The following is a 243,793-nucleotide window of genomic DNA, read 5'->3' on the forward strand; positions in this document are numbered from 1 at the left end:
CTCTATAACTGGACTATGTCATGCACTGAGTTCTCTGCGTAGACTGCAGGTTGCTCCGTTTTTAGACTTGACCAACCAAGCATTTTCTTTTCAAGGAAGGACCAGTGATTTTGTTTCCATGAAACACATTTTAGAAAGATTTTACTACATGTATCCATTCTTCCTTATATAACCGGTTTCTGGAAAGGAAAGAGAAATTGAAGCTAGGTCATCAACAGCCCAGGTACTTGGCCTCAGCAGATGTAATACTCAGCACCTGGGCTCTGTACCAGCAACTCGCCTAGAGGTCTCCATCCCTAAAAAGACAGGACTGAGCCAGACATTCCCCTTTCATCTCCCACACTTGGGCTCATGTACTTCTGATTAAATCTGAAAGGACAGATAGAACTAGAGTTCAAGATGAGAATGGCCTTGAAGTTTTTGCTTTCAAGTGTTAATCTGATTGAGTTCAGCCATAGTATGTGTTAGAAGAGTTTACCCATTATCGAATCTCTGACAAGAATCTGGAGAGCAAAATTTATCTTGCTGGTAAAGTGAAAACGACACGGTTTAGAAGGACACTCCGTATTATAGTCTCAGTCAGATCCAAGACTGTCCTTCCTCATCCAGAGAACAGGCAGTGAGAGCTCCTGCAGGCCGAGCCAGCATTTGGTTTGCAAGTGTTGACTTGTGAGAATCTATTCAAAAGGAAAGAAATGAACCTTTTTATTTTTTTTTTTTTTTTTGGATTCAAGAACAATTCTGAAAGATGACAGATACACATGCATTTCCAGTCTGCGGGTCTTAGAAATTCTAGCCAACCCAGTGATGCTTTCTTTCGTCTTTCTTCAACCCTAACCAGGCACCACTTCCTGACGCCATCTGTGAAGGAACTGAAGTTAAATAATCGACCCTGTGCTATTCAGATGGACACAACCCCAGATATGCTTCTCCAGCCTCCAACCTTTTCCTTACTTCTTTAGTTGTCAGTGGGTATATTGTGCCTCCAAACGTCTGTCTCATCTGTCATGAAAACTGTTACTTCCTACACATGCTGATTAGTTTTTGGTTTTGGGTTTTTTTTTTCTTTCTCAACTTGACACAAGCTTGGGTCATCTTGCAAGAAGGAATCTCAACTGGAAAAAAAAATACAAAACAAAAGAAAAATTTTGATCCGCTTGGCCTGTAGCCAAATTTGTGGGACATTTTCTTGATAAATGATTGATGTGGGAGAGTCCAGCACACTGAGAGTGGTGGCCATCGCTGGACAGGTAGCCCTGGGTTCAAAGAAAGGAGGCTGAGCAAGCCACGGGGAGCAAGAGAGTAAGCAGTGTTCCTGTCTGCAGGTTTGTGCCCTGAGTTCCTGTGTCCACTTTCCTTCATGGGAGACTGTAAGCTGTAACATGAAATAAACCCTTTCCTTCCCAAGTTGGTTTTGGTCATGGTGTTTATCTCATTATTTAAAATCACACAAAGAGATCACAGATCTCTTTGTTAAAACTGTAAGAATGCAGTCAAAGGATTTGCACAACAAGCTCAGTGTCTGCCCCATTTGTGTGGGTCTTCGGGATATTTACAAAATGCTCTAAGTGTGTTACTTTTTATTATCATTATCCTAACAATTCATTGAGTTGAATTCTTGTGGGTAGAGTGTATCCAACTTGTAGATCCTTTATAGAAATATGAAAGTTCACAGAGGTGAGTGACTTGGGAAGAGCAGACAGCTCATGAGCAAGCTGCCCAAAGCACCTCATTCAAACCCAGGGAGTGAACTTCCACAGTGCTGAAAGCAGGAAGCAGGAAGCTTACTCTACCTAACGAGTGGCTGGCTTATGGATCAAAGCTTGTTCTACTTACATCTGTCCCATCCCCAGGAGGGGCTGTGGCACAAGGAAAGAAGATTATCTTGCAAAGAGAAGGCAAATAGGAGTTGACTCCCTCCATTGCACAAATATGTCAAAATGGCAGACCAGGTCCAGTGTAAGCAAGGGGTTAAGTGGTCCAGTTTCCAAGCCAACCTGCAAATCTACTCCTGAAGACCAAATTCTTTTCTCCTCCCAGATGGACCACGATCACTGGGGAAAGGGAAGCATTCCTCCCGACAGGCACAGCATTGGTCTCTGCCTCACAGCCTACAGGATTCCCTTACTGGCAGGTTTCTGCAAACAAATAATAGAAACATCACTTTTCACACTTGATTCCCATTCTCAGAAAAGGAACTTCTATTTTAAGTGTTCCGCTCTATTCAGAAAGAATTTATATTGGACACTGAGGTCAGCACCATGGTAGAGTTGGAGAGAAGTGCTATTATTATTATTCAAATGTGTTAAGACAGTACAGTGTGCTACTATCAAATTAAATACTGGAGGAGGAACTGTTGATTGGCATGGAGGTGATGGGAAAGGCTAGGAACTGATTCATATTCTAATTCAGGAAAATAGGCCAAGAGGGCTCCCGAGGCCCAGGAGAGGACCCAGGTGACCTGTTTGGTACTTTCATGACTTTTAATGAAAATTGGCAAAGTGACCTATAGAATGATTTACATAATGTGCTGGCTTGGAATTTGCCATCTCTAAGAATGTCAAAATTATACATAAAATGGCAAAGAGATGAAGAGAGAAGAGAGATTCCTGGGTTTATACTTAATTTCTTGCTGTTTTTCCTTAAAGTGCTGACAAAGAAACCAGGGACTTGCACATGCTAGGCTAGTGCTCTACCACTGAAATACATCCTTAGCCACACTTCGAATATGACACCTTCCTATACAAATTTGAAACAAAGTCATTTTTTAGCATAATGTTATGATTAGTGAATCATTTAAATGGACTTCTCATTCCTTAGGAGTGTCTAATTCACTTTGGACATGGACTCTGGTAATACACAGATAGCGGTTTTTATCCTCTGCTGTACATCTGATTGAGGACTGCGGTGGGAAGACCCACCCAATCCACTCAAAGATCAAAGCAACTTGCACATCTCTTCAAGTTTTCTACCACAGGTTGCCTTGAGATCCACTTTTGGTTTTGGGTGACAGTTTTGTTACCCCAGAAACTGGGTGTGCAAATAAGGAGGACTAAAATTGATATACACAGCAGTTGGGCACGGCGCCACACGATGCTGGCCTTTTGGTAGGGTACAGCACCACACAACGCATGCCCTATAGTCAGGCATGGTGCCACTCAACACTTGCCCTTCAGCTTCTTTTGGCCTTGCTGTCTCCTAACTGTTTGCTGTGGAAGCCCTGTCACTTCTTCACCTCCACCGAGAACCAGTGCCTACTTTCTTTCCCAGCCGCCAACATTCCAAGCAAATAAAACCCCAGATACTGCTTTCTTGGCATAATTCCCTTTAGCACAACTCATGCCCAGTTTTCTTTTTTTCTCCTTTAAAAAAGGCATAATTTTACATTTTTCATTTGAAATTTAGATTGAGAAGTGAGTTTCCAACCTTTAAGTTGTAGATGTCAGAACGCAAAATTATAAAGCAGAAGGGCACAGACTGAGCCTGGCTACGGCGCCTCACTCACTGCTCCCTGAAGCAGGATGCTTAGCGCTTCCAGGGTTGATGGATCTTCCCCTACAAAATACATGGGAGGGGTCTCCAATTTTATTTGCACAAAATTATACAGTCACAAATCTATCATCCACACCCATTTCTTCATCAGCGGTTTGCATGCCTAACTGTGTGCCAAATCCACCTCTGGGTTCTCGGAAAGTCACAGGGATGGGGATGGGGTGAACCACCCCATAAAGGAAATGTCATTCCAGCAGTCACTTATTGCTGAGTGACATGTTCTGCTGTGACAGATGGCAATTCTGCCAGAGCAACCTAGTGGTTACTTTTTTTTTTTTTTAACCAAAAAGAGGCATATTTAAAGGGAAAATTTTAACCTATTTTCCCCAACTCAAAATAGAAATGGGGCCACAATGTTAGTGCTATTATTATAATGTGCATTTCATATGCAAAGATGCTGGAACAGATTAAGGGAAAGAAGCATTTAGAATGATTCCATTCTGCCTCTCTCCTGAAAGGTTCTCTTGCTCAATATTTGAGGTAGCATTTCTCAAAATTTGTTGTATAGCACACTCTTTCCTCAGAATGTTAACACTGTCCTGAGAAAGAAGGCTCCAGCGTTGTGGAAGTTGGAGGAGTACTGGACAGGAAAGTTAAACAGGTTTCTAGGCATCTCTGTTGGGTAATGTGACTCTAACAGGGCAGGGAGCATATAGGCCAACAAGGGCATGGAATCATAGAACGGGACATACAATCTGAGGTAGTGCTCCACTCCCAAAAGAAATGAAGTTCTAATGTGATAGTACTGAAAACATGGCAACAAACAGGAAGAAACCAAAACCAAACCGGCAAGGCTACGTGCTGTACGGTGCCAATCGCTTAGGAATGGCAGAGTGAGCACAGTCATAAAGATGTAATTAGCACTTGCTATGACCAGGGGGAGAAAGCTCATGGGGCGACAACTAATGGGTATAGTTTTGTTGTTGTTGTTGTTGTTTGTTTGCTTGTTTGCTTGGGGGGAATTTGGTTTGGGTTTTTTGTTTTGTTTTGGTTTGTTTTTTTTTTTTTTTGGTGGGTGGGGAGTGGAAAGTGACAAAAATATCCAAAATTACATCTTGGTGATAACTAAGCAATTCTGAATATAATATAAACCACTAAAGTATAGTCTTTATAGGAGAAAATAGTCTAGTCTAAGAATGCTCTCTTCTGGAAAGCACATTAAATGCATGTCTTTGCAAGGGCAGTTTTAACCAAAAGTGGCTCTGGCCTGTCCACTTCAGTACTGTCCACTTACACTCAGAACGAAGTATCACACCTTCTTCTTCACTGGGTTGCTATGAGTTACTGAGCTCAAAGCATACAGGTGACACCCTCAGCCTTCAATATTTGTATAGCAACTTAATTTCTTTTCTTTTCTTTTCTTTCCTTTTCTTTTCTCTTCTCTTCTCTTCTCTTCTCTTCTCTTCTCTTCTCTTCTCTTCTCTTCTCTTCTCTTCTCTTCTTTCTTTCTTTCTTTCTTTCTTTCTTTCTTTCTTTCTTTCTTTCTTTCTTTTTCGGTTTTCGAGACAGGGTTTCTCTGTGTACCTCTGGCTGTCCTGGAACTCACTCTGTAGACCAGGCTGGCCTCGAACTCAGAAATCCTCCTGCCTCTGCCTCCCGAGTGCTGGGATTAAAGGTATGGGCCACCACACCCGGCCAGCAACTTAATTTCTTAATTGGCGATCCTGTTTCTAACATCATTTTGATACTTTGTTGGGTTTTTTTCTACTTCACCTGTTTCTGGTTTTAATTTCTTTGAACACATGCAAGGTGGTTAATATGGAAAAACAAAACAAAACAAAACAAAATACCACAATTTTTTAAAGTAGTTGTTAATTACTTAGAAATCACCACATCCCTGGTTTCCTGCCAAGTTGTGTGTGCCAATTTTGTTGTTGTTGTTGTTTGTTTGTTTCTTCTTCAATATATGACCTGTAACCTATATTGTGGTTTCTGGCTTGTCTCCAGCGTGTCTACAGATCTATGCCCCTTCTTTTCTTCTGGATATTGATGATGATTAGAAGCCAAAAGACTACAAAGAAAAAGGAGAAGACAGCCAAAGTTTATCTGAGAGCGCTTCTCCCCTACCTGGCTTTAAGGAGTGTTTACACAGCAACTGTATCAGATAAAGGCAGGGATGCAGAAGAGTGGGCAGCAAGCTGTGCTTCTGTAGATGGATTCTAAGAGCTGTGCCCGGGAGAGCATCAGGATGCTGCGTATCTCTGGTGACAGTCACTGTGTCAGCGTCCTTGAATGACTTTCATCGCTTTGTGGTTAAACCTTCCTAATGAATGAACACACTTCAGTTTCACAAAATAAGAAATATGCAAATACACATTTCAGAACGTGTGAAAGGGAGAAAAAACGGGACTTGTAGGGTCTACTTACAAGTTTTAGTTTTTCTGTAAATTAGATATTCAATAAAATTGCTCTCAGAAATCTTTTTTACCCCCCATGATCTTCGGTGTTGAAGCGCTCCCCCATAGCTATAGCCATTTTGTTCCATGCCTGCCAGCTATTTCATATTGTTGGTGTCATATACTTGCCAGTGACTGATGCAGAAAAATAACTTGACTCAGATCAGGGTCACGCTGACTGCATACCCTTTTACGTTCATCTTAAGAAATTCAACAACTATAAGCTTCACGTAGGACCAATTAAATTAAAGGTCAATATGATTAGATAAAGATAAAGAAATAAATAAAGGTCAATAAAACGGCTTGAGTCAGGGCTGACCAGCAGGCAGCACTTCCGTTGTGGGACCGTGAAAGGCAGCCTATTTTCTGGTCAAGTGACACTCCAGAGACCCAGGAGAAACTCTGTAAGGGACTAGACAGTGAGCTATGCTCCCAAACAGACATAGGCAGCTGACACCATGGAGCCCCCAACTCCATAATGTGACTATCAGTCACGAACACAAAGTCCCAAGCTCCTGGCATTCTGGCTAGACTCCACAGTCCCAGTTACCTGACAGTAGCCAGGTATGTTCCTCCCCACAGTTACCCTGCAACTGCAAGATAGCCCAGCCCACTATGAAAGGGGCTGCTTGGCTCCTCCTCTCTATCTTAAGCTCTTAACCTCTCATTCATCTCTAGCTCTCCTTCTCCCCCTCCCTTCCCCCCTTCTCTCCATGTGGCCATGGCCCACTTCTCTCTACCTTCTCTCTTTCTCTCTGCCTTTATACAATAAAGCTCTAAAACCATGGACCGTCTCTGCTCATCAAGGCCTGCAGCACTTGCTCGATGGGATAGGCCTTCTCCTAAAGAGCCACGTTTAATCTCCCATCTTTAGTCCTTCCTGTACTCCAGCCACGGACCGGACCGGACCAAGGGCTCTTGCCCACGTGGGAACCACCCAGAATACCCTCTACCCCTGCCCTCTTCTCCTTTCAGCCCCGGGCTGACCAAGCTGCACCCAGGGCCCTCACTTTGTTCTTAGTTCTTCTGCGACATACAGCGGTCTGGGATGTCCAAGACTGAGAACATGTTGTTTCTAGCCTCCTTTGAGGCCCAGAGACCCCGGACTGCTCCCTCTCTACTGGGATTGAGGACTGGAATTCCATGGCTTCCCACAGTCAGATGCTCACCCGGGCAGTGTAGAGTGCTGCAGCCCCAGCCCCCCCCCCCCCCCAGGGCTCCCACACGTCCCCCGTCCAGAGCAGCAGAGCTCTGGCAGGACTCAGGTTCTTTCCCACCCCCTTTCTTTCCCCTCACCTACTGCCCAACACTCCAGCACCTGTGTGAGCTTATTGTGGGGTTTGTGGGTTTTAGCCTTTATAAGCTGGTCCTGAGAAATGTTCCGTGCACAGCTTTGAGCTATTGACCTGATCAATCAGTTTTGGGGTGTATATTCAGTAAACCATTCTTGTTTAACTGAATCAGTGTTCGTGTGGTTTGTGGGGTGGCTCTGGGACCCCAACACTGGGGATCTAACTTTCTTCTCCAGTGTCGCTCTTTCTTTTAACACTTGTGTTTCAAAATCTGTATCAAATCTCTTTTAATAAACTCAAAATCTGTTTTGAAAAAGAAAAGGGTTCTTTTTAGAATTACCACTTTATGGTTCCCAAATTAATTGAGAGGTTGTAGTCATCATTTCTTAATTAATTCATTCAGTGAACACCCACTGAACATCCCTTAACACAAGCAGTGAGGGGAAAGTTCTAGCGGTGTCTCATCCACAGTGGGGTACCCGGGTGAGCTGTTTAGAGACTCGGGAGGACTAGACAGCAGAGAAGACGAAGAGCTGTGAGGAAGGGGCAAGGGTTTATGCAAAGACAAAGACTCAAGGGACTCCATTATTTGTAAACGTTCAGAACAAACAGACCACACAGCTGCTCCAAAGGTTTGCAAAGGACAGTATACAACGTTACATGTCATTTATTTAGTAGAAGCTAGGGAGGGGGTGTGATGGATAGGTTTGTTTGCCAACTTGACAGGATGTAGGGTCGTCCAGGAGACAAACTTACGGATATGTCCCTGAAAGGTTATCTCCATTAGGTTAGCCTCTGGGTATATTATGTGAGGGATTATCTAGATTAGGTTAGTTGAGATGGGAAGGTGCAATCTCAATTCAGGGAATTCCAACCTATGGACTAGGATCTTGGACTAATGAAGAGGAGAGGGACCATCTGGTCAGTACATTCACCACTCTGCTTCTTGGATGCTGATACAAGTGTCCAGCTGCTCAGGCACCACTGCCTGAAGCAGTCACTGTAATGACTGTCCACTATGACACCCTGACACTGAGTCAAAACAAATTCTTCCTCCCCTAAGTTTGCTTCTTACCATCTTTTATTCTTCATAACAAACAAACTTGTAACTAATGCTTGGGCTTTAGCTTTAGGTTGAAGGGGATACAGCCCATCATTGCAGGGAAGGCATGAGAGCACAGTTCTGTGGCATTGGAAACATGAGATGACTGGCTGCTTGTTGCATCAGGGTAAATCAGAAAACCAGGAAACTGGATCAAGTGATCACTCTCGAAGCCTGACCTCTTGCAAGCCACCTCCTCCAGAAATACTCTACCTCCTAAAGTACAACCTTCCAGATAGTGCCAGCAGTTAGAGCATCTGTAGGGGACATTTCATAACGTAACATTTTCTTTATATGTCATGTTAAGGAGTTGGGATGCCCATAAACAAGCAGATAAACAGACAACAAAAGTGGTGTTTAAAATGTTTATGACTATCATTTTTAAGTTGTGAATATGTGCATGTATGTGTGTGTGCTTATGTGTGTGTACTTAAAGAACAGGTTTCTGTTCCACCTGAGAAGTCTTCTACTGTAGAAGTAAAGATGCTGTGTTGTTTTACCAACCACACAGTCGCTCTGATTTTCTTTCCCTTAAAGATTTGGTTACTTTTATGTAATATGTATATGTGTTTGCTTGCATATATGTGTGTGCCTGATGCCAGCTGAGACCAGAAAAAGTCGTCAGATCTCTGGAACTGCAGTTATGGATGGCTGTGAGTATCACGTGGGTGCTCGGAACTGAACCTGCACCCTCTGCAAAAGCAGGCACTCAAGTAGTTGTGAATACACCTCATGTGCATGTGTGCACACATATACATGTACACACATCCGTAAGTGGGTCTCAGAAAACTAAAGCTGAACAGAATAGTGGTGCCAAGCAAAAGATAACCTCCCTTCAAGTTATTATTGTCCAAAGATCACTCTACAGAGATATTGAACTGGGTATACTTACTGCCAGGTTTTCTGCCAAGTGTGTGAGCAAAATTCCCATCGCCTTTCCATGGAACAGCATAGGTAGGGCCATCTTTCCTCTCTGCTGCCTAAGTGTTGGCATTGATTTTAAATCTTAGAATGGCTAGCCTGCCTTGTTGAATTAACTAAAACAGCTCACTAACTGTATAGCACAGTCTTGCTTTAGCAGGGATGAAGTCCTAAGCAGTCTTAGAAGAACACTATGAAAGAACTTCTGTTCTCTGATCCTCTGCTTCAAAAGGCAAGAGTGGCTTTGAAAACCAAACCCCATGTGAGGATGTCCTTATCTCCCTGAGGTACCCCCTAGAAGTTTGCTCTCTCCTGGCGGGAGGCCCTGCTCTGGAGATGGAGCAGCATCCTGGGGCTGCCCCAGCTTCATCTTTATCTTGCTAAATTGACATCTACCACCCTCCTGCCTGAAGCTGAGCTAAACCTAAGGAGGGAGATACCATGGGTTAAGAAAATGAGAATGAATAGGATTTTCAGGTAAAATAATAACATTTCTTTTCAGAAATGCTCGAAACACATTTTTGCTTCAACTTACATCGATGTTCAGGAATCTGAGAGAATTCCAACCACATACTAAATGATAGGTCAAAACGTGCAAATGTGTGGTGGCTTGCTTCTGCCCACAAGATAACTCTCCTGGCTTTTCTCCTTCCTTCCTTCCTTCCTTCCTTCCTTCCTTCCTTCCTTCCTTCCTTCCTTCCTTCCTTCCTTCCTTTCTTCCTTCCTTCCTTTCTTTCTTTCTTTCTTTCTTTTTTCTTTCTTTCTTTCTTTCTTTCTTTCTTTCTTTCTTTCTTTCTTTCTTTCTTTCTTTCTTCCTTCCTTCCTTCCTTCCATCCCCTGTCTTTCCCATCCTCAGGGGTCTGAGCACACAGAGGAGCAAAGCGGGAAAACAGGCTTATACTTTCTGACACAGACCCAATTCTCCAATCTTGAAAATACTCAGCCTGTTTCCCCTCTCCTCCTTGCTTCTTTGTGTGACTTGAAAGCCACAGTGGAAATAGCTATGGGAACACAAAGAATGAAAGAACACACACCACGGGTGAGCAGAGAGGAAGCCCTCTTAATAGATTTCAAAAGAACAGAACCTGGAGTGATCCTGACTCTTAAAAGATTTACCAGAAAAGCAGGCAGGATTCCAAGACAAAGATGCTGGAAAAGATGAAGACACTGGCACTGCAGACAGGAAGGGGGATATTCAACCCACACCAGTAACTAGGTACATTATGGCTTCATGCTAACAAGATATACTCAGAATCATAGGAATTGCCCAATATGGCCTCATGCTTGCTGAGATCATTTGTATCATTTCTACAATAGTGTTGTGCTGGGGCCTTTCATATTTCTAATGCATATAATCAATATTCAGGTTTCAATAAACTTTTATGTACTGAAATATTGGTAGTTTGGACACAAGCTTCAAGAACTCATTGACCATTCAGGTTAGCTGGTGGGGAACAGGTATGTTCAGGACGGAGAATAAGCCATGCTTCCTGTTCTTGTCAAAAAATCTGAGAAAGTTGGCAGGATAACAGAATAAATGGAAGCCCAGAAGAGACAGGGAATAGTGGACTAAGTGCTTCCCCAACAGCCCTCCATTCTGTCCTGGCAAGAGCCTCTTGATAGCAAGAATGGTTCTGTGGAGATGGGGAGGAAAGAGCGAGGGGGAAGAGGAAGGAGGAGGGAGAGGAATTTAGTTCCATTTTGCATCTATCTGTGATGACATCCCCAGTTCTATTTGTGGGAAGGGGTTAGTAAGAGGCTAAAATGTGACATGAATTTATAATCTCTCTATAGCAATGAGAGTACATCCCCCCCCCTTCTTGAGCATAGTCAGTGTTTTGCCAATTTGATAAGTTAAAAAAAAATTGTCTTTCCTAATTTTAATTTGTTGCTCATGTTACTGCTGAGCTATTTGCTTGTTTGTTTGTGAACACTCATTTGTGTTTTCATTTTGAGAGGTGCCTACACCAGCACTTCTTCGGGACCAAAGCTCTTAAAGAGGCATCAGCTCTCTGCATCCGTGGGTTTAATAACTACAAATCAGAAATTGTTTTCGATCGAATCTTTTTCAAACAGTCCAGCTTTAAAATGATCATTCCTTGAGCAACAACAACACTTATTTATGCCTCATTATATTAGGTATTACAGGTAACCCTAAGATTTCAAACCTACAGAACGATGTGCATAGACAGACTATAAACACTGCCTTGAGTAACCACGATTTAAGTATCCCAGAGGGCTTGGGGACAGTTCCTCAGATATCATGAGTGACTCTATATTCTACCTCCACCTCCTCATGGTCCCTGGCCTCAGCCTCTCCAGCCAATCACTGATGACCTCCACGTCACCTTCATTTACCACTTCCTCTTTAAAATACCCTGCCTTCCTAGATAGTGTTCTTCCTTTCCTTTTTGACTATTTACTCATTCCTTCGTAGGCTCCTCAACTTCCTGACCTTGGATCCTAGTGCAAGAGTCTCTCCTTTCATGATTTCATTCACCCACCCATGGCTCAATCACCGGATTGACACCATATGTATACTCCAAATCACTGGGCTTGAAACACATACATTCACCGACAGTAACATCTCTTCTTGGATTATCTCAGGAATCCCCTATTTAACTGGAACCAAAATATCAGAGGGAGGTAGATCAGCCATGTGGAGGTTAGGCAGTGACCCAGCCATTGAGCTGTTTTAGGCCTATCAAAATATAATACACTCGGGAGGCAGAGGCAGGCAGATTTCTGAGTTCGAGGCCAGCTTGGTCTACAAAGTGAGCGCCAGGACAGCCAGAGCTATAAAGAGAAACCCTGTCTCGAAAAACCAAATATATATATATATATATATATAAAATGGCTGTGCGTGTGTGTCTTTCATTCGGGAACCCAAAACATGGGGGCTAGGTAACGAGGAACACAGCCATCACCGCCAGGATTTATACATAAACAATTTGCTACAGACACTTCTTGTTGTTTTTCCCTCGGATTTGTTAGAAAATATCATCACTGTTTTCACATCCACCTAAGTTAAAAACCCAAAGATTGATGGGTTTCTTTCTCGCCTTGCCTTCCTGCTCATAATCAAATCATATGGTTTATATTCCCAGCACTCATCTTGACCTTTCTACTCAGTGTTGAATTCAGTCCAAATCTGTGTCATCAAACTCCACCTAGCAACATGCTGACTCATCATCCTATTCAGATCCTTGCACAGAGGCTTTGAGCTTCTGTCTATGTAGCAGCCTTGTGTGTGTGCATGTGTATGTGTTGATGTGTGTGTGCACGTAATGTGTGCAGGTGCACTTACACCTGTGCGGAGGTCAGAGGTTAATACTGGGCATCTACCTCAGACACTCTTCACCTATCCTTGGTTAGACTGGCTGGCCGGTGCTCTCTATATGCCACCCCAACACTGGGATTACAGCCATATGTAGCCACAGCTAGGTCTTTGCTTCATTGCTCGGAGTCTGAACTGAGGTCCTCATGCTTGCCCAGAATGACAGAACACTTCTCGGACTGAGCTGTCTTCCCAGACCTTGCATTTTCTTCATGTAAAACTTAATGGTATTAATCACCTGTCAGAACCCTCCATGGTTTTCACATAGTGTATAAACTGAACTCCAAGCTAGCTTTCATAATGGCTCTGTATGTTCTCACCCATGTCTTCTTCAGCCTCACGCATCTTCCCCTCCCTCCATACCAGCCTCCTCTTTTCTGCTCTTTGCATCACTTTGTCTGGCTACTCTAGAGCCTTTGCACATGAGGTTTCCTCTTGTTGGAGTGTTCACCATAATTCTTCCTACCCCTTACACTAACAAGTCTAATTTTAAACTCTTCAAAGAGGCGTTTCTGGCCTCTACCAATGCCCTCCTTCACATCTGTACCCAATTGCCCTCTTCACAGCCATGTGTAGCTACATACAGGTTTTTTTCTTATCCGTTGTACCTTGCCATTACATTTAAAGATTTGGGAGAGCAGAACATAGCATTGATTCAGCAGCTTACCCACAGTGCCTAGCACAGTGCTTGCCATGTGACAGACTAGAAAGAAATACTTGTTGAATAATAAAGATTTCCCTGTTTAGCTTTTCCTGAATTTTAAATTTTTTTCTTGATTGGAAAGGGCTGCATACATGTACTGTATTTTAAATATTAAGTATATTATAATTTTTCAGGAGTTGAGTTTATATATTATGGGAATACAATATTACTAGATATTAAACATGTGAGTGTCTCTTGTTCTGCTTTCTCTGTGAAGTTTTCGGTCCACAGATGTTTGCACATTGATATTTTTGCATCTGTCTTTCTATAATAAACTGAGATGCCACGCTTATGCTGAACTTATCCAGTGAGCTCATGAATATTCATGTTCACTTTCTTCTATCTTGTACTTTAATGTTTCATTTATTTACATTTTTATCTTAAATTCATATTAGATTTGTTCTATGTCCTGTGTTAAGACTTACCTTATCCCAATACTTTTTATTTAATACTCTTTGCATTTACAGCTTATTTGAAATGACACATTCAACTTATTATGTGCTTGTAAGTATTTGAGTGTGTCCCAGCAGTTTGAAGAATGGTCCCTTCAGGCATCTGTTTATTCCTGAGTTAGTGACATTGTTTCATCATCTGATAAGGCCAGCATCCACAGTGATCAAAGGTTTCAGCGTCTTCTTTCTACCCATTCGTGGATTTTTCCCCCTTCTAGATACACTTAAAAGAAGAAAGAAAAAAAAAAGAGGCCCCAGTAGATTTTGAATTGAAATTGCATTTGATTTATATAGTTTAATTTGGGGAAATTGAAATCTTAACATTATTAAGTCTTCTCTCCCAGGAACATGGTCTGTCTTTCCATTTAATTCTTTTTAAATTTATGATTTTCAGGAAAAAAAACTGTGCTTTCTTACAAATACATCCTACTGCCTTTTAGGTGAACACAGGAGACACTGAGTCACCAAGAACTTTGACGTTCATACTGCTGGCTAGGAGCAGTTTGTTGTGTGCCTGGTGTGTAGACTCTACTGTGGTTACCTACCACAGTATACGGTTATAAGAACACACTCAACTTGCTATCAGGGCAAGCTGGCAATCTAGAGTGATGCCCTCAGTGGCAGTGGTGTTGAGTGAGACGATTCATTTTGCCTGTCTGTTTCCCTGGGCAGCAATGTGCCCAGCTTATGTGGTAATTCTAAGCTTGCCTGTGGGGTTGTTTCCAGGTAAGACCATCACCAGGATCAGTGGCATAAATAAAGCATATTTCTGTCCTCATGTAGGTGGGCACCATCTGATCATCTGGGTCCCTGAGGAGAGCAAAAAGGGTGGGGAGGAGATGTTCTCCTTTTCTTCTTAAAGCTTGTGCTGGGTCATCAGCCCTCCTGTCTTCTCTGGGACTCAATCCTTAGTCTCCTGGATAGCATCGGCTTTCCTGAGTCTCAAGTTTGTCGAGAGTAGATAATACAATTCCTTAGTTCCATTCTGTATGAGCCAGTGCCTACTAAGCTGTGCAGTGTGCTCATATGCATGGTTCTGGTTTCACTGAGAACCCTGGCTGAAAGAGTGAGTAAACATCTGGCTCCATGCCCCCTCTGTTGGAATACCTACTCCCAGGGCTCCCTTGGGCGCTGCTGTATTTAACCCTGGGAAGACAGCTTGATGCATCCTCTGCTCACCCTCTGCCCATCCTCATTCCCCATCCTTACTCTTAGGCTTAGGGACCTGGAACCACTGTCTTATAATCATCCCTAACACTTATCTTTGTTTCAGGTCAGCTTCTGAGGAAACCTGAAGCAAGACACAAGTCCTTTTTGTGTCTAGTGGGTATACTAAGTACTACTGTAAGGAACTGTAGTTCCTAACTAGATACATACAAAATCTATTTTTTTATAACTATAGGCAGATATGTGTCCACATAAGATCATACCCAGACACAAGTGTTTGACATACAAAAATTATATTGTGAAACTGTCTTACATATGTGCTCCTCTTATAGTACAAGTTACTATATATACATGTAAGTATATATACACATAAATATAAATACATCATCTAGATTTACAGTCACCCCTTACATATGTATACCATATGTATATATGTATACATACTGTGTGTGTATATATATATATATGCATATATACATATATGTGTATATATACAATATACATATATGCTCATATACGTATACAAGGCAATGTTTATAATTACCAAGGTGCTCCTGCTGAGTCACCACCATCATGGACATTAGTCATGTGCAAGCCCATCAAGCTGCCGGGGTAACCAGGGTATTGGGCAGGGCTGGTTCAAAGGAACAGTGGATGCAGATGTTCATGGAATTTATAGACTACTAGCCACTCCATCACCATAACATGAAAGGCCCAGTATAAGAGAATGCTGTGCTCTAGCTGCAGGACTAAGAAGAGAGGCCTGAAGCTGGACTAAACTTGCTGCTAGGTCCTAGATACCTGCCCATAACCTGTCAACTGCTTAATAAAGTGTTTGTGTCACTTTTTAAAAATAATTGGGCTGTACAGAAGGCTTGACAGTTAAGAGTATTGTTGTTCCTACAGAGGACAGAGGCTCAAATCCCAGCACCCACATGGCAGTTCATAACCATCTATAATGCCAGTCTTAGAAGATCTGACTCCCTCTTCTGACCTGGGCAGGCAGCAGGCATGGACACGGCACATAGACATATATACAGGCAAAACACTCACACATGCATAATAAAAAATTAAAAATAATTTTTTTCAAGGGTATTTAGACTTCATGCAATTTTTATTCCACTCATTGCTCTTAGAACCTGACTTAGTATCATTGGAAGCTGGCTCCCATTCTGAATTCACTTACTGCTTTTAATAGCATTACAATCAACTCTTTTGATCTTTGCAAGTAGACAATTACATTAACAGGAAATAGTAAGAATTTTGTCTCCTCATTTTTCATACACGTGGCTCCTTCTTATTGTATTTACAAGGATTTCAGAACAATATTAAGCATTAGTGCTGAAAGGAACACCATTGGGTGGCTTCAGATTTGAGTATAAGTAGAATGCTTCTGTTTCTTTTTTTGGAGAGAGAGAGAGAGTTAATGCAGGGGAGCACATAGACCTTAGCCCAGACAATTTAAAAAATTCACAAAGGCTGAGCTGATCATGGTGGCACATGCCTTTAGACTCAGAACCTGGATCCCAGCCTGGTCTACAGAGTGAGTTCTGGGACAAAAAGGGCTACACAGAGGAGCCTTGTCTTTTTTTTTTATTCCATTATTTATTTCTTCACTTTACATCCCAATTGTAGCCACCTCCCCTTGTGGTCCCTTCTGCCCTCCCCTTCACCTCTGAGAAGGAGGAGGTGTCCATAACCCCCCCCCAACCCCAGTGCCAACCCACCCTGGCATCACTGCAGGACTGACTGGGTACATCCTCTCTCACTGAGACCAGACAAGACAGCCCAGTTAGGGGAATAGGATCCATAAGCAGGCAACAGAGTCAGGGTAAGCCCCTGCTACAGTTGTTGGGGACCCACAGAAAGACCAAGCTACACATCTGCTACGTGTGTGTGGGTTCTAGGTCCAGCCCCTTTATGCTCTGTGGTTGGTTGTTCAGTCTCTGGGAGCCTCCAAGGGTCCAGGTTAGTTGATTTTATTGGTCTTATTGTGGACTTCTTGCCCACTCTAGAAGAAACTCTTTCTTGAGGGAAGAAACAAGGAAGAGAGAGAGAGAGAGAGAGAGAGAGAGAGAGAGAGAGAGAGAGAGAGAGAGAGAGAGAGAGAGAAGGAAAATGGAAAGAAAGGATGGAAGGTAGAGAGAAAGAAAGAAAGAAAGAAAGAAAGAAAGAAAGAAAGAAAGAAAGAAAGAAACAAGGATGAAAGAAACAAAGAAAGATACAAGATGAGACAACTTTTACTTAAGTTAAAAGGTGCTCTACAAAACTTAATCTTAGTAGAGTTGGTTTTCTTGGTTTAAAATGAGTTCAATTGCCAAGGTCCCTGAATGATGTCAGCCTATTTGGTACCTTCACTGACTGCTTCAGTTTTCCTGACTTCTGGTTCCGGTTCTGTTTCTGTGGAATGTAATAAGCAGCATTCTTCCTTAAGTGAGTCTGGGGCTTTAAGATATTAGGGCAGCTGAGCCTAATTTGCAAGACAGCAAACTTAAACCTGGATAACATAAAAGGGATGGAGGGATCCCGACTCACACATTGCAGGGAAGCATCTGACAATCTCACATAGCTATACACACACACACACACACACACACACACACACACACACACACATTCATGCACACACATGTAAATGGTGTATGAAGAAAGACAAGCATTTAGGCAATTTTATAAAAAACAAAATCTGTAGATGATTTCCATGTCAATAACAGGTGATTAGTTGAGTACACTGGGGTCCTTAAAATGGATGTGCCTTAAAGTAGATCGTGTCTTGTGTCTTTCGTACTGGGCGAAAATGTTCAATTCTCCCTCATCTCTTGTGAAGTATAGCCGACTCAGACCCTGCTTTTACTCGCCTGTAGAAAATTGGGAGTGCAGCACACTGAAAGAATACAACTAACATTTCTGAAGGATAAAAATTAGGTACAGGATTTTTCAAGTGTGACTGTTAATGCTTATTGTCAACTTGGCAGGATTTAGAGCCACCTGGGAGACAGGTTTCTCTACGTGCCTGGGAAAGATTATCTTGACCAGGTTAAGTAAGGTAGGGGGATCTACCCTAAGAGTGGGCGGTATCATTCCCTGGGCTGTGATCCCCATAGAAAGGCAAAGAACCAAGCTTCAGTCTTTCTGCTTCTTGACTGTGGGTGGAATGTGACCAGCTGTCACCTCCAGCTCCTGCCACCATGTCTTCTCAGCCATGATAGATTGTGACCTCAAACTGAAAGACAAAATAAATTCTTTCCCTTAAATTTCTTTTATTAGGGTATTTTATCACAGCAATTGAAACAGGAACATAGCAATCACGGAGTAAGTTTTACCCCCCACATACTATCAACAGATGGTTGCAAATTGAAGATTGGTGCCATCTGACACATACCTTGGCAAAAAAAAATCCCTTGCCTTCTTAGTATCTGGCTTGATACGGACTGCTAGATCATACAATAAACAAAATAAAATGTTGGCCAATTAAGCAAAGCGATATTCAAAGTGAAATTTAGAGGGTGGTAGTTGGTTGTACAACTACTGTTTAGAACTATCTTATGAATGTATATTATATACCTAAGTGAAATGTAAAAGGCATTTGGTACTGATGTGAAATGTGTACCTATCCACTGTCTACCTGAACACCGGTTACTTATAATATAGTAAGATATTCACCAAAGCCATTTCTTCTTCTTGGGAGCTCACTATTCTACATTTCAGGTTCCCTTGCATAGAGGTGCAGTCATGTGACTAACAGACGATGCTGTGTGCTATTTGAGGACTGACCCTAAACCCTGCCATGCAATTTCTTCTTTTCCTTATTTCCCAGCTGTTTGAACAGAATGATTTCAATGAAACCCAGGTTTGAATTCTGAACCACATCTGAACAGCTTGCACTGTGACTTGAGAGAGATCTAAATTTCTGCTATGTAAAATCATGGAGATAGGATTGTTTGTTACAGTAACTGGCATTTCCTAACTAATATATTCACATTTGCATAACTTTGGTCTAATTTTTGATTTCTCAGTAGCTAATGCTTGGCTTATTCTGGGATAAGTGTCTAGGCTTGATCATTAGACTATAGTCAGGGTGGGCTCCTACAGAAAGTCATTTCATGTAAACATAGCTACCCAGAGTCCACTTGGGGACACTGAAAGCCAGGAACCACCACTAGAGTTTCTCCTACATGAAGGATATTAACAGGAACAGGCTAAGACTGACTGGACCCCTTAAGCTTAAGGAAGGAAGAAAGGCAATTTTCCATCCATCTTCCTATTTCTCAGGAGCCCTCATGCCAAAAGACTGTCTGTAAATCCTAGATAATTAACTCTCAGAGACAATCAACCCTCCCTTGAGAAATGTAGATGAAATAAAAGCCAAAAGCTCATTCCTATTATGTCTAAGCAGGCACTGTTTGAGGAAGTCAAGATGAGCTCTGGCCTGTGATCTTTTTACTGAGGACAAATCATGAGTTGAAAGGAAGAAGTTCCTGTTTAATATGTAACATCAATCCCAGAACACGGGTTTAGGTGAGCAACTGTTGTATCAGTTTGGTAATTCTGGCTAAACATCTCAGCTCTCTTTTGGGAGGAGCACTGCTCTCTGAGTTGCATGGGGGACCCGTCTCATTGTGTTCCATATGAGCTGAAGGAATAGAATATTCAGGTCCCTCCTGTTTGAGCTACAGTTAGTGTCCTATCAGCCATGTGGGTAGTTCCACCTAAGGACTGGAGTGGTTAATAAGTGACATGGATGGGAAGACAGGTTAGGATACACATCTAGACTTTGTTCTCCTATAGTGGTTGTGGTGTGGTAGTATGGGGGTTCTCTGCTAGGTGTCCTGGCCAGTTCTCAGGTGTGTGTCTGGTTGCTGATTCTTTCCTGAGCCGAGTTCTCAGCTACCCATTGAATCTATGAGCCAAGTCCTTTTTTGGCTTTATTAGACACAGTATTTTTTTTAATGCTGAATATTCTATTCCTTCAGCTCATATGGAACACAATGAGACGGGTCCCCCGTGCAACTCAGAGAGCAGTGCTCCTCCCAAAAGAGAGCTGAGAACCTTGACTGATACAATGATTTTCTCTGCCTTTTGTTGATCTTTCCATCGACAGCCTAATAACAGACCATTTGAACTCATGAAAACAGTAGCCATATATAGTATAAGATCTCTATCTTATGCAGATGTGATTGCTACCTTAGATAAAAGGTGAGACGTGATCTTTTTAAAAGAATTATTTATTTATTTTATGTATATGAGTTCACTGTCACTGTTTTCATACACACCAAAAGAGAGCATTTTAGATCCCATTATAGATGGTTGTGAGCCACCATGCGGTTGCTGGGAATTGAACTCATGACCTCTGGAAAATCAGTCAGTACTCTTAACCACTGAGCCATCCCTCCAGCCCGAGACATGATCTTTAAGAAAAATAATTCTACAGAAATCTGTGACTTAAAAGGGTCTGGATCATGATGGGCACAGTCTAATACCTCTGCCAGACAAAAAGATATTACAGCAGCTCACATTTTCAGCAGTGTTGTGCTGGTCTTATGGGTTGCCTTTGGGTATCTTCTTGGAAGTAGCAAGTTGACTTATTAATCTCTTAAGGGAACCTCACAGATAAATTTTGTATATATACTTGCAGATTTTGTCTATGAAAAGGTACAAACAATTGGATTTTTCCTTCTATAATATTTTATTTTGGTTTTTGAAGTTAATGTTACATAATTTCTCCCTTTACCTTTCATTGTTCCAACTCTTCCCATTCCTTGTATTCCTCCGTACTCTTTCTCAAATTCATGGCATATATATTCACACACACACACACATATATATACATATATGTATGCATATATATTATATATATATATATATATCTCACAACACTTTTTCCATATAACATTACCTGTATGCATATGATCTAAAGGCTGACTACTTGGTATTGGATAACCACTGGGGACTTCTTACATGGAGAAGACCATTTCTCTTGCTCACCACCTTCCCCTGTTGTTCTTTGTCTAGAATTGAAATCCCTTGAGCTTTAATTTTCCATGTTAGCATGTCCATAGGTGTTGTCACTGTTCAAGGCTTCTTAGGTATCCTTGTTGATTAGACTTCATGACTGTAACCTCACTGACATTTCTGGAAGACATAAACTCACAGCAAGCGCCTGATTGATCCTCTAGCTTATAACCTTTCCACCTCCTCTTCTGCAACAATCCCTGAGCCTTAGGTACAGGAACCGTGTTGATGTATTGGCTGAGACCAAGCACTGCATGGTGTCTGTAATGATCTTCGTCTACTGCAAAGAGAAGTCTCTTTGATGAGGGGGTGAGAAGAACACCTATCGGTGGGACATTTAAAATGTAGTTAGGAAATAAGCTGGTTAGGAAGTGGCTGTTATTGGTTTTCATCTAAGATCCCCGACTTAGCCCCAGTTAACTGACTAGGTTCTATTCGCAGGCATGGTTTCTTTCTTTCTGAGCAGGTCATAAGTCCAATTAGAGAGCTGTTGGTTATCACCAAGGTATGTGTGCCATTATTGCGCCCTGACGGTTATCATGCCATGCTGGTGATTGCTGCTGTTCATAGGCATCATAGCTGGGTAGGACAACTGGATGCTTTCTCCCTTGAAAGTTTGCATGGAATGTCCTGGTACCACAAAGTTAGTCATCACAGAGGAGGCTTTCAGATTAGACCCAGCTCACATACTTTTGGTCCTATGTCTGAAGTGCATAGCGCCTTAAATAGAGACTTATTTTCTACCTTGGAGGCAACCAATGATGACAGCAATATTCTATAATGTTTTGGGAGTCACTTGGACAACCTTGATCAACAACTCAAAAGAGGACTTCTCATGCCTGGTGTTGTTGTTTTGTTTTGTTTTTAGATGGCCTATGTATCTTGTGTGTGTGGGGGGGAACATTGTTAGGCCAATGGAAAAGTTTCATTTAAACTAAATAGTGTATATGTATACAAGTCATGTTTTGTATTTAGTTTTATATAGATAGATAGTAATATGACTATGGCTTTTTGACACCCTTGTTATTACTTTACCCACATGCCTCTTTCTTCTGTATTTACCTCTCTCTCCTCTCCCAAATTAACCCCTTTCAATTTTTCCTATTTCCTCCTCCAATTTGCCTGTACCGCGCCATTCCCCACTTCTGCCATTTTCTCCTCTACTTTCCGGGGCTTTGCAGTTCCTCCAGATTGCGCACTCACATCTGAAAACTTGGAACTGGGAACCACCGATGAGAAAGAGCATGGAATGTGTGTTTTCCTGGGTCTGAGTCACATCACTCAAAATGATCTCTACCTAAAATAGCTATCCAAATAGCTCTCTATCAAAATAGCTCTACCCATTTGCCTGAAAAGTTCCATGGTTTCATTTTTCTTTACAGTTGATTATTCCACTGGATACACGTCCCACATTGTCCTTACCCGTTCATCAGCTGAAGAATATTTAAGTTGTCACCATGTCCTAGCTATTGTGACTAGAATGGCAATGAATATAGCTGAGCAAGTAGCTGTGAGGTATGATGTCATGTCTTTTGGGCATATGCTGAGGTGTGGTCACTTAGAATGCATTTCCTTTGTACATATCTGTGTGTCTTTGTGTAAGGTGTGTATGCATACATGTTTAGAGGTGTTCATACATGCTTGGGGGTGCACTTGCACACGTATGCAGTGCCTATGGAAGCCAGAGGTCAATGCTGGGCTTTCTAAATTGGTTCTCTAACATATTTCTCAGACAGGGTCTCTCACTAATTCTGGAGCTCCAGACACTTGCCACTGTAACGGCTTTGGGTTTTTTTGTTTGTTAGTTTTCATTTTCTTTTCTTTCTTTCTTTCTTATTTATTTATTTATTTATTTATTTATTTATTTATTTATTTATTTATTTTGAGACAGGTTTTCTCTGTATATCCCTGGCTGTCCTGGAACTCACTTTGTAGACCAGGCTGTAGACCTCGAACTCAGAAATCCACCTGCCTCTGCCTCCCAAGTGCTGGGATTAAAGGCATGTGCCACCACCGCCCAGCTGTAATGGCTTTGTTAATGTGTGTTTTGGGGACTCAGACTCAGTCTCATGTGTATAGCAGCAGGCCATTTATTCACTGGTCCATCTCCCTTCCTTGCTTTTCCAGTTTCAGTAACCATTTTTATTTTCTTGTTGATTGGTAAGAAAACAAAAATCTCAAAATGGGAAACAGCTTAGCTAATAACACTAAATATACATTGAAAGCAAAACAGGAAACACAGATTAGACAAAACAAAAAAGAACACTAGAATAGAAACAGGGGACTTAAAGGTGAGAGAAACAGAACAAACAACAACCCAACCAAATAACAACCAAATCTAAGAGAAATTCTAGAACAATGTCTCCATTTGAACTTGTGTAATAGATACCGCCTGTAAGAAAACAAAATTGCAGGTTTAGAACAAAGCATGCCTTGCCTTGGGTAGGTTGAGGACAGTGTTTAAGTCAAGTCTACCTGGATGACCTTTGGGAGCAGGTCAAAATGGGGAATAATGCTAACATCTTTCCAGGGCTTTTTCACTTGTTCACAACATCAGCAAATCCTCTTGTGGAGACAGAATCCCTCTAAAGCTATCCGGAGGAAGAGTTGTGGGGTTTTTCTGTTTTTATTTTTTCAAAAGTTAAGTAAAGAGAAAAAACAGAACAGAGTCTTGCTGGGAGTTGGTTAATTTGTCATTTAATCCTTTTGCCTTTTATTGGTCCACTAATTACGTGAAGAAGCTATTATGCTGCAGATGCCAAAAACGAGACTCCTCTAAAAGAAATTATTAACAATGGAGTGACTTAGTACCATCTGCTCCAGGTTTTAGGAAGAGATTGGACATGAAATTCCTCAGTGTCACCTTCCCTTGTCCTCAGTTTCCTCGTCCATCACATGAGGATCATTTACTGAATAGCAGCAAATTTCTCAAAAGAGCACCGCGGAAAAGACAAAGAAAAAAAACTCAGCAAAAGAGACTGGTATTTTTAAACTACAGGGGAAATGTACTGAGCAGGAAAGATAACACAGACCTTGAGCGCCTAAGGAAGCCAAGGCTGCTTTGCTTAAACTTACTTCTTAGAAGATTAGATTTGCTGAGGGGGAGGGATGAGTTTCTTACCAAAATCATTAAAGAAAATGATTCTGAACATGTCTTAAAACAGAGTTCTCAGTAAACAGGAATTGCCTATAAAGAAAATCAGGAAGGCAAAATGTTTCTTTTTATGAAGTTACATCCTGCCATAGAAAAGCTGGATCGGAAATAAAGACCGACTGTAGACCAACCCGGCTATTATTTCATCAAGGAAAATCTGAGCAAAAAGCTCAGCTCAGCCACCATCGAAAACAAGAAAACCAAGAGAAGTTTGAATGCCCCAAGAAGCCAGTCGAGCAATGGCTACTATTAAACAGTTAGGGAAGAGCACAAGCAATCTCTACTGGGTGGTTTTGGGACTCTTTGTTGCAGGCCCCTTGAATTTCAGTCATACTTCTCTTTCACTTTTCCTGGGGTAGGGGTGTGTGTGTGTGCGTGTGTGAAGCATATTTGGGTACCCAAGAAAATGAGACTAATAAGACATTAACTTCTTACTATTTATTGTGCGTTTGCTGGTTCTAGCTTTCCCAGTTTCTGCAATGGTACTTCTCTACTTTGCTCCTCACTTTCCTAATTTGCCATCGCCATTCTTAACACCTTTCCATTTTATCCTCCCACTCTCAAAGGCGAGGCTATCTCTTTGGAGAAATAGGTTCCCATGGCTGTGAGGCTGGAGTGGCAGGTGCCACTAGCAAAGTGGAAAGCAGCTCATTCCCTGCGCACTCTCCTGCCCACCCCACCAACTCGCAACTCCACACGGTCCTCAGACACACATCTCTTCTTTCTCCGCCAACCTCGCATCCTCTCGCACACCCTGTGGCCCTGCGCACGGCAGGCTGCCCGCCACCAATGTAACGCTCAACCCACTCGGCGGCCCCACCCATGGCCGTCCCGCCTCCGACGCACCCACCAATGGCTGCCGGCGCTCAGCCCTCAGCGGGCCCTTTGATAGGGCAGAAAGACCTGACAGTCTCAGGGCGTGTCCCGCCCCCTCTCGAACCCCTCGGGATCCGGAGCAGCCCGAGCATCAGCGAGAGTAGCTGCGAGAAGCCGCGGCGGTGGCGGCGGCGCGTCGGTGCAGTTGCGCCATCTGTCAGGAGCGCAGCCGGCGGGGAGGGGGCTCCGCGGAGAGGAGGAGGGGTCGCCGTGCGCCGGGCCTCCGAGACCCGCCCGCTGGTCAAGAGCTCAGCGAGGCCGCCTCTAGCCGGAGCGTTTCGAGGACTCCCCGGGCACACACAAAGCCGCCACCCGCGCCAGGGAGGGACCGGGCTGCCGGGCCGGGGACACCGGCGCCGCCCCCTCGGCGCTTCGCGAGGCCCAGGAGCTCCTGGGCCCCGCCGCGGAGCCGCGGGAGCCGCCTGGGCCGCGCCGGAGGAGGGCGGGGAGAGGACCATGTGAATGTGCTCCGGAGCTGAGCGCCAAGCCACGCAGGTAAGCGACCGGGGATGCGCGGAGCCTCGGGATGCTGCGGAGACGCCCGGCCCAGCGCCCCCGCACGGGCTGCCCCCGCTGCGGTCCCGCCGCGCAGCCTCCAGGGCGCCCCGCGACGCAGGACACTGATGCGGGGTACCGCCCCGAGGCTGCGCAGGCACCGGGGTGTCTTTCCTCGGCTGCCGGCGGGTGCCGGGTGGAAAATAGGAATTGGCTTGGGGGTGAGGTTGGCCCAGCTCCGCCCCCGCCCTCCTTTCGCGGCCCCCCGCGGGGACCGGGGCTGTGTGTGTTGTTTTAATGTCAGGGATGATGTAATCACTTAATAATTGATGCCCCGTGCTGCTTTCCTCCCCACCCAACCCCTGCCCCACTCCTCCACCTCCTGGCCTCCTCCCTCGGTGGCCCTTGCCGTTCCCCAGCGCATCCTCCTGCCTATTTCTGGAACCTCCCTTGCACTTCCCCCACCCTCCCCTTCACCCTTCCTGTGCTACCACCCACCCACCCTTCCCCTTTCCCCTGTGTCTGGCCTTGCCTCCTCTTCCTCTGTCCCCCCCACCCCTTTTGCTCTCTCAAGCTTATTTCTCCTCCCCGACACGCTGGATTTCCTCCCTACTTCCCTAGGTCGGTAGACGGTTTTGTTTGGTCTCCTCTAGGCTCTCTTATCTCTGAGGCCACAGGGACTGAGCTAGAAAGAGGCCACCAAGCTTGGGCCCAGGAGGCGTTTGCTGGGACTCACTAGGAGGAGGGATAATAAAATCACCCATTTTGCCCCTCCTTCCTTTAATAAATCAGACTCGCTCTGTGTGTGTGTGTGTGTGTGTGTGTGTGTGTGTGTGACACAAAGAGCCCTTTCAGTTCATAGAGAAGAGACACATAAAGTACCCAGGGCACCATGCTTCTTGTGTCTCATCCCTGGGGCGTCCCTTTCTTTCTGGTGAAGCAGTTGATCTCTTAGTCTTTTCTGCCACACTTACAAAAAATGAAGGCTCCCGGATCCCGGGTGGCAGGTGCAGGCATTTAGCTGTGTTTACAGACTGGTAGCATTGAGTGGCAACTGCAGTTTTCTCTATTTAAGGTGTGTGTGTGTGTGGGGGGGGTTATTTCAGCTGTTTTAGGAGTTGCTATACTTTCAAGGAACCTTCTCCCATCCCTCATTTCCCCCTTTTTCTTCTTGGGGGATAGGTACTGATGCCTGAGACAGGATAAATTGATGAGGGATCAGAAGAATTTTGTGTCTGAGTCAGAATCAAACTGTTTAACAAGAGTGAAGCAGCCTGACTGGATTCTCTAAAGTCCAAGGCCTCTTTGCTGAATGAAGTCTTTTGAAATGTGCTCTGGTCTGCCCAGCAATGCTGCCTAGCCCTTTTATTTAAGAAACTGGGGCCATGGATAGCAAGCACTTGGGCTGGCTTTTGGAAGACCCTGGAGGTGTACCACTTGTCTGCTTCAAGGTTGACTTTGGAAGCTCACATCCGGCCTCTCACCCTTTGTGCTCAGTCTCCCTGTCTGGCTCTACCCAGTGAGTACCATACATTCAGACTTGGAGGAAGTGGTTTCAATTCTCACGCTTTGGGGCTAGTTAACTATGAACCCGGGATGCAGATGTCGGAATTCAGAACCTATGGTGTTCCTCTGAAGGTAGAAATGTTAATGTAAGTCTCAGGCTTAGTTTGTCAAAACTTAGGTCTGATCTGCTGATTCCTGGGTTGTGGGGCCTCAACTGTTGAAAGTAACGAAACTGTACCAAGTTTACTCTTTAGCTGTTTTATCTGAAAAGAGTTGTGATCCATTAAGCTGACATCGTTCGTGGAACATATATATTTATACATATACACACACAGCAGAAGGGCAAATACTGAATGTTCTCTGAAAACAAAGGCTGGTTTGTTAGGATGCCAGACCCAGAAAGGAAAGTCAGTACACGATAAACTTGCACTGTACTGACCAAGTCTGAGGCACTTATTAACAATACGGTTGCATGAGTGTGGGTGAGCACCTCTACTTTCTGGGGGTCTGGAGTCCCCTCCCCCATCGCCTGATGTTCTTGAAGCCCAGGCCCAGCACACGTGTCATCTCTGTTCTGAAGCCTTTGCCAGCTTCTCTGATCCAGGCAAGCCACCATGTCTCCAAATTTGTCTTCCAACACCATCATCAGATTCTGTTTTTGTTTTTTGTCCATTTCTGCCATTGGGTAGAGAACCTAACCCAATGGTTTCTTGTTTTCTGTCAGGTTTTACTTTTGTTGGTATTACTTGGTGGTTTCATTTAATGAGCGACAAATGTGAATTAGATCAACAATATGTACCCAATGTCTTTTAAAAGAGACTCATGTTAGCTAGAGCAGGCCTGAAAATGTATAATGGTGCTAAACCAAAATATATTTATTTTTGTTCACACGTAGCCCTGCATAGGTGTCTCTGCTCAGTAGCTGGCTTTCTTCTGTCCTGAGTGATTCTGGGTCCCATTATCCTATCATGCCACAGCTTTCCATAACCTGTTGTAACAGATCGGTGGGATGAAGAGTTGGGGAGGGTGCATCTACCTTTAAAATGCTTTGGTCTGCACATGTCACTTCCACTCTGTCTTTAGAAGAGTCGTGGCTATATGACCATGTTTAACAGCAGGAGAATCCAATGAGAAGTGTAGGTTAGCCATGTGCCCCAAGAAAGGAAAAGGCTTGTGTGTTTGGTAAACACTTTTGCATAACACTTAACAAAAGCCATCATTGTTTGGTTGCTTTGATTTTCATCTTCAGCATGTTTTTTTAAAAACCTGGCATTTTGTGATTTCGGGGGACCACTTATCCACGGGGCGATCCCTGGCTACCACTCAGTCCTGGCTCTGTGGTCTTTGATGTTTTTTTTTTTTTTTTTTTTAAATCACAGAAGCACCCATCTTGGCCTAGTCTTCTTCAGGCAAGTCTGGAAACTCCAGAGAGTTTCTGTAAGGGAAGAACCTTACAGATCACAGTACCATTTTACTTAGTTTCCTTAACAATTAAACTGACACTTGGTGACCCCAGAGGAGGGAGGGCTTCATGGGGACTGGACAGTGCAGACGAGGGAGTGAGAGTCGTATCTATTCGCTTAGGTTAAGGACTGAACTTATATTACACTCTGTTTACTGACACGGCTTTCTTTCATGACAGTTGCTGGTTTAGTTGGGAATTAGGCTTTTCCTCTTTTCCTTCAGCATCTTTCCATCACCAGCTTTCTTGGCTGTGTCTTTTCATCCAACACGTTACATGGAAGCCAATCAGTTAGCTTCTGGACCTGGAGTAGGGGAACTGCTACTGTTCCAAATGGTTCCTGGTCTCCACCGACCCCCTACGTATAGGAGTAGAGGAGTCCAGCCCATACTGGTTATTCCAGTTTATAATGTACCTTTTTTTTTCAGTGACCATTTCCTTACATTTATCTGTCCTACAAACACTGTGCTGTTTCGTGCAAGAAAGCAATGAGATAGGGCTGTGGCACTGAATGCATCGGAGCCCTTGTTCTACAGAAGCCCACAGCCTACTAGAGAAGATGGCAACAACACACAATAGCTGATGTTTATTGAGCACTCACCCTGGGTCATGTTCCACTTACAAGCTAATCTGAGCGATAATGATATGAAACAATGTCTCTGATAATCACTGTGTTGTGAAAGGAAAGTTACAAGCTTCAATAGTCTTGAGTAGCTAATTCTAAGGGAAGAGTCGGGATCAGGAACAGTTAGTGTGGCTACAGTATCTTTACCCTAGGCCACCAGGTGCAGGAGGAGATAGGTGGGAGTGAGACTTGGATAGCTGGATATTGTGGGAAGTCCTCTGTACCAGGAAAAAACCCCACACAGACCGTTTGGGATGCTGTAACTAGTTCAAAACTAGATGGGCACAGTGGAGAGATGGACAGAGGGCTAGAACCAAGCTGAAGGATAAATTGAAAAGTTTTTTTTGAAAGTGCTTGTTCTGAGTGCCTTAGAGGAGGAGTTTCAAGTAGAGCTGTGGCATGAGCCTCATTTGTATTTTATGAACTAACTTGGTCATAGTGTGAGACTTTGACCAGGGGTGGACAAGAGCCATTCTGGGAGAATTGTTTGCAGAGTCTGAGAATTCAAATGAAGTGTGTATGGAAAGGGTTTAGCAGAGATAGGTGAGAAAGATTGAGGCAGAGAAGAGATGTCACTGAAATGATTGCAGATATGGAGACCAGTAACGGGGCAGAAGGATGGCTTCATTGTGGCCACTTCGGATGTTTATGCAGGTGACTGGATGGCTCGGCTTGGAGCTACGGAAGAGGCCTTAGAATCAAACGTAAATTTGCTAGTAGCAAATCACAAAATACCTGAAGCTGTTAATATGTCCCTTGGGAAGACTGTGCCAATAGAAAGAATAGATGTGGCTAAGGTGAACCCAGTAACAGAAGCAGGGGTACAGGCCCTCAGTGGAGATCCCAAATATGGGACAGGCCAGGGGGGTTGTCGTAGCTGGGGCCAGAGGGTGATAAGAAACAGATGAAAAGTGTCATTGGATTTAGCACGGGAAGTCTGGGAACCAGACCAGAGAATCACCCAGCGATCAGAGAGGTATCCCTCTTGGCATCTGCCTCTCCACAGACAAGTGCAGAAGTCGGATGTGTAATCACAAAGAATCCACTCAAGGTTAAAGGTCATGGAACCCAGAATCTTAAGGATCATCTAATTTAACAGGCTAATCTCACTGGAGGCAAAGTGAAACCCAGAAAGAATTGGTAACATATGCCAAGTGCCTGCATCACCAGGTTTTGAGCCTTTCAGTTCAGGAGAGGGTTGGGGTATAGAGTCCGGAGCTAAGGTGGAGCCCCAGATAGATCATCTTGGATGTGTAACCTTATCTTCACTTCCGTTGTTTTATCTTTTTTAAAATTGGGGGTGGTAGTGAGACCGGTGCTCGTGAGTGCAGGTGTCTGAGAAGCCGGAGGGGTCCAATCTTCTGGAGCTGGAGATACTGGCAGTTGTGAGCTGCCTGATGGGGGCTCAGGGAACTGAACTAGGGTCCCCTCCAAGTGCACAACACATCCTTAACCACTGAGCCTTCTCTCTGCTTTCGTTTCTTTCTGAATGGAGGCTGAGTTGGCAAATGTAAAGAACTTAGAATCACACTGCTCATATCAGTAAACTGTTCGTTACTGTTAATATAGACGTGCACACATACACACACACACACATAGACACACCAGCATTTACAGAGCAGAAATTACATTAATATCTTAGTATGTTCATGATCTGTGTATGAGTACATGTGTATGTGTATATGTGTGTTTAAAAATGTATTGTGTGTATACTAGGGAGTTTTTAGTGTTTATAATGAGATTTAATGAAAGATTGTCTCAGATCAAGAATGTTAGGCAGGATAGGACATTTGCTCATATGGTGTGGTTGAAACAACATCTTTGGTGAATCTTTTTAAGAAAGATACTCTTTTATTATTATTATTATTATTATTATTATTATTATTATTAGATATTTTCTTTATTTACATTTCAAATGTCCCCTTCCCTGGTTCCTCCCCACTCCGGAAACCTCCTATCCTATCCCTCTCCCCCTACTTCTGTGAGGGTGTTCCCTTTTTTTAATCCCTGAGAACAGAAACATTAAGGCATTTTGAAGTCAACTCTATTAAAGGGTTTCTTTGTTTTTGTCAGGCAACCAGAATTGTAACCTATTTATACTTCAGCCCCTGGAGTTTGACTTCAGAATGTGTACTGATTTTGTAAAGGAAAAAGAAACCGCAAAGAAAGAAAAACCATGCATTTGATTTCTGGGGGAAAAAAAAAAAACAGAGTTGGATTATTCAGAAATATGGTCATCTTTGAGAGTTTGTCGTTGAGGAAATCTAATTTTTGGCTCTTAAAACAACCTAAGTAGCCTCAACAACATTATCTAGATGGGCTTGGGTGACACGTAGCATAGACGGCGTAGGGATAAGTGACACTCTGGACTTGATTAGGGCGCAGTAATCCTAGAAGGATATAAATTGAACTGGATTTACGGCCTAATAAAAACGTGGGAAAAGCAGATAATGCTAACTGACTCATGAAACTTTAACAGTGTTTGCTAGACTCGGAGTTGTGGCATTTGGAAGAGGGCGCTTCTGTTGCTCTCCGCCTGTTTCCACAGGGCTGTGTTGGGCTTCCCTCGGGATAGGCGGCCACCTTGGGCTTCTTGAGTACATTTAGAAAGCACACATCCATTCTGCATTAGTATGGCTGCCATCTCAAAGCAATACCATGCGGTCTTGGGGAAGTAGAGGTTGAGCACCTATTTCCTGTAAGCTTTTGGGAGGAAAAAAGTTATAGTATCAGAAGGGCTTATAGCTCGGTCCTTACTCCTGCTCAGAAAGCTTTGCCAGAGGATTACATGTTTTGGGCCTTTATGCTTCTCACCATTTTTGTTGCTAATAAAAGATGTACCCAGCTTACCACAGCTACTCATTCTTGGCTGAGTATGCTGGACAGATAACACCAGCCTTTTATTGACCCCTGGGGGCCCGTGTTTGCTGTTCTACACACGGTAATTTTTTAATCATAACAACTCCATGTGACAGGCACAATATTATTATCCCCATTAGTCACACGGGGAGACCGAGGCCTAAAGCTGTGAGGTCACTTGCACACGTCACACAGCTACTAGCGTGTGAGGCTGGGCCTGGGTGCTTCATGCTTCTGAAGGCTTATTACTTCTTCCCTGCTTCCTGTCCACTGCAGTTTCTCTGTCATGCGCTAGGGCACATGTAAGCACCTTTACCCACTCTTAACATAGCAGTGAGGTCTCACTTCCTGCGAAGCCCCCTCTCTGTTCCCCCCCACCCCACGCAGGACTCCCACAGCACTTGCCTACCACCTCCTGTCACCACAGCCCAGCCTGACTCATGCTGAAGAGGGAGTCAGATGGGTGGGGGACAGGGAGTACTGGACTTTTACAACGCCATGCAAGCCCTTGGCAAATCAGGGGTATATGGGGTGATTTGAGAGGGTGACACACAGCATTATTCCATGACATTATTAGCCCAACTTAGCAAGACAACTGAAGTATAAAGGTGACTTTTGTCAGGGCTGGTAAGTGGCAGAGCTGGGGATTGGAAGCAGGTGGTCTGGCTCCAGTGTCTACATCCTTTCCTTTCGATCCATCCTTCAAAAGAGATAGCAGCCTATGAGGGAGTGTGTTGAGCCAGCAGCTCCCATGCCAACACCCCAGAGCTAGCACGTTGCAAGCCTTGGCCCTTTCCTCTGTCATCCTCCTTTGTAGAACAGCAAACTGGTAATAAAGCCAGGTCTTACCTCATTAAAAGGGCATGGGGTGTCGGGGAGTGCAGAGTACCTATGCCCTGTTGGAGTGCACGTTCCCAGGCCACATTATGATTACAGGAGGCCAGGGATGATAGAACACTTTGAAATCTTTTCTGTAGCTGGGAGGAGCAGTGGGAATAGAGGGGCAGGAGAAACTTTCAGAAGGCAGGGAATAAAGCAAGCAGAGTTCCAGCTCTTGTGATGGGAGCATGAAGGAGCTGCTAGAAGTGGTCCTCCAGCCAAGAGTTGGAGGAGCCTTGGTCTCTGATACAAGAAGACCTCTCAACTTGCATTTTAAAGATTTCTAAGTCCCTGCTTCTTTTGAATGTGCTAGTGGGATTTTATTTGGTGAATTCAGAGACTTTATTTTCTTTAGAACTTCCATCTTTGAGGTACCCCAAAATAGTAGGCTTTTTAGAAGTTGTGTAAGGAGCCCATCTGCTTTATATTGAAAAGTAGGGCTTTAATGGAAAATTTAAAACGAGCCAGTTTTTCTTTACCACAACAAAGCCTGAGGAACTTTCCCCAATCCTCCTTTCACTGCCCCCAAAAGTGATAGGGTCTGTACATCTGTGACAACCTGTCTAGCTTAAACCCCACTGGAGGCAGATGACCGCCCGCTGATTCCTTCATTTTCATATGCTGCTCAGTTCATGACATTTTTAAATACTGACAAGGGTAAAATTTGGTTCTTGTTTCAATTTTATTTTAATTTCACTGCATGAGTAACATCAGAGTGTTTTAAGTAGCACTGGTTTCTGTTCGCAGTGTCCCTGGTTAGTCTGTCAGCCTGAGGGGTGTCCCTTTGCTCTAGTTTCTTCTCTCACCTAGAAATGCAAGCACAGCATCTTACTGTTCTCAGACGCAGGAATCCAAGCTGGCGGATCAGCAAACTCTCTAACTTGTGGCCATTCTTATCACTTATCATTGGCTCCTCCCCCACAATGTCACTCTGAGCCAGTTCTTTGTACACCTCGGTCTGGTCCATGTCCTTGGGATATGAGTCCTTGTGACTCTGGCCTGCAGAGAACCTTTGCCTCACTCCCAGGCCCTGATCCTTGTCAGCAGGAGCTGATGTTGACGCTGGTTCCTCCTGTGTGCTAACCACCCACAGAGTGGGAGGAGAAAGACTCGATTCCTAAGGATGGCCTTGTAAACCTCCTGCCTCCATGCCCTTCCTTAATTACACCTGGCTCACCTCCCTACTAAGCCAAGATGGCAGCCCACTCACTGAATATTTAACATAGCTCATGTGTTCTTGCTTTTATTGCCCTTTCCTGGACCCTGGTCCTCCCTTTCCCTTAGAATTCTTCCCGTTTCTCAAGGCCCAATTAGAATCCCAGTCTCCGTATTTACATTAAGCATCTGTCTCTCCTGTAACATTCTAACACATGATGCCATGTGTTACTTAAAAGCTGATATGAGAAATCCAAGGTTCAAAGAGCTTTAGGATTTGTCCAAGTGAATACTCCAGCTACTAATTTAGCTAAGAACAGCTCTCCAGGTTCCTAAAGTCCTTATCTGAGAGTTCTGTCTTCTCAAAGAAATTATTGGGCCTTTATGTGCCAGCATATTGTATGCTGGTCCATCCTTTGGTTGGTCTACTTGCAGCTTGTAGCAGGTCAGTGGATGCTGCTTTGGACAGGCCCCAGGACAAGGTCTGAGGTGCAGCTGGTTTCCCGGATATCATGGTATTAGATTGGCATCTTCCCAAACGGCGAGCTTCCGAGCTTTATGGTGGCAGAAGATGCATGTGTTCCCTACTGACTGTGGTGGAGGCTTAGTGGCCATCCGTCACATCTTGAACATGACATGCACTTAAAGATCTTTGTTAGGAACCTTTTGGCTTTCGCTGAAAATTTCGGATGGTCAGGAAAGTATTTAGGTCTCCCCCCCCCCCCCCGCTACCATGTTCTCAAAGGGAGAGGAAGAGCTAAGACAAGGGATGGAGGCTCCCACACTGCAGAGGGACGTGCAAGACCAGGGAGGATATACAGAATGGCCTGCAGGAGACCGGGAACATATAGTAGGGGGTGGTCAAGGACCGGGAGCTGACCAGCCCACAGTTGCTGTGCCCCACTGACTGAGGCAGAGGAAGCAGAGCCTCACCTACAGTGGACCTGCCATTGCTGAACTTTGCATTCAGCTCTGCCTATGGAAGGACCCTCTCCACGTGGCAGCATCTGAAGGATCTCTTTAGCAGGGTAGGAGGGCTCTGTACCAGAGCCAAGGTCCCGCAAAGTGAGGATTTGACACTGCAGCTCGGCTTCAGCCCTTTTTTTGTGTCTTTCAAAGGGATGGTAGGAAATGAGCTTTTTATAAAATGTTTTCCATGGTTACAGGAGGAATCAGTCCAGTCATTTTTTTTCCCCCAACAAAAGACAGAACAGCACAATGGGCGGTGTTTGTCAGGCATTCACTAAGAGTCTTCTGAGCCACCTGTGAGCTGCACCAGGGTTCCTCATTAATGGCTTCCCCTACCTAGCCCTCCCCTGAGTGCTGGGTTTCATGTGCTAGCGTGGAAAGAACATTTTCTATAGCTGTAGGACAGCTGCAGAAGCAAAGGGAATGTGCCTGGTGATCACTGTTGTTCACAATGCTATTGTGATCTTTGAGAAGTGGGGGTGGGGTGTGTTATTTGCTTTAGCCATGCAGAGTCTAGTTAAAAGTTCCCTACCCCCTACCTTAAGAGTAGGAGGTCACATTCTGCTGTGACAAGATGGCCTTTACCTTTTGCTGGCTTCTAATGTCCCCTTGTGACATATTTACCCAGTTTGTTCATGTCCAGCCTCTTTTGTGCACGCCACTGTCAATACTGTCTGTTTTAGTAGCACTAGACCCAAAGGTTGTATTAAACCACAGCAAGCTGTGCACTAATCTGTGCTTTCTGGCTAGTGTTCCTGCATGTTTTTAGGAATCGTCCTAGAGGAGATTGTCTTAAGAAACCTTCCTTCCCTGTTGTGGGCAGTCCCTCAGATGATCCGCTGTGCTTATGGATTTTCAGAGTCAGTTTGCAATCTATATTCTGTTTGTTTGTTTCTTTTTTTATAACTTATTTTTACTTTATGTGCATTGGTGTTCTGCCTGCATGTTGTCTGTGTGAGGGTATCAGATCCCCTGGAACTGGAGTTACAGACAGGGGTGGGTGCTGGGAATTGGACCCAGGTCCTTTGGAAGAACAGCCAGTGTTCTTAACTGCTGAGCCATCTCTCCAGCCCCTCCCCCATATTCTACTTTTAGGTAATAATTTAGATGTTCCATCTTCTTGTGTGAAAGTGCTGTGACTCCCTTGCTTGCCTTCCTGCAAGTGAAGGTAAAAGCAGAGAGAACAGGGCACACTGCGCCCTTTCCTTTGTAAGAAGAATTCTTTGAAGAATACTCACAGGTTTGTCATTATTGAACATACTCTTGTTTTCATATGGTTGGAGTTGGAGGTAGTTTCCTTAGAGGCCAAATTACTCTGTGGAAAGTGGTGAGGGGTGCCTGGGAAGAATCTGAGAACATGATAGAAGGAACACAACCAGGTGCTCTGTAAGTGTGGCAGCTCCTGGAAAAGGATAGATTGCAGCTCATTTATTTCAAGTATTATCCAGAGAGATGGGATTGAGTTCCCAGTCTGCTACATCTAAGGCAAGCCTGTCTCCTTCCCTGTTCCTCATCTCTCCAGCTGTGACAGATATTCTCTTTTCATTGGATGAAACATCTTGGCCCTGCCCCTTCAACAGTTGTCTTTGCTCTTCCAGAGCATCTACTGGGTTATTGTTGCCCTTTGTCCTCTACCAACAAGGGAGATGTTGGTGAGGTAGGAAGAGGTGGCATGACAGATAGAGGACTTGGGAGTCTAGAGAAAGCTCCGAGAGCACTCAGCTTCTCTGTGTGCTGTGACCACATGGATCATGGGCAGCTGTGATCAGATGGATCATAGCATCTGTGGTCTGGCACTCCATTTGGACTTGGAGGGTTTCTGTGGTTCTCCTTAGGGCAGTTTTGTGACTTTGTGTAGCTGTGCTTTTGGCCTTGGAATGGAAAAGCTGGCCTTGTGCTGACCTAGAGTTTAGTATTGATTTGACTAGTCAAGCGATCGGAATGCTCTAAGACACTAAAGAAAACAGCATTTCAATCAACTCAAAGTAGGGATCAAGGATGGGTTGTAGGCTTGAAATGAGTGGTAGGGAAGGGTCTGATCGCTGGGGAGCTATGTTGGAAGAGAGACAGAATTGAAGACCTCCTCGTCTAAGGAAACTCAGAGATAGAAGGTTCCAGGAAGATGCTGATGCAGAGTAACTCTTTGTCAAGTGGGTTTTTGCTCTGCAATAGAAAACCTGTAGACAGTAAGGACACTAGATGTAAGGAATTTAAGAATGGGAAACCATTGGCTCTTATTGCCCTTGGTTCAAGCACTTATAAATATTTTGAAAGAAGGATGTGTGCATGTATTGCTTTTATCCGTAATGAGTGTTCTGAACCCTGGGGACGTTACCTTATGAGCAGCTAGTTTGACCGGAATAACCTTTTCAACTGATACTCAGTTTTCTTTTGATTCCTCCTAATTCTTGCTGCCCTGGGACTATTCTCTCACTGGGGCTAAGGATTCTTGATAAGGGGAGGACAGAACATGGCCAAGGACAAGAATGTATTGCTCAGCTTTTGACGTTCCAACAGGCCTTTCAAGCATCTTTTGGAGACCAGAGTTAGCCCAAGCCTTTATTTAAGAGGCAGGCTTTCTTACAAGGAAAATAATTGTGGATCCCAAGGAATCAAACCTCAGTAGGCTAGAATGGACGTATGACACTCATGAAGGGAAGGACAGTTTCCCTCTGAATGGAAAGGAGACATCTTTGCCTGGGTTAGTGAGAAGTGCTTGCAGAGATTTGGAGAAGCCTAGACTTAAGGAGTCCCAAATGCTCCTTCCTCAGGGATTCTTCTAAGGGGTCATTCAAGATCTTTGGAGCAACCACAGTAGGCAGAAGACATGTGTACCCTGTTACCTGTGTGGAACTTTGGAAAGAAACCACTGTGAAGTAGTTATATTTAGGCAGAACCAGGTCTGAAACTCCTGTCCCCTCTTGGTACCCCAAAGCTTTCACATGGCGTAGGGGGAAATTCTGAGAGTCATACTTGCTCTCTAAGCAGGTGTAGAGATGCTGAGAATCCTGGGATCAGAGTGGAACATGCAGAGAAGGAAGTATTTCAGACTCACCCCTAGAGACTGGCTTGAGAACATGGCTAGATACCACTAAATCCTAAAGAGTTGATCAATATGACAGACTTCCCAAGCCCGTACCCAAAGAAGGAGGAAGAGCTATCCCATAGGGGCCAGCAGGGACTTAGAGATCAGGCTTGACCAGACCCTCTTATGACTGCGGTGGTGGTCTGTAATCTCCCTGGGGGACAAGGGAGGACAAGAGGCTTTGAGAGGCACTTAGAGGTGAGTTTAATTTGACTAATTGCCTGAAGCAACCAAAGTACTAACTCCTAAGAGACTGTAGCAAGGTGTTATTTTTCTGTCATAAGCAGAAATGCAATGTTAATAATTAGGTCGGACCCAACCATTAAGAAATAAAGTAGTATACTTCAAAATACATGGTTGAGTGTGCTAAGCAGTCAGGCTGTGTCTTCCTTCACTTTGTGGGAGGGCCAGGAATACGCTCTTTTGAGGAAGTCACCGCTTAGTATACCTGTGTCAGGCTTGCTTTGAGCATGAATTGAGAAGTTCTGCCCTTCAGGCTAGAGCTGTCTACATGGAACCACAGATTATAGCAAGGGTTTGCATACTGTGAGTTCTTTGCAGTCCTGCAGAAGGAGGGACCTCAGATCAGGGAAACATATCGTAGAAGTTCAAGCCTTTCTTGGGCCCTGATGGTGGAGACTAAATTTTACTTTGTGTATAAACGTTCTGCCTATAGTTCTCTCTGCTTCAGTATTTTAAACATAATGGGGAAATGCTAGAAATTCTATCCCTAAACACAAGGGGAGATGCCCTTCATTTTTATTCAGTCCCCATGTACTAAATAAAGCATCCGTTATGCAGGGATTCATTTCCAAGTATAATTCATAAGTACTTTCCAGAACACTCAAGTGAGAGGGAGACAAACTCTTTAATTACATTTCATTTCTCACTGACATGCATACAAGGATGCTGCTACACTTAGGAAGATGTGTTTGAAAACCTGCTATGTCCTGAAATAACTAGTAATTTTTGAAAGGAAACTTTGAGGCCTGTTTTTAAAAACATGTGTTGATTGGAGGTGTGGTGGGAACTGCCTGGTGGGACAATGCTTATGGATTTCCCTGCTACAAAAATCACTGTGACACTTTCCACCAATCTCAATCCATAATGTTTTCCCTTACCAGTGAGAGCCAGGAGAGTTAAGAGATGAAGCGCCATGAGTTAATTGAAAAGAGTCACTAAATATAATTATAGAAATATGTGTGTGTATATATATATGTACATGTGTGTGTGTATATACATATATATATATATGTATATGCATGCTGATGTGTGAGTTGGCAAGTTAAAAAATTTGGATTTGTGAAATAGTTCTATTTAAAGACTAAAATAACACATCTAAAATCTAAAAGCACATGTATGTACACATTAGAGAACCCGTCACTTATCCTGAATATTTGTGCATTAGCAAGAATGTCGTGATATTTGCTGCTCACTAAGTCACTGGTTTTTGTTTTTGTTTTTGTTTTTTAATGGAGTGAGTTTTTAATTTTCTCACGAAGTTACTTCAGTCCCTTCAGAATTATGTTTACGGTTACTTTCTGAAATGGATGCCTGTGAGTAGCAGTTATGCACACACCATAGTGACTCTGCTTGAAAAAGAGGATCTTTCTGCAGGTGCAGATTCCCTGGTGAACGCAGAACAAATTCTACTAAATGGAGGCCCTTCCCGGGCATTCTCCCCTCCCCCATAAAGAAATATGTAAACACTTTTGCCTAGTACTATCATGAGTCTTTCCTCCATAGTGTAGAACTACTACCTCCAGTAAATACCTGCAGTTCACAACTTAGTGAAGTAAGTCGTTTTGCAGCGCTTCTGTGTGCTTTGACTTAGATGAAGAAGGACCTAAGTTTGCTCTACTTACTTCATCTTAGTGCAGCGCTTAAACCCGTGTCCACTTATAACCGGGAGCCCCATCAAAAGCCTGCCACAAGGCAAGGCCGTCCCAAGTATCATGATGCAGTTTCCAAACAGAATCTTGGAGGCTTGTGTGCTCAGTGTCCTCCCTTGATTTCGTTGGCATGAACTTGGACTTCAGAGATTTCCAAATGGTTCTGAGCCAAATACCCCTCAGCCTGAGAGGTCTTGTTAATCAGTGTCACATTGAGTCAGGTGGAGTTAGCGTGGTTTCTCATACTGGGGCCACCCAGATGACAGGAGGCAAAAGATAACGTGTGGGCTGCTGTGAAGGGCCTTTTGCATTCAGCAAAAATGTTGTCCATCAGTTTTTCTGAACAGGATTATAAAATGTGACCTGTTAGTTTCTGCTCCCTCATGTCTTTTGTATTTAGTAGGATTTAGCCACTTGCTTGAATGCAGTTATGAATTTGGTATGTCATAACCAAAATTTAAGTAACTTTCTGCTTCATAATAGTCTGAGAAGTGAGACCATAGGTTTTAACATCCCAAGAAAAAGAAGTCATTTTATCTCCTGAGTAGAGCTTTTTACCATTACAGCAGCAGTAACAATCACAGACAGTTCACCTGTGACAGATGAAACTTCCAGGTTTATTCTGATCTCCTGAGATGCATGGGAACTCCAGTTGACCTTCTTTAAAACTCATGATAAACGAGCCTTAACCTAGACTCCCTTAACTGTTGACGAAGGGTTTCTTCTAACAAAGGTAATACATGAAAATGCTTTCAGTGCACACCATATACATGCAGACACATAGAGACTTAGTCTCCAAGTAAGCAAAACCCATTTAGACCAGATCATTTGCTTTTAGGGGACAGTGTTTCCACAGTGCTATGATACTGACTCTTCTGCAGGCACGTGGGTGAGGCCGTCATCGCTAGCTGTCTCACTGCAGAAGCTGTCAGCATCTGAAGTGGTGTGGGGAACTTCTTCAGCAGATTTGTGATGTGTGATATTCCCGTGGTGGATAGTAAATAGCAACAGACATTTGTACTGATTGACATTTATCTTCAACTTCCTTGAAACACAAGATTTGGGGTTAGGTCTGTAGCTCAGGAGTAGAGTTTGCCTGGCGTGAAAAAGAAAACCAGAGATGCCACACTTAGTTTTCAAAGCTAAACTTGCATTTTCTTTCTCTTTGGCCTCACTCACTGTGGCTAGACAAGATAGTGGACAATTTAAGCATGACCATTCAATAAATGACAGAAGTGCTATAATGAGAGCAGTTCTTAAAAGCTCTGCCCTGGTCTGTTTCCTCCAGATACTTAATGCTCACCTGCTTTATGTTCTGTGTCTCCTTTGAATTCTTCTGGCTGGCATTCTGTGCATCTCAGGCTCAGCGTGGCGGCGGCACTGTGACTTCCTCTGTGACAGAGGAATGCATGTGTCACTGCGAGTCAGGATTGGATGGAGCTAGCCGACCTGGATTTCTCTTGTCCCAGGCACTCTTGTAAGCCCAGGAAGGCTCCTTGTGACATGATTGGGAGGGGCAGGAAAGAGACTGTCACAGTTGAACTAAACCTCCCTTCACTGTGTTGGTCTCACTGGTGGGCAGTTCTGTGTTAGAAAAGTGCCAGACCATCAGAGTACAAAGCCCAGGCCTGGTGGGTCGGTGGTACCATAACAAGTGGCTGTTGAAGTGAAGCAGCTAGTGTAGATCTTACCCTGAGCCAGAGGAGTGAGTCCCACGTCAGAGTCACCCTGGTCAGGAGTCACATTTCCACTCCCACCCACCTTTGGCCCTCTTTTGTTTCTGCCGCCTCTTCCTGCTTTTGCCCTTCCAGCCTCACTTCTATAGCAGTGGGCTCTAAAGGAAGCCTGTCATGGCAGTCACGTCATTTCCCTCTTCTATGACAGGATATAGACCTGCTCTCTCCATGGCCCCTCTGACACATACCCGCTGCTTCTTTGTCGGGGTAACTAACATGATGCTTGCCAAGTTTGTACGTGTGTGTTTGCATATATATGCTTATACATATTTCGAGGTATAGAACTTAGGACATACACAGCAGCTTTAAAAATGCAGTCTCATGCTTTTAAATAGAGAAATTTTATACATAATCTGAGATTGCTAGCTTTTCTTGACAAAAAAAAAAGCAAAATATAGCAAAACTAAAATGAAAAAAAATTTTTTTTAAATTGAGACAGGGTCTTACTATGTATTCCAGGCTGGCCCATAACTCAGAGTCCTTCGTCTCAGCTCCTGAAGTGCAGGGAGTACAGGTGTGTGCCACCAGGCTTGGTTCCTACACATTGTTTTAATGTAATGAACTTGACTTGAAATCAGAAGGAAAAATGGAAGGCGATTCCCTTATTTCTTACCCATGGTGGTAAGAAAATTCAGGTCTACGTTTCTAGTGGTATTTCTATCTCCAAAGACAGTTAAGAGAACAGATGTACCCTGGACCATCCATTACATCTTCCAGCCCTTCTCCCTCTCTCTTGGAAGGAAGTGTGAGCTAAAGGGAGCCGATTGCTTGCAGGATGTTAGATGAGAGACTTTGTTTTAAGCACTCTCAGCCTATATAACTTAGCATGGCACTTCTGTGGTTGACAGGGATGTGACAAGCGACCAGGAACATAGGACACTGGGGTGGAGGATACTTTGAAGTCAGTTTTGAGACTGTGCTCTTGAGCAACTGTTTTCTGTTGCTTCTCTTTTGTAAGAGTGCCACTGTTCAGTTTTATCACGAGCGCCTTTCCAAGGACAGTAAATGGTTTTACACGCTATGACATTGTTTCCATAGTAACTAATGTATTTTAGCAAAGAGAGACTGTGATAGAAGTAGGCTAAAAGGGACAGATACAGAACTGGCACAGTGTAAAATGTGGGGCAGTGTGTGTTGTTGTAGAGACATGTCTTTTTTGTTTGTGTGTGTGTGTTTGTGTATGTGCATGTCTGTGTCTATCTGTGTCTGTGTGTCTGTGTTTTCTGACCTGTTCAGGAAAACCTCTGTAGCTAGATCTTGACTTCTTAATATACTAATACAATTAGCACACTTTGGTATTTTGCTGACACCATGCCTTTGGTCAGTCCTTGGTTTCTTGTGTCTCTTTCCTTTAGTGCCGCTCCCTTCGGCCTTCTTTTCAGGCCACTCTCCCACGCTTCAGCTCCTGGTTTTCGCAGTTTTTAGCTGGTTGTCTATACTGCCTGCCTCCACGTTGCATTTGTCACCAGGACTTTCCAGTCAAGCTTGTACGCCACCCTCTGATGCTAAATCTGCAGTTGGCTGCACTCATCCTCCGGGGGTTTTCAATCCAGGAGCCAGTGTGCATGTCTACTTTAAAATGTGTGTGCTAATCCCGCAGTTTAAGCAGATATGAAGGGCTGTGCCACTCTGCTCGGTGCTTGTGAGTGTACGTGGATTGCTTTGGTCTATGACGAATACAAGCCTCGCTTACTTTCCTAATAAGTCTCTGTGGATATGCAAGAGTCACTCAGGTTCCTTTCTGACAGAAAGAGAAGGTGAGGCGTAGTCCTCATGGAGTAGACAATACATTTTAAAACATAGAATCATACTTTCAAATGGGCCAGTTTTACATAAAAACTGAGATTTAAAAAAATAAAAAAATGTCTAAGGACAGCAATTCCCCACTCCCCTACTCCCAGGGCAGGGCAGTGTGTGACTGACACCTTGGGAAGGAGTCACCGTCTTTGGCTCTCCCTCATCTGTCTGCTTTGCACACATGCTGTATACTTGCCTGACCCTGTGGGTTTAGTATGTGACCCTGGCTGCACCCACAGGCCCAGTCACAGAGCACATAAATAGAAGGGCTAGGGGTAGATAGCACTGGGTTTCCCAGCCAACAGCTCTCTCCCTGGCTGTGGACTGGACTTTTCTATTTTAGAGTGTACTTGATTTGTCAGTGGTAAGGGGCATCATTAGGTAGGTAGGGTAGACTGCCTAGTAGAGATGGACCCTGCAGTTGATCTGAGTACATTGTTCTTATTTGGTAGACTTCTCCTACTGGTTCCCTTCAGAAAACATGTGTGCTTCCCACTGTGGTGTGCAGGATGAAGGTGTTAGTGATCAACGTTATATTTGCATGTGCACAGAGATACTGGATCCGTATTTGTGTATATGGGGGTGAGTCTGGCCTCAGGCGTCATTTTAGAAATGCCGTCTACCCCTTTTCATTAGCTTGGAACTCCCAAAGAGACTAGGTGGCCTGGACAGTGAGCACCAGGTATCTTTTCCCCCCTGCCTGCCCAGTTATGGGACTGCAAGCATGTGTCACCACACCCCAGCTCTCTGTGTGTGTGTGTGTGTGTGTGTGAGAGAGAGAGAGAGAGAGAGAGAGAGAGAGAGAGAGAGAGAGAGAGAGAGAGAGAGAGGAGAGAGAGAGAGAGAGAGAGAGAGAGAGAGTGAGTGAGTTAGTTCTGGGGGTCAAACTCGGCTCCTTGTGATTGTAAGGGAAGTGTTTTAGCAACTAAGCCATCTCCCAGCCCTTGACTTTTGTATTTTACAAAATTTTCAGTGAGTACATCGTACCTTGTTAAGGAGGCATAAGGACTATTTACTTCTATAAACAAAGAGTAAATGAGCACACATAGCATTGGCTGAAGCATGAGAGACTGCTGGCCATCTTTGCCTGTGCTACCGACTAGGCTTTCCTCTTGATGTCAGTGTACCACACCATTATGCTCCAGCTTTGTCTTTGCCTGGAGTCGCCATTTACACATACACGTCATCACTGCACCCGCACTGGAGTAGGGAAGCCGGGACAAGAGGTGGCAGTTAGACTCAAGTCTAACCTTGTTGGGTTTCTGGGTCAGCACAACTAGGAGAAAGTGCTAGACTGGAACCAGGTTGAATGGTTAGAGGAAAATCCATTTTTCTTAGGGAAATGGGGAGCTGAGAAGCCTTGCAATGAACAGCCTTGTCTGAGCCGAGACTTGGGCACATGGGCCATCGTGGTGGCCATGAACATGGAAGATTCCAGACATTGTGTGTCTGTCTGCAGCTGCACAAGCCTTGGGTAGACCACTGTGAAAGTGGGCCTGTTCTTGCTCCTCCCCCACGGCCCGGCAGGGAGCCAGGGGCGCCCTGCACTGGAGGGCATTGAGGAGCCTCTGTGTGTGTTCTGTCTGCGCCTGAGCTTTCTGTGGGATTACAGCAGAGTCTGTCCCTGCCTGGTCTTTTTTGTGCTTTGGATTCTATGTTAAGAATAACCGAAGGAACACTTGTCCCTGTTGACAGGCTTGATAGGGACGGTGCTATCAAATGGCTATTTTATCCTCTATCCTCCGTCTCCACTGACACCACACCGTACAGCCCTGAGGTTCCTCCTTCAGTTGTGACTGAATAGAGCTGTGATTGCTGGAGCAGAAAGAAGCCATTCAGATGCGATGTGTGTCCAGTAATGTGTGTGTAGATGGTTCTGGCAGGTCAATGAATATTTTAAACCTTTGCCAGCAGAGAGAAGTGGTTGAAGGTGGAATGAAGAAGATACTGTGACAGGGGAAAACACGTCTCATTTTTCTCTCAGTCTTCCATTTGTAAGATAAAATAATGCTCCCAAGTTTCTCATGGACCCTAAATCTCCTTTGTTACGTATAAGATATGATTATGACAATAGTTGATTACATTTCAGTAACTCAGTCATGTGTGGTGTGTGTGTGTGTGTGTGTGTGTGTGTGTGTGCCTGTGCATAAGCACAGAGAGGCCAGAGGGGGAGCTTGAGTGTTTTCCTCCATTCTGGGGGAGAGGGTACAGAATCTTTTACTTAACCTGAAACTCAGTGTTCTCCTGGGATCCCCATGCCTCCACTCATTGATGCTGGGGTTACAGGCAGCTGGCCATGTCTGCCAGCCTTTATGTGGCACTTAGGATTTGAGCAGGCCTTGCCTTCCATAGGACTCTCATCTTCTAAGCCATCTCCTTAGCCTTCTTGATCACCTTTTTATTATTTATTTTCATTTTACTCATATGTTTTAGCTCATAGTGTTGAGTTTTATCACCTTTTTTTTTTAATGATAAGGATCACCACAAATGATTTGTAGAAAAATAAGCAAAATTTTCCAATAGGATATTTGTCATTTATTTTAAATTTGGAGCCCCAGGACTAAATTTAAAGAGGTAAGTTATCTTCTGGTTAATTGTATATAGGTTCAGTTTGTGGGGCAGCATACTCTCTGTACACTTTGCCTCCCTTCCCCACCAGTGCACACACAGACCACTTTTCACACAGGAAGGAGTGAGGTTGGCTTGACTTGCACGGGGGTCATTAGTTACTGTGTCACTGCTCCTTGTCACTGCTGCTCTCAGCCATCAGCAGCGATGGCACAACAGCCCCTGTGTGCTCTAGGCACCATGCTCAGTGCTCCCCCGAGCTGCCTGCTAGTCTAACCAGAAAACAATGATAATGTTAAGTGAGTACACAGCAGAAGGAACTCTAGCTCTGCATAGAAGTATAGCCAAAGAAAGACTCAAGGATGATTGCAAACTGACTAGCAGAGAATTACACTTAGCCCATAGGCTTGGTGAGATAGGGGGACCCTGCTCGGCCCAGTGCTGGTAACGCTTGCATCTCTTTCTGTGCTACTTCCCGAGTCAGGGAGATGGAGAACATAACACAAAATTCTGGTGCAGAAGTGTGCTCCTAACTCTCGATGGCTTCTCAGTGTAGGCCTATATTTTTCAAAACCTACTTTAATATGGGTTTTTAATCACTTCATCCTCCCTTCTAGACCACCGACCAAAGGTAGGGGAGAAGAAGGGGTACTAGGAAATGAGGGATGTGGACCTGTTTAGAAGTAGTTCTTTGTGGAGATTCTAAACACAAATCAGTAGCGGCAGTCCAATCTAACTAAACACCAAACACGAATCAGTAGCAGTGGTTCAGTCCAAAAGAAACTGTGAGACTGTGCTGAATTGGCACAAGACCACAGAAGCGGCAAGACACAGCGGGAATACTACATGTTTCTGTCTATGAAGTCACTACAAGCGAAGATCAGTGAAGACCAGCAAAGCGTTGCAAGGCGAACCAATACAAGAGTGTCCTCTCACTCCCTGTAGGGTTTATATTCTTTCTAAAGATCATGCACCCTCTCTCCCAAGCATCTGCTCCAGCAAAACATCACAGCCCTCTCACAAGGCAGCTTCCAGAAAAACACCATGTCTGTTCCAGCAAGCATCCTCTCATGTGTCTGCTTCAGTAAAATATCCTCTCATAAGACAGCTTCCAGAGGAGCATCACATGACACAACTGAGTCTCCAAAGAAACCAGAAATTTCCACTTCATCTCAGCCTGGCCTACCCTTCCTTCTCATACAGCCTGGTGTCTACCTCAGTTTCCTACCTCTGCCCTCCATCCGTCAGTCAGCCTCTCCACACCTCTCTAGCCTAGAGCACTTCCAACCTGTTGCTATTAACTGTGTTCCTTTATGCACTAGTTTCTCTGTTCCTGTTGCAAAGTTAAGTCATGGTGTCTCTGGGTGCTCAGAAATGTCAGATCAGCAAAAGCTGGAAGATACCATGTCAAGAGACTGTAAAATTGTAATCTTGATATTTATTTATTTAGTATTTATTTATGTTTTCCATGACAGGGTCTCGTGTAGTATATGCTGGTTTTATCATGAAGCCAAGGATGTGCTTGAACTCCAACATTCCTACCTCCCATCCTAAGTGCTGGCGTTACAAGCTTGTACCTTCACACTTAGACTCTGGTTTCATCGTTCGAGTATTTATGTATTCCCCCAAAGGCTGGATGGAGGGTTATGTGATTGAAAGAGTTGTGTGTATAGTAGTGTTTGTAGGTTTGTGCTACAACTTTGGTGGGGGGTCTGTCCTTTGGTCTCTATTCCTGCAATAGACCAGATATTTGGGCATTTATGATAAGCCTTTTCCATTGTGTCAGGGTCACTATGATCAGGACTACCACAGCAAAGGCTAAAGATGTGTGGAGCGTGTCCTTCTATCCCAAAAGCCCACAACAGATTATACAGACAACTATTTATAATGTGTGAACAAGTACAGTTTTATTAGTTACTCTGTCACTGCATACCCATATCTACATATGCATATCCCTACCTACATATGCATATCCCTATCTACATATGCCTATCCACATCTACATATGCATATTCACATCTACATATGCATATCCACATCTACATATACATATCTCTACTGGCCTACACAGGGAGTAGGGTAGATTTATCCCACCTTAAACCTGGAAATCTAAACCTAAAATTTGTATATCCTACAATCAGGCTTAGATATAGATAAATCAGGAGAGTTAGTTTTTAAAGTGATTTTAGAAAAGCAGGTCATTTTTAATTAAAATATTTGTTTCCTTTAAACATTTTATGGCTAAAACTTATTCTAACTTTCAAAAACTAGCTATAAAGGAAAACAATGTGTGGTTTTAGAGGCAGATGACACTCTTCATTCTGGATGGGGCTGCCACATACATTCTTCTTCAACATTTATTTTTATTCATTCATATTCTCTTTGAAACAAGGTAGCTGATGCCTAAAAAGATGCCAAACTGCCTTGCATACGAGGCTTTGAAGTCAAAACTGTGGCATCCCCCTCTGCGCTTATGGCTGTAAATTCATAGACTCTTTGTTAGTTAACGCCATCTGTTTAATAAGGCTGAAAAAGAAATTGGATGGTAGTGTATGTATGTATATATGGATGGATGGATGAGACTGTGCAGGAGTGAGCCAGCAGCTCCAGCTCCAAATGGGCTTTCAGTTTTCCTGTTGGTACCAGTTGCTGGAGTGTTGTGCGGGAAGGAAGACTTGACAGTCTGCTATGGATTGGGCGTCTGGTGTTGCGCAATTTTGCAGCACACTTGAGATAAGAGTATTAAATATACCCTTCCTTTGCTGGAAAAGGTGAGGACTCTTAAAGCCCTCTGTATTGGATGAAGGAGTCACTCACCTTGAAACTAGAAAACTCTCCTGTTGTCGCCTTTAAGTCAGAACAGCTCTCCTAACCTGTGGGAGTGTCCGAGGAAGGAAGACTTTGACACAAATGCTGCCTTCCATTGGACGTCCTCATGGTGCTGAATTATACTTCTCTGGTTGTTAGGGGCTACGTTAAAGTTTCTGGACAGAGCAGGTCCCAGTGTTGCACAGCTCAGTGCTGTGGATCCCTGGTGGGTTAGCCAGCAGAGAGGCCATAGACTGTGGTACCATCATGGTTCAGTCAGGTCAGTGTGTCTCAAAGGCCAGGGGAGATGGGCCTCTGTCTAACTGGAGGTGGTCTCCTGCTTGTCTTGAGAGAACTCATAATGTGAATGCCCACCTTCAGAAGGTAGTATGTGAGTTTCTGATTTCTTCCCTATGGTCACCCCCCAATTTGGGAGTCATCTTTGAAACAATGATGATTCTGTTAATAGTGCAACTTGTCAAACACTGCAAAGGTTCTGTTTTGTACATGTGGGAGGGGATGCTTTTGATGGGAAGAGTAATGCATTTGGGAGTGTTTTAAACCATGGGCTAGAAGGATAACTGATAAAGACCATACTGCAAAGGCATACAAGTCCCAAGGAAGAAAGAAAGTGTTTCTGCCCCTTCCCCTTCAGCTTCCTCAACTCAAGACTTGATACATCCTCCATGCATTCTCATCCACTCTCATCCTTCAACCATGGTTCTTGGTTTTTTGAGATACTTTACTAAAACAGAACTTTTATTCAGACAGCTAAAGGCAGGTAACAAACCACACACTATAATACTGCAACTTGTAGGCAAAGTGAACACAGCAGCTGGAAGTCACCCACCTTACCCCACGAACTTTAGAGGATAATGTACATCATCAGAATCAGCTCCCAGCTTGACCAGGGGTGCTGGCAAGGCCCTAGGGTCATCTTGGGGCTAGCATGCAGCAGACCAGTCAGTAGAGACTTAAGTTAGTGAGCCTACAGAGGGAGGCACTGACTCTTGGGGTAACAGGGGTAACAGGCAAAGAGCCACCTTGGAACGGGTTTTGTACACAGCCTGGTGAGCTGAGCAGGAGGATTCTCAGTTCAGTGGCAGCTCACACGGCACAGTGGGACTGTCACAAGAAGGAAACGAAAAGAGCCTGGCTTGACAAAGTCAGGAGAACTAAGGCAAATTTGGGCCAGGGCCTGGAGAGAGATTTGTTTTGTTTTTCTTTGAATTGGGGTCTCATTCTGTAGCCAGACTTGCCCTTGGCCCAGGGTGTGATCACTGGCTTCAGCCTCCTGAGTGCCTGGATGGTGGGTGTGAGCCGTCTTACTGAGCTGAAATACTCATTCCTCATGTCCACCAACCATGCATGACTTATAGAGACCCTAAGAAGGGGTGTGTGTGTGTGTGTGTGTGTGTGTGTATACACGTGTGTGTGGTTGTAAAGTCATGATTTACCCTTTATTCCTCCTGTCCCACTGGCCTTTGCTGTTGCAGGCAGGTGACTGTAGCAACTACAGAAATTACGTGAATGAGGACAGTCTGTGGGCACATTGATCATCTTTGACAAGTGGGGACCGTATGGCAGTGCTTTGTGCTAGTTTACATATAGGCACCATTTAGTTCTTTAATGTTTTTCTTTATTTTTTGTTTTACAGTGTTTGAAAGGAACAGGATGCTGATCTAATCGTGGCAAAAGTAAGTTGACAAGTCCTGTGCCTTGTGTGTCTAGTGGAGCCCTGTGATTGCAGTTGAATCCAGAGGGGCTCATGGTGGCCTTAGAATCACTATGTACCCGAGGATGACCTTGAACTCATGATTCTTCTGCCGTTACCTGCAAGTGCTGGGGTTACAGGCATGGCCCCGCCAAGCCTCATAGGTTTCTAAGAGAGAAGCTGACTTGGAGATAAAATTGGCATACAAAATAGACTACCCCAGTTCTCTTCAATGTTTTAGCTCCAAGTTAGGTTTCCTCCTCCTAAGTAAAATGGAATGGCTGAGGCATGGGTGCTGAGCCTTCCAAAGCAGGGCTATGCCTTTAAATGAGTGAAAGTCTCCCTATTAGTCTGTTCCATGTCACCTTCTCTTCCACCCCCGACAGCTAATGCTCACTGTGCCCAAGCTGTGTCTTTGAATTATGGCTATTGGGTAATAGGCCATTCTTTCATTCATATAACATTTGTGTGTGTGTGCCCACTGGGTTTTAGATATCATATCGAACTCATTTGAGGCAAAAAAGGATGTGACAGGGACCCACTTAGGCGATAAAGTGTGATGGAATGACACTGGAGCAGACCTGGAAGCTTAGAAAGGGCTGAGCTACCCAGAAAGCAGCTGGTGGACTGGGTGAAGAGACGACTCCTCCACTCTCTCTGCAAGAGTGGCTGCATCTCTTTTGAATTCTCTTCCCTCTTGAGCAGATGTCAGCCGTACTGGCTTCTCCTGAGGAGTCCTTTTCTGTCCCACTACATCACCTAGAGTGTGATTTCCATCAGTTCTCAATTCCTTGCCTCTGGGAGGAAGATTGTCACATCATCATCATCACCGCCACCACATCCTCCTCCTCCTCCTCCTCCTCCTCCCCCTCCTCTTCCTCCTCCTCCTCCTCTTCCTCCTCCTCCTCCACCACCTCCTACTTCACCACCACCACCACCTCCTCCACCATCACCACCACACTACCATCACAACCTTCACCACCACCTCCTCCTCCTCTACCACCTTTTCCTCCACCTCCTCCTCCACCACCACTACCACCACCTCTTCCTCCTCCACCACCACCACCTTCTCCACCACCACTACCATCACCTCCTCCTCCTCTTCCTCCTTCTCCACTGCCACCACCACCACCGCCACCGCCACCCCCCCCCACTACCATCACCACCATCATCATCACCAAGAATGACTTAGAATTCTTTCCCATTTTGAATTTCAGTGTGGGTGAAATTCTTCTCCTTGACCTAGAACCCCTTTGAATTTGCGTGATGTGTTTTTTCTTTTGAGTCAAAGAGATATATTATCTGCAACATTGATCTAGTGCACTCACAAGCAGTCCTGACCCTGTATCTTAGGCAGGCCTCTGGCTTCTACAGAATTTACTTCTGTGATTTGATGCATTGGTGAGCTTCTCAGCTCATACAACAAGAGGGTCTTGGAGACATAAAAGGACTGTAGTTGAGACAAGACAGAGGAGGCTTTGGGAGTGTCTGTGCACTTTGGTTTGAAGTCAGGAGTTGAAAGACCCCATTATGGAAGGTCAGAATGCTGTGACTTTGGTTAGCCTGATCAGGCTTACAGCAGACTGTTGGGTGCTCCAAGACATGCCAGGGCTTGCTGGGGAACCGTGGTGCTGCCCAGACTATGGGCTCACTCTGCACCCTCAGATCAGGCAGAGTGAATCAGGAGGGACTCAGCCCAAGCCTGTTGTAACTACAGGAAAGTTAATCTAGGTCCCTAATCCCAGACAGATATGGAGCTTAAGAGGAGTCGAGGGAAGGGCGAAGGAATTAAAGTGTTTCAGTTCTTTTAACTTTCTGTAAGGCCTTAAGCTAATTACTGTCCCTGTAACCTCTAAACTTCCCGCCACTAAAGCGGTCCCAGCTAGAAAAAGAGTTGTACATTTTTAATCGCAGCACTCAGGGGACAGAGGCAGATAGATCTCTCTGAGTTCTAAGCCAATCCAGGGCTACATGGTAAGGACCCCCCTTTTTCTTTCTCCTTATCCCCCACAGAAAAAACACCAAAAAGTTGTTCCTTTTTTGTAACTAAGTAAAATTATCCGTGTTTTACATTTAGAAACACAAACCCTATGTATTTTTTTTTTATGTACATATTGTACCAAAATAAGAGAAGGGCTGCTGGTCACAAGGCTATAGAATTTTTTGTAAGGCGAGCAGCGTGTGGGGCTCCTGGAAGCTAGGCTTTCCTGGCTGCCCCTGCAAGTACAAGGGCACAGCACAAGTATCCAGCCAGGGATTGAGCAGATCTGACTTACCTTGTCCTGTGGGCATTTCCAAGTAGTAGGGATTACAGACTAAGGGGTGCTGACTAGAGGTAGAAAATAACTTTGTAGATGTCAAGTGGGTTCTAGCTGCCACTCAAGGGCTCTGCCTGAATCCTCAGTCAAGCACCTAATGACTTGAAAATCACTTAACGCCGCATGGAGTTCACCCTTTGCAGAAACCCTAATTCAGAATCTTTTCCAATTGTTGTTAGAGGGCAATCAAGCACAGTGTACCAGCTCTTGCTTTTGCTGATGCTTACACGTGCCAAGTCTGTCTGGTACAGGAGTTCCTGTTGTATAAACAAATCATTTCTGATAACCATATGAGCAGAGAAAAGCCACTGCCGGCCTGGTGTTTGTTGTGGGATGGATGTTTTTACTTTTTCTTTTGGTTGTGGATTTTTTTTGAAGACAGAACTCTGCATTGGAAGCAACTTTATTTTGAATGCCAAAGCTCACACATAAGTCAGCATCAGTTCCGAATTAACCTAGCATCAGTAGTCGGTTGACCAGTGTGCCCTGTGCATGTTCTGCTGCGCTAGTGGTACCCACGTGGACATGGCCCCACCATGGAGCTGCCCCAGGTTCTGTGGTTACAGCAGGAATCCCAGTGGCGTCTGTCTGCATGCAGACCTTTCCTTTTACCCAGGCCTTACCTCAGAATGGATACTGTGTGCCAGTCACTGTACTCGTGTGCCACCTTTTTGAAAGTTGTAGAGCTACATTGTGAGGAAGCAGTGTCATTTCAAAGAACTGTTCCTTGACACCTCCACCCAAGTTGGTGGCTGATTGCCACGGTCTTTTTCAGAGCTGGCACTGCAATTGTGTACTTACTGTGGGAGCTGTGTTCCCTGTTGAACTGGAGTCTTTGTTAGGCCAAATCTGTGCTAAACCTGATGCCTAAATCATAGCAGACCCTTCACACTGCTAGCTGCAGGCACAAATGAGTGAATGAGAGCCAGATGAAAGGGCAGCAAGCCAGGAGAAGCCACTTTGGTATGTGGTAAAATCGTGGAAGCAATCCTATTATACACTCAAGAAACAGTGGCTTCTCTTCTCCACCTAGGGATTTTATTTGTGGAAATCGTGCTTGTTAATAGCATTATGTGGAGATAAGATGGCCATTCTTTGGCTTTCTCTCCAGAAGTACAAAGTGTCAAGCAGACAAATGAATAGCTAATTCTTAAGAATAATGTAATCCGGGCAATCAGACAAATCCAGAGATAAAAGAAGACACAAGAGCAAATTGAAAATATCAAAGTAGTTGTATTGTTTGCACTTTTTCTAGCAGTCTGGGGCTACTCTTCGGAGTGTGGATCACTACTTTAAATATATAGAATGTCTTCTGAAAATGAAATTACATGCACATGAATCTTGGGTGAAAATGTCTTTTTTTATGAAAAGCTGATTAAATTGATTCAATTTAGTAATTTAAAACCTTGTTTAAATAGATTTGATTACAATAATGCCTACTTCAGTCATACCTGCTCTTCATGTAGCAGGCTGACTTCCTTGTGCCCTGGATGGCCTTTGTCTCTTAAGCTCAAAAGTGTTTCCAGTGCGTTCCATGAGAGTCAAGCCCTGGCACATCTACATCTCGGGAAGATCAAGAATCCTTCGAGCTAGTTCCTGCAGCTAGAAAGCTGCACTGAAGACCATGGGGTCTCTGCATGTCCAAAGGGCATGGTGGCCTTCCACAGCCAGAGTGCCCTACCAAAGCAGAGTTCACAGAGCAGTGCTCCTGTTGGACGACTGTGGGCCTGCACATCCAGAGCTGCATCGTTTGCATCTTAACTCCCAAGGCAGAGGTGGGGCCCAGGTTTTTACAGTGGAACTACTAGTCTTGTGGGAAGAGAGAGAACCTAGTTACAAATAGTTACATTTTTGAATGGAAGGCCACATACTGAGTCATGTTAGTTTGACTACTGTATAGCTGGTCCAGAGGTAGCTAGGCTAGCAAGTCTTTCTTCAGTTTTAGCAAAGGAGTTTCTAAGCTCGGATGCTCTAAGCAGTGATGGTATGGCTCATCCAGAGGTTTCAAAATTCTAGTTTTCGGGTGACATGATATGCCTCCCTTGCCAGTGTGGGGAGGGCATGATTGGGATGACCCACCTTCCTGTGCATGTGATGGCTGCTTTGGGGAGGTAAGAGAGAGAGGGAAGAGGAAAAGGAAGACCTCTCCCAGCCTTCTGAGGAAGCCATCGCTTCCTGAATGGAGTAACAGGACCATGCTTGTCTTGCCTGCCTGTTGGTGGGGATGGGAGAGGGCATCTCCCATGTGCAGGTGTGCCATATCCTTTAATGATTGACACATGTATTCAGGGCTGCCCCATCCAGGGGACTGTAGGATAAGAGACTTGCTCACAGTCTCCTTGCCTCTGACAATCCACCCTCACTGGTGGATTGACCCATTCTGGTTGTAACAGGCTAAGGACAAATTCAGAGTCTCACTGGGGATCATGTTTCACTCAGCCCACCCTCCTGCTGCTGACTGGGGCCAGGCTTGGAGTTGGGACCAAAAGGACAGTAAGTTTTGAATGAAGGAGCATGCTTTGAGTTCTGTTTTAGACTCAAAGGCAATCGTTTTAGTCCCGGGCCAAAAATAGTAGTTATGTATCACCCATAATAACTGACCAACTTTCTCTTACATAAATCTCTGGATTGTAAAAGTGCCACTGTCTAAGAAGAGAAAACATGCTCTCTGCCAGCGCAGACTTCCCAAGATAATAAACAGCCCTTCTAGACTTTGTAAAGTCAGGGAGATATTGATAATTGCAAGAAAAGAGCTACAAATAAAAACGTTACTATTGTAACTCAAGAAAAGAGGACCAATTTGAGGTGGATTGTTAGTCCTGACATAGAACATTTTATCCATTCATTCTGGAACCAACACCAGTAGGTCAGCCTCTGTTCTGAGCCAGCGTTGTTGTGCCCACTTGTGCCATTTTGCCTCTGAGGAGAATGAAACTCAACAGAAGAGAAATGACCTACCCAAGGACTGACACCCAGGAAGTGGCCAGACTCCAAGCACTTGACAGGCCAGGTGCACCCTTCTCTTTCCACTCTCTGGTGGATGCACTGGAACACAGTCGAGCAGAAGGCAGTCATTAGCCGTGCACAATTTAACTGACAATTTTATACTCATCTCTTGTTTTCTCTTCACTGAATTTAAAGGGACGTTCACCCTTACTTACTGTAATCAAAATAGTGATGGTATTTTTATCAGGGACAATGAGAAGCCCCACACCACAGAAGTCTCTTTAAACCAGCCCTGGTCTTCCCCTGGACCAGCAAGAGAGTGACTTGAGTCCTGGCTAGCACGCTGTGGGCAGTAGGTATGGGGAAGCCGTGGATACGCCTGTCTCTCTGCTGCTGAGTTTAGGGATTGTTTTATTATATTTTCATCTCAGCAGCACTCATCAGTAGAGAAGATGGAGCAGGACATGGGCTGGATGGGAAATACTGCCCTCCTTACAACAGAGAATGGCAAGGCCTCAGCTACTTGGGTCTATCTGTTTTGATATCTATTTGATATGGATACCTTCCTCAAGAGCTGTGAGCTACTGTCTGATTTCTGTGTGATAGAGGTTGGTGTTTTTGGTTCTATGCCTTGCATAGACTTATTGTCTGCAGAAATTGCATGTGAAGGAATGATTCCTAATGGAATCGGTACAAGGGCCTTCCTAAAAGATGCTTGTCACTGCCCCTAGACTCACTAAAATCAGAGCTGCACTCGATGTGAGACTAGTTATGTCCCAGCCATAAAGATGCATACAATGTCAACATTTTGCCTTAAAGAAGGTTATTACTGCCCACCTTTAACCCACAACCAGTTTTTAAAGTTTTATTTTATTTTATTTTATTTTATTTTATGTGCATTGGTGTTTTGCCAGCATGTGTATCTGTATGAGGATGTCAGATCTCCTGGAACTAGAGTTACAGACAGTTGTGAGCTGCCATATCGGTGCTGGGAATGGAACCTGGGTCCTCTGAAAGAACAGCTAGTGCTCTTAACTGCTGAGGATCTCTGCAGCCCACAACCAGTTTTTGTTTGTTTGGTTCATGGATTCTATCACAAATTATTGCAGCCTTGGTGACTTGAAACAACAGATGTATCCCTGATGGCTTTGAGATCAGAAGTTTGGCATTAAGGTTGTCTGCAGGCTCGTGCTACCTCCAGAGGCTAGGGGAGAAACTATTCCTCCCTTCACCTGGTAGCTTCAGGTGTCCTTGGCTTGAGGCCTGTCCTGTTGTCTCTCTTCTGTCTTTATATCACCTCCTCTGCTGTGTACATCTCATGGGCTGTATCTTTCAACAAATGCTAGTCCAGTGGGAGCCAAGCTATATGCTTAACTAGGTAGCATCTCCATTTTGCATGGAGCTTGTGTTGGATGGGGATCCTCCTTACGCATTTCCTTTCTTCTGGATGCTAGAAGATCTGGTTTCCTGTCAACAGCCAGGTGTGATCAGCTTAGGGCCAGAGGAAAAATAGACCATGTTCCTGGGATGGTCCTAGCTCAGATGATGTCCTGAGCATGGCATGAGGGAAACTCTCTGATAGTTGGTCATCTGGATGGACAGATGTTTGGCAATGGAATCCCTGGCTGAGCACCTCATGGAGCCAAGAGCAAGCTATAGGCATGAGGCTAATGTAAAGAGAGCCTAGCCTCCTACTGAATAAGAGAAGGCCCAAGGTAAAAACTTGAGCCTAAAGAGTAACAGGAACCCCCAGTCCAGGGTCATGGTCATAACACTGATGTCATTTTTAGTGTCCTTGGCCTAGATCCTTATCCTCTGGTCTCCTGGGAGGGGGTCATCAGCAGAGCTGGTAAACAAGCTGCGCAGATTGGGGAGTGAGCGGCAGGTGACAGCACCTTCCCTGACACCATCCCACGTGTAGACCTGTTACAGTGAAAAGCAGATTTATCTCTTTAAACATGTGCTTGTGTATAGATTTTTGAGTCAGTTTTGACTGTAATTTTGCTGAAATTCCTTGAAATCTCTATTTTTTCCAACTAACTAGGTTTCCCTCCCCCCCTTTTTACTGTGTATTTGTTATTTATTCTTTAAAAACAGCTTGATGAAAATGTTGACTGAGGAACACTGCAAAACCCTGTCCCAAGAGCATGCTCTCCAGGGATGTTTGCGCCCTCAGGTGGAACCATTTCTTCTCTCCACAGCCCACCCGGCAGAATCCTCACTGGTCCAGGGTTTCCCTCTGAGTGGCTGTTTAGTACTGTGCTGCACCCAGGGTCTAGTAGTCATGTGACAGTGCCCCGACCTGAGTCTGAGAAAAAGGTTCTCGGTTAGCCACTGTGCTGAAAGGTCCTTCATTGGTGTCTGTGGTTTTAAATTCTGAGTCTTATTTCCTGTCACATAATTAGTGTTGCCGTTGCTTTGACAAAAACACCCTGACTGAATCAAGTTCGGGAGGAAATGGCTTTTTTGGCCGACACTTCCATATCACTATTCATCATCGAAGGAAGTAAGGACAGGAACTCAAACAGGGCAGGACCTGGAGGAAGAGCTGATGCAGAATGCCATGGAGGGGTGCTGCTTACTGGCTTGCTCCTTGTGATTTTCCCAGCCTTCTTTCTTATAGAACACAGGTTCACCAATCCAGGGATGACACCAAACACTAATACCTGAAGCCAGATCTTACGGAGGCATTTTCTCAGTTGAGGTTCTCTCAGATGTAGAGTCAAGTTGACAGAAATCTGCCCAGCCCAGGTAGTGAGTGTTGTGGTTTTTTAAAGGAGGGGCAGGAATTCTGTGCTCAGATGTAGTAAGCTCTGTGTGTGTGTGTGTGTGTGTGTGTGACACACACTTGTGGAAAGCTAGATGACAGCCTCAGATGTCACCCCCAGAACTGTCCACCTCCTTTGAGATAAGGTCTCTCACTGGTCTGGAGTGAATGACCAGAAAGCTCCAGGGATTGGGAATCCTCCTGTTTCTGCCTCCCTGCTGCTGGGATTACAAGTTTGTGTTAACACATCTGCCATTTGTATGTGGGTACTGGATGTCAAACTCGGGTCTTCATGCTTGCAAGACAAGCACTTTATCAGTTACCCCCTCAACTTCTGGCTCCCAGTCTCTCTTTAAGGGCTCACCTCTGCTAAAGGCTGGTCCTCCGGGTCCGTGTGTTCTATAGAGAGCTCATAGCCGTTGAGTATGGCTACTGCTCAGATGGTGTAGGCGTGCCACTCAGTGGTGAATATAGTCAGAGTGCAAAGGGAAGGAAATGCAGGTCCCCGAGTGCAGTCCTGTCGACAGGAGTGAGTCAAGAGTTTGTCAGTTTACATTGCCCCTCCAAGTGAGAACTGAAACGACTGAGATTGCCTCAGAGTTGCACGCGGGGTGTACCACATGGCAGAAAGGGCACGCCGATCGAGGGTCCTGAACAAGTCCTGACCTCAGCGCTGACAAAACATGCAGTGCTATCAGAAAATCATAGATGCCATGTTGAGTGTCCAAAGGCCAGGTTTTCATACCACAGCACCTGAAGCAGGGGAGCCCCCAGTGGGAGCTGGGTCATGACTGGCCTTTCCCTGTCACTGGGCCGAGTTGGCCAAGCATTGGCTTACTTCCCAGCTTTAATGGGTAGGAGATTTATACAGCAGGCCAGAGGAAGCCTTCCTTCCTCTTTGCCTGGTTTTCTTCTGTAGCTCCCTGTCAGGATTCAGTGTTATATTAATTTAAAACAAGCAAAGAGAACCTTTGTCTGGGGATGATTTTGTCCATCTTTAGAAGAATATTTTAAAAGTAGACCTTCTAGACCAGAGAGAAGAATAATTTAAAGTGTTAATGAAGAAGCACCTTTTTTCCCTTTATGAAAGAGCTGGACGTGCATTCAGCTGCTGCTTATGGAAAAAAGAAAAAGCGAATTTGATCGTGGGAAAACAGTGGAATTGCCCTCAAATATGCAGGCGACATAGCAGTTGTGGTAGTGGCCCGCTTTGAGCTGTGAGTCTGGGAGGCCATGAGTCAACTATCAGAGCCCAGCCACTGCTGGAGCAAGCCCAGGATGCTCACTGGAGCAAACCCAGGATGCTCACTGATCAGAGCCCATCACCTGCTGGAGCAAGACCAGGATGCTCACTGGAGTTCCAGATATTTAGATTTCATTAATTTTGACTACTAGCCAGTGTAGTATCTTTTGCATGTCTCTGTTTCTTTGTAGTGACAAAGGGGTTATGATCAGGGTCTGTTTTTACAGATTTTACTATATCAGAGTAAGATTGTTTGGAGGAAAAAATAAAAAGCTTGGGAAATGATCACTTCAAACCGACAGAGCAAATGTGCTGTTCAGGGAAAAGTACTCGTTATCTGTTGGGAATGCAACTTTTCACATTTGTTGTCTCCATCTGACTCTGGGAGGGAAAATACAATTCAGTGAGAATCTTTCACTTGTTTTCATAAAAGTCTCGGCAGCCATCCTTACCCCAGGAGCCCCATTCCTTCCCTATCAGTGCTGGTTTGAGGCAGCTCACAGCCAATTTCTGCTTCCTTTCCTGTCAGCCTGTCTCCTGACTGGGTTACAGTCAACAATGTTGTTCACTAACCTGGAGGAAGCCCCGAGTTCAGGTGCTTCTCTCCCACAGCCTTCCCTGTCCCAGTCGGCTACCTCTGTTGGAGTCTTCCTGGTTCACCTGATACTTTGTACTGGTTCTCTTTTTTTTTTTTTTTTTTTTTTAAGATTTATTTATTTATTATATGCAAGTACACTGTAGCTGTCTTCAGACACTCCAGAAGAGGGCGCCAGATCTCGTTGCGGATGGTTGTGAGCCACCATGTGGTTGCTGGGATTTGAACTCTGGACCTTCGGAAGAGCAGTCGGGTGCTCTTACCCACTGAGCCATCTCACCAGCCCCCTGTACTGGTTCTCTTACCCTGTTTCCTGTGGCATTCAGAAAGACCTGCTAGCCCAGCCCGGTGCTCTAACCCACTTGCCTTTGTCTCTAACTGCCAAGCTTTGTGAGTGCTCCCCAGCATAAATGCCCCCCAGCATCAGCCTCCCCTCCCTTCAGTGGGTCCTCCCCAGCAGCATCCCCACACCCCAGCATCAGCCTCCCCTCACTTCAGTGGGTGCTCCCCAGCATCCTCCCCTAGCATCAGCCTTCCCTCACCTTTTTGTGATCACCTTTCATGATCTTGTTTCAATTCGGCATGGTCTCTGTGTCTGATGGAAATAAACTCATTGGAGGAAAATGAACTTGTGCTGTTCTGGTTCCTGCTGTGATGCGGATGGTGTGAACTATTCTGAAGAAGTAACAGACAACTTAGATCTAATAGGATATGTTTCTCTGAAAGTTTTAACTTGGAGTTGAAGATATTGCTCAGTGGTTAGAGTACTCTCTTAGTATGTCCAAGGCTTTCAGTCAGTCTCCATGAATAACTTACTGTGAAGTTTTGCTCCTCTCAGTGCCATATTAAATGATATTCTTATACCATTGGCCTTTTTCAAGATTCATCTGTGTACCATGATGAAATTAATTTCTCTTACTGCTGTCTTCCATGGTATCTACTTTAAGATGTACCACAGTTTTTAAAAAGTATCTTCTCCTGTCAGTGGGTATCTGGGTCATTTCTGTTTTTATTTTTTTATGTTTGTGCTATTTTCATCAGTGCTGCCGTGAACATCCATGAGTGTGCATACTGCAGCAGCTTCTCTGTGAGAGATCTCGAGGGTAGAGCCTGAGTCAGAGTGTGTGTGCACCCTCAACTCCACTGGATAGAGCCTGAGTCAGAGCGTGTGTGCACCTCCACTCCACTGGATAGAGCCTAAGTCAGAGTGTGTGTGCACCCTCCACTCCACTGGATAAAACCATATTGGTTTCCAAAGTGTGGGTCAACAATTGACATTCCTATGAGGAAACAGTAACTTTGAAGAGGAGGGAGAAGTCTGGGGAGAAGGTGGAAAGCAGGGTTAGCTAAACATTGGACAGGAAAGGGACACCATTGGGTTATGGTGAAGTACAGCTTCCTTTTGAGGATTGGAGTAACCGTGGGATTGAGGAAGAGTGAGGGAGTTTTAAATTGTCACCAGGGAAACAGTAGCAAGTGACCTCATGGACAGGAGTCGCATTACACTGAGGGAGCAGAGTCCATCTTGCTTGCAGTGGGCATGCCCAGTTCTCTCCTCACCAGGTTCTAGCTGGCAGCACTTGTAGGCACTGCCTGGGGAGCATGTGCTGCCAGGCTCAGACAGGTCTGTTTCTAGGTCAGATGCATGGTGTCTTGGACTCTAAGGAAACTTTCACAACAGCCACAGGAGCATGCAAATATTTGTCCAGTTACCTCCCTCCAGTCACAGTGGCCCCTTGTGCCAGCCATGCTCTGTGTCATTCCTATCTGGCACACTTACTTACACATTGCAGTCTCTTCTACTTCCTACCTGTACCTGATGGAAATTCAGAAGTTCCCAGGGGCTCCTCATTCACTTGACCAGAATGAGAGGAAAATGTCTCTGGCGTAAAGAATAGCAACGCCTCTGAGCTGTGACACAGTCCTTAGAGAACTGACTGACCACTCTGAGTTTTAAGCCAGAGGAGTATGTTTGCTTTTCAAAGAATTCCCATTCTTCCAAATGTAGACGTGGGGACCGGTAGCTCCTTTGTTGCTGTTTCTGAATTGGAAAGTGGAGCAGTGAACCATTAAAAGCACGTGGTCTCTGGAGGCTGAGGAGGGCAGCTTTTTTTAACTTGTTATTTTTGGACCCTCTTCATTAATAATAACATTTGTCAGATACATTTGAGTCCAGGCCAGCGAGATCACTGATGCTGACATCTTCAAGATAAATATATCGTAGCTTTTCCTTATGTGTTGACTAGTAGTAGTGCCTGTTAGACACTTTTGAGGGTGATATTTCCAATTTGAGGAACACCCTGTTGTTCTGTAACTAACACGCGTACACTGCCAAAAAGGTGGGAAAGAACCCTAATCTCCCATGCTTGAGTTTGCCTCATGTAACCAACCTGCCAAGCCCCATGGGGTGAAGGTCAGTCTTGGTTAAAATGTGGACTGCCCAAATTAATAAGTCTGCCGGACAGCTGTTTAGGTTGCTAAATAAGAAGAAAGTAGGAGAGGAAATCACTTGTGGAATACGAGCTTAATTTTGAAAGCAAAATTCCTCTGCGGGAAAAGCCTACAGAACCCACACTGGAATGCTAACAGTTGTCTTTGGGATCTGAGATTATGGGATTTCCTTGTCTGTGTTTGCTAATGTGACTATAGAGTTTTATAATAAAATTAATTAGAAGGGTAGGTGTAAGGGAAGTTGATCTGGATTTCAGTGGCTGCTCTCCCACTAACCAGCTGTTTGGCCATGGGTAAACGTTTTTGCTTGGCACTGGTGCCTCAGGAACTAAAGAGATGTTTCATCTTCCCCATTCACAAGGCTGTTGTCAGTTGACCTGCCAGAGCCCCCTCTCTCCACTCTGGGTCCCAGTTTCCCCTTCCCTGGTGATACTAGCCTCACCCAGTCCACACCCAGAAGCTATGAATGAGGTCCTTCTGTCTGGTGTCTATTCTGTCCTGTTGTGGCATGGCTCTGATTGCGCCCTCTTGGGACTTCACTGACAACTGATGATAATTTTAGAGAAATGATTGGTGAGCAGGGAAGACTACTTGGCTTTATGTGATGTGGTGGGTTTGGATAAGAATGGCCCTCATAGGCTCATGTATTTGGATGCATAGTCATGAAGAATGCACTGTATGAAAGGATTAAAGGGATGAGGAGGTGTGGCCTTGCTGGAGGAAGTGGCTCTTGGGGTGTGCTCTCATGTTCCGAAAGCCCACGCCAAGCTCAAGAGTGTCTTTCTGCCTATGGATCAGGATTTAGCTCTCAGCTACTACTCCATGTCATCGGTCTGCATGCCACCATGCTCCTTATGATGATGATGGGTAATCTTGCCCTAGGTTTCAGGAATATCTTTAGCACCTATTTGTTCTGTAAAACCCATACTCATGTGGGTTCAAGTTATTCTGTCTATTTAGATCATACTTGGAGCATCTGAGATCTCCCCAGGCTTGTGGACATCTAAACACACAAGCAACAGAAGTACAGTCTTGCTCTTTTTCAGAGTAGCATCTAAGTATCTCCCCTACGTCCACTCCAGAATGGCAGACTCTTCATTTGCTTCTGGCTGACCTGGGGCAAGTTACTGGGCATGCTGAGAGTAAAATAAGGGCTATCATGTCTAGGGCCCTCCCATCACAACAGTCCAAAAATGACTCAGCAGTTCCACTGTGTATTTTAATTGCTAGCATCTTGGAATATTTAACTAATTAAAGTCATAAGAGATCAACAACAGTAAGTTTTGGTCACTTCAGGTTCCAGGCTCATCTATAGGTGGGTTGGTGGGAATAGCACCTTTCTGAGCAAGGCCACATTTCCTCATGGCCCTATACCAGCCCAAAGTATGAGGCAAACCGAATTTCATACAAACCAGTCAGTTGGTGCTGTCTCTGGGTGTTTGGATGTAGTGGATTCTAGCAGCCACAGGCAGCTTACCAGGAAGTAAACACGGGCTTGTTTTCTTTGGTCTAATTTCTGAGGGAAAGTGTTGCATTAGCCTGCATGATTGCTTGGATTTATCAAGAAATGGATACATAACATCAGCTCACATCCACCAAGCATCTTTCTTCAGGCCATCTCCTGAGTCACCTGATATGCTGCCGTGCGTCCCTCTCTTGAACTTCGGTGTGGGGCACTGTCCGCCGTGGCTTACAGAGACACACATGCCTCAGGCCCACAGTGCTCCCTTGGACAGTTGTGATTACTCCTTATCCTTTCTTCCTCCTCTCTAGAGTCTGATGAACGATTAAACCCATCAGATAACAGGAGGATCTCTGTGATACATTTTTACATGCTTCCGTCATCTCGATGTAACCGTCTTTCTTTTAAAAGGCTTTGTTAACTCTAAAATTAGGATTGTAAAACTACCTAAGAGAGACAGGAGGGCTCTCCCACTCTCGGAATTCAGACAGTTTGGTTCTTCTTCTTTACACAAGAAGTAATTAACTGGGTTGGGAGAATATGTTACACTTATTTATAGTATCACAGGCACGTCACGTTTATCATCATTACTGCACACTCCACTTGATTGCATCCTCTCAAGGACTAAAAGGCTGGGACTGTTAAAAGTAGTGCCAGTGGCTGGTTTTGACCAGCTTTGATTTAGCTGTGAATATAGGCCTTAACAGATCAAGGTTGGGAAAGGTCATTCCTACTAGTTTTTATACAAAGCCTATATTTACAAGGACTTAAATGTGCTTTTAAGAGGGGCATGGACTGTGGCCTGAGTGAGGAAGAGTTGCCACCCCTTCATTCCTCAGCACCTGTGGCAGGCAGAAGAGCTGGCCTTGTCCCTCAGCAATGGCTGCAATACTGGGAGAGCATCCTGCACCTTGCCTGGGAAGCACAGTAGAGCTGGCCCCTCTTGCTGTAGGTGTGGGTGAGCCTGGAAGAGCTTGCCCTGTTCTCTGCTGGCTGCTGCATTGGGTGAGCCTGCTGGGCCAGTGCTGGAGCGCTTGCCTGGTTGGTGGGCATACAGGAGAACTGGCGGGCTGAACAGCTCAGCTACCACTCAGGCCCAGATCCAAGGCTCTGAGTCGGCCCACCCCAACATCTACCCTGTCTATGCACGGCTGGAGCGTGTGAAGGGACCGGTCCTGCAGATCCAAAGTTGCATGACAAAGTGCTCCATGACACAGGTCAACAACAGGATATCTGAGAGGAGTCCCCTTGAGGACCTAGTATTTATAGTGCAGCAGAAGCCGGAGACCTCAAAGTAGATCAGGGACTCATTGCAATGAACATTTCTAAGTCATGATGTGTGGACAGAAGGATGCATTGTGGGACACACTGTGACACTCCAGCTTCCAGGACAAGAAGAGGTTTTTTGTTGTTTTTTTGTTTGTTTGTTTGTTTATATTTATATTTTTGGTTTTTTAGTTTTTTAAAAAATGTTTCTCTGTGAGGCAGGTTGCAGGGCTAGACAGGAAGATGAGTGGGATTGGGGTCCATGATGTGAGATTCACAGAGTCGATGAAAAGTGTTTTAAAAAGCAAGAAGTTGGTTTGAGGCTAACGACTATAGGGTTTTCCTGTGAATAAAGTACACAGGCTTTAGAAAAGGAGGCTTGCAGCATAAAATTTCATGTTCAGGTGCCTAGTTCTTTCAGATAGATAAATAGTAGATGACACAAGTTGGAGTTTAATTCCCTGACAATGTGAGATCTTATGTTATGTTCAATACAGGAGCTATAGAAATTATTTTGCCCCATAGAGCTCTATCTAAGCATGGAGAACAGACTACTGATGTTTTATTTTGGGCTCGGTGGAGACTAAGACACTGTATCAGTCCCTGGAAGGATGCACAGATAGTACAGTTAATTAGACCATGGCAAACAATAAAAATGTCTTTTGTTTCTTTGCCACTTTAAAAAAAAGAGGGGCACACTGGGCATGGTGCTGTATACGTGTTACTCCACCACTGTGGAGGCTGAGCAGAACCTCAGCTTTAAGGCCAGTTTATGCAACGTAGCAGGATCCTATCAAAAAACAAAAAGTATGCTTTTTAACATTTTAATTTTTAAACTTTTTGCCAATTAAATCAAAGTCAACCGTCTTTAGGGTTTTATATCTTAACTTTGATACCACAGCAGCCATAGAACTCATCCATAGTTCTAAAATTTGGTGATAGTTTATTATTATTATTACTGTTGTTATTATTATTATTATTGGTGGTGGTGGTTGTTTTTGGTCTTTGAGACAGGGTTTCTCTGGATCATCTTGGTTGGAATATACTCTGTTGCCACACTGGCTTTGAATTCAGATATCTGCCTTCCTCTGCCTCCAAGTGCAGGACTAAAGGTATGTACCATCACGCCTGGCTTAGTGCATTAATCTTAATGTACTCTTAACACAGCAGATTTTTCAAGCAAATAAAGAGAAGTGTCCAAGAATAAATGGCATATACTACTTCAAAAAGTAGCTGGGTAGTCTGAATGCCTCTTCAAGAGCAGAAGACAGAAGTCCACTCTAGAAAGGCGAATTGTACAGATCCGTGCCGAGCGCCTCATCACTTCTTCTCTCAGAAGTCTGCTTGCCTACAGATCAGACACTTCCACCCAGTTATCTTTATTATGTTTCAATAAGACAGAAACAGATTCTTTCCCACTACCACTGATCTCCAGGCTACTCCATTGCATCCTCAGTCATAGAGACAGTCATAGACATCTTCCTCTGCTCAGCCTCTGGGACGTGTAGCGCTCCCTTTGGGCAGGCATGACTGCCGTGTGCTCCTTTGACAGCTGTGCCGTCTTTATCACAGTGCTACTTTGGTACAGGCCTTCAACTTCTGTCTTAATCTTTCCCAGTCTCCTGGTACCTGCCCCCATCCCTAAACTGTTTACAGCCTCATCTAGTTATGCACTGCCAGCCGAGTCCTTCCTGTGTGTGGTATCTTGCTTCCCTCCTCCTTGTGATCGTTGGTGGGTCTGCTTCTGTCCACAGCAGGTGCAGAACTCTCTCACTTCCCACCAGGAAGTTTCCCCTAGGTTTCCTCCAGGAACTTGCACTACATCTCTCCCTGCGCTGCTGACTCAGCACTGCTGACTCATTGCTGGACTGAGAGGGTCTCTAGGCAGGTTGCCAGTCTGTGGCAGTGCTTGGGTATCTCACAAATGTCCTTGAGCTCTGCAGGAGATGGTTCCAAGCATCCTTGTCGCTGTGGAGGTCTGTAGTTCTCTTCACTCAGCAGTTATCCTATGCTGTCTGGATCCGTTGGGATCCGTACAGTTTTGAAACACTTAGAGATTTGAGAGGGAGCAGTACCAAGAGAATTAGAAGACAAGACCCAAGCTGCCCTGCATGGGCAATGTCCTCTCTGTCCTCTCCTGATTCTGGCTGTGAGGAGTAAGTGACCTTCTTTTGGCTAACTAGGGAATACAGATACTTCCTTTTGTGTCGGTATTTCACAGATACATGTAGCTGGGAGTAACCTTTGAGACTGTCCCCTCTGACTACTTCATTTTGACAGCAGAGAAAGCTGTGGTCAGAGTGGGCACATGACCTGTCTGACATCAGACAGCAGTGACGTCAGCAAGCCCTTAGCATCAGCTTTCAGGCTCCTACTCTCCTCCTTTGCCGTAACGCAAATGCACAGGTCATGGCTTCCCAGTCTGACGCTCTGCCCACTGATAACTGATGGCTGTTTAGAAGATCGGGTGGAGGGACTCACTTCTGCTTTCAGTTGACAGCGACATTTTGGTGTACTGAAGGTTTTTTTTTTTTTTTTTTTTTTTTTGCGTATGTAGTTTCTTTTAAAACTAGATTTTGCTATTAGTCCACGAGATAAGTCATGCCTGTGTCATGTCATGACGTGATCTTGTGTATCAGGTGAGGGGTTGTCGGCTAGTGAGGGATGCAGCTGATAATTTTCTAGCCGTTTTCCTGCAGCATCTCATTCTTACAGTGAGTTCTGAAGCACACGGGTCCCTGGAGAACATCTGTGAACTGATGCATTTCCGGTCTTGAGCATTCCTGTCTCATGAAGCATTTGAAGGCTCTGAGAGTTCATACTGAAAGAATACCATCTAATGTATTTGTGAATACACATGATAGGAAACTTTTCACTGTGTAAGTGTTGTTAGGGATATTTGTGGTACTACGCAGCCATGACATTTCACCTTGCAAAGCTGAAACTGTTCCTCCAAGACAGTAACTTCCTCTTCTTCCCATTTCCCAGCCCCTGACAGCAGACATTCTGTTCTCTCTTTGTATTTATTCTGATTCTAAGTACCTCATTTAAGTGTATCTAACTTCACAGCATGGTGCCCAGGACACACAGAGAGGAAGGGAGGGCCAAAGGTATAATACATTCCTAGTAGCTTGCTTCCTCTCCAAGCAGGCCTAACTTCCTAAAATTTCTGAAACCTCACAAAACAGTAACACCAGCTGGGGTCTAAGTGTTCAAAGCATGATAATACAGTAACTTTTGAAAATATTTGAGAATCCACAGTTGTTTAACATATTTTATATCCAGGTCTCTGAAATTCACTTGGACACAGAATTATCTTTCCCATGATACATGCAGAATATGGTGTCTTGAAAAACCTAAGGAAGCTTAGTTAAAAAAAAACAGTCCACTTATTTCAGAGGTCAGAGCTGGAGGAGAAAGGCTAGGGATCTGGGTCATGATGCTCTTGGCTTGAGTATAAGATCAACATAGTCCCAGAAACTGTGACGAGAGGTGCTCAAAGAAAGCACAGCTACCTGTGACAGGAAAGACCAGGGCTGAGAGCACAGTATGGGGAAGGTGGGCCCCATGTACTGGTTTTACCTTGCTCTCCACTGGTAGCTCCTATCATCTCAGGCCAGGGGAGTGAGAGGCTGAGCCCTCCTGCCTGTGAGAACAGGGCTTGGGTAGCTTGGTGAGGAATGGCTTTCAGCTTCAGATCTACTGTTTGCTCATTACCCCAAAGAAGGAAGAATGTTGTCTAGCCAGGTCCCTTGCAGGGCTTGCTGTTGTAACTCCCTCTAATTGCCCTGCTGTGTAAGTCGTAAATAACTGAGGAGTAAATGGGAACACGGTCATTGGGCAGGCCAGTCCTCCCCTGCTTTGTCTTTCACAGACCTCAAGTGTGGCCATGCTTGGTCTTTAGGGTAAGCTCAAGAAGTCCCAGTCTCTGTTGACCTGGCAGGAGGGATGGAAAGACCCAGCACACCGAGTCTAGTGTTGTCAGTTCTCCACACCCTAAAGCAACAATTGTAGGGACACCCAAGAGACGACATACTGCTGTCTCTGTGATAGCCTTATAAAGCTGCATTTGGTGTCGATAAGGATTCGAAAAACTATGATGAGGACCCAGCACCCCAAAGTGTCTTCAAACCAGCGTGCAATAAGGTCAAGGGGTGCTCAGCTTCCTAACCCACCTGACTAAGAGCAGACGATGATACCTCCCATGATGGAGAGAGGCCCTTGTAAGTTCTGAGACCCTAGATGGCAGCTGCCACTTAGCAAAACTATCATTATTTTATGGAGCTTGCAGTTCTGTAAATAAACACTACTGTTTGTTCTCGGACTCCTTTCCTTTAAGTGGGTTCAGAGCTGGCGTACTGCATTGGCCCCTCCCACCTAGTTTCTCCGTTTCCCAGGATCAGAGATGTACATGGAGGCACCGAGACCCAAGTGTAAGGGAAATTCTATGTAGAATCCAGCAAGTTTCTTCCAGAAGCCTGTTTTCTCATCTCTGCAGATCGTAAGATGCCCCTTCTAGTGTTATGGCTTTGTGACTTTTACCAAAAATTAAGTACAGAATTCAGTTTCTAATCGTAAAGGTGTGCAGAGTGGCTGCTATTGGCTGTTCTAGGGATTTGGATTAAATTAGTGAATAAGACCACTTAGCCGGCTTGAAGAAGAGAGATGAGAGACAGGCAGTGATCTCCTAGACATACTGAAGCAGTGTGAGAAGGTATCTGTTTTGACATGGAAACAAAGTATTCTGAGAAGAGAAAGGGGAATGCCCCAGGCATAAGGGGAGGCTATTAACCCACCTGTGAGGCTTTTAGGAAATCTATTTATTTTAGATTCAGAGTTCTGTTGTTTGGACATAAATGGGTATCAAAGGATCCCTTGGAAAGCTTTCTTCTTAAATGATCTAACTTGGTAAAGGATTACGTCCAAAGTGTGTGTGTATGTGTGTGTTCTCAACATGTGCCCACACATGTAGATGAATAAACATATGCACATACATGAATGACTCCACAGCAGAAGCCACAGCTCTTGTCTTTCTTCCAAACCAGTTTGTAAAGGCCAACTAGGGTGCCATAGTAATGCAGTCCTCCCAGCCTGCCCTTTACAGGAAGGGAACTGAACACAGAGATGCTAATGACTCAACAGAGCCAGTGAGTCAGAGGTGGGAACTGGGCCTGGCCTCCAGCCTCCGACTGGCAGTGGCCACCTTCCTGTGCCTTCCCAGTTCCTATTACCACAGTAAAAGCCGAGTTTTCACCTCTCTTCTTTTTTACCTGTGGACTACTTCCACCCCCACATTTATATGATTAGTTTTTTTAAAATGGGCAAGACACTCCAACCATTCTGAATTATTTTATAGTGATAGTGTAAAACATTATATAATCTAGAGATAGTTTCAGAACAATAGACTGAGTACTGGCTGTCTCAGTGCTATAGTAGGATACAGAATCTACATAGGCCAAGTCCTCCTTTGTCCCCTCAGTTTCCCCCACACATTCTAACCTTCACATGTGTGTCCCCAAAGCTTTCCTAACCAAGGCTCACATTCCTACCCTTTCTTCCTGATCTACATCACAAAAAGACCAAAATTAGGAAAGATCTTCCCAAAAGGTGGGTGAAGAAAGGCACGAGAATTCACAGAGGCAGCTGCATAGAGACAGCATAGGAGCAAGCAGAGCGTACAGCGTTCGTTTCCTCACTGCTGCTGCTGCTGCGGATGCTCTGTTCTTAGGTTCTCTCCTAAATTACCACATGGAGTGTAATCCGTACAGAAACCTGGTGTGGCGGGTGTTGGCATCTTCCGTTAACTGATGGGAAGGAACCTGACCAGTACTGTGTGGTGGAGAAATGCTGAAATGGGAGCCCAGTTCTCTGGTCATAAAAGCACCCATCTTTCTTCTTTCTGATGCTACCTCTAAATAGCACAAGCCTTCGATACTCTACACTCCCATCAGTTGCCAGATCAAGATTCTAACTATTTGTTGTTGGCACCGAAGCAGTTAGCATACATCTTGGAAGCATAGTTGGTAAGTTAAAGACAAAAACCTACAGGCAACACCTGAGGAAATAGAACTTTTGTTTTGTTTGAAAATACAGTCCAAAGAGATCCTAGCCAACTCTGTGGAGCCCTGTTCCAACAAGTCAGAGGTGATGGGTTCTTTCTGTCCTTTAATACCAACATGGTGCTGTGGTAGGTCTGGACTGCTAAGGCAGTGCTTGCAATGCACAGAGAAAACGACAGGCAGTTCCTCGTCATAAGTATGGGAGGCTAAAGATGGTCTCTGGCAAACATATGGACTCATTTATGATGGGCTCATTGTATGCACTTGTGACTTGATAGGAATAAGATAGGAACAAGAGTTCTCAGCTGAAGTGGCAGCAGGGTGCATTTGGTGGCAGCACCGTGGCTGAAAGCTGGTGTTGACTGGGCAGGGAGGTGGTGGGGAAAGAATTCCACATGGGAGAAGGAAGAAAGTCTAGAGAAGAACATAATTAAAAGAAACCCAAAGCACACAGCAAGGAAAACCCAGAGTAATGAATGAAAGCAAGTAAACAAAGAGGTGAGGCAGGGAGATGACCCAGCACAGGACTGAGTGTGAGGTTAAGACAGGGTAAGACAGGAATGTCTGGCACACAGGCAAGAGGGGGATATCGGGCAGCCATGTTCCCAGTGTTAAAAAAATAGGGCAGCCTCTCTTGTTCTCTTCAGGGTCGCCTCTGGATCTCATACAGATTCCACTAGACAGTCCTGCCATGGGGAAAAGAGAGGAGCCCTTCCAGGTGCCTGAGATTGTGTTTGCTGTCCCAGGAGAAAGGTCATTTGGAAGTAGGCACACTCATTTATCACCATCCATATTTGTCCCCTAATATGCCATGAAGACCAGAGGGAAGCGTGGTGAGGTCCAGTGGTGACAGCTCACAGTGATGCCAGCCCAGGGGCTGTCACTAAACACATGTCTTAAATTAGATCTCTTTCCATTTTCCAGCATTTGCAGTGAAGACCTTAAAGACCATATACTTACATGAGAGTCTCAGCTCTTTGTGAAGACGCTATCCTGTTAAAACTGTTTCTGGTTACCAGTGATATGTGCTTCCCAGTGGCCTGTAATGGCACTGTGCGCTTGCTTCCAGGCCCTGAGGCACAGCGAGCAAGCACAAGTGATATGCTCACTGATTAAAAAAAGCATTCTAATGAAATCATTGGGCGTGTTGTACTCAGCTACAAATGGGAAGTTGTTTCCTGAGGAAGTCTGATAAACTGAAAGTTAGCTTGAAGGTACAGACATTTGTGTATGGGATTTTTCTGCCCCTCCTTATGCTGTCCTTTAAATGTTTTACTAGTTAATTGTGAGTCCCACCCAGACACATATTTTAGCAGTTACAACAGCCCCCAGCTGTCTGTTATGTTAGCATGATGTAAGAGCTCAGAGCTTCTGAATATAGAATCCCAAAAAGAAGAGGAGGGGACTTTTTAATTCAAATATTGCATATGTTTAAAAGGAAGAACACTGTGTGAAAAGTGTTCCTAAGAAGGGAGGAGGGAGGAGGGACACACTTTTTAATCTGACTTTTTCTTTTCAGTCCCCAGCCTTTAGGATGTCTTCATACTGAGGTAGGACTCAAACATGTTTTGATTTTGCTAGAATGGTTTTTGCCATCATTTAAAAATCATGACATTTCATATTAAAATAATCTAGATTTATGTTCTTTTAAAAGAGGGTGGTTTGCCATTTTGGAGCCAGTCTCTTGGCTGTCTCCCTGTAAGTGATTCCTGGGTTCTGTCTCCTTCCTCTGGCCACAGGGGTTGGTTGTCATTCACAAACACATTATGATTAGTTTTGTAGTGAACATGAAAGAGACAGAGACAGTGGCCTGGTATCAGTTGGTCCCAGCTTCCCTTGCTCAAGCTGTCACTTGTCCTGTGGCATTTGATCTTCTGAAGCTCATTTCCCGTGCCATTTCACCCTGCCGCAGTCACAGTGACACAGCCATGTCCCAGACCATAGCGGAGCTGCGGTCCTCACAGTCAGAAAGATGGTGCTCTGTCTGGTGACTCCATCCTGTTCTGCTTTGCCACCTCCTCCACTGTTGGCATCAACAGTTATTTTTTATCATTATTCAAGTATTATACCCAAAACTTTTCAAATCTTTAAAAAGTAATATAGCAAATACTTTTTTAAAAACTTCAAGAAAAACCTTTAAAAAAAGAGTTAATAAGGTAAAATAATAATAATAATAATAACAAGAAGACAGTCCTTTTAAAAAGGCCCCTTCATGGCTGGAGTGAAGGCTTAGCAGTTAAGGGTACTTGTTGTTCTTGCACAGGACCTAGGTTCAGTTCACAGCACCCACATGGCAGCTGGCCTCTGCCTGTTATTCCAGTTCCAAAGAACCCAGTACCCTCTCCTGGCTTCCATAGGGACCAGGTAGGCACACGGTGCCCAGACACACATGCAGGCAAAATACTCTTACACATAAGATAAATTAACACCATCTTCCTACTCCCTTTTCTAGGTTAACCGTGATTAACCCCTGGATACGTTTTCTTCTCTTGATCCTTTCTATGTAAATAGTTTGTTGTTGTTTAACATAGCAGAATCATGTTACGGTACAGCATACCAGCCCTGGCTGGCATAAATGAATCTCTGCCTTATGTACCTTATGCTGTAGCAGCACTTTCGTGTTGCTGTTTCTCAGCACGGCATTTTAGTAATTATACTACTTAGCATGTTGTTGCTTTTAAGGTCACTTGTCTGTTTTTCATAGGACTGTGAGCTGTTTGAAACATGTCTCGCCTGTCTCCCTCTGTCAAAGTACCTGTCAATATATGTTCACTAAGTCAACAAGAAAATGTGGTGTTTTTGCCCCTTCAGTAAGGTCATTTTAATTTAGCTGTGTATATAATATTTATGTAATAATTTAAATCCAAATTTAAATATTCTAAGCTCCATAGTCAACATATTAGTATATTTATTATAAGTTACGTTAACCTGTTTCTCGGGTCCTTTTCTAATGGTTTTGAGTTAGTTTTGCCTTCCTCCTCTTAGGAGGAGCGAGTAGCAGCCCTTAAGTATCTGCCTTCAAAAGAGAACTTTACATGTCACTTGCTCTGGTTGTAAGAAGTAATGGTATCTGGTGGCTTGGTTTTGAATATTTTAAACAAGTTTATGTATCTGTATCTTTGCCAAAACAGATAGTATTTTGTGTGTAGTTCATTCTTCATAAAAGCGTCATCTATCTTTAAAGAGGGTGTAAGGGCACAATGGCTGGATAAGCAGGGCTTCCCGTAGAACAGCATCTCTTCAGTAGGAAGTCGCTGAGGCTCATGAAGAGAGCCTTGTCACATACAATTTGAGTCTATTTCCATTTAGTGTTCCGCTGCTGTTACTAGCTCTGATTAAAGAGGAAGCCAGTGCAGTCTATCATCTGATAGCTGTGGTATGGCTTCTCGGCCCGTGCCATGCTCATGCAATGGTCCTGGGTTTATGGGCTGGGTATTTAGAGTGTAAGCTGTTTGTCTTAGAAGTGGATGAGTTTCTTTATCCTGAGGTGAAATGAGACTTTTAGATCATCTCAAAATCTCTCATCACCAGACCCTCTGGAGGCGACACCAAGGGTGAGTGTGTGGGAATATTTTAAAATTTTATTCATGTATTTGAGAAAGTAGGGAAGGTGGAACTGTTACCAGGACTGGGTAGGAGTCATTGATCACGTAATTCCCTACTTGGACAAATTTAAAAAACAAGTAAAGAAGCACAAATTTAACAGTAAAGAAACAGGAAACTGGGTCCACAAAGACCTCAGCTCGTTCTTGCTCGTTCTCTCTCTCTCTCTCTCTCTCTCTCTCTCTCTCTCTCTCTCTCTCTGTGTGTGTGTGTGTGTGTGTGTGTGTGTGTGTGTGTGTGTGTGTGTAAAAGTGAAATCTGCCCTCAGGGTTACAGGATGGTAAAAAGTTCTATTTGCTCTGGTGAAGACCTTGGAGAAAGCTGCTCTTTAAAGGTGGATGGAGAGGAAAGACTTCAGTATCAACAGACAAGAGTTGGAGACTTTGAGTCCAGATGACATGATGTAATAAGACATGTTTAAAGGACAGAAACAGAAAAGAAGCAAAGTGTCTGTGTCCAGGCAGCTGCCTGTATGTGGAGATTGGACAGGCGTTTATGAGCTCCTCTGGGAATGGCTACTTTCCTTTTCTGTAGGATTGTGACTGGCTGGTGGGATGTAGGAGAACTGAGAAGGCAAAAGAGACTTGCCTTGCTCTTGTTTTTAGGCTTCTGATGAGAACAGGAAGAGAGAGGAGGTGGTTTCAGTAAGAACGGATCATAGGCAGGCTGGTGACGGGAGTCATTCTAGTTCAAAAGTCAGGCCTGAGGCTGAGAGCAGAAGTTCAGAGGTAGGGAAGTTTATAAGAACAGGATTTCTGAAGCTCAGTGAACTTGAGAGCCAGGGTTCGAGTGGGGTGTGGTGGGTTGCTATGGTGAAGTCCATGGGGACTGAGTTAGGGAATTAAAAGGAATAGAAAACAGGAAAGTGATACTTGTAAGTCAGACTTGCCCAAGTAAATGCTCCAGTTTTGGGGAGAGAACAGAACAGCAACCTGACAGCTTGAGGTCATGTTCTGGGCTGTTTATTTGCAGTTTGTTGAGTTTTCTCTCCCTAAGGAAATAACTGTGGCTCACATGTAGACAGTGCTGGGAGAGAAGGCACATGAGCAATTCTGCAGCAGCAAGGCCCAGAGTCGGGTCCCATTGCTGAGGTAGAACCAGATACCTGAGGCAGCCCACAGCCAGGGCTCCGTGCCAGCAGTCAGAAAATGCGGTTGTTGGGTTCACCAGCATCCTGTAAATGAACAGTACTGACATCAAAGGAGCCTGATGGCAGAGACCAGTCACTTCCAGTGGAAGGTACCTCAGTACTCACGCCTCTGGAGTTATTATATACTGTCATGACTTTAAAAAGGAAAGAAAAACAGCAGCTTGTGTTGTATACTTCCAGGAGATCCTAGGCTACCAAGTAAGAGCCTGTCTGAAAAAGAAAGAAAAAAAAAAAAAAAGATTTATCTCTATCTCAAGTCATTAAGGCCATAACCAATTTGATCAGATTAACCCAGCCACTCTTATGCCTCAGGTATATAGAATGGTGTGCATGTTGGGCACATGCTGTAGCTGTCCTCAGAAAGCCCCTTCCTACTGGATTGATGCTGCACCTAGAAGCTGGAGGGAATGTGTAGCCAGCGGGCCTCTGTTTCTTTCAGCCCACCATGTTGCCATCTCTCTGCAGGATTGAAACCATGATGCTTGGGCTCAGTATGGTGAAACCGGTGCTTCAGCCTGCCATGCGTAAATTTCATCACACTTCAGTAATTCAGATAAATGGCACACAGAGTGGGATGCTTGCCAGTTATTGGTCCCTCTGTGTTCTCTCTGCCCTTCTCACAGTTGGCTGATTCTTCAGGGCACATGTGCATAGATACAGAGTTTCAGAGGATGGCCTGAGGCTGGTCCAAACTACAGCCCAGCACTGTAGGAACCAGGCTAGTGCCCCAGTAAAGGACACACATTGCTGTCAGTGGAATCTGCAGAGACACTTAGCTTTTGTTTATCAGGCAATGCAAGCATTTTCTCTTAGATTGAAAGAGAAGAGTGATCATAAACCATGGGTTCTTAGTACAGGCCGTCTACTTTCAAACTCATCTAGCCTTCAAGAAAAGCAATGTTTCTCTTGTTAAATAAGTTGAGGTCTTTGTGTGTGGAGCTGACAGATGGAGACCATCAATGGTGAATACACTTGGATAAATATGGAATGCAGGGGATCATCCTTGGCTTGTGATGGTCAGCCAGAGCATTGAGAAGGCCAGGCTCAGCACAAGGGACAGTGTGTCAAGACTGGTGAAATAGCTGAGCTGTAGCTAAGCAGCACATCAGTGCTTTTAAAATGCATGTGGCTCTGCTCACTCTGTTAGGAGCGTGTCATAGGAGTAGCTCACAGATGAGAGGGCTGCAGACACAGAACGTACAGAACGTTTGAGAACACACTAAGAAAGCACTGTTGATTTTGGGTTGTTGAATATAGTTTTATATCACAATTTTTCACTATTTAAAGAATACTTTATTAGTTTCTGTAATCAAATCCATGGAGACAAGACCTGACATGTTTAATACAGCGCATCACCCCTTTGAAAATGAGGAAAATGAATGTCAGTGTTTCTAGATCAGTATGGCTGCTCATTTATGTGCAATGCCAGCTCAACACGATAAACTGGGATACTTACCCCCAAGCTGACATCACAGCTAATGTGTCTAAAGCTTCAGATGATATAGCCGTGGAGATAGTTATATAAAAAAGATCACTCATGGCAGCGCATCAGGAGCAGCAACAGCTTTACCATTTGAACAAAAATTACAGAAGTGTCCAACATACTCCATTAGAAAGGTAAAAGACAATATCTCAGCAAATGGCATAGTTTTGTTACTGTTGTGGTACCTGGCGCCATTTTCTTAAATTGACTTCCCGATCACCTAGGTCCTCATATATAAAATGTTTAAATTCAGTTGTGTAATTGTATCTCAGTAATTTATATATGGTGCTGTTCATTCACAAGATTTACTTTTCTTTCTTGTTCCAGCCCTGTAGCTGGCACTGAGTTGCCATGCTGAGATCTGGTAATACAGCAACAAGCTTCTGTAGCAGCGAACGGAAGTTTTGACTGAGAAATCGTGACTTCATAGGATCTATGAAGCACCAGTTTCTTGAGTTTTCATTTTATTTCTCCTAAAGAGAGTTTTTGTGTTGTTGTTACTGCCTTCTGATGGTCAGGTTTGAGTTAAAGATAGGTTGTCCATTACAGTTACTGAATCCTTGCTGTAAGCATGACATATTCATGTTGTCACCACCTTAAATGGAGCTGGGTTTAGCATTGGCAACTTTATGTTTAAGACCATACTTTTAAAAACATAACTAAATCAAAGGCATTTAAGGAATAGCTAATATAAATATTGTAGGTAAATCCAAGTATATTATCTTCATTTCTCTTCCCACTTGGCTAGGTGGTACTGACATATTTCTACAAATGCCAGGATTCCTCTCCTCCAGCCACATGTGCAACTTTTTGAAGCTAGGCAATTCTGTCAAGAGAAAGGTGCCATACTCTCTTGACAACTTAAAATAATAAACACCATATGTATTATTTTTAATATAGTAGGAAATTTCAATGATGAGGAACACTCTGGAAGTGATAGAATTCTTCACTGAAACTCCACCTGCTGCTTATTACACAGTCAAATATATGATGTAATAATTCGATCGTTGTCTTTGTTCTTTGGGAAGTGTTCAAACAGTTGATGGACTGGGAGGAGATTGCTGCTGAAGCCAGTCCAGAGCTCCCAGGGGCATGTGGAGAGGGGACTTGTAGTCTCTGACTGCAGCCTTCCAGGACAGGTACCTCCTCTGCATCTTTCTAGATTTTTCTTTCTCCGTGTCTGTCTCCTTCCTTCCTTCCTTCCTTCCTTCCTTCCTTCCTTCCTTCCTTCCTTCCTTCCTTCTTCTTTAAAGCTTTCACTTTGAGACACCCTGGAAAAACCTTACAGATTCACATGGAAAAGATAGACATGCTAACACAGTGAACATAACAAAAGCTTAGACGCCTGCCCGCTAATGCTGAAGCTCAAGTTCTGGAAGTCGGACATGATACAGGGGCTGAAAGAATAAATTGGTATTCCTCTCCTTCCTCACCTGCTCCTTCGTCAGGATCCACACCAGCTTCCCCATCCTTTTGTAAGGCAGCCCTGTCCTCACAGGCCTCAGAGAACACCCTTCCTCCATGTCCTCACCCACATACCAGTGCACAAAGACAAGCTTGGCATACATCAGATCAAACTTGTGATGTAGGCAAGCCCAGGCCTCCGCAATGCCTGTGGTGTTTCTTGGAATGCACACAGTTCTCTGTACGTTGGCCAGGTCTCCACCAGGTACCACAGAGGGAGGGTGGTAATTAATGCCAGCCTTGAACCCAGCAGGACGCCAGTCCACAAACTGGATGCTGTGCACGATTTTGATGGTGGCAATGGCAGCATCGACATCTTTGGGAACTTTGTCTTATCAGATTTATTTTAAGAGAAGCTCCTTTTTTCAGAGAAACTATTGGGAAGTCTTTAAAGCATATACACACATACAGTATTCACACAGGTGTACTTGTATACACATACATAGACACACAGAGAAATATCTACACATGGACAGAGTTGGTTTAAAGGCTCATACCAAGTGAGTGTTTTTACCTTTCCCTTAGCCGATTCTGAAAGCTTCCAGTGGAAAAGCAAAAACAAAGCATCCCCTCTTCACGTTCAGGGTTGCGCTCTACTCTCTTCTTGTGGAGAATCTGAGGTCTCATCCGTGGAAGCGGTGGGCGTTCCCACTTGACTTTTATTATTCTCCTCCCCATTTTATGTCTTTTGAGTCGAAACTTAATTCATAAACCCTAAGCCTCTTTTATGAAAGTTTACCCAGTAGTTAGGTTTTATTGTCCTTTCACTCTGTTGTTGTTGCTTTGGTTCTTTGAGACAGGGTCTCACTGTGTAGCCCTCCCTAGACTGCAGCTCGCTATGTGAATCAGGCTGACTTCTAACTCGGAGATCTGCCTGCCTCTGCCGTCTACATGCTGGGGTCAAAGGCCCACTGATGTCACCGAGCCTGTCTTGACCTAATTTTTAAAGTCTTTCCTCAGAATGGTGTTTGAGTGTGTTGTGGGATTCCCTCTTTGTTTTCAGCTCCTTAGAGCAAGCATTGCACCTTCTCTTGCAGAACTAATACACTTATGAAAGTGGCAGTGGGGCACCCACACGGGCTAGGATGAGAAATGAGGGCTTATAAGAACTGCTACTAAGATGCCCTGCAGTCTGCTGTAGCTCCTGTCTCACTAGGACACTTTCTTGGCACTTCTGTCATGAGAGCTTAGCGGTAGGTGCTCCATACCCATCCTCATGCTTGTTCAAACTTCAGGTAAGACCTCTTTCCCTTTGGGATGCTGGTATCCATGTAGGTTCTTGCACCGACACAATGAAGGTCCACGTGACACGAGTTTACATGTGAAGGCTCTCATTGGTTCGCTGATTTGTCTTAGAAATCCTGTGCGTGAAGGGCTATGATTATACCCATTTTATCGAAGACAACTCAGATCTGGAGAGATGAGGCATCTCATTTAAGACTGTAACTTAATTACTCATCTAAATGTGGGGCTGTCTGAGTAGCCTGCGTGTTAGCTCTTAATTACCATGCTCACTCTGCATCTTTCTTCCAAGCCCCTTCTGGTAGGGGCAGAATTGGAAGCCATCAGAAGTGTTTGAGTAACCCTGGGGATCCATTGTACTGGATGGATGTTTCTGTCCATGAGACACAGGCTTGACTCCACTGTCAAGGTTACAGCTCTTAACCCAGTCATTGGCAGGGCTTTATACAGTCTTTCAAATCACTACATTAGGTAATAGGTTATAGGTGATTGCAGATCTGTAAGAGGGAAATTACTAAGTCTTAGCTTGAAAATACCAATCCGGGGGCTGGTGAGATGGCTCAGCAGGTAAGAGCACCCAACTGCTCTTCCAAAGGTCCTTAGTTCAAATCCCAGCAACCACATGGTGGCTCACAACCATCCGTAACAAGATCTGACTCCCTCTTCTGGTGTGTCTGAAGACAGCTACAGTGTACTTACATATAATAAATAAATAAATCTTTAAAAAAAAAAAAAGAAAGAAAGAAAATACCAATCCAGCTTTGCAGATGACACGCAGCACATTGAGTTGGTGCACTCTTGTAGGCACCTTCTGATTACAGTGAGGAATGAACAGTGAAGTAAATGTTCATTCCTCACAGAGCTATTTTGGCAGATGGATTGTTTACAGTATCGATCTAATCTCGAGGCACTGATAGTGTGTGCGTAACCTCACTGTGTGTATGAAGGTAATTAATATTCAGTCATTTTCAGTAGGCCCTTTATCAAGGGTGTGATTCCCTCTACAAAAACACAGCAAGTGTCCAGAATGTCTTTTATGTAAAGAACACAGGATTTTAGAGATGCCGATCACATGTTACTAGGAAAACAAGTATGGAGGAAGAAATGGTAGCCTAGGTTGGTTGCATGGAATTAATCCAAGATGCATGGATCCAGTAATAGGAGACTTACCCATTAGCTTCATTCTGTTCACGACCTGATCTTTGACCTTTCGGAAGCTCTGTAGCTACCTACTGCCCTGCCCTCTCCCCTATAAAAAAAGAAAAGGGAAAAATTCTGCCTCTTTAAAGGAAGTGAAATAATTTTGCTGTGTAAGCATATTTGAGTTTTCAGCATATCAACTTAAATATTAGTAGCCATTTGCTCTTTCTCTGCCTCATATTTTTTTACACAGTTCCACAAAATGCACACCAAGCAGATGGCACAGACAAGCACATGGGGTATTTACAGCCAGTACAGTAGAGAAGGCATATGTGCTAAGCTCTCCCTTACCCATTCCCCAGGAGCCATTAGCACATTCATTTAGATGAAAGAGTTTTGCCTTGGGCATTTCTGCTCTTCTCCCCTGAAGCATCACCATCTGCTGCCCCCTCCCAGAGGTCTGGCCCCTTCCCCTCCTGCGACCCAGCCGTGCCCTGTTCTCCCTAAGGCCTCTTACACACTCACCGAGACAGTGCTGATTGCAGCTGCTCTGTTTCTCACTTCAACCCATTTAGCTCCAGGCCTGTCTGGCTTCCACATGAGCGGTAGGAAGCTCTTAAGGAAACTGTTCTTGGGCAGGTTCAGTTCCGTGTGGTTCCTTTTATACATTTGAGTGCTCTCTGTCTACACACTAAGGTCCTTGAGCATGGTCTCTGGACATCAAAACAAAGATTTCTTCCTTTGAATGCAGTTTCAAAGCCAGCGTTCCTGGTGAGCTGGGCTACCTGGAAAGCAGCAGCCGTCAGATGCACCGAACACCAGGCTCCTTCCCGATGTCCACCAAGGACATCACATTCGTGCGCATAGTATTCTCCTGGGCCAATGTTTATTAGTTATAGAAACATTTTCTAACCAAAACAGTCATTTCTACTTACTGTTGTTCTCTATCTACAATTAAGACAGACGACAGACAGACATATACTCACAGAGAAAGCTGTAGAAATGGCTCAGTCAGTAGAATGTTCAGCACGCAACCACCACGAGGCCCCATGTCCAGCCTTGCCAGCCTCCTTTGACCTGCTGTTACGTTATTTCATATCACTCTGGTCATGCCGTGGATTACCCTGTAAGCCCCAGTGGGCTCTTGTCGTAGTCAGAACTTTCAGTTACCAGCACAGACGCTCCATCAAGTTACTTCAGGTAAAGAGTTTAAAGCTGGGCGTGGTGCTGCACGCCTTTAATCCCAGCACTCGGGAGGCAGAGGCAGGCAGATTTCTGAGTTCGAGGCCAGCCTGGTCTACAGAGTGAGTTCCAGGACAGCCAGGGCTATACAGAGAAACCCTGTCTGGAAAAACCAAAAATAAAAAAATAAATAAATACAAAGAGTTTATTGTTCTTTACAGAATTATCTTTTCTATATTTAGTATATAGTGTGTGTATATATATAATATTTACATATAGTATAGTTATAAATATATATTATATCCTGTATTATATAATATATAAATGTATATTATATATTAATATAATATAATGTTATATATTATATATGTCTGTTTTATATATTTATATTATATAGTATATATAATTATATATTTAAATATATTTTATGTTATATATTTATTATATGTAAGATATAATGTAGTGTATCTCTTATACTATCCTATAATTACATCATTTCCCCTTCCCTTTTCTGCCTTCAAACACCACCTTGTACTCTTTTTTGTTCTTTAAAGTTCATGTCCCCTGTTTTCATTAATTGTACTTACAAAATGTATATGTGTGTATGTGTGTATATATATATATATATACATATATATGTGTGTGTGTGTGTGTGTGTATGTATGTGTATATATATGTGTGTACACACACACACACACATATTATGTCCTAAACATATATAACATTACTTGGATGCATGTTTTCAGAGCTGGCCACTTAGTATCAGATAACCAATTGGTGTGCTCCTCCCGAGGGAAGGTTCTTGCTCCCACTCTAAGCATTTCTTCTGTTGCCTGTGGTTCAGTGTAGCTGTACATATGAGCATTTTGTCGTCCTTATGCAGCTCCTGTTTAGGAATTGTTGAGACTTTATGGGTGTAGCTTCTAACATTCTTAGAAGGCACAATCTCATAGCAAACTTCCTGATTCTCTGGCTCCTGCAGTCTTCCTACCCTGATTATGTAATAATTCCAGGAGTGTTTTATAGGTGGCTCCTTTGGGACTGGATTCCACAACTCGGCATTTTGTTTGGTTGTAGTGTTCTATAATGATCTGTGTTGCAAAGAGAAGTTTCTTTGATGTGGGGTAAGGACTATATTCATCTGCAAAGTAGATGATTTCATCTTTATAGTTTATAGCTCTTAAAGAAAGAGATCTCACAGAATTTAGAAACAGAAAATATCACTGAAGAGCCTCCTGGGACCTGGGAAGTCATTAAAACAGAACCACTCTCTGTGGCTGCTTCCACAGCTTCCATATCTTCTTGTCTGTCTTCTCCATTCTTTGGATCTGCAGAGCAGCTGTAGGCCTGTGGGACCTGGCCCCAATGGATCCCACAGAACCTAAGGATGCATTGTCTGTCAGCTTAGCCAGTATCAGCCTTCAATTCTAGATTCCTTGTAGAGCAATCTGATTGGTTTAACTTTCTCACTGGACACCAGGCCACACCATTTCTAGGATCCTCTCCAACAGAGGACTAGATCTTAAGTCAGTTCCTGATCTCTATCCAGTCATCTACATGCCCTGATGCCGAACTGTAGGCAGGAAGACTCCTGGAGGGGGCAAGGACGGGACAGTCACTCAAAAGGTGCAGTCTGAGAAGCCATGAACAGAAACCTTACTGTGCCTTTTGTTCTCAAGCAAATCTCTTGGTGGAACTGGATTCCATTAGAATAAAGTGTACAGAAGGAACTTCACTGGTGTTGTTCACTGTTGGCTTGGCTTACATTTGTAGATTTGAACACTGTGCTATGTGAATACCACGCCCACCAGCAAATCAGCTGTTATATACCACGTTATGCTTAAAGCCTTTGCTTTTGAATATCAGTTTGATGACTTAGATAAAATTAGATATTCCCTGTCATTCTAGCAACTTAGCAAGTCTAAAGAAATCCTCTAGTGAAACCATACATCATAAAAAGTATCCCTCTGTTGTTGTATGTCTAAAACTGAGCCCCTAGAGTTAACAGCTGCTGACTATTTACTTGAAGGTTCAGTGGGTACAGAAGGCATGGCTAGCTGTTTTTGCCACACACATCAGTTACTGCTGGACACGACTTGCTCCCAGTGCCAGACGACTCCCGTTGTTCTTTGGGGAAACCACTTTTCCTCATGCGGGAGCAGTAGCTTGTCAGTATATCATGCAGTGATACAGTGAGTAGAAAGGAATGGGTGCCTTGTGGAGACATTTTTCAAACAAGTAAACAACAGCGCACAGAAGAAGGACCCTAGTTCCCGACTGAGGTCTGCTGGGACTGATACTCAGCACAGGGGGAGTGTACATGAGCTTAAGCATAGAATATTTTGATTCAGACGTCACCTCCTGAGGTACTGAGTAGGCCTGGCAGAGTCCATGCTTACTGGGTAGGCTTGAGTTGGGGAAAGGGATACACAGGTATGCATGATGTGGGTTGGGCGCCTGTATGCTTGGACTGTTGGAAGACACACTGTGCACTGCTGGGTTTACTGTATCCCGGGTTCTCAACTTGGTGGGAACCATATGCATGCATGGGGTGCTCATTTTAAGAAGTTAGAACTAAGGGCTTTGGGTGTCTTGGGATGGAAGAGAGTTACACAAAATTGTCAGACTTACAGTTCACGTGGGAGGCGGCTGTGGGAAGTGATTCTGCCGATCAGTGCTGTGGAAATAATATACCAGCTTGACATCAAAAGGAGTCACAAACCATGACAGATTGCCTCTGTAATCTGATTCCCCTGATGGCCTTGGGTACTTGCCGTGGAGGCCTGTGTGAATCAGAGAAGGTTTTTGCAAATCTGTCTTCACATTCTAGTGACAACCAAAGGCCCTCATTAGATCCTTTGCAAGGAGGCCTGCCCTTTGCTTCTGTCTTCTTGCTTCGTATTTATGTTCTCTTATTATCATCTTACCTGTAATATAAGTCCTTGGACCTTAATGTTCAATCATTTACCGCAGGTATCTGTTATGTTATACATGAGACAGGACTCAGGTTGCAATGCAGTTTGCTAAAACAGTATTGCTCTCTTTGAGCTAGTAGTAGTAGCTGCCCGGAAGAGCTACTACCTTCAATGAAAGAATTATTTCTTTATAAGGCAATAAAATTAGTCATTATTGCCTACTTGGTGGCAATTAGAACTAAAACCTGGGTGTCTCTGACTCATGGCTTGTATGTATCAGTGTTTCTCAAACTTGAGTCACTTGTATACCACATCTGCTACCTCACAAGTAGTCTCTCAGATTCATCCTTTCTATTAGAAGCCATTTTAAAAGTGAAATTTCATGATTGCCTTACATAGATAACCAGTATTCTTTAAGATAAATTGAAGTCCATCCTTGAAAATAAGAGACATCATGGAAATGAGAGAAGACCTGTGCCAATGACTGTGCATCTCTGATGAAGGAAGGGTCCTTGGGTGTGACACAGGAGTACCACAGGCATGGTGGCTGCAGGCATGACAGCAGCATCCAGACAGCTTGAAAGGGAATGAAGCTCTCATGTTGTGGTCATAGGTTATTTAGGGCCACCTGTCATGTCTGTGCTCAGAAATCACCTCACTGTCCCTAGAACCACACACCGTCCGTCCCCTGTGCCACTATGCAGCAGCTCCTGGATGACAGGGAACACAGGAGCCTGGCCTCTTTCCTCTTTGCTAGAAGAGGATATTTGAAAAGCACTCACTGGGTAACCCCCTCCAGCTGGGAATGTCAGCCAAGCACACTGCTTCCTGAGAACTCTAGCTCAGCTGAAAGGTGGGCTGGCTCTGCCCCTAGACCATTTATACCTAGAAGACATTGTGCCTTTGTGTGCTAAGATGAATCTGACTGGAAAGCCACACATATGGAAAAGGAGAAAGGGGACAAAAGTGGGGAGGGGAAGGAGAGGGAGGAGAAGGAAGCGGGAGAGGAGAGGACACCTGCTGTAGGCCCCAGACACGGGTTCCTTCGCCTTCAGTGGTTTTGGGTTTACTTCTTTTAGAAGAAATGGAGTTTCATGTAAAATACATGGAAATTTTCCTTATGTGACTAAAGTAAAATGGTGTTTCTTTCATGAAATTAAGTACTTTTAGATATTTGAGATGTAAGGAATACATTTGCAAATGTATTCTTAAAATATGCTTGCCCAAACAAAGTCATATTTTGGCAAAACTGTCAACAGAACTCGGCAGTTACCTGTAGCATCAGATACTCTCAAGAGTGGGCATGAGATGCCGTCTCCTATTGATGCCAAGCGTTTGGCACGCCCTGGTGTTTTCCCACAGGCATCGTCCTCACACTTCCCTACACCCCAGACACTCTACCCCTCTCCCTCTCGACTATGCTTCAGCAACCTGATTTCTATGAGCAGCTTTGGTGGGTTCTTTCACCTCTGGCTTGTGGTTGGGCTTAGCACCTAGATACTGGAAGGAGGGATGGATGGGGAAGTGGGAGTATTGACACCTCTGGGGGTCTCTCTTGACTGGCAGTGGCCTTAGAAGAGCAGGGACAGTTCTCATTGGGAACCCTCCCTACCACCTTTTTATGCCTTCCTGTCCCAGCTAGGTGTCTGTTCTCTCTGGCTCTTTCAGGCCTTGGAATGTAATAGAGTCTGCATTGACAGGCTTCCTGCTGGACCACAGTAGGCCTTGTGGCTTTGCTGTGCTTTCTTGCTTATGCTGACCAACGGGGTACGCCTGTACTGTTGCTGCGCTGCCTTCACAAGACAAAGGTCTGCTTGCGTCAGAGGGACTCTAAACCTCTGTAGAGGACTCTGACCTCAACCATAGTGCACTCCTTCTCAGTAGATTTTCAAATTACAAATGGTAAACCTAAAGGACATCAGGTCTTGGGGGAGGGGCAGCTGTCATGCCAGCAGAGCCCGAGCTAGGGAAGCCGCTTTTGGTTGTACATCAAAATTACCAGAGAGTTGGGGGGGGGGGAGGAGGAGGGAAAGGGACTAATGGGGGGAGTGAGAGAGACTGATTAGAAATAAAGGGGTGAGTGTTCTTTGACCTCCCTACAAACCACAGCAAGGACTGGCTTCTTCTGGCTCCCTGCCTAAGAGTGTGAGACTTTTCTTGTCTGCAGGACAAAGCTCAGCATTGGTGATGGCCTTCTCACCATCGTCTGCTAAGTCAGGCAATTCGCGTAGGCTCCCTAAGTGTGCCCCAAGATACAAAATGCAATTACCTACATAATGGACACAGCTTTATTGCAGAAAGTATATAAAGAAGCCCTCTGTTAGAATGGATCTCTTCAGTAGAGCCCTTGTTATAAGCCCATGAAGTGCTCAGTCTGTGTCTACCAAGGGCACGGCTAGAGAAGGCAGTGGCCTTGTGCTGACCCCAGGAGGAGAAGCTGAAACTGGGTGCCCAAGTGGACCAGATGGACAAGCTAGAGACAGCACTGGTGCCCAGAAGACATGAGTTAGGCTTCAGCCTGCTTAGATCAGGTTTCCCCTTCAGTTGTTGAGAGGATTAAATGTAAAATTCTTGGAGCATATGACATCTTCAGAGTGTCACTCCCTGTCCTCCAGCCCTCCCCTCCCTTCCCCTCCCCAGTCAGAGCCTTGTTGCCATCTTAAACACTTCACATCCAAATCTCAGGACAAGAACATAAATGTCATTGGCAGGTGTTGATTCGGTGGGGGCAGACCCAAGTGCACCAGCTCCTTAAGTGGGTCTGCAAACTCAGCTTAGTAGTGACAAACTCTGTCCTCCGTCAAGGTGGACCAGGACTTGTGGCATTTCTATCTTCCCAGCAGCTTGAGGGCTACTAAGAGCCAATTGCTAAAGAAGGGTATTAAATGCTTTTCCTAATTTGCAAGGTAATGCTGACTTTAAGTCTCTTCCCTTGGGGCTTTGGTGGAGTCCTTTTGCTAGTGGGTGGCTGTCCGAGTTTGCTTTCTGTTGCTGTAATGAGCACCATGACAAAAAGCTACCTAGGAGTAAAGGGTTTATGTCACCTTACACCTTACAGTATAGCATGACGTGAAGGCAGGCAAGGGGCCCACACAGAGGCTGTGGAGGAGTGCTGCTGACTGGCTTTGCTTCATCACTTGCTCAGCCCACTCTCTTAGGCAGTCCATCTCGGGATGACTCCACCCAGTAAGCTGGGCCCTCCCATATCAATCAGTAATCAAGAAAATCCCTATAACCCAGTATAATGGAGACATTTTCTGTTGAGGCTCCTTCCCAGATGACCCTAGTTAGTGTCACGTTAACAAGAAACAAACTAGTGTAGTTGTAGATATTAGGGGAAAGGGTCATCTTTGATGGAAGGTAGTGGAGACAGGTTCTTCTAGGGGTTGGAGCTGGACTTAAAACACCTGACCCTGTAGGACATGCTGTGGTGTCGAAGGCACTTCCACTGGTTAGCTTTCTGTCCTGTCTAGACTTGCTGGCTTTGGAGAGGCTGAGGTGGCTTTCAAGGGTTCCTGGAATGGTTTGGTTTTTGTTTGTTTGATTGATTGGTTGATTGATTGATTGGTTGATTGATTGATTTACCACAGTTCACGTACCTGGAATCACTGGAATGCACAGTTGTTCTCTGTTTGTGGCTCCAAGTAGCCCAAGCAAGAGTGGGCAGTAGGGCCTTGAGTTGTGCACAGTCTGGATTAGATGTTAAGGGTCCCTCCGACTTGCACTGAAGTCTTATAGTGCAGCCACACACTGGGGCAGTGGGAGACCAGTTTATAAGTCAGTAGAAACTTCTTACTTAGTCTAAGCCTCCGTGTGTGTGTGTGTGTGTGTGTGTGTGTGTGTGTGTGTGTGTGTTCGTTCCATCCCCTAAAGTGCTGTTGTGAACTCTGGAAAGAAAGGAAGCTGTTAGAAAAGCAGAACCTGTAGAAGAATCTAGAGAGCCAACCCGTGAGCAGCGCCAGCCCCCTCTTCTCTTGCCCCCGCCCCAGCTTTCCTTTCACACAGCCTACATTTTTTTTCCACTTCAGTATTTAGAAGGTTTGTAATCCGATCATTTTAATTTGTGGTTATAAATGACCTTTTCTTTAGGAAAAAAAAAAGAGGCAGTTGGTTCAGAGAGGGTGGCTGAGTCATTCAGCAGTGAGTGACACTGTGAGTTGACTCACAGTGGGCACCAGGGTAAGGGGCTGTGGCTGAAAGGGTGGCCGGTAGACAGCTGGATGGAAAAGGGTTAGGCAGACACTGCAGACCCTTGTTCCTCAGCCTCAGAAGGTGAGCCAGTGCTGGTCTAAGTGCAGGTAAAGACCAGTGGGTGGAGCAGCCTACCAGCAGCAGCAGCGTGAGTCATGTGTGGATTGCCAGATGCAGCAGAAGCATAAGGATGCCCAGTTGAGTTTGGATTTGAGATGCACAGTGAAGCCGGGTAATCAGGGCACACACCTTTAATTCCAGCACCTGGGAGGCAGAGGCAGTCTGGTCCAGGGCTACACAGAGAAAATTCCTGTCTTGAAAAACAAAAAGAGAAACCAAGTATTAGACTGTGATTCTTCCCATAGCTTATCAGTACATCCAGCTAATAACTGTGGCTTATATAACATCAGGGACTGTCAGAGAGACACATTGAATCATTTTGAATATAATTTTGTCCCAAACAGTGCATCTGAATTCAAGTTTGGCCTCATGTTCTGATTTTACTCAGTGATATTTCTGCTTGGCTGTGCCCCTGACATTTGGACAGCTCTGTGACACTTTCAGTAATGAAAAGGCCAGGCAGAAGGGATTGTGGTTGAGAGCCTCGTAGTTGGTGGGAAAATTAATGTTGCAAGCTTTCCCCATGGAGAAGACACTGTACGACCAAACTGCTGGCTTTGTCACAGGTGCTGTCTCAGTTGGCAGAAGGTCCTCAGAGGCCTCCTCAGATGAACGCGGCCTGACAAATTCCTGGAGGTTCTTCTACTTAGGATGAAGGCCAAGAGCCAGCTTGCCTACCTTCTTGTTTTTATAAGGGAACTGAGGGCTCCTGAAGCAGTGCTAAGGAAACCTCAGATGGAGGCCGCTGAGGTCTTTCTGAGTGGACTCTTAGTGACTCTCAACTGTCCATACAGTCAGGCAGAGCTGCTTTGTGGACACAGCCCTGATTTTTGTTACTGTTAAGTTCTGCATAGGTAGCCCTTTGTTGCCAGTTAACAAAGACTGGGGACCAGATAGTTACAGGGATGTCACTCATGACAGTGGGTGTAGTATGGGACATGTCATGTGTTTCCCGAGCATAGATACTCAGTAGCAGGAAAGTGAAACTTCAGTGTGTGTGTGGCCCCTTTCTGGGTTCTCTATTTTGGGGTCTGTGATGTAACTTCTTGGGCTTTTAATTTCTCAGGAATGAGATGTTCTTATAAAATTTATTTAGTTTACACTAGCAGCCTTCGAAACTGTAATTTGAAGATGAGGAGACACCAATGAAATCAGTAGAAGTCAGTAACTGTATCCACTGCAGTATTCCTTCAGGGACTTGGCATAAGAGGAGCCTTCTCTCTACTCTCTTTATGAAGTTTATCCCACTCCTACCTTGTTAGATATTTTCTGGTATTTCTTTGGAAAGTAAATATCCAATATCAATATAGTAGTGTTCTTTATGTATGAATCTGCCTTCCTTGGATCTGCCTTTAGGTAATTCTGCACTTAGACTTGTTACTTCAGAAATTAAATTATCCTAGGCAAGTTCTTCAGTATCTTGCAGTGCCCTTCATCTCTGGGGTCCGTTCACACCTCTGCCAGGAGTCAGTGTTACACATTACTTCCCTCCTGACAGCAGTTCTCAATCTGTGGGTTCCAACCCCCCCACAGGGATCACATCATATCCTGCATATCAGACATATCAATATTTACATTACAGTTCATAACAGTAGCAAAATTACAGTTGGAAGTAGCAATGAAAATAATTTTATGGTTGGGGTTTGCCACAACATGAGGGACTGTATTAGGGTCACAGCATTAGGAAAGTTGAGAACCACTGTTCCATGACCTTAATAGCACGAGACTCCCCTTGCCAGGTTGGAGAAGATGAAGCAGATTATGACTAAAAAGCTGAGTATGTGATGGAGGAAACTGGCTGAGATCCCAAAGGTTTGATAGGTCATAATCCTTGTTTACAGATACTCTCAATAAACCCCAGATAACACAGATAATGCAATGGCTACTTTTATAGGTACCAAATAATATAATCACCTGAATTAGAAAAGCTGAAAATTATGAGTTGTGTAAAAAGATTGCTCAAAGAAATGAGGCAGTACCATACACTCAAACAGCCTGTTGGCAGCAGGTGTTCTGATGTTTGGAGACAGGGGATTGATTCTGGGAACAGGTTTACTGGAGAGAGATGGGAAAGCAGCAGTGGGAATTCTGTCTTGTTTTAGAAGAAGTTCATCTGAATTCTGGTCATCTGGTATCAGACTGCCATTTCCTATCAAGCAAAAGCATATCTGGTGCGAAACCTAAGAGTTTTACATACTTTCTTCAAAGCTAGCTGCAAGTCCATCTTGGTAAATAGTAATTAAGGATTCTTCCTTAGTTGGTTAATGGTATCTATTGAGTTTTATCTGCCAAGTGGGCTGCAAACATTTTAAACTTTGAGATGTGTTGAATGTTTGCCTGTCTCTTCGTTGTCACCTACACAGAATGTATAACCTGAGCTTTCCCTAGGGCCCAGCAGATTCAGGTTAGATGATGACAGCCAAACATGTGGCTGCTCTCAGGAAGGCTGACTCCAGAACACTCCAGTTCCGAACTGAGAGAAAGCTGACATTGTCAGGCAGTGCCCAAGCCAGGCTGGGTTTGTATCACAGTCTCAGACACACTGTTTTTGTAATTGGCTCAGTTTTTTTTTTTTTTTTTTTTCTCACTCATTCTGGAGCACTGGAGACACTCCTGACTGACTGATGTATTCCCAGGAATCTTTGTGGCTGGTGTGAAAGATGTGTTGAATTTTTATTCAAACATCTCCTCAGACAGCATGTGCCTGTCCATGAATACTGTTCAGCTGAACTACACTCTATAAGAATTATCATTTGTTCTGCTACAGGATGATAAAGGCAAATATTATAGAAAAAAAGGGGAACTCCCTTGAAAAGCCAGCTAACCCAATGTAAAAGGCACACAGTGTATGAAGTCCTATGTTGATTATGGTGGAAACAAACCATTTACATTAAGATACCTAACTGCAAGACACCCCAAAGGTAAGGTGTCTGTACGCTTACAGTGGGAGTCACCAGTAAGCCTAAAGTCAAGGTTTTGCTCCCTTGAGGACCAGGGTGGGGGTGGGGTGTGTTGGGTTTCAGGTGCTGCCTGGCCTCCCACACTACGCACCAGTTTTCCAGATCTCACCTGATAACTAACCATGCTCTCAGAGGCGCCGGGCCAACCATGCCCTCGCTTTAAGCGGGATTTTATTATTCATTGGCTGAGGTCTTTCTTCGTTTCTTTTTACTGTCTGTGAGGTGTTAGGGTATAATGCAAGAAGTATAAGGGCAAGAGCTGTGAAACAGTGAAAACCGAATGGAGGAGATGGCAAGGTTAGATGTGATCAGGTCTCTCTTTAAGTCATGCAGATTAGACATTCACCATTTGTGCTGCTCTCTGCTGCATCCTACCCATGATCCTTAGAGGTAGCAGTAATCTGGCCATGAATTAATTCCCCATGAGAAGAATTGAGAGACCCTGAGGTTGTGTAGGGAAAGTTTAAAAGCTGAGTTTCCAGAAATGCCAGGCAGGTATGCTGTTGCAAGATGACCTGCTTCTTAGGAATCGTGCCGCATCATTCCTTATAGCTTACATTTTCATTTCTGTCTTGATGCTTTTGGAAGTCACTGAATAGTATTAACTTATGCTCTGGGGGAAAATGGAGCAGTGTGGTGACAGATTTGGAGAACCACAGCTGCAGTGGGTTCGGCTTTGGATGATAGTAAATTCCTCTGCAGGTGTCTCCGCCTGTGCAGCCTTCGCTTCCCTTCACCTGTTGCCCCTTAGGCCTGTTGTGTCCCTGCCTCCTGCTGTACTTTCTAAGTGATGCTGAGATCCTGGCTGCAGAGCCCAGCTGGCTTCTGAGCTTGCTCCCTCCTGTCTTTCCTGCCCTTAGCCTCATTTTCAACCCAGCTGGGGTGATGTCTCATTACTTGAAAGGAAATTAAAAAGCATTTTACATTGCTTAATACAGATCACTAATTGAAGCTCCCCTAAACCCAAGGAATTTATTTTCCCATTGATGTGTGCATAACTCCTATTAACATTAATAAAGTTGTTTAGAATCAAAGAGCTGGCAGAAACCCATAACAGAGACCCATTTTGATCCTGCTTCACAAGGCGACTCATACCCACAGGGCATCAACAAGCGTTTTAAAGATAATTTTTACAGCTCTCCTTTTTAAAGTGGAGCAGTTACTGAGTCTATCATAGCATGCTCATCATGCCCTTGAGAGTTGGGCTTGGCTGTCGCCATGGGTGCGCTGACTCCACCCAGGGTGCAAATTGCAAGCTCTGTCCATTTTACCTGGTTGCTGTGCCTGCTCATTTGCAGTAGGAGCTGTAGTTCAGGAGGCTCCGAAATAAGGATGTAGTGGGTGAGGAAGACCAGCAGGCTGGACTCCAAACTCATTGCTGTGTTCACCTGAGCATCCACAGCCAGCACTGACTGGATGGTTACCAATGTGACGTCATGAAACAGACCAGGAGGAGGGGGCTCCAGGGTCTCATTACCTGTGGAACTATCTAAACATTACAGTTCCCAGTCATTACTGTACACAAAGAATCCGAACTTGTAAAAACGGGTACTTTGTAACTAGCAAATATCCTTAGCTTCTACAAAAAATAGAGTATCAGGCGTTAAGTGGCGTGCCCTGCCAGAGCCTACATTTGCCCACTTGTGTATTTATAGTCAGTGAGAGGGATCAGGTCACTGTGTCCCCCTCTACCACATCCTGCCCAGCCTTTCTCCCCCACCTTGCCTGTAGCAGGGAAATCATTGATTCAGGTGTTCCCACTGATTAGAAAATGAGCTTCAGTTTGGGAGATGAACAGGAGCTAGCTGGGAGGTAGAGGCAGGCAGATGTCTTCAGTTGAAGGCCAGCCTGGTCTACATAGTGAATTCCAGGCCAACCAAGGCTACATAGACAGAGTCCCTGTCTGAAAAAACAAAACAAAACAATAAATGTTGCTTGAAAAACAAAACATTCCTTAGAGGTAGAAGACAAGCTGTGAGTCTCAAGAGGTTCAGAGATTCCTAAAGTACCGGTCACAATTGCACCAGTTCCCTGGCTGCCTGGACACACCGAGCTTTGCCCTGAGAATGTGAATGTACTTTCCCCACAACTCTGAGGTCCCTTTCTTTTGTCTGGATAGGGAAGTGAGTATTTCTGGGGTTATTAATCAGAATATGTGGAAGAAAAAGTCTGTGAACTGTCCCTTTAATCACCCAGCCTCATCTCCCGCTTCATTTCTTAAAGACTAAACCTAAAATTTCCAGGTCAGGAGACAGCGTTGCCTATCTATGTACGTGCAGAATCCGTCAAGCCCTGCAGAGGTGAAAACAAGCCCACGCTACTCTGTGCTTACTGCTCACCACAGCACTTCCAACTGGGTCAGAATTATCCTGGTTTTACAAATGAGGCAGCTGGAACCACAGACACGAAGCCAGCCTTTCTGGAGCCACACGGCCAGGCTGGGTCAGAGCCTCATGAGGGTTGCTGCCGAGCTCTGCCTTCTGCTGCATCCTGCTGAGGCCAGGTGCAGAGGACCAGTGTCAGCCCTGTGGCTCATTTGTTCCCAGAGACCTAGTTTGACCTCTGATACCTGCCTCGCTAGTGCCTGAGCAGGTCTGCCACTCTGTGTTTGTTAAATGGATTATGATTATTCGTCTCATCCTGCTGATGTCCTTGGTCATTGTTGAATCTATTTGGAAACCTCTTTGTTAGAGCTGGCTCAGCAAGCAAAGGCACTTGAGCCACTTCTGGCAGCCTGAGTTTGATCCCCAGAGCCCACATGGCAAACTCAAGAACTGACTTCCACAGTTGTCTTCTGATCCACAAGTTGTCTTCTGATCTACACACAAACACACCATGACACACACATACCACCAAACAGATAGACTACACATACAATGTGTAAATTAGTTTTTAAAAATGTAAATAACAGTTTTAGTATTTGACACCTAGGGCGGTGTTGCAGAGGCCTCTCTTTGATGACCAAGTTCCTCAGCAAGTTTCAGGTGTAGAGTTAAAAGGTGGAGGCAGAGCTTCTCGTTGATGTAAGCTTATATAGTAACATTTTAAATTTTTCTTGATTTTAAAGTTTTCAGTGTAGGCAGGGTGGTGAGCTATAAAGAAGGTAAAGGAGCTGCTTTTTAGTCACACCAGTATCAAGGTAACAGTGTTACAATATCAAGGTAACAGTGTTACAATATCAAGGTAACAGTGTTACAATATCAAGGTAACAGTGTTACAATATCAAGGTAACAGTGTTACAATATCAAGGTAACAGTGTTACAATATCAAGGTAACAGTGTTACAATATCAAGGTAACAGTGTTACAATATCAAGGTAACAGTGTTACAATATCAAGGTAACAGTGTTACAATATCAAGGTAACAGTGTTACAATATCAAGGTAACTGTGTTACAATATCAAGGTAACAGTGTTACAATGTAGTTATTTCTGTGTGCATGCTTTCATCTTGCTTCTTCCACTTAACATTATAATTTTGTAATGTGGTTAAAGAACGATGACCTTTTTCAGTCATGTAAACAGCCGTTCACTACACTCTTTTTATGTAGTTAAATATTCTCATAGTTAACGTTGTAAGTAGCATTGTTGTAAAGGCTCTGGCACCAAAGTATTTGTCTCTCTGGTTATTTATTGTTGCAAGAATAGGCTTGAATTAAGTAAAAATATAAACTTTTGATAGATAAAAAGATTCTAAATGGGGCTGGAGAGGTTAAGAGCACTGGCTGCTCTTCCAGAGGTCCTGAGTTCAATTCCCAGCATCCACCTGGTGGCTCATAACCATCTATAATGAGATCTGGTGCCCTCTTCTGGCCTGCAGGCATACATGCAGGCAGAACTTTGTGTACATAATGAATAAATCTTTTTTAAAAAGATTCTAAATAAAAATTTAAAAGAAAAACATTTAATTCTTCCTAAAGTAAAACTACAGTGAGGTAGTATTCTGTGAGAGACATTTACCCGGCACAGGTAGGTGCTAGGATGGATTCTTGGTGCCACAGAAATTAATTCACCAGAAAGTTCTTATCTTCTTCCAATTTATATAATTAATGCAATTTCATTGGCCCGTGTCCTCAACACACATGAATTTTCCTTGTGTGACTATTACTTACATGGTAAAATCCTGTTTCTAAGGAGTTTTTCTTACCCGTGTGATCTGTGATGGCCCATGATGCCAAGATTTCTGCTTTGTTTGCTTTTGTGTCCCTAGCCCTGTGACCAAGATCTGACACAGAGTATCCACTTGTAGTATGCTGGATGTATGAGTCTGCGGCTATTTCCTCCCCTTCCTCCTTCCCTCTCCCCCTCTGTTCTCCCTCCTTTCCTCTCTTCCTTCCCTCCTCCCCTACCTCCTCCTCCCTTCCTCCTGCTTCCTTCCCTTCCCCTCCTCCTCCCTTCCTCCTCCTCCCTCCCCTTCCTCCCTCCTCTGTCCCCATCAGTAGAGACACCTAGACAGGCAATTATGTTCTTACACTAGGAGTCATGCAGACAATTTGAAGGAGAGTTGATAATTAGTGGTCAAGAGCTTAGGTCAGTTGACAGATAGATGAGGGCATCAAGTCCTGGGTCTGCAGCTCTTGGCAGCTTTGTAGTATAATCTTGAGCAACTTAATTAATTTCTTCCTGATTCCATCATTCACCTGCAAATCAGAGCTAGAACCCATGCACTGTATAGGGTAGGGTGACCCCCAGCACAGAACCTGGCATATAATAAATACTCAGTAAATATTCTTAGCAACAACAACCTCTCCTGAAACTTGAGCTATGACCTGTGACTCAGTGACATGGAAATTACGTCATGATGAGAAGTTGTGTGAGCTTTGAAGCAGATATAGCTGGCTTATTCTCCCTGTCCTTCAGTGTCATTGTCAACCGAGGCCATGAACTGTGACTTGTCAGGTAGAATTGCTGGGAGGCCACGTGCCAAAGTGCCTCAGACATTCATCATGGCCTCCAGGTAGGCCCAGTGATAGCATCCCTTTGGTGGTGGCTTTGTTTTCATGAATGTGTGCATGTATGTATGTATGTGTGGATGTATGTACATCTCTTCCTCCAGCAAGGTGTTCTGCAGTTTTAACTTTTTTGGTGGCACACAGAACTTGGTAATAGTTTTCTGTGATGTGTCTGTCAAATACATGTATGGCTGATCACCATTTTCCTCAGAGTGGTACTATGTATTCTTGCTTTTTAGAGTTACTTATCAGTACAGCAGACTGGGTAGCATCAGCAAGAGAAATTTACTTCCCCACACTTCTGGGAGCTGGAAGGGTTTGCTTCTGTAAGCTTCTCTCTTTGGCTGCAGATGTCTGTCTTTGACCTCGGTAGTACATCACCTTCCCAGCAGGGTTCCTCTTCTGGTGACCTCATTTTAACTTCATTTCCTCTTTAAAGATCCCATCACCAAACATCCATGGTCCTGTGGGATACACCACAAGGGGGGGGGGAGTTAATATAAATACAGGGTTGGGGCACAGTTCAGTCCATGACAATGTCCTTGAATGTTTATCTTTTATTTAATTAAAGAAATGGTAGACATGACTTGAATTTCCTGACCTGTGTCCAGTTGGTTGGATGGCAGCTCTCCAGGGATGTGCCTTATACCTGGATGGGGGAATCAACACCTACTCTAGGATTTGCTTTTGACTTGTTGCAGGGGACCTTAATTGGGTGGGATAGCCTTCTGCAAACCCAACAATTACTTTAGCTCAGGGCTTGCACAGGTTTTCTGTAAAGGCCATATTATAAATATTTCCATCTCTGTGGGCCATATGGACTCCACTCAGACAATTCTGTTGCTATTTGACAGCAGCCCCAGACAAATCAAGCAAATGGGGTGGCAGTGTGCCCATACATTTTCATTATTTGAAATTCCAACCATTAAACAATGTCAAAACCTTTTCTTAATTCCACAGACCATACACAACCAGGTCAGATCTTTCCACAGCTGTAGCTATGACTTGCTGGCCCTGTGACAGAACTTTCAGCTCTTAATAGAACTGACCTGGGTAGTTTCTTCTATCTGTATTAAATTCTGAACTGATTAGCATATTTGATTTCTGTCATATATCTCCATTTTCAGAAATCATGATGAGGAATTATTTGAGAAGCATATGTCATTTTAGAGAATTCCAGTGAGGGACTAGAGGGTTAAAGGACCAGCAGTATCATCCTCTACCAGTTGGTGGAATTGTGGGTAGGGTTAGCATCAGAAAGCTTGGGCAAGAGCAACAGGACTTGATTGTGAGAAGTATTCCTCTTTGGAGAGCTCATGTTTAGAGAAACAGTGACTGAAGGTTCCCAGCTCTCCACAGTGTGGATGTGGAGAGTAGAGTGAGCAACCCTGGGGCCAGGCTCCCTGGCCTTTCTCTCAAGATGAAGGTTAGCTGAGTGAAGTTTCTTCCTCGGGAACCCCATGACCCCCAGTCTGTACATACCTCTCAAAGCTTAGTATGTGAGGCTGTGGGATAGAGCCATCGTGTGTGTGTCTCTCACAGCCTGTGCAGGTGGCCTTCATTCTTAGGGTGCTGTCCTAATTATAGAATGAACCTCTCTTCCAGAGGGTCCTAGAAATGAACTGCCTGCAAAGGTCAATCTGGCTAGCCTTCTTCACACCAGGGCTCCCTGAGACTGTTGTATTGAATATGTGTGTATATGTGTGTGTGTGATGAAAACAGCTAATTCTGACTAGAAGACTAAGAACAGGTTATTCCCAAAACCAACATCCACAACTCCCTCCCTGTGAAGCTGGCTGCTCTGAGGTCAGCCAGTACTGCTTGCTGCTAACTCTCAGGATGTGAACATGTGCCTGTGTGAACACTCGAAGCGCCTGGAAATTCAGAGGCCTGGGTGGAGTTCTAAGAGCCATTTCAGTACCAGAGACCACACCTTGGAAATAGTCACCTATACACACACTGCTATGAGAAAGGAATGGGCTGGTCTCATACAGTGATGCTGGAAGGACATTTTGAGTGTTTTCTGTGTACCTTAGGCCAAAAATGCCCTCTTTCAAGATTTGTCCTTCTAGGATAGTGTAGGCTGTAAATCAAGGTTCCAGAAAATATTTTTTGGTGTGCATGAAGTTCGCCTTGAATAGCCAAATTTTTACTTAAAATTATCAATTAAGATAAAATTAAAATAGCTGTATTACTGTACTGAAACTGTCTGCTGTGCACCATCTGAACATGCAGTATAAAATGTCTGCACCTTGATAATCATCATAAGTGAATAAAACCCCTAATTTAATGAAATGCCACTTTGAAGCTTTTAGCACTATAAATCTTTGAATTATCTTATCTTGTTTAAATTAATTTGCAGTGTTGCTTAGCTTTCAAAGCTTAGGAAAGTTCTGGTTTTGTTTCTGATTTCCTTGGGATAATGCCAGGAGTACTAGTATTTTTTTTTTATGGAAGTTTAGCATTCTTGCATAAAAAAAGCAAAAGTCATTAAGCACACTGATGAGGAATTTCTCAGGAGAGCTCACCTTTTAGCAGCAGCCAGGTGGAAAAGGAATGAACTCAAATACTGGAAACTCCTAGGCCCCTGTGGTCTTCAGCAGAGAACGCCCACCAAGTGCAGTTAGGAATGGTGTTCTTAAATAATAAAGGATGGGCTTTATCTATCAGAACACTTCCATGAATAACACATGTCCTTGGTTTTTGGGTTTGTTTGGGTTTTTTTTTGGTTGGTTGGTTGGTTGGTTGGTTGGTTGGTTTTTTTTTTTTTTGTTTTTTTTTTTTTTTTTTTTTGGTTTTTCGAGACAGGGTTTCTATGTGTAGCCCTGGCTGTCCTGGAACTCACTTTGTAGACCAGGCTGGCCTCGAACTCAGAAATCCCCCTGCCTCTGCCTCCCAAGTGCTGGGATTAAAGCCGCCCGGCTACACATGCGGGGGGGACGACACTAGTTATCTTTTTATTTAAAATTAAAGATTGAATCTGTGAGAGAATTGATGTCTAGATGCCCATGTGCCACAGTCCTTCAGTCCGGGGTTGAGCAGCGAGCTTCTGATCCACAGAGCCATCTCCTGGTGCTGGGAATGGGCTGTCTTTTGATGGAGGTTTGTTAACAGCACAAGGGAGAGAAGGGAATTTTCTGCTTTGTATTCAGTCATTAAGGATTTTCTCCAAGTTTACTAAGCTTAACAGGACTGCACTTAAATCAGTCTCCCTGACTCCAGACCAGAGCTGGGCAAATAAAATGAACACCAGAGAAATCCTGTTTTGTGGGAGGTGTGTGGGAACTGTGTCCTCAGGGGTGGTAAACACAGGTTCTGGATAAATTTGACAAGATGTTGGCTCATCAGCGCTGGAACTAAGAACCTTAACCTGGGCTCTGAGGTTCAAGGCTGAGGCTTGGGCTCAAGGAGGAAGCAGAGCCCTAATTGTCAGTGCCCTCAGCACGCTGGGCCTGGCAGATGGAATCCAAAGAAACCTGCTCTGCTGCACTTCTGCCTCCTAATGACAATTTAGTGTAAGCCTTAGAAGTGTGCTTGTGAGCATGGGTGTGCATTTATGTGTGCCTGTACATACAAGTATGTGTATATGTGTACATGTTAAGCTGAATGTGTGTGTTGTGTGTGCATGTATGTGAGTGTGCATGTTTGTGTGTATGAGTAAATTTGAGCATGCAACTGTATATAAAGGTGTGTGTGTGTGTGTGTGTGTGTGTGTACACTGGGTATGTGAGAAACACTCTGGGTTCTGATACTAAAAACTAATTTTTAAATGCTAAGACACTCTTTAGCATTCTTGTCCATTCTCAAGCTTGATACAGTCATGGCCTACATCTCAGGTTTGTGTGGTTCACTGTTAACCTCCCTTCTGGGCTAGAAGTAAAATTACACAGAAGTGCATTTCCCCAGCCTTGCCTGGAGCCCTCAGGTTAGACTGGGAGCCGGAGTGGGAGGTGGGCATCACAGCAATGCAGTGTTTCTAATCCAGACTAGATTGCAGGTCCTAGAACCAGCCTTCCATAAATGGGCAACTCAGAAACGATTCATGTTTGCTATAAAAACAGTATTTGCTTTGTTTTCTCACTCTATCTGCTGCCTGAGGTGATTTCACAGCTGGGCAGGAAGATAGGCTTGTGGCACTAATCCTAATGAGTTCATCTTAATGAGTTAGAGGCTCAGAGTCAACCCCACACTAGACAGTCAACTCACTGTTCTAGTGACAATCCATTAATTTCCAACCCCAAATGGGTGGGGTGCCCTTGATTTATAGGTTTCACTGTAGTAATAATGAGGATATGAACTTATGTTGGTAATGGTATTGCTGGGACGTTGCTATGGCGGTGGCAATTGCACCCCCTAGGCTCAGCTACCTACAGTCCATGCCTCAGTGCCCATGAGCCCCCAATCTAACTTCAGAGCCACGATCTCAGGAATCTACACTCAGCCTCTTAGGAGCCAAGAATGAGCTCTTGCCTGGTTCTGGGATGCCTTGCACACAGTGAGCCTCTGCTCTGCCCCTGCTTTCCTTGCACACAGTGAGCCTCTGCTCTGCCCCTGCCTTCCTTGCACACAGTGAGCCTCTGCCGTGTCTTCCTAGTGCTCGAAATAAAAGGAGCAGCCAGCTTTTGAAGTTTGACCTTCACATTCCCTTAGTCTGTGTTTGGTCAGTACTTCCTTCCTGCTGGCCTAGTACCTCCTATGCTGTTCTCCACTCTGTCTTCCTCATCTTCCTCTTCCTCTTCCTCCCCTTCCTCCCCCTCCTCCCTTTGCTGTTTGCTTCCACTCCAGCAAATCATAAAACCACAGCCTTGCTTGAGGCCATGGACAGAAAGCAGAATTGACAGGCGGGGCTAGCCCATAGGTCAGTGAGGCCTTCCCAGAGTACCCTGTTAGTCAGCCCCCGACTCCACCCAAAAGGAGGAGGGAAGTCTGCAGTCACTCAGAGTGGGTGTGGTTCACTAGCAAACCATCCTGGCCCTGGCAGTGGGTGGAGCTTTGTCTGTATGGTGCTTGTTCAGTGTGTCAGTGGACCACTCGGAGCTCTCATCTTTGGACCATTTGGCTATCGGTCTTCAGAGAATATTGTGCCGAGGGGGTGGAGTTGGGGCTGAGTTTTAAATCTCTTGTTACTGTGCTCAAAAGATGCCAGCCTTACTCTACACATGACAGCAGTAGCCACAGGGGAGCAGAGAAGGGGAGGGAAGGGCTCACCACCTCTCTCAGACCTTATTCTTTCTAATAGTGTCATTGATTCAACAGTCAGGGATGGACGTGACTCAGTGACCGTGTGGGACAGAGTCTGGTTTCTGGCTGGCAGCTTTGTAACCCCCATTCCTTGTCGTTTTTTTGGAGAGCATACCACCGTAAGACAAACTGATCAGCCCCTTGCAACATGCATTGAGACCCAGTCACTTATTCAGCCAGTCAACAAATATTTTTAAGTGCTCACTGCATAGTAGGCTCCCTGGAGGGACTGTTGTGCGTGTGTGTGTGCACGAGTGTTGACATAGCAGCCAAAGCGCTGAGTTAGCAGCTTGGCTAAAATGCCCATCTCTGCTGCCCTCTGGTTAGAAGGTCTCTCACAAGCTTCTTAGCCACAGTAAAACATTTCTCACTTTCGATGTATGGGTCTAGGCTATAAATCCTTCTCAGATGACATGTTGTAGTTGGGACCTAAGCAGCCTGTGCCCTAAATATTCATTATACAGCGGGAGAGAAGCCAGAGACAGGAAGTAGCAGGAGCTCCCGTGAGACACTCTCTTAGTCCCATGCCAGGATCTGCACAAGCGCTGGGACACAGCAGTGACCAAGGAGAGGTCCTGCCTTCCAGCTGAAGGTAGCGGATGAGGCGCAAGCCAGAATGGCAGTAGGGCAGCTTGAATTGATGGCACAGGATGCTGCTGGGACTGGGGAAATTGGAAGTAGGGAAGCGGGCAGGGAAGGGAAAGCAAAAGGGGTCTGAGAGGTGGGGCAGCTGCAGCAGAAGCTGTGAGGGAGGCAGATAGCAGCGTCTCACTGCCTGACAGAAGACTCATTCTCAGCAGGCCACCACAACAGACACAGAATCAGTTAAATCCCAGCATAGCCCTCTGCCCAGTGTGGCTAACAAGCAAGGAAACAGCAGAGTTGTCTGTTGGACACTACCATTCTCCACAACTATACACAACTCCTTCATGGGAATCAAAATGACATTGAAGCCACATGTGGCTCTGTGTAATGGCCGGTCTGCTTGCTTTCCTCAGCAACATGTGATATGGTATAAATGCCTGCAGAAGATACAGCCCTTCAGATCTTTTCCAGACCAGGGAGCCCCCCACCCACCCACCGGATCCCACAAGTAATTGGAGCAGATCCAGAAGCCCCAAGCTCTTCCTTATTTACCCTTCAGTAATTACATACCTTCCCTATTGGAGGCTGGGGCTGAGCAGTTAGTCTCCTATTGTCTTTACAGGAAATGACATCCATGTGACTTCTCAGGAAGGCTACCAGTGGCCACTCTGGTTAGGATAATTTGGGAAGTGCTCAGCATATCCGCTAGCAGATTGAGTCCAGCTGACTTGGAAGCTTCTGGAAATGCAGACACGAGACGGTCACCATAACCAGGGCACTGCCGGGTCAGTTCCCTCAACAGAATGAAGCTCTGCAGAGCTGGACTCCTCAGAAAGGGGCGTGGCCAGGGCCTTGCCACTCTCTCTCATTTATAACATTACTCAGGATTGAGAGCTCCTCCACTCACGAGACCTAAGCAGTGAGGAGTGCATGGGAACGCAGAGGTGCTGGGCTCATCCACACTGAGCTTGCTTCCCTGTGCTCTCCCTAGCTTTGGGGGTCTCCACCCTTAGTATACACAGAGTATTCACAGCAGTCACCTGGGAAAGCTTGGTTTGAGTGAAGCCTCAGGGCCGACAACTCCTGTGAAAGGTCCTATCAGTGGGCTGGTGTCCTGCGAAGCCCTAAACCATCCTGATGGCTCCCCTTCAGGGACTGTTGCCCTGCTCTTAAGGCAAGGTGGCTGGGGAAGTGTATGTGAGGGCTCCCTTAGGAAGAAGAAATTGAGAATAACCCTGCATTGATGAGAACCATCCCCGTTCACAGTGTGTACAGAAGTCATACACAGCCTTGGTGCTCCCTAGAAACAGAGAGTACAAAGGGGGCTATGCAGTGTTGTGTGGGAGTGCCCACAAAATCAGCATTACTCCTTCACGACTGCACAAAGACGCAGAAGACAAACCACCCTTTGTTATGCTTCAGTTGTCTCTACTGGTAACTAAAAGCATATATCCAAATCCTAATGAGATGGCGATAGATAAATGTGCTGTAGTATAAAAGGGTTATGTGCTAGGTCCAGCACTCGTTCCTACAGTAGATAAATAGCTCAGCCTTGGGAGTTACTGGAGAGGAAGAACACACTGCCACATGGCCTGAGAGTCACTTGACATGATGTTAGATGTGGAAAGTGCTGCCAGTGGTAAATTTCTGCCCAAGCAGTTGGTCACTGTGCCCTAGTTACTGATGCTCATTGGAGGAAATCATTAAGCTTTCCTCACTTTGAAAAGGGATAACTATCCTGTTTTTTGTTTGCTTTTGGCAAAAGATACCCGGTCACCCCTTGACAAAGCTACTTGGATAAAAAGGATATGGACAGCCCCTGTCTACCATGACTCTGATTCATCACAGATGCCGCAGAGCTTGGAATAAAAGATGTAGCCAGATGCTAAGCTGACCTACCTGAAGTTATCACCTCTGGTTTCATATGCAGAGACATCACTCCTGGGGCTAGTTCTTCAATCTACCTGCCGCAGCACCACAGGGTCAGGTCTGCTTGATTGACAGGAAGTTGGATCTTGGTCTAGTTTCCAAGTGCTGCTAACTGGCCTGGCCAACATGGTTCACCATTCTATACTATGCACGACCCTGGGAGGTGGAGAGATTCCTGGCTGCTCTGGCCAGCTGAGGGAGGCTGCTGGACTTGATGCTCTAGAGAGGCAGGGATCGTACTTATCACGTATGCCCATGTAGGCATCCAGGGTGTTACTTGTCAGTGAATACTTGAACAGCTGGCCTGTTCCCAGAGCCCTATCAGTCATCAGCACACATGAAGATCCACTCTCTAAAAAGAAGAGAACATTTTGTTGCCTAACTTCGGTCATTTATAATCTAAATATAGAATGCTGAGATGTCCATCTACACTTTTAGGACCTCATATACTGCCAAAGAGATGAGCTAATATTAATATTAGCCAACTTGTACAATCAGTGTACTTAATCTCTGATTGATTCAGACAGTACTGATGAATGCTTGCTTCCCTTACTGTGCCGGTGACAGAGGAGGGTATTATTAAACCAGCAATAAAGAGGTAGAAATGATGTGACTCTCCCAAACTAGGAAAATCAATGAAACAATGGAAGATAATGAGATAACGAGAGTGAGGAGAGGCTTGACTCTGGTATTCTTGGCTAACAAGGACTGAGGCCATGGCTGGAGTTAAAGCGTCAGGGCCCTAGTCTAGCGGGCAGGAATCCACTCTCCATTTTCCTTTACTGGGGCATTTCCTTTATTATGTAACAGATTTAGCTCTGTATAGAATAGAATATGAGTAGATTCATTAATGTTTTTATGTTATATTACAATTAAGGACATCCTGAAATACGATTTCATTTAAGGATTCCTAAAAATGGCATTTACTTTAGATTTTTGCAGAAAATCATTGAACTATCGAAGGAAATCAATCTCAAATTTATCTATCTATCTATTTATTTGAGACAGTCTCATTATGTAGCTGTTAAATATTTTGATAACTGAATATGGATGCAATTTCCTTCTTTTAAACTGTGCATTTCACATGTTAATTTGAAGTACTTAAAGATATTATTCTTTAAAATATTGGCGCACACCTTTAATCCCAGCACTTGGGAGGCAGAGGCAGGCAGATTTCTGAGTTCGAGGCCAGCGTGGTCTCCAGGACAGCCAGGGCTACACAGAGAAACCCTGTCTCAAAAAAAGAAAAAAAAAAATTTGAACAGTAACACCAACAAAAATTTCATTTAGAATTCTGAGAAACGCTATAGACTGGCCTAGATAGTCCAGAAGGGCAAAGAGCTCCTGCCTAAGAAAATACCTGGGCCTTCTACTGTTATGGATGGGATGGGAGGAGCCCGGGAAGGCACTTGTCAAGGCCCCGCCTGCTTGAGAATATGCAGAAATAAAGCCTGGACAGGCATGAGCCCAGGCTGACATTATCTCATGCGGAAACGTGTGGATAACAAGAAGAGTCCCTGAAAAAGGTGTTTGGGGAAAATGCTTTGCAGAGCCAGGAGAGTGAGTGGAGGGCTTGGGAGGGAGGCACTGAAGGCCAGGCATGGGTTTTCTGCAAGCAAGGCATGACACAGACCAGATAGAATGTCAGGAGAAGTCCCAGCCTGGGTGCAGCTCAGCAGTAGGTCTGGGGCCTGGTGGGCAGGAGAGGTGAGAAGCCATGTCAGATGGGGTAGTGAGGAGCGAGATGGGCAAAGCTTACGTGTGCTCAGCTCCTAGTACCTGCTGCAGTTCTCAGCCTCCCCGTGTCCCGTGTGTGACTGAGTTAATACAGTAATGATGACCCTGGAAAGTGCCTACCACAGGTCCTATTTTACAGATAAGAAAATAAGATTTACTGAAGAGGAGAGAGAAAAGTAGCCTGCGACCTCCCAGAACTAGGCAGAAGGAAGAGCTATGATAAAGAGGAGAGGAACTGGGGTGTGTGTGTGTGTGTGTGTGTGTGTGTGTGTGTGTAGTTTAATCTTAGTCATTGCCCATTGTTCTCTTGCTTTCTGTCACTTTAAAGGATCGGAGATTCTCGGATTTGTAAGCACAGTTTCTCACTGATTCAACTCTTCACAGTTTTTTTTTTCTTATTAGTATACGCTAAGATAATTCATAAATTGGTTTCATTTTTCTGGGCAAACAAAGCAAAGGAACAGCTGGTAGGGCGTTTGCTGCATGGATGGGTGCCCCAATCGATCGATCGGTAGGTGAAGAGGCACAGAGAGAGCGAGCACTGGGCACATTGAAACGGATTGTAAATAAGGAGTTTATCTGCATTGTTTTTTCAGAGTCAGTCCGACCGCTGTTTTCGAAGACATGTGGTGTATATAAAGTTTGTGATAGTTGGTGGAAATTTGGGTAAGTGTTGTTACATTTATTTCTAACACATTTAGTGTAAAATGGTGCCACCGAGAGGTGCCCTGCACTGCCCAGGCATCTTTCAAACCTGCTCTAAACCTCAAATGAACGTTTTTAAGTAAATGTGTCACTAAATTGGTGTTTTCTGACAATATGCCATTTTTCTTGTTAAAACTAATGTTATTAAGTGATATGGGATTTTATAAAAGTCTAGTAAGTCTAGATTTGGGGAAGCTCAAAAGAAGGGCCCAGGTCACCATTGTCAATTTAGTTTATGCTCTAAGCCAGCTGTGTAACAGGAGTAATAAATGCACAGACGAAAAGAATAGTGTTTCCAAAGCCAGGAGTCCAAACGGCCTACATGTTGACAGAGAGAGAAGCTACCTGCTTGAAGAATGGGAAGTGAAAAAAAAAAAAAAAAGAAAAGTAAGCAGCAACTCTTCCTGGAAGCTGCCCCAGGCTGGAGCAGAAGCTTGGGAGGCAGAGAGCTGTCCTGACAGCTGGTGGTGTGGAGGGCAGGCTGTAGTCAGGGGATCTAGGTTAAATCTCTCTACTCAATGTTGTTTTACAATAACCCTCAGAGTCTCAAGCTCTTCTGTAAATGGAGGCCTTTAGTGAGCTGAGTCATGCTGGGGCACAGTAGGTGCTCCACAGCAGCCAGTGAGCTGAGTCATGCTGGGGCGCAGTAGCTGCCTGACAGACTCCTTGTTGGGGACATTGCCTCTGAAGATAAGCCACTCAGAAGCTGCATGTTTTCAGCAGGAAGACTTGAGAAATGGGACATGTGACTTCACAGTGGCTAGCTACCACAGCAGCTTCTCTGTCATTTTCTCCATAATGAGCCCGGAGATGGGGCATGGGAGGAGGTAAGAGAGAGCGGCTGTTACTTGGGCCTCCTTCTGGAACCCAAGGAAGCCACCGTCAGACAAGCACTGCTAGCTCAGCCTCCCTTCCTGCCACGGTTACAGTCGAGTGAGGTCACATCCTTCCAGCTTTTGGTTAAGTTCTGATACTATTTTCATTCATGTCAGGAAGAAGGGACAGAGCGAGGTGCACGATATGTTTGGCTCATATGGGCTTTTATTTCCAACCCTTCCTTTTGATTTTACGTGCCGTGGTTATGTGCCTTCACAGACACCAATTATTGAACTAACAGTTTGGCTTTGGGGTGAAGCCTTACCTGTGTTTGGGAGAGAACCAGCCTTGTTGCTGCTGTAGAGAGTGCTGATATTAAGGCCACATGTCTCATCTATGGGTCAAGGACATGAATGTGGCCTCAGGAGGTCTCTACAATAATCTCTAAAGAGCCAGAAAGTGTCTTCAGCAACATTTTAACCAGAGGCTTCAAGTCTTCTCAGAGATAAAGAGGAACTTGCCCGGGCAGCTCACTGGGAGGTCTAACATTGCCACTGGAGAGAATAGCCCACTCGGGAAGTTTAGTACAATAAAGGATTTATTTCAAAAATAACTAGGGATATAACGGTCCCAAGCATGTAGAAATACTTACTTTGGGGAGGTGAGAATGCTTGTTCTGATTTGATTGTTAGACACTGTATACATGCATTGACTCATTGTGCTGAACCCAGATGTTTTGTCTTAATATAAGATAAAATAATAAACAATTAGGGGACACTAGGAAATTGTTTGAGAAGAGTGACCAAATTGTTCCATATCTTAATTGTGGTGTTATTTCTACAACTGTAGGCTTTTGTGGAAACCCACAGAACTGTACTGTAAGGAGACTGGGTTTTCTGCTGTGGGAATGAAAGATGGAAAGAGTGAGTTGTAGAAGACAGTTATCTCAGCTTGTTAAAGTGTGATGGTGGAGAGTGAACTGCACGTGGGATGGGGACTTAGGCTGAGTCCCACAGTGCCTGGCACATGGAGGTAATGTGACAAATGCTTAAGTGCCCACTATGCCACCTGCTGATCTTAGGTGGGTTATGTTGGTGTCCCACACACTTGTCTACCATGTTTAGATGATCTCCTTCTTCTGCCACCCCAGTGCTGTGAACTAAACACCCCCTTCTGGTCTTCCTTCCCTCTTGTTATGTCCATGTCCCGCCCCATCCCGTGAAGCTCTTAGCAGAGGCTCCTGCCTTACAGTTCCTCCTCGTGTACCTGCCCGGCACTGAAGCACTACGCCTGTCAGGATCTGGCTGGAATGCCTTGCTGTGTAGATGTTAGTAGACACCTAGCCCTAAACTCCATCCCACCCATCACTCTCAGGACTGAGCCCAGTGATGGGTCATGCAGGTGGTCTGTTTTGTGGGCTTCTGAGAATAGAGAAAGGAGGGCAGCGTAGCAAATCCACCTTCCCTGTCCGGGTGAAACAGTCCTGGCACTCTCAGCTGAGGCCGTGGGCGGACTGCTGTGGATGAATCTCTGAGGCGCAAGCCTTTCCCAGATTCTAATTCTTCGCTATGAGTCAAGAAATGTAAGACTCTTAAAGCTACAGCTTGTGAATATTTTGAGATGGCCAAGATTCTCCTTCTCCTCTAGGCCATATCAGCGTGAAAGATAAATGCAATGAGGAATAAAAACAGTGGTTCTCATCTGAGGTCAGCTTGCCTTCCAGGCGGTGTTTGGTGATGTCAAGCATGCTGCTAAATGCCCTGTAGTATTAGAACTACACATGTGCACACACCCCGAAAATGACCTCAGATGTCAGTGGTACTGAAACTGAGAAACTGATGATAGAGCCAGTAAAAATACTGAAAGTGCCTGTTTTGAGAGTTTATATTTTAAAATACTTTAATATCTAACTACACACACATACACCTGAAAAGGGCTCAGAATACACAGGCCTGAGATGGCGCTCAAGAACCAGCCTCCTTCATTACCCCTGGCTCCAAGAAAAGCAGATGTAAATAAATTCAGACAGACAAATCCTGCTGAATGATGGGCCACAAGAGAAAAGAGAGGTTCTCACAGCCAGGCCTCAGCATCTGCAGAGAAGAGGCAGTCTCCTGCTGCAGGCCCCAGCTTCCTCAGCTGCGTTTGTCTTTAGTTGAAATGGTGTTGCCATGTGGGCTGGTCCTTCGTTTTGAGTCAAGGATGGATAGTGATTCTGGGGGATGAAGGTGTGCTGAGGGAGGAGACAGGTCTCGGTACAGTTGATTGAGATCAAGTATTTTGAGACACAGGGCTGTTTATTTGTACCCACTTGCCATGACACCACAGTCTGGTTTAAGTGTGGATTGCTAAGCACTTTTGTAGCCCAATATGGGTGCATTTGCTGAAGCTGGGAGATTAAAGCAACATATGTCAAACTGTGATGCAGAACAATTCTCTTGAAAAGACTTTACTTAATTATGGGGCCTATTTTGGGAGGGTAACTGTGCTTTTTGTGTGGTATATTTTAGGTTACACTAACCCAGCTTCCAGGCCAGTAATATCTTCCCAGAAAGGGTGTGGCATATGCTAAGGACATAAATATGTTCTTACGAAAGCTCTGGTGTGAAGTTCTTTCGCCTTTATGATCCTTGATTCCTTTCTTGTATTTTTTGCTCTCTCATGAATGAGGTGGAAATGTGTTCAACCAAGGCAGACAAGAAAGCCTTGCTTCAGATGGCCAGGCCCAGAGATGTGGGGACTCTTTGTTGTCAGTTCCTGTCTTTAAGATGAAGAGAACTTGGAGCAATGTACTGAAGCGTCCAAGATAAATAGTTGAGAGAGGCTGTAAAAGATACTGTGCTTTATATGGGGCAAGTGTCTGTATGGCTTCAGGTCCAGACCCCTGCCATGGGTCGCACCAGAACATCATTGTCCTGCCCTGGTGGCCTGTGATAGGCAGTGAGCATCTGCTTTCTCTCTTCTTCTAGACACATGACTCTGATGAGCTCCTCCGCCTCCTGTCCACAGCCTTTTGTGGCCTCATTGCTCTGCCTGTACAGGAGGATCTCAGCCTTAAAGGAGAAGCTGGGTATTTCTGCCCAGTCAGCATTTTCCAGGCCTAATTAAAAATGATTGATAAAGGGAGAAACCATATTGCATAAGGAAATCAGCTTGTCATTTAAATGGTGTGGAGAAGCAGAGACATGCAGAAAAAGTTCTGCAGCCCCAAGCACTGACCAGTCCTGAGGACAGAGGCACTTCACTTACATCCTGAGTCATGAAGGCCAGAGGAGAGCAAGCGTGAACCCTGAGGAGGGTAGGGGCAGCCTTTTATCAGAGGAGTTTCTGGAAAGGGACCAGGGCCAGCTTGTCTCTCGGTGGATATGTCCTGCTAAGAGGCTCTGTAGAAGGTCGGAGGCACGGAACAGAGTCCCTGCCCCGCCTCAGCTTTGGCTCGAAGCTTACACTTCAAGAGACTGTTGTGTGTGGTGGTCTGGCACAGCCTCCAAGGTTCCCTTTCATATGTGTAAGGAGATCTTTAAAGTTTGAAGCCTAGCCTGTATATGGGAGGGCGGGGCCATCTTCTGCCTTGTTGTGTAATCCTGATAGCCGAGGCCATCATAGCCATCTTTTTATCACTTGCTCACAAGACAGGTGCCATTTTCTCTCCAGGACAGTTTTGGCTGCATCCTGAACCAGATTCCATGAAGCTGCTCCAGGTCCTGCCCATGGCTTTGCCATCTGCCCTCACTCCAGCACTCAGGCCACAGTGTGGCTTTAATCTGTAGCGACATGTAGAAGCCCCAACTGCTCACTGACTTAGGGGAAGTATTTTCAGGGTCAGAAGCTGTCATGTAAGCTTGACTAGTTAGAAAAGACCGGGACACAAGTGGCCAGCCCTGTCTCAGCTGTGCTGATGAGGCTGTGTATCCAGATGTCACTCGGACCACTCCTCCAAAGTTTATAAAGGGCCACAATGCATTTGATCCTCCCAAGCTAGTTCTTAGATGATGGAGTCAAGTCACCAGGCAAAGTCGGAGGCTCCTGAATTTGTGTAAGGCAGGGCCTTTGTAATATGTGGGAGTGTTTGTTGACTTCGGAAGAATTAGAGGCATTGTTGATAGGGAGTGGGGTGGGGATGCCAGTTAGCCTTCAGAGCCTGGGAAAGACAAGGCTCTGCCACAGCACCTATAGCACCATGCTGAGAGGCAGGGCTAGGTGAGCAACGAACACACAGTGGAGCCAGATGCACACTCATGATTAGATTGAAGGCATCTAAGTCCTCACTGCTGCTTCACTGGGAACTCTAGACAAGAGATTCAGGCGGCTGTTCTGCAGATGGGGTGATGTTGCACTATGCACCAGAACTCAGCACAGCGTGCTGTTCCTGGAACAGATTTGCTGACACGCCATGGGGTGGCTAATCAGTCCCCTGGAGAGAAAGATGAGTCCGGTAAGATGCTCTGGCCATAGACTTTTATCAGATCTTACCAATCGGAAACCATCCTGATAGGGTTGGAAAGATGGCTCAATGGTTAAATGTTTCTTTGCTCTTCCTGAGGCGCCAAGTTCTGTTACTAATATCCTTCTTGGTGAGCTGACAACCAGCTGCAGCCCCAGCCTCCAAGAATAGACAGACACACACACACACACACAATCACACACACACAGAATTCAAAAAATAAAACTTTAAGAACTCATTCTGATAGAGATATCAGCATCTCTGATGGGTGTCCCATCCTGAGTTGTAGATTTGCTCTGAGGCGTCATCCTGCCTGGAGGATTAACACAGCCTGCTGACAGAGCTCTGTGTAAAGTTCAGTTTGGGTGTCAGCCAACAAAGGAGCTGAAACAATGGCACGCCAGCTTGAATGAGCATGCACCAGATTCGTTAAAGCAGTAAAGTGGAATACTGAAGAGAGTGTATAGAGGGAAGATGTCCACACAGATGCTCCAGTGGGATGGTACCCGCTCACCACCACCACCTTCTGTATTTGGAGGTGGCAGTAGTAGTTGTTTTATTTTCTTTCTGCCTTTCTTCACTGACTTTTAATATTTTATTTTATTTTTACTTTATTTAATCTGTATCTTTCTGTGTCTGTATGGGTTTTATGTTACCTAAGTGCAGGTGTACAGAGATGTAGGATGCCCTGGAGCAGCTCAAGTTACAAGTGGTTGTGAACCAATTGATGTGGGTGCCAGGGATAGAACCCAGGTCCTCCGGAAGAGCAATGCATGCTCTTAACCGCTGGGCCATCTCTCCAGCACCCAAACTTTGTATTTTTGAAAAATGTCAAACCTACTTGTCAGTAGAGTAAGCAATGACACAGACACCTCTAAGTTTACTTAAAGTTACCATTTGTTCTATGTGTAATATGTCTGCTTTATTCTCTTTCAGTTACATATAAAGGGGTGTGTGTGTGTGTGTGTGTGTGTGTGTGTGTGTGTGTGTGGGTTCTGTGACATCTAGAAAAGCATCTCCATGTTTTGGTTCTAAGTATGAATCTGTGAAAATAGAGATTAAACCGTTTTCAGGAAGAATGCATCTTAAGCAATGCCTTGTGTCTAATATAATGCCACACCACAGGGCAGGCGATGTCAGCTTGTTTTCCTTCCTTGGGGCTGTGACCAAACCTTCTCTCATCTGGTTGTATCTGGTGTCTGCATGAGCTTTGCCTGGATCCTAGTTATTTTTGGAAGACTACCTGATAGTTTTTGCTCTCTCTTGTCTTGAATTCTCTGTACCATATGATACACATCTTCATATGTTTGATTTTTGTGGTAGTCAGCTAGATTTTATTGTAATAGCAGATTGTACTACACATTTTCTCTCTTGCCTTTAGGGATCAGAAGGAGTAACTTCTGCAGAGCGCGTCTTATAACCTAGTGTCTCATGGCCTCCTTGCATGTAGGATTTCTTTTGCTTGCTTCTTGCACACACTTCAGATAGCTGATGTAACTTGCAAAGGTCACACAGCCAGTGAAGTGGGGCTCACATCAAGCCACCTCTCTCCATCATGGCTCCATGCCCAGGATCCCCACTGGCTGTTTCCCATTGTGCAGTACCTGCCTCAGGCTGTAGATGCTGCCAGTCTGAGAAGGTCCCCAAACTGCTGGGGAGATGCAAGACGCTCACTTTTGAAAGGAGCAGGTGGTGTTAGAGTTCAGATGAGCAGCTGGAAGTCTGGATCTGGGCGTGCCCTGTCCTGACTTAGGTATTCATCAGCAGTCGGTTGTTGGTGGTGTGAAGTTGGGCCCAGCACTGCTGCTGGCCGAGGAGGCCTGATGGCGAGCCGTGTTTATGAACTGGATGCTCCTTTGTCCTTTGAGTGTTTGCTCCTCACAGGTTCTTCTCTGCATAAGGAACTGTTATCCTGCAGTAAAACTGGATCACTGCCTTGATTTACAGGTTGTTAGGTTTGCAAAGTAAAGGAAAGCTGGTTTTACAAAAGCATTATTTAACTGGATTATTTAATACTCCAAGGCATTGGATTTCCTTAAATCAAAGCCTTAGAGTTCTGATTAGTTGATTAAAAGCACAGAAGTAGATATTTCTTATGTCTCCTATAAATGGCCCTTCCCTCTGAATATCATAGGATTTTCCTTTTCAAACTGCCCCGAGTCCTGTATTTGCCCATTTTGTGCTCACTTGTCTTCCGTGTATATCAGTGTGTATACAGCATAGGGAACTCTATAGCCTGTACTCAAGAAGAACTAAAGCAAGAGTGAGCACAGAAACAGCTTCCAGGAGGGGCCTGGCTGTGGACAGCACTCGTGAGGTCCAGCCTGCTTCATCTAGAGTTGCGCTAGTTTGGAGGGCAGCAGCAGCAGTGCAGACGGAGAGCTTCCGTCACCTTCCTTCATGTGCAAGAACTCCACCCTTCTCCCGGTTAACAGATTAACCACTCTAGGCGCAGAGGGGCAGCTCCCTGCCAGTTACACTTGATCATCTTGAATCTCTTGGCATTACTTCTCCTGCTTCCTGAAGGGAAAATTGCCTGTTCTCCAGTAGCAACCAGAATGTGTTCCCTGGCAGGTCACCTCCTGGCTTACAGTGTTTATTCAAACCACCTGAGCCTTCCAGCCACCATGCTCCCTCCACTGGCTCCAACTCACTAGTGCAGACTGAATCATTGTCTCAACACCAGTAAACTTGGTGTTTGTAACATGTCTTCTCTAACCCAATGTATACCCAAAATGTTGTGTGCCATGTAAGTAACCTTTAGCCTACACCTTTGAAACTATGTGTCTTTATCTTCCGACATATCTCACTTTGAGGGAGTCACCTTTCAGGTGTGTTCATGGTGACTCCTGGCTGCATTCCTGGGCCCCGTAGCAGGCCGAGGTCACAGTAGCTTGGTCTTTCACTTAAATCTCCCCAGAGAAACCTAATCAGTGCTCTCACCTCCCCCGAATCTGAGGCCACATTCTTCTCTCCTCCTTGTGCCATTCCCCCTGGCACCCTAATTACAGGGAGATGCTTCGTGAGACCATAACTGCCAGTTCAGCAGTTTGCCTCTGACCTGGCAGCCAGGGAGGCCACAGCCTGGAAATGCTGGTGCGTGCTAGAGCATAGCTCTGCTTTCTCCATGGGACTTTACATGATTCTTTTTCTTAGAAGTAACTTGATGTCATTTTTTTTTCAAGACCAAGTTGATGTTATAATTCATTCCTTCTTAATCAATAGATTCTTAAATATTTATTTTCTAGTAATTTCTCAGAGAACACATAGAACACATAGGTATTGCATATTCTTTTTTTTAAATTAGGTATTTTCTTCATTTACATTTCCAATGCTATCCCAAAAGTCCCCCATCCCCCCCCCCATTGCATATTCTTAAATGTCACAAATGCTTCCTTTGATGGGATGGTATTGGGAGATTTAACCTATAATCTCAGCCTGTGGCGTAATGGGTTACAGACATCTCTACCATACCCAGTTTTATGCCCCTCTTTTGTTGCTATTCTGTGTCATTGTATGTGTGTATGTGTTGTATGTATTACATGCGTGTATGTGGGGGTGCACTCTTCGTGTATAAATGTGGAGGCCCAGGGTTGGCATTGATGTTCTTCTCTGTTCTCTCTGCCTCACCTTTTGAGATAGGGTCTCTCCCTGCTCGTTACTTAGGCTAGCAAGCCTGGGAAGCCCGATGGCTCTTTGTCACACTTCCCAGCATGGGGGTTACAGGCGTGTGTCACAGTACCCAGATTTTGTCAGGTCGTGGGGGATCCTGGCTTAGGTCTCAGTAAGCCACCTCCCCAGCCTAGTGTTTCCTTTTGAATCAGTTTTTATATACTATACCACTATGTATTAAAGCAGTAGAAAGATCAGCTTCTGTTTCTGTCAGATGCAGCTCTTTGTCTGTTGACTCCATTGTGTGAACTATTAGACCATAATCAGGGTGTGGGGAGGAGGCTGGCAAAAGAGTGGGACTAAGAAACCTCGAATCTATGGTGATCACCCACACAGACTGATTTGTAAAACCTAAGTTTGGTAGGGAAAAGATTGTCTCATGTTCTTACCTGGGGCCCAGACCCATATCGTCCACCACTCTCGGTGACACATTGGATACACCCGCAGTGCATTTTCTGAGGTCATGCAGCAGCTGAAGGAAGGGTGGCACCCACCCCAGCTGCTGTCCTGAGCGGTGCATGGGTTCTCCTGATTCCCTCAGTGGTGTGTTCTTGAGGTTGTAACTTGATGTGGCTTTTCCTCTTCCCAGAGTGCCTGCAGCCTGCCCTTCAGACTGCTGTAGTGTGAGGTGACGTGGAATCAGAGCAATGGGAAGGAAGGCCTTCTCCTTACCCGCCCTTCCCTAAAGCAGTGCTCACATGCACAGCCCTCTTCTTACTCCTGGCTTCACCCCATCGTTATTTCCTTGGGTGACTAGCTCTTGTTCATCTCACAGTGCCTTTTAAGTGGCTGTATTTGTCCCAAGTAGCCAGAGACCGTCATTGACTCTAGACAAGTGTCTCTTGGTCCCCAGGTTTAGTTTATCTCTTGAGTAAAAATGTTTCTCTTTTGCTTGCTATCCCAGTGGTTAGCTGAGGAAGGAGGAATGGGAAAGGGCATGGCGAAGGCTTTGGGCAGATAAATCTGACTCAAATGGCCCTTGACCTGGAGCCTGTCTCTGAATCTCTCTAGGGGGATAGCAGATGTCTCAGTGCCCAGTCGGTGTCCTGGGAACTGGGTCCAGTTAAGAAGAGTGTAAAACCACTCACATGGATCCAGTTGCATCCATCACTCTTAGGGAGAATTGAGCTGTGGGCAGCCTGTACCTTGACAGACTTGCCCTAAACTATGTGCATATAAACAACTTCAACATTTTTCAAGCTTTTAACATCTGCCACTATGGAAGATATTTTATCTATCAAATCCCCTGCAGGCTGCTGATAGAGTGTATGGTTGGTACTGCCCTGGGAAATCACATGGTACAGAGAGATTTATTTAATGGATAAAAATAATATCCTGTAATCACTGTGTGTGAGGAAACTTGTGATAGGAATGTACCTGGAAAGCAGAGTGGGAGCAGGAGATGCATAAACACAGACACACACTCACTCACCCCACACACAAATACACACATTTACACACACACACACAAATATACACCCACATTTACACACTCACACAGTATACACAAATATATACACACAAGCACACACACCACACACAGATACACACCCACATTTACACATACACAAGCACACACACACCACACACAAATACACATCCACACTCACACAACACACACACAAATACACACCCATATTTACACATACAAATATACACCCACATTTGCACACTCACACAGCACACACACTCACATACCACACACAAATACACATCCACATTTATACACAAGCACACCACACACACACACACACACACCCCTGCACACATTGGTACCATCAGGAAGTATTCACAGAGAAACCCTAGAGCCGGGCTGCTAAAGCACCAGAAGGTGAAGAACCCGCCACCATTTTACCTTAGGAGCGTTAATTGTTATTGCTAACCTGATTTTCATCTCCGTATATCTTTAGGTTTTAGAAAAGCCATGGGCAAAAAGATAAAATGTTATTGTGTCTGTCATTCATTGCTCACAGACGGCAGCGTTGTACTTGCATGGGTACTGGATGCTCATGGTATAAATCAGGTTCTCCTCACAAGATTCAGTGAAAGGTGCTGTCCTGTGCCCAGAGGAGGGTGTGCGGGGCTGATCTGTCGCCCAGCAGGCCTGCTGCTTCTCTCATGGTGTTGGTTCATTCTTAGAAGAAGCCTGCTGCAGCAGGTTCTGCTCCTTCTGCTTCCTCTTGCTCCCCCTCTCTCCCTGGGATCACTCTCCACAGAAGCCAGGCAGAACTGTGAGCCCAAACAAACCTCTCTGCTCCGTAAGTGACCCACTCTTGAGCATTCTGTTACTATAGCAAAAGATGAGCGCATGCTGGGTCTGCACTGAAAATACAGTCGGTGTGGTCAGTACCGCTCCCCATCCACCACTCTTCTATACATTTCTGTAGCTGTCTGTCCAAATTACCCTTGTTGGTTCTTTGATCCAATAGAGCAGTGGATCTCAACCTTCCTAATACTGCGACCCTCTAATACAGTTCCTTGTGTTGTGGTGACCCCCAACCATAAAATTATTTTATTACTACTTGATAGCTGAAATGATGCTGCTGTTAATGAATTGTCATATGACTATCTGATATGCAACCCTTGTGGGGGTTGAGACGCACACAGGTTGAGACTCTGCCACAGGGCATGACAGGGACATTTCACCTTGACCCGTTGGTTGTGCTCTAGTGGAGAAGGACATCAAGAGCCAGTCACAACTGCTGTGTTTAAAAGGATGATTTCTGAGGTGGCCTGTGGCCTGGAAGCCTTATGGTTAATTTTTCTATTTCTCAAATCTAAAAGCAATACTAATTTCCTATCTTCATTCTGATGGGGTGGGGGTGACAACAAGGAGCTAGCTTGCTTCTTTTGTTTGTTTGTTTTGTTTTTGTTTTTGTTTTCTGAAACAGGGTTTCTCTGTGTAGCCCTGACAGTCCTGGAAATTCTCCCTAGACCAGGCTGGCTCCAAACTCATGAAGATCTGCCTGCCTCTGCCTCCCGAATGCTGAGATTAAAAGTCTGTTATTCATCTATTTTATGTATATGAGTGCTATATCTGTATGTGTACCTGCTTGGCAGAAGAGGGCATCAGATCCCATATAGATGGTCGTAGCAGAAGAGGCTATCAGATCCTCTATAGATGGTCATGAGCCATCATATGGTTACCTGGAATTGAACTCAGGTCCTCTGAAAGAGCAGCCAGTGCTCCTCACAGCTGAGCCACGTCTGCAGCCTGGTTTGGGACTGTAAACAGAACAATGGCCAGGCATCGGTCCTGGGCATGTGTTTGAAGGAGAGTTGTATTACTAGCTGTGGATTCTTACACCTCCCCTCTATGCACCTCAGACAATGCGCTGACAAGCGTCACTCTCTTTGCCTTCCCTCGTCATCCTGTGCCAGTCTCCACGTTCTCTTCCCTCAGACCTATCCCAGTCCGCTTGGCCCTGTGCCCTGGCCTAGAAAGGCTGAAGTGACATTAGAGCCTCTGGTTTCTGTCCAGCTGCCTCCCACCATATCCAGCTGTTACACTTCATGTGCAGTCTAGCAGCAAAGCCACACCAACTCTGCACCCTCCCCCGGCTTCAGGAACTCTTTTCCCCCTCTCAGGAGTCTTTCTGAGGGCCTGGAAAGATGGCTGAGCAATTCAGATCACTGTTTGCTCTAGCAGAGGACCCAGGTTTAGTTCCCAGCACACACCACACTCAATTCTTTTTAATGGAAAGTTTATTTGAGATGATCCCTTCCTCATGATCCCTCAGGCTGAGCATTCTTCTCCATGTCCCACGCTGTTTCCTTTTTGTTACAGCTGCTGGAAACCGTGAGTGAAAGAACAGTGTAATGTGGTCTCGAACCCTTAGCATATCAGAGAAACAGATACAGGTCACTTCCGGGTGCTTGTTTCCATCTAGGTCACCTTTGGTATATCAGCTCAGGGAGCTGTAACGAAAGGCCTGAGACTGAGGGGCAGGGGGAGCTAAGCAGCAGAAGCAGATTTCCCACAGTGTGGATGCTACAAGTCTGAGATCAGTGTTCCAGAACGAGAGTTTCTTGAAGGCCTTGGCTTGTCGATGGCAAGAGCCTCCCTGCTTCCTCACATGGCCTGTTCTGTGTGTGCACACCTTCTGAGATTTCTTGTTTTGGAATTACTTCTTAGGGTTTTTTTTTAATTATTGTTATTAGTTTGTCTCCCTACGTACCCCAGGCTGGCCTTGGCTTGCACAGTCTTCCTGCCACAGGCTCCACAGTACGAGGTCTAAGTCAGGATTCTTCCTCTTAGTTTGTTGTTTTGGTTTTGTTTTGTTTTAGAAAGTAAATAAAGTAAAATTTCAAAAGAGGAGAAGGCCGGGTGGTGGCACACCCCTTCCATCCCAGTACTCGGGAGGCAGGGCAGATAGATCTCTGTGAGCTAGAGGCCAGTCTGGTCCTCAGAGTAAGTTCCAGGATAGCCAGGGCTACACAGTGAAACCCTGTCTTGTGGAAGCAAAAAAAAAAAAAAAATCCCAAAACAAAACAAAAAAACAAGCAAATAAAAACAAGTAACCCTCACCCCCCCAACTGCCCTCCCCCCCCCCCCAAATGGCTAGCCTGGAGCTGCCCATGTGGCACAGGATGGTCTTGAACTTCTGACTCTGCTGCCTCCACCTCCCATGTGCTGGGGTACAGAAGTGCGCTGACATATCCAGTTGTATATGGTGTGGGGAATCCAGGCAGAACTGTGCACCATGGGTAAGCACTCTGCAGATTGATCCACATTCCAGTCTTCCTCCCCTCTTTGAGAGATCTACACCTGTGACCTTCTTAGCTTTAATTACATCTTTCTAAGTCCCTGTCTCTAAATGCAGTCACTGTGAGAAGTAGGCTTCAGTCCATCATCTACAGATATGAAAATACTGCCAAACTGACTATGCATCTGTGCATGTGTGCAGAGTCTCCCTCGAAGGAACTTTCTCTCTGTTGGGAATCCCCCACCCCCACCACCCCCCGCCGCCTTATTCAGGAACTCCACAGAATAGCCAATGGTTCTGGTCTCTGTTGAAGCTGCCTTCACATGATCCCATCCCTGTTGTGGGACAGGGCTCCCCTACTTGCTATCTCTTGCTCTCCTCACAGCCCTCTCTGTCTTCCTCAGCAGGAAGTGAATGTAGAGGAGAGCATGAGCCTCCGCAGGAAAGACAAGAATTAGGGACTAGGACAAGAGGGGGCAGTTGTGTGGTAAAGGACATGCCATTTTTCTTTTTGCTTCTGTGCAACTATGCCTGTGTTCTCCAAGTGCCTGAGTCTGAGAGCCAGTGAAGTAACTCCTTAGCTCTACAGCTGAGTTGGTAAGGGAGGTGAGAGAATGCAATCCAGTTGGGTGCTTAGCTAAGCCACGCCTGACTTAACAGAGAGAGACTGTTCACTTAGAAACACTTTTGATTCTGCTAAGTCAGAGCCCCCCAACCCCCTCCTCAGCCTGCAAGATGAGCTGCAGGCTCAGCTTTGGATTGTGCAAGATATTGATTCTCACAATGAATACACTGGAAAGTGTGGTTTCTGCACTTTCTGCCAGCACAGAGGTTCTCACCCCGGAGTGAGATCACCTGGGGCGCTATCACAGATGACTGATCCGAGCACCCATGGAAAGAGGTGACATGAGCCCCCAGCCCTGAATCGTGAGCCACAGCCTCACCACTTACCACTGAGGCTTACCGAGGCTTCTTATTCAATCTTTCAAACACAGGAAATAATAGACTCAGTTTTTATTTTGGCTTAACAAAAATCAGTGACAAATTTGCTTTTTAAAACATTTAGTCATAGAAGCATTTCCATTCACAAGAGGAAACAGAGTAACATAAAAAAACTCCATGCCCTTCACCAGCTCCAACCACGAGCTAGTCTTGATTATCTTATCTCGGACTTGATGCTGTTATTTTTTGGAATTATTCAGTTTTGTTCTAAAGATTAGAAAGAAAACATAGTTTGAGAACTAAAATTGGCTGTGTGACCCTATCTCGTACTGAATTGGGATGAGGCATGTATTTCCCATTCTATCCTGGCCCCTTTGCAGTACCCAGGGATACTACAGGTGACATTTTATGTGTAGAAGCTGAAGCACTAAGCAACTGCATATCTGTGAAAGCTCTCCTAGCTAACAAGGGCCCATGTGTGCAGCCACCCACACCCCTAAGAGTGAAAACCTTGAAAAACTTGTAGTTCAAAACTCATGGGATAGCCGGATGGGTGGGTAAGCCATAAAGAAAACACATTGTATAGCTATGAGAATGGCTTGGTGGTGGCTTTGGGCATTCAGTGCAACACTTGAAACTTTTGGTGTGAAAGCTGTCACTGTAAAATGCTGATATGGGCCGAGGATATCAACAGAACAAAGCTTGTCTTAACTGCAAGCAGTGGAGGAAACAAAAGCTGTTTCCAGAATTTCTATCCTGTTGCTTTCTGCCCCGTGAGACTGATTTGAGACTTGCTTGGATTTTCATGGAGATGGGAGAAGGAGGAGCCCAATACAGAAGTGGAGCATCTCCCAGAAGGCCGCTCTGCTGTGGGCCTGCTGCCCAGTAAGCTTCCTCACTGAGCTGTCCTTGGGAAGTCCAAACCAAACATAGGAAGGATGGCCCTTTTCTCCAGCTTAGGCGACTTATGTAAGACTCTATGTGATGTCTTTCCATTGTTGTCAGAAGAACTGTGCATACGCAGCATACGTGTTGACGTGGTTCCCACACGTGCAAAAGCATAACCTCTTTTTTCTTTCTTTCTTTTGGTACACAACACAAGAAAGAAAAAATCCAGCCACCCACTCCATTGTGCTTCAGTCCTGCTTTGGTGATGAGCTGGCCTATCCAGAAACTGCTACCTACCTATTTGACTTTATAAGCAGGCATGGCTGGAGGTAGAGATGCTCATTCAGGGGATACATGATGGAGTTTTCCTGCTGAGGAGAGGAAGAAAGGAGGCACTGATTGGGTAACCTGTGAGTACCTCCTGTTGCCCAGCAGAAAAGCTCTTTGATTCTTCACTGGACCCTGTGTATTCTATCTAGCTCAAGAAAGGCTCTGCGTTTCTGCTTCAGCTGCTGGGGAGAAGGGAGCACCTGGGGAAACAAAAGCAGCCACCTTCAGATCTCCCTGGTCCCTACAGATTCCAAAATGATGGGTATACCAGGAAACCAAGCCATTTTAACAGCAACCCTTCTCACCGACATTCAGCTTCACTTTCCAACTCTGGTATTCACACTGTCCTTTATGATGCCAAGAGCATCCCGTAAGTGAGAAGCGCCTTCTTGCTCCTCTCAGAAGCATGGTGAGCAAGCTTTGCAATCAGCCTGGACCACAAGTCCCAAACACCACCTTTCCTGCCTTTGAGATGTACGTAAAGTTGCCCAGGTTCTTTGGGGCTTGCTCACAGAAAAATTGTAAATTCTGAACTTGGAAAAAAGTATGTGAATATTGCTAACTTCATTTCTGGTTCACAGCAAGTGTCATTTTCTCTGACAGAGCTGTGTGGCATGTTGTGGAGTTGATCGAGGAACCTGCCCTTAGGCCTAGCCCTGCCTCCAGCAGCTGATGGTGCGAACACATGTTCTCACACCATGGTGCCATCGACTGTCTGTTCTTCACCATTCTGTCTGTGGTGCTTGGAGTGGATTTTTTTTTCTTTTTAAAAATACTGCCTATGTAATTACTCCTAAGAAGGGCTGGTGTATGAGTGGTGAGTGGCAGGACCCAGAAAGGATGCCGGCTGGGAGTGATTGGTGACATTCCTGTACAAAGAGCAGGAGAGACAGGATCAACATGAGAGTGGAATCAAAGGCTGGCATTTCTAAGCATTGGAATTCTTGTCAGGGGAGGCTTGGTTCCACCATGCTGAAGAGCGTGGGTGCCTGCATTTCCGGTCATTTCCCCTTCAGAAGCCTGAATGCATCTTGGGCTCCTCTGCCAGCCTACTGCATGAGACTGGCAGGCTCATGGGATGTGTGGGCCACCGAAACATTCCTGCCCACACAGGCCACTGCCGCCTTTGCCCCCAGAATGATTTTTATTGTTTCCTGATGTCTCCCTGCCCTGAGCGCTTGTTTGCTCCGTTCTGCATAGCACACATACAGCTTGTTGTTAGATCTTCAGTTGAGCCTTGCTTATGGATCTCTGTCCTTGTTCGTTCCTGCCTGCCACATGTCCTGTCTCCTCCACAGCTGCCAGGAGTGCAGAAATTGGGTTTCCTTAAGTGTAAGCAACTGGAAGGGTGCCAGAGGAGTGCGGAGGCAATTAGAGGCTTCGTGCAGCAGTGTGGGTTTGCCACTCTTTCTGGGTGTGTGCCTCTTGCTCGTTTGTATTTTCCTTTCTGGTATTGTCAGGAAGTCTGCCAGGTGTTGTTGTTTGTTGTTGTTGTTGTTGTTGTTGTTGTTGTTTGGCTGCTGGTGGCAGGAGTGACTTGGTGACTTTCTATTTGACTAAACTTGTGGGTGTCTTCTTGGGTTGGCCAGAGACCTTTTCAGTGTCTCCTGGGGACACTGGTAGACCTGGGTCCAGCATAGCTGTTACCGAGCACTTGACTTTTTATTGGATTGAACTGTCAGAAAGGGAATTAGTCACTATTTCAAAAACCTCTGAAGTCCTTGCTAAATGGAAGTGTTTTCATGGTTCTGGGCAATGCACACTCCCAAGTGTGATGTCATTAGAAATACAGAAAAACAGTCAAAGTCATTGAGCTACTGTACAAAGATAAGCATACATGTTGTTAGTATTTGCTCAATGTCCTTTTCTGCTAAATAGCTAAATATTTTTAAAAATGATTTCAAACTTATACCACATGTTTTATGTACTGCTTTAAAACAAGTTTACAATGTATCATAAATATTTTTCTGTGTCAGGAAATGTATTTCACATTTTATATTTTGTGCTATATATTATTATATTATAGAAATGTACCAGTTAATCAGTAATCAATAGTCAGCAGTCAACCAGTCGATCAGCTAAGAAAGCTTGTCTCTCAAGCTTTGTTGATTCAGATTGTTTGCAGTCTGTTAGGCCTTTAACATGTTTCAAAGGTAACACCATTGTGCAGTATGCTCAGATAACCTCATTTTTACTAAACTAATAGCTGATTCAGACCCACAAGCACACAGAAAGTCAGGGTCATTTGTAAGCCTCGTGTGTATTCTCACTTAATCAAGAACCTCTCAGGGAAGAAAACTGTGTTCCCATGTGCTTTCCTGGTACTGTTGGCATCATGCCCCACACCCACCCCTCCCACACCGGCAGTGCCACCCGAGTCTGGACTAGGAGTGCAGGCTACGGCTCAGGCAGTTCTTCCGGTAGAGATGGCATGTGGTGGCTGCCTCATGAGACTTCAACAGGTTCTTTCAGTGTGACCTTTAACAGTATTTTCAAGTAGATGAAGGAAATATCTTACCTTCTCATCTGTCTGCCTTCCTTCTTACCTGTGTCCCCTTTATGACACCTGTCTCCTACTCAATGTGGGTGCCATTTTGGAGGCTCTGTTCCTGCTGGCATTGATTCTAAATCATGTAAAGGAAAGGTATTGGCCTTCCTCCTCCTCTCTCCCTCCTCCTCCTCTCTCCCCTTCCACCCTCTTTGTGTGTGTGTTTTGTTAGAACCTATGTATGTGTGCGTGTGTGTGTGTGTGTGTGTGTGTGTGTGTGTGTGTGTGTGCGCCAGGTGTCCATGCTGAGAGCCTTCTGTAACCTATCTCCCCCATAGTTTGTGTGTGTGTTTGTTGTGTTTTATTTTGTTTGAGACAGGGTCTCACTTTGTAGCCTTGGCTAGCCTAGGCTTTGCTGTGTAGACTACCAGACTGGCCCTAAATTCACAGAGATCTGCCTATTTCTCCCTCCCTGGTGCTGGGATTCCATCTTAGTTTTTGAAACAGACTCTCACTGAACCTGGAGCTAACTGATTCCATCACGCTGGCTGACCAAAGAGCTCCAGAGAGGCTCTCATCCCTGCCCGCAGCACCAGGGCTATGGATGGATGGTATAGCATTCATTGCTGTGGATGCTGGGGGTCCAAACATAGACCCACATGCTCACACAGCAGGCCCTCTCAGCCCTGTGTTCCATTTGAGGTAAAGATGCAGAGACTGGAATTTCTACATGTGACTCTGGTAATGAGTAGACTTTGGAGTTTTGTTGGGAGCCGCAGAGTAGACTGGAACCTGAGTGGCTTCTGTGAAATTGCGGTCCCTGTTGTGCACTTTTGCAGTGTAATTAGGTTACTTTTTGTTCTGAGTTGTTTTTGTCATCACATGCTGATCTGGGTGAGGTGCTTGGTGAAGACCAGGAGATGGAGATCAAGAGAAAGAGACCAGCATCCTTCTTTTAAGTTACCTCCCATGACCAGCCCTACACACGGTTTTCCTTTCTTTTTTTAAAGATTTGTTTATTTTATATATACACGAAAACACTGCCACTCTCTTCAAACACGCCAGAAAAGTGCATCGGATCCCATTACAGATGGTTGTGAGCCACCATGTGGTTGCTGGGAATTGAACTCAGGACCTTAGGAATAGCAGTCAGTGCTCTTAACCGCTGAGCCAGCTCTCCAGCCCCTACATGCAGTTTTTCATTCTGAAGTAATACTTAGCAGTTTAACCGATGCTTTTTATCAGTCCCCAGACTTAATCCATGTCCTCTTGGGTTTTCTGAATAACCAGTCCCACTGTCTTAAATAATTGCAGTTCTTCCTTCTTGGTCTCTTATTTCTCCTGACTTAACACTCCAACAGAGATGGTGATGCAGCAGTTTTAAAAAGCACAGGTTGTCTACTGATGGTGAAGGAGGATTCTTGACATTGCAGCCTTGAGTGTAGTACACTTGAGTACGATGCTCTTGAGTGTGGTACCCTTGAGTATAGGACCCTTGAGTGTGGTATGCTGGAGTATGGAGCCCTTGAGTATGGTACCCATAAGTGTGGTGCTTTATTAAGGTTAAGACAGGATCCCTTGGGGGCTGGAGAAATGGCTCAGCAGCTAAGAGAACCTGAGATCAGTTCTCAGCACCCTCTTGGGTAATGCATGACCATCTGTAACTCTAGCTCTAGAGGAATCTGTGTTTCTGACTTTTGCCTTTGAGAACAGCTGCATTTACATATACACATCCTCACACAGACAAAACACACATACACATAATTTAAAAATAAAGGCTGAACACCACCATGTTTACACCTTTTAATGGCTCACATCTTTCAATGCCAGCACTCAGAAGGCAGAAGAGGCAGATTTCCTGAAAGTTGGAGGCTAGCCTGGTCTACATAGCAAGTTACAGGCTGTGAGATACTGTCTTCCAAGAAAGAGAGAGAGAGAGAGAGAGAGAGAGAGAGAGAGAGAGAGAGAGAGAGAGATGGAAGTTAGCCTGGTCTACATAGCAAGTTATAGACTGTGAGACCCTGTCTTCCAATGAATGAATATGAGAGAGAGAGAGAGAGAGAGAGAGAGAGAGAGAGAGAGAGAGAGAGAGAAAGGAAGGAAGGAAGGAAGGAAGGGATGAAGTAAGGACAAAAGAAAGAAAATAGCTAGCCTGATCTACATAGCAAGTTCCAGACTATGAGACACAGTCTTCCAACATACATGTATATATATATGTGTGTGTATATATATATATACATATATATATTTTATATGTGTATGTGTGTGTCCCTTTGACTGTACTTTACTCAGATTTTATGTTTTCAAAAAATCACTAAGTGCTAAAAATATTTTTGAATTTTTTTTTAGCATCTGTTGATTAAGATCACAGGGTTTCTCATTTTTTTTAAAGATTTATTTATTTATTTATTATATGTAAGTACACTGTAGCTGTCTTCAGACACTCCAGAAGAGGGAGTCAGATCTCCTTACGGATGGTTGTGAGCCACCATGTGGTTGCTGGGATTTGAACTCCTGACCTTCGGAAGAGCAGTTGGGTGCTCTTACCCACTGAGCCATCTCACCAGCCCGGTTTCTCATTTTTGACCTGATAAGAGGATGGCTATTATCAATTCTCTAAAGTTAAACAATTGTTTGTGTGTGATTCAGGATAAAGTTCTTGCTGAATATGTGTGAGGCCCAGAGTTCTATCGAGCACAGTAAAGAACAGTTGTGTTACTGGGGCTAGGGAGGGAGATGCTCAGTGAATAGAACACTGTCAAGTGTGAGACCCTAAACTGAATCCCCAGAATGTATAAACCAAGGCACAGGTGGCAGCACCCATCCAGATCACAATGCTTGACCAGGAAGTGTGACTTGGAGACTAAATCATCAGAGAGTCAGTTGTTGCATGTAGCAGGGAACAACATAGAGACCCTGTCTCCAATAATGTAGAAGATAGGGAACCAAGTAAAATTGAATTATTGTTATAACCCAAATTACTCACGATATATTTTTGCATGGTTGGAGTAGGTTGAGCAGATTTCACGTAGGCGTTTTACATTTGTAAAATTTAAAGAAAGAGGATGGATTACTGTGTTGGTTTCTGTTTTTCTTAAAAAAAAAAAAATGGTTTTCTGATTTTGTTCTCCCTTCTAAACCTACCTGAGCCTGGTGGCTTTGGTGAAAATCAATAGGTTTTTAGCTAGTGAATCAGTATCTTTAACAGTTAACGTCACTGCTTGGGGTTCTTGTCTTCAGTGATAGTTGACCTTTCCTATGAAGTTCTTCGTCATGGCATGCAGTGTTTATGGCATGTTCTTATTTCCACCTCTGCTAAGTTTACAGTCTTGTTCCTATTCCTAATGTGTACTAGTTTTGTGGCTTTCTTGATGCAACTTATATTTTGTTAATTTTCGCAAATAGGCTTTTTATTGATCTTCTCTAGTATATCTTTGTTTCTGATTTATTGATTTTTTTTTGTTCTTTTCTGCTTCCTGCTTTCAATCTTTTACTCTTTTGTTTTCTTCCAAGTGCCTCTACCACAGTTTGATATAGGTACTTTCCATCACAGTTATGAAAAGTTCAAAAACATTTCATAACTGTTTCTTTGATTCGTGAGTTATTATCAGTGTCTTTTTTTATTGGCTCTGCTCACTCCAGCCCAAAGATTTATTTATTATATGTAAGTACACTGTAGCTGTCTTCAGACACACCAGAAGAGGGCATCAGATCTCATTACAGATGAGATGTGGTTGCTGGGATTTGAACTCTGGACCTCCAGAAGAGCAGTCAGTGCTCTTACCAGCTGGGCCATCTCTCTAGTCCTATCAATGCCATTTTTAAATCCCTGAATCAATGACAGTTTTTCATAGTCATTTTGCTAAGGGTTTCTAACTAAAAATTAAAATGTTTATAAGAGTTCCACAAAATTTATTCTATAGTAGGGCTGAGAGAACTGATTTGTAAATAAATACACATTAAATTAAACCTAATACTTGCTAATCTTTTCTATCCTTATTAATCTATCAGTCTCTAAAGGAGTTGATGCTTTAAATTTCTTGCAGTGTTGTCATTTTGTATTTCTCATGATTTGCTTTCCATATGGGTAGACCAGTTGCCTGTTGTCCTCAGACCATTGGAATTATTCGGCTTCCAAGCAACCAGGAATCCAGTTTCTCAAAACTCCTTGGTCTCAGAGCATTGTTTTCATATTACTTAGTTATCTTCAACACCATGAACCATTTTTTAAAGGAAAACCATATCATCATAGTGCTTATACTTGAAGGAAGCTTCAGATCACCAGTATTGATGGTCCTACCTTCCATCTACTCATCCATCAAAACTCCACCAGAACTATTTACTGTCTAGGTATTCTCTACCACGTTTAGGACATTCTCATCAAATACTCACAGGGAAATCGTTCTGAACCAGGCCTGGTAGTGCAAGCCTGTAATCCTAGCTGCTGGGTGGCCAGTGCAGGAAGATCACAAGTTCAGTGCCTTCCAAGACTACAGAAAGTTCAAGGCCTAGGCAACTTAGATCCTGTCTTAAATTTTAAAACAAGAAGAGGGGCTAGTGAATTAGTAATAGGCTTAGTGGTGGGGTATGCATGTGTGAGGTCCTGGGTCCAGCCCTTCATTTGGCCAGAGGAATATTCCTCTGTACAATACCCCATCCTGTTTGGTGGCTTGCTTAAAGGCGGCTTCAAGCATCTCTTCTAAGTGAAACACATTTCAGCTTTTCAGCTAGACTTTACTACCACAGTCTCCACTCCTTCAACACGATTACTCTTTTGTGGACAAGTTCTAGATTCTATATAGTCAAGGCTTGTGAGATTACTAAATTATTGATCCATCACATGTATATAGAGGCAGGTTCTCTGTGTATATGTATACTTATATATGTTGTAAGATATGTTTTATTGGTTACATTATTAAGGCAAGCTCTCAGGGAAATACTCTGTTCTGAGGCTGAAACCAACCAATTGCATTGTAGGACTTAGGGAATCACTTTGACTTGGGGTGGACAAGTGAGTGTAGGGGCTGGGGTTCTTTATTTATTTATTTATTTTATGGATATGAGTACACTGTAGCTTCAGACACACCAGAAGAGGGCATCAGATCCCGTAACAGATAGTTGCGAGCCACCATGTGGTTGCTGGGAATTGAACTCAGGACCTCTGGAAGAGCAGTCAGTGCTCTTAACCTCTGAGCCACCTCTCCAACCCGAGGCTGGGGTTCTTGTCTGTGTTCTTCCCGCACGAACACCAAGGTCCATGGGGGTCCAAGCTGAAGATAAGCAGGATCCTGCTCAAGGGGGAAGAATACACACAGCAGCAAGGTTCCTGTTTTAAAACACAATCAAGCGGCATTAAGAAATCATGCTGGCTGGCTGGCTGGCTGTGTTTCTCACAAACATTATGGAGGTGATACTGGTCTTCGTTTGCCAGCATGCTGTGTTTGACAGTAGCAACTGTACAGTTTACACACTGAGAGAAAGAGTCTCAGAGACCAGCTCTGAGTAGAAAGGCATGCCCTGCTGTGCTTACAAGTGGTCTGTGAGCCAAGGGCCACACTACCTCGACCGTAGGATCCTCTCCTACCACCAAGAAAGCAAACCCAGACTGGGGTCTGGAACCCTTGAGTGAAGAGTCTCCACTTCAACAAGCAGCAAGTACAGTGTCTTCACACAGCTCAGCAGTTGTATGGGGAGGGGTGGGAGGGCACTATCACCTCTCGGACAGATCACTCTCTTGATGCCTAAAATTGCATTATCATTGCAGTTTAGAGAGTCAGAGTTCAGACTTACTGAGAATGGCATGCGGCTCCTAGCTTGGCAAGGTTCTGTTTGCCCTTTCTGTTAGCCTCAGTGGAGCTACAGGTGGGCACAGTATTGACCAGCAAAACCTGTCTTTGGCAAGTGTGGCTAGCAAGTTAAGTAACTTCACCCAACTTGGTCTTATCAGAAGCACCCACTTTCTCATTGTCTCTGGAACCCCAATTTAAGTGAAGCTGGAGTTACTGTCACAATAAAGCACACTGTTAAGTGACTGCCTCATACAGTTGACTCAAACTGAAATTACTTTCAGCTAATACTCCCAGCATCTTTCTCACGCTTGCTGCTACTAAACCACATTCCCCCATCCTGTGCTTGGTAACTTCTTGTTGCTCAAGCCTTGTTTTCTCGTGTGACATCTCAGGTGTGACCCCTTACTCCAGCCTATCAAAGTATTTCCATGTCTTAATATTGTCACTTCCAGCATTTCCCACCTCTCCAAAACTCTCTTCATCTAAATGCTTTCCCAAGATAGTTTTCTGTGTCTTCAACTGAGAGATTAACAAGGTTGGTGAAAGACTGAGAGCCCCACTTCATGCCCAGAACACCACAGGCTAGGTGTGGGTCTCCTTCAACCTTTGTCAGACTTATCCCTCACTTCTCTTCTCACCCAGGCCACAGCCCACACATCAAGTGTGTTGTGAGAGGCCAGACCTGATGCTGAGGTCCATGAAGATCCACATTTATGATCCCTGTCAAAACAAACTGGGACAGGGTCCCCTGACTGAGGGACAAGGCTCAGTGCTAAGACACTGAAGCAGGATTTCCTACACACAGCTTTACCATACCTTAGACTTTTTCCGTGAGACTTTTCTTCCTTAAAAAAATCAATTATTACTAAGATTTAAGGTACAGAAATAGGACGGAAGTTCACATAGAACTATTTTTACACAGTTTTTGAGTTTCCTTTGCAGGTGATAAATTATCAAATATCAACGTGTGTCACCTAGAATGTAAGAAATCCACTGAGTCTTCCCATTCACGCCTCCTTCTACCAGGTGACAGCCAGGCTCTTTCCGTTCTGCTCCGACCCTCTCTTCTGAAGTCAAGACCGACTTGAATGGCTGAAGCTCTTCCTAGTCATGCCCCTGTTCCAGATAGATGCTGTGCAAGCTGGCACATCCTGCAGGGGGCTGCCCCTGAGTTCAAAAGCCAGTTCTTCCCTTTGGCTTTTCCTGGTTTCTCATTTATTCTTCAAGCCTTATGCCACCTAGTGGACTCCTCCCTGCCCCCCAAGTCTCCTGCACCTGTGGCCAGGACTGTCCCCACCTACTTCTAAGAAGGCTTATTCTAAAGCAATAACCCAACCAATAACTCATTGCAGCCTTGCCTCATCTCTTCACTGGGAGACATTTCTTCCTTCATGTCTCCTCATACAGATGCCAAGGGACTGTGTTTTATGTATAATCATTTGTATGTTCCCTTTATCAAAAGCAGCTTAGGGGCAGGATGACTGCGCATTCATCTTTTTAGCTTACCAGTAGTTGACAGGCAGTATTGGATGGATGCAGACGAGACAGGTGCGAGGGTGGTTATGAAAGGGTGGGTGGAGAGTCAGGATTGACCCATGACAGGGTAAATAACATGGCAATATTTCCTCTAACCAAATTAGTAATAAAATTTGTTACTCAAAGATTTGACTAACAATACTCCCAAGTCTCTCCCACGCTTTTGCTTTGATATTTTAGAAGACTGTTGTTGTTCACCACATTACAACTGTATCAGTCCTTAGTTTTGCATGCTTTTGCATACATTTGAGAAGAAGGTACTATGGGCTTTCCTATTATACTATTCAAAAATCAGAAATAATTTGAAAGCTGTCTTTGTCATTTCTTAAAGACTGGACCATACAATTTAAAATATGTTAAGATATTGGAAACATTTTGCAACACCAAAAATCAGAATTCACTTTAAGGAGTATTTCACACGCGTTATACCATCTCCACACCTTTTGTTTCCTGTTGATGGTTGTTATTTTAGATTGATTGAACCCAGATCTCTGAGGTTTAGTAGAGATTAATCCCCAAGAGGAAACATTCACCCTACCTGAAAGAGAGAGCTCTGCTCTGGGATTCTCAGGCCACTGAAGGATTCACCCTGGAGCACATTTGCCTCGTTTAAATCTGAAAGAGAGCTGCATCCTTCCTGTTCCTACACAAAGATGCTGAGAAAATCCACTGAGAAATCAGGCGGATTAAAATGCCTTATAGTTTCCAGACATCCTGTGCCCCGCCCCCCCACTGCTCAGAGAGTGGAAGAGAGAGGAGTGAGGTAGATGATGAAGAAGTAAAGAAATAAAACCACATGGTTCCATTGAAAGCCCTGTTCCTCATAATCTTGGTCTGTTGTCAACTGTGGTTCCATAGATAATGGCAACTGGAAAGAAATGTAAGGCCACTTTGTCCATTTCCAAATAAAACTCTGATCGTGCACAACCAATCCACCGAGACGAGCTGAAAGTCACCACAAGTAGGCCAGTTGTCGGTCACCCATGGTCCTTGTAAGTGAAGGTACTGGATAATATTGTTTAAGCCCGTTTCTTGCTTTCCGAATTCCCCAGAAATTACAGAATGGGTAAAAGCATGTGCTGTTTGTTTCAGCAGTCGAGTCAAAATGCCAGCTTGACTTTAAAGTTAACAATAGCACGAACTGGCATGATATATACGAGGACCACAGGAAAAGGAAAGACCCAAGAGGAGAGAGCAGAGCACCCTCACCCTGTGTCTCCTCAGCAGCTTCGACTATGTTATCTGCAGTGCAGGCAAAGCTGAGCAGGATCCAGTGTGTTTCTCCAGCTCCAGGGAGCCTTAGGAAGAACACAGAACCATGCAGAGAGAGGCAGAGGCATCTTCACTGGGACATGGGGACCAGCACCAGAGCACACTTGTGCCTGGTCAGAAGCTAAAGGTGTCAGATACAGGATGCACAGGAAGGTCCTACAGACGTGGAGACAGGAATTAGGAGACACCCCCACACACACACTCCTATCCCTGGGTTGGTGTTTGGAATTTGTAGAGATCTTCATGATAAAGCAAGAGATTTCTTTTCATTTTATGGTTCACTTAGGACATTGCCTATAATCCACATGCGTTTCCATGTGTAGATTTGAATATGTGTTTTTCTAAAATAGAGGGGCTTGAATTCTACCTGAGATTAAGCTAAAACCTTTACCTTAAGCACTATTTTTTTTTTTTTTGGTTTTATTGAAGCAGGGTTTCTCTGTATCTCCCTGACTGAACTCACTCTGTAGACCAGGGTGGCCTTGAACTCAGAAATCCACCTGCCTCTGCCTCCCAAGTGCTGGGATTAAAGGCGTGCACCACCATGCCCAGCAGACCTTAAGCACTATTTAAGTTATCTACATTTGCTTTTTTTTTTTTTTTTACCTTTTCCAGAAAAAAAAAAAAGTTAAGAGACTAGAATCATGAACAACAAAAACATTTATGTAATTTGCCTCCCAAAATATGGAATGATTTCTCACAGATAATGAAATGCTTTTGAAAATAAAGAGAAGCAGGAAGAAGCGCAGTCTAAATAAAGCACTTTATTCTCCATCTCAGGGACAGGAGTTGGCCCTTACCTTCGAGCATGGCTTTGGTCATTAAAGAACTCTTGAGCTCTTCCATGCTGCTGCAATCTAATCACCTCAGACTTGAGTCCATAGAGCCACACTCTCTCCCTTGCTTTAGGGGAGCCCTGTGTGTATACCATAAGCATGATTATTATTGTCGCTTGCAGTTGTTGCTCCAGAAAGCCTTAAAGGCGTGTCGCTCTAGAGAGAGAGAAGCTGGCAACATTTGGCTGCATGACTTTGAGGTGTGTGTATGTGGATGTTTAATTCCTGTTCACCTAGGAGTTACTGGCTTTGAGGAATTGCCAGAGACTGAAGATACTATCATCACTAGAAGAAACTCTCAACCGTTTTTGGATCAACTGTTGCAAAGGTTAAAGTCTGGAGATGGCAAGTGGCCTAGCTAAGGTCACCCACTCTCTGGCCAGCACAGAACCATATGTGGGTTTGTCTGCTCTGGAGTTGTGTTCCTCTCCTGGGGAACACACCTCACTGTGGATGGCTCACAAACCTGCAACTTATGCTGATGTCTTCTGTCATGGAGTCTCTATATACCAGTTGCTGTCCCAGGGACAAGATGCAAACCAAAGCACTGGTAGACTCACGATTTCTTACTGCTGTGACAAATACCCGACAAAGCAGATTACTGAAGGAAGGTTTCTCCTGGCTCACAGTTTGACGAGACACAGTCCTTCATGGGGGAGGGGCAGTTGACATCGCATGACGGCTGGTGCATTCAACGGCTACTTAGATTATTTTTGTTATTTTTTATTATTATTGTTGTTTACAGTTAGGAAGCAGAGTGCTCATATCCAGCCTACTTCCTCCTTCTCTTAGGGACCTCAGCCCATGGGGAGGATGCCACCCACCCACCTACCCACATTCAGACTGTGTCTTCCTTCTTCATTTAAGCCCTTCAGGAGGGGCTTTCATTAAACACTGAAAAGTGTGTTTCCAAGGTGATTTTAAATATTGTCAAATTGACAATGAAGATTAATCTTTGAAACAGGCGAGGGGGGTAGTTTTAAGTTTCCTACTGGCTACATTGGAAAAGCAAAAAGAAACAGACAACGGTAATGTTGGTATAAGTTTTTTTTAAGTCTTCACATTTAAAACATCATTTTTATAAATAATGACATTTTAAATTTTATTGTTATTTTTATATCCCTTTTGCATGTTAAGTTTTTACAGTTCGCTCATGTGCTTCACAGTTATATTTCAGGTTGTACCAGCCATGTTTGGTTAATGCCAATTTAATTAGACAGTGCAGCTCTGTGCAGCCGATCAAACCCAAACTGTCTACCCAGACACAGGCCCTTATCCTTTGAAATACAAATGTCTCTCAGTACCAGCTCATGTTCCTTTGGATTTTTATTCTTAATATGCCACAGTTGTTTCCTGGAAGCCAAGCTGGGGAAGCCAAATGAGAGCAATATGAAGTGAGAACGGCTCGTAGAAACCCAGCCCTCTCCTGCTCAGATGGGGAAATATCTGATATACGAGTCCATGAAATAACCCCATGAAATTCTGCATTTCCTTAATGTCACACGTCCCCTTAGCAGCTGCAGCTGCTTCCTGTGAAGTGTTCAAATGGCTTTCATTTACGAGATGCCTTGCACGAAGCCGGCTATCAGAGTGATTATACATTCCAGAGCCTCCTCCTGTCAGTCTAATTAGCAATCTTCTGAGAAATAATTGTTCAGCTTTAACTTAGCTCTCCACAGTGGCATCTCTCACTTTGACCTAATTACCAAATGTAATGTTAAAATGTATAAGGAGAGAGATCAAAGAGGAAAGCCATTGGTGTTCTGTTTGTTCAGGCTTGGTCTTCGCCTCTCCCTGCCGGCCGCCTCCTTCATGGCACTGCAGAAAGGCTGTGTGGAGGACGGTAATGAAAGGGGATGCTCAACAAATATTAAGCTGCTTTGGAACACTAGAGAGCTAACAGTGCATCTAGTCTCAGAAGTAGAAAGGATGCCCCAGGACTTCTTACAGGACACTATCCACATGGTTCTCAGAATCCAGTTGGGCTCAGCTCAGCATTCTGTGATGTGTGTCTTCAGCACGGGAGTGTGAAACACCATCATTCCCCAAGAGTGGTGGGCGTGTTGGAGTTAACATGACTGCTCAGTTTACAGCACAAGCAGTGGGTAGTGTGAGAGGGAAGAGCCAACCGACCCAAATAATGTACTCCAAATCAGCAGGACACCAGTATCCAGCTTTTGTGTAAAATTCTGGCAGCAGGGCAGACAGTGAGCTGCTGGGTGTCCGTGCGAATGTTTTAAACAGACTAAAGTATCTCTAGATTAATTAAGACTGAGCATCAGCTGCCACCTCTCTCTGACTTTGCCCCCTGACTGTGCTGTTCTGTAAGCCCTTTTTGGCTGGAGCTCCTGGGTGTTCGTAAGGCTTCAGTGTCTTGTCTCTTGGTTGAACATACATGAAATAATCAAACGGTTACTGGCATGAGTGTGGTGGTTCTCTGAAAGGAAACCTACAAATTCTCCAGTTCCTTTTAATCATCTCCTTTCTTGGCTGGACAGTCTTAGCCTACCTCCCATGGAGTCACTTAGATAAGGGAGCTCGATAGTAGGGAGTGCATCTCGAGCCTGCACAAGCCTCTGTAGAAGTTCTAAACTTCTAGTTTATGCATATGAGTGTTCTGCCTGCAGTGTGTCTGTGTACCATGTTCATGCCTGATGCCTGCAGAGGCCAGGAGATAGTACAAGATGCCCTGAAACTAGAGTTAAAGATGGTTGTCACCCACCTTGTGGGTACTGGGAACCAAACCTGGTCTCCAAAAGAGCAACAAATACTCTTAATCTCAAGCCATCTTCCCAAAGTCACATTTTAAATTCGTTACACAAGTATTTTAGTTAACTAAATGATCTGTGTGACCCCCCAACTACACAAGTAAGTTGACATCTTTCTTTTAAGGCCCATTTTCCATCTGTTTATGTGATCCAGACTTAGAGCACTGAGACAAAGGGAGCGTGTGCCCTGATTTACTGAAGTTTAGCCTCGGTTGCCTTTAGAGGATTCTGAGGGTACCGGGTAACGTGGAGGACAGCCAGTGGTTTCGTTGGGACTCATACATACCATTGTCTTTTCTGTTGTGTCTTTTGCTCTGCTGTGAGTTAGTGGTTATTACATGATTGAGAGAAATTTGGTGGGGGAGGGGAAAGAAAACCTGCCAAAAAATAGTAGATCGTTTTTTAAGCAACAAGCTGCTGACATGAATAAATCAATGGAAATTACCACAGTACTCAGGAATAATAAACTATCTCAGGAATGTGCTGAATAAAGTAAATAAACACAAAGAATGCACACCATGTGGTTATATGTATATGAAAATTTGGACCAGAGAAAAATTATGGTGAAATTGCAGCCTTTAGCTGGGATGGGATTGGCAAAGGAGCCAACTGAACTATAAACTTACAGTCTGTATATCACACTGTATCTAAATTATGTGTGAACTCGGAAGAGGGGGCAAGGGAGAAGAGGAAGAGGATGGAAGAGCTGGAGCTGAGGAGGAGGAAAATAATGTAGACAGCAGGGGATGGAGGGCTGGAAGGGTGGTGAACAGTTGAAAAGAAGCCGAAAGATGCACATGCCTCCTTCAGCCTCCCCAGATTAACAGAAAATCTCTTCATTTTCTTCAGGACAGCCTCAGGTCACTCATACGTGAGAAACAGTGTTTCCTGTTCACAGGAGACTTTCCGAGAATTGTGTGAAAGATCAGTGGCGCATGAGTAAATTGAGGGAAACAGAAATCTCTGAACTCTGCTGGGGGCAGTGTGTATTCACTCCCCCAGGGTCTTATTTATATGTTTTGTTTTTTTAAATATTTATTTATTTCATTTATGAGTACACTGTTGAGGGCATCAGATCTCATTACAGATGGTTGTGAGCCACCATGTGGTTGCTGGGAATTGAACTCAGGACCTGTGGAAGATCTAGCAGCCAGTGCTCCTGACAGCTGAGTTTCTGTGTGTGTGTGTGTGTGTGTGTGTGTGTGTGTGTGTGTGCGTGCACGTGCGTGCACATGTTCCCTCCAACTTGTGTGCCCAGGGACTGAACTGAGGTGACCACACTTGGCAGCAGTTACTTAAACTTGGGAATTATGGTAATTTGGAATGTTGAAGAGAACGCTCTTAAACCAGAACTTTTTATGAAGTATTGAGAAATCCTGTTGTTTCCTTGCCATCTCATCAGACTTAACCTGCAATTTTAACCTTTTTTAAACACAAGTCTGCTGTGTGGCTGCTGCTTAGAAACTGCCACGGCCTGCTCCCTTTTCCACACTAGGCCCTGCCCTTTGCCAAATACCGTTACTGTTCCCTGGAACAGATTTCCCCCTTTCTCAGCCCAGGAACCTCCTCCCCCACCCCTCCTTCACCAGTCCTTTCTGCGGGTGCTGCCCAGGCGCTGTATGATCTGCCTTATGTCATCGTAACAAAGTAACTGAGCAGTGGGGTGGTGCATTTACTTCACGGTTCCAGAACCTGAAAGTCCCAATAGCAGGGCATAGATTTGGTGAGTGCCAGCCCCTCACTGCAGGTACAGCAACAATGGGAGCAAGTGTACGGTTGCTTCTCAGACTGGGAGCAGAAAGGACTGGGCTGTCAACGTTGGCTTTTGTAATAACTCACTGGAGAAAATCTCACACACAGGCGCACACACACTTCCACAAATCCTACTAGATTATCTCTGAAGGGCGTATCTTTAATAATAATATCTCCCACTAAAACCAGATCCCAGAGGTTCTACCACCAAGTTATGGACCAAACTTTGAATCACAGTGGACACTCAGTCACACTCAAACTATAGACCCTGAGTCTGCTCCCCCAGGCAAGGAATAACAGCATGCTAACTCCCTAAACACCACTGTCTAGTTAGGTGAGCAGAAACGTCCCTGTCTGTCTGTCTGTCCACTGTCTCTTGCACTAATGCACTTCAACAGGGGGAGCGGACTTTCCATCTTTGTATCCTGTGCACTGTGTGGTGTGCATACTGTGTGGTGTGCAGTGCCTTCTCATTAGCAGTGCATGAATGAGTCTCTCCATCCATCCTTCATCCATTCAGCACTGTGGCAGCAGCCTTCCAGGCAGCTAAGGACCAGAGTGTTCCAGTGAAGCAGACTCTAGGATCAGTTTATGGGATGCTGGCCCTGCTCTCCTTGCTTTATATTTCAAACTAGTGAGGACACCTGATGGCATCCTGTTCTTCCTCCCTCGCCCTCTCTGCATAAGGAAATCCCTACCCAGGTCTGAGAAGAAAACAAGAACGTACACCACTAACAGTGTAAGCGGAGGTGGGGGAACCGTAATCTAACCATTGCTGGTGATAAGTTAGCTTCCTGCATGCGCAAACACCTTTCTCAGATGCCAGCCTGTGTCATCTGGCCCTGTGAGAATGAGAAAACTGGAAAGATAAAAGCCGGATGATCTTCCGGCTTCCGCATCAGGTTAGCCATAACACTGAGGCCATGCCAGGAGCCCATGTGTTCCCACCAGCCTGGGAAAGGGTGAGTTCCCAGGAAAGATCAAATAGTTGCTGTAAAAGCACTTCCGAACTCCAAGGCAAACAGATCTTCCCAGCTGAGTGCCCTCCTTATGGCCTGAAGAGTATCAGCTGCCAAGTCGCTATTCTTTTTATCTTCTTCATAAACCACCCCAGGCTGAGGGTCCCGTCTGTGAGAAGCAGAGTGGTGACCCTCTGCAGGAGTGTATTTGAACTTATGGAATAAGTGACCATCCATTCACATAGTGCTTAGACAATATATTTTTGTAAATACCCCTAGGAACACAGGTTTGGGCACTAATGCCGTACAAGAGAGATTTGTCCCTAAACTCGAGTCTGGTAGAATGAGGCAACTATTTCTGCTAGGTCAGAGGGCTTGCTCCTGCATCTTGCTTCAGCCCAGCCTGGAGTTCACATTGGATGGCTGGTGCAAAGCTGACTGAAGAGGTGGCTTTAATTTTAATTTTCCATACTATATAAAGCAACACACACACTCCTGGGAGTGGAAGCTTGGGTGTTAACAAGCAGTTAGACTTTGCCTACCACCTGGACTTGCTCTGCTGAGAAGACCATAGGCGGGCATAGTTGACAGTTTGGTGTTTACAGTTGGGTGTCTGCAAGCTCACTGTTGGAGTCCACTCGGCACAGTTTTGGGACTCCATCTCAGGGGTCCTCTCCACTTTTCCACTCACTGTGCCCTGCTCCTTCTTGTCATTTGCCTTCCTTTTAAGGTCCCCTCTGCTGTCTTTCTGGCTAAACTGCCACAGTTAGAAAGTGTACCTCCTGGAGGAGGCACAGAGGCCCTTAGCAGAGGGCACAGGAAACTGATCACATGAGCTGTGAGCTCTCTCATCTGAAGCCCGGGTTCCTCGAATGGTATGGCCACAATTACTTAGAGTAGTCCCTTTAAACCTGTTGATGCAGCCATTCCAGAAATCTAGAGTCACACGTGTGGAGGAAAGTCACCAAGGGGAGAAAGAAGTCTGGCAGACTGGTACAGAAACCACAGTGTCCTTGTGTTATCCTGAATAACCCATTAATACTAAACCTTGGTCTCAATTTTGAATTGAGTCAAGTTTTTTACCCCAAACTTGAGGCTAACAAAAGAAACGCTGAGCAGTAGGGTGCCCAGCCTCTGAAGCCGTGTTTGCAGCTGTGTCCATGCTGTGCCTCTGCGGAGGACAAGTAGAATGTTAGGGAATGTCAACCTGTCTCTTTCTGATCTCAGGACTTTGTCAAACGTGGGGTCAAGTCTGACCCTTGACAGTGTAGGACAAATTGTAACATATCAGTTATGTGGAGGTTTGTAGGTATGGAGTCTTGGTCACTTAGCCTTGTCTCCTTCATCTCTTTAGTGAGTGGAAAAGAAGCAATCACTGGTTTCTAGTTTACTTTTGCCTAAGACAGAAAATGATACATTCCGTGTGTGTGTGTGTGTGTGTGTGTGTGTGTGTGTGCATGTGTGTGTTCACATGTTTACATGCAGGTACATGTGTGTGTCCATGCCAAAGAGTTCATGCTTGTGTGCACAGGTGTGTAGGCGCGGGTGTATGTCTGTGCATATGTATATGGTAGTCAGAGGTGGGGACTTAGAGACTGTCATAGCCTTGTGTGACTTTCCTGCAGGGACAGGGATCCGAGCTCGGGTTCTCAATGCAGTAGGCCTATTACCAACTGAGCCATCTCCCCAGCCCTCCATTCTCACCTCTGTGCTTGGCTTTAGCCTTTCAGTTCAAGCTTTCTCCAACAGTTGGGTAGTCATGTTCTGAGACAAGGCCCCATTAGGGTCTTACCTCACAGGTTATGTGTGAAGACTTTCTGTGCCGCAGGCTGAGATCCATGATAAAGTCTGCATCCCGCAGCTATGCCTCTCAGAAGACCTGCTGTAGTATCAGCTCAGGTCATCTTCATGCTGCCATGCAAGTCACTGGGGGGGAGTTCTTTGTTCTTCCTTCTGTGTTGCCACAGCACCACTGCACTCTTCCCATGCAGTCTTCCCTCTGCGCTCTGTAAGCAGCTGAGCTTACAGGCGTGTGCAGCATACCCAACCTACGACATCACACTAGAATTTCTTGGGAATGCTTGTTCCTTCATTGGGGGCATTGATGCAGAGACTCTGAATGCCACTAGAGACAGTTGTCAGTATGAAAGATGGAAAGTAAACAATGACTTCAGGGTCCTGCTGCTCTGAACTAACCCCACTGTCGCCTCTGAGTATAGACTGTTCTGTTTGTTGTGTTGCTGTTCAGTAGTAGAAAGGACTAAACAGACACATAAAATGGAGAGAACTCAAGCACAGTGTAATACAGGCCTCCCTGTTCCCTTTCCTTTCTTTAGTAGAAACTTCTGGGAGAGGACAGAACAAGGTTTCCTGTGAATTCTTTGGCTTGAGCTGTTGCTTAAATCAGTGCCCTTTCTGCAATACGAGTCAGAAACGCTGAGGAAGCCTTGAAGGGCAGTGTGGCTCAGTCCAGTGGGTTCAAAGTGCAGCCTCGGCCAATAGCAACTGCATCACCCAGTGCCTTGTCAGAGTGCAGCTTGCAGGCCCCTCCTCATACTGACTACTGAGTCAGACGCTTCAGCAGCTGGGCCCACCCAGCGTGGTTTTCACAAGCCTTCCAGGTGACGGTCAAGAGCATGAAGTTTGAGGGCCACTAGTATTCAGGAAATCCCACTAGACAAATTCATGTTCAGCTGTAGAAGCCAGCAGACAACCCTCTCCACACACACATAGACCCATGCTGAGCCTCAGATCCCCTCAGACCCCCACACATACACACACCCATGCTGAGTCTCATCCCCCCTCTCCTCTGAAGGAGGAAGGACATGAAACCAAAGGCTTCTATGACCTTCTCTCTTTATGATGTCTGGTCTTAAGCCAGCTGTGACAGCATTTTCTTAGCATGAGTACACTCTAAAAACTAAATGAGGGAAAACCTTATTTGTATTGCCTCAAGAGAAAGCATGAATGGGAGCTGGAGAGACGGCTCAGTGGTTCAGAGTGCTTGCTGCTCTTGCTGAGGACCCACAGTGAGTTCCCAACACCTATGTCAGGCAGCTCATAACTACCTGCCATCTCTACTCCAGGGGACCTGATGCCCTCTCCTGGCCTCTGAAGGCATCTGAACACACACAGCAGACACAGACCTGTACACACATATACACGTGCATATAGATAAAAATAAATCCTTTAAGTACTATTGTTATGGAAATGAATATAGACGGGAAAAAACAAATTCAGAATTTCATATCTTCAATACTGTGATCTTCCTGCACTCCTTCCTTTGTGTATATATGTGGGGGGTATGTACTCACATTTGTGTGTGTTTGTATGTGCATGCACACATACACTCTCAAGCACAGAAGTCAGTATTGGTGTATTCATGTCTTCCTCAATCATCCCCTTCTCTCTTGCACATGTTCTGTGTGTGTGTGTGTGTGTGTGTGTGTGTGTGTGTGTGTGTATGTGTGTATGTGTAACTGGGAATTGAACCGGGGCCTCAGACTAGGCCAATGTTCTGTCATTGAGCTATATTTCTGGTCCTCTAGTAGAGTTAGGTTGGCTGCCAGGCAGCCTCACTTCCTTGGGATTACAGGCATGTTTGCATCTACGAAGGTGTATCCACTGTTTAATCTACATATGTATAAGGTCACACCCTAATGAGATTACAACATCCATCCACTGAGTGCTTTGTGGTGGAAATAGTTTAAGGTGCTGGGCACACACAGGTAGGCAGAGCTTGCGTTGGCAGGCACTGAGTCAAGGAGTGTGCATTCAAAGAACAGCAAGGCAAAGGGAGTGACTAGAGAGGATGTACAATGGAGAGAGGATTGTGGGAGCCAAGGCAAATCTGATAAAATACTTACAATGTATCCCCCGTACAGCAGGGATGCATCCCCAGCTGTCACTTCGGGAGTGGCTGGGTTAGAGGGCTAGAAGGAGAGCCAGCCATCATCATTTGGCTGGTGTTTTTGTAACTTGCATATTTCCTTGAACATGGCATGAGCATCCAGCCAGTCTGCCACGCTGTCATTGTAATTGCCTCATAGGAATCTGTTGATATGTTTTCTTAAGTTCCTGTGGGTGATGCCTAGATTATTCCCAATTTTTCATTATCACTGATTGCACTGAAATGAATGTTGTTGAGTCTTTCTATACATTTTTGTTCTTAGGATAATGTCTAACAGAGGAAGTCCTTGGCCAGGAGTAGCATGCGTTTGGAGATTTTTTTCCTGACTCTGTTAGTTCATGTCTTCTGTGATTGTTTCACTGGCCGTTTTCCGATCACTTCACACCTTTAGTGGATGACATCTCCCATGTTGAGCCCAGAGCCTTGGTTGCTAGTTATGTATTGTCATTGTATATTGTCATTGTATCCTTCCATTATCACCTTCATCCTCAGGTAAGTTCTAACCCAGATGCAGGACACATATAGGTCCTGGGTACATGTGTGCCTCCAGCAGGTGTGTTGTGGGCCTGTTGTCCTGTGTGTCCTCTTCACTGGCCTCAGGAGGGTTATGTGCTGTGTGCCCCTTGATGTAGCTCACTTGTTCTGAGTGGTTATCCATGTGGTTCCTCTGAGTACTACAACTCAGTGTGTCACCAGCCTAATCCTTTAGCCCCAGCAGTCACCAATACTCACCCCCCCAACCCCCGTCCCCATCTACTCAGATCCTTTAATTTACAGAAAAATGTGAGGACTGAAGTTGTATATAGTCGGAGCTTTTTCATTTAACAAACAAAAGAAAGTAGCCAGACTCAAAAAGAGAAAAATCTCTTCAAGTGCCCAAATAGGTTTTCAGTTCTCTGTTTTGATTTCCTTCTGTTTAGTTCTTGGCTTCCACCCAGAAGTCATCAGTCTTTCAGACATTGTTCAGCACCCAACTGAAGAGAAAAATGGAACCTGTGTCTTAGGAGCCATCCCTCAATCTCTCAGCCACAGAGCTTGTACCATCCTGACAAGCTCACCGTGAGGACATAGCCCCAAGCTTCTGCTAAGCATCAGTCTCACTGACTGCTCTGCCACGACAGCCTGGTCAGCTTTGCAGGTTCCCAGATTCTAGCTGAACTGGGGTATCCTCTGTCACTTACCCCTTCCCATCAGTACAGCATAGGTAAGGAAGGCCAAGCTGGCCTTGTTCAGATGACTGGTTATGGTGACTTGTCCATAGCGTCTAGGAACTGGCTGGCTTCAGCAGCACACTGCTCTGTGGGGGTGTCTGAGCCCCTTCTTTGAAAAGGTAGAGAAGTCATGTTGGTCAGACAACCCTGGTATGCCAGGAACACTGTTGGGGGAGAGGAGAGCCTGGGGGCCCTTCAAGGAGCCACAGAAGAACTCAAAGATGACTGCTATAAACCCACATGTTCTTGGTTCCCCTTGAGTTCCCAGGCTGCAAAAGACTCTGCCTAACATGCCAGGGTTCTCAGAATCCTGCCTGTGGCTTTAAGAAGTAGTAGAGATGGGTGTAACCCCTCTGCCCTTACATCCACTTGCTCTTCTCTTCTGTCAGCCACCAAGAGATGCTTCAGGAAAGGCTGTGTTTAAAGATTGAAATTTAGGTAAACTTGGTATACTTTGTGCAGTAATACCACTCACCCTAATGCCTTCATTTGGCACTCAGATGATATGATGCAAACTAAGATTTTTCAACACAAGAGTTATAATAAAATGTAAGCAATCTTCTACCACCTCCTCCCAAATAGTAGATCAGAAATGTATTAGCCTGGCTCAGTTGAACACACCTGTAATCTCAGGGGAGGCAGAGGCAAGAAAGTCACAAGTTCAAGGCTACCAAAGGTTACACAGGGAGACCCTGAATCATTACACAGGGAGACCCTGAATCAGAAAAACAACAGAGTACATACATCTTAGCAAGATGTGGTGGCTCATTCCTGTGATGGCAGAACTCAGAAGGCAGAGACAAAATTTCCAGCCTGGCCGACACAGGGAGATGCTGTCTTAACAGGACAGAAGTGTCCTTGTAGGACAGCAGTCCCATGATAGTAATTCCTTTTATAAAAGAGTAGATTCTTGCTAGGCAGTGGTGGCGCACGCCTTTAATCCGAGTACTTGGGAGACAGAGGCAGGCGGATTTCTGAGTTCGACACCAGCCTGGTCTACACAGTGAGTTCCAGGACAGCCAGGGCTACACAGAGAAAACCCTGTCTCAGGGAAAAAAAAAAAAAAAAAAAAAAAGAGTAGATTCTTCGCTGAACTGAGATCAGATGTGTTGGGCAGACATACAGTATTCCCCTCCTTAATTTCTTCTTTCTTTTTAGGTTTTTATCATAATAACCCATGTTGTCAGTCAACTTGTTTCGAGCAGTCTCTGTTTAGGAGGTGGTTGGATGTCTGCAGTAGATGCCTGCCTGTCTCCAGGGGCCAGGAAGTCTCTGGATTTATTCATACCCAGAACAGACAGGTTAGCTCTGCCAGCAAGAGAACGCTTCAGCCCCAGTGTGAATCTGTCCTCACATACACACATCTGTTGGTGTCTACTAAGCAACTACTGTCAGTGATGCGCCAGATGGCTGCCCATCTGAAACACGTAAGGTTGCCCCTGAACACTGAGGAGTGAACCTAGAGCCTCACCACATGCTCGACAAGCCTCCACCAGTGAGCTCTCTTCAGCCTGTTCCTTTTGGGTGCTGTTGCTGTTGTTTTGAAACATGTTCTTATCGAGTTGTCCAGCTGGATTTAAAGTCACTGTCTGTAGCTCAGGCAGGCCAGACGCTTTTGGTCCTCCTGCCTCAGCCTCCCGAGAAGCTAGGATTATAGGCCTGCCTGTGCCACGTGGCCCAGCCGTCCCTTCCCTTTGACATCAGAGTGCTGCAGTACCAATTGCCTCTCTCTCACCCGCATTGACTGTGGCAGAGCCTTGGAGGGGCGTGATCCCCACCTGACAGGGAAGAAGCCACCTTCCTAACCTAGGAGCCTCCCTGTCAGCCATGCCTTTCTGCCCTGCAGAGCCTGGGAGGATGGGAAGCCAGCGTGGCAGTAAGGCCGAGGAGTGCAATGGAGTCTCCACTCCCAACCCTCTCCTCCCTGCAGCCTCAAACAAAGACTACTGGAAACAGGCTGGGCAGTTGTCGGACAGCATCCCCACGTGGGGAGGACATTGTGTGCTCTCCCTGATGCCATCCCAGAGGCCATTTACCTTTCCATCACCCCAGCACCTCAGTTTCCTCTTAGCAACCCCAGTATCTCCCCTACATAGGCATCTTGCCAAAGGCCTGCTCTTAGTTAGCAGTTCAAACTGTCCCCACCCCCCACCCCCCCGCATGCTACTGACCAGGTAGGTTTCGGTGCCCAGTGGATCTTGTACAGCTTTTGACACCTGGGAGACATTTTTTAAAACCTAACAGGGCAATAGCTCTTTGCACTGAGGATTTGTCAGTTCCAAACTAGAACCCTGGGAATGAACATAAGGAGGAGGCTGTCTGGCCAACCCATGGGCTTCCCCTTTCATTCTCTTACAAGATGGAGGTTGTTCCCAGAGGAAAAAATGAATGGTCGTGAGGGTGATAAGGAGCCTCTGTCACACAGTTAACCTGAACCAGAAGAAGAAAAACAGTGGGGACAAGAGGCAGAAAGTTACCCTTGCTTTGACATGTTGCTATAATGTCACTTGACTAGACCCTGGGGAGTGTTTGCTGCAGGGTACCAAGCCTGTGTGAGTGCTTCAGGGCTGCTTGAGGATGTGCCTACACACTCCAACCTCCTCCCCCACTGAGATGGGGCTTGAGTAGAGGAACACCAGGCTGCCTCCCCAACAGCAAGGCACTGAGAAGGAAAAGCAGCCTGCGGAGATGTGCTGTCCAGCTCCAACTCTCATGGTGGCTTTCTGAGGGCTGTGCCTATGGGCGGTGGGAGAAGACAGTTCCTCACATCCCCAAGCCTCAGCCTACGCGGTGCAACAGCTCCCTGCTTTGTGGATCACATCTTTCAGATTCATATCTAGGAGTAGAATGGCCGCAGGAAAGGCCGACTTTCTCTTCAGTGAGTGTGAAGGTGCTTTTCTGAAGTTTCCTTAGCTTTCATGCTGCCAGAGCTGTCCATGAATTTTCTTACTCCACATGTTCACCTGCACTTCTCCTGGCAGGCTGAAAACTCTGCTAAGGGTGAGCTGGCGTTGGGATCACAGCACTGACTGCAGGATCTCTGTGGCCAGTGTTGTGTTTTGCTTAGGTCCGGAAAAGCAAGTGAAATGCGTTCTGCGTTCTTTAGGTTGAAAAGTGGGTGAAATGTTTGTTGGTTTGTTTGGTTGGCTTTGCCAGAAATCTATAATGAAGCTTTAAGTCACAATGAAAGAAAAGTTCTCATTGCTCTGTCACCTGGCTTTGACTCCCAAAGACTCTGCTACCACAAAGGGAAGATAAAATTTTATGTATTCATTTTGTCCAAAAAAAAAAAAAAAAAAAAGTCAGAACAAAGAGGAGACATTTGAGGCTGTTTTAACCTAAAGAGTCAAATGCTGGAAGCACAAAAGAAATAGCAAGGAACAAAAGGGGGGTCAACCAGACTGCCACAGAAACAGTTGCAAAATCCTGACAAAGTAACAAAACTGAGTAAGAAGCCTCCAAGACGCTGGCTGGCATGATCTGTCTTTCCCATAGTCCCCACCATAGTTTTTAGCAACATTGTTGCTTTAGGGCAGAACCTATAGAGAAGGGGAATGACTGGGAATGAGGAATCCAGAGGGGTATGCATCTGAGGACTGTATCCATATGAAAGGCTAAGGGTAGGACGCTCTGAGAACTAGGTTGTTGTATGTGGGGCCATATCCCACCCCCGTTGGTCTGATAGTCAGTCTGCAATCAACCTTTGTCAGGAGTATGGCTTATTCTAAGTGTGCACCATTGTTGTTTGCTGAGTCAGTCTGGGTGGTATTGAGCCAGAACTGGAGCAGAACATGAAGCTACACTCTGGTCACCATCACCTAGAGTCTTATAAGGCTTGTTTCCCAAAACAGACCAGTTTGCTTTATGCAAGGACATAGCACTGCATCCCTGAGCTGCCGTGAGTTGAGCGCTGCTGGTTGGGTGAGCAAGTCCCTCCGACCACACCAACCCTCTGTATGCAAGCACAGCTGCCTGTTGTAGCTGAAAACTGAACTGTGTATTTCATGTAAAACTGAGAAGTCACTGTCTCCTGTGTGCTGTGATAAAGATGTTCCCATTTGGCCTGACAGAGCAGACTCTGCAGACAGAGAAGGGTGGTAGACCCGTAGAATTCTAACCCAAAATATCAGTCTGTTGTTTAACACCAGCCAGCGCATGCACCTGTGGTGGGCGGTAGAATTGCTTTCTGGTGCCCTGCAATGCAGATGTCTATGTCCAATCTGCCCTCACCATGTTTAAGTTACCACCTACACAGCTGCACAATAAGCTTCCATCCCCACTCCTCAAAGCCCCCAAAGATCACAAGGCTCTTTTAGTGCAGGGATCTCCAGTAGTGGAACTTCCATAAGCCAATCGCAGGTCACCTCTGCAGGCATCCATGGTTCAGATCTTCCTTCTCGGATACAACAGAAGGTACCCCTCTGTGGTCACTGGATGGTTTATGTATAGATGGGTAGCCAGAATGGATGGAGTGGTTTGTCCGGCTTACGGAGTTGCATCTCACTTAGCTAAGTCTCTGTCAGCCACCTACGCAGTCCTCCCTCTCTTTTCCTCTTGACTGGCCCCACTGTGTTCCTCTCTTCCCAGTTTCAGTGCATCTGGACAGCCACCCGCTGAGTAATATACAAATGCTTTGGCTTATCAGCCCATGGTTAAGAGTATAGGTCTTAGATTTAGCCACACCCTGGCTAAATTCCAGTTCAGACTAGCTATGAAGCCTGACACGGGTTACTTGACCTCCTTCCACTGACTTCCCTGCCTGGTGCTGTTGATATATAACAGTGACGCTAATAATATTCAGCTTATGAGGCTATTGTAGATCAAAGGAGGTCATTTATATGTTGCAGAATAAAGTACAGATACTCGGTAGACTCAACACATACGATCTGGCCTCTGCCTGCTTCTCCACTTTCTCATCTGCATGCTTCAGTTCTGTTTAACTGCAAGCTTCTCTCAAGCAGAGACCCAGTGAGCCTGGCCTGGCACATGGCTGAGTGCTCTATAAATACGAATCAGCCATGGGGCCACTTACTGCTGCTTGAGAGCATCCTGCTGTAGTAGCTCTCTAGTGTGCTGTTCCTTGCTTCTAGAGGCATCCCCTTCCTCTCTGAGCCAGTAGCCAATCACCTTTTAAATCACCGACTCCCTCACCTTACTTCCTGCTTGAGGCCAGCCAGTCTGTGTGTTTGTCTGTCTCCCTCTTCAGTATGAATAAGGTCCTTAAGGGCAGAAGCTGCTCACCTTGCAGTGTCTGTCACAGAGCAGGGATCAAACTGTGCTCACTGAATAAAGTCTGGGAGCAGAGATGAATATAGATACAAGGATATAGGCAGAAGGACAAAATCACGAGGGAAATGAAACCGATGAGAACTGGTAAATTGTAACTATGGTGATTTCTGGTATCTTTTGTTTGAAGGATGGGATAGGGGAAGTTGCTTCATTTTGTTATTATTTTCTTTCTTCCTCATCTGAGCTCAGAAGAGCAGCTGTACCTAGCAACCTCCTGGATAGCAACAGACAGGGAGAGAGAACAGAAGCCTCCCTAGGACGAGGAGGAGGTAGGGACAGAAGCCACAGAGCCAGACTATAAGTTGTCCTTCATAGTAGCCACAAGGGCACATGGAGAACTTCTGAAAACTGTAGTTAGAAGGGACACCTGAAGCCTAGCGTAAGGGTTAAGGTAAAAACTACAGGCACTGTGACAGTCGGCAGGAGGACGTGAGCACTTGCAGCCAAACTTAACCGTTTGGCCAGGTTACTGCACAAGAACCCTTGATCCAAAGATTCAGCTTAGGGACGTAGCATAGGGACTATACTGGTCTGTGGGCTCCATGGTTTTGTTTGAATCTATAAAGAAAAGCTGTGGCTTCTTCAGAAACATCAGCATCACCACTTCTAGTTGAAGCCTCATCGCCCATCAATGAGAACACTAGACTCCAGGATATTAAGAGGTCACACTCCAGGCCACTCAGCATCCTTACTACAGGATGCCACTACTCTCAGCCCTTCTGTAAAGCATGAGCCCAATACTAAGAAACTAAGATGTCATAGACACATATGAAGCAACCTAGGAGACTAAATGCAGAGTGTCCCACTCAAAAGACATCATGGCTTAGTGTATAGTATAGAAGCCATGAATGCAGTAACGTGGACTCAGACCGAAGCCTCACAAACTACATAATCCAGGCAGGTGTTTCAGTTCTGTTAACCCTATGTTCCTTACCTGAGTGCCTGGGTATGGTCACTCTGAGCACTGAGAGAGACCGTATTTAAAGCGCTGAGAAGGCTTGTGTTCTTGTTCAGGTGTAGTAATTCATGGTTGTTGTTTTCTTGCTCACAGGAGCTTGTGGCCAGTGGTAAAGGGACATGGACATGTGCCCCAGGGACCCAGGCTTCATTTCTGTGTTATAATCACTTCCTCCTGTTCCTTTAAGTCCAGGTTGTCATAGCAGAACGACCATGCCCCTTACACCTGTCCATGCTTCCCTTGCCTGAAGGTTAAAGCCGGTGAGTTAGGGTGAATGATGCCTTCCCAGGTTCTTGCTGTCATGATGCCACACCATTCCTTAGCCAGTTATCTCTCTGTTGAAGCTGGTTTCCACCACACTGCATGCTCCTTCTATGCCACGGGATGCAAGAAGGGAGACGTCATCTAAAAGATAAAGACCCTCGGGTTTTCATAGCCATTTGCAGTCAGCCCACAGCTGAAATGACATGGAAACAGCTGGACAGAAGAAAATCTCAAGGTGTGGTCTTCAGCTGTACCGTCATAGGCCCACTGGAAACCGCCACTGTGGATGTCTAGTGGGATGAGGGACACCCTGCCACACCCTTTCTCCCGGCCTCTTCTGTGACTCAATTATTATCAGAGATGAATTTGGGCCTTAGAATTGTCAAAACTATTTTGGGGGAGATTTTTTTTAAAGTTTTTGTTTGTTTGTTTTTTAAGACAGGCTTTCTCTATTATGTAGCCCTGACTGTCTTGAAACTTGCAATGTAGACTAAACTGGCCTCAGGATTCACGGAGGTTCACCTGCCTTGGCCTCTGGAGTGCTGGGATCAAAGACGTGCACCCCCATGCTCATCCCAAAACTGAATTCTTTCAGACCTACTGAGAGCAGAATTCTCCAAGCTCCTAATTCTCTGATACAACACTGATAACAGTAATAATAAAAATAAAAATATTGATAATAGTAATAATGTACATGTCAAGTAAATGTCACTGTTAGGTTACCTTAGCATGTATTTATAATCAGTTAATAGTGTATATAAATGTATGGTGGCTCATAAAACATATGTGCCGCCTTTTTTGATTGATTTAGGTTTTTTTAACTGACAAGGTCAGGCTTCAGTCATGCCTTCAGTGCATTAGCAGAGGTGGCAGCAGCCCCTTCCTCAGAGTAGCCAGTTTGTCACCTCAGATGCTGTTCTCCAAGGGCTGCTGGGAACCAGTGCTGGCTGCCTGCAGGTGGCTCCATGTTCTTCTCTCCCTCCTTTCATTTCCCCTGGGTCTTGGGCACTCCTAAATGCTGACCTCTTATGAAAGACCAAAGGATTGCATAGCCAGGCTCCGCAGCAGGGAGGAAACTCAAGGAAGGCAGAGCCCCCCCCCCCCCGCCCCCTTCCTCCCTCTCAGACTCTGTACCTTGAAGAGGAGGGAGGAGGCTGGCTGGGGTTGCCTCTCTGCCTCCTTTGTCACTGCTCTTTGCTCTTAGAAGCCCAGGAATTCAAGCTGAGTGTGTTTTCCAACTGCCTGGTTTATCAGCATTCACACCACTCTGCTGCTGCAGAGCTTTGAAATCCTAAATCACTGCCGGATGCAGAGGCTGCTGCTGCTGTGCTCCTGCGTTCCTTGTAGCTTGGAGGAAGTGCCAACACACAGTCCCAGTGGTTGGGAGACACAGGGCTCCCTGTCATTCTTCAAAGACTTACAATGCAGATGGCTGCTGGCTGCCGGCGGATTCTGCTGTGGCAGGGGCAATCCATGGGGATGCCACACCCACTGTCCCAAGCTTGCTCCATTCACTGCTTTTCGTGTTTGTTTGTTTTTTTTTAATTACACTTTTACTTAATCTGTGTGTGTGCCCGGGCAAAGCTTCCATGCAAGGCGTGGCATGAGAGTGGAGGTCAGACAACTTGGGAGCCATCAGTTCTCCCCTCTAGCAGGAATCAAACTCAGACCTGTGGGCTTTGCAGCAGGCATCTTACTCACTGAGCCATCTCACCCACCAGCCATCTGCTTCTGTAAGAGCTGGATCTTCTTGACTAGAGCTACTGAATTAAAGAGAAGAGAAAGAACCCACTGTTTTTTGAAAGGCTGAGGCTCATGCAGAATCATCTGGCCAGGAACCCCCATGCTGACTGGGAGGATCTGCAGAGTGAGTTTTTGTCCTGCCTGAGAAGGAACCTCCTGGACTCTCAGCCTCCTCCTTCCTATAGAAGGGACATTGGTGATGCCTGTTCAGGCAGCCGCTCTGTTCTAATGTGTTTGCTTGTGTCTGTGCCAGGTGACACTGTGACTCCTGGCCCTCAGCCAGTCCCGCTACAACTGTTACTAAAACAGAGGAGGCCAGAGAGCCAGGCTTTGCGACTGAGCCACAGATGTGACACTGGCTTTCCTGTTTGTGCTAGTTTGTGACTAGAAGCCCGTGGTTCTACAGAGCATGGGCAGAGTGGGGGGAACATGCCTGACTGGATATGGGCAGTGAGAAGTGATGTCTCCAGCAGACCTTAGTGTTTCAGAAGAGTGCTAAGTTGTATAAAGTGGGGCTGCTCCCTCCTATGCTCCACCGGGATTCAGGAAACCTAGCTCAAAAAAGTCAAAGCTAGCTGGACAGTGGTGGTGCAAGCCTTTAATCCCAACACTTGGGAGGCAGAAGTAGGTGGATTTCTGAGTTTGAGGCCAGCCTGGTGTACAGAGTGAGTTCCAGGGCTACACAGAGAAACCCTGTCTCAAAAAAAAAAAAAAAAAAAAAAAAAAAAAGAGAGAGAGAGAGAGAGAGAGAAGAGAAAAGAAAAGTCAAAGCTAACTGTGTCAGCTGGAAAGGGTGAAAACAACAAGCATAAGGACAAATCCCCCTGCCTCTACAACTAGCAGCATCCAGAGAGTGAGTGCTGGTTAGACCTCCCTTCCCTAGGGCTGGCCAGTACACAGCTCAGCCCAAGCCCTCAGTTCCAGGAAGAGCCTGCTTAATTAAGGATTATCATTCCTACATGGTTAGGGTCTCCAAGCATATAGAACTTAGAACTGAAGCATATTCATTGCCCCCACCTTGTCTGCCTGTAAGACTCTGGGGAGCCTTAGCTTACCTGGGACCCCCTGAGTGAACCACGTGAAGCTGGGATCGATGCAAAAAGCAAGAGGAATTTATTGCTCCAGTGCACTGGGGCCATCCCAGACCTGAAGGAGTGGTGGCTACTCCCAATATCCCAGCGAGTTCTTGTATGGTTTCCAGGGGCAGAATAGAGCATCAGCAACTAGGCACAATATGATTGGTGGAACAGTGAACCCTTTAAAATGATTGGTCTATAGAGAATGAGGTGACAAAGACTTCCCTTGTCTGAAGGTGGCAACAGTCAGTACTGTGGAGTGTGTCCCCACCTGCAGGTCCATTCTGCCCTGTGGTCTGAGGAATGGTAATTAGCTTCTCCCTTCCAGAAGGACAGGTGTTTCATGACCTTCCCAAAGTTCCTAAGCTGACCTTTTCATGCCCAGGTCTGGCGTGATCACCCATTGCGTCCTCAGGTTTGACATCAGTGCCTCTGCTTCCCCTGCCACAGTAAGGTTTCTGCAGCTCACTGCCTGCTTGCTGCACAACCTCTCACCACCCACCAAGGAGTAGAAAGCACGCTAACTGTTCTTGACTGGTTAGCTATTGTGCCTTCCAGAAGTTGCCTCTTAATGTTCTCCCCTCCCATCTCCAGTTTTATACTTTATGACTATGTGATTGTTTCAGCTTACATACAAACTCAGTTGGGAACTGAAACAAGGGATGTGTCCTATGAAAGAATAAAGGCAACTTGAACTCATCAACATGGTGCGTTCTCACAGTGCGGTCTCTGTCACGCACCTGTGGCGATTCAGCCTGCCCCCCTGAAGCGCATCGCAGGCATCCATTTTGTAGCTGGAATGGCCTGGTGCCTCCTCGACGCAGCCCACTGCTTCAGAGTACACACCATGTCTGTTTTCTCCTCTGCTTACCGTTCTGTCGTAGACATACCTTATAAATTCACCACCTCTCATTAAACACTTGCATGTTTTCTACTTTCCAAAGTGATAAACAGCATTTTATAAAACCTCACTTAGCACATACTCACAGGCCAAAAGGCAAGCCTGTCTTAGGCCCCTTGTTGACGTTACCAGTTTGGTTTACCAGAAGTCTCCACAGCAGTGTAAGAGCAAACTCATTTCAAGGGACCCTCTGTCACTGTTGGGTAGAGGACTCATCTGTGAATTTAGTTGCTAATTAAATCACTTACTAATCTAAAGTATTTCTCTGATTACTTGTGGAAACTGCTGTTTTCCCTTAAGTTTCAGTGGTGTCGGGGGAGAGGGAGGTGCTACCAATATTGTTCCCTCATTTCCTGCCTAGTTGGTTTGTCTTATCTATATAAATCCATTTTTTAAAATATCTATTTACAAAATAAACTTGTACATAAATGTTGATAACAGAATTATTCAAAGGAGGAAGTAGCCAGGATATTCATAATTTCTAAATGGATGAGCACCTTATGATATAGTCATACAGTGACAGATACTTAGTGATTAATGGAATGATAACTTTAATACAATGCTGTTACTACACTGCAGATGAATCTTAAATGCGTTATGCCCTAATGAAAAATAGAACGAAGCCAAGGTTGTGTATCATGTGATTAAATCCATACCAAATATCTGGATTAGGCAAACCCACAGAGACCTAAGGTAGGTTAGATAGGTGTCAGGGAAGATAGGGATCATTGGCAAGTAGCTGCTTAGAGCACAGGGGTTTCTTTGAAGATGAAGAATGTGTTCTGGAACTCTGGAATTAAATGGCAGTAATGGCTCCTTTATAAAAACCCTTAAAAACTTAACTGTGCCACACTCTTCTGTGGTCTGGAAGAGTTGGGGAAGGTGGGATACCCTGTCTCTCCAGAATCCCTTCGTATAAACAGGGCTAATCACTCTCATTTGTATCAGCACATTCTCTCTGTCTCCTGTCGACTCAGAGATCCAAAGCAAACTGGGCGCAAGAAGCATCTCTTACCCTCTCCCTGGAGCCCTTCCACGATTCCCTGTTAAAACTTCATTTGGCCATTTAGGTTTGGGAGCCCATCCAGTGGCTGGCTGGCTGACAGCAGTGTGAATGCTCACTCTCGGGGGCTCACGCTTCTGTCTCCCTTCCATTGAGCCTTCAGAGCTCCAGGCGCAGTGAGGGGGGTGGGGTGGGAAAGAGGAAAAGACTGCAGTTTCTCAGCCTAGGGGTTATCGACACAAGCAGCACCAGAGCGGATTCCAGGTGCCAGGAATGCGCCTCTTTCCTGCTGTGCCATGGTGTTCTGTGAGTGATTGGTTTCATCCATTGCTGTCAGGGTGGGACAGGATCCGTCCTCGTCCCCTCAGAGCCTTTGCAGTGACCACACACGGATGACCCAACAGCCAGACACTTGCTGTTTGTGAAGTAAAGCTTTGATTTGATACGTAGCAAGTCCAGTCTTCTGGCCACTGCATGTGGTCAGTGTCTGCGTTGTGCACACTCCCCTGTCCTGTGGCCTTCTCACCTGAGAGACTGCAGGGTGTCAGAAGGCGTGTTTGGTAGGGGCTTTCTTTCACAGCATTCTACCACAAGTACATACGTCTTTTGTGTCTGGTTGGGGTGGGGCAGATGATACGAACACTTCACTTCATGCGTTAATTTGCCTGTAAAGTGAATGAATCATGTCTTAAATGCAATAGGACAGTTCATTTTTATACCAAGGAAACCGATACCGCCTCCCTCGTGGTATGTATTTATACCCTTGCCACAGATAGGAAAGACGGGGAAATTGAGGGCTGCTTTAGTTTTGTTGGCTCAAACAGTCATTAAGATGCCAAACCATACCAAGGAAGAGGTGACTCACTATACACTGTGGTTCCCGCACCTCCATAGAATCCACTATTCACAGTGTGGAATGTAGATGGAGACAGAGGCACCAAGGCTAACAGAGGGACTGTGCTCTCTGTCCCTGGAGGTGGTGTCAGGAGGCGTCCTTCCCTATGACTTTCCCACCATGCCTCTTTTGTACACTTTTGTGTGGACTTACCAGGGCTCCATGGTACAGAAAGCAGCTTTGTTGCAGAAGTCCTGAGTTCTGGACATGGACTCTAGTTACCTGTTGTCACCTCTCATCCCCACCCCGAGCTGAGCTGTGGACAAATTCCCCAACCTCTCTATAACAGGGCCCATGTTTGAGGACTTAGAATGTGGTGGGGTTGTGTTTTCCATTGCAGTACAGTACAGTGCCTGGCATACATAAGTATACATACATACTCTTTGGATGTTGGCTATGACTGCCAGGATGTGGAGCCACCATCTCTACAGTGCCCCATCCCGTAACTAGGCATTCATCTTCTACGGGCTTCGGACAGCATCCGTGTATTAGCTCACCATTCTGTGGGCCGTAAGCCGGCACATAGCATGACCAGAATCTCTGAACTAAGGGTGTCAGCTGAGCTGTCACTGGGGCCTCGCTAGGGAGGCATCGGTTTCCTGACTCACACAGACTCTCCATCCGTCTCAGTTGCTTTGGCTTGCTGTGGTCTGGAACTGACATACCAGTTCCCTGCCCTGCCAGCTGTGAGCGCTCCTCAGCAATGGAGAGCCCACATCTGGCTACGTGTTAAGAACTGCAGGAGAGAGGCTCCTCACTTTGAACGCTTCTTCTCACATTTTGGCTCTGCATGTGCAAGAAGAGCCATGACCTCCAGGGCTTACTTGATGAGGTCAGCTCATGGGGACACTGTCCTTCCTAAGGTTAGCTACGCCAGGTCACACAGCCTAACACAGGAGCAACTGTTTAATTCACACATCCTGGAGACTGTACAGGAAGTTGGAAGGTAGCTTACAGTTCTGCGCACCACAGCACAACCTAAGCAGGGCCAGGGACCGATGGCTCACTTCTTCCATCCATCTGGCAGCAACTATACTTTGCCAAGTGGGCAGAACTGCGCTGCGCTGCACTGACACAGGGTGGACCCAGCACCAAGGCTGTCTGCAGCTCAGCCCCCAAGGTCTTACAGTTGCACAATGCAAACCCAGCTGGATCTTTCCTTTGGCTTAGGACCTCCATGAGTGCTTATGCAACCAAGAGGCACCAAGGCACCCTGCTTTTTTCCATCCACCTAATTCCTAGGACCTCTCTGACTGTACCCAAAAGACAGATAAAGACCTGTAAGCTGCCAGGGTCATCTGGCTCTGTGTTCTAGGAAGAAGGAACAACCCATTGCACAGGATTGAAAGGTGTTGGTGAATCAGGAAACTTGGCTGGCAGGTTCTGAAACCCAGCTACCACTGCTCCGGGCATAGTGTTCAGCTGCCTAAATGAGGCTCTAGCAGTTACGTGGGGAAAACTCATAATCAGCTGCCCTGGTTCCTCAGGGGATTCACTGTCTGCTGAGAATCTAGTAAAGTTCCTTAAAGTCCTAGTAAAGTTACTCATCCTGTGGGTGGTGGTGATTTTCTCAGAATCAAAAGCTGTGTGCCAGGAGCCTCTCTCTGAAGGTCACCTCACTCTGACTGTGCTCTGCCTCCTCCTGCCCTCTCTCATCCCACTGCTGTTCATTAAGGAAGCTGTCCACTTTTGCCATTGCCCCTGACACAGTGTGAGGAGCTTCAGGGGACCTACAACTCTGCTCTGAATTCCTCATTGCTTATGTGTTGTTGGTCCGGCTCCCATCCTTTTCTTACTCTCCATTGTCAGATTTGCCCAAGAAAGGGCGATGCTAGAGCGGAAGGGACCGTGAGGCAAGTCATGTCAGAGTTCTGTGGCCAGACCTCACTGTCCTTTCCCAGGCCAGCGCTGCCCACTAGGCTCCCAGGGTGAGAATGGGGCATGGGAGGGGGATAGGGATGAGGAGCTAAGTCTAGATCTCTCACTTCTCCATTCCTTCTTAAGTTGGCTCCCGGGTAGCAGGCTACTCCGCTAAGATGGCGGCTACTCATTGGCTCTTTTCCCTGTATGTTGCAGAGAAAGGCGTTTGCCAGCATGGCCGGTGTCTCATCCAGGCCTTGTTACCCAGCAGCTGTAGAACTTGATCATGGGCATTGCTCTTGGATTGGCAGCTGAGGAAATGGAAGCTTTCTCATTGTTTGTGTCCCCAGCCTCCGAAAACTTCTGAGAGTGGGTACCCACCTGGGCCCACCTCTGGTCAGAACGTACCTGACCTGTGATAGCTGAGACCCACACCCCCATACTGCAGGGCCCCTCTGTCACAGAAGAACTGTGTGGAGGGTTTGAGGCCACACCATGACCGCAGTATAAAGTGATCATGTCTGCTGTGCTCATGGGAGGAGGGTGTGGCTGTGCTTCAGTGTGTCTGGCAACTCTTCCCCTGTTGTGTAACTTAAATAGATTTGTGGGACTATGTCCATTTAAGGAAACAGGGTCCCTCAGCTTTCAAAGGGATGGAGAAACAGGCTATAATCTGGATATCTGGACTAGTCACACAAGGTCAGGTTAGTGAAGAATCTCAGCTGCCAGCTCTTCTAGACACAGACACATGGACTAGGTACATGGATGTGGTGTCTTACACGTCAGGACTCCAGGGCCCCAGTGTTGTCAGAGTGGCACTGACAGTACTTTGCAGTGACCTACAAACCAAAAGCAACTAGAATAGTTAGTACACTCACTCCATGTTGGTGGACACAGAAACCACCGAATAATAGAGAGATTCTTTTCTTTTCTTTTTGTTTTTGTTGTTGTTTTGTTTTGGTTTGGTTTTTCGAGACAGGGTTTTCTCTGTATAGCCCTGGCTGTCCTGGAACTCACTTTGTAGACCAGGCTGGCCTTCGAACTCAGAAATCCACCTGCCTTTGCCTCCCAAGTGCTAGGATTGGCATGCACTACCACCGCCCAGTAGAGATATTCTTATCTTAGTCCAAATGCCCAGAAGTTTGCCTCACAGTGAGGAGCCTGATGACACAGAGTGCCATCTGTATAGTGTCTCCTCACTCTCTATCTAGGAATAGTTAGGCTGCCTGGGCCACATGGGAGGGTGAAGACCACAGATTCTCACACAGATCATCGTGATGGACTCTTAGTGTCCACATTATTTCTGTTTTGTCTTGCTCCCATTTCTACCATTACTCCTGATTCTTCCTCTAAGTCAGTCAAGAATAGAGCGAGCAAGATCTGAGTAGAAGCATATAGTTAACTCAGAACGTCAAGGGCATGCACTGCATTCCCTCTACAAAGATTACCTTCTCCAAAATTGTTTTTTGATCATTTTGGTTTAGTCACTTGATGTCTGTAGAATGCTTAACTCTGCACCAGGCTTGTAAGACACACACAGCTGGGAAGCAGAGGACCAGCAGCCAGTCCCTGACTTCAAAGGAATTATGCCTTTCCCTGAAACTACCTGCACTGTGAATCATGTGTTAACACTGTGGAACTCTTTTTAGGGACTCTAGAATGTTGCCTTTTCTTTGTTTTGTGAGACACGATGTCCTGTTTTCTGCAAGAGTTCTAATGAGATGGCTTTGTTGCATTAAAAAGATGGTTTGCAGTGAAAGTTCTCATTGGTTTTAGGTTTCAGAGAACATCAGGGTTTCTCCCAGGTAACACCTGTGACACTGGGAATTGCTTGTTACAGGAGACTATTCTGTGCCTTGTAAGAAGTTTGACAAAGTACAAGTACCCCTTTCCCTAAGTTTTGGCAACTGAAAACATCTCCAAGCATTGCCTACTATGTCTCCTGGTGGACAGGGGTTCCAGGTATGAGCGTGACCCTCTAATTCTAGGCTCACATCCTCTGCTTAAACAAATCAATGAAATCCCCAAGAAAAAAAGCACTTGGAGCAAGTATGTTCTGTCTGGTCCTTGCCAAAGCTCAAAGCAACGTTGCACCATGGAAGAGTTAAGACAAAGTCAGCGAGGTACATACCCATCTGATGGAGTAGCAGTGGTGGTGAAATACCTCAGTAGATTATGCCTTGGCGATAGTTTCCTGTTGGAAACTCATTAAAATCCTTCGCTGTCCATAAGTGAGAGAGCGTCTTGGACACAGCATGCTGTAAATTCATCTTGAATGATTTATGAGGAAATGGGTTCCAGATTTGGTGATCTCAGCTCAAGTAGTAGGCGACTGCCTGACAAACATTCCCATTCCCAAGAACTTGAAGTCAACTCACTAAGCATTTGCTGAAGTGTAGGTTGTGAGAGCTCTGGAGTGTCTAATGTGTCCTGGTAAGACGAGCTCAGTGCTTAGGAACTGCCACCAGCATCTCCTCACCCTGTGACAGCTCCTACGTGGATATGAGTTACCCTTTATGGTCTTAAATCTCTTCCTGGTCTGTGCCAGCCCTGCCTTCCCCAGAGAGTGTATGCTATTAGACATCATGTCACGTGGTTCTTATTTGACGCTTTGGTCCCAAAGCTACTTTTCAGAGTCTTGGCAGGGACACTTCCTGCAAGTTCTGTCTGCCCACAGTGCACTTACAGTGGTAACATTCATTACCTTCCCTGTATGTCTGAGTTCTCACTTCTCACCTACATACCAGTAACATTAGAAAATGCAGGACAGTATGGTGCTGCACAGCTTCCAGGTCATCCTAGTCTACGTGGACAGCCAGTTACATAGTGAGATCCTGTCTCCAAAAAGGAGGGATGGGGTCGAAGGAAGCAGGACATATTGTTGATGAAAGTCACTGGGAGAAAGGTTGGGTTTGGTACAGAAAGAAAGAAAAAGAAATACAGCACAGAACAGACTTTTTCCTCATCCAGTTGTCACTTCTTCAGTAACTCCCATGTGCTGGGCATTGGCAGTATATCTGTGAAGAAATGGACCTTTGTCCATGGGGCAGAGGGACAGTAGACAGGCCACCTCTTAATGTGACACAGTGGGTCCCAAGCTGAAGGAAAGCATAGAAGCCAGTGGGCACTTAAAAAAGGTCCTACCCCATCTTGTGGAAAGGGGGGGTCAGAGAAGGCTTCACAAAAGAAGTGGTGTCTTAACTGGGACATGGTGGGTTCCTTGCTTGTCCAGAAGAAAGGGCAGCTGTGGTCAAGGCCTCATCCCCAGACAGGAAGGTAAGAGCTGAAGCAGGAAGAGTGATGTAAACGGAGCTGCCCTGAGGAGGATGCCCCTCAGGATTCGGATAGGAGCAGCTGGATCTCTGGGGATTTACCAGATGAGGAGCCCTGGGAAGGCAGGTGAGAGGAGGGTGGGGCGGCATAGCTCAGCCTTTCCATCTACCACTGCCTCTGGACCATAGCAACACTTTCTAAATGAGCATTTAAGAATGTCAAACTCTAATAGAAAATTGAAATGCTAATTAGCAGCGCCAAGTGCTTGTGCTTCTGGAGGCTGTCATGACAGCCTCTGGTCCTGCCCAGCTTTACTTTCCACGCAGTCATTACTTCTCAGTTTTAATGCGGACCATCCTTTTGTGAGTAATAAGTGCTTACAGTGGGAGTGTCTGGTAAATAGTCCTGGGGCTGCATCCTCTCCTGTCCAGGTAACCCAACATCCTCCTTAGAGGGCACTGTATTGGAAGGTTTTGCTCTAGTGTTGAAAAACTCACTTTATTGCTCATATTAGTCCTTGAGGTGACTAAAGAAAAACCTAAGAAATTGGTGGCCAGCTTTGGGCAGCGGTCGGCCCCCTTGGCCCTGCTTTGATCAGCCTGATGCATCTCCCGCCCGTCTTCCGTGTTAGGGTAGCCAGGAAACCTGCATGTTCACAGCCTCCTTTCTCTTCCATCAGGAGCTTGGATAATGGGCTGTGTGCAATGTAAGGATAAAGAAGCAGCGAAACTGACAGAGGAGAGGGACGGCAGCCTGAACCAGAGCTCTGGGTACCGCTATGGCACAGACCCCACCCCTCAGCACTACCCCAGCTTCGGCGTGACCTCCATCCCGAACTACAACAACTTCCACGCAGCCGGGGGCCAGGGACTCACCGTCTTTGGGGGTGTGAACTCCTCCTCTCACACTGGGACCCTACGCACACGAGGAGGGACAGGTAAGCCACTGTCAATCAGGATGGGTGAGGGCACAGCTGTGCTCTTTCAGAGTCATTGCTGTGTGTGGATGGGGTGGGTGCAAGCATGCCACAGGTGTGTGGTCGTAGGAGAACAACTGGGAGCGGGCTCCCTCATCTCACGTGGTTCCAGGGATCGAGCTCGGATCATTAAGAGTGGGGAGCAAATGCCTTTACCTTCTGAGCATCTGACCAGCCCTTTGGTTATGCTCCTAATTATCTTGGCAACTATATATATATATACATATACATATACATATACATATACATATACATATACATATACATATACATATACATGCTTCAGTTGACTCATTTTAACAGAGAAGTTTTGGTCAACTTCATCCATCTTCAGGCCCAAGTTGACTATCGAAGAACCAAATGCCTGGCTTCTCGGGAGCAGGAGACCTCTTGTCATTGCTCTGAGAATTCAGCACCAGTTAGTACTGCTAACTGCATTGCAGTGTCTACTGTGGCCTGTCAGCCAAGGGCTCCCAGTCCTGCCTACCCTGAATAGGACCAGCTCTGGGGTGTACCCGAGCACTCCAGTGTGATGCATCCTTCCTGACTTACAGGGTAGTTTCTGTCCCTCTTCCCACTCTTCGGCCTGCCTGGCCAGTGTGGGTGGTTGGCAGCATGTTCCTCATTTCCCTCCAGCCTGGTCACCCCTCGAGTTTTCATTCATCCCTATATTCTGCTGTTACATTCTCTGTGTGGATTGTTTTGCTTTGTGTGACTTTTGAGACAGGCTGCCATTTTGTAGCCCAGGCTGTCCTCAGACCGTTAATAATCCCTCTGCCTTAGTGAGCGTTGGGAGCACAGCCATGAAATATCACACCGGCTGTGTGAGTTTCAGGCTGAGCTCTGTGTGCCAAAACCATTTCATATTCTCTCTCGTCCCTTCCTCCCCCAGGGCTCCTTCTGTTTCCCACCACAGGGCTGGGTTTCACCCGCACATCTATTTGCTGACTTAGCTAGTGCTCCATAACGTATCTACCATACATCCTCACACACATTCCCTACAGTCTCTGTAAGCTGCCTCATGTATTTGTAGTCTTCCAAATACTGTCCCAGAGTGTGAACCATGGTAACCAGATATTTTGCATTATTTGTTCCAAAATTGTTTATTACAAAAGTTTAAAAGAATGTAGCGTCTCTTGGCTCATCTGGGGGCAGATGCCTCGTGTCTGCTCTGACAACCTATCATGGCTTTTTACCCGGAGAGCTGACGCTGCTGAGGCTGGGGCTCTTTCTCTGTGGACAGCTTATGCAGTGGAGTTGGAAGAGGGTCCTGACCGGCCTTTGGACACTTGTCTCTTCCAGCACTACACTGTCAATGTCTGTAGAACAAACCCTGTGCTCACCCCTGCTGCAATGATACCAGCTTACCCTCAAATCCAGCCTTGTAGGAGACCCTCACCAAACCTCCACGGCCTGTACCCGCCCCCCACCCCCCACCTCAAGTGCCTGGAAAGGAAACAGACAGTCTAGGGTCCTCTGTCCTTAGAAAATACAGAAGAAAAAGGAAAGCCAAATGAATACTCAACACACATGCACCTCCACTGTGAGAGGTGTTTGTTGAGATTTTTATGTTTGCTGACTCTTAATTAAGCAAACAGAAGCATCAGCCCTGTTCATTCATTCATGAAGGCTGGATGTGAATCCCAAGTGAACATGTCTCATTCATTAAGGTCACCAGCATGGGCTCCTTGGATAGTCTTAATGGAAGAGGCCATCTGACTCCTTATATTATTTGAAGTGTACACCGCAGTACCCTGGGGCTGGAGAGGTGCTGTGGCTTAGGGGTTAAGAGCCCTTACTGCTCTGACAGATGACCCAAGTTCTGTTCCCAGAACCTCCATCAATGGCTAATAACCACTGGCAGCTCCAGTTCAGAGGGATCCAGTGTCCTCTTCTGGCCCCTACAGGCTCTGACACACATATGGTGCACATAGGCAAAAGCACATATGTTTAAAGATATATCTTCAAGAGGCAGAGCCTGGGATATGGGCAGGCGTTCCATCTTTGGGGAGGGGGAGTGGTTGCATTGTGTGTCCTGGGCTTTCTGGATGCTTTGCTGTCAGACCCCTAAGGTCGTGAGCAATCTGCATTGCTTCCTCCTCCATCCCCAGGGCATAAAACCCCTCAGTGATGGAGAAAGAGTGCAGGAAGGGCTGTCTTCCACGAGTGAAGATGGCTTGGATCTGCTCTTAGAAAGAGACATCTGTGAATGAAGTACGGAATCAGAGTAGGCATGGCCACAGAGGCTCCCACAGTGTGTTCTAAGCCAGACTCCCCTACTCTCAGAGAAGCCTTAAGAAAGGAAGACTGAAGGAGCCCAGCTCCCCGGTCAGGACATCCACCTGAGACAGATGAAAGGCAGGTCCTCCCTGGAAGGATGATCCCCACAGCAGTGTGGCCCTGGGAGAGGGGAAGCCAGGTGTTGACAAGCCATCATAGGCACTGGGAAATTTGCCGAAATTAAAACAAGAAGCCAAATTACAGAGAAATTCAAAGCTCCCATTAGGTATCACATCCTGTGTAACAACCACAAAATTAACAGCTTAAACAACACATACATTTATGATCTATATCTATTACCTGCGTTTCTGTGGGTCTGAATCTGGAAGGGAGAGCCTGGTTAGAGGCTGTAGGCATGAGTGGCAGAATCAAGTCCCTGGCCAGGGTTAGCCAGTCTGTCGTCATGCTGGCGTGACACCCTCCTTAAGGTAGTGTGGAAGTAGAGAAGTCACCTTCTTCTGAAAACATGTGTCACACTGGGGACATCTGTCCCCTTTGTACACTGTGTTAAGTAAATCAAGTTGTTATGTTCCTAAGTGGGAGAGTGCCGAACAAGGGCATGAGAACCAGGCAGGAGTCACTGTGCTCTGCCTACTGCGTGGGGCAAGCCCTAGGCTGAGTGGAATGCTGGGTAGATTTTTGCTGTTGAAACTTCTGGGATGTGGGACAGTCCGTGGGAGTCGGCGGGTGAGAGGACCTAAGATGGACGTGAGGAAGAGGGAGTAGCCAGTGTGAGAGAAGTAAATGCAAGGCAGAAGAAGAACCAAGGAGGCAGGAAGTAGCAGCAGCAAGACCCCGGAGCTGACAACCATGACCACAGCTGGGGTGGGGGCCAAGGGCAGTGCATCTCCCACCTGGGGTGAGCATTGCAGAGACGACTCGATGTCCCCGAGCCACAGAACAAGTCTCTTCCATTCACTGCTACCTTGTACTAGGGATGGAAGAGTGATCCATTTACCCAGGGCTTAGCTCAGGCCTTCAGGGAAACTCGTGGGGGATAAAGTAGGCCAGTGCTTGCCACAGATTCATGTCAGTCAGAGCCCTGTCTCTTACCCAGCGCTCACCCAGAGTCGACGTCCGTCAGCTCTAGGGTTTTGTCATAAAGCCTCCTCTACACAGACCACATTATAAAGCCAGCCATGCGACACCATATTAATTACAATGCCTCAATATGTTTATTAATGCTAAGTATAGATTTTTAAGGATGAGACTTTAGCAAAAATGTGATTTCTTAGTATCAATTCCCTGTGTAATAGTCTCTGCTCTTTTTTGGCAGGAGTGACACTGTTTGTGGCACTTTATGACTATGAAGCACGGACGGAAGATGACCTGAGTTTTCACAAAGGAGAAAAATTTCAAATATTGAACAGCTCGTAAGTTTGGGGTGGAGCACACATGCTCTTTGGTTTGGGGGAAAGGTTCTCACAACAAATGCATCTGCTATCTGAAAGTAAGGAAAGAATGCCTTCTAAATTCACTAGCTCATGGCATTAGAGCCTGAGCGAACTGGGGACAAAGTGCAATACTACATGGTACTAAGTGCTAAAGAGGGCACCAGAGTCCTTTTTAGAATCTACTTCTTAAGTGTACATGCGAGAGAGAGAGCAAGCTTCTCTGTGTGTGTGAGTGAGAGAGAGAGAGAGAGAGAGAGTGTTGCAAGGGAGCCCATCAAGGTCAGAGGAAGCAATCAGGTGTCCTCCTCCGTCACTTTGAGGCAGGTCTCTCCTTGATCCTGGAGCCACCTAGGTTTCAGCTCAGCTGGCAGCCAGCAAGCTTAGCAGTGGCCCTTCCCCCCCCCCGCCCGCCCCGCACCCCCCTCAGCCAGCACTACAGTTACAGGCTTGTGAGAGAAACGCTGCTGGGATACAGACTTGTGAGCGAGCACTCTTAACCACTGAGCATCTCCCTAGCATCTCTCTAACCCCAGGGTCCATGCGTTTGCATCTCAGTAAAGAACATAAAGCAGCCATCCCCGGGAAAACCCGTATTCTCAAATGCCTGGCACACAGCGTGGGTGCCAGCCACGTGCTCTCTGCTCTGAGCTGCTCTCCATTATTCAGGTGTGGGCATTGTCAGAGGCCTCACCCTTCAGGCCAGCAACCAGATCCCCCACTCTTCACGACTGTGAAGCCTGTTGAGGTGGTTTCCTGAGTGAAAATATGGGGGTGTCTGTGCTCTTAAGAAGAAAGCAGAGCCCTTTCACCTACTTGAGAATGTGACCACCAGGAACAACTGTCACCGGGAAGCAGGCAAACTTAGGGTAAAGGTTAACACCCTTTTCAAGCCCCACAGTCATCACCTGTGGAGGACAAGCAACTGTGCCTCTGCTTTCTGTCAGTACCAAAGCATCACCTCCCTCAGTATGCATAGATGAGAGAACTGAAGGAAAATCCACTCCCAAGAAGATGGTACTGTGTGCCTCAGCACCTCAAGTGTATTGATGAGTGCTCCCCACTCATGGGGAAAGACTGCCACCTGGGACGAGGCACCTGGGGTGGAGGTGGGGTGGGCGCTGCTCTTGCTAAGAAGTCTGATTGCGATTTCTCTGGCTGAATTTCAAGGCAGTTGAATGGCTTGAAGCTTGGCCCTTCTTTCTGTTCTCTCTAAAAAAGAGGAACCTAGGGGTTGAGGTAAGAGGTAACACATACCCGGAAAGAGGAGGGGTGTAGCAGTGGAGAACCCCCTGTAACCTCAAGAGTGTCTCCATGGGAAGCCTGCCCTTCTCCAGGGTGCCCCTGGCTCTCAGCACTGCACTGAGAACATAGTAGCTTTCAACAGCAAAACCCCATGCCTCCAGACACACTAGTAACTCTTCTAAATGTCAGCAGACACTGTCTGCATAAAGCAAGAGACTTAAAATTAGGAGCAATTGTCAACACCAAAAGAGGGGTGGCTGCGTTTTGGTTTTTAATTTATTGAAATGCATGGCAAAGGTGCATATAATGGTGCCTGGTGCTGGTTGGGCAGCAGTGGATATGCTGACTTACTGTTTTGTAACCTCACATTTAAAATGCAAAAATGGATACATTTATGTTACATATATTTTACCACAAATTTCAAGGACAGAATGTACTGTTTTCTCACATACTAAGCATGTCCGTGCAGCCAGAATTACCTCCCCCCCTCTAGAGACCTCCTGCAGGCACAGGGATTTTTAAAATAGTAAACAGCTGCCATATATTGAAAGTGCCGTATGCACTGACCATGTGCTAAGTTAGGATTGCTGTCGCTGATTCTTCACAACAGCTGTCTTAAGTATGTTCCGTGACATCTGAGAGCACAGGTTAGGGAGCTGCCCAGTGCACAGTCCTGGCAGGTGGCAAAGCCCAGGGTGAGATGTGGGGCTGAGAATTCAGAGGATGGTGTCAGGTGTGACCTTAGAAAAGCCCAGATGCTGCCATCAAAGGCAGCTGGAGTGTCTAAGTGACAGTGGGAATGGAAGGAGGTAGCTGCAGAGTTGGAGAGAGGGGCATTTGCCTTTGATCTCTTCCCGTTTATGATTGCTTATTGTTAGTTTGAGTCTCAGATGAGCGCTGCTTGTCAGAGTCTGTTGACTGGGTTTTGTATAACCCAGTGGGTACAGTGTCCCTTAACTGACAAGGTCATTAGAAGTTTGAAACTCTGTAGGCCCTAGGAAGTAAGAAGTAGAGGGATAGAAAAAGGCACATACAATTCTGGACACCTGTGCACACTCCCAACGTAGGCCTATTTTGAGGTTGCAGCCATGGCCCAGTTAGTCACTGGCAAAGTCAAGTCCCTGTCATTGTCCTTTGTTACGGAAAGAGTCTACACAATCAATAAAGTGAATTTTACAGGAATGTTTAGGGGAAGGATGCAGCCTATCTCACTGTGCATTTTATTTGACTGCATAGCTTTTAATGGTTCCAGAGTTCTCTGGTCCTCTGACCCTGTTCTCAGGGAAGAGAACATTGCTAAGGGGCTTTTCCTTTAAGGATAAAATTCTTTGTCCTACATGGTATTTAAGTGCCCCTTTTCACGGTTATGGAAAAGAAAAGTAAGGTTTGTACAGCAAAACGATATCCTGGAGTCAAGGGTAATAACAGGGAAGGGAATACAAAGCAAAAGACAGAGCAGATGGTGCGAGGGCCTGCCTCCCTCCCCCACCACCACCAGCCCTGACAGGAGAGGAATGGGGCTCTGTCCTCCCTGGGGCAGTTGCTCCTTCTGACTACCCCTCCCATCAGGGCGTGCTCAGAAGGCTCCTCCCAGTGCACACAGGGTTGGAGGGGTCCAACTCCAACCCTGACCTGTTGGGAGTTCTCAGTAGTAAAAGGCTTGCGTTCACAGCACTGTAAGTTCACCTTCTCCGCGACCCCCTGCCCCCGTTCTCACACTTTGTAACTGGTGATTTACCCACCTTGAAACAGCATGTCCTTAAAATGCAGTCGGTGTTTTACATAGGTGCAATCACGGCCTGACCCAGGACCTACTGAAAGCTAGTACAGCTATGGAATGCAGGAAGAATTCAGTGTCCCTGGCTGGCCAGACAGCTCAAGGCTGGCTGCTCTTGGCAAAGCCGCTTCCTACTTCCATCTGATCTCCAAAGTATCTGGCCTTCCAGCACCTGGAGCCACAGCCCTGTGAGGGACTTCAGGAGTAAAGGCAGGGATGGAGGAACAGGGTCTGTTACAAAAGCTTAGAAGCCATTCTCAACCAGTGTCGGATTAAATCATGGGTTTGGTTCAGACAATAAGACCGTATCTTACCAGGTCTGAGTTAATAAAAAAGCTGAACTATAAGAACAGTTTAAAGAACTGCAGCCTTTATAGGCTGGAGAGACAGCTCAGCAGGTCAGGCCTGGGAACCTAGTCCAGACCTCAGCAGGTCAGGCCTGGGAACCTAGTCCAGACCCCAGCAGTCAGGCCAGGGAACCTTGTCTAGTCCACAGAAAGCTGAGTGTGGCAGACAGCACTACTTGTAACCCATTTCTGGGAAAAGCAGACAGACAGGAGGATTCACTGCTCACCCAGTCTCGCTAAATGAGCTAGCTTCAGGTTCAGTGAGAGTGAGAGTCCCTTTCTCAAAAATAAAGAAGTGAACAACTGAGAAAGATGCCCATGTAGTCCTCTGGCCTCTGTAGACATGAAGACACACTGGCAAGAATACCTGAACAGCATGCATCACACACACACACACACACACACACACACACACACACACACACACACAGAGGGTACTGATTAACTACAGTAGCTCAAGTCAAGAGTAAGGATCCTGGGCTGGAGAGATGGCTCAGCCAGTAAAGGCTCACAACCAGAAATATGTAAGGGTCCTGTTAGAGATCCCCCTTTAAACCAACCCTGTGTGCAGGACTGTGGAGGTGAATGGGTGCCACCAGTGAATTAAATAGTTTTTGCTTGTTTATTTGCCTAACAGCTTGTAGTAGATACTTTGAGTCTTGCCACTCCTCAAGGACCAGTGAGAATACAGTGTGAGAAAAATGCCACAAGATGTGACATTTGCCTTATAATGTGTGACTGTTTGTCATTTGTGTGTCACTCTTGTGAGGGGAAAAAAAATGGCCCAGAAACGTAAGTCCAGAATGGTGCTATCATTCTTCTGAATAGCTGTTAGATTCTAGTGTGCGTAAACTTATTTAGATGGCTACACCAAAACAAGACAGCTGATACTAACTCAAATTGGAAATTGCCTCATTAATGAGTCCATTAATGATTACTCAGTCACCCGAGTAAGACTGGGCTTGTCCCAGTTTGCAGCAAGATCTCCCCAACATTCTGACATCACCTGAAATTGATGCTAGCTTTTTTTCACTTTGATTTAACTAGACCTAACTTGATGAAGGTTAGCATGCATTAGGAGACAAGCCTGGGCTGCCAGCTCTTCATTATTCTTCACTGTTTTGGAGCCTTTCCCAGGTTGGGAGCCAGGTTGCAGTGAAGAGCCAGTGGGTGATCTTTATGTTTTCTAATGATGAAATGTCTCCATCTAGTGGAATTTCAGAGCAGTAAACACTCGCTATTAAAACGAAGGTAGTGTTTCCAAAACCTTTTTCTTCAAAACACATGGTGGTCACTATAACTTCCAATATGCATTTAGATGCTAGACTTACAACTACATATATTTCTGTGGGGCTAGAAACGGGAACAGTGCTGACTTAAAATGTTAACTTGGGGGTGGTGATGGGCTCCTGGCCTTGTGTGCACGAGGCAGGCACGCGGCCACAAAGCATCTACGTCATGAGATGTACAAGGCAGAGGCACACATGCACACATGCACGAATGGTAGCTGGGAGAGATGTTCACTTGGCAAAGGACATGGCTCTCCTTGGGGACTTTTGTCTATGTAAATTCTTTGATGTGTATAAATATTTCAAATTAGAATGTGGACGCAATATGATTATAATTAAACAGTTTTCTGGGTCAGAGATCTACAGTATCACTCTCATGGTTGATCTGTTAGTTTAATAAGGTTAAAAAGGAAAGATGCTAGGAGTTTCTTTGTTTGTTTGTTGTCTCACTATGTAGCCCTGACTGTCCTGGAGCCCACTTTATAGACCAGGCTGGCTTTGAACTCATTGAGATTCACCCGGCTCTATTTCCAAGTGCTTGGACTAAATGTGTGCTCTACCACCCCTAACCAAGAAATAGGTTTTATAATCCCTCAAAATTAGAGAGATAGCTCAGGAGTTAAGAGTGTGCTGCCAGCACCCACATCAATAAGCTCATAACCGTCTGTAGCTCCAGCAGGATGGAGGTCTCTGGTATCCAAGGGCACCTCCACTCCAGTGCACATAACTGCATAGAGAGGCACACATGCCTACATATAATTTTTTAATATCATTTTTTAAAACTTATATTAGCACTTTGGTTTGTGTGTGTGTGTGTGTGTGTGTGTGTGTGTGTTTTCTACTGTTATTTATCTCATAGCCACACCCTCTTGGATGAGTTCCCATTTTATTCTTTTATTCTGTGACTTTCTAAAGCCCCACCAGATGTCACTGGTCCTTGGTACCCCTGCTCAGAAGTTTCATCTGTAGGGAACCTGAAGGAGGGAGGACTCTGGCTTAACAGGAGGCCAGGATGTCTACCTAATGTTGACCTGGGGAAGGTCTTCCCAGCCCAAAGCCAGTACGTTTTCTTCCCTGACTGAGCATCAACAGAGCCCAGCCAAAGACAATTAAAAAAAAAAAAAAAAAAAAAAAAAGAAAGGCCTGAAGTTTCTCTTGTTACCTTCACAGACTAAAAAGAGAAGAAAAGGAGGTGATGTGTCTGTAATGGTCAGAGGCTGAGGCGCCTAATATGGTGTCCGGCAGGCCTATTTCCCTGGCCCTCATAGATAGAGAGGCTTTCATTTGGTGCAAGTCATAGCTAAACTCCACACACATGATCATTGGCCCACCCACTGTTAATGGGAGGAAGCTCACATGCCATAAACCTTCATGAATCCAAGCGTATGGATAATAGTTCTATATATAGTGACTGTAAACTGAGAGTCGGAAGTGCCCTTCCTGATTCACACTCTGAGAATTTTGCTGCAGTGGCTCAGAGATCACTTCTGCCCTCCAGCTACACAACTGCTTGGCCTCCATCTTAATCTGGGGTGGGGGTGGGCTATGAATGTTTAATAGAGTAACATCCTGTTGAAAGTGTCTGAGGAAATCCTGTTGTGTGGTGTTCTTATACTACCTGCAGAAGGTCATGTGTTTCTGTGTTGAAAGTTTGCAGAAGGGGCACAAGGCTACAGAAAAGGCATAGGGTCAGCCTGCAGAATTCCCAGCTGGATGGCGCGTTCAACTCATGTCCCTTCTTTTCCTTTGCAGGGAAGGAGACTGGTGGGAAGCCCGCTCCTTGACAACTGGGGAAACTGGCTACATTCCCAGCAATTACGTGGCTCCAGTTGACTCCATCCAGGCAGAAGAGTATGTTGTTGTTGTTGTTGTTGTTGTCTGTCTAAATATCTGCTTTTAATTATCACATAAAATGCCAGTGACACAGCACAGGAGGGAGAAGACCTTTCCCAGTGGTTAAAGGTCGAGAGGCTACAGTGCTGCTGTGCTGTCGAGTCCGCGCAGTACACCGTTATTAACTTCATGGTTTCCTTTGAGCCCGTCCGTTTTCTTACTGAGAAGCTCTATGTGAGTGCCCTAGATGGAAACCCAATAACTTGCTCCAGATGAAAAACCAGTGTGGGGAAACCACAGCTGTAGCATGTGTTACTGAGAGCCCACCGTGCGCCTGCAGTCTGCTCCCTGAGCACTGGGGAGGCAGATCATTATGAGAGATTAAGCCCACACACACACACAGGAGTCCTCTGCTTGATAATCAGAAATACTGAGCCTTCTAAAAAGACATAGCTTTTGTCCCCAGGTAGAAGAGCAACTTGGAAAGTACTGCAGTTGTGGGCTTTGAGGGATGTTTTCCTTGCACTGAGGTCTCAGTTGGTGGTGTGGCTGGTAGACCTTGACCAGCAATTATTTGGCCCCACCCTCCCACTGGAGGGAGGCAGTTTTGGAAAGTGGTAGGAGTCTGGGGCTCTCAAAGGATGACTGACTGGTCATTGTTCATTGTCTTTCCAGAGAAACTTGTAGGAACTCTTAGGAAACGGGGAGGGAGGTTGATGTCCCAAGCTCAGGAACATGGATGGCCTCCAGCCCACCCCCGGGGACAGACCTTACCAGAAAGAGAAGGGAAAAACTGTCAGTTGCTCACAGCCTGCAGCCTGCTGTGGATTTGTAGAGGCACAGCACATAGGAGTAGACCTTCAGCCTAGCCTAATCCACATGCGTCCATCATTCTTCTTTAAGTCTTTTGTACTCCTACACTTCGATCTGTTTCTGCTTCTCCAGCACTGTGTTTTGAGCTTTTTTTACCCCCTTCGTTATTAGTGTGTTTCATTATCAGGAAATAGGAAATACTGTATATTTGTACTGAATTTTTAGGACAGGTTGGTAAATATCTCCTGTGTCTTTTCGGAATTTAAAACGTAACTACAAAGTAACATTCCTTTGATTTAACTGAGAATCCACTTGGGGATGCATATTTAAGTCATATTTATAATGATAATGGTTTTTTTAATATTTTGGGCTTTTTAGAGTATAAGGTAGCTTTTTAAAATACAGCCTGTGGTTTTTACACGTGCAATTAACCGGTATTTTGCACAAGCACCGTGTGGTTAAGTGTAACCTCTTGTTCTGCAGGCCTTCCTCTCACCAGTTTTACACAGCATTTTAATTGAGTTACTGATACAAACCACAAAAGACATTTCTCACATAGCTGGTGTCGTATCCTTTACAGCAGCTATTGCTACACTGGGATTGTGGAGAGTTTGGGTACTTCTCAGGTCATTGAAGGTGACTCACGGAAGGATCTGACGGTGAACTTCCTAGCTACAGTCAGGCGTGGTGAATCGAAGCTTCGTTTTTAAAACCTTTTGCTTTCATAGATGAATACTGTGATGGTTTGGTCCCGAAAGCTGCTCCTACTCACAGATTCTGGTGGAATGTTCCAGAACTCTCCCTTGGGCTCTTGGCATACTTAGCCTCTCATATACAATCCAGTGCTGAAATGTGAACGGATTGCCGGGCGTTGGTTAGGGCTCAGCAGCTCAAGTGGAGAGACAAAAGACACGTTCCGATCCTAAGGAGGCCTGTGAGGCTCCTGCCATGGCACAAATGTGCTGTCAGTGCTGTTGCAGGGAATGTTAAAATGTCGACACCACCGGCTCATTTTTACGGACATGCCCATTAACCGTGCACAGCTTTCTCTCAGATGTGCAGTAAGCAATCCCTGCAGCTGTGTCAGAGAAGCCCAACTACAGGGCACAGGCCAGGTACTTGGTAAACGCTCCTCACGAATGCTAGACAGGGAGAGAAAATCAAACCAGGCTTCCAAGAACAGCAGCCATCTCAGATCAGGGGTAGAGCTGAGTTCCCGTCTTCAGAATTCCTGTAGGTAGAGACTGAGTAGAAATGTTATCTGTCTTCCTTCTTTATCCATCCTGAGTGGGCTCCTTTTAAAAAAAAAAAATCATGCTTGATTGATGATCCTTATACTAGGGCTGAGTCTTGGTATTTCCCAGGAGTTGTAATTATGCTCAGAAATCAAGGGTCGTATAGCTGAGCTGTGGAATCGTCTCCTGCAGTTGGCATTTCAAACAAGGTGGTGGATTTCGCTCTGTGCGTGCAGGTGGCATTTCACACGCACGTCCCTGTCGTCCTGGAGGGAAGGAACACAATCCATGATTCATGAATTTTTTTTTTTTTTAAAGAATGGAAGAGATGCAGAGAGGATAGGATCAGGAAAGACTGAAAAAGGACTGGATGAAGCTAGAAAAAACTAGTTTGGGGCAGTGGGAGCGACATTAGAGGCGAAGGAATTTGTGGAGGAAAAGCTACATTGCTCAGTCACGAGTGTATTTATTTTCTTGCCTGCGTCTCCCTTGAAGGTGGTACTTTGGAAAACTTGGCCGCAAAGATGCTGAGAGACAGCTCCTGTCCTTTGGAAACCCAAGAGGTACCTTTCTTATCCGCGAGAGCGAAACCACCAAAGGTGAGCTAAGGAGAGGACAAAACTGATATGCCATTCAGGTCTGAGGAATGGTCTTTGGGATTGGAAGGCATGACTCTTGCCTGGCATGGGGCCTTCTAGCCTGTGCCTCCTGCTGCTCTCCAGCTCCCCTGAAGACGCTGGAACTGCATTCATCTCCCAGAGATGATCGGGCTCAGAGGCCAGAAGGCTTCCGCCTCAGACTCTGTCCTGTTCGAGTGTAGTGACTCTAAAGGATGGGAACTTGGTTTTTCTTACCTTTTTGATTTGGGGGGTGTGTGTGTGTGTGTTTTCAAGACAGTGTTTCTCTGTGTAGCTCTGTCTTAGAACTCACTCTGTAGACCAGGCTAGCCTTGAACTCACAGAGATCCACCTGCCTCTGCCTCCCAAGTGCTAAAATCAAAGGTCTGTGTGCCCTACCACCACCCAGCTTAAATTTGTTTTCCTTTCCTTCCACTCTGTTTTGTTAGTGGAGGACTCCTTCCTCTTCCCTCTGTTTAATAACTCACTGCAGCAGGCAGAGGGGCAGAGAACCATGCTGCCACACACTGGTGACCTGTCCCTGTGCAGATTGGCAAGCAGAGCTTTGGAGCTTCCTACTAGAGGACAGACTTCCATTTCTTTTGTTCCCACCCTCTGTTCCTCCTGCACCCCTGCCTCCCATCAACCACCTCTGTCCCCACCCCTGCCTCTCCACCAACCACCTCTGTCCCCAACCCTGCCTCTCCACCAACCACCTCTGCCCCCACCATCCCTCACACACACACACACACACACACACACACAAGCCATCCCTGTCTCCCACCCCCTCACTATCCCTGCCTCTCAGCTAGGCCACAGGAAATGAAAGCAGGAGGCAAGCTCACCTGGAGTCTGCTCTTCATCTATCCCAATGGGGTTTGGTCTATGCAATATTAGACAACACAAGAAACTGAAAGGAAACTTTGAGAAAAACCAGAAGTTTTTAGTTCCAAGAGCAAAGTCACTGTATTGCTAACATCTCTGAACACTGGCAGGACAGCAAAAGTTGTCTTTGTCCTGATACTGAGTGGAGATATATCTGTCTCTTTCTTGTGTGTGTGCCTCTGTGTGTGTGTGTGTGTGTGTGTGTGTGTGTGTGTGCATATGGTTTGTAATAATTATTAATCAGAATAGCCACATAAATGAGGCCTGCAGAGCAGACGGGGCTCCAATGATTGGTGTGGCTAACACTTGCACGTTTACCAGGTGCCTACTCACTTTCCATCCGTGATTGGGATGATATGAAAGGGGACCACGTCAAACATTATAAAATCCGCAAGCTTGACAATGGTGGATACTATATCACAACGCGAGCCCAGTTTGAAACACTTCAGCAACTGGTACAGCATTACTCAGGTAACCCCAGTGTCACCATCACCGGTTAGAAACTGGAGGCTGGGAGGGAGGAGGAGGAGGTACGGGACAAAGTCACTAGGTAGAGCAGTCCTCTGCCCGCCCACCCCCACAGTCAGACCGAGTCAGGGGCTCTGTTGCTCTTCTGCCCCAGATAGGATTTTCCTCCTGTGTTTTCCAGAAGTTCCCCCCAGTAGAAGGCAGTAGTTTAAATCTTGAAAGCTGTATTTGTGTATTAATTTTCATAATAAAAATCCTTGCACGTTCTTTACCTTTGCCTTCATCGCAGTGCAGAACTGTGAGAGGAAAGGAGGAAAGGAGCTGTCCCTGGGCAGGCGCAGCCGGCCCCCAGGGAGCCTCACTTGACCCTTCACCACAGCAGGGGGAAGCACATTCTTGCCTCTGTGGAAGAAAATCTGTGCTGCTTCGGGGTTCCCTCCGCCTCTGCCCCGCCCCCCACACCCCCACCCACCCCATCCACCCCACCCCCGTGCTGCTTGCCTGCTGAGGCCACAGCTCCCTTACCTCTATCTCCTGGACTTTCTTGCTTTTTGTTTGGTTGGTTGGTTTTGTTTTTTCTTTTTTAAAGACTGGGTTTCACTATAGCCCTGGTGGCCTCCAACTCAGAAATCCCCCTACCTCTGCCTCCTACTGCTGAGATTGAAGGTGTGCTTCACCACACCCGGCTACTGTGATGACTCTAAACAAAGATTACACTTTGTCTTTATGTCCCATAATCCTGTTCTTCTGCTGTTCTTGGCCATTCAGTTATTGGGTGTATGTGCGTTCATGTGCGCTTATGTAAATATGTAGCTCTATGCCCAGTGTTTAGTGTGTGCCGCTTGCCCTCCTTGGTTAACAAGTGTGTCCTGCTAAACAATGCATGTGTACATGACCCCTCCTTTTTTCCAAGGTAAGGTCTCACTTGTAGCCCTAGGGAGCCCAGTATCCACGTTGTAGCCCAAGGTGGCCTTTCAGAGTTTCAGCAATCCTCCAGTGTCAGCATCCCAAATGCCACTGCACCCAGCTTTTTATCACCATTGAAAAATACCTGTGCTGTTTCTGCCACACCAAAGAGACCTGTAGCCTTTTAAGAATAACAATACGAAATGCCTATGTACTGATTCTGGCCACTGATGAGCAGTTAAAAAATTAACAATGGCTGAGCCAGTGATTTGGGCATTAGCTCTCACTCTGTGTGGATTCTAATGAAATACTGAGAGAAATGGAGCAGAAAACCTTCTTGCGCTTCAGTGATATACACAAAACGCCTGTATGTTATAAGGATTTTTTTTCAAATGCTGAAATATATTTCATTACAGGCAAACATCAGCAGGATCCCCAGGGTTTGGATCATTTGAAAATAGTGTGCTGGAAAGGGCACCTTAATAACATCATAAAGCTGAAGGAGGGAGCCGATATGAAGCACCCTAGACGGGTTTTAATCTCAGGGAAAAAAAATCCATCTTGAGTTAGATTTGTTTTTATATTGGCTTTTCCTCTTTCCTCTTCTCTCTTGCACATAGAATGCCTTTGAAATACCGACACATAAATAATTTCCTGCCTAAACATCTCAGAAACAGATTTAAAAAAAAAAAAAGGAATAAAAAGTAAGTTAAGAATTCCCAGAAAAGAGACAGCCACAGTTTGTGCTTAGAATCCAAGAGGCTTCCAGGGATGTAGGGGGCTTTGGCCCCCTCAGTTCAGGGTCTCTCCGGCCCCCATCTTTCCCTGCCTGCTTACTCTCTGTTGGCATTTAGTCAGTCTCCCCATACCTTTGCTAGATTCTCAAAGGAATATTCTTTTCAAAAAGAAGGGGTGGGGGAGGACCAAGTTCCCAGGAACCTGAACGGTAGCTACTGTTTCCCTGGCTTTTCATGTCACTGAGTTTCTGTGAATGTTGTTAATTTCCATTATTTCTTTAAATCCAGACTCCTAAATTATACATAGAAAGCTGTTTAAAAGGTCATGTTTTTGTTTTTGTTTGCTTTTAGTGGAAAATTGCAAAAAAGCAATGTGAGCACACAGGAGCAGTAGAGTCAGAAGGACAGAACAGTCATTGCAGAGAATGTGACATCCTCTCCTGCTGCCAGGTGTCCTCCTGAGACCTGCTAGCTCTAACAGACCAGAGGTCTGTGGGAGGCTCCTATGACAAAGTCACATTTTTAAACAGACATTTACCAGGGAGAGTCCCTCAGTCCCTAGATACCAGAAGGGACAGGGACAGTTTTTATTTTTATATGTACTTTTTGAAAGTAGCAAGGGCATTTTGAATTTGAGGCAGTGAATACGAGTTCATTAGACTAAAGTACACAGAAGCCAAAGCGGGACATGCCTGTGATCAGCGAGCATGCCCGATGGTACAGCAGTGTCCATATCTGACACATCCTCATCTGCCTCCAGCAAATGTTTGCTCATGTGCGTCGAATCTCCTGTGGCCTGTGCGTGTTGTCGTTACATATTCTGCTCTTCTCTCCCTCACCGCTGCCCTGCTCCTCCAGAGAGAGCCGCAGGTCTCTGCTGCCGCCTAGTAGTTCCCTGTCACAAAGGGATGCCAAGGCTTACCGATCTGTCTGTCAAAACCAAAGATGTCTGGGAAATCCCTCGAGAATCCCTGCAGTTGATCAAGAGACTGGGAAATGGGCAGTTTGGGGAAGTATGGATGGGTATGCTGAGATTCAATTACTCTCTTATTAGCTTCCTCGTTTGGAAAATCCCAAACATCAAGATGGAAGGTGGAAATAAAGATATTTTATAATCAGGACAAACAGACAGTTTGAATTATTCAACTTTTATTTGGAAAAATTTGGAATCTCTCAAAGAGAGATAGAAACAGGCAAGAACTACAGCTGTCTCCAGTTGTGCTACAGTGTTCCAACCTGGCTCAATGTTGCCGTCAGGGAAGTCACCTTCCATCTTTCCTAGTGCATGCATGATTATGGATTATAAGGACTGTTTTCTTTATTAATTCCCTTTCCTGTAGAGAAAGCTGATGGTTTGTGTTTTAACTTAACTGTGGTTTCATCAAGTTGTACCCCACAAACTTCTGGATTGGCTAAAGATGCTTGGGAAGTTGCACGTGACTCGTTGTTTCTGGAGAAGAAGCTGGGGCAGGGGTGTTTCGCTGAAGTGTGGCTTGGTAAGGCAGAGGGCACATTCTGTTTTGGCTGCATCTCAAAGCCAATGAAAAGGACAGTTTTGAACAGAAATGTGTATGTGGCCATTGGGACAAAGACCCTTAACCTTTGTGACTAGATGGGCTCAAGCCACCCAGGTTTGCAGAAGTCAGTGGCACCTCGCTGTGTTCACCTGTCCTATTTCATGTGACTCATTAAACACCTGCGGGACAGGAACCCAGTGATGGTGGCGCTTTCTCTTCCTGTGAAATGGGATGGTAAGATGCCATAGAGTAAGGTCCTGGGCTTTCTTCACACCAAGCCTGGGTCTAAACCCTTGCTGGGTGATTAAGTATAAATGCAGGGCCTGTTTAACTCTCTGGCTCCAGTCCTCATCTGTAAAATTGGAATAGTACCTGCTTCACTGGATTATTTAAGGATTATATCAGACATGGTTAAAATCTCCTGTAGATCTTGGATCCATGCACACATATCTTCATTGTGTACACATTCTTCAGTAACAGCAACTGCACTGGATCCTTAAGATGGCTTTCATAACCCTCTGGGTCAGTTACAACTTTACTTACAGACAGACTATAAACTTAGACCCCCTTCCCAAAATGTATGTCCATAAAATGACAACAAAGTGTATCGGGGTCTCCCTTCCTTAGCGTCTACAAGGATACAACATGTACAGATGGTCTTAAGGTGTTAATCTTAAGCCATTACACAAGCACCAGGGTGTTTCCTACAGGACACCCGAGCTGGGATAGGTGCCTAGGCAGTTACTCGAGCTGTGAGGAACGGAGATGGCACTGTGCTTAAGTTACAAAATGTTATCAGTCGGATCCCGTAGGCCACCTAAATGATGTCAGAGCTCCCGTTGCACCGAGAGGCAGACACTCTCTGAGATAAAAGAACTCTTTACACCTGCCACTGGTTCTTTTTCACATGTTTTTCCCCTGTAGGATGCATGTTATAATTTTATGTTTTAACAGAATAATAAATGCTTCAGATATAGACCCCTTAGAGTGGAAAGTCATAGATGACACCTAGGTAAATCTTAGTGTGAACCTGGAATCTCTTTCAAATTGTAAGCAATAGAATCTCAAATTAGATTTTTATTTTCCTTTTATAAAATTATCCTTCAAAGCCATTGGTTAGAAATAGAACAAGCCAGAATTCTGGCTTTTTATTTGAGAACAGAAAGCCAAGCTAGTTCATTCCTGTTTTACTGATGAACTGACAGTGGCCATGAGCCAGGTCTGGCCTTTGGGTCAGCTTGATTTTTAAAAAAGTACTTAAACATGTCACATGTAGGTACTTTTCTTTCCTGGCTGCTCTTTGATTTCCCAGCCCACCTGACAGAAGGCATTGTTCCTGTGGCTAACTCATGGGAAGCTGGAGGGACTGACCTTACCTGGGAAAGTACGGGCAAGGAGATGGTGTGCTCCTGGCCTGTGCTTAAGGGCGCACTTAGCTTGTCTTCTGAAGGACTCCGTCAAGTGTCTCATCCAGTAGACAGTTGAAAGCCTACTCCAAGCATCCTTGGTATGTGGCCAGATTTTTATAGCCTCTAAGATGGAATTTAATCTAATTTCTCCCAGGCTTTTCCTTTATCTAAGGGACAGCTCTTGGATACTCAGGCCAGTTCTAAATCCTAGATTGTCATGACTTAAATAAGAGCCCAGAGCTTTCTGGTGTAAATTCACAATTATATGCATAAGCCATAAAGAGTGATGCATATCAAATGGGAAAAGTTAGTGAATTATTAAACAGCTATAAGTAAACTTGCTTTTCCTTAAATACTTGACAGAGTCCTTGCCATGGTCTTTGCTCGTAAGAACTACTTTAAGGTTTCAAAATTTAAAGTCTGATTTTATGCACAAAGTTGCTGGTCAAAATTATTTTTTCCATGAAAAGAGTACCTTTGGATTGACTTACTGTTGTGGGGTATCTGCAGGTACCTGGAATGGAAACACAAAAGTAGCCATAAAGACCCTTAAGCCGGGCACCATGTCTCCGGAGTCCTTCCTGGAGGAGGCGCAGATCATGAAGAAGCTGAAGCATGACAAGCTGGTGCAGCTCTACGCGGTAGTGTCTGAGGAGCCCATCTACATCGTCACGGAGTACATGAGCAAAGGTCAGCCTGCACCTCTCCCCCTCCCCTCCTCTCCCTCCTCCCCTCCCAGGGCTGCCGGGGACCAGAATCCTCAGGGATTCCACTCTGCTCACTCAGGATAACACTTAGAAAAGGGGAACGTGGAGTTTGCCCCTGGATTCCTGAGAAGTGCAGTGCCTTTTGCATGTCCCACATCAGGAACGTTCCTCTGCACAGTTGAAACGTCCATTTTCTATCCAAGCTAATGCAGAGGGCTGTGAGAGCTGCTGCCATTTTGAATGGGTGGCTTCTGTTCAGTTTCCCTTTTTAGCGCTAAGTAATCAATAGCAGATGGTTGCTGAGTTAAGTTCCCTCCCCATCTCAACATCCATCCCCCCAGCTTTCCCCTTAAACATCAGGTGAAGAAGTGACACGCAGTCATAGCCTCCCTCCCCTCTCAGCGCATGCATGTGTTGACGCACACGTGAGCATGTGTACATCATTATAATCAAACCGGCATTGTTGGGGAATGAAGCCAGAGATCATTTTGTTTTGGAAAAATAAATGAGCCAAACAAGAAACAGCCTTAAAAGGCTGTGCATTGTACATCAGAAGACACCAGGGCAATTTTTCTTCTCTGTGTACTTTCTTTTAAAATATAATTGGAATTTTTTCCTGGCAGATTATATGCCCTTTGGATCCAGGGTTATTTTGTAAATAACTTTGTGATTAAAGCATTTAAATAAAAAAAATAAAATTAAAAAAAAAACCCACTGACGGCCATCCAGCCCCTGCAAATGATTATCTCCGCCTCGGTGTCAGATCCGTGTCTCCTCACTCAGCCTCACACGAGTGGCTCTGAAGCTCTGGCTGTCCAAGGCAGAGGCGTGACTGGTGGGGGGGATCTAATTAGGAAGCTCCTGCCCCACCCATATTCCTCGGATGCTTAAAATCTGAAAATAAGTCAGCAGTTCTGAAAGTCCCTTGTACCTGAGGCACCTAGAGAGCTTCTAAAACCACGGGCATCTGTGTCTGACTCTGGGATTCCTGGTGTAGTGGATAGAGCCTGAGGACACGCCCTTCCAGCAAATACTGTCACTACTGTTGCTACTTGTCGGAGCCTCAGCCTGCTCACCTGAGCTGGCTGTCCACATCAGTCCCCTGTACGTCGTCGGTGACTGGGACATGGGGTATGGTTTGGTTCCTCCTGGTGACAACATAAAAGGAGATGTTCATTTCTTCTGGTTTTACTAACTCCTTTCTCACTGCTTATTTTCAGAAGCTACAACTCGCTTCTTAAAACATAAACTTGGTTTCTGTTTTTTGGTCAAAGCTTTCTTTTTCCATTGATGCGATTGTCCTGTCCATCTCCCTTTTACTTCCACTAAAGAAATCAAATACAGCCACTATTGGGAATCGTTGCCTCTCTGAGTAAACTAAAATTGTTTTTGTTTCATTCATAGGAAGTTTGCTTGACTTCTTAAAAGATGGTGAAGGAAGAGCTCTGAAGTTGCCAAACCTTGTGGACATGGCGGCACAGGTGGGCCTGGGGTCTTGATTCAGGCTGTGGCTGTACCAGCACGGACACTCAAGGTGTTGTGGTGTAACAGCTGTGCCCCCTTCCCTGGGTTTCCACAGGTTGCTGCAGGAATGGCTTACATCGAGCGCATGAATTACATCCACAGAGATCTGCGATCAGCAAACATTCTAGTGGGGAACGGACTAATTTGCAAGATTGCTGACTTTGGATTGGCTCGGTTGATTGAAGACAATGAATACACAGCAAGACAAGGTGGGCACTTCCAGGGCAATGGCTCCTGATTGATCTTTGCCTGCACAGCCTTCTCCTTACCTTCATTTCCTCACTCTTCCCTTTGTTTGTCTGATCTGGCGAGAGCTGCACAGTTCTCAGGTGGAGACTAGTGGATCTAGTTGGTGTGTGCAGTGCTGGTCTAGTGAGTGGGCATCTGTTCCCATGGCTTGCCTGGCTTTGGGGAAGTATCTAGGCCCACGGTGTTCCACTTTTGGAGAAAGAAGGCTATGAGAAGCCAAGTTATAGCTCATTCTCCATTAGCCACCTCTGAGCAGAAATCAGGTGACACTCCAAGTCAGGCAAGTTCCTTTACAAAGGAACAGGCGTGGTGTTAGAAAAGGGCCTGGAGGACTGCAGTGCTGGAGAAGCCTTCTCTCTTCTCCTGCCTCACCCACCCCCTGCAAAGGGTCATAGACATTAGTTTTATGTAAACCATGTACCAGACCAGAAGCCAACCCCCTTGGGGAGGGGGGGTTGTTTTTCAAGCACCAGATGTCAGGAAAGAATTCCCAAGGTGTTTTCTGCCTTCCTGGCTGGCTGCTTGTGTGGCAGTGTCCAGGCATAGCACTGAGGAACTAGCAACAGTGGAGGCCTCTGTGTGGGTTTTAAAGCTGGAACTCAGGCAGGGAGTAGGTTTCCTTGGTGAAACTAACCGAAGCCTGGCCACCCCAGCCAAGCTGAGCAGTAGCTGGGATGTATTACAGGATGGTGCATTCTGCAGTTTTATGTTGAATAGTAGTTGTTTCGCTCATTTTTGGCAATTCCTTCTGCCTTTCACTTGCCTCAGAATGGAAGTGCAATGAATGATGTGAGAAAATGTTAAACTGGGGCCCTGCCTAGGCTACTGACACTATCCAAGTGCTCAGTTGCATGTCGGACAAACCACTCAGCTATTTGAATTCCCCACCCCCCATCCCCCACCCCCGGCACACGCCATCTCTTGCCCTTGTGGGATCCTGGGGGGAACGGGGCGGGGGGTGGGGGCGCTGCACACAGACACACACCCAAAGTCAGGGGTCACAAAAGCAGGCTGTATCTCTAAGCAGAAAGGAATGCAGACATGACTTGGTGACAGGGAATGCCAAGAGGGTCTGAGTGAATATGATCAGAGGCCTTGCCCTGAGGGAGAGCCTGTGAGGGTTGATAACCAGCATGTTCCATTTAGGAAATGGCTTCAGTGAAACCCAGGAGTTTCCGTCTGTGTGTGGGAAAGTCTCTGTGGCAGAGGGAGCAGTGCAAGACTGTTCACTTTTAACTAGACTTTGAACTCTGTAGAGTCTATGGTTAACACCCTTGACCCATCTGTGAATGAGAGGTGTCAGGCCAGGAGCTAACAGATGCTACCAGAGTACTGTTGGAATGGACTGGGTACATAAGTCATGCATCATTCATAAGGGTGCCTGAGACTGTGGCCTCAGGCGGCTGGCACCTCTCATGTCAGGTTCTGCACTGGAACCCATCCAGGGCCCTCTCAGCCTGGCTATGCAGCCTTCCTTCCCACTTCCCACCATGACTGCCTTTCTGACCTGCCTCCCCCCCCCCCCATGACATCCAGACCACAGTCTGAACCCCTTCCCAAGGACAAGCCTCAGTCCTTTGTGTCCAGCATGTCCTTGACAGAAGAGTCCACCTTTCCCTCTTAGAATATTATTTCTTCTTTCTTATCTTTGTCAACTTCTTCAGATGCATACCAAACACTGAAAAGGGTAAGCAATAAGGGTTACAGAAGCTAGAGTATGATAGGAGAGACGGGCAGTCTGTGCTGTCCTGAAGCTGAGAACCAGGAAAGGCCGAGGCACATCAGGACCTGGAAGGGGCAGGAAATAGACCCATGGTTAACAGATTTGTTCATACAAATCACGAAGCTCACAAGTGGAAGGTCCGGATTTGAAAACAGTACAGCCCACCTGACCAGGCGTGCTCTTGAGCTGTGCCCACTGTCTCCCCCCAAGACAGTGAATCAGGGAATAGAATGGAAAACCAGAGAGAATTAGTCCTAAGTCCCACTTCCCCTTTATTTTATGGGAAAAGCCTTAAGGGACAACCTCTCAGATTCACACGTGTCAGGGGACCAGAGAGACTTTCCTTTTCCAGCCTTGGCTAGCCCAGCTAGCTGTTCCTACAGTTCCTTCACTGGGCCTGCCCTGCCCTGGCCCGTCCATGAGATGGAAAGGTACGGCATGTGTTTGCCAATGTATTCTGCAGATGGCATGTGTGCTGCATGCCGGCGTTCCTGCCGGGGATTAATAAGCTCCTCTAGACAGCTGGTCCATGTGCCTAATAATATTTGCAAGTCGGGTTTTATGTCACCCGCAGGCCACAGCCGTGCCGCGTGTTGATTATGGGAGTGCAGGCAGTGTTCTGAAGCATGTGCCAAATGTAGCTATTTTAGGACCATGAATGACAATTGTTTGCAAAACAGTTGTGAGTTTCCCATCTCAAGGTGCTCTGAAATGTCTGTCACCACGGACGGACACACACACAAGATGTGACAGCACAGGACACAAGGACACTGCAGTGTGGAGCTCTGTTACAGGTCTTTCATGTGTCTTTGTCTCCTACAAGCCCCACACTCACCCCCTGCCTGCCTGGCTTGTGAGGAGAAGCCCAGTGTCAAAGAGGAATTCAAGACCAGGCCTAGTGCCTATGAAGGTTACCCTCCACTTGACAGCATTCTAGAATCAACTAGAATCATTTGGGGTTCCTTGTAATGACCTGGACATTTCAAAATAAGAACTAGTTCTTGTTTAGTCATAAGCTCTGCACTAAATTCTGTCCATCTGGAGTCATTTAAATAATCCATAGCAAGTGTTTGAATAGCTTGTTTATCAAAGGAACTTGGCTAAAAGTTGTTAAGATGATACCCAGGCCAAAGCAGAGGCCCCGTGTGGTCTCAGCTCCTCTGTAGACTGAGGAGGGAAGATCTCATCAGCCCAGGAGTTCGAGACTGGCATGCACAAAACTGTAAGATTCCACATCGAAGGAAGAAAGGAGGGAGGAGGAAAACGCAGAGGAAGCCTAAGGGCGCATAAGGACAGTTGGCTTGCATGAGAAAGAACACAAGAACATTAAACTCATGCAGCAAAGCCCAGCAAGACCCACTGACTGACTTGGGCCCTGGGCAAGATTACTTATTTTTTAAATGCAAATGCATCTTCCCTGTTTGTGCATGTTTGCAGCTACTGGAAAGCACTTGTATGTCTAACCTAGCCCCAACCAGTAGGAACTGGACAGTGTCTCTTGCTGTTCTTTTTTTACTATACAGTGGACCAGGCTGCTAGAGAATAAACAAATGGGTAGGTTGCAGTTGTACTGGAAAGAGCCAATTACCATTCAGGGAAAAAAGCTAAAGGCCCTTTCCAGGAGGCAGGTGTAGGCTATGGTTAGAGTGGCACCGTCAGCAGCAGTGAAGGGAGAACGTCGGGGACATCTTAACCTCAGAGAGAGAGAATGGGTATATACGAGTTGGGTTTTGTTGTATTTAAGGTGTCTGTGCTGGTGCATCTAAGCCCAGAGAAGCTGCTGCAGCATCTCAGCTGATCCACTGCCACAGCAGGGTCCTCTGACCCTCATCCTTCCCACTCTATGTCACCTACGCCTTCCCTAGAACTCTACTGACAGCCACCTCTCTATCCCCAGTCCCATGATCCTTCCAGAAGTTACCGTAGCCCCCAGCTGGGCCCAGGGCTTCGAGGTGAGGCTGTGCTCTTGAACCACACCTTCTCCTCAGCATCAGTTCTTTGCTCCTCTGTCACAGCCCTTGGGCCATCTGTTCCTTCTCACGGAAAATGAAAATCGGTGGGAGAGCTCTCCACAGACTTGGTCTTTTTCCTCATTTCTCAAGCAGCTGAGAGCTGGCTAATGCTGATTTGAACCTGGCACACTCAGCTCAGCTAGACCTGGCCATGTTTAGCAATGACTTGCTCTTGTGGACACTTGATTTCTCTTCTCTTCTCTTCTCTTCTCTTCTCTTCTCTTCTCTTCTCTTCTCTTTTTTTTCTATTTTCTTTTTTAAAATTTACATTCATCCAGTAAAGTAGACAAATCTGGTATGCAACTGGGTATGTGTTTACATTTGTACGTAGTTTTGAAAGCACCTCACAGAGAAAGACAGACCTATAAAGACCATTTCCTTCCACTCTAGTCCACAATCGGCCCCAGAGAGGGCTGTTTTCTGTTGCTTCAGATTCCCTATGCCTGTAAGGAAGTTCATGAGTATGACTTCAAAGATCCTTTCCTTAGTAACCCACCACTCTTAGGAATAGCCTCGCCTAGCCGGGACATACTCTTTGATCTGCTTCTTGCTTCCTGTAACAGGCCTTGGCTTCTCACAGCAGACTGATATTTCACTGAGCAGAGGTACCATGTGCCCCACCACTGTACGGAGGAACAGTAGGGCAAACTCCACCTGGGCTGGTATAGATGAAGCTGCCGGGCGGGAGACACACCCCTATCTCCCGGGTACTTGCCCTGTCAAAAGGGCTGGTACTGGCTTGTCAGCAGCAGGTACTGTCCCAAGAACACCGATTTAAAAGGCAACTGCAGCTAGGTGACTTGCCTGGGTTGGAATTCAGAACCCCCAGATTTAAACCACTTCTGTAACTGACACACAGGGTGGCCTCAAGCAAATCAGCTACCTCTTTGGAGCCTCATGTTTATCCTCTGTAAAATAGATAGTAACAGGGCCTGCCTCACGTGGATACTATATGATTGAGTAAGCAATCTATAAAAATTTGAGGGTGGTAAAATATGAAGAATTATTTTAAAACTTCAATTTTTTGTGATTGACATGTTTTCCATAGAGAGGGGTTTTATTGTATTAAAAATAATTTAAAGAGAAAAAATTGTTAGTAATCAATAGAGGAAAGGTACTTATAAAGCCATAATACACAGCCAGATAGGTGGATAATTGATTGATTGAGACTGATTGATAGATGATAGATAGGTGCGTGGATGTGTGTGGAGTGTGTGCATATGAATGTGCATGTGTGCAAGAGCACACACATATCATCATTATTTATAGCCCAGACCAGTCTTATTTTTCTGGTTCTATCTACTTGTCCCACAGACCCTCTGTTCTGAACTCAACGAAGGGAGAGTCAACTAACCCTGCCCTTCCATTGTCTTGGGCAGACCTTCATTCTTTCCTCCTATTAAGAACCATTCATGGCTGGGTATGGTGGTACACACCTTAATCTCAGCACTAGGAAGTCAACGGCAGGCAGATCTATTGACTTTGAGGCCAGCCTGGTCTTCCTAGTGAGTTCCAGGGCAACCAGGGCTACATAGAGAGACTGCCCACCCCCACCCCCACCCCCACCCCCAAAAAAGAAAAGAATGATCCACAGCCCCAAGCTGCATGCACATGGTTTCTAATTTATATTTATTATATATCACTATTGTGTCGGACATCACATATGGATATGAGTTCTCACCTGGATCCTGGTAGCAATTCTCCTGGAGATCAGTAACACAGGTCTTGCTGTTCCTCTGTGAGAATGGGGACCTAAAGACTGAATGCAGCCCTCGTGAGCACAGAACATTTATTGGCACTGTCTGTGTACAGCAGTGGACATAGCTCTTGTCACCGCCCTTCTCCTCGCTCTCTGCAGACACACTTTTCTGCTCTCTATGCAGAATGCACAGGCTTCCCAGAAACGGAGTGCTAGAATTCTGTAATCCTGCAAGAACCCCTAGAGCGGGTTGATGGTTGTGTCGGTGTTTGCTGCACACTGTGAGCTGGTCTCTGGGGAAGTTCAGGAGCTCGCTTCCCAGCTAGATAGGCCTGTGCTCAGATGCTAGCCTAGCTCTGCCTTCCCTTGGATTGCAGCCCCTCTGGGCCTCAGCATAGTCATCTGGGAACCCCCTCTCTGGTGGCTGTGGGTTAGAAAGGGCAGAAGCTGTTTGGTGTCCTTTGCTTCTATTCTCCCTCACAGGACTTTCTCCTCCCAGACCTCCTTCCTCCTTTCTCTGTATTTCTCATTCTGTTCAAAAAGATGGCCAGGCCTGGGCTGACTCTGAGCATGGCCGGAGAAGTTGTCGCATTATCTTAGTATGAATCCTGGCATCTCTGCAGATCTGCTCGGGCACCTGGGGATAAGTTACTTTGAACCTGCCTTCTTCTGCAAACAAAATTGTCACACGGTCTGAGAACAGACAGGAAGCACTCACCACAGAGGACTTAGTGCATTTGGCAGTGGCATTAACAAAAGCAGTGTTAAGTTGACCCTGTAGATGTATCCAGCCTTCCTCCGCATACACGCCCACAGATAGTACCCACGAGCCATGCTGTAGAGGGCCTTCCCACTGCCTCCTGCCAGGCCTTGTCCCCATTTGAATCATGAAGAGCAGGAACATGGAGTTTCTCTGTGGGTTTGGTGGGTTGGCTGATTTGTTCCAAGGCAGCAACCAAACGAGCATATAGGAAACACATGTCAAAACGATGTAATCTTTGAGTCTGTGGACTATTTGGACAAAAGGAGAACACTCAGAACTTTGGATAACTTTGTTACTGGTTTATGTATTAAGTAGAACAAGAAAAATGTGTCTGCTCAAATACTCCCAGTATTGAGCATTTAAATTGAATAGATTATTGTCTGGAGTAAAATTCACTTATAAATTAGACTACAAAGAATTCATAATTGTTACAGTTTCCATGTTCATTCGTTCACGTTAAAAATTGTTACTGCATAAATTAACACGTTCTTTCTTGGAGAACATATTTTAGAAAGATTTGTTACTTTAATAACTCTTTGTGTATTAGAAATCCCAGATGCCGGTGCTAATTAAATGTAATCAGATTTTGGATTCAAAAAGCACAGTAGCCATTTAGCACAAACGAGCAGGCAGCTAGGTTGACAAACACAGTCAGGAAGGACTGGGTCCCTGATTCTTTTAGCTTTCCAGTTTCACAATGCAGAACTGTGAATGCAGTTCCTGTCCTTCCTTTGTTCTGATGACTGGGGATTATTAGACTCAGTCCGCCCGCCGTTCCAGCTCAAGGACTCCTGCAGAATTATTAATCAGCTGCTTCAGAGGCCCTGTAATCCAGTGGCAGATCAAGGCTGCTCTCACCATGAGGTGCCCTCCCTCTGCTCCTCTCAGCGTATGAATTTCTTGTTCTCTGTCAACAACAGCATCACCATTCCCACACTGTGTGCTGTGACCTGAACAGCAAATGTCAGCAGAGAAGGGGGTGTGGGGAGGGGGTGGAATCCTGTTAATTGTTGAATTTAATTTAATTCTTTCCTTGCTAAAGAAGTGAACCCATCTTTTAAGAAAAGCAAACCTCTTCCCGTCGATGTTCCCCAGGCAGAGCTGTAAAAGGCTGTAGTGACCAGGCCACACCACCCCGCAGGCCTACACCAGGCCCACACAGGGAGTTTATCATCCCCAGAGCTGCCAGAAGCCATGTGCTGAGCCCCACGTGCCGAACTGAGCCAAGCTGCCTCCCTGAACTGTCCAGGGCCAGAGTTTGGTGCCCCTCTGTCCCTGGGCAGAAGTCGGCTTCATTTGTATTCCGCTGCCTCTGTCTCTAGGCTTCCTACCACTGGTGTCTCTGGGAGGGACCGCTTTGTTCATCTGCTGTAGCTTCCGCCTAGATTAGTAGTCAGGGGAGCAGGGCAGATGCTGGGAAATGGAGATGAACTGTTGCGAGCACCATCCCCTCCTAGCAAGACTGTGCTGACAGCCAGATGAAATAAACGAAGGGGGCTTTTAAATCACTCATTTCTCCCTAGCCCCTTTTAAGATTAAAAATGCTTACAGGATGGCAGGAAACTGATTTCTACCACTTCCATCCTTGGACAGCTCTGTGAGTTGGCCTAGGGAATGCTGACAGGGCCTGGTGCCAGCACAGGTCTCTGAGCCGGCTCTGAGCACCTTCCTCTGTCTGCCCAGCCCACCGGTAGTCCTGCTTTGTGCTCACAGGGGCATCGTCCTCTCCTCTGTGCTGTTTTGGGCAGAGCTGCCTGGCAGTTGTTTATGAATGGTCAGGAGCAAGCCCTCACTTTGTGCAGCCCACGTTTCTTGGTAATCATCACTAAGGAAGCAGATGGTCACCCTCTGTGATTGTAAAGTGTGTAAATAGGAACGGCAGACTGCCATCAAACATCAGAAATGTCTTCTGGCTTCCTTGTTGTACTCTGCTGACTGGCAGAAGGAGCCTGCATTTGCATCAACTGGGTAGTAAGGGACAGGCAGAGCACATGCACACTGCCTGCAGCTACGAACCTTTTTCCTAACCAAAGGAAGGTACCTGGGCCCAACACACTGCTCTCCACAGGGTCCCAGAAACATAGGCACTTTGCCAGATTGGAAAGCAGGAGACAGTTTAAACGCAACCTGTGGTCATGCTTGTCTTCTGTACGTCCCCTCTTCTTGGGACGTTTTTTCTAGACTCAGAGCTAAGCCCCAGTATGATGAGCCTGTCCCACTCAGTATCCCCACTGTCCATACTGCCTAGCACAGTGTGGCCTGGCGTCACCCAGGTCCCTCTGGGGGGTGGCTCACTCTGTCTGTGTTCTGCTACATTCTTAACCGAGTAATGGGCCTGCCAAGAACCCTCTCTATCCATGCTCACTGTTCAGCCCCCGGGGAGCTTGCTCACGCTTTCAGCTTGAACGTTTCTACCATGGATTTATCCCAAACAGACCTTGGATCTGCGCCTAGTTAATCAGCCCAGAGTTTTACATTATGTTCAGGCCCAACTCCTGTCTCCTGGCACTCAGGTTCCACTCATCTCTCCTCTCTCAGAGTCCCTGATGAGACAGCACTGTCTTAATCCTTGTCACCTTCTCTGTCAGACTCCTTCCTCCACTCCCCACCCCCAGCCCCGTGAGCTAAAAATTTCAAATGGAATATCAATCATCCTTTCGTGCAGCTGGATTTTCCTTTATATTTATTCTCAAAACATGACGCTAAACTCTACGAACTTAGAGTGGAAATTTCAGCAGAATATGTTACCAGGGGTAACTGGAAACACTCAGTTTATGATTTCAGAAGCATTTGGGAAATTTGAACGTCATCCTTGGCCTATTATGAGAATTAGGGGTTTTCCTCTGCCAAGTTTGACTGGGTTTGAAATTATTATTGTACTTGAATCACCACCAAGTTCCAGGTTGGGTCAGCTTTGCTTCAGCTCCTAACACAGGATATCCTGTCCTGGACTTCTTGCTGTCTCCACCATCCAGTCAGCTTACTGTTACTGCCGTAGTCATGTCTGCTGTTCTTCTCTAGGGTGACTGTACAGTCAGAGTACTACACGCTGTTCAGCATCGTATAGGATAATTTGCAGAGTCTGTGGCTTTGGAGTTAAAGAGGCTTTGGGGCTGGCTCTTTGGTTTAGAGACCTAGGATCTATTGTTGAAGCCAGTGCATTGGATCGCTTCCTCCGCTGCCCTGGTTCTTTAGCTGGAGGAGATAATCTCTGAGACAGTGCAGTGGAACTGTCACCAACAGTCCCAGGCTGGACTGAGCTTGTGGTGTGTGATGGCCCCAACAGGCTTGTATTGACCCCAACTGTGATCCGTTCTGTGTCTGGGGAAGCCATGTGTCACACTGGTCCCTTCTCTGTCCCCCATCTCCCTCATCTCCTCCACAGCCTGAGCCATCTTCTTCGAGACAAACCACTTTGTAGCTCTGTAGGTTCAGCCCAGTAGCTGCATTCCTCCAGCTTTAGAACATTCCTACAGGAGGCTCCCTCCTCCTGATGACCCTAGAGTGCCCCACACTGTGCTCAGGGACTCAGTGGAGGACACTTGGAATTCTCGGTGGTTGATGGATAAGTGTGGGGGATTCTCTGCATCCTCTCTCCAGCTTTTGAAGTTTCGATGGTCAGTGATGCTGAGGGCCTTTGTCAGTGCAACTCCATCAAAGCATTTTCTCAGTTCTCAGCTTGTTACTTACTGGGCATCAGACACTCTGCTGAGACCTGTGTACCTCCTGCCATCCCAAGTTACAGACAGGAAACTAACACTGGGGCTTTTTTTTGGGGGGGTGGGTTTTTGGGTTTTTTGAGACAGGGTTTCTCTGTGTAGCCCTGGCTGCCCTGGAACTCACTCTGTAGACCAGGCTGGCCTCGAACTCAGAAACCGCCTACCTCTGCCTCCCAAGTGCTGGGATCAAAGGCGTGCTCCACCACACCCGGCTGACACTTGGGCTTTCAAGGGTCTGGCAAACCCAGTCTGCAAGCCCAGGTTTGCCTCACTCCAAAACGCCTTTTCTTCATTTATTTTAACTTCATTAAATTCCGTCTTTACCAGCTTCACTTGTATCTGCCAAGCCTGCTTTCTACATGACCATTCTTTCCCTTTGGAAGAATATTCTAGCTCAGCCCACCATCGGGCTTGCTGCCACTGTCACTACAAAGAGGTGGTCCTTTTTCCTAGCTCTTCCTTTTACTTCATTCGGAAAGCAGCCTTGGGACAGAAGGTATTTGTAGTGTTCCTGTGAGCATTTGAAACATTGTCATCATCTTAATGTATGAAGGAGAGTCCACTACAGGAAGCTACTAAGTCAAGACCCATTTCTCTCTGAGGCAGAAGTAGAGGACAGGTTTCCTGGCTGACCATTGGACATGTAGCCATTCCTTTAACTGGACTGTGACTTGGGCTTGGAGTGGCCCATCCTGATGTGAATCTAACCAGACATCTCGTCTTCACTTAAAGCCGAGAGCACTAGGCTGGGTAGGCTGAGAAAAGCCATCATCTGTTACATTATTATATCGCTAGTATTTTCTTTGTAGTCAGGTTTTTTTTTGAAGTCTTGGTCAACGAAGACAACTTATTTGGCCAGTGGGGGTTGAGTAAGTCACTGCTCAAGTGGGCCTTTGTTGTTGTTGTTGTCGTTGTCATTGTCGCTGCTGCTGCTAACACGTCTATTGAGCAGTTGTGGTTTAACAGCTTTAGTCAAAGTACTGGGACAATGTAAGTATAGAATAAGCCAACCTTGAAGGTCTGCACTGTGCTAGGAGCTGCACTCAGCAGCATGGAGCACAGGGTCTGAAGTGCTCTGACGCTGCAGCCAGTCTCCTTTCACACATCCCGTTTCCATGCCTTATACTTGTTCCTCGACGTGTTGTTCTCTCAGCTGAAGAACAGAAGCATCTGCGTGTGTCAGATGTGTGGCACACAGAGCTAGTACCGATGATCTGTTCCATAATAGTAGGCGCTTGTAGTGTCCAGCATTAAATTGCCACTTCTGATCAGGTTCCTCCCAGAAGACTTCAGGAAGAAGTCTTGAGGAGACAGAAGGCTGCAGCTAGGCAAGTGGAGGGAAAGATGGCATTTCAAACAAGCCGATACAACAGAAGGACTGTGATCACGCCAGGTGTGGTACCTGCTACAGGAGCGAAACGCAAACTAACCTGGATTAACTGTATGTTTGCAATAGGAAAAACCAAGGCTGACTGGATATGTGCGCCCTGGAAACCAGGTGGTGGATTCTGATTTAATTCAGTTGGGACCCTCCCTCGTGGCTACAGAAGCTGGAACAGAGGCTGCGGGTTACAAGGATTAGTTGGAGAGGCACTGCTGGAGGCTAGGTACCAAGGCAAGAGGACTCGGCAGGGGCGCTGCTGGAGGCTAGGTACCAAGGCAGGAGGGACTCGGCAGGGGCACTGCTGGAGGCTAGGTACCAAGGCAAGAGGACTCGGCAGGGGCGCTGCTGGAGGCTAGGTACCAAGGCAGGAGGACTCGGCAGGGGCACTGCTGGAGGCTAGGTACCAAGGCAGGAGGACTTAGAGGGGCACTGCTGGAGGCTAGGTACCAAGGCAAGAGGACTCGGCAGGGGCGCTGCTGGAGGCTAGGTACCAAGGCAGGAGGACTCGGCAGGGGCACTGCTGGAGGCTAGGTACCAAGGCAGGAGGACTTGGAGGGGCACTGCTGGAGGCTAGGTACCAAGGCAGGAGGGACTCGGCAGGGGCACTGCTGGAGGCTAGGTACCAAGGCAGGAGGACTCGGCAGGGGCACTGCTGGAGGCTAGGTACCAAGGCAGGAGGACTCAGCAGGGGCACTGCTGGAGGCTAGGTACCAAGGCAGGAGGACTTGGAGGGGCACTGCTGGAGGCTAGGTACCAAGGCAGGAGGGACTCGGCAGGGGCACTGCTGGAGGCTAGGTACCAAGGCAGGAGGACTCGGCAGGGGCACTGCTGGAGGCTAGGTACCAAGGCAGGAGGACTCGGCAGGGGCACTGCTGGAGGCTAGGTACCAAGGCAGGAGGACTCAGCAGGGGCACTGCTGGAGGCTAGGTACCAAGGCAGGAGGACTTGGAGGGGCACTGCTGGAGGCTAGGTACCAAGGCAGGAGGGACTCGGCAGGGGCACTGCTGGAGGCTAGGTACCAAGGCAGGAGGACTCGGCAGGGGCACTGCTGGAGGCTAGGTACCAAGGCAGGAGGACTCGGCAGGGGCACTGCTGGAGGCTAGGTACCAAGGCAGGAGGACTCAGCAGGGGCACTGCTGGAGGCTAGGTACCAAGGCAGGAGGACTTGGAGGGGCACTGCTGGAGGCTAGGTACCAAGGCAGGAGGGACTCGGCAGGGGCACTGCTGGAGGCTAGGTACCAAGGCAGGAGGACTCGGCAGGGGCACTGCTGGAGGCTAGGTACCAAGGCAGGAGGACTCAGCAGGGGCACTGCTGGAGGCTAGGTACCAAGGCAGGAGGGACTCGGCAGGGGCACTGCTGGAGGCTAGGTACCAAGGCAGGAGGACTCGGCAGGGGCACTGCTGGAGGCTAGGTACCAAGGCAGGAGGACTTGGAGGGGCACTGCTGGAGGCTAGGTACCAAGGCAGGAGGACTCGGCAGGGGTACTGCTGGAGGCTAGGTACCAAGGCAGGAGGACTCGGCAGGGGCACTGCTGGAGGCTAGGTACCAAGGCAGGAGGACTCGGCAGGGGTACTGCTGGAGGCTAGGTACCAAGGCAGGAGGACTCGGCAGGGGCACTGCTGGAGGCTAGGTACCAAGGCAGGAGGACTCGGCAGGACTGGTGACTAGAATCTGGGTAGTTTTGAGAGACAGGTCAAAGAGCAGAACCAAGGTGCCAGGTTAACAGCAAGATGACAGTGGTCTGGAAAGAGCAAGGGGGAGAAAAGTCCCAGCTTAAGTTTTCTGCCCTGAAGCCTAGCAACATAGTGACCAAACCCCAGAAAGGGATAGTAAAACACAAACAAATGAAGGGGATTTTGTTCCTTTCTTAGAGGTAAAAAGTAAGAATTAATTTCTTTTTTTTCCATTTTTTATTAGATACTTTCTTTATTTACATTTCAAGTGTTATCCCCTTTCCTGGTTTCCCCTCCAAAAAGCCCCCCTTCCCCCTATCCCCTCCTCCTTCCTCAAAACAATTAATTTCTAACTCAGTCATTTGGTGACATTTTTCTGCCCACTGCAAGACTCTCTTATAATCTTGCACATAGTAAGATGATATACTGAACAATAAATTAAGCTTACAGTTGCTGTATTTTAGGTAAAGCCGGGAGACCCTAGAAACCCATAAATATTTGGAAATAAAGAGCCAGGAATTCAAATGAGAAACATCTGAATGTGCCCATCCCCCTCACACACGCAGCAGGAAAAATTAGTGACAAGAGAGGACATAGTGGAGAGAAGAGTCGGGAACACTGAGGCCCCAATGGCTGTGGTTAGAGTGAGTGGAAGAAAATTGGACATTGGAGACAAGAGAGAGACAGGAAGGAGGCTATGCGTAGAGCAGATGCTAGGCCTGTAGGGAAAACTCCAGACTCACTTATGGTGGGAAGGAGAGAGCAGGCCAGCTCAGCAGCAGTCAAGTGGGGTCTTGTTGTTGTTACTGTTCTTAGGGACAAACTTAGGTAATTGAGTAAGATCCGCCATGCCTCTTCCCCTGACTAGGCACACAGATGATTACAAACCTGCTTCGGATGGTAAGGGCCAGTGCCCAGCAAGCCAGAAATGACTACTGCCCACTTCATCTTGCTATGACTACTGCAAGGCCCCCTGTTGCCTGCTCTTTCTGCCACCAAAACTACTAGCCATCCCAGTAGCAGCCCAGGAACTGCCCCCTCCCTGGTCCTCTGAAGCATAGCTATGACTCCCTCTACATCTCTCAGATTCACTCGGACACTACGGGGCTCTGAGTACTCTGCATTTGGTATTAAAATGCAGAATCTGCAAGTGTTTTTCGGTTTCATTAGTGTATGGCAGATGCTTTCTCATTGTAGTTAATTAGCAGTTGTTAGACCCTTAAACAGCCATCCAGACATGACACTAGTACTGTCACCAAGAACAAGGGAAGACACCTCAGAAACGAGAGACCAGATAAGTTGCCCATAGGAAACCAAGGTTAGCCAGCAGGAAGGAGAGCTGGACAGCTAATGCAGTGCCCAGCTCCGCTCTCATCCAGTTGGTTCTCTCAGGAGTCTTCAGGGTACCAGACATGCCAGGCTCTGAGCTGGAGACACACACAGTTGTCCCAAAGACACGTTCCAACCCTCAGAGACAGTGCTGCCAAGAGATACACTAATGATAACCTATGCATCTGTCACACTTCAAGCTATAGCAACTCAGAAAAACAGGCTGCTGTGGCAGCATGGAGATGGGGAACCTGTCCAAGTGTTATTGATCAGGCAAAGTCTTTAAGCAAGTAGCACTCAGGCCAAGAGCAGAGGGGTGGGGAGGGTGGCACAGCAGGGAGTTTCATCTCCTTCTGAGTCTCTAAGCTCTCTAATTTGGCCCAAATGAAGCACTTACTCCAGCCCCTAGCAGGACCCCTTATGTGCCCCATTGCTGGGTGACCTTAGACATACGCTTCTCAGTCTCAGGTTTTACCCCTGCACCCTGCATAGGCATATGCAGAGAGACCAGGAGAAACCAACTCTCTGCAGAACCACACTGTCAGGCCTGGAACTTTGTACCCTCTGGAGGGAGGAAGCTAAGTCAAGAGCAAATAGAAGTCAGAAACTAAGCACTGCTTACTTCTTCTCAGTAATAGCTTGTCATTGCTTCAATTTAACCTTTTGTCTTAAAAAAAAAAAAAAAACATTAATTTTTTTTTTTTTAAATCTGAAAACCAATACAAACAAACAAAAACTACACCTTTAGCCCTGCCAAGGCAGAGGCTGGTGGATCTCTTGAGTTCAAGACCAGCCTCATGTATATTGTGATTTCCAGGCAGTAAGAGCGACACAGAGAAACCCTGTCTCGATAAACAAAAGAACAAACAAAAGTTGTGTTGAGGCTGGAGAGATGGCTCACTGTTCAGGCTCCAGAAGCCCTCAGTTCAGTTCCAGTACCCAAGTCAAGTGGTTTTACAACCTCCTATTACTCAGACTCCAAGTGAGTCCACATTCTCCTTCCGCCTCAGAGGGCACCAGCACACAAGTGCATAGACTTACACACAAATAAAATAAATGTTTTTAAGCTTGTGTTGAAGGTAGCTACTAAAAATATGGACAAAGCCATTCTTTAAATTTTATCCTTTTAAATACTTGTTGCTTGGTGTGAAAAATATTTTGTCTTACAAAGCAATAATGCAAACTGACTGTATGTAAGTCCTCTCTCATCCATCAAATGCATACTCACTAATGCCTTCCTGTCAGAAACCCTCAGATGATGCAGACTGTGTTCTTTATGTAAATTTTGCGTATCTTTTTTGTCATTGTTTTGTCTTTGTTTTGTGATTTCTCTGTGTAACAGCCTGGCTGTCCTAGAACTTGCTCTGTAGACCACGCTGGTCTAGAACTCAGAGATCCACCTGCCTCTGCCTCCCAGGTGCTGAGATTAAAGATATGTGCCACCACTGCCTGGTTTAATATCTTTGTTATACCTTAATGAGAAAATGAGAAAGCAGATTAGTATAGCTGGCTGATACATTTACTTTTTTAAACCTGAAATCTTAAAAATCTTTACTCAGAAAATCAGAGTGAAAGCACCACGTTACCACATCTGTAATCCCAGGACTCGAGCCACAGAGGCAGGAAGGACCAGGAGTTGGTGGGCACAGCATCTTCAGCTACATGCGACTGTCTCAAAGAAGGGAGACCAAGATAACTGTCTGAATTGTGCATAGTTTACTGCCAGAACCCCACCCCCTGGCCAGTGTTGCAGGAGTCTGAGGAGGACCCCAGGATTCTTTTCCTGCCATTTATGGTACAGGATTTTTATGTATGCCAGAGAGAAATAGTTCCATTTTACTTTATATATTGTCAGATTATAGAGCCATGGAGTTGCTCTAAGTGAGGATGTGTTTAATATCTGTCCATCCATTCATTTATTTATGAACAAGAGAATTCCAGCTGAGGTGCAGTCCTGGACTGTACACTCGACACTGAGGAAAGCCTGTCCCCCTGACCCTATGGCTTGGAGTTGAAGCTGGATGCACAGAATACCAAGGACAGAGAGCTGTGTGAAGAATGCTTTTAACGAAATGTTAAAACAAAATGACTGCTCAGAGAATCCCAGATCATGCAGGCGGTCGCCAGCACTTAAGGAAAGAGAGAAGAAACTCACTTTAAATGGAATGCATAAGAGTGGAAGAGAGTGATAGGTACTTGCCTGCTCCAGTGTTAGGGTGAGATGCCACAGAGAGAAATCAGAGGATTTTCTGCAATTTTGATTTCATACTGGCATGAAAGAGATGGAAAAGAAAATTGCATTGCTGGAAAACGCCAGGGTGTATTTGTTAACATTGCTATGGTGTACTGTATTTAAAGCAAAAATGTAATTGCTGTAATTTATCACGTCTGGCTATTAAAACCTCCATAATTTAAAGATTTTAATCATTTGCCACTTTTGCGCATAGTGACTTTTCATAGAGGATGCTGTGACAATTCTGATTTTTATCAGCCTTTGTATGCTTTGTAGTAGCTCCTAAGCGTCATTAGTATGATTTTAGCATGCTATTGTTTGCATAACTAATACAAAATCCTTGTAGTTTTTCCTTTGGGCTATTCAAGCAGTGCCCAGAACTGCTTTATAGTCGCTGACCCTAACATGAAAACGCAGGCTTGCTAGGTCCATCTTAATCTGTCCACATCTTTCTAACTCTGTGACAAGCAGGGTGGGCTGTGCCTGTCCTTTAGATGTGGAAAGTGGATTCTTCTAATAACCAGAGACTCTTGAAAGTGTCTCTGCCTTTGAAATGAGTGTGTGTGTGTGTGTGTCTGTGTCTGTGTGTGTGTGTGTGTAATGTGTGTGTGTGTTCATTTGAATAAAAATGGTCCCCACAGGCTCATATATTTAAATGCTTAGTCATCAGACTCATAAGCTGCCATCCAGGCATGTCCTGTCTAGTAGTGTTATTCACTTGAACCCTCTCTGGCTGGTAGGAGAAGGGTAGGAGGAAAGCAGTCACACAGTGCAGAATAAAAACGTCCCAGGAATAAAGATGGGCAGAATGGGTAGGAGGAAGTGAGAAGTCAGCCACGGGCAGGATCATGTCCCCATGGTGTGTGTAAGAAATAGAAAATATGGCCCATTTCAGTGTAATGTGTGGGCTCTATCCATTCACTCCATCCTAGGGGAAGCTGGAACTTCTGTGGATTTGTGGCACCTCCTAAGACCAATCGGTGACTTTATAAACCAGAGGACACAGGAGAATAGTATGATGACCTAGTCCTGTGTGTATCTATTAAAATATAGCATTATTTGAGAGAGAGATGGGAGTATTCATGTATGCATACATATTATCTTAGGCACTGTTCTGTTGCTATGAGAGACACCATGACCAAGGCAACTCGTACAAAGGAAAGCATTTAATTGCGGATGGCTTACGGTTCAGAGGTTTAGTTCATTATCATCTGGTGGGAAGCATGGCAGTGTGCAGTCAGATATGGTGCTGGAGCGGTAGCTGAGAGTTCTACGTGCAGATCCACAGGCATCAGGAAGAATACCACTAGCCTGCCTTGGGCTTCTGAAACCTCAAAGCCCACTGACGCACTCCATCCATAAGGGCCACACCTACCCCAACAAGGCCACACCTCCTAATCTTTATAAGTAGTGCCTCTGCCTGCTGACTAAGCATTCAAATGCAGGACCCTCTGGGGGCCATTCTTATTCACACACATGCATGCGTGCATACACGCACGGACTCACAAATCAGGAATCATACTCCAGACCAAGCACATACCATTCAGTGTGATCGTGGAATCATGTTCAAAGAGCTAGCTAGCTCTTCTCTTTACTGACATATCAAGAGTTTTGAAGTCCAACTCTTTGAAGGAAGATTTAAAGTTATTTGCTTAAAGTCACTGAGCCAGGCCCAGGGCATAATTCATCACCACACCCGCTATTCCTTCACCATCTTCTTCCTGTCCTCGTCCCCCAACCCTGTCCCCTGCAGATGACTTTCCAATACGTTGTCTTCCCTCTTCACCCCAGTGTAGGATCCCCGGCTCATGAGTAAACACGTCTCCATTCTGCAGGTGCAAAGTTCCCCATTAAGTGGACGGCCCCCGAAGCGGCCCTGTATGGAAGGTTCACAATCAAGTCTGACGTGTGGTCTTTCGGAATCTTACTCACAGAGCTGGTCACCAAAGGAAGAGTGCCGTACCCAGGTAAGGACACAGACATGAGAAACGGTTTGTCTGTCGAGTTCTATTTTAACTTCATTTTACAGGAGTCTTGCACAGCTGCCTTTCTAAGCCCTGTGCTCAGCCTTCTGCCAAGGTATTTAGCCAGGGGAATGCAGAACTAAGAATTACCGTGACCTGTACACCAAATTCAATGTGCTAAGCAGCTGGTAGAAATGTTCCAGTTCCCACAGGTCATGGAATTTGTCCTGTCTCAGGAGGTGCATGTGTCATGGCTCCCAAAGCAGAAATGTCCCTGGCAGAGCCTGTGCCCAAATGGAGCTGGGAAAGAGAAGGAGAAAAGGTCCCGTTGCCTTTTGATCTCGTTGTAGCACTGAGCCACAGAGCAAGCCTGGCAGGAAGATGCCCATCCTGTTCTCTCTGAGGCTCCAGCCCCAGATGGCCCCAAGTGGAGGTGCAGGAAAGGCAGTTTAGGCTGACCAACCCGTTCTCTGCCTGTGGCTGAATGGCCAAGATACACAAAAGGGAGTGTGTTATGAGGGCGCGGGGGCCTCTGGGAGCCTGCAGTTGTTCTGGGCTGTCAGATGCTCCTTCTGTGAAGAAGCTGTGGGTTAAGGTTACCCATGCTTAAATTCATTAACTTAGCCAGACGGAGACATAAAGGACACGCGCCATTTCGCCTCCACACTTTACTGGTTTCAGGGCAGGGACGGTCTGCTTTGTGAAATGTTAAGGACATATTTTTCAGTTACTGCTGAGCAAAGAAAGAGCATAGCTGGCTCACTCCCTTCATTCCCTGCCTCTTAAAAAGGAAGAAAAGAAAAGGCCCACAGTGATGGCACCGATAGTAGAGATTAATGAGGAATGTAGGGCTCTTGCAAATCCTGGGCTTGTAATCATATCTCTGCAGTCAGAGGAGCCAGAGAGAGCCGATTAATTTGTAATCCCTTTGTTCATTTTGTCTGATTGTTTCTGGTCATCGTCAGAGAACAGAGAAGTGTTCATAAAGAGCCTCTCTGTCTAGGCTAGCACAGCCTCAAGACCTCTAAGGGAGGAAGGCTGGCACTGAGGCAGAATTAACAAAGTGCCAGTCTCTGAAGCCCCAGCCCAGCACTGGGAGGTGTGGGTGTGTAAGTCTTCTTTATTGCTACTGCTGCTGCGGCTGCTGCAGCTGCTGCAGCGGCTGCTGCTTCCGGCATGCACAAGTGGGCAGACACTCTGGGAATAGTCAACGGGCAGAGAAGAAAGGGCTGCCCAGGAGGGGGTGGGGCCCAGCAGGGGTGCTTTTGAATTGCTTCTCAAGGATGAAAATATACCATCTCCAGGTTTTAAAAGTGAGAAGGCACTTTTAAAAAATTATTATTGTCTATATTTTGAACTAATTTCTTCCTGATCTCCCCAGGTTTATAGACACCCGGTGTGTTAAAAGCAATCACAGGAAAAGGTTAATGTTGTTTTGCATTTCCGTGAGGCTTTCTCTCACAGTAACACAAAGCTGCTTTTTGTTCCTGGGTCTCACACACACACACACACACACACACACACACACACACACACGGAGGCCAAGACAAAGCGGTGGGTGTGGGGGCTGAGAAGAGGAAGCATTTGGAGACCGGGGTTTTGTCAGGTTGGGTTTTAGCACAAAGAAAATAACCTAGGTTTCCAAGTCTGAGTGGATGCCTTCACTCAGCATCATTTTGTGTGGCCTGGCCTGGCATTTGTTCCCTTGGGAAGTAGCACAAATGAGCCATTCAGCTCTCAGGTGGCACTGATGAGTTCCTGTCCCCGAGCAGGTACTATTCGAGCTGGAGGGAAAACCATGAGCCAATAAATAGTCCTGGTCTCCCGGAGCATTACTGTCGGGAGGGTGTTTGTGCCCTGCTGATGGAGGGTAGGTTACTCAGATGGGCATCCTGGGTGTGCTCCCCGACCTGAGTTCTCATTATATGGCAGAATCGGGGACACAAGGTAGCCCCTTCATTGAGAGACCCACGAAGAGAGCAGAGGAGTTAAGTGAGAACTGGGTCCAGCATAGTATGTGTATTTATTATGCCTTCCATGACTGCAGCTGCCTGCAGGGGCCATGGGCAAGGGAGAAGGCAAGTAAATGAGAGCACGGAGAGCAAGAGGCTCGCTCACGATGAGCAAGATGTGTCCTGCCTGTCACCCGGAAAAGCTGTAGAGACTGTAGGGAGGATCTGAGGCGATGGATGAGGTGACGTGCTTGATGGCCTTAGAAAGGGGACCAAGCCAGTTGTGAGGCCTGTGTGCTGCCATGAAGAGCCATTGGAGCCTGGCAGGTTGACTTGATTGCCCAGAGAGCTGCCTGCAGCACAGAGGCTATTCCAGACCTCTTCTCATAGCCACGGACACTGCTTAGTTTTATTTTGTAACTCAGCTGTTCAGTTGGGCTTCTGAATGTGACAGAAACTCTAAAGGAGAAGCTCCTGCATTGAGATTATAGTTACAGGGTTGCTAACCTAGCAGAGGGGAGCACTTCCAGGACACAAACCTTTTCATTAAGCATTGTCCACATGTCACCATGGTTGTCGGTGTGACCCAGTCGGCCAGCCTGTGCTGAGGGCTCACCTTGCTTCAGCCCTCCTGCACTGGATCTCCCATTCCCTGCTGGTGGGAGTCCAGGAGAAAGTCCAGCTCTCTGTTTATCAGATGCTTCCATTATGCACTTTGACACACTAGTTTCTCAGCTGCCTAGAACATACTTTCAAGTAATTCTCTTCTCAACAATGGAAGGTGGTGGTAAACTTGCCTGAGTTCTTTCATACCTGAGAATGGCCCTTTGTCCCCACGTCACATAGGAAAGTGCTCTGGCTCGTGACAGTGAAAGGAGATGGGGGCTGACTTACAAATGAGCTTGGCAAAGATTCCCAGACATTTCCACCCAGCATGTAAGTCAGTGCAGTCAGTGTAGAAGTGAGCCTCGGAGGAGAACTGAGTGATGCTAGAGGCGTGGCCAGATGAAGGGCAACCTAGCACTGAGTAGGCGCTGCTGTGTCCTCAGGCTGCGCTCACTGAACTGACCAGAGACGGAGAAAGGAAAGGAGGACACACTGAAACTGAGCAAGGCCTTGAAGCCGTAGAGGAATATTGAAGTATTGTCCTGAGGTTAAAGGGAGCTGGTCAGCTACCCATCCACTTCCAAGATGGGTGACAGAGACGGACACCATTGCAACACACAGCTGCAGCCCTGTGGGCTAAAAATGGGGTCCCGCATCCTGCCCAGGGCTCAGACTGCTGGGTGAGGCAGGACATGGGAAGTCTGACTTCGTGCACCCCATGCCACTGTCAGGCTGTGAGAAGCTGCAGGACCCTGCTCTGGGGGCAGGGAGGCTCATTCTGAGGTCTCTGCAGACCTGCTGGAGTTGGCTTGGGGTCCCCGGGCCTGCACAGAGGCTGAGGACAGCAGGTTCTAGCTCTTGGGTACCACAGAATGCCTCAGAAGAGCTGAGAACAGAGTAGGCGGCCTTAGGGGCTGGCTCTGGAAAAGGGCGGGCAGAGAGCTCAGGCTGGTTCCCGAGGGGAGGAGAGTCTTTGGCTTGCTCAGTGGTCAACTTGGGTTGGTGAAAACGGTGGCTGAGAATGCAGAGAGGCCTTCTGTGTGAGATTAGGTTCTGCTCTTTAGAGGAAGACCTGGTGCATTGTTCCCCACTGCGGGTCCCCCCATGGTCTTAAGGTGTTTATTGTAGAAAGGCAGAGAGAAGGAAGAGAGTAGGGAAGTAGAGACCGGCCATGGCCACATTGTGGGGAGGGGGGTGCGGAGAGGAGAGCAAGAGGGCAAGAGAGAAGCAACCCGGAAACAGGAGTAAGAGAGGGAGTAGGGGGCAAACATCCCCTTTTATAGTGGGCCAGGCCTACCTGGCTGTTGCCAGGTAACCGTGGGGGTGGAGTCCAGACAGAATACCAGGAGCTTGGGGCCCTGTGTGACTGGTGGCCACAGAATTATGGAGCTGGGGCCTCATGTCAGGAGCCCAGTGTCTGGGGACATGGCAAACACTTTCTGTCCCTTGCAGGAACACCTGCTGGGTCTCTGGGGTTTAAACCTAACTCAACCAGAAAACAGGCTGCCTTTCACAGTCCCACACAGCCGATCATTTGTGCCATCCTTGCTGGAGTCCAGCCTGCTTTCTGTATGCAGCGCTTTAAGTGTTCTCTGCATGGAGATTAGAACTGTATTTAGGCTAAGGGATTGTTGTATGTGCGCGATGGTAATGCTGGCGCCAGAGCTGTTTCCTGAGCTTGCTGTGTAAAATCATAGCTTTGCATTTTAGCATGACATTTCACCTCTAGAAGCTTTCTCAAATTCTTTCCCCCTCCGCTTTCCCTTCCCCTGCCTGTATCAGGCTGTCACCACTGGGTGGTGACCTCCTAATGGAACTTCCTGCCGCCGCGCCCCCCCCCCCCTTCCTCCCCTCATCCTCCACCATTTTGTCATTGTCGCCAGCAGAAATGTTATCCTGGAAAACAGATGAATTATCTCACTCTGGCCCTGATTAAAGATGCCAAGGGCTCCCCTTGCCCTCCAGATAACTTCAGAAGGCCACACCCTGCACAAGTCCACAAACACTTATTGAATGCCTGTTATGCATTGAGTGCTTTTCCGGACCCGAGGATTATAGCAGTGAAGTAACATGAGAATTCCTGCCCTCAGGAGCGTTTTGTCTTGAAGAAGATGGGCAACACAAACCAACGAACTACACTCACCCTGGCTAGTAGCATTGAGTGGAGCAAAGAGGAGTGTGGTGAGGAGATGGTGACAGTGGAAGTCACTAAGAGGTGCTTGCTGAGTATAACTCTGATAGGAGCTAGCCTTGGGCCAGGTGGGTGTTTAGGGGCACTGTGCCACCTGCAGGTAGCCAGGGAGCCAGAGGACAGGAGTGGTGGCATTGGCTGGCAGCTTGTGGGGTTGCAAGCAAGCATGCTTTTTACTCTTTTGGTTGGGGTTTAGATTTGAGCTTGTATTCTCGTTAAAATGTTTCTCCCTTGCCTTTCCTCCTTCCAGGCCTTCCTAGTTACCTCCACACACATACTCTTTCAAAGCCATAGCCTCTTTTTTCATCAGTTGATATTGCATGCATAGATGTGTCTGTATATACATGCATATATATTTCTAAATACAGCCTGCTGAGTCCATACAGGGTTGCTTGTGTCACCATTCCACACTAGATGACAAGTTGGTGTGCTTTTCCCTGGGGAGGGCCACCTCTCGCTCCAGCTTCACTCAGTTGCCTATAGTTTTTGTGTAGGGTTCAGGCCTCATTGGGCTTTTTTTCCCATTCAGTTGACATAACCATTGATTATGATCCTTCGTCGGGTCATGTTTAGGCAGTGATGCTGGTAAGACTTTACAGGCATAGCTTCTGATGTTACTAGGAGACAAAACCTCACAGAATGCTGGTCCCCTGGCTCTTACACTCTTTCTGCCTCCTCTTTGCAATGTCCCGAGCCTTAGGTGTAGTTGTGTATTGTAGGTGTGAGTATTCTCCTAATGTGTGTGAAGTGAGCAGTGCTGAGGGAAAGGTTTGACTTAGGATGTCTCTGCTGTCTCTCTCCCTTTACATCTTGGACACACCAAGGAATTTGTCTATGACAGCATCTCACTGTGTTAGCCTAGAAGTGGCTATGTAGACCAAGCTGGCATCAACCTCACAGAGGTCTATCTGCCTGCCTCTGTCTCCCAAGTGCTAGGGTTTGAGGTGTGCTCCAGTGTGCCCAGAATGTTTCTTTCTCCTTCTGTCTGGAACTCCCAGCAGCTCTGCCTTCCTTGAGAGGAACGGGGCATCTTCCATGTTCTGATTCCCAGCAGTGTCTGCCCACAGTAGACTCTGTAGAAGCAAATAAAGGAGTGTATGAATAAAAGGGGAGACATTTGAATTTAAAAAAAAAAAGGAAGACTCGTAGGTTTTTAAACATTTTTTAAAGCTGCCCCTTAGCCTACAGAACCTTATAACTCTGCCCCGTTATCCTCACATATGGCCGACACGGGGTGAGTGTTCCCAGCTACAAAGTAGCCTCTGTCCCCAGAGTTCTGGGAAGTTGACCCCACGTTCAAATTTCATATTCCAGTAACCCGATAGGCAGAATGTCCTGGCCATGCCTGGCCATGCCAAGCCATGGCCCTTGACTGAACACCTGCTTGGGTGCTGGCGGGATCTGGCAGAGCAGGGCTCTTCTCTTAAGCAAATCTGTTTGTGCATTTGAAGCACCCTCAAATCATTCTTTCAGCAAGTGTCAGCTGCTTAACTTCCTTGCGCAGAACTAGTCACTTGGTAATGACCTGGGGGGTAAGGTGAGCAAGCAAAACTGCTCACACCTCCTGTAAAGAGCCAAGCACCCGTTCTGCCCCTTTGCCCCACCCCGCATGATCACATGCCGTAAAGACAGGTATTATTGTGTTCAAGCTGCTGACAGGGGCAGACTCCCTCAAGGAGGCAAGTGTGGACTGTCCAGGTAGAGGGGCCATGGGAAACAGTCTGAAAACAGCTAACCTTAGCAGTACATGACGGGTCCTCTGCCTCCCCAGCCCATGGGCCCCAGGGCCAAAGCACAGCCGTACACTGTGTTCCTTCAGAGAGCTCGGAATGCTGTCTCCTCCCCTGCAAGGTTTCTCTTGGCTGACATGATAAGAGTAAGAAAGGATAGGAGGCTGTGCGTGAAGCTGGAGGGCATAGGAAGGGGCAGTCTCCCAGTACAGCCTGAGCGCAGCGCTCTGCTGCTGTTTGGTCTTGACTGTGGTCAGGCCCCTGCCTCCCACGCTGGCACCTTCACCCTCTTTTTTTTCTCTTCTCTCTTCAGAGGACAGAGGAGTTCTTTATAGCACTGTATTATCAAAAGCTCAGGCTTGTAATCCCAGCACTTGGGAGACAGGAGCAGGATTATTACTGTTAGTTTGAGGTCAGCCTGGGCTACATAGCAAGCCCTTGTCTCCAAAAATAAAGAAAAAGAAAACAAGAAAAGAAAAGCCCAGAAAATATGATGCTGCATTATCCACTTCAAATCACCTTTGTGTGCCGCAGCTCTCCCGACCGGCATTTCTGATTTTATTAATACGGCGGTTTTAATAAAAACTGCTGCCCCAGGTGACTGGTGAGGGGGGTAACAGTAAACAAAACTAGTAATTATTGCCTTCTCAGGGTCAGTGCTTCATCTCCATCTGTACTCTCTGGTCAGTATCCCTCTGCCCCACATTTGTCCTCTGATCCATGGAGTGGCTCTCCAACCTCCTGGTTGTTCCTGTAAGATAAGAGAAAACACTGGGTAATCTGGTAACACATGCAGCGGTGCACTGCAGGCTCGCTGAGCAAGCACCATTAACTCCACTGTCCTCGCTCTCAGCACCCGTGTGGCAGCTCACAACAGCAAGCAGACAGATGGGTTTTTAAGAGAGCTTATACAGGAAAGCAAGGGGCCTCAGACAGAAGGCCCCATCCATGCACAATATAGTATCATTCTCTTTGAATGAAAAGCTCAGCTCGAAAAAGAAATTTGATATCAGATAGCCTGAGTATCATCCCCATTGTTAAAACATTTATTTACACTGTGCAGTTGTCCCGATTCCCACAGCCATGGTGAAGTCCACGCGTGACTAGAAAATAAACCGCTAACTACAGGTATGTCTGCTCTGAGGTCCCTTGAGAAGCCACACAAATGGGAAGCAGTAAAGTATCAATACTTCTTTGGTGAGACCTTGTCCTAAGGTGATGGATAAGGTGTTCTGTTAACAAAAGGAGACGCTGAGGCTGGAGCAAACCAGGTCCCCTGCCAAGAGGTACAGAGTCTGGAAGTGACATCTGTTCAGCGTTCTGCCTGTTGAAGTGGCTTTTGTTTCTTTCTTCAAGAGCCAGAAAGAAAAGTGAGGAGGGTCTACTGAGTTCTTGGACAGCTCAAAGAATAATACTGATGCCTACAAGGAGAGGAGAGGCCAGGACCCAAAGGATAAGGGAAAGAAAACATGGGTACCTATGACGGTCTGTGTGGCAACTGCACAATGTCTGGGTTTGAAGGAAGAGTTGGAGCGCTGACTTCTTGTGTTTGAGAAGGAAGCCAGCAAAATGACTCAGAAAGAATAATACAGAGATCATGTCAGGAAGTGAGTGCAGTCCACTTGGCCAGAGGCTCGCAGCTACAGTGTTTTAGGCAGAAGGACTGGAGCTGTTACAGCCATGACCATGTTTGAAAACATGAAAGAAGGAGTTCAAGGGACATCTCCGAGCAGCAGGTTGTGGAGTTCTGTGAACTCAGGGCCATCACCTGGGTCCTCGGAAAGAGTGGAGAGATGCTGTTCTCCTGAGCTCCGGAGCACAGAGGAGAGCTGAGACCAAACTGGGTAATGGAAGGGTATTTTTTTAAGAATATTATCATGCATGGTGTGCTTAATTGAAGTACTGTTTATGAATGGCAAACTCACTGAGTCCTTGCTGAGCCAGAACATCTTGACCATTGCAAAGGTTCACTGAGGAAGTGGCAGGTTTGTAGGGCCACCCACCCACATGTTTCTGGCCTTTGGTTGGTTGGAAGACAGCTATTCTGTTGCACTCGTCACTCAGCCAGTTGCAGTGTCTACTCTTTTGGCAATGCTGCCATTGGTATGTATCTGTTTCAGCCAGTGCGTAGAATTGTTCATATATTCCCTGGACTTTGGGAGGTCTGGAGAGAGCACATGGAAAAATAAAAGGAGAAATGGGGTGGGGGTTGGGTGCTGCAGGAAAGGAGGCAGCAAGCTAAGAATGCATATCAAAGCTGACAGTGTGTAGTTGCAGGCTAGTCCAGTCCTCACTCTGCATATACTGAGTATACTGCACATACTCTGTCCCGTGGACGAAGGCCTTCTTAGCAAATGTGACATGCTGTTTTGGGTTGTCACATCTATATCACATCACGTCCAAGACTTGGGTGGAGCACTGGAAAAATAGGCTTGACCCAAATGGCCAGTTAAACTTTCCATTGGCAGAGACTGAATTAAACGTTTCAAGAAAAGAAGTATTTCCATTTGAGGAATTTGGATTCTTAATGAAATAAACCATTTACTGACGAAAGATTCACGGAATCCTGGGAAAGTAGTTAATTGAATTCTGTGGTGCTGTGCTGTGCACTCAGGACCAGGTTAAAGCCTTGAGATGTATTTGGGGAGCGGTTGTAGGTTCTCCCTAGAATCTGGCTTCTAGGGAGAGTCTCCTGTCATAGCTCTGAGCTTCAGGTCTCTATGGATCTTTCCTCCAGGGGCTCCTGGCAGGAGCCAGAGCAAGGGAGATTCCTACAGCCTCAAGCTGTGTAGTTCCAGAAGCACCATGAAGCTAAGAGGTTTATCTACTTCATTGTGCAGCAAGGAATTGCTTGAGAGGATACCAGTCCCTGTGTATGCCTGTGTTCTTGTCTTGGCCCTATAGGCTTCCTGGAATAGAGAGAGGTGGCTGTCTTTGGGCCCCAGAGTCTCAGCTAACCTCCTATGGGAGCAAATACACATTGGAATCAGACCTTGTTTTAAAGTCGGTGCGCTGATGTGTTACATAACACAGAAGGAGAGTCTGGGATGGAACATAGGAAGGAAGTGCCATCAGGGCTTCACCACACAGAGGGTTTATGGCTGCTTCATGATGGTAGACATTTCTAATCCCAGTCCAGTGTGTCTAGCCACTTTTGACTATTTAGTTACCAGGTAAAAGATACACACAACCTCTCTATTTAGAGTAAGCCTCAATCAGCACTAGAGCTGGGCAGATACCTACCGTCTATGCTATTAGAACCTACTTTCCTATCGATAACCCTGAGTTATTACTTACTGTTTCATTTGCGCTGCACTTAATTCCAATTGGCCAACCCTCAGGGCCACAGTTTCAGGCCTCCTAACCCATGGCACTTCTCCTTCCTACTCCACCTTCTCCTCTTCCTCGTTCCCCCTTGTCCCCCACCCCAGGCCCAGGAAACCTGAGCCCCACCTATGTCCAGGTCTTGCCTCCCCTACACACACACACACACACACACACACACACACACACACACACAGCATTACAATAGACAAGAAGACCAAACCTCCACAGGTTCAGGTCTGTTATTCTGCCAAGTGACATTTCCTGAGCTTACTGGGGTTTGGAACTGTTCCTGAGGACAGGAACTGTTCCTGCTGGCCTCCGTCCCTTCCCTTTCTGTCTGGAGTACCTCAGAAGAGAGCTGCAATCCGTGTACCTTCCCTTGCCTTCAGCTCTCCATCCTAGATCCTGGCTCCTCAGTATCTGGAGGAGGAATTGAGCTCATTGGCTGCAGGGAAGACCCAACAGGAAAAGGTACTCCCACACTGGACTCAGCATTCTCCCAAGGCAAGGGGATTGCCTGGCTAGAGTGAAATTACTTGGTCATATTAAAGGTCTACTTTAACACAGTCAAAGGAATGCTAAATTTTGTCACCACCAGAAATTATAAGTCCAGAGAATAAAAAAAGCATCCTACAAGGACTTAGACAAACAAATGACTAAAATAGTTGTCATCCAGGAAGACCTAGGTAGGATAGGTCCAGCTTCAAAGATGAGAGCAACCCAGAAGCCTGGATGCTCCCTCCAGAGGGAAACAGGAATGTGACCTCTGGCTAAGTGACAGGTTCTGACCCAATGGTCACCTCCCCCAGAATTAAAGAAGGCTGTGTTGAATATTATGTGGATTCCTTACTAGTGACAACCCTGAGTCTCATGCTGTAAATTACAGCAGATTCTTGCTGCTGTAAACTGACTGTCAGGAGTTAGGGAAGATTTTAGATGTCAGGCTCACAAGGTCTTAGCAGAGGGAGGGAGGGGATAGGAGAGAGAGAGAGAAGGAAGGGAGGAAAGGGAGGGAAGAAAGAAGGGAGGGAGGGAGGGCAGGCAAGGGAGAGAGTACCTGGAAGCAGCTGAGAAGGGAGCACACTGAGTGAGACCTGGTTCAGCTTCCCATGATGCCTTCTGCTGTGCAGCCTGAGAATGTCAGCATTAGGCAGCTCCTGCAGAGGGGCAGGGAGGTCTCAGATGATAGATGGCCGGGTGCTGTCATCCATAAGCAAAGGCCCCAGAGACACCCTGCCTCCCTGTCACAGTTCCCAAACCTCAGAGCACTGTGAGGGTCACCAGGCCAGATGGTGCCAAGCCCTGCTGGCATGAAGGCAAATCTCAGACACCATGCCCAAGCATGAGGAAAACTGACATTCACTGTAGCTCTGCACGTAGAAGACCTGTTGCTTTTATTCTACAGGGCATTTGTGTGCTGTAGTCATACAAAAATTTCCTTTTTAATTTCTTTAAATTTACATTGGTGTTCTGCCTCCATGTATGTCTCTGGGGGGAGGGGGGTGTCAGATCCTCTAGAACTGGAATTACAGACAGTTGAACTAAATGCCATATGGGTGCTGGGATTTGAACCTGGGTCCTTTGGAAGACTGAGTCATCTTTCCATCTCCCGAAGATTTCTTTTTAATTGTGTTTCTGGTTAATTGTGTAAGGATATATGCACGTATGTACCAGTATCTCCTGAGTCCAGAGGTGTCAGTTGCTCTGGAACTGGAATGACAGGCTGCCTAGTATGTATGCATGCTGAGAATTGAACTTGGGTACTTTGCAACTTTAAGCAACATTCTAGCAACATTAAACCACCTTCCCCTAGTCCTGTGTTTTACCTTTCCTACTGAGTATAATTTACACATAACAAAGGTTAATTTAAAAGTATACTCCCATGAGTTTTGACTAGTGAAATTTGATTGTTCACACGGACTAACTACACTGGGGTCATGGACTGCAGCCTGAGTTATTTCTCATGGCAGAGCATGGCTCCCAACCTGGCATTGTTTTAAACTGTTTCAGTGACAGAAATAAGACAGAGTTTGCATGTAGCCCACACAGACAAAATATTTGCTGTTGGCCTTTCACAGGAAAAACATGGGCATTCAACCATAGCTTCTGTCACCTCTCGGCTCCCTCTGACCTTTCACCCGTGGCCCCCACCCCAACCCCAACCCCCATCCGTGCGCAGCATCCTCTGATCTGGTTTCTATCATGCAGTCTTTGGCCTTTCTAGGGTCTCATCTAGGTGAAATCGTACAGTGTGCTGCCTTTTGTGTCTGGCTTCTTTCACGTGCAGTGCTTTTGAGAGTCACTGTCTGGGCTTTTGCATCTATGAGTTCTCCATTCCTTTGTTCCACTCCTTCGTGCTGTGATAGCCGATTACAGGCATGGTTCCCCTCCTGAGGGAGGACGGCCTCCTTATGCTTTAACCTTAACCATGTGCCCATTCTCACTGGCCCCTGTCTTCGCAGGCATGAACAACCGGGAGGTGCTGGAGCAGGTGGAGAGAGGCTATAGGATGCCCTGCCCACAGGACTGCCCGATCTCCCTGCACGAGCTCATGATCCACTGCTGGAAAAAGGATCCGGAAGAGCGCCCCACCTTCGAGTACTTGCAGGGCTTCCTGGAGGACTACTTTACGGCCACAGAGCCCCAGTATCAGCCCGGTGAAAACCTGTGAGAGCCTGCGCTTCAGACGCCTCGTCCCGGAGGCCTCCCTACCCCTCCCCATTAGCTTCCAATTCTGTAGCCAGCTGCCCCAGAGCAGCGAGAACCGTCCAGGATCAGATTGCATGTGACTCTGAAGCTGAACTTCCACGGCCCTCATTAATGACACTTGTCCCCCAGTCCGAACCTCCTCTGTGAACCATCTGAGACAGAAGCGTGTTATTTCTCAGACTTGGAAATGCATTGTATCGATGTTATGTCAAAGGCCAAACCTCTGTTCAGTGTAAATAGCTGCTCCTGTGCCAACAATCCCAGTGCTTTCCTTTTTTAAAAAAGAAAAAGCAAATCCTATGTGATTTTAACTCTGTCTTCACCTGATTCAACTAAAAAAAAAAAAGTATTATTTTCCAAAAGTGGCCTCTTTGTCTAAAACAATAAAATTTTTTTTCATGTTTTAACAAAAAATGATCAGGACAGGTGTTTGGGTTTTTTTTCCCCTTTTTATACATATGATATATATGTTAACATATGTTCCTGTACATACACCATGTGGGTGCTACCATGGAGACTGGCCAGCGTAGGCCACATAGCTACAGGACCGGAGTGAGGATTACTGCAGAACCCTGCCAGCGAAGCCCTGGTGTCAGCCTGCAAGCCGGTGGCCTCAGTTTTTGACTTCTACGAAAGCATGACGTCCTCTCCATTTGGACTGCACTTTTTTGGTTCCTAATCATACCTGTAGATTGTTCATGTGACTTTTTTCAGGTCCGGGGCGGCCTAGTCACGAGTTTTAGTGCCAGCGAACTGTGATTCGTTCTTGAAACTTAGGAGTGAGCATGTTTAAGCAAAAAGCAGCCAGCCAGTTCTACCACAAGAGCTGCAAGATGGAGACCACACAAACTTCCTGTATAAATATGAATGCTGAAGGGTTCACGTGTTTTCCTTTTATTTAATAAATCTTGTAACCACATTTAAATGGTCTAAACCCATAGCACTGTAGTCATGGCAACCTACTAAACTTTCTCATGCAACTAAAAATTATGGGAGGGCAAGGGTGGGGGGTTGTACACGTCCCATTGTAAAATAAGTGTTTTACTGTCCTGTACTGCTAATGAATGGCTCTCCGCGTCAGGAGTACTCCAGTGAATAACTATGCACTACTTTACATTTCATGGGGGTGCACAAAAGAAAAAAAAAAGTATTACATTTTCAGTTGCTGTTTGTACCAACCTCGAATTACGTATGTTTAACAACAAATCAATTCCTATTTCTATTGAGTTTTTTAATACTGACTAGCAATTCTGAAGTCTTAATTCCTTTTTTTTGTTAATGATTTATTTGTGAGTTTACATTTTTAAATTGTTTAACTTTCCTAATTTAGTAATTAAAAAGAGAGCATTTTACATTTGAAAAAATTTTTTTTGTTTATTTGTGTACACCACAGAAGGTACCCTAGGCGTTCTGTGACATACCTGGCCCGTCCCAGATGATGAGGAAGCACCTGGTGAATCGGGCCACTGTGCAGTGATTTCCAAACGACAGAAACATGCAGAACATCTGGAGACCCTCCCCACCAAAAGGCAAAGCAGTTATCTGGCTAACTCAGAGTGGCTAAAGCAAAACTGGGCATACTTGAGCGCCATAGTGTATCCCTCACCGTCTCTGGCTGGAATTCACTGTGTCCTATTTGTACAGGAGACGGTAGTCTTTCTTGGTCTCAAGTCATAAATACATTCCCAAGTATCCTACTTCTAAAATGAAGTTGCTAATCATGTGACCATGTGGTATGGGGGAGAGGGCGGAAGGGGGACTGGATAGCCATCCAGGCCTGGATCTACCATGGTTCCCTGCAGAACTCGGAACCTCCCCTGCAGGCCAGTGTGTCTGGAGATGAGGTACGGACAAGATGCTCTCCCAGCCTCTGGCAGCCCTGCCTCCTTATGTCCACCGTGTCATATGGAGCCACATAAGGAGGAAAAGCTTTCATTGTTGCTAAAATAATTACCTTTAGAAAAGACTATAGCGTTTTGGAGAGGAAGATGAAACATTTTTTAAATCAAAATTGTTACTATTTTGGATATGAATACCATTGATAGGGTTTCGAAAACTTACGAGGTGCAGTTTTTATCACATAGGTTTAGTCATTAGCAGGTTTTAGATTTTTGTTAAGATAATTTTATTTTCAATCCTCACTTTGCATTAGACAATTTGCAAATATTCCCTGGAGGGTTTTTGTTTTGACTCATTGAAAGTCTTTGAGGGGAAAAAAAATGCACTTTTAATTTCATACAGCTTTTTAAATTTCATCAAGTGAGTTCTCTGTGGGTTCTTGTATATAAAAGAAAACTAAGGACATGCGTCACTGAGAGGGCACGCTTACGAGGTCAGAGTCCTGGAGCACTCTAGAATAGAAGAACTACAGTCAGGAAGAAACCAAAGAAGTGTACAGGATTTTCCAAGAGTCCAGTGTGCTTTCTAGGGAGGCTCAATTCCCATCTGGAAGTGTCTGCTTCGTAAGTGATAGACACTGGGATCGGGAAACTGAACTTGCTCACCAGGAAGTTCTCTCAGGACAAAGGACAAATAGCACTTACTGTGAAGCAGGTGAAAATGGGGAGAAAACCTCTTTGTTGTTTCTCTTTTTAAAAAAATAATGATAATAATAACATTTTTATGTGTATTGGTGTAAGGGCGTCGGATCCCCTGGAACTGGAGTTACAGACCGTTGTGAGCTGTCATAAGGGGAACTGAACCTGGATCCTCTGGAAGAGCAGCTAGTGTTCTTGACCACTGAGCCATCTCTCCAACCCCTGTTGCTTTCCTTTGGTAACCCAGAATGAGGACTAAGTACTTACTCTCTGAGAGCCAACTGGGGTTACCTAGTTTGCCCTTGGATACCTTTTCAATAAGCTATTCTCTTAAAAGCTCACATAGGAAGCTCACTGGAGAAGGCCATTTTCATAGCACAAGAGTAAACATTGGTTCACTCCACTGTCCTTGCACCGCACACTCAGGCTGCTGCGTTGAGGGACCTGATAGGACCCCAGCAGATGTAGGGTGCCACATGTCAGCAGCGATTCAATGGACTTTAAGGGCCCTGCCCCAGTGACCAAGTGTTTCCATGGGGAAAGCCAAGGGTAACCATGGTCCCTCGAAACCTGCCATGTGACTCAAAATCTCCAGGCACCTGGCTGTGTTTACTCACCCGGAGACCGACAGGAATCCTGTGGCTAAGTCTTGGCAGCAGAGGATTCTCTAGTACCACCAGAGCTATGAAATCTTTATCTATGATTTCTCACGGGGCTATAACAGCGCCTGCCGTATTAATTGGGAAGGTTCTTTCCTGGGAAGGTAAGATTCTCAGCAGTACACCCAGGAGCAAAGCACCATAGCTTTGCTGCAGAAAAGATGGCATGTCTATTGTTGGCCCGGACGCAGAACAAGGCAGCACACAGGGTGGGCGTTTCCTAATGGTGTATTTGAGTAAAATGGTATTTGGTCACTTTGTTCTGGAAGATATTTTAATACATTCAGGTGCCTTTTGTTGACTTTCTTGCCACTGTGTGTTACACTGACCTTCCGTTAGGCTAATGTCAGAAATATACTTTCTGGAGGGGAGATGAGACGGAGGGAAGGAAGGAGATTAGCTTTGATCCTGAAGGAAGGGGAAAAACAGCCTGTGGCATCATTATCTAAGTTTAATAATTTTTTTAAATTCTCAAATGTAGATTCCAACTCTACAGAATGTAATAAAAATGCCTTTCTTATCTTTTAAATATCAAATGAACCTTCACAACTGTTGTTTATCTCAATATTCCATGAAGTTTTATGACAAACATCCAAACTATTCCTCATTTTTCCCGATGTATAAAATATACAGAATCCTATGGGAAGGACATGGGGACCTCTTTATATATCTTTATTTTAAAATAAAAGTGGGAGAATATAGCTAAGTGGTAAGCCACTTGCTTGGCATGTCTTTGTCTCTGTCTGACTCTCTCTCTCTCTCTCTCTCTCTCTCTCTCTCTCTCTCTCTCTCTCTCTCACCCCACCCCTCTCAAACTCTAGACATTGAAATATAAAGTGGTTTGTGATTTTTGTAGGAACCACCCTGTAAGAATGCAGTCCTAGACAAAAAGATGGCTCGCCCAACAGCCAGAACAAGCAGACTTCCTCTCTGGAGTCCTCAGAACTCATGTCACTGTGTGCTTCAAACCACCCGTGTGTTCAGTAACACTTCTCTTCTTTCAGTGGGTTTTCTGTGGCAGACTGAGCACGCCTGGAGACCAGAAACTGCCCAGCATTAATGATTCTCCTCTCCCTCACCTTGAACAGAGATGAGCTTCTGGCAGATGTGGGGCCGATGCATGAGTGGATGGTTAGATGGATGGTGCCTACCACCCAGTGGAGTGACACTTTGCCTCAGAGCCTGCTGGGTGTGGGGGAGCTGCGGCATGGCTGCCTCAGCACTAGCCTGGCCTGCTACAACTCGCAGTCATCAGTCTTCAAGATAACTGTGAAAGCTTTCTCTCCAGCCTGAACCAGGCACAACCAGTGACCCCACTCCTTCCCCCAGGTCTCGGCACAACACCCTAGGTAGAAAGTCAGACTTCTTGGACCATGGAAGGTGACTGCACTGAATTAACTGCCCAGAGTAAAAGACCAAGTGAGGTATAGTTCACAATGCATGCAAGTGAGATGCCATTTGAATTTGATAATTTTATGACAACTGGGTATTCCAGTTCCTAAGATAACCATCTTTGTGTTCATATAAAAATGTATCTTGACTGGGCGTGGTGGTACACGCCTTTAATCCCAGCACTTGGGAGGCAGAGGCAGGCGGATTTCTGAGTTCGAGGCCAGCCTGGTCTACAGAGTGAGTTCCAGGACAACCAGGGCTATACAGAGAAACCCTGTCTTGAAAAAAAAAAAATGCATCTCCATGCCCTCCAGATGTTCAGTGTCCATGGCCTGTGGCTTGCAATACCCCTATAGCAGCTCTCATGACCCAGGTACTACGTGAGAAGCTCTGTATGAAGTGGGAACTTACTGTAGCGTGAAGACTAAACATGAAAGAGGTATCGTTGCCCCCTACGCATGGGGCTTTCCTGACTTCCCCACTCAAACAAGAACAGCCTCATGGTTGAGTGGGAGGGAAGTCAAGGGAGAGCTTTATGACAGAAAAGAAAGGATAAACCAACTGGAGCCTCTGGAAGTAGAGATCAGATCAGCTTTCCTGGCCAGTCTGTTGCAAATCAGAGCAGGAGGGATGGAAACCTTAAATAAAGGAGAAGACTGAGCTGGGAAGAGAGGCGCCCTGGTCATCACTCTCTGGAGGAGTGGGAGGAAGGCAGACATATATAAATGCAGAGGTACACATGAGAACTAGTTATTCCTTGCTTTAAGCTTCTGATGAACGTTCACTACGAGCTAGACCACATGTACCAGAAACTCAAAGGTGTATGTTAATATTCACACCCCAGTGAAGACAGAGACCCAGAGCTGTCTGTAGATGGGAAGCCCAGGGCTGAGTGCAAGGGAGGCACCTGTGCAGCATGGGGTCTGCAGGGCAGGCAGCACACCGTGGAGTGGGTTAGGTGTCACATAATAGGGACAGAACTTCTTGCTTTCAAGGTGACACCTGATTCTCATGCTTTGAACACAAAAGCTGGTCAGTAAATGGATCTGAACAAAGAAAAAACAAAGCTACATGCATCACCTCCCCACACACATCTGTCCTTCTAGATGGAGGCGTGGTAAATGGCTGCATTCAAGGACAGGGGTAAGGTGCTTCGATGTGTGGGTGGGGGAGGTGTAGCGAGTGCATATGGAACCTTCCTTACCTGCCAGCTTGTCAGAGATGCGGTGTCACTGTGCGCCTGTCTCTGCCTCCTGCCTTGTGCAAAGAATGTTGGGATTACAGACGTATGCCTCTGCCTCCAAATTTACATGGGCACTAGAGACCCAAATTCAGTTCCTCACAAAGGCAAAGCAAACACTTTTTTACCCAGTGAGTCATCTCTCCAGTCCCAAGGATAAGGGTCCAGACAGGGTGTTGATTCCCAGGGTCCCTGCTGGAGTATGACTAGGAATATAGAATCCAAGAATCCAAGAATTGCTGGCAAAGAACTTGTACTAACTCGGTCGCTCTCCCTGGGGCATTTGACAGAGCTCTCCTGTTTGTCCGTTCTTCACTTGCCGGCTGCTTCATTTGCTCTGTCATACAATTTGTAAATTCATAAAAGTTACTGCTAAGAGTCACAAAGTGCCCTGGTTGTTTTTTTCTGGGTATTTTTCCTTTAGTTAATTATCTAGTGCTTGCTCTGTAATAATCAATGGGTAGCTAATTGGAAGCAAGAGAGAATGAAATGAATATTATTCAAATAGTGTTTTTAATGAAAAGCACACATGAAATACTATAGGGAAACAAGAGATTTCTTTCTTTCTTTCTTTCTTTTTTTTTTTCATGTGTTTACAAACAGATTCACATAAGCTTGTCACAAACCAAATCCAAGTGTATGGATCAGTTTGTTTCATTTTCCAGACTCCCCCCGCCCCAGGGGGTGAGTGAGCATTGGCGGATACTAGGCAGAGGCCAGGCCTCAGGAGATGGAGTACTAGAGCCCCAGCGGTCCTAAATGAAGCTGAAGGGCTGTCAGTTCCCAGAGAGTGCGTGAGGAAATGGTTAGCACGAGGCAGCACTTGCATAGAAAATCAGAGCTGAGTAACAATGGTTCCTGGTAAATTAGCCATATTACGTCATGCACACAGTAACGGAGGGACGACTGGGAAAAATGAATACTAATTTGCCCAAATCCTTTACATAAAATGCATTGACTCTTTTTTTAATTTGATAGACTTTTTGATTTTTTAAAAACATGGGCAGCTCCAGGAAGCTCCCAGCAGAGCATCATTATGAGATGAGGAGGAGGACAAGGAGGAGGAGGAGGAGGAAGAGGAGGAAGAGGAAGATAAACCATCGAAGGCCTTCATGAGCCATTTCACCTCCTTCCTCTCAACCTGCGAATATCAGAAAATATTTGTTTGTACATTCCTGAAGGTCTCTAAGTGAAAATGGAAGGCATTAATCATTGTCTCTGCTATCGCTAAACCATGACCTCACCATGTTGGAGGGCAGGAAAGTGATGCTCCCTTCTATCTGTACGTCTGCGCTGACTCAGACGGTCCCTGGGTTTTGAGTAGTAGGGGGAGGATTGGAATGGAGCAGAGCTGTACTTAAAACGGCAAAGGCAAGAACAAAAGCAGCATGCGTGCAGCCAAAGGGGACCTTGGAAGTTACATAGATGAAACAAAACGCTATGCTTGCCTGAGAGTCTGGTTTCCAAAGCAAATGCAAAATGGAGAGCCTTGTTCCAACCATAAAGGTCTCACCATCTACAGTTCCTTTGCAATAAAAGGGGCCCTGTAATCTACTGTGACAGCCAGAAGCTGCACTGGTGCTCTGAATTATGATATTTGCTCACGACTAACACAGATTTTTCCAAAGCAGTGTAGCATTTGTAGCTATAGCATCCTCTGCCCTTTGGCAGAACACAGCCGTGTCCGCCAGCTTTCCTTGCTTCCGTTCCTTCCTGTCCCAGCCCCCACGCCTTTCCACCTCTTCCCATTACAGTCAGACCATTCTTGCTTCCTCCTTTGTTTGCTTAGGCACACCTCCCTTCATAGGATCCCTGTTAATTTATTAAAAGCAGACTTTTTTTCTTTCTTTTTTTAAGATGTATTCTCACTATACATCCCAGGCTGACCTCAAACTCAAGACCTGCCTGCCTCAGCCTGCCTCCCAACTGCTAGCATCTGGGGCGTGTGTCCCTTAGGTCTCTACCCTTCAAGGCAAACCTGTGGCTGCTGGACTGCATCCTGAGCAGGCATCCTGTAGGAGATTTGCCCAGTCTCCTCTGGAACCTTACTGGTCTCAAAGTTGAACTTTGTAGCCCTCAAATCTCAACACTTCTCTCCTGGGAGCCCATTTTAGGTAGGCAGTGGTCCTTCCCTGACCCCAGTTCTCCTCCCTGCCTCGCCCCCAGCCCCCAGCCCTGCCCCCCCCCACCTATGATTTATCAGACTTTATACCTGAGTCTCCAGCGACTTGCTATCAATCAGCTTTATGCAAATAGAAAAGGCGACCCTACCTCAACAAGCTTTGCTGCCATCTGCCAGGAAATTGCTACAATAAATATGCAAAAGGATAATGATTCAAATGTGAATGCCACCCTTTCAAATCCTGCAGTACAAAAAAACGGCACAAACTGGGGTGTCAATCCTGCAGTGTGAAATCACCGGAGCTGTCCTGAAACCCTGCATAAAATCATGGCCCCATGAAGTCAGCCTTGCCTGTTCGTAGCAATTGTAAAATCTAAGCCTTTCAACCGTGATCAGCAATTGTGGAGAGGCGGTCCCCAGGTAGCAGCCTGTAACAATGACAGACTTCTTTCTAGAACTCAGCCAGAGCGTGGACTCTAGTGTAGGGCACACAAAAGCATCCAAGTTAAGGAGTGGGCACACTTGACCATGAGGGTGCCAGGGTAGAGACCATGCTTAACCAGGGCGGGGCAGGGGGTGCACCACACCCCTCTGCCTCCTCAGTAATCACTCCAGCATCACCTCCACTTTCTGGTAATCTACAACACAAATCAACCCCAAAACCCCATGGCAGAAACAGATGCACATGGGTGCATTTTGTGCAGAACTCTGCAGTTCAGAGGGGCTTCTGGCTACGACTGGCCTCTGCTCCTCTGCTCCTCGGGGCCACAGCTGGGACTGCGTGGAGCAGACTGGGCATCTTTCACAATAGCTCCTAGCTGCTGAGCGAGAACCCAGCTGGGACCGTGGGTGAGGACCTGAGCTCCCAGGTGGCCCGTGGGCTGGCTCACACGGTGGGGCTCAACAGTGTTGAGACATCCCAGCTGACTCACAGCAAAAGCAGAGACAAGCTGCTCCCACCAAGCCCCGCCCAAACCAAGTTTCTAAACAAAAGAAATGGCTGAGGACTCTAGCTATGAGGTTTGGGGTTATTTTATAGCAGCTCATCACCAGAATGTGTAGGCTATCACAGCTCCCTCGTATGCCTCCCCTAGTGCTGTGTCTAGGAAAATGAAAACCGAATCTCCCAGACTGCCATACTGTTTGCACCACAACCGTGAATTAGACTATACCCGTGTCAGATGTAGTTGAGGAAAGTTTGGAAGGCCAAAGGGAGGTATATGCCAGGCCCCTGAAGTTTGTGCTTGTTTTATGCCCTAAGAAGCAAGAACATGTAGCCACAGCTCTGTAGCCACAGCTCTGTAGCAGCAGCTCCAACATTGGTTTTCTGTATCTCACCCTCCTGGTTCATGCAGGAGACCACAGTTCCGCTGTCTGAGTGGTTCCCTTGGTGAACCTCTTCCAGCCCTTCCAGTAAGTCCATAAATTGTTACATTACAACTCTCTTCACTTAGAAGCCATAGGGTGGGGCATGCATCCTAGGCTGACCTGAGTCAGCATCCCCAGGTGAGCCCCACTGTTCCGTCTCCTATCTCTCTGTCCTTGCTGGCTTGCTTGTTTTCTCTCACTGGGCACTCTTGTTTTCTTTCCATGCTGAGGGTGGAACCGAAGCCTCGCATACACTTAGCAAGCACTCTCAGCCCGCTAGTCTTTCTTTTAGTATTTATCTATACTTGTACCCAATGGGTTATTTCTCTGCCTGTTGAAATGAACCAGTTCAAGCCAGATTAGATTATATATAGGCAGGTTTATTGGGTGGGGAGGGGGGCAGGAGAAAGAGAGAAAAGGCTCGCACAGAGAGAGGTGAGAGAGAGAAGAAGAGCAAGAGAGTGTCCAAAAATGTCTGGATCATATAGGGAGGAGCCTCTGGGGAAGGGCAGCCCAGCCTCTGGGCTGGAAAGTTCAGGGTTGGGGGCAGGGTAGGCCAGGTAGGGACTGAGAGATGCTGGGAGAACCTGCAGGCCAGGTCTGCTTTGACGTGTAAAATATGCACCTAAGTCCCTAAACCCAACAGTGCCAACCCAAGTTTCTCATGGCTGAGAAAAAAGTCCATTAGCTAATGGGAGACAAGGAGTGAGGACCAGAAAAGGACACACACAAAACACACACACACACACCTGGGGCCTGTTGGGTTGCTTTCTTTTGTGTGTAAAGTTTTCTAGAAACACAGCCATTCCCATTTGATTCTGTCCTGACCAGAGCTGGCTTCACTCAACACTTGACAATGTTGGGTGACTGGTTGACCCAAAACTCTGAAAATACTTACAATTGTCTCTCTGTGGATTCTGTAGGCACTGTGGGTCAAGTGCCACCGCGTTCAGGCTAAGCACTTCCTGAACATCCCCGCTGTCATGGGGACTTCCATCTGTCATCACTATTAGTCCTTTTCTGCTGCTTTGTTTTGTTTCTGTGTAAACAAGACAAAGACTATTCTGGAACTCACTCTGTAGACCAGCCAGGCTGTGAACTCAGAGATCTGCCTGCCTCTGCCTCCCTTACTCGTCATGGGGGTAATAAGTAATAACTTACTTGTCAGTTATTACTGACAAGGAAACCAACTTAGAGAGATCTGGGCCCAGTTGATTGAGCACATGGCGATGCTGTTAGCAGAGATGCAAGAGCCAAAGGAGGAACAGAAAGGACTCATGGACTGGTGACTGGTGAGGTGCCTGCAGCCCCATGTGCTGGGCTGTGCCCTCTCATGTCTTGCTACATGGCAAGGGAGGGTTTCAAATCAATACAGCACTGGGATTCAAAGCACAGTTCTGTCACCAGCTAGCTGTGTGACTCTGGGCAAGCTATTTGACCTCTGAGCCTCTTGCTTAGCTTCAGGGTTCTCAGTTAGTAAAGGGGACTTTTGAGGGGAAAAAAAAGTCCTATGTGTAGGATATGAAAGAAGAAATGGATAGTGTGTGGGGGTGGGGTGAGGATGGCATGGGGGTGGGGGTGAGGTGGGGTGGGAATGGGGGTGGGGTGAGGATGGGTGGGGGTGAGGTCAGGACAGGGCAGGGTGGGAGTGGGGTGGGATGGGGACTGGGTGAGGTGAGATAGGAGTGAGGTGGGAATGAGCTGGGGCAGGGCAGGGGTGGCATGGGGATGAGGTGGGGTGGGGTAAGAGTGGGGGTAGGAGTGGGGTGGGGATGGGATAGGGGTGGGGTGGGAGATCAGCAAGAGAAGTTACAAGGATGATGAGAGGAGAGAACAAGGTACAAGGAGGCTCATTTTTTAAAAAGACATCAGCCAACAGCTCCTAGAAAAGGGCTTGGCTGGGGCAGAAGTTCGATACACGTTAGCAACCTGCCTTCATTTCTAGCCTCATCTTTTGTCAAGAATAATCTAGAGCTACATGTTTCATGACATCATCCTCTTTCTAACCGGAAGGTGACCTGTGTATTGAGAACCTGCCTCACCCAGCTTCCACTTTTCAACCCAGTAACAAGTAGGCCCGGCCATGTTACCACATGACGCACAGCTGTGCAGAAAGAGTCGCTATAGAAGGGGTCAAGTCTGGCTGCAGAGAAGCAAGCAGTTAGCCACTGGCCATCGTATTATCTCCCTTAAGCTGGAACCAAGAACTAAGAGACTGGATAGACGGTTGATGATGGAGTTGGAGGCAGAGGTCCCATGGCGGAGTATGGTACAAAAAACTGCAGAAAGAATCAGTGACTGAAGACCACCATGGGCCACCAGAGGGAACAATCCTGGGACACCTACTGCCCACAGTCCCACGTGGGGAGGTCAGCCATGCTACCTGAACGCTCTTGCTTTGGAATCAGCTGAGTCATCTCCTGTGAGCTAATTCAAGGGGACTCCACTCACACCGGCTGGCCCCACTCTCTCTGCCCTACCATCCTACCCAGTCTCCTGGCTCCAGAAAATGGCGCACACCTCCAGACAGGATGTACTCTGTCCTTAAAGGCTTCTCCATCCTTCAGGCCCTAACACCAAGCAATGGCTGCCTTCTAAAAGCAACTGAACCTGGCTGCAGGTCGCCTGACGGCACCACATTACCCCGGCTATGGATGTTAGTCTGGGTCCTAGAGTTTTTCTCTTGGCCTCCAAGTTAGCCACGGATGGGATCTTGACACACTTTAGACCCTCAGATACTACACTGACCTCAGTTCAAGGACGGGAGTCTTCGACTGCCATCTCATTTCCTTCAATGCAGAGTTTTTTGCCAGCATCAGGTCCTTATTTGCCTTCTTCTTTTAAAATGGAAATTCTTTTTGAGAATGCTTTACATTAAAGGAATGAAAAATCAAAGGACACATTTTTGGCCAGAAGTTCTGAGACTCAGAGATGCAAATAAATTGTGGAGTTGTTGTTGTTGTTGTTGTTGTTTCCTGAATTGATTGGAGTCATGACACTGGATTTGGTGCTTAGCATCAGACTTTCTGGAACTGTTCGCCTGGCAAAAATGCTGTCACCCCTTACTGGTTAGGATTGCTGTGGTCTCCAATTAAAGCACTAAAGCGGGCAAAGCCATCTGTGCACCTGATCGGAGAGGCTTTCATGTGGATAGGGAGCCTGTGAGGCCTCACCCTTAGCTGAACCAAGAGACACCCCTGGCTTCAGGCTCATCAGGAGAGGGTTGTGTGTATGTGTGTTACCTGTGGATACGCATCTATTCAACTGCAAGATTCTATGGCTCCAGGTCAAGAAATAGCTAGCAGCTCCCTCAAGGCAGACAGTGCTGGGATGTTACTGCATTGTGCCAGCATGTAGGAATTTCCCATGGCAATCTTGCCTGCAGATGTGGGTCTGGCAGTTAGTCTGGGACCCTGGGCCCCGGGGCTCAGCCAGCTCCAGACACCCGCAACCTAGTGATGGCTCAATGCCCAAATGTCCCAGTGTCTACCCCACTCCTCATCCCCCACCTGGCTCCCATTCCTCTCTCTCCCCCTGTGGACTACGCTTAGGGTCATAGGTGATAGATACATCAAGAACTTGTTCTGAGCCCTCTCTAAGAGGCTTCCAAAGGCTAAAATAAAGTACATTTTCTTGCACTGACCCTGGACTCTTCTCAAGCTTTACTGAAGAGAGGGCAACCAAGCTTACCTAAAACCACAGACCCCAGGCCTGCCTTGGCATCCCCTATGAGAATCCTTATGAAAACTGGCCTGGGCTTTCCTGAGACCTCCCGAGCTCAGTCTGTCCTGGCTGCTACAACACAACACCATAGACTGGGTGACTTATAAACCAGGACAAGCAGAATGTTTGTCTCTCACTGGTCTAAAGGCTGTGAAATCCAACATGGAGATGTCAACTGATTTGGCTTCTGTGAGTCCCTGCCACCAAGATGGTCCATAGACAGCTGTCATCTTGATTTTTTAATTTTTTATTTTATGTGTGTGGTTGTATTAGTACTTTTCTATTGCCATGAGAAACTGAGTGCCAGGACCAAGGCAACCTACAGAGTGAAGAATTTATTCTGGCTTATGGCTCTAGAGGCATAAGGTCTGTCATGGGGGGAGGGGAGGTCAAGACACTAGGTGGCAGACAGGGCAGCAGGACACAGAGAGAGCAAACTGTGTCTTTTAATTCTCAAAGCCCTCCCCCTCACTCCCACCCCCACACTGTGAGGTCCTCCTATAGAGCCACATCTGTAAGCCTCATCAGACAGTGCTACCACCTGGTGACCAAGCATCCAAATGCGTGAGTCTACAGGGGACATTTGCCTGCATGTCTGTCTGTGTAGTATTTATGTGCCTTATGTTTGTGGAGGCAAAGAGGCAGCATTACATTCCCTGAGACTGCAGTCGCTGGTGGGGGTAAGCTCCCCAGTGGTGCTGGGAATGGAACCTGAGCCAGTTCCCTAGTCCAAGAGCGATCTTACTGTGTTCTCACATGTCCGAGATGTGGGAGATCACAGCAGTGTGCTGCATAAACCCTCATCACAAGGGCTCTGCTTTCATGATCCAGTCACCGCTCAGCATCCACACCTTCTAATGCTGTCACACTGGAGTTCAGCATATGGACCCAGGGGGAGTGGGGGGGCACAAGCCTTAGTACATAGCAAGCAGGGTGCTTACCGTTGTGCCCTCTCACCTTCCCCACACAGAAAACTGTGGCAGCAGAATATTCCATGACACACATGAATGGTCCAGGTCCGGGCCTGGCCCCACTGGCTCAACCTCCAAGGCTCCTGTCCTTAGCCTTGATCTGGGGAAGCAACTGTCTCACGATCAGTCACTCCTTACTGACATAGAGAATACAATGCCCTTCTGGTGAGGGCCTAAGACTGCTTCAGCTGTGGCCTTCAACTTTTGGAGAAGCCACCCAAGCCAGGTCAGGCCAGACAGGGTCAGCATGCCTTAGCTCTTGAACAGACAAGTCCCTGGGATCATTGGTCAGGTGGCCTGTGATAGGTTCCTGGGAGTGGCTGTGAAGCTGGTCTGGGGACTTAGGAAGCACCTGACTCAGGCACCCCAGTGCTGCTGCAGCTGAGGCTGCAAGGGGCTTTGGGTTGGATCAAAACCTGAGAATTTCAAGGAGATGCTTCCCTGCTGGTTCTGATGAGCCTGTCCTTCAGGAGAGTCCCAGAGGACCACAGACATAACGGCATGGGGACGGATGCTCAGGGAAAGCTCCTGACTTTATAGATGGGATGTCAAAAGTTACATTGGCAACCCTGATTGGCCTTCTTCTGTCCTCACCTCAACTCTTTTTGACATTATGTCACCAAAGTGAGCAGCATCCGGCATCCTACCGTGCAATGGCCATTCTTTAGACATACCACTCCCTTCTCAGGAGCTCTTTGGATAAATGTAGCTATGTCATATACCTTCCCTCATCCCCTCTAAGATCCTGACACATTTCTCAAGGTTGGGTTAAGAGGCCATTGGAGCCATCGTTAAGGGGTTTTCCCTGGGGAGCCAGGGGTTCTAGAGCCCACTTTTCTTTCTTAAAACCCAAACCTCTGTGCTAGTTTTATGTCCGCCTGCGTGACACAATGCAAGGGGAGGGAACTTCAATTGAGAAAACAACTCCATAAGATATGGCTGTAGCAAGCCCGTGGGCCAGTTTCTTAATTAGTGATTGATATGAGAACCCCCCCAAACCCCCATTGTGGATGGGGCCACCCTGGGCAGGCTGAGCAAGCCTTGCGGAACAAGCCAGTAAGCAGCGCTCTTCTGTGGCTTCTGCATCAGCTCCTGCCTCCAGATTCCTGCCCAGTTTGAGTTCCTGTCTTGGCTTTCCTCAAGGGATAAGTAAGCCAAATAACCCCTTTCCTCTCATGGTGTTTCATCACAGCAATGGTATCTCTGAGACAGGCCTAGAGATTCTCTGTCCCTGGTCGCAGGGGTAGGATCATGACGCCTTCTGCCCTGACATGCTCAGATTTATCACATTTGCCCTGGCTAGCTGCTCCCTTGGGAGCTGTCAATCAGGGCTGGCTTTAGTTAAATGTAGATTCATGAGTTCTTCTGATTTGAGGGGTAACCTTCCCCGGGGGTGGGTCGGGGACTACACTTTTAAATACCCAAAACGGAGACACCAGGCTGCGCAGGCTGCAGAAGCAACATAGCTTCTGGGACAGGGTCCCTTTTGGGCCTTCATTTTCAGCCAGGAGGCAGAGCTGAGTTCCAGACCTCTGTGCACTTTCCCCACCAGAGGAGAGTCAGCCTCCAGGGAGGGCTCTGACCCCGGGACCAGGTGAGAACCTGGGTCCCTCAGAGATCAGTCTGTGCAGGAGAGCGCGTGGGTTGCAGAAGCAACATAGCTTCTTGGACAAGGCTCCTTTCAGGCCTTTATCTTCAGCCAGGAGGCAGAGCTGAGCTCCAGACCTCTGTGCACCTTCCCTGCAAGAGGAAAGCTTGCCTGCAGAGAGTGCTCTGACCACTGGGACTCAGGAGAGAGTTGGACTCCCAGGAGTTCTGACAGAGGCTAACAGACTCACAGGAGGAACAAGCTCTAGCCAGAGACAACTATAACAACTGACTCCAGAGATTCCCAGATGGTGAAAGGCAAACGTAAGAATCTTACTAAAGCCGGGCGTGGTGGCGCACGCCTTTAATCCCAGCACTCGGGAGGCAGAGGCAGGCAGATTTCTGAGTTCGAGGCCAGCCTGGTCTACAGAGTGAGTTCCAGGACAACCAGGGCTATACAGAGAAACCCTGTCTCGAAAAACCAAAAAAAAAAAAAGAATCTTACTAACAGAAACCAAGATCACGCACCATCATCAGACCCCAGCACTCCCACCACAGCAAGTCCTGGATACCCCAACACACCCAAAAAGCAAGATTCAGATTTAAAATCATATCTCATGATGCTGGTAGAAGATTTTAAAAAGAAAATTAATAACTCACTTAAAGAAATACAGGAGAACACAGCTAAACAGGTAGAAGGCCTTAAAGAGGAAGCACAAAAATCCCTTAAAGAATTATAGGAAAATACAACCAAACAGCTGATGGAATTGAACAAAACCATCCAAGATCTAAAAATGGAAACCTTGTTACCAAAAAAAAAAAAAAAGAAAGGAAGAAAAAGAAAGAAAGAAAGAAAGAAAGAAAGAAAGAAAGAAAGAAAGAAAGAAAGAAAAAGAGAGAGGGGGGAGAGAAAGGGAGGGAGGGAGGGAGGGAGGGAGGGAGGGAGGGAGGAAGGAAGGAAGGAAGGAAGGAAGGAAGGAAGGAAGGAAGGAAGGAAGGAAGGAAGGAAGGAAAAACCAACAACAAATGCTATATTAAATAAACTTCCCTGAACCTCAACTCTCTTTGTAGAGCATACTGCTCTTGCGGGGTATTAATTTGACCATGAGGTAATGCCTACAAAAGTTGTATGTAACATTTCCTCCTCAATTTCCCATCTGGAAAATGGGATTGCAAGTGTCTCTTATCAGAAGGCACTTCTGAGCTGACTGAGCATAGAGCACGTGAGACATAGTAAACTGAGTGTCACATCTGTCAGTTTTACCAAAGCCAGGACCAGGAGGATTGGGTGTGACCTGTGTCTTTGCAACAAAGCTGAGGAGAGAGGCTGGGTCCCCTGACTCTCTACTTGTCCATCTTCCCACCACTCCACACTGCTCGGGTGATGGGACAGGATCCAGGTAAGAATTGTTCAGTGCCAGGCCCTCTGTGTCAGCCAGTAGATTCTGAATCCAGGGAACGACATGGGACAACAAAGGGATGTCCCACTAAGTCACCTTTTAACCCAGGTCTAATTCCAAACAGCGGCACACCGTAAGGCCTGTCACTCTGACATCACAGTAAGGCCTGTCAGTCACCCTGAATCATGGTAAAGCTTGTCACCTCATATCACAGCTTATAAAACTTGCTCAGGCTACACAGCTAAGAAACAGGGAGGCCAGAAGTCAAGCACAGACCAATGGTACGCTGCCACTGTCCTGTCCCCGAGGCTGGTTCCTCTCAAGAGGCTCAGCTTTTGTGCGAATCTTCCTGGGTCATTAGTACCTCTGGGATGCACTCTGCTGCCTCTGCTGCACTCCCCCTCCCCCATACAGGCCTGAGGAGCAGCAGCCCTGGGTTCCAGATGAGAGTTCCCTTTCTGTGTGCCTCACTGGGTCTCTCTTTCACTGGCTTTTAGCCTCCCCCAACTCCAGTGGGGGAGCACTGGGGTGTCTTCATCTAGCAAAGATGGACTACTTTACATCCCAACACCATGGCCTCACCTTCAAGTTCCCAAGTCCAGCGTCTCGTTTCCTGGAGAGGATGCTTCATAACGCTTTGGATGGGCTCACAGGTGCTACCAGGAAGCCTAGGGGTTCGGCCTTTATGAGAAGACCTGGGCCCTACAGACTCCATGACCCCTTGCATTCACAGATAGCACCATGGCAAAGCTGAAAATACAGATCACGAGACAACCCTTCAGGGACAGGGCTCTGTTACTGTCAGTATTTAAGGTCCCAAGGATGTCAGCTTTAGAGTGCACTCTTAGAAGTCCTTTGCTGGAGCAAAGTCCTCGGCCCCCAAACAAAATCATGAAGTAGAACTCGACAGAAGGTAAGAGAATAAAGTATTATTCTCTTCCTTTCTCCTCCTCCAACCCCTTCCCCTGGTTCACCATAACCTCTAGAAAGAAGATGTCTGCCTGGGTTTAGAGGGAGCTGAGCTGCCGCCAGCCAGTATATCAACTGAACTGCACAATACAAAAAGCAGTCTTGGATTTGGTTTCTGACCCCAGGTACCAGGTGCTGTCTCCCTCTGCAGACACTCATTTTATTCCCTATGATGGAAGCCTCTACCTGATACCATTTGCAGCCCCATAACCGGGGTGAGGGGCGTAAAAACATGCCAGCCTGGCTGCCTGTCACCACAGGAAATTCTGCTCTTTCCATTCCCAAATTTATGTGTATTCTCCATAAACTTTATGCTGCACCGTGCTGCTGTTAAACGTGATTTACTTGGAGGGTGTTGACTCATGGGATCCAGAGCTTAGGAGATCTCTGCCGACCCCACCGTATCACACAAGGCACCCCCTGAGAGACTGAGACCCTCTCACGAGGCTCACCTCACAAAGGTTGAGGGTCATAGGCTCCCAAGATGAGAGGTCTTGTTCAAAGGGTCCACTGGTCTGTTCAAAGCCTAACAGCTTTAAAAACAAACAAACAAACAAAACCCACAAGAAACAAAACCCACAAGAAACAAAACCCTTGAAATCCAAGGTTACTGTGGAGGAGCCCTTGCTTGTTTGTGCCGATTGGAAGGAAGCCCATGTGCCATGCGTTTCCACATCCAAAGAGAGTCCATAGTGGGAGGTTTGTATGAAGTAAAATGTGTATGTGTATTCAATACATATTTAATGTAGATGTACGTATTTTAAAATGGAGAAAATACTGAGTGCTTTCTAAACACTTGTAAAAGGAAACACTGAATAAGGAGATAGAGAGAAGGGTGCCTGCTGACCCTGAGGCTCCTCCCATGGGGCAGCTGAGTCTGATCTGGACTTCTCCAACCAATAGGGTTCGCTTGTGCCTGCTGTTGTGCCCTCCCACTTCCAGCCTTTCCTGGACAGTGACCACTCCCAAAGAGGAGGGGAAAGACAAGACGCCCTGAGGTTGCGCTTCACGGAAACGGTGTTCTATGGATGTATTAGTTAGGCTTTTGTACTGTATTAAAATTGCCTGATAGCACCATCGAGGTGGCTCAGTGGCTATACTGGTTTAGTTTTCTGTCAACTTCACACTAGCTAATGTCACCTAAGAGGAGGGCTCCTCAATTGAGAAAAGGCTTTCATCAGAACAGGCTGTAGGCAAGCTTGTAGGACATTTTCTTAATTAGTGATTGCGGTGGGAGGGCTCAGTAGACTGTGGGTATGGACACGTTGGGCTGTTGGTTTCTGGGTTCTATAAGACAGCAGACTGAGCAAACCATCCATGTAAGCAGCCCTCTTGCGTGGTCTGCGTCAGCTCCTGCCTTCAGGTTCCTGCCTAGATGGAGTTCCTGCCCTGAGTTCAGGATGTGTAAACTAAATAAGCCCTTTCCTCCCTGAGTTGCTTTTGGTCCCAATGTCTCATCGCAGCAGTAGTAATTGTAGCTAACCCAGAGAGTAGAGCTTGCTGCAGAAGCCTGGCTTTGATCCTGGGAAGCCATGTAAGGTGGAAGGAGAGAGGCAGTTCCACAAAGGAGTTCTCTGTCTGTCACGTGCCCACACACGCACACTAGCACCCAGGAGCTCCGCCCCTGCCCCCCAACAGACAATAATAACAAAGAAAATACAAAATGCCCAATAAAACAACTCCAAAGACTTGTGGTTTCAGGTTTAGTCTGTGATCAGCTGGCTCCATCGTTTCTGGCTGTGGTGAGACAGGAAACAGGGAAGACAAGAAGGGAAGGTCCAGGGCAAAATGCACACACTTCAAAGGTGCATGCCCCAGTGACCCACTTCCTCTGAGTAGGCTCTGCCTTCCAACAGCCCATTCAGCTACATAGACTCATAGTTCAGTAATCCACCCATGAGCTTAGCTACCACCCTTATGATTCTATCACCTCTCCATAGTGTCACCAACAGGGGAACACTTCATATCCACAATATAACAGTAAAGTGGACAAGGAGCCATGCTTTGTTTGTCCTCCCCACTGCGTCGCACTGCACTCTGTGAAATACCACTCCGAGACACACAACAACAGAGAATATATGACTTCACTTCTTCAAGCACCAGGAATTATGGGTCCTGTTTCTCGGGTAAGTCTGAACTGACATTATCCTCGAATTCTTCATTTTTCTAGTGCAGCACTAGCTTCAGTAACGAAACTCTTAGCTTTCTCAGGTTTTAGTGCAATTTCACCATGTGGCGTGTGGGATGAGCAGCCCTTCAGAGTGTCTCTACTGTGGGCTATGACTCAGGCTTCCAACATACAAAGCCACTGTCCCCTAACGCTCCTTGGATTTGGTTTCAGAATCCCTGCCTTCCTCTGCATGTCAGCAACTGTCTGGGAGAGATGCCTTGGGGGCTATGTTCCAGTGCCTGCAATTTGTTACATACTCCGGAGCAAAGCAGCTGGAGAGCGCTGTTTCTTCACATGTTTAAAAGCAGAAATAAAATTGGTGGGATCTAGTTGGCCCCAAAGGCATCTAGGCCTAGAGCTGAAATGGAGCTGAGACTTTAAGGCCTGTCCTGCCTCAAAGCACACTTAATAATCTGACCCGATCCTAATTTACCTTTCTGCTGCCTACTTCGCTGATGCGTCGGCCATGAGTAGTCCCTGCTAAGAAGGTTCCAGGCGGTTGTTAAAGTGCATGCTTTGTAAGCATGAAGACCTGTGGTCAATCTCCAGAAATCATGTAAAGACGCCAGTGCCAGTTTTCCTTTTAAATCCCTGAGCAGGAGGCAGAGACAGGAGGAGCCCTGGGGTGAGCTGGCCAGCCAGTCTAATGAGGGACCCTGTCTTGCTGAGGTGGGTGGTGTTTCTGAAGAGGATGACATCAGAGATGGTCTTTCGGCCTCCACAGGCAGGCATACACACACACACACACACAGAGAGAGAGAGAGAGAGAGAGAGAGAGAGAGAGAGAGAGAGAGAGAGATGCACACTTCTGGCTAAGCCTTCCTGTAGCCTATTGTGGAACTTTACTACAAGAAATTCATGTTGCTGAGCGCATTCATTTTTTTCTTTAGTACTTTGGGTGTGTAGTTTTGCATGTATGCCAAAGCCAGAGGAAGATGTCAGGCATCTTGCCACTGTCTCACTTATTTCCTTACTGAAACTGGAGCTTGCTGTTTTGGTTAGACTATCTATCCAGAGAGCTCCAGAGACCTGTCTGTCACTGCCCCATAATGCTAGGATTACGGGCACACTGATCATTGATGGTAGTTTTTTTTACATGGGTGATGGGATTCAAACTCGGTCCTCACACTTGCACAGCATTCTTACCCACCAAACCTGGCCCCTGTCTTTTAAAATGTGTGCTAATTGTCAATGCATTGCCTCTCAGCTCTATACACATCCTTCATTGAATACTCTGAAACTGGAGCTGTGTCCTTCTAACAGTTTTCCTTCGTGGTGAGTACAACGTTAAGCTTTTCAGTAGAAGGCACTGGAGAGACAGTGAGGAGGTGGTGTGTGCTGCCCTGGGGCCCTTATGCGTGCCATGCCCGCAGCTCTCCCATTCCCATAGCACCAGCTACTTCAAGCTCCAGGTCTAGGATGCACAGTGGCCAGCAATGCTTGAGACCAGCAGTTTTGTGGCATTTCCCTTACCTCAAGTTGTACAGTACAATAACCTATCCCACCAGCTTTTCAGAGTTCTGGTATGTGTCTCCACTGCAGCAGCCCAGAATTGTTTCTGCCATCTTGTGCCAAAGCTGCGCCCTTTTCAACAAAGCCTGAGGTTGGCCCTCACACATCCATTTCATCCTTCAGGGGTCGCTCCTTGCATCTCATCCTTCAGGGTCGCTCCTTCCATCTGCCATTCTTACATCTTTTAGACTTCTCTTTACTTCTTATTAGCCAGTTCTTTGTTGACTTAATCCCTTATTATGGTGAATAATTCTTTGTATTATATGTTGCCTGTTCAAATTACAGTGTAGTTTGTCCTTCTTGATTGAATCCAGACAGATGTAGCATTCAAATGTCCTTGGGGTAGAATTCACAGAGAATCAATGACACTCTAGTATAAAGTAGTTTATTTTGTTTTTCTGGCATTGGAGAACAGTAAATACCTTGGGGATGAGCCGGGAAACAGTAGAGAGGAAAAACCAAGCAAGGGGGTGGGGATTCTAATAATGAACTTTGCCTATTTCACATTTGGCCGTGGGCTGACTAGAACAGTTGTTTGTTACTCTTTATTTCACAGAGAATGTCTTTGGTTCCCCAGGGTCAGCATAACGGCACCAGCAAGACAAAGAAGTAAGAGCTGAGGGAACAGCAGCCGTTGCACTTTGATAGACTCAGCCCATTCACCTTCGTGGCTTCATTTCTTTTTTTTTTTTTTTTGGTTTTTCGAGACAGGGTTTCTCTGTATAGCCCTGGCTGTCCTGGAACTCACTTTGTAGACCAGGCTGGCCTCGAACTCAGAAATCCGCCTGCCTCTGCCTCCCGAGTGCTGGGACTAAAGGCGTGCGCCACCACGCCCGGCGTGGCTTCATTTCTTAATCATGAATCAAAGTATGCAGCCACACAAGACACAGAGTTCCACTGGGCAAGGCTGGCTCGGGTCCTCTGTTATGCATGAGGCCTTCCACACAAGGAAGGTACCATCTACTTCTGGATGCAAAGAAAGCTCAGGTCTGTGAACCTTCAGACAAGGAAGTGTCTCCATTCAGGCAAGACCAGTGCTCCCTTCCCCTGGGGCTTTCGAACACAGGAAAGCAGTTTTTCTCTTTGGAAGGCCTATGCGCTCCTGACACAGGGCTGGAGTAGGAACAGGATAACTGGTGTTCCTTCCAACTTAACATCGTTTTATCAATGCATCTGTGTGACTAAGAACAGTTGGTACAGAAAGACCCACATGGTGTGGTTTTTGAATGGGAATGGTCCCATACCCTCGTGTGTTTGAGTGCTTGGCCCATAGGGAGTGCCACTATTAGGAGGTGTGGACTAGTTAGAGTGGGTGTGGCCTGGTTGGAGGAAGTGTGTCACTGTGGGGGCTTTGAGGTCTCCTATGCTCAAGCTACACCCAGTGTGGCACAGTCTCCTGCTGCCTGTGGATCAAGATGTAGTTCTTTCTCCAGCACCAAGTCTGCCTGCATGCCGCCATATTTTCCACCATGATGATAATGGACTAAACTTCTTAAGTGTAAGCCAGCCCCAATTAAATGTTTTCTTTTATAAGAATTGTTGTGGTCATGGGGTCCCTCACAGCAATAGAAACCCTAAGTCACACAGCAAGCTGTAAGTCTCTCACACCACTAATTCCTGAACCCCAGTCCTCCTCACATGGGGTTACACAAAGAATGTCCTCACTGGATAGGTCCTTGGAAGCACAAGCCTGTCACAAGTTCGTTCACCCTCCTGAGCGGTGCTGTCCCCTCTCTGTGCTCTGCCTGACACTCCCCAGGGCCTCCTGTCTCATGTCCCCACCCCACACTTCCTCATACAAGATGGAGAGCCTGTGAGCACACACAAGAAAGAAATTGATCTCTATCTATTCCACTGGAGTTAATCTGCCTACACTTCTCTCCTTCCCAATTTCCCTTTCTCGCTGGTGCTGTGACACCACACAAGGCCTTGCCGGACAGGCCCAAGCAAGCTGAAGCTGTTTCCATGTCACCAGCTCTGCATCTGAGCTCTATCTCAGGAGTCATTTGTCCATCATCTTTGCTACTAAGAACTGTTTGAAAGAGAGCAGAGTTGAAAACACTCACAGAATCTATCATTATCTAGGCTGGTGCTCGTCATAGAGAGAGCTGGGATGTCTACGGTTGGAAGTGGTGGGGTGGGACTCAAAGCTCCTTAGTGCACAATGCATTTTAGCAATCAGAGCCAGGATCCAAATGTATAATAAGGAGAGGCGAGTGGAAAATGCTTACAATCGTCATATTTTAAATCCCTTCTTTCCTGCCAATCTTACATCCGTTCCCAGAGATGCAAAAGCTGCCCACTCTGCCAGCCCCCTTGCCAGCTGCCAGCTGTTACTTCCCTGGAAAAAGGGTCAGGAGGCTGCTGGGAGCTAATAGCCAGCCAGAAGCTGCGTGTGAGAAGTGTCCCTCGTGGTTTTGAGCTGTTGGCTGATTGTCAGCCAGGACCTACAAGTTCTGGTTTGATAAAAGCCAGCTATAGATTGCAAGCTCGTTTTCTCTCTCTCTCTCTCTCTCTCTCTCTCTCTCTCTCTCTCTCTCTCTCTCTCTCTCTTGTCATGCACTCCAAACAGCACTCAATGAGCACGCAGGCCTTTGTTCTGCCTTGTTAGGACCAGTACTCACAGTCCTCTCTAGACAGTCACTTGGTGGGGTGGGGAGTAGTGTTATGCCAAGTGCAGTGAGGGTAGGGGGGCAGGGGACCGGGATCTGGAGAAGCCACAAGATGTCCCTTAGTATCTGTACAGTACCCCTGAAGAGGATTCAGGCCACAGAATGTTTCCTGGTCATTCTGAGACATAGCCTCAGATTCTAGGGGGGTTTCTGTGGTAGCTGGAGTGTGAGAGTGGCCTGGGCTGGCAGGTTAGTTAGGATTTATTGCCTGGGCCCCCAGAAATGAATTGAGACACCAGCCACCTGAACCAGGCACAAAGCACAAACCTTCCCCTGCTCCCAACTGTTTCTATAGGCCAGCAAGTGAGAATTCCCTGCTCTGAGCTCTATGGATTTCAGGGGTTCAGGCTAGGGGAGGCGACATCAGGGATGCTACACAACGGTGCATGTGCTCTAAATTCAGATGCTTCGGGGCTGCTGTGTGCAATGCATCAACAGTGAAAAATAAACACCCAGCAGAGGCTGGCTTTGAGTCGAAGCAAGCACACAATAAATTTCAACTGCTGCAATTAATCGCTTGCTGGTTGTTGTGAATAATAATCCCAGGGAGAGCTCTGGCTCCCACTCCATCACAAGACAGGTGAGAGCAGAAAGCAGCAAAGCATTTGGGGTCTTTCAGGGGGAGCTTACCTGTGAGCAAGTGTTCATACTGCATCCCAAGGAGAGGCAGGCTGAAAAACAGCCCCTTCTGCTGCCCACCAGGCACAGCTGTGCCAAGCAGTGCCGTTGTGCTGGCCCTCCCCAGCCCTCTGCCTTCACCTGCCCCCATCTAGGGGTTCCCCGGGGATGGGTGTGGGGAGGTGCCTTGCCTGCAGGAGTAGAGGACAAAAGAACTCAAGCTCCTCAGAGAGGCAGAGGCATTGTTAGGCTGTGGTAAACACTATGAGTAACTCAATCCTTATGTGGTTCTCGTCCATCTCCAAGTGTATATAGTTCAGTGGCATAGCGTACATTTATACTGTGTGGTGCAGCCTTTGCTATTATCCATTACTAAAGTGCAAATGCTCTTTTAACAGTACGTGTATTTCCCTTTTCTCCTCAGCTCCTGTATCTGGGAAGCTGGTATTTACTATCATTATTCTGTGTGTATGCATGTGTGCGTGCGTGTGTGCGGGGCGGGGGTACACATATGCCACAGTGCGCATGTGTAGGGCAGGGGGAAACTTTCAGGAGTCTCTCCTTCTGTTCCAGGATCAGCTTATACAGTAAGTACCTTTACCCACTGAGACATCTCTTCCACTCAACATTTAAAGGCTCTTCCGTGTTGTCATAGGAGTCAGAATATAAACTCCCCGTAAAGGCCCAGCCCGTTGTATGCATGTGCCTTACTTTGTCCACCTGCTGGTAGACATTTCAGTGCTCTGTACTGTTGGGCTCCTGAGACTGACACTGCTTTGACTATGGGTGCACACACCAATAACCATTCGAGTTCTTGCTTTCCATCCTTTGGGCTGAACCCAGAAGTGGAGTTACCAAAGTGTTTCCTGATTTCTATTTATTGCCTTTGCTAGTTGCTACCAGTAAACAAAACACAGGGGTAGTATTGATCTCCGTGGTAGGTGGCTGAGTGCGGAACTGCTAAGTCTTTACAGGACTTGGCTGTGAAAGAGTGAAATGTCAGAAATGGTTGGGATAGCATTGCCATCAAGGGAAGGGATTAGATGACACTGGCTGATAAAGTGGCAAGATTCTTGTCTTTGTCTGGTGCTGAGATGTAGGCCTGAGACCCTGAAGGGAAGACAAGGGGGCTCTGGAGAGAGTGCAACCAGGGGAGAAAGCTGACCGGGGAGATACTTGCTTAGGCGGAGATGCCAGTCTGACTTCCTACAACCAGTCCATCTTAAACCATTTCCTGAAATCCCTCTGGCTAAAATCTGTTATGTAAGCACAATTGCGATGGTGACCTTTGGGCAAATAGGAAGAATGGCAGGAAGAGTGAGGTGGGGGGCCTGCTCTTGGGGTTCTCTTGTAGGGGGGTGAGCTGCATCCATATTTTGTAGGAGTAGTAATGGGATGTGGGAGGTAGCTGTGAGGCTCAAAGATTCTACAGAGAGTGAGGTGGGTCTGCAGCCTCTTAGGGTGACCCAGGAGAAGCAGAAGGATTAGAGCTTCTTAGGTGTCCTGAGAACATCAGGCCCTTTGCACAGTGAAGTGCGAGCCACTGGCTGCTGCACCTGACATGCAGTGAGGAAAATGTCAAGTCATGCATTAGGCAAAAATCCCTCAGCTTACTGAACGGCCAACGGGTCTCAGTCAGGACTTGCCCGTTGGGAGAAAAGTTTGCCAAACGTACAGCTGGCAGAGTTGTGTGGGTTTCAGGGCATTGGGGGGGGGGTGTCACCCGGGAGGCTGAGATTAGATCTCCCCTCCCCTCACTGAGTACTATACATGTCAAACAGGGCTCTCCTAGGGCAGGGCCATCTCTGATGCAGGGCAGGGACTTGGCGCTGGGA

General features: G+C 46.1%; 1 protein-coding gene and 1 long non-coding RNA gene across 5 annotated transcripts; one reads left to right on the forward strand and one right to left on the reverse strand.

The window, feature by feature from the left end:
• Positions 1–25,039: 25,039 nt before the first annotated feature.
• On the forward strand, positions 25,040–217,249 carry Fyn (FYN proto-oncogene, Src family tyrosine kinase). 2 transcript variants are annotated; one of them, XM_021173874.3, is made up of 14 exons: positions 25,040–25,459; positions 50,458–50,497; positions 108,109–108,178; positions 164,478–164,735; positions 168,331–168,427; positions 174,856–174,954; positions 177,480–177,583; positions 178,808–178,957; positions 181,456–181,620; positions 184,034–184,213; positions 185,635–185,711; positions 185,810–185,963; positions 204,375–204,506; positions 216,772–217,249. In XM_021173874.3, exons 4-14 carry the CDS (start codon positions 164,489–164,491, stop codon positions 216,978–216,980), a joined length of 1,614 nt encoding a protein of 537 aa, XP_021029533.1. In that variant the 5' UTR covers positions 25,040–25,459; positions 50,458–50,497; positions 108,109–108,178; positions 164,478–164,488; the 3' UTR covers positions 216,981–217,249. The 2 variants fall into 2 exon arrangements, with proteins under 2 accessions (XP_021029533.1, XP_021029534.1); XM_021173875.3 differs by lacking the exon at positions 181,456–181,620 and adding an exon at positions 181,938–182,093.
• Positions 208,907–242,114, reverse strand: LOC147002622 (uncharacterized). 3 transcript variants are annotated; one of them, XR_015048399.1, is made up of 6 exons: positions 241,971–242,110; positions 238,630–239,004; positions 215,367–215,466; positions 212,908–213,146; positions 211,502–211,733; positions 208,907–210,325 (listed from the first exon to the last, which is right to left on the reverse strand). It is a non-coding gene; the product is annotated as an uncharacterized LOC147002622 (long non-coding RNA). The 3 variants fall into 3 exon arrangements; XR_015048398.1 differs by lacking the exon at positions 238,630–239,004 and having other exon boundaries at positions 208,910–210,325; positions 241,971–242,114; XR_015048400.1 differs by lacking the exons at positions 212,908–213,146; positions 238,630–239,004 and having other exon boundaries at positions 208,911–210,325; positions 241,971–242,093.
• Between the last annotated feature and the right edge of the window lie 1,679 nt (positions 242,115–243,793).

Source organism: Mus caroli, unplaced genomic scaffold, assembly GCF_978045245.1.
Source record: "Mus caroli unplaced genomic scaffold, Mus_caroli_1 scaffold_9, whole genome shotgun sequence".
Classification (NCBI taxonomy): Eukaryota; Metazoa; Chordata; class Mammalia; order Rodentia; family Muridae; genus Mus; species Mus caroli.

Bases quoted from the DNA above. Each gene is read 5' to 3' on its own strand.
- Fyn (XM_021173874.3), top strand. From the start codon at position 164,489: ATGGGCTGTGTGCAATGTAAGGATAAAGAAGCAGCGAAACTGACAGAG. The intron at 181,621-184,033 runs GTATGCTGAGAT...GGGTATCTGCAG, and splicing joins GTTTGGGGAAGTATGGATGG to GTACCTGGAATGGAAACACA. The intron at 185,712-185,809 runs GTGGGCCTGGGG...GGGTTTCCACAG, and splicing joins TTGTGGACATGGCGGCACAG to GTTGCTGCAGGAATGGCTTA.